The sequence below is a fragment of the Chiloscyllium punctatum genome, chromosome 23 (assembly GCF_047496795.1).
Source record: "Chiloscyllium punctatum isolate Juve2018m chromosome 23, sChiPun1.3, whole genome shotgun sequence".
In the NCBI taxonomy this organism is placed as follows: Eukaryota; Metazoa; Chordata; class Chondrichthyes; order Orectolobiformes; family Hemiscylliidae; genus Chiloscyllium; species Chiloscyllium punctatum.
In genome coordinates, this window is record NC_092761.1 from 87,226,597 (window position 1) to 87,473,492 (window position 246,896).

Below are 246,896 nucleotides of genomic sequence, written 5' to 3' on the forward strand. Positions count from 1 at the left end.
ACTAGATTTTTCTGCGTCCAAAGTCTGATATTATCAGCTGTGACTGGAAGCGTGTCCAGAAAATTTAAAACCATTACAAACGTTTCCAGTGGCAGTACCATCAGATGTGTATCTACCAGCGTGTTCCCACTTGATGTGAGAGCTGGGCCACCTTTGATCACCTTCGCTTTATCTTCCAACGGGTACATGTATCCCATGTAGGTCACTTGGGATGCCTGAACACACATTTTTCCCTTCTAAGACATACACCTGCCTGGGAGAAATGTCTAAGGACTAAGTGCCCCATATTGGTCTTCCCTGTCATTAGCATGCCATCTAGATAAATGGTGACCTGGAGAGGACTTTGTGAAATATTCTCAATCATCCACCGAAAAGCTGTACAGGGAGTACTGCCAGAAGGCAGTCTCGTTTATTGATACAAACCCTTACAGTTATTAATTGTAGGATGCACATGGTTCATAGAGTCATAGAGATGTACAGCACGGAAACAGACCCTTCGGTCCAACTCATCCATGCCGACCAGATATCCCAACCCAATCTAGTCCCACCTGCCAGCACCCGGTCATGTCCCTCTAAACCCTTCCTATTCGTATACCCATCCAGATACCTTTTAAATGTTGTAATTGTACCAGCCTCCACACTTCCTCTGGCAGCTCATTCCACACACATACCACCCACTGCATGAAAAAGTTGCTTTTTAGGTCTCTTTTGTACCTTTCCCCTCTCACCCTAAACCTATGCCCTTGAGTTCTGGACTCCTCCACCCCAGGGAAGAGACTTTGCCTATTTACCCTATCCATGTCCCTCATAATTTGATAAACCTCGATAAGCTAACCCCTCAGCCTCCGACACTCCAGAGAAAACAGCCTCCCATTCCACAAACTGGACTGGTTTGTGTGGGTTCAATGGGCCAAATGATCCGTTTCCACACTGTCGGGATTCTGTGATTCTATATTGCACCACACACCATGAGTTCTTGCTTTGCATCGTTACCTCTGGCATAACACTTTGACAAACACCTTCTGGAAATCTGAGTTCGGGGCATACCCTTCATCAAAAAAATCTACAATACGTTAGTGAAACTCAATTTTCCTTTCACAAAACCATTTTGACTCTGCCTGACTGAATTTTAATTTTCTAAGTGCCTCAATATTCCCTCCTTTCATATACGATTAAGTGTTTTACCATAACAAACGTTAAGCTAACTGCCGTGTCGTTTCCTGATTACTGACATTCTCCCTTCACGATCAGAGGGGTCACAAATATTATTTTCCAACCTGATGGGAATAAAAAGAGATTTTAGAAAATTGAAACCAATGCGTCCTTTATTTTAGCAGCCACTTCTTTTAAAACCTTCAGATTAAGTCTGTCAGAAGCTGGGGTTTTGAGTTCTACAGAGGCATTTAGTACACTTTACCCGGTGTATATAATTGGTTTACATTATTATCAGAAGGTATTAACCCTTTATGTTACATTTCCCCTTAAGTCTTTGACCCTACCTATTACATGACGGTACGTCTCATCATATCATTTACATTTCCTTATCACAAATTTTAAATACCTGTAAATTATTTTTAACTACCTGTTTCAGGTTATTCCCCTGATTTTGCATCTAGCAGGTGCTGATTCTTTAATCTCGGGAGCATTAGCAACTTGAATTGGAATTTGTATGGGATGAGGCATTTCAAACCAATCTGCTAACTATCGCCAAATGTGGACCCACGGTGAGGGGTGGCAATGGTCTAGTGGTATCATTGTTGGACCCAGGGACCTGATTTCTAATCTCCCATGGAAGATGGTAGTATTTGGATTCAGTAAAAGTCTAAAGTCTAATGATGAGCATTGTTGGAAAAACCCATCTGGTTCTCTGATGCCCTGATGTAGACTTGGTTTGGTCTACGTGTAACCCCAGACCCACAGAAGTATTCATCTGTCATACAGTGATGAGCAATAAATGCTGACCTAGCTAGTGACTCCTACATCCTGTCAATGAGTCTTGCGTTAATCCAAACCACTGCCATGTGACAATTAGGGATAGCAGTAGCCATTCAGCCCCTTGAGTCTCCTCTGCCATCCAGTAAGGTCATATCTGATCTAATTGTTGCCTCCCCACTCCATGTTGGCATCCACCCCTTAACTATTGATTCCTTTCTTAGTCTAGAATTCACCCATCTCAAAGACTCTGCCTCCATTGTGCTGTGGGGTTGAGAGTTGCAAAGAGCTACAACCCTCAGAATTTGCTTTCGTGAGACCCGTTGAATCATCCAAACACTACCAAAATGCTGCAGGCTCTGCCTATAATCAGTAAGGATAATTCACCTGTTCTGGAGATGCTTTAATTTTAAAATGCCAATTTTAAAATTTATTTTTTAGACACCATGGAAGCGTGCATGCTGGTTCTGTGCTGCGGACTTGTTCATCTGGCTGGTAAGTGAGAAATTCCGGTAAGTGCATGGTCTCTGCTTTAATTCGTCATTGTTGTGAGGACTCAGCACATGCCCCACCAGTTTGGGTTTTCATTTGCACAAGAAATTTCCAAGCAGGTGGTCTCTGAGCACATGAACATTTACACAGCTCCCTTCGCCTGCACAACATCTCAATAATTACTGTCCAGGTTTCATTTCATAACATTGACACTTACTAACATGGCTGTCACATTTCGAATCAGACTGTGGACTCCCAAACACTGAGAGATAGAGCATTAGAGGGAAGGAGATAGAGCGTTAGAGGGAGGGAGTTGGAGCATTGGAGGGAGGGAGGTAGAGCATTGGAGGGAGGGAGATAGCAGAGCTTCAAGGGGAGGGCATTATTAGAGTGTTAGAGGGAGGGGTTCAAGGTATATCACTCTTGCAGTCTGGGGTTGATTTGAGAATACCATCCGTTAGGTGAATAAATGTGAATCTACATTGTCCAACACAATATGAGTTCTGAAATTGTAACACTGGATCTGATTAGTTTAACTGTGACACATTGTCACATCTGAATCCAACCCTCTGCTTATCTGTTTCTCTGTATGTCTTCACATTCCTCTTTCTCTATTTTTCTGTCTCCTACTCTCTTCTTTTGGCTACTCTGTATCTCTAGAGTCACAATCATCAGTTCTGGGCTTATGTCATTGGAAATATACTCAACTCAACAAATGGCTTTACAAAGAGGTTTGAGTATTGGGGGTGCATTTCGGAGTATGGTACCTCCAGGTGCTTGTCTCTCTGTCTCTGTGATACCTCTATCACTCTATATCTCTCCTTCTGTCACTCTATATCTCTCCCTTTCTCTGGTTCAACATCATTTCAGCTTTGCTACAATGAATTGCGTCTCCAGTGAAATAGCCACTCAGCTCTAATGAGCTGACCCTTATGTAAGTATGTTTGATGTTCTTTACACAATGACACACCGGTATGATGTCCTGTCTCTCTGCTTGTCTGTCTTTGGATAATTTCAGTAAATAAATTCAAGTAACACAATAATGGGCTTCTTCTAAAATGCACTCAGTCCTAATTTCATTGAAATCTAAGTACGTATCTATCACATCGAATAACGCTCATAGATTATCTCTGTTTTTAATTGAATTTCTGCAAGGATTCCTTCTAAAATTAAATTCTGTTGAATTAAGTTCATAATCTATGTTCAATTCTATTGATGATAACTGATGATTAATTCTGTGTCTTTTCCAGTTGCTGGAAATTCTACTAATATGGGTAAGTATTCTGTTAACTTTTCACTGATTACATCTTGCGCCACACATCTCTTAAACCCTCCACAAGCAGGACATGGCTGGGGAGGTGGGGGGTATAGGTGTGGGGTTGAGAGAAATGTCCCTGTCTACCCGATGACCTGTACCTGTTAACAAGGAGATCTCCTGTTCATTAATTTATGATGAAATAATATTTCGGTATTCTTGTGACACTGTCCTGATGAGTCCAAGAAAAAAAAGTTTTCACAGCATGAATTTTATTCAGCAATACTCAAACTGGATCCAGTTAAGGAATGGGATGCTTTCCAAATGCTGAAAGCTAGAAATCCAAAGATACATGAGCTGGGTTGAGAGGAGTGGAGGGTGTAATCGAGGAACATAGATCATTAAACTATCAGATGCAGGTACAGAAAATAATCAAGAAGGATTTGGAATGTTGGCTTTTATGTTGCAAGGCAGCTTTAGCGGGGGATAGAGTCGCTGGACAGACCACAGCAGGTCAATGCAGTTGAAAGACAAGTTGGTCCGGCTTTCTGCTGCTCTTACCCAGCCCGGGTGTCCCTGAAAAGGCCATGCAGTGTTAACTGATTGACTTGGGGCTTGCTATGTTGAGCGGGATCCAGTTGGACTGCAGTGGATCATCATTGCCTGGAGTACCATGAGAAGACAAATAGACCAGAGGAAATAGGAACAGGGGTAGGCCATTTAGCCCCACGAGCATGCTCCACCAATCAATATCATCACGGCTGCCTCACTGCCTCTTTCCTGCATTTGCCCCATAACCCTTGATTCCCTATTGATCAACAATCTATCTTGATCAATAATATAACAAGGACTCTGGAACTCCTTGCCACAGAGAGCCATGGGGCCAAAGACTCACAAGCCTCTGAGAGAAGAAATTCCTCCTCATCTCAATCTTAAATTGGCGCCCGTTTATTCTGAGACTGTGTCCCTGGTCCTAGACTCTCCCATGAGGGGAACCATCCTCTCAGCATTGACCCTGGCAAGCCCCTTAAGGATCCGATATGTTACAATGAGATCACCTCCCATTCTTCTCAACTCCAATGGGTAGAGTGCCAACAGGTTTAACCTTTGCTCATAAGCCAATGCCTCCATACCAGGCAGGGATCATCCTAATGAACCTTCTCTCAACTGCTTCCAATGAAATAATATCTTTTCTTAAATAAGGGGACCAAAACTGCTCGCAGTGCTCCAGATGTGGCTGCACCAGTACCTTGTATGGCTGCAGTAAGATTTCCTGACTCTTAAACTCCAACTCCTTTGAACTAAGGGCCAACATTCCACTAGCCTTCCTGATTACCTGCTCCTGGGTGCTAGCTGTCTGTGTTTCATGTATAAAGACCCCTGGTCTCTTTGTGTTGCAGCTTTCTGCAGTTTTTCTCCATTTAAATAATATTCTGCTCCTTTGTTCTCTCTTCCAGAATGAACAATTTCACATTGTCCCACATTATCCTGTATTTGCCAACATTTTGCCCATTTACTTAACCTATCAAATACTACTTTAATTTTGGGCTTGTTAAGGTTCCTTTGTGATTTTGCTTTTTATTTTGTTACAATTTATTAGTTACCAGCTCATAACTAGTTAAAAACTCAACGCAGGGTTCAGAGTTGGTCCATATTTGCAGTGCTGGGCACCACATCTTGAGAAGAATATATTGGCCTTGGCGGGATTGTTTATTCTGGCAGCTCTGAACACATGAACTGACATTTTGTATTCTTTTCCTTGCATTCTACACCTGAAGAAAAAGATGAGTTTTATTATGGTGAGTGACTTGTTTATTTAATTCCTCAGTCTGTTTAGCCAGAATGTTTGGTTTGCTGTCTTTCAGGTCCTGTTCTTGCATTTCTGCACTCGACTGGTTCCTCTGGAAGATTGCCATAACGTCTTCTTAATCAATTTTAAAATAACAGACCTTTAGTTATCTGCTTTCCCCCTTCCTTCTTAAATAATGGAACACGATTAGCAATTTTCCAACCCAGCAATTCCTGAATGTTGAAAATGTTGGATGTTTGGGATGACTGCATTTGTAATCTCCCTGTCTGCCTCTGGATTGGAAGGCACCAACTTTGTAATCAAGGATGGGAATTCTGACTGTAACTCCCAGATTGATCCTCGTTTTAAGCTGATTCCACAGATTTAACACCTTCCCATTTTATGTTGAGGTTTAGCATCCTGTAGGAAATTGAAGTTACCCTGATAGTGTTGGGAAGATGCCTTATTGTTTTTGTACCTCCTGAGTGTGCTCACATTGTCGAGTTGTTCAGATCTGGGCAGCACTGAGATTCATTTGTTAAAGGGAAATAGACAAAAAAGGGTTTTGTTTGGTAGGGCCATGGGACTAATTGAATATCTGAACTAATTAATAAGATTGCACAGACACAATGGGCAGAATGGTCTCCTTTTTCACTGCATCATTCTACACCCACAGTCACATATATTTCCCCACAACTCTTCTCCACCTGCAACACCCCTTTCCTGATGAAGAGCTTATGGCCGAAATGTCGACTGTCCCACTCCTCGGACGCTGCCTGACCAGCTGGGCTTATCCAGCGCCACCCTTTTTGACCCCCCCCCCCCACTTTACTGCATCTCCCACCCCGCAGTGCCTCACCCCCGCATGACCTCTCTCCCCTCTGCTCCCTCCCTCCCCACCTTCTTCTCCCTCACCCTCTTGCTATACCTGCCACTCCCTTCCCCTCGACATCCCTTCCCCATCACAGCCTCTCTCCCACACCCCCCTCCCCTCACCCTGTCTCTCCCAAATCCCTGCAACCCCTCACAGAGCCTTATCCCCTCTCCCCCAAACTGCCTCCCCCTCCCGTCATTTAATGGGCACTCAACTGGATTGTTATAGCGTTGAGCCAGTTGTTGTTGTGTTTACAGATTATGAGACTCTGCGGATTGGAGGCCTGGTCTTTGCTGTCATACTCTTTACTCTTGGGATCCTGCTGATCTTGAGTGAGTAGGATCCGATGATGCTCACACTAATCCGGTTGTAATTCTGTGTGACACATAATCCCTCACCTTGATCCTACAATCTCATAATTCTGTCCTTCCTTGCAGGTCGGAAATGTCGTTGTAGCTTCAATCAGAAGGCCAGGTAATGGCATAGAAGGAACGGAGAGGGTTGGAGTTGAGTAAAGGGGGCTCACACTCAGCCTGCCCTGAGAGGGCAGGACTCAGCTGCAATCAAAATGCATCAGAACATGTCCCAAGACAGGGACAGCAAAACACTCCCAAAACAGGGACAGCAAAACGCTCCCAAGAAAGGGACAGCAAAACGCTCCCAAGACAGGGACAGCAAAACACTCCCAAGACAGGGACAGCAAAACGCTCCCAAAACATGGACAGCAAAATGCTCCCAAAACAGGGACAGCAAAACGCTCCCAAGACAGGGACAGCAAAACGCTCCCAAAACATGGACAGCAAAACACTCCCAAGACAGGGACAGCAAAACGCTCCCAAGACAGGGACAGCAAAATGCTCCCAAAACAGGGACAGCAAAACGCTCCCAAGACAGGGACAGCAAAACGCTCCCAAGACAGGGACAGCAAAACACTCCCAAGACAGGGACAGCAAAACGCTCCCAAGAAAGGGACAGCAAAACGCTCCCAAGACAGGGACAGCAAAACACTCCCAAGACAGGGACAGCAAAACGCTCCCAAAACATGGACAGCAAAATGCTCCCAAAACAGGGACAGCAAAACACTCCCAAGACAGGGACAGCAAAACGCTCCCAAAACATGGACAGCAAAACACTCCCAAGACAGGGACAGCAAAACGCTCCCAAGACAGGGACAGCAAAATGCTCCCAAAACAGGGACAGCAAAACGCTCCCAAGACAGGGACAGCAAAACGCTCCCAAGACAGGGACAGCAAAACGCTCCCAAAACATGGACAGCAAAATGCTCCCAAGACAGGGACAGCAAAACGCTCCCTAGACAGGGACAGCAAAACACTCCCAAAACAGGGACAGCAAAACACTCCCAAGACAGGGACAGCAAAACGCTCCCTAGACAGGGACAGCAAAACACTCCCAAAACAGGGACAGCAAAACGCTCCCAAGACAGGGACAGCAAAACGCTCCCTAGACAGGGACAGCAAAACGCTCCCTAGACAGGGACAGCAAAATGCTCCCAAGACAGGGACAGCAAAACGCTCCCTAGACAGGGACAGCAAAACGCTCCCTAGACAGGGACAGCAAAACACTCCCAAGACAGGGACAGCAAAACGCTCCCAAAACATGGACAGCAAAACGCTCCCAAGACAGGGACAGCAAAACACTCCCAAGACAGGGACAGCAAAACGCTCCCTAGACAGGGACAGCAAAACACTCCCAAAACAGGGACAGCAAAACGCTCCCAAGACAGGGACAGCAAAACGCTCCCTAGACAGGGACAGCAAAACGCTCCCAAAACAGGGACAGCAAAACGCTCCCAAGACAGGGACAGCAAAACGCTCCCTAGACAGGGACAGCAAAACGCTCCCTAGACAGGGACAGCAAAACACTCCCAAGACAGGGACAGCAAAACGCTCCCAAAACATGGACAGCAAAACGCTCCCAAGACAGGGACAGCAAAACACTCCCAAGACAGGGACAGCAAAACGCTCCCTAGACAGGGACAGCAAAACACTCCCAAAACAGGGACAGCAAAACGCTCCCAAGACAGGGACAGCAAAACGCTCCCTAGACAGGGACAGCAAAACGCTCCCAAAACAGGGACAGCAAAACGCTCCCAAGACAGGGACAGCAAAACGCTCCCTAGACAGGGACAGCAAAACGCTCCCTAGACAGGGACAGCAAAACGCTCCCTAGACAGGGACAGCAAAACGCTCCCAAAACATGGACAGCAAAACACTCCCAAGACAGGGACAGCAAAACACTCCCAAGACAGGGACAGCAAAACGCTCCCTAGACAGGGACAGCAAAACGCTCCCAAAACATGGACAGCAAAACGCTCCCAAGACAGGGACAGCAAAACACTCCCAAGACAGGGACAGCAAAACGCTCCCAAGACAGGGACAGCAAAACGCTCCCAAGACAGGGACGGCATGGGGTTGGATGCATGATAAAGCTCCGTCCACCTCTAACCAATGGTAGTAATGGAGCATCAACATGAATTTATCTTGCATACAGGACTTTCATACAATACAGAAATAATGAATGAATGAATGACTTTGAATGAATGAATTTGATTTATTCCAACACATTTTCTCTATGTCTGATCGTTTGCTTATGTACATGGTTGACTGTTTCCTCTCCCATGGGGAGCACAGAACAAAGGAGTACTAAAGATAAAGTCAAGACTGTCTACAGGATTGCTGTCTTTTTAGAGAGAGAGAGAGAGAGACAACTAGTGGTGGTTTCTCCAGCCCTCAGGCGAGGGAATAGCTTCAGAAGGTGAGCTCAGCCAGTGATGGGAATGGAACCCACATTGTTGGCATCACTCTGTATCACCAACCAGCCATCCAGCTAACTGAGCTAACCACCTAACCCCCTGGAAACAAGCATTGCCTTAAAGCTAAAGCTGGTTTATTTGGAGGTGATGTTAGAAACATTTCTTCCGACAGAAAGCAAAGCAGAAATCTGGAGCATCCACCCATGAAATGCTGTGGATGTTGTACATGAAGGACTGAGATCTCACTGAAGGTAAGAGCAGCGAGGGACAGAAGATAAGAAGACAAAACTGTCCCAATGATGTTTAATCTTGGATTAAATCAAATTCATTCATTCAAAGTATTTGATTTATTTCTGTATTGTATGAAAGTCCTGTATGGAAAATAATTTCATGTCGATGCTCCATTATTACCATTGGTTGGAGGTGGAGGGAGCTTTACCATGCTGTCCCTGTCCTGGGAATGTTTGATGGGTGCAGTGTAGAAAGAACTTTGCCCTGTATATAACCCCATGCAATCCCAGTCCTGTGAATGTTTGATGGGGATGGTATAGAGAGAGCTTGATTCTCTGTCTAACTATGTGCTGTCCTGAGAGTGGGAGTGCTGAATTTGACAACTTCACAAATGCAACAAATAAATATATTTTATAAAACGCAATGAATCTAGGAACAGCAGAACACATCCCAAGACAGGGACAGCATAGGGTTGGATGCATGATAAAGCTCCGTCCACCTCTAGCCAATGGAAGTAATGAAGATAGAGTGTTCTAACAGCTTTTTGCATTCCTTTCCTTTCCTTTAGATCTCCCAGTGATGAGGAGGCCCAAGCAGAAACCCTGATCACCAACAAAGGTGAGACAGACATACCTGGAGGAGACAGTATGGTGCAGTAACTATTGTCCTTTGATTCATCAGAAGATATGTGTTTAAATCCCACTCCAACACTCAATGGCCATGAAAGTTCCATTTGTAAGCAACCAATCAGGCTGAGTGCTAAGCAGTAACTCCTTCCCTCACCTACCAATGCAGGGGAGAGATTCCTGGCCAGCCAATGTTATAGAACATAGAACATTACAGCGCAGTAATGTTCAGCCCTCGATGTTGCACCTCCCTGTCATACCAATCTGAAGCCCATCCCACCTACACTATTCCATGTACGTCCATATGCTTGTCCAATGACGACTTAAATGTACTTAAAATTGGCGAATCTACTACCATTGCAGGCAAAGCATTCCATACCCTTACTACTCTCTGAGTAAAGAAACTACCTCTGACACCTGTCCTATATCTATCACCCCTCAATTTAAAGCTATGCCCCCTTGTGCTCACCATCACCATTCTTGGAAAAAGGCTCTCCCTGTCCACCCTATCTAACCCTCTGATTATCTTATATGTCTCTATTAAGTCACCTCTCAACCTTCTTCTCTCCAACGAAAACAGCCTCAAGTCCCTCAGCCTTTCCTCATAAGACTTTCCCTCCATACCAGCCAAAACCCTAGTAAATCTCCTCTGAACCCTTTCCAAAGCTTCCACATCCTTCTTATAATGTGGTGACCAGAACTGTACACAATACTCCAAGTGCGGCTGCACCAGAGTTTTGTACAGCTGTAGCATAACCTCATGGTTCCGGAACTCCATCCCTCTATTACTAAAAGCTAAAACACTGTATGCCTTCTTAACAACCCTGTCAACCTGGGTGGCAACGTTCAAGGATCTGTGTACCTGGACACCGAGATCTCTCTGCTCATCTACACTACCAAGAATCTTACCATTAGCCCAGTACCTTGCATTCCAGTTACTCCGACCAAAATGAATCACCTCACACTTATTCACATTAAACTCCATTTGCCACCTCTCAGCCCAGCTTTGCAGCTTATCTATGTCTCTCTGTAACTTACAACATCCTTCATCACTATCCACAACTCCACCGATCTTAGTGTCATCAGCAAATTTACTAACCCACCCTTCTACGCCCTCATCCAGGTCATGTATAAAAATGACGAACAGCAGTGGACCCAACACCGACCCATGCGGTACACCACTAATAAATGGATTCCAGGATGAACATTTCCCATCAACCACCACTCTCTATCTTCTTTCAGCAAGCCAATTACTGATCCAAACTGCTATATCTCCCACAATCCCATTCCTCCGCATTTTGTACAATAGCCTACTGTGGGGAACCTTATCGAACGCCTTGCTGAAATCTATATATACCACATCAACCAGTTTACTCTCATCTACCTGTTTGGACACCTTCACAAAGAACTCAATAAGATTTGTGAGGCACGACTTACACTTCACAAAACCGTGCTGACTATCCCTAATCAAATTATTCTTTTTTTAATTATAAATCCTATCTCTTGTAACCTTTTCCAACACTTTACCAACAACTGAAGTAAGGCTCACTGGTCTATAATTACCAGGGTTGTCTCTACTTCCCTTCTTCAACAGGGAAACCACATTTACTATTCTCCAGTCTTCTGGCACTATTCCTGTAGATCAATGCCAAAGGCTCGGCAATCTCCTCCCTGGCTTCCCAGAGGATCCTAGGATAAATCCCATCCGGCCAGGGGATTTATCTATTTTCACACTCTGCAGGATTTCTAATACCTCTTCCTTGTGAACCTCAATCCCACCTAGTCTAGTAGCCTGTATCTCAGTATTCTCCTCAACAACATTGTCATCTTCTAGAGTGAATACTGTCGAAAAATATTCATTTAGTGCTTCCCCTATCTCCTCTGACTCCACACACAACTTCCCACTACTATCCTTGATTGGCCCTAATCTTACTCTCGTCATTCTTTTATTCCTTAAATACCTATAGAAAGCCTTGGGGTTTACCCTGATCCTATCCACCAACAACTTCTCATGTCTCCTCCTGGCTCTTCTGAGCTCTCTCTTTAGGTCTTTCCTGGCTACCTTGTAACCCGCAAGTGCCCTAACTGAGCCTTCACATCTCATTCTTCTTCCTCTTGACCAAAGATTCCACTTCCTTCGTAAACCATGGCTCCCGCGCTCTACAGCTTCCTCCCTGCCTGACAGGTGCACACTTATCTGGGACACACAGGAGCTTTTCCTTGAATAAGCTCCACATTTCTAATGTGCCCATCCCCTGCAGTTTCCTTCCCCATCCTATGCTTCCTAAATCTTGCCTAATTGCATCATAATTGCCTTTCCCCCAGCTGTAACTTTTGCCCAGTGGTATACACCTATCCCTTTCTATCACTAAAGTAAACATAACAGAATTGTGATCGCTATCACCAAAGTGCTCACCTACTTCCAAGTCTAACAGCTGGCCGGGCTCATTACCCAGTTTCAAATCTAATGTGGCTTCGCCCCTTGTTGGCCTGTCTACATACTGTGTCAGGAAGCCCTCCTGCACACACTGGACAAAAACTGACCCATCTATAGTACTTGTACTATAGTGTTCCCAGTCAATATTTGGAAAGTTGAAATCCCCCATGACAACTACCCTGTCTCTTTCACTCCTATCGAGAATCATCTTTGCTATCCTTTCCTCTACATCTCTGGAACTATTCGGAGGCCCCAAACATCCTTTCTGTACCTATGATACTGTCCTTGACCAACAATACCACACCTCCCCCTCTTTTACCATCTTCTCTGGAGTTGGAGCCTTCCCCACAATACCCACAGCTCCATACTCCGAGTTGCATGGGAAATGTGCCATTCTGGTCTTTGCCAGGTCTAAGCAGCAGTTCCACCCCTTGATGTGCCCTCTGCAGAAATGAAGCTCTGAGCATGAGCGTGCCAGAGATTCACTCGCCACACAGCGGAAAGATTTTAACATTTGACAAAGAGAAGTTGATTGGTGTCCCACAGAGACTGTCATTTTCTTTGAGTTTGTCCAATATTTTTAACAGGAAGGCTTTTCTCTGGTTGGAGCTTTGTCCTTCTGAGTCACGAATCCTTAGAGTGATCTCCTAACACACGTAAATCTTGATTGTACTCTGGTAGCTGCCACTACACAACAACAGCTTACATTTGTGTAGCACCTTTGACATAGCAAAACCTTCCGTAGGACCGATTCTCAAACAGAAATTGACATGAAGTGACATAAGGAGCTGTTGGAACAGCTGACCAAAAGCTCGGTACTTCGTTTTAAAGAAGGTCAGGAATGAAGACATTTAGGGATAGAATTCCATAGCTGAGGTAAAAAGCAGCTGAGGAATAAGATTGCTAATAGCAAAGTAATTAAATTCATGAATGCTCAAGGAACCAAAGGACTACTGGCCATTCAGCCCTTTGCACCACCACGTGCTCTTCAAATGAATATCATTACCTTGAGCCAATCTCCTGTCTTTCTTCATAGCCTTGCACAGTATTTTTATACAAATAGTCATCCAATGCCATTGAGAGGCAGTGCATTCCATTTTGAAACACAGGAGAACTCGAGAGCCCATTGTTTCCCCACTCCTGATGGCCACAAGAGGGAGTTCCAAATGGAAAATCACTGGGTACTCCAGCCTTATTACTGCCAGGCCTCACATACTCCATTTTCCGTCTTTGTCCCTCCTTCAGAAGTTAACAAAGCTGGGGTTTTTTTTGCTTGTTCACAGAATGTGAAGTTATAGGTGAGCATTTATTGGGCTAGCATTTATTACCCTTGAGCCGAGTGGCTTGCTCATTTATTTCAGGGGACAGTTAAGAATCAGCCAAATTGGTGTGGGTCTGGAGTCACGTGTAATTGTAGGGCAGGAGGAGGTTACAATGATCTCATTTGAGACTGGCAGACAAGGACATAGAACATTGAACATTACAGTACAGTACAGGCCCTTCGGCCCTCAATGTTGTGCTGACCTGTGGAACCAATCTGAAGCCTATCTATCCTACATTATCCCATTTTCATCCATATGCCTATCCAATGACTATTTACATGGAGATAAGGCTGGAACAGGATACTGATTGGGAATGATCAGCCATGATCATATTGAATGGCGGTGCAGGCTCGAAGGGCAGAATGGCCTACTCCTGCATCTATTGTCTATTGTCTATTGTCTACATGCCCTTTAAGTTGGCGAGTCTACTATTGTTGCAGGCAGGGTGTTCCATGTCTCTACTACTCTTTGAGTAAAGAAACTACCTCTGACATCTGTCCTATATCTACCGCCCTCAATTTAAAACTATGTCCCCTCGTGCTAGCCATCACCATCCAAGGAAAAAACCTCCCACTGTCCACCCTATCTGACCCTCTGATTATCTTATATGTCTCAATTAAGTTGCCTCTCAACTTTCTCTCTAACGAAAACAGCCTCAAGTCCCTCAGTCTTTCCTCATAAGACCTTCCCTCAGGCAACATCCTAGTAAATTTCCTCTCAACCCTTTCCAAAGCTTCCACATCCTTCCTATAATGCGGTGACCAGAACTGTACACAATACTCCAAGTGCGGCCGCACCAGAGTTTTGTACAACTGCAGCATGACCTCGTGGCTCCGAAACTCAATATCTCTACCAATAAAAGCTATCACACCGTACGCCTTCTTAACAACCCTATCAACCTGGGTGGCAACTTTCAGGCATCTATGCACATGGACACCAAGATCTCTCTGCTCATCTACACTACCAAGAACCTTACCGTTAGCCCAGTACTCTTTACTCCTGTTGCTCCTTCCAAAGTGAATCACCTCACACTTTTCCACATGAAACTCAATTTGCCACCTCTCAGCCCAGCGCTGCAGCTTATCTATGTCCCTCTGTAACCTGCAATGTTCTTTGGCACTGTCCACAACTCCACCGACCTTAGAGTCATCCACAAATTTACTAACCCATCATCCAGGTCATTTATAAAAATGACAAACAGCAGTGGCCCCAAAACAGATCCTGGCAGTACACCACTAGTAACTGAGCCCCAGGATGAACATTTCCATTAACCACCACCCTCTGTCTTCTTTCAGCTAGCCAATGTCTAGTCCAGACCGCTAAATCACCCTCAAACCCATGCCTCTATATTTTGTGCAATAGCCTACCATGGGGAACCTTATGAGTATTGTCCAACATCTGCCTTCAAACATGCTCTGAGTATTCACTTGGATTGAAGAATGTGTATTGGGCTGGGGAGGAATGGGGTGGATTGGGATATCAGTGGAATATGGTTGCAGAGTTTATATACTCCTCTTGCCCCCATCCCCGACAGCATTATGATGGTGCCACATTAACATTTGTTGCATCTCTCTCTTTGTTCACAGCAACAGAAGCAGCAGCCAAAGTGGAGAACTGATGAGTAGCAAACACGTAAGACCTACACTCTGCTCAAGCACCTGGCCATCCAGTGTTGCCTTTGGGTGCCATCTTGCCCCAGTTTCTGTGCCACTGTTCACAGAAAAGTACCTGATCTAGCATGACCCTGATTCTCTGGACAATCTGCAAATCAGAGGGTTGGGTGAGAAGGGAGGGTGAGAGGGGATGAGGTGTGGGGGGGGGTCTGGTGTTTGCAGAAGATGCAAGCTGAGGTGAGGGAAGGTTGAGACCAAATGGAATGAGGAGAGGGAAGCAACCCAGAGGACACTGTCGGAGCACCATCTTTCAGAGGGGATATTAAACATGATGCCAATATCTGCCCTCTTCGCTGGATGCAGTGGTTAGCACTGCTGCCTCAAAACGCCAGGGACCCAGGTTCGATTCCAGCCTCGGGTGACTGTGTGGAGTTTGTACACTCTCCCAGTGGCAGCGTGAGTTTCCTCTGGATGCTCCGGTTTTCTCCAATAGTTCAAAAATCTATAGGTTAGGTGGATTGGCTATGCAAATCCTGGGCCTCCTCCTCTGCCAAATCAAATTCACCTGCCAATTGGAGAACAAACGCCTCATCTTCCACCTTGGGACCCTTCAAACACACAGCATCAACATCGACTTCACCAGTTTCCAAATGTTCCCTCTCTCCCCTCATTCTAGGTCCAATCTTCCAACTCGGCACCACCCTCTTGACTTGTCCTACCTGTCCATCTTCCTTCCCACCTATCCATTCCACACTTTCCACTGACCAATCACAATTACTCCCCACCTGCATCCATCTATCACCATCTCACCCACCTCCCACCCCCCATCCCTATCCTCTATTTATCTCTCAGCGCCCACCCCCCCCTCACATTCCTGATGAAGGGCTTATGCCCAAAACGTTGACTGTCCTGCTCCTCAGATGCTGCCTGACCTGCTGTGCTTTTCCAGCACCATTCTTTTTGACTCTGACCTCTCCAACATCTGCAGTCCTCACTTGCTCTTGCATGCTAAATTACCCCGTAGTGTCCAGAGATGTATAGGGTAGGTGGGTTAGCCATGGGAAGTCTGGGGTTAAGGGGATATGGTGCAGAGTGTGGGTGTGGATAGATTGTTCTTCACAGGGTCAGTCCAGACTCAATGGGCCAAATGGCCTCTATCTGCACTGTAGGGATTCTATAACACAGCACGGTTCAGAAAACGAAGCAAAGCAAATGTGTTTGTTATCTTAGATATCCTCAGCTTTAGTACGATGTATAAACTCGTATTTATGAGCTTAGCAGGAGTAGCAGAAGAGAAACATTTTCACCCAGAGAGTGGCGAGACTCTAACTCTGCAACATGGGGGGACATTGATGGAAAACATAAAGAGATTAGAAAGTAATGAGGAAGAAAGGCAGAGGTTACATGGATAGGATTCAGTACAATGAATTTGCAGCATTAAGACTGACCAATGATCTGTTTCCATGCTGCAAATTCTACCTAACTAACCATTTAAAAGAATGAGAACAAATCAGTCTCCCTTTCCCAGTATAAACTGACCACAAGTTGACACAGGGCACTGTGCTGTCCAAGTACAGACTGTGAAAGGGCCATTTACCCCAATAACAGAGACCCACTGGAAATACAATGACACTGCAGCTCAGCAAGAGAGACACTAAAGGATAGTGAGGGAAAACAGTGAAAATAATTCACAAAACTAATGCCTCATATAATCATCCCCTTTTGTATCTGTTAGCTCCTGATTACTCGATGATTTTCAAACACACAATTGCCATGTTTCTTTCTGATAAACAATGTGTTTATTTGATGAGATGATGTAGTTGTCTGGGTCTAGTTTTGTGCAGAAAGTTGTAGCTGGGATGGGAGGGTCAGTTCCTTCCACACCATCTTCCAAACCCACAACTTCTATCATTGATGGGGACAGGGACAGCATGAGAACACCACAAGCGGTATGCTCCCTCCAAACCGCACACCATCCTGATTCCGAAATATATCAGCCATTTCCTCACTGTCATTGGGTTAAAATCCTGGACCACCTTTACTAATGAAATCATAGGCCTCTCAACACCAAATGGACTGCTGTGGTTCAAGAAGGCAGCTCTCCGACATTTTCCCCAGGGCAATTAGGGACGGGCAATTAATGCTGACCCAGCTAGCGATGTACATCCTGTGAATGAATTTTGAAGCAAAGCTAATGAAATAGTAAAGCAGGGGGCATACTGTTACCTTCACATTCTATTTCTTATATTCCTTTCATATATATCAAATGCTTATGAATGTGAAATGAATGAATTACTTATTTATTTTATAGTCTTACATTCCACTTATCTTTGCTTTACTTTGACAGGAAGACATCGACATGAGAATTGAGGCCATTGGAATCTTTGACAGGTTTTCAAAGACCCCTCCAGCATCGCTCCCGACTTGCTGCACGAAGAATTGAAGCTTCGTTCAGTTTGTCTCACGGTTATTGAATTAAAATATATAATATCGATAGCAGTGAATGATGTACGCATCTTGTGATGTGCCATTAGCTTGTTGCACTCCACTTTGTGTTGGTCGTTGCAAAGATGTATTGTTGGGTAGTAAGTAGTGTTTGTGTTAGTTTGGTATTCTTCAGTCTTGCTAGATGGTAGGTCTGTACCAGTGAATGAAAGTATTTGTGTATCTGTGTATGTGTGTAAACACAGGTGAGTGGCTGAGGATATAGTGGAACTTCATTACTCTCAGCCTTTCACAATCTGGTGTTGCCATAGTAATGTCTCTGTGTCAAAAGAGTATTATTTATTATTCACGTATAGCACTATGAATTGGATGCTGTATCTGCTCATGATCAAGTCACTCAGTCAATCAACTGATGTGAGAAAGCAGTATTGTAAAATAAATAACAGGACTGTTAGTGATACCCAGAATAATAAAAGAAAGAATTGCTAAACTGGGATGAATTGGCAACTGTTTGTCTTGTTTGGATCTGCTTTAGAACATGTTGGGAACAGGACAACTTTACAAAGGTCCAATTTCACAACTTACAAATAGAAACATTTCTTTAGTAGTTGGTGTAGAAACTAAGTCAATGACAGTCTTGGGCAATTAGCAGTGGGTAACAAATGTTGGGCCAGCAAGCTAGCAATGCCCACATCTTCTGAATGAATTTAAAACCTTCAAAATCATTCAGATGAAGAATTGTCTCAAGCCCCCACTTGTTGATCAGTAACTATTCCCGTATTCCCACATTATCCAGTGATCGTGTCGGAACATGAGAGTAACTGATGGGTTGCATCGGTTTTTGAAAGGAAGAGGGTCCCAATTTATATGAAAAAAATCATCAAACATTTAGTGAGTGTCACAGTGTCAAGAACATCCTTCTCCATACACCAGAAAATTCAAATGTGCTCACATTATTATTTCCCCAAAGATTGTTTCTACATATTTTTAATGCACGCATGACCACCCAGACTCCCCCTTGTTGTTCTCATGCCCAATTCCATTTTTAAACCAAGTTACCCCTCTCTGTAATCTCTGTCTGCACTCCATTCAATCCAAGACTGACCTAGCCAGGCTGATCGAACCAGTAATTGCTTATAGATTATTTCACAATAGGCAACGTTCATGTGGCTTTCTAGGACTTGTACTATTAAATCAAAGAGTTTGAATTCTTTGTATCCTGGAATTCTTGCCACAACCTTCGAACCAACACTGAGATTTTCCTTATGGAGCTTCTGTCTGTTTTGTGCTGATAATGTTGACAGAAGCCTCCTCTGATTTCCAATAAATTTCCACTGGAGAGCAGGATGCATTCCAAGGAAATTCCCTTTGGGAGTTCCCATTCTCTCCATGGCACGCGTGTTAGAGAGGAAGGATAATAACAAATATCCTCTATGTTTATAGGCCCTATCAAGGGTCTGCTATGCTTTTGTTTTCTTAGGTTTTCCAAGAAACCAAAATAAATGGATATAGGTTTACTCGTTGAGTTGGACGGTTCATTTTCAGACAGTTCATCACCATACTAGGTAACATCTTCAGTGAGCCTCTGGATGAAGCACTGTTGATGATTCCTGCTTTCTATTTATATGTTTGGGTTTCTTTGGGTTGGTGATGTCATTCCCTGTGTTGATGTCATTTCCTGTTCTTTTTCTCAGGGGGTGGTAAATCAGGTCCAAGTCATTGTGTTTATTGATAACTTTCCGGTTGGAATGCCATGATTCTAGGAATTCTCACGCGTGTCTCTGTTTGGCTTGTCCTAGGATGGATGTGTTGCCCCCAGTCGAAGTGGTACCCTTCCTCATCTGTACATAAGGATACTAGTGAGAGAGGGTCATGTCTTTTTGTGGCTAACTGATGTTCATGTATACTGGTGGCTAGTTTTCTGCCTGTTTGTCCAATGTAATGTTTGTTACAATTCTTGCATGGTATTTTGTAAATGACATTAGTTTTGCTTGTTGCCTGTATAGGGTTCTTTCAAATTCATTAGCTGCTGTTTTAGTGTGTTGGTGGGTTTGTGGGTGACTATGGTGCCAAGGGGTCTGCTTCATCCGGAGGCTCACTGCAGATGTTACCAAGTATGGTGACAAAACATCTGAAAATGAACCTTCCAGCTCAGTGAGCAAACCCAGCAAGAGAACCTCAATCTGAGCGACAAATCTTCACGAAATTCGCTCACCAAAATAAATCTCCAGAACATCCTTGATCTTGCCAGGAGGAATCCATCAAAAATAAGGAAATACCACACAGTTTGGTTTAATGGACCACCAGCATAAATGTACGGGGTAAATCTGCAAATGTGCATTTTACCCTCTGAGCAGGGCCAGCTCAGCTAGATGTGTGGAAGCACTCCACTGATTAAAGGTCAGCTATTGCTGTGTGGATTGCGCTCTAACCTTGCTGTCAGAAGATTGGAGGTTCGAGTCTCACTCTTGCGGTATGCACATGTAAAAGGCTCACTTACTGGGGTGTTCGTGAGGGAGTACTGTACTGCCCTCTTGTGGATTTAACAGATTGGCTGATATTTATTGCTGAAGCAACGTCACAGAGGGCAGGTGACCTGGTCCTGATCTCCACACTGAGATCTTGCTTTGTGCAAGTTTGTTGAGTTTTTTTTTATTATTAGATTCCCTACAGCGTGGAAACAGGCCCTTCGGCCCAACAAGTCCACACCAAGTCCATTGCCCTACATTTACCTGACTAATGCACCTTATACGACGGGCAATTTAGCATGGCCAATTCACCTGACCTGCACATCTTTAGATTGTGGGAAGAAATCAGAGCACCCAGAGGGACCTGGGAGAATGTGCAAACTCCACACAGACAGTTGCCCGAAGCAGGAATTGAACCTGGGACCCTGGCACTGTGAGGCAGCAGAGCTAACCACTGAGCCACCGTGCTGCCCATAAATCATGGAAGGCTCTTTGTACATGTAAGTTTTTCTTTTGATTCTTACCTTTCCTATGTCAAAAACAAACCAGGGGCTTCTGCCTCTTAGTGAATGTATTTTAATACATACCATCAGCTTCATTAATGTCCTGGATCCAGATGTTCAAAGCAAGCTGGAAAATTGGTATTTTATAAATTTATAAAATGATTCCAAACCAGAGACGTGGGAATAAAGATGAAACTGAATCTGAGGAAGACGACATAAATCAATTTAATGGATTAACATACTGTCATGGGATGGTATGTAAGTGTAGAAATTAAAACTTAATACAAATGAGTGTTAGATACCAGAAGTAAAAATGGGCAAAGTTCAGTGAATAGTGTCAAAACAGCAAAAGGTGAATTTGAAAGAGATACAAAGCTTATAGTTGTGTAATCTGTACAGTCACTGCTAATCGAAATCAGTATAGCTGTTGTTTTAAAAACTGCTCTACCTTGAAGGTTTAGCAGTGACGCTGCGTCTGAGGTTCTTCTCAATTTATGTTCCGGTCAACACTCGTCTGAAATGGTAAGTCATCTACAATCAAAAGCTCAAATCATTCACAGAAACCACCTGCTACAGGCTCATTAATAACTCACTGAATTGACAACACAGAGCGAGTTAATCAGAGTGAGATGAGCTCCTTTGTTTGGCTGAGGGAGACTTTATGTGAAACATTAACCTGTCTCTGAGCGTTTGGTGTGTTGGTGTACCTGCTTACAACACAGTCTGAGCTGCTGCTCATGACAACAGTTACTATTAGCTTTAAAGTACAGGAAACTACAGGGTCTACTGGATCCAATGTGGGAGAGGAAATCCACTTCCTGGTCTAACTAGAAGAGCATGTGGAGGTCATTGAATGTTAGCAACTAATGAGAGGTTACATAGAATGGTAGAGCAGGCTTGAAGGGCTGAATGGCCTAGTCCAGCTCCTATTTCCTATGTTTCTATTCTTAGTTGGAGTTTTTTATGGCTGAAAATGTGTTGCTGGAAAAGCGCAGCAGGTCAGGCAGCATCCAAGGAACAGGAGAATCGACGTTTCGGGCAGAAGCAATTCTTCAGGAATTCCTGAAGGGCTTATGCCCGAAACGTCGATTCTCCTATTCCTTGGATGCTGCCTGACCTGCTGCGCTTTTCCAGCAACACATTTTCAGCTCTGATCTCCAGCATCTGCAGTCCTCACTTTCTCCATGGAGTTTTTTATGACCTGGTAACTTGTTAAGCCACTTCAGAGGGCAGTTATGAGCGAGTCAATTAAAGATTTGACCTGGTGAGGTCATCAGGTTTCTCAAAATAATTAACTTGTAAGTATTTCTGTAACCACAGTAAGTTCTTTTAAAATGGGTTTTTGCAGCCTGGCTGTAACACACATAAATCCCATATTGTTTCAACATCACCACTGTATTCCTGCAATTAGCAGGTATGTGAGAGCTCCCAAATTTGGCTTATATCCACAGATCAGAAAAACTCAGGGATGGGAATGAAGGTTAGAATAACACAAATGGTACAATAACGTTGGGTTGCAAGGTGGATTTAAGTCAGATTGGGGAAGTCCATGATGAGGTGAGCTGAGTACAGGAACACTTTTATTGAGTAGTTGTGCTTACTTTGGCGGATAATTGAGGTTTGATTGAAAAACATTTCCACATCCCGAGATAGTACACAAAAGGGAGGAGGTTGTGCTAGACCAGAATGCATAAGCAGGTAATGGAGATTTGAGCAGAGTTATTGAAAGAAGAAACTTCAAGTTGCCACACTTGATTGATGTTTCTTATACAACAATCACCAAACGAACTTCTATTAACAGAGCCTCACTATTTGTGTCACATGATAGAATGGGGAATGGTAACATAATGTTAATCCATTAGAACAGTGTACACCTCTGAGGAAAAGTGAGAGAGGAGGGAGGATGAATACTGGATCTGTATGGTGAGGTAACATCACCTCTGAGTCGATACAGAGTAAGGTGTGTCATTGCATATCGCATGAGAATTCTTAGAGGCATGGCATTTTAACCAGAACTCCATCAATAAACACATCAATTTAGATCCTATCTACCATCCCTTGAGAAAAAAAGAACTGGAAATGACATCACCCACCTTAAGAAACCAAGACCTATCAATAGAGAGGCAGGACATGTCACAGTGCTTTACCAGAGACTCTCACTGATGATGTTACCTAGTATAGTGACGAAATGTCTGAAAACAAACCTTCCAGCTCAGCAGCTAACTTACATGTTTAGATTTCACCTGTCAGCTCTACACTAGTGATGACTGACTGAACTCACCAACAACTTGCTCAGAGATGTTACTACGCTCCTCTGGAGCTAGTGGTATTTTAACTTGGGCTTCCTGGCTCAGAGGTAGGGACATTACCATTGTGTCACAAAAGTCCTAAAATAATTGTGCTTTTTTGTCACCTCTGCTCCTGGACACCCCTGTAGGAGTTTCTCAGGATCCATGTTTCTAATCAGCCTATTCGGATGTATTTTGATTCAACTCTGAAGCAGGTGGGACTGGGCCCCAGGCCTCCTGGTCCAGAGATTAACACAATTCAAAATCATTGTTTACATTCCAATCCTGACTGAAGGGCTGTTGTGAGACAGTGGCAATGCTCCTATCTCTAAGTTAGGAGGCTGGTGTTCAAAAACTCCCACCTGCTTGGAATTGATTGATTGGAAAAGTATCCACACCTGACTGCACCCATCCACTCAAAATGTACATGATCGATGAAGAAAAGAAGAATGTTCATGCATTTATATAGCCCCTTTCTCAACCACAGAATGTCTGAAAATGCTTTACAGCCAATTTTGACCTGTGACTACTATTGTGGAGAATCTTTGCAGCCAATCTACTCATAGCAACTTCTCACAAACAGCAGTGAGATATCTGACCAATTGATCTGTTATTGTGATGCTGGCCAACAGGTACATTTTTATCAGAACATCAGGGAAAATTCCTCAATTCCTCTTTAAATAATGCCATGGGATCTTTTACAGCTCCCCGAGGGAGCAGGTGAAATCTTCAGCCAAATGAAGTTTAAAGCCCTGTTTGCAGGTACTCCCACCTGTCCTCCATCACCAATAGCAACCAATTAGTTCATTTAGTATTCAATTAGTCATAGAGTCTTAAAGATGTACAGCATGGAAACAGACCCTTCGGTCCAACCTGTCCATGCCGACCAGATATCCCAACCCAATCTAGTCCCACCTGCCAGCACCTGGCCCATATCCCTCCAAACCCTTCCCATTCATATACCCATCCAAATGCCTTTTAAATGTTGCAATTGTACCAGCCTCCACCACATCCTCTAGCAGCTCCTTCTATACATGCACCACCCTTTGCGTGAAAAAGTTGCCCCTTAGGTCTCTTTTATATCTTTCCCCTCGCACCCTAAACCTATGTCCTCTAGTTCTGGACTCCCCCACCCCAGGGAAAAGACTTTGTCTATTTATAATTTTGTAAACCTTTAGAAGGTCACCCCTCAACCTCCTACACTCCAGGGAAAACAGCCCCAGCCTGTTCAGCCTCTCCCTGTAGCTCAAATCCTCCAACCCTGGCAACGTCCTTGTAAATCTCTACGCCTTCAAAATTTAACTGAGTGATAACGAAATGGGTAAAGATTATGGCTGTGAGGATAAAGCTACAACCAGCCAAATATGGAGGTGTTAAGGCAGGTACCAATGTTATAAAATGAGATAAATTGTTATAATGAAATGCCTGGATACCAACAATGGTGGTTTGGGTAGATTGCTTCCATCAATGTTCCTTCCTATTGCCAGTCTAAGGGGTTTATGTTGAATATTCTGTGGTGGAGGATTGACTGCAAATAAGTGTATGCAGAACAGAATCTTGTCTTTGAGGACAGGATGCAGTTCATTCCAGTTCAGTAACAATATACAGGTTCCAATAACTTTTTGCCATATTAACTGAAAAGAGGTAGGGAGGAAACAATGTGTACCTCCCTGAGGGGGACTGTGTCAGAGACCTCCAACTGCCCTGTACCCATCCAATAGCTGCATTATCTGGGAGTGGACAAAGGTAAGAAACATATAACACCAGGTTACAGTCAAACAGGTTTATTTGGAAGCACGTGCTTTCGGAGCACTGCTCCTTCATAGGATCACACAGCTACCTGATGAAGGAGCAACGCTCCTAAAGCTAGTGCTTCCAAATAAACCTGTTGGACTATAACCTGGTGGTGCGTGATTCTTAACGTTGTCCACCCCAGTCCAACACTGGCTCCTCCACATCATATGTAGGAGTGGCCAGAGCTTCACCTTAATCCTATCGTTAACCCGTTCAAAGCCACAAATCTGCAACAACCACATGGTTAGTCAAAGAGGTTTGTTTCAAGGAATGATCAGTGGAGGAGAGTTTCTTCTGGGGTTTGGCTAAAATGTTACCTCAGCCACATCAGCACCCACTGTCAAAGGTACAGTCCGATAAAACCAATTTATGAATAATCTAACTGGGGTTCTCAAACTTTCTATCCCTGCCACTCCCTCATTCCCTGTGTTATTAAAGATTCCATAGGCCTCCTGTGATATTGGGACTTTCTTTCTGTACAAAAATTAGCTTTATACTTTTTTTATTACTTACAACTTGAATCCCTTTTTTGGGTAAAGATTCTCTCTAATGGACGAGAGTCATCTAAAACCCTTCTAACTCATAATTTCCTTGTGCCTTAACTAATCATTTCTCCAACAAAAAAGCTGGCACATTGTAAATGTGACATCGAACATACTTTTAATTCCCAACTGTACAGCAAATGGTAATTCAGTTGTAACTTTCCCGTTCTTGTAAACACAATCATAACATACTCAATTTTCTTCTAATTAACTCAGTTTAATAACACTCAGTTCCCCAGTCACTGTCAGAAGCCTTGTCTCAAGTCATATTTTCCCACTCAACTGGCATATGCACTCACTGATTCCAAAGTCAGGAGGAACAATTTTCCAAATGCCGGGCTTTTGTGTAATGATTGACAGTGCCTCCCCAACAACATAAAACACACACATTACAAACAAGGGTGGGACTTGTGAAGTGTCATTGCTTTATTGGTAACATGGCTGATCAATTCATAATTTGATTTATTTCAAGGGGTTGGTCTTGAGGGATTGAGGAATTTATGTTTAAGATATAATGGAAATCGACTAAATTAAATGACTTAAGCATGGAGTTGTGGGAGCAGGATGAGGTTATACCCGCAAATATGAACAATGCTCTCCCCTACCCAGTTAGTCCTGAAGATTCTTCCTGGTTTTCAGATTTTGTTGTTGAGATGTAACACTGCCCTGAAATGTCATAAAGACCAAGAGCTGTCTGGAGGGCTGTATGAGCCCAATGCATGGATAAAAATGTATCCCAGGTGAGAAAAAATAAGAAACCAAAGAGTGAGGACTGGCCACCATAGTGTCATACTGCACAGAAACAGACCCTTGGTAGCAACCAGTCACGCCAACCATAATCCCAAACTAAACTAGTCCCACTGCCTGCAGTTTGCCCATATCCCTCTAATCATTTCTTATTCATGTACATATCCAAATGTTTTTTAAATGTTGTAACTGTAGCTGCATCCACCACTTCCTCTGTTCGTTCAATCCACACGCAAACTACAAAGTTGCCCCTCGTGTCTTTTTTAAATCTTTCTTCTCTTACCTTAAAATATGGCCCCCTAGTTTTGAATTCCACCCACTCTAGGGAAAAAAATATCTGCCACTCACCTTATCTATACTCTGCATGATTTTATAAACCTCAGTAAGGCCACCCCTCAACCTCCTGCACTTCAGTGAGAAAAGTCCCAGCCTATCCAGCCTCTCCTTCCAACTCAAACCCTCCATTCCTGGCAACATCCTGATAAATCTTTTCTGATAACTCTCCAGCTTAATAATACCCTTCTTACAGCAGGGTGACCAGGACTGGACGCAGTGCTCCAGAAGAGGCTTCACCAATGTCCTCTGCAACCCCAACATGACATCCCAACTCTTATCTTCAAAGATCTGAGCAACAAAGGCAATCGTGCTAAACTCCTCCTTAACCATCAGGCAAATGAAAAGGGAGGGAACTCAGTCACAATGGATCTCAAGGGCAACCAGAGGCACAGAATCAGAGCACTGGGAAAATACAAGATAAACGCTGGTCCTATAGGGAGAGATTGAGCACTCACTAGAGTTTAGAAGGACGAGTGGAGATCTAATTGAGGGATATAAGATGCGAAAGAGGGTTGACAAAGTAGATGTAGAGAGGATGCATCCCTTAATGGGTCAATCCAGAATGAGAGGTCATCATTTTAGGCGAAGGCACAGCAGATTTCCTACAGGTATGAGAAGGAATTACTTCTCTCAAAGGGTCGTGAATTTGAATCCATAGACCCAGCCAGTGGGACCTGGGTTCAAATCTCACCATGGCAGATGGTAGAGCTTGAATCCAATAAGAATCTGGAATAAACAATCTAATGATGACCATGAATCCATGGTTGATTGTCAGGGGAAAATCCATCTGGTTCACTAATGCCATTAAGGGAAGGCAGTACCATCCTACCATCCTACAGTAATGTGGCTGACTCTTAGCTATCTCTGGGCAATAAACACTGGTTTAGCCAATGATATCCTCATCCTGTGCATGAATTTAAGACACAGTAAGCAACTGGGTATTTACCCAGCAGACACGGTGGCACAGTGGTTAGCACTGCTGCCTCACAGCTCCAGAGACCTGGGTTCAATTCCTGCCTCAGGCGACTGACTGTGTGGAGTTTGCACATTCTCCCTGTGTCTGCGTGGGTTTCCTCCGGGTGCTCCGGTTTCCTCCCACACTCCAAAGATGTGCAGGTTAGGTGAATTGGCCATGCTAAATTGCCCGTAGTGTTAGGTTATGGATGGGTTGCGCTTCGGCGGGTCGGTGTGGACTTGTTGGGCCGAAGGGCCTGTTTCCACACTGTAAGTAATCTAATCTATCTAAAAAAACAACATAACTAATAACAATTAAATTGCGAAATGTTTCTTCACTTATAATCTAGTTGTTATTAATTATGTTCACTAGGCAAAGACTCAGTTCCTTATGTTTTTGCCCTCTCCTTTTCCCCCAGTGGGCACTCCATTCAGATATCAACTACTGTCACTGCCACAGACTGACTGGAATCTCCTCTTTCTCCTCATATTTCAACCAGAGGCCATAGGAATAGAGGGAGAGAGAGACTGAGTCCCTCTTGTTGGACAGCACTCCTTGGCTGACGAGGCATCTGAGCTGCGGTTTGCCCTGGATCCAGTTCGAATCCCATTCCCATCCCAGGCCAGACACCCTCAAACAATTTCGAGAAGAGAGCCCAGACCCTACCTTTGCTAGTTGTTTTAAGCAGGTGTAACACACATATTCAAGTAGGGATGCAGTTGGTCAAACCATGTAGTTTTAAACAAAGCAGAACAGAATACTGAATATCTTAACCTATCCGAAAACCCAACGAATCATCCCAAATCAATGATGCTGTTCCAAATACTTGCAACAATTCCCATGAACACTCCTTGGCACTAAAGATAAAATCAAACACAGGGTCTGACAGGAGAGAAGGCAGGTAGAGATCAGCGTGGACCTGCTCCTGTGGGTCCAGCAGCCTTTTTTAACACTACTGCACTAAAACCAAACCAAACCAGAGAGAAGCTCAACTGGGAGAACTGGTCACTCCCCTTTCATTGTACAAGGGTTTTTTTAAACCCTGAGGCACCATCTGTTAGCTATAATCAAACTGGGCCTAAAACCCTTCAACCCCAGGCTTTTTGGAGTCTATGTCTGTTACGACCTCTCTGAAGAAAAAGACCAAGGACAGCATAACCTTGTTAAAGGAGCAGCATCGTCTCAACTACCGCCCCCTCCATAAAAAAAAGAACATCAATATCCAAAAATGGGTTCATTTAAAAACCCTTTAATCCTAAATTGTTAGTATGCTACAACACATGCCACTGACTATAAACATGCAAACATGCAGAGATGCATTCTGTTTCAATCTGTTGTGCTCCTACCACCTAACGCCTCTGTTTCTAATCCAAGTCTCGATGATGCATTGACAATCACGTTTTCTCATCCTGCCACATGCATAATTTTCAAATTGAATGGCTGTAATAACAAACTCCATCTAAACAGTCTGACATTGCTGTCTCTAAATTTCTCCACAAACTTCAATGCATTATGATCAGTGTATATGACTGTTTCAGTTATGTTACTGGTAACATAAACGTTGAAATTTTGTAATGCCAACACCAAGCTCAAAGTTTCCTTCTCAACCGTTGAATATTTTTGCTGATGACTGTTCAATTTCCTGGAGAAACATCTGATAGGTCTTTCAGTATTCTCATCATGTTCCTGTAAGAGCACAGCACCAACAGCTACATCACCTGTGTCGACAGCCACCCTGAATAGCTTTACATAATTAGGTGTGGCTCATACTGGGGCAGTGGTTAACACAGATTTCAGGCTGTCAAATATCTTCTGACAGTCCACTGTCCACTGAAACCACTTGACTTTCTTCAGCAATTCAGTGACTGGAGCAGCCACACTGCTCAAATTTGGTACAAATTTTTGATATAATCCACTTAATCCCAGGAACTGTAGTATTGCTCTTTTTGTCGATGATATGGGAAGCTCCCCAGTTACCTTTGTTTTTACATCCCATGGGGCCATTTGTCCATGTCCAACAACACAGTCCAGGAAGGGGTCTTGGGCTTCGGCAAATTCACTTTTAGCCAGGTTCATCACCAAGCTTGCCTTCCAAAGTTGATCAAACAAGTCCGAGAAATGTCACAAATGTTCCTTCCACGTGTGACTAAAAACCACCAGGTCATCTATAAAATGACACCGTTGGGTAATCTGACCTTATTGTTTAGTCTCTGAAATGTGGCTGGCACATAAATTCATACCCAATGGCATGACTTTAAACTGAGGTGGTCCATTCGGCATTACGAAAGCCAAAATTACCTTCGCTCTTTTTGACAAAGGTACCTGTCAGTATCCTCTGACCAAGACCAACTTTGAAATATAAGGTGCTTGTCCAACCTTCTCAACGCAGTCTTCAAAATGTGGAATCGGATATGCATCAGTCTTTGTAACTGCATTGACTTAGCGATAGTCCACACATAACCATTGGATACCATCTGGTTTTGGCACCATTACTATGGGTGAGCTTCTGTCATTGTAACTCACTTCAAATTATGTCATCTTGGAGCATGCATTCAATCTCCTTCTGAACCCCTGCCAACTTTAGAGGGTTATGCCTATAAGGATGTTGCTTAATTGGAACAACATCTCCTATATCTACATCATGCACAATTAGGTTAGTACCTACCAACTTATTTCCACATACCTCCCCACGTGATAGTAATAACTCTTTCAGATCATTGCAATTTTCCCCTGGAAGGTCATTCAATAATTTATCCCAATTTTTGACAACTTCCTCATTGTCCAACTTAATTTGAGGAATGTCCAATTCAGAATCCTCTGAACTTGGTTCTTCGCTCTGTGTTGTAACCAATTACACATTCACCTCCTGCTCTCCTTCCCTGTAAAAATGCCTTTTGAGAATATTCACATGGCACACTGTGCGATTTCTTTCTGTCTGGAGTCCTTATGAAGTCATTCACCTCAGTAAATTTCTTTTTGACTTGATAAGGTCCACTAAACCTTGTTTTTAAAGGTGCACCTATCACTGGAAATAAGGCTAACACCTTACCTCTGAGCAAAGTGTCAGTTTTTAATTTCTTGTCTGTTTCCAGTTTCATTGTATGCTGTGATACTTTTAAATGCTGTCCAGCCAACTCCCCCACTCTATTTAATTGTACCTGAAAATTTGACACATAGTCTAAATATGTGGTCTCTGAATTCTGACTTACCAATTTCTCTTTAATCAATTTTAACAGTCCTCTCACTTCATGCCCAAAAACTAATTCAAATGGACTGAATTTGGTCAATTCATTTGGTGTATCTCTGATCACAAAAAGTAAAAACGGAATTCCCTTATCCCAATCATCTGGATAGTCTTGACTATAAGCCCTCAACATGGTCTTTAATGTCTGATGCCACCTTTTTAGCACTCCATGGGATTCCGATGGTACACAGTAAATTTGAGTTGTTTTAGTCCTGAGCTGTCCATAACTTGCATGAATAATTTTTATGTGAAGTTTGATCCTTGATCTGATTGCATCTCTGTGGGTAGTCCATATATTGCGAACAAATTGAGTAATTCCTGTATAGTCCTTTTAGCTGTGATATTGCATAATGGAATGGTCTCTGGAAATCTAATGGACACATCCATTATTGTTAACAAATACTGATTCCCTCTTTGTGTTTTTAGGTAGGGGTCCTACGCAATCAATTAAGACCTAAATTTTAAAAGGTTCCTGAAATGCAGTAATAGGTATTAAAGGTGCAAGTTTTGTTATTGCCTGTGGTTTTCTAATTACCTGACGTGTATGACATAGCTGGCAAAGCACATCCTTGTGCAGTTCAGGCCAAAAAAAAGTGTTTTTGTATTTTAGCTGACTCCTAAATGACTCATAGTGGTAGCTCATGCGTCACTTACAACACCTCCTTTTTATAACGCAGTGGCAATACAATTTGATAATATTCTATCCATGTCTCATCTGCCTGAAAATGTGATGGCCTCCATTTCCTCATTAAACATCATTTTAAAGATAATTACATTCAGGGATATATTTGGATTTTTTTTCTCCATGTATGCCTTTTGATACAATTGCTTTAAATTTTCATCTTTTTGCTGTAACTCAGTTAATTTATCTGAGCTAATAATGTTTGTGTTGCCATCTATCTGCTCCTGGCTGTGTCAACCATCTGATCAAACAGAGTCTCTGCTAATGTCACTTCAACGTTCTTATCTGTACTCTTTGATTTCTCCTGTTTCAACTGGTGACTTTGTGACCTTGTTACCACGCAGTCTGGAAAGATCCCAGAATATGTGTCCAATGTTATTTCAGTTGCCTGAGTTTCCACTGGCTTTTCAACCACAGTAGGCAGCACCCTATTGACAAGGACAAGTTGTAGTCCTGGAGCTGAGAGTTTGTCTGGTACTCTTACCATAGCTTCTCCACTCTTCACTGGACACTCTAACCTCACCTTACATAATTGAGTGCTTCTTGTCTTCCGGTTAATTCCCATTACCGGTACCTTTTCTGGCAATCGTCCTTCAAAGAGACATATCTCCTCACCTTTCAACATCCCAGATTGAGAGGATCCTCGATCTCTTAATATTGCAACCTCTTTATCTGCTGCTCCTGGCCTATGCGAGTAAACTTTACCTTTGCAGGTATATGGTTTCAGAAGATCTGGTACATCCTCCTTAACCAACCTCCGACCAGCTTGTACATTTTGCTGCAGCTTTCCAGCCTCCATTGTGCTTTCTGTTACCACTCCAACAATATTCACTGTCTGATCCTCTTTCCCTACATCTGGCTTCCCAGTGCTTCTCCTAACCCACCAACGCTGTGATTTCATGTGGCCTACTTTATTGCAGTGAAAACGCGGGAGCTTTTTTAACTTCTTTGTCCCCTTCAAGGGTTTCCTTTTTACCCTGTGGTAAGTTCTCCTTGTGATCTTCACCGAGATCTACCTTTCCCTTTCCACATGAGGATTTCTCTTTGCCCCAGTTTGTATCCCTCATGGATTGAAGTTGATTTTGGAAGCCAAACTCTGATTTATGGACCAGCTCCTAACCATCAATCCCTTCAGCTGCTAATCTTGCTGTTTTAACTCTCTGCTCTTCCACATGAGTTCACACTACTTCAGCAAGTGAATTTTTGAACTCCTCCAAAATAGTCGTCCTTCTAAGAGCATCATGTGATTGGTCTATTTTTAATGCCCTTATCCACCTGTCAAAATAACTTTGTTTGATCTTTTCAAATTCAGTGTGGGTTTGACCGGGGTCCCTCCTTAGATTCCTGAAACGTTATCAGTCGGCTTTTGGCACAAGCTCATATGCACTAAAGACGGCTTTCCTCACCCCCTCATATACCCCAGGTACCTCCTCTGATAGTGAGGAATATACCTCACGAGCTCGACCTACAAGTTTTTGTTTGGATCAGCAAAACCCACATCGTCACTGGCCGCTGCATTTGTTTTTCAAAATGAGATGAAAAAGGCTTCCTTCTTGTCAAATGTAGGGAATGCGTGAATATATTTGAACAGTTTCTCACCAGGCTTTTGGCTCCCGTGGGATTGCGCATCCTCTCTCAGCTCACTGTCAGCCTTCAGCTCCAACCTTTCAAGCTGACTTTCCTGTCTCAGTGCCAGTTTCCAAAGTTCAAACTCCCTCTTTCTTCCTTTCTTCTCTCTCCTTTCCTTTTTCCTCTGCTTTTAACCATAATTCCTTGTCTTTTGCCTCTAACACAAGATGCTGGAAACACCAGTCTGATGGTGTTTCCAGCAAATTAGGTTACTTACAGCGTGGAAACAGGCCCTTTGGCCCAACAAGTCCACACCGACCCACCACCCACCCATTCCCCTACATTTACCCCTTACCTAACACTACAGGCAATTTAGCATGGCCAATTCACCTGACCTGCACATTTTTGGACTGTGGGAGGAAACCGGAGCACCCAGAGGAAACCCACACAGACACGGGGAGAATGTGCAAACTCCACACAGTCAGTCGCCTGAGGCAGGAATTGAACCCGGGTCTCTGGCGCTGTGAGGCAGCAGTGCTAACCACTGTGCCACCGTGCCGCCCACCTGGAATTACCTCTCCTTTCCTCACAGGAGGAGGCAGCTCCAACCCTAGCGTGTCTGCTAATTCCAGCAGCTTGGCTTTATTCACCTTTTGCAAAACCCCCAAGGTCGCTTCTTCCACCCCCAGAAGGCTCTCGGTGACTGAAAGATCCATTGCTGTCCAAGCACTGTTTAAACCAACTGAAATCAACTCCCAGGATGAAAGACACTAACACCTACCACTCGCTGCCTTCGAGTCCAAGAACCCTAACCCCAATTTAGAACTACAGAACAAATCCTGCAAAATCTGTTATGGACCAGGCCAGACCCCCTCAAACCATTTCAAGAAGGTAGCCCAGACCCTAACTTTGTCAGTTGTTTTAAACAGCTGTAACATGGATATTCCAGGAGGATGCAGTTGGTCAAACCACGTAGTTTTAACACAAAACAGAATTTATTTACAAGATTACCAAATGAAACATAACCAAAAGAGAACAGAAGACAGAATATCTTAACCTATCTGAAAACCCAACGAATCATCCCAAATCAATGATGCTGTTCCAAATACTTGCAACAACTCCCATGAACACTCCTTGGCACTAAAGATAAAATCAACCACAGGGTCTGACAGGAGAGAAGGCAGGTAGAGATCAGCGTGGACCTGCTCCTGTGGGTCCAGCAGCCTTTTTCAACACTACTGCACTAAAACCAAACCAAACCAGAGAGAAGCTCAACTGGGAGAACTGCTCACTCCCCTTTCATTGTACAAGGGTTTTTTTTGCCCTTTGCCTGAGGCAGTATCTGTTAGCTATAATCAAACTGGGCCTAAAACCCTTCAACCTCAGGCTTTTCAGAGTCTGTCTCTTTTATGACCGCTCTGAAGAAAAATACTGAGGACAAAATAACCTTGTTAAAGGAGCAGCTTCGTCACAAGTCTTAACTGCCCTCTGGACAAATAGGCCAATAAATGTGACACCCACATCCCATGAATAAGAATGAATCTTAATAAAAGACCGAAGGGTCTATTTCCGTGCTGTACATCTCTATGACTCTATTAATGAGATGTGCCTCTTTCCTTAAACAGAATGTAGTTTGATAGCAATTGGGTTCAAATTAGTTGAATGCTGTGTCCGAGATTATTTGGCAACCTGTGAACACAGGTCATTCAGTCTCTCTGGTTTGTGCTGGTGTTTATGCTCTGCAATAATCTCTTCTGATCTTTCTTCATCTCACCCTATCAGCTGATCTTGCTGCTCCTTCCTCCCTCTGTTTATCCAGCTTTATTTCAAGTGCATCGCGCTGCGGTCACTCTCCGCAGGACTGGGTCTAACTGGGTCATTCCTCCCTGTGGGAGGAATGGAGATGGATTGACCTGCAACCAGAGGACCCAGCACTCATTCTACCAACAAATCCCTGTTGTTCCCCAAATTTCCTGCCCTTCAACTCTACAGCAGCAGCTGAACCATCAGGACTTGGAACACATGATCCAAACTCTCTGTGCCGGGTCTTGAGATCAGCAAGTAGAGATCTCACCTGCTCAGTGTCAGGTAAGGTGGTCATTCCTGTTGGCACTGGGGACGGGTCAGTGTCCTGAAGATCAAATTTAACTCCTTCCCGTGAATGGAAAACAGGGTGAGGACAGAGGGTGATTCACATGTGGAATGAACTTCCTGAGGAAGTGGTGGATGTGGGCACAGTTACAACATTTAAAAGACACTTCGATAAGTTCATGAAGAGGAAATGTTTGGAGGGATATGGGCCAGGAGCAGGCAGGTGGGACTGGTTTCGTTTGGAATGATGGTCGATATGGAGTGAAGGGTCTGTTTCCATGCTGGATGACTCTATAGCTCTGTTCTGATTCTGTTTGGACTCCCAGAAACTGACTGACTGACACCAGTTGATAAACAGACTGAGGTTTCTGCACTTTGAAGAGAAATAAAATCAGAAACAATTAAAAGGTGGAGTGCAAGGAGCCAACAGGTATTCTCACACTAAGCCTTTTCCCCCCCTCCCTCCCCAGTCTCTCTCCCCCTCTCTGTGTGTGTGTGTCTCTCTCTCTCTGTCTCTCTCTCTCCCTCTCTCTGTCTCTGCTTGGTTAGATGTTCTTGCTGTGAGTTAATTATTTGACTGCAACATTCTCTAAGTCACTAGCAAGACAGTAACTTGGGCAGATTTTTCATGTGACTGGAATCATCAACAGGAACAATTCTCTACCAGCTGCCGTGTGACTGGGACGAAGATTACCCAACCCATTAATGTTTAATTTATTCTTGTCTGACATAGTTTTACACACGCCCAGGGTTATAACCAGAACATTTTGCCACACTTGCTCGCTGACTCTCTGTCGCTTGTACATCACCAGCACCATGACACACAGTGAGTAAATAATACCTTTATTTATCAGTCAGCAATTGTAGACAAAATCTCTCCATTGGAATGGAGAATATGATTCAATGAGATGGCTATTGTTGGCGAGGCAGAGGCAGAGTCTGGTTGGGTGTGATTAGGGCAGGTGTGGGAGCACAGAGTAATCGGTTAGCAGTTTGTAAATCCATGGCAGGGATTCAGTGACTGAACGGGAAATGACACGTCGCGATAGATATCCTGTGTACTAAAGATATGGTCCATTGGGTTTGTTCTTGTGCTGTGGGCACAATGTAACTGCATAATTCCTATCATTAAAACCTGTAACATGCCAGAGTTGGTCATTCTCCCACCAGGATAGAGAACTTTTTATGTCTTCCCACCCACTGAATTGGGAAGGTTTCTGACCTGGTGTGTTTGCCTGTCTGACTCTCACTCTGTAGCTCAGCTGGGCGGACCACACAGGGCTTTTCCTATTCAATATCTTCAGTGTGTTCCAGGGGGGACAGCGTTCTGAAAGACTCTCCAACTCAAACATGAACCATACCTGAACATCCATGTTTCCATCTGCCCTCTCCCCTGGTATCTCCTTCACTTCCTGATAATCTTGGCCCGCTCTCTCTCTCCCTCATTCTCCACCTGCCTGTTTTTCACTCCCCACTTTACCATTTGTTGCCACTCTCTACATCCAAACTAAACCTGTCACTCGACCACTCCTACCTCAAAAGTAGCTTGTACCTGTCAAACATTTTGGAATATCCTAATGTCATGATGGGTGCTATACAAAAGCAGAAACTCAGCAGATCTGACAGCCTCATTGAAGAAGGAAGAATTTCGAAGGTGAGACAGTCATATGGGACTCGAAACGTTAGCTCTGTTTCTCTCTCCACTGAGCCTGCCCAACCTGCTGAGTTTCTCCAGCAATTTCTGTTCTTTATTTCTGATTTGGAGCATTCAGAGTTTTGCTTTTATGCCGATAAATGCACATCTTTCTTTGAGCGTCGTCTCCTTTCAGACCTCATCAAAACCCATTGTCGTTGATCAAACTTTTAATTGTGTGTTCGAACAACTCTGTGAGGCTCAAACATTATTTGAGATGAATCCTCTGAAACTGGCGGGGCAGAGATAGTTTGAAATTGAAAAAGACAGCTGAGATTCTTTGGAATTCCCTTCCTCAAAAGTCAATGGATAAAAAATTTTGAATGTTTTTGAAACCAGCTAATTCTTGATTAATAAAGGAGATGGTAGATTATTGGGGATATATAGGGATAAAGAGCTGAGGTCAATGTGTTATTGAAACATTTTGTGTTATCAAGGTGCGATGTTGATGGTGATGATAGATTTTCTGCTCAACACATGGACCAATTTTGTTCATGGCAAAAGTGAGAACTGCAGATGCTGGAGATCAGAGTCTGGGTTAGAGTGGTGCTGGAAAAGCACAGCAGGTCAGGCAGCATCCCTGTTTCTCGGATGCTGCCTGACCTGCTGTGCTTTTCCAGCACCATTCTAACCCAGACCCCAATTTTGTTCATGGCCTAATGGAGCCACACAGCCTGAGTCAGTTTGGACACATCTTTGATGGTTACTTCCTCTGTCAGTGATTTATCTTTCTGTGCTCATAGGTCCCTCATCAGCTAATCAAAGCTGTATATCGGTTACTTAAATATTCTTAAAACAAATTTTAATAAAAATCCACTTGACACCCAGTCAGAACCTAGAGTCAGAGGTCAAAGGGCACTGAGTGAGCAGGGGGTTGGAGCTGTTCAGTAAAATATCACTCCATGAGCCAGTGAGAAAACCCATGTGATATAAGGACATAGTTTTTCATCTTTATGACACATACGACAACAGGCATAGCCTATTCAGTCCATCAGATCTACTCCACCACTCAATGAGATCATGGCTAATCTGATAATCCACTTTCCCGCCTTTTCCCCGTAAACCTCAATTTGCCTCACCAATACCTCATCCTGCATCTGGATGTTACTGGCCCATTCCTGATTGCCCTTGATGATAGGACATTTCAGAGGGCAGTTAAGAGTCAAGGACATTGCTATTGGACTGGAGTCACATGGGGGCCTTTGAAATATACTGGCAAACCATAGGGGCTTTTATGACAATTGATGATCGTTGCCATGGTCACCAGCACTGAAACCAGCTTTTGATTCCAGGTTTTTGTTATTTGAATCGAATTTCCACCAGCTACCCTGGTGAAATCTGAACCCATGTTCCCCAGAAAAGGAGCCCTGATGCCTGGATTACATTTTGACTGTACTCCCCCATCTCTCCCCAGTGCAAACTGGAACTTCCCACAGCCCAGGTCCAAACTGCAATACCTTACTGAGTTAGCCTATCACACGGGGAGGTAGCAAACAGGTAAAGAAAGGTGAAAACAGAAGAAAGGTTTCTGCTTCTCAAACATCCCCATGTCTCAATGGAAGGTGTTGGTGTCACGGTGACTCGGGACTGGGATCTGCTTTATGAGACAAATGGTAGGCACTTGGAAATCTCCCCACTGAAGGTGCACTCAATTGGACATCCACTTTGGAATGAAGGAGGAAGGATCAATTTCTAGAATCAAGACATTGTCTAACTGAGTCTCCTCTGTTCTCTCTATTGCAGCTGACTTATCTGACGCTCGCTTCTCATATGGTGAGTTCCCAAATGAATTGAGGGTGGGGAGCAGGCTGGTGGGTGGGGTGGGGGCTTGCCAACTCTGCTTGGAACCCCAATCAGTTATCCTGCAGCACAGCATGAATATGTTTCCTGCACAGATCCTTCCATCAGGTTTTGTAAAACTTCGTTCATGAAATGCGGGTGTCACTGACTAGGCTAGTGTTTATTGCTCATCCCCAATTGACCAGAGAGCAATTAGAAGTTAACTATCGCTATGGGTCTGGATTCACATGTAGGTCACATAAGGTAAGGACGGCAGATTTGCTTCCCCAAAACACCCAAATGGGCTTTTCTGACAATCAGCCATGATTTCATTTGACTCTTAATTCAAGACTTTTATTGAATTCAAATGCCATCATCACCCACCATTGCAGGATTTGATCATCAGGACATGAGGTAGGACTCTGATTGCAGTTTAGTATTCATACCAATAGGCCATCACTTCTCCAACAATAAACAATTTCCGAGACACCATTTGCCGCACTGGTTTTTCTCCTGAACGTTACTCATGGCAGTGTGCTGGAGAATAATCTTCATTTGGAGCAGACTCCAGATCAATCCTGGGGAGTTGGCAAAGCCTATTTTGGTCTTTCTGATTTTCAGAACGGCTGTTTTGCATTTTCTTAAAATCACACAACGCAGGAACCCCCAGTCACAAAAAACTGACGAAACATTCCAGATTTCCCAACCCCCCCTCCACAGAGGGAAATAAATAAATAAATAAAAACCTTGTCATACTTGGGAGTAAATATACTGCAGCTCCATTTTAAAATGGACAACATAAGCTGGACTATTATGTGTCATTTGCAAGTTTTACTTGTTTTCCTTCTCTATTGTACCTTTTTGTGCTAATACTCAGAAAGGTGTCACCTCTGGCAATATTTTCCAGGTTGCGCTTACATTTGGGGTCCTACATCAATTAACCAACAGGCTGAGGGTGAAGTCAGGAAGCTAGGCCACAATGAGTTTGCTCAGGGCCAAGCATAACCGTAACCAAGGCAACCACAAGCCTTGCCTGCATTGAGAGCCCAAAATGTGAAATCAGAGGCAACATGCAGTGCATCGAGCTGCTGAATAGTTTCCTCAGGATTTCACAGGAGCCAATGCTGCCTGCAGTGAAATCCCTTCCTTTGACCAGAGGGTGAACAGAGCAGGCATCACCCTATGGTGAGGGGTAAGGTTTCTTGGACCTTGGGGCAAATCCATTTGTCGGTCCACAATCCAGCCTCCCCACTGTTGCCTGGCAACAGGAGTCCATTCCGTATGCCTGGCACCTGAGGGATAAAATGGGGTCATGCCACGCGTCATTAAAATCACTTCGGAGACTTTCCTTCTCCCTGTGACCTCCTTTCAGGCTCAGAGCAGGACTTTGTCGAAGGATTTTTTTCTCCCTTCTTTTCTGGGTCAATGTAAAACGGCGGTGTGTGTCATTGATAAGGGACTCATGACCTTGACAATAAAGATGGCTACCTCCTCCCATGCCCCTACCCACTGTTACCAAGCAACCATGAGTCAGTGCCTTCAGAGGAAAAACTGAAAGTGATTAAAATTTTAGACAAGCTGGCGCTAATATCTAAAAATGAATTGTGTGAGTATATCACAGGCAGACAGCTAGCAGAGAGACAAACAAAAATTCTTGTCCCTGTTCAACAAAATGTGATTTATTCGGGCAAATAAATCTGGATTGTCACTTCGTGTTAGCAAGCTGATTTCAAATGACTAGCTGCTACTCGTGAGGAAGCGCCTGTCACTGTTAATTTCACAACCTTATAGCAGCCAAAGAGACCCTTCAGCCCTGCTGTGCTGTGCTAGTTCAGCAAAAGGCTGAGTTCAACTCTCTCGTTTTCTCGGCACAGCCCTGAAAAATCTTATTCTCTCGATTACTTTTTGAAAGTTATGACTGAGTCCACTTGCATCCCTACTTCATGTTGCACATTTCCAGATTGCAGCAACCTCAGACTATGCACCAGTCTCAGGGAACAGAGTCAATACCAATATCTTTGTGTTGCATTGGCTCCACCCATTCTAATGTTATCACAAAGTCTGTGGGTGGAGCTATGGAGTTCTCCTTGATGTTTTGGAAGGAGGAGCAGAAGAAATAGGAACAGGAGTAGGCCATTCGGCCCCTCCAACCTGCTCCACAATTTAATAGGATCTGACATTCCTCACATCCACTTCCATGCACTTTCCTTGCAACCCCTGACTCCCAAATTGGTCAACCATCTATCTCAGCCTTAAACGTACTCAAGGACCCTGCCTCACAGGTCTCTGGGTTAAGGAGTTCCAAAAACTAGCTTTTGAGAAAAAAAGTCCCTCCTCCTCTTCTCAGTCTTCACCTCACGCCCCTGTACTCTGAGACTGTGCCCTTTGGTCCTGGACTCTCCCACGAAGGGGAAACATTTCCCCTGGTCAATCCCCTCAAGAATCCGATATGTTACAATGAGATCACCTCCCATTCTTCTCAACTCCAGTGAGTAGAGGTGAAAACAATGACTGCAGATGCTGGAAACCAGATTCTGGATTAGAGTGGTGCTGGAAAAGCACAGCAGTTCAGGCAGCATCCGAGGAGCAGGAAAATCGACATTTCAGGCAAAAGCCCTTCATCAGGAATACAGGCAGAGTGCCTGCAGGGTGGAGAGATAAGAGAGGAGGGAAGTAGCATAGAGTACAATAGGTGAATGGGGGTGGGGATGGAGGTGATAGGTCAGAGCGGAGGGTAGGGGAAGGTAGCAAAGAGTACAATGGGTGAATGGGGGTGGGGATGGAGGTGATAGGTCAGAGAGGAGGGTGGAGTGAATAGGTGGAAAGGAAGATAAGTAGGTAGGATAAGTCATAAGGGCGGTGCTGAACTGGAAGTTTGGAACTGGGGTGAGGTGGGGGAAGGGGAAATGAGGAAACTGGTGAAGTCCACATTGATGCCCTGGGGTTGAAGTGTTCCGAGGCGGAAGATGAGGCGTTCTTCTTCCAGGCGTCTGGTGGTGAGGGAGCGGCGGTGAAGGAGGCCCAGGACCTCCATGTCCTCGGCAGAGTGGGAAGGGGAGTTGAAATGTTGGGCCACGGGGCGGTGTGGTTGATTGGTGCGGGTGTCCCGGAGATGTTCCCTAAAGCGCTCTGCTAGGAGGCGCCCAGTCTCCCCAATGTAGAGGAGACCGCATCGGGAGCAACGGATACAATAAATGATATTAGTGGATGTGCAAGTAAAACTTTGATGGATGTGGAAGGCTCCTTTAGGGCCTTGGATGGAGGTGAGGGAGGAGGTGTGGGCACAGATTTTGCAATTCCTGTGGTGGCAGGGGAAGGTGCCAGGATGGGACGGTGAGTTGTTGGGGGGCATGGACCTGACCAGGTAGTCACAGAGGGAGCGGTCTTCGTGAAGGCAGAAAGGGGTGGGGAGGGAAATATATCCCTGGTGGTGGGGTCTGTTTGGAGGTGGCGGAAATGTCGGTGGATGATTTGGTTGATGCGAAGGTTTGTAGGGTGGAAGGTGAGCACCAGGGGCGTTCTGTCCTTGTTACGGTTGGAGGGGTGGGATCTGAGGGCGGAGGTGCAGGATGAGGACGAGATGCGTTGGAGGGCATCTTTAACCACGTGGGAAGGGAAATTGCGGTCTCTAAAGAAGGAGGCCATCTGGTGTGTTCTTTGGTGGAACATAAACCAAATCATCCGCCGACATTTCCGTCACCTCCAAACGTACCCCACCACCAGGGATATATTTCCCTCCCCACCCCTTTCCACCTTCCGCAAAGACTGTTCCCTCTGTGACTACCTGGTCAGGTCCACGCCCCCCCAACAACCCACCCTCCCGTCCTGGCACCTTCCCCTGCCACCGCAGGAATTGCAAAACCTGTGCCCACACCTCCTCCCTTACCTCCATCCAAGGGCCCAAAGGAGCCTTCCACATCCATCAAAGTTTTACCTGCACAGTTCCAAACTTCTAGCTCAGCACTATCCCCATGACTTGTCCTATCTGCCTATCTTCCTTTCCACCTATCCACTCCACCCTCCTCTCTGACCTATCACCTTCATCCCCACCCCCCCTCACCTATTGTACTCTATGCTACTTTCTCCCCACCCCCACCCTCCTCTCATTTAAGTCTCCACCCTGCAGGCACTCTGCCTGTATTCCTGATGAAGGGCTTGGCTTTTGCCTGAAACGTCAATTTTCCTGCTCCTTGGATGCTGCCTGAACTGCTGTGCTTTTCCAGCACCACTCTAATCTAGAATCCAGTGAGTAGAGTCCCAACCTGTTTAACCTGTGCTGATAGGACACTCCCTCCAATCCAGGATCATCCTGGTGGAACTTCTCTGAACTACCTCCAATGAAATGATCTCTTTTCTTTAATACAAGGATCAAAACTGCTCACAGTGCTCCAGAAATAGTCTCATCAGCACCTTGTACATGCTGCAGTAAGACTTCCTGACTTTTCAACTCCAACCCCCTTGAAATAAGGGCCAATATTCCATTAGCCTTCCTGATTCTCTTCTGCCCTCGTGTACTTACGTTCTGTGTTGCCTTCACAAGTCCCCCAAGTCCCTTTGTGTTGCAGTTTTCTGCAGTCTTTCTCCATTTAAGGAGGCCAGGCGTCTTCATCCAAGAAGTGTATCTGATATCAACTTCCTAAGATTGTAGTGATTCTTCCTGACTCAACGTAGCTGTACCTAGAGCCAGCAAGTTAAAACCTTGATATCTAAGAGCAGCCTCTTCTACAGCCTGATAGTCTACGGTGGAGTATCCTCAACCATTAATCCCTTGTTAGAGCCGAGACAGAGCCACAACAAAGGAGGACTGATGTCAATGAACTACATCCAATAACCTTACCCCAGTGCCACTCACTGGGAGAGGTGGCAGGAATGGTCATACCTGGGAATATACTACATTAGTTTTCCTGATCACTGTTTGTGTGTGTTGCTGCTGACCTGTTTATTAGTATGATCATTAAAACAGGCCTGGAGAAGCTATGCTTCTGTCTCCCAGCTCTACAAGGCTGTTAGCACCATTTCATTCTGGCTATGGTCTATTCACTGGTCATTGTAGTTGGGCAGGGGAGTGACTGCTCAATAACCCACCTCCGGAATCATTCTCACCTACCTCCCTCTGAACTGCCTGCCCTCAGTGCTTTCAGAACCAGTCCTCCCTTTGTTATTAGGCCTGCTGATAAGGGCGGTGCTGTTGCTGTCTGATGGACTGACCTCTACACTGTGGAGATTGAGTGCCAGCTCTCAGACACCTCCTCCTACCTCCCCCGGACCTCGAATCCAGTTCTGAGGATGGGTCACTGGACCTAAAACGTTAACTCTGTTTCTCTCTCCACAGATGCTGCCAGACCTGCCGAGTTTCTCCAGCAATTCCTGTCTTTACTTCTGACAGGAGCAAACACTGACAAGCACACACACAGACACACATGTGCACAGACACGTGCGCACACAGACACACGCACACACAGACACAAGCATGCGCACACACAGACACGCGCGCGCACACACGTGCGCACAGACACATGCACACACACGCACACACACACACACACACACACACAGACCTGCACACACAGACACACACATGCAGACACACGCAGACACATGTACACACACACACACATACGCACGCGCACACTCACGCACACACACAGACACACACACACACAGACACATGTACACACACACACACATACGCGTGCGCACACACACACACACACACTCAGCTGCTCTGGATACACTGAAAACATCATGCTCATTTTGTATTTTTGTTTTGAATATTTCCTAGTGAGTTCATGAAGCCATTGTAAAGCAGTCAGATTCCTTTTGAAATTAATTCTTTCTCCAATTTTACACAGATTATGAAACTGTTCGGAAGGGGGGCTTGATCTTTGCTGTTGCTGCATTCTTCGTGGGAATAGCCATTATCCTGAGTGAGTTTTAAATCCCAGATCCAGTCACCTTCCAGGTTTACAGATTAGTAACAGAAGTGGTTGCTTCATGCAGTTTTTGACATGTTGTCGAGGTCACATTGGCATTGTCAAGCTGAGAAATGTCACTGGAGATAATAATCGTCACTTTGTAACTTCACACACGGTACACTCCCCCCACACACACAGACACACACACACTCACACACACACAGGGAACACTGTGTACAAGCCACAGGCATAAACAGAAGACCAGGTACACCACACATGCACACGGCACACTATGAACATGTGACATACACACGGAATATGGTATACACTCTACATGCACATGGAACACTGTGTACACATGACATACACACAGAACACTATGTACACACACACACATGGAACACTGTGTACACACCACATGCACACAGAACACCGCATACACACATGTACATACCACATGCACACAGAACACTGTATATGCGCCACGTGCACACACAACACCGTGTACACGCCACATGCACACAGAACACTGCATACACTCCACTTGCACACGGAACACTGTGTACACTCCACACGCACACGGAACACTGCATACACACCACATGTACAGGCCACATGCACACGAAACACCGTGTACACGCGGTATGCACACAGAACACCGCATACACTCCACATGTACATGGAACACTGTACATGCCACAGACACATTGAACACCATGTACACTCCCCATGTACATGGAACATTGAACACAGTACTTCTATGCCCAGATACATCCTGTAACATTCACTTTGACCCTATTAGCTTCACACTGAGCGGTGGCAGTTGAATAAATGATTATCCATTTAAATTTCAGAGAGTTATCGAGAGCACTTTCTGAAAGATGCATTAACGAAATTGTAAGTCAGGCAGGTTACAGAGATCCTGTGGACTGTTAAATGAATAAATATCCCAGATTATTAAATGATAATAAACAGCCCACATTATGTCTCCTTTGTCACTACAGGCAGAAAATTCCGATGCAGAGGCAAACCACCCAAACGGTATAAAGATTATTTTGCACAATTCTCACAAAGTTGAATAAACAGGTGCCTGTGTGACTTATTGCTGACAAGCTCTTGTTGATGGTTCCTTTCAGCTCCCAGGAGGAGGAGGACCTTTAGCAGATCTTGAGGTAAGTCACTGCTTTCCGTTTGTCTTTATGAATCACACACTCAGAGGAAAGCCCCGTGTGAGTACGGCACCTCATCAGAAATGTCACAACATGCGTCATCCCAGAAATGTAACTGAAGAGATTGGAGTCACATCATTCACACTGTCTCCTTCCACCTCCAAAACTTTCCCAACCCCAGCTCCGAAACCCTCAATCGTACCTCCAAACATCTACAGGTATCACCCATCACTCCCACTGGTCTTAAACCCTCTTAAACCCTGAGCTCATCCAAAGCTCTGCTGCCCAAATGTTGAACTTGTAGGACATTCCATTCTTGTGGGGAATGAACTCCCAGAGGAAGTGATGGATCCAGGTACTGTTACAACATTTAAAAGACATTTAGATAAGTACATGAATAGGAAAGATTTGGAGGGGGATGAGCCAGGAGCAGGCAGGTGGGACTAGTTTAGTTTGGGATTATGGTTGGCATGGACTGGTTGGACTGAAGGGTCTGTTTCTGTGCTGTGTACCTGCTGTGTGCCTATTATTGTCGATGGGTTCTTGGCCAAGCAGAGGAACATAAAGAAGATGCCATAGACCCACATGTTCATTTGAGAGAGAGATGACTGACTGGGGGTGGTTTAACCTGAGGGGCACCATGCCTCAGGCAAGGGGAGAGGCTGAGGAGACACCTCCAGGGTAACTTCAGAAGGTAGAGGAATTGAAGCCGCACTGTTGGCAGCGCTCTGCATTGCAAACCAGCCATTCAGCCAGCTGTGCTAACCAGCGCACAGAGGAACATACAAATTAGGAGCAGCAGTCATAGAGATGTACATCACGGAAACAGACCCTTCGGTCCAACCCATCCATGCCGACCAGATATCCCAACCCAATCTAATATCACCTCCAGCACCCGGCCCATATCCCTCCAAACCCTTCCTATTCATAGACCCATCCAAATGCCTCTTAAATGTTGCAATTGTACCAGCCTCCACCACATCCTCTGGCAACTCATTCCATATACATATCACCCTCTGTGTGAAAAAGTTGCCCCTTAGGTCTCTTTTATATCTTTGCCCTCTCACCCTAAACCTATGCCCTCTAGTTCTGGACTCCCCGACCCCAGGGAAAAGACTTTGCCTATTTATCCTATCCATGCTCCTCATAATTTTATAAACCTCTATAAGGTCACCCCTCAGCCTCCCACACTCTCGGGAAACCAGCCCCAGCCTGTTCAGCCTCTCCCTGTAGCACAGATCCTCCAACCCTGGCAACATCCTTGTAAATCTTTTCTGAACTCTTTCAAGTTTCACAACATCTTTCTGATCAGAAGGAGACCAGAATTGCACACAATATTCCAACAGTGGCCTAACCAATGTCCTGTACAGCTGCAACATGACCGCCCAACTCCTGTACTCAATCATCTGACCAATAAAGGAAAGCATACCAAACACCTTCTTCACTATCCTATCTACCATTAAGTGTATAAGCCCTGCTAAGATTTGCTTTCCCAAAATGCAGCACCTCGCATTTATCTGAATTAAACTCCATCTGCCACTTCTCAGCCCATTGGCCCAACTGGTCCAGATCCTGTTGTAATCTGAGGTAACCCTCTTCGCTGTCCACAACACCTCTAATTTTGGTGTCATCTGCAAACTTACTAACTGTACCTCTTATGCTCGCATCCAAATCATTTATGTAAGTGACGAAAAGTAGTGGACCCAGCACCGATCCTTGTGGCACTCCACTGGTCACAGGCCTCTAGTCTGAAAAATAACCCTCCACCACCACCCTCTGTCTTCTACCTTTGAGCCAGTTCTGTATCCAAATGGCTAGTTCTCCCTGTATTCCATGACCATTCCGTTCCTCCAGCCCGCTCTGCTAATCAATAAAATGGTGGCTGATCTCACTGTAAACTCTAAGCTACATTGTTGTCTGCCCCCGATAACGTTGGCATCACAAACCAACTGTCCAGCCAACTGAGCGAACCAACTCCGGCCTTTCTGCCTTCCTTATGAGGCAATGCCTGGAACTGTAACCAGGAGGAGCCAGTGACATGCTGATGACTTCAAACATTTCTTCTTTCCAATCAGAGCCCTCTCCTCAACCTTCACAAACACCTCCAGGCTCATTCCTCATGTCACCATCTTCAGATTAATCACTGACCATTCTAACCACAATCTACCAGCTTCCCAATAAACCCCAGAACACAATCCATCAGTATCTTCACAATCAAACTTCAGCTAACAAAATCAATCAGCCCCATGTATAATCACACAGTTTTGCACTTATATATCTTACATCCTTACTGTCAGAACATGTCTAAAGGTGCCAGAATGTTACAATCTTAATCAGTGGGTTATGCAGTGCTCCGAATTCCCTCTTCAAACAATTAAATCTGGTAAACATGGAGAAAATATTCCCAGCTCTGTTTGAGACCAGAACCCGGGACTATAATTATTCAATATTCCCTCATAGATCCAATTGGGAATTCAGGAGAAACCTCTTTACCCAGAGAGTGGGGAGAATGTGGAACCACCAAACTCAGGAGGTCATTGAATTTTAACATGAAGCTGGATAAACACGAGGAAGAAAAAATTGGAAAGATTTGTCGATGGGTTTGGGAAGCAGAGAATGGGAGGAAAATTGCGTAGATCATCTAGGTTGGCATGAACCTGCTGGGCTGAATGGCCTGCTTCTTGCTGTTTGATAATATTTGATGTTTTATCCAATTATTTTTCTTTCAGGTTCGTGCTGTGGGACTGGACTGAACTCTGAAAAAAACATCCACAAGAAATATCATTGCAGGAGTAGATTGTGATGGTTATGTTGTTATCATCATCCTGACCATCTGATGGGGCTGGAAATCTTTAGTTCCATCCAAACTCTCAGTTAACAAATGCCAAATATCCACAGAAATTGTCCATACCTCCCTGAGCTATGAAGTTGGAGAACCATTGAATTAACATGTGGGAGGGGAATAAATGTAACCTGACCTTTAATGTACTATTTTTATCTTATAGAGTGTAACAGAGTGATTCAGTGTCCAGTTTAAAATCTCTGCCTCTGTTTATATTGTATTAAACGGCTCACAGCATTTAAAAGTGATTAAACCTTCTGGAAACAGAAACTATGCCACAACATAAAATTTTTAAAAGTTTATTTTCTTGATGAATTTCTTGTACAAATGGACAGATTATATCTCCATCCACCCTGTCCCCACCAAACATTCCCAGGACAGGGTCAGCACAGAGTTAGAGTCAGAGTAAAGTTTACTCTACACTGTCCTCATCAAACACATCCAGGACAGTGTCAGCACTGGATTAGATACAGAGTAAAGCTTCCTCTACACTATCCTTACTGAGGGAAGTGCTTTTGAATGTTTCTCCAGGACAGAGGATTCTCTGGTTTACCTCATTCACTGTCTTTGGGTCTTCTACAATGTGTCTCTCTAATGAAGTCATTGTCACTGCTTGCACACTGTGTTGTATTTTACAAAACCCAAAATATTTTTGAAAAAGTCATTCCCAGGACATGGGAATCACTGGGTTCAGATGGTGCCCCGGAGAAGCTGGGGCTGAGCTGCCTTCATTGTTGAGGGGTATTCCCTCCCATACCCCCATGCTGTTTGTGAGGAAGCTGCAGGAGATGAGCAGCCCAGCTGTAACCTCCCATCCCTCCACAACCCCAGTCTGTCTGACAGCCCCCACCAACCTCCACCCCTGGACTGTCTGATACCTCCCATCACCCCCTGTTCCAGCTCCCCCTTCACCCTCCCCCCACACTCTGTCTGACACTCCCCCAGCCCAGTCTGTCTGACCTCATCATGGCACCTCCCCTAGCCCCCCGTCCCAAAGCCAGGTCTGTCTGACCCTCGACCTTCCCACACTACCCCAGTTTCCCTCATCCCCCAAAACCTATCAACCTCTGTCTGGAATCTGTTTAAGAACTGAGCAGCCCATTGGTGAGCTGGACTGGGGAGGGTGGGTGGTGATTGGGCAGGAGAGAGTGGGTGAGGGGCTAGTGGGTGGTGTTCTGCTGCTCTGTGCATGGGGAGGGGGAGCTGCCATCAGCCATCAGAGCTCATGGAGGGGTACCCTACCCCACCAAGGTAAAGTACATGCACCTTGGGGTCAGGAACTGGCACCAAACAAGTGGACTAGCAGACCAGATGGGCCAAATGGCCTAATTCAGTCCCTATATCTTATGGTCAACAGTTCCTGTGACAGAGTGCCTCCAGATTGAAGAGAGGCAGGAAAATGTCAGGGGTCAATCCCACATGAAAGTTTCAAAACCTCCCTTTGTCAATAAAAATGCCAGTCACCACCTCGGAGTGAACCTCTGCTGCCATCTTGTGCTGACACTCAGTAGTACATCTGTATGGGAATGCCTTTAAAACAAACTCTGGTATTATGATCCAGTGTAGACAAGCAGGAGGCTGGAAGACCACAGCGAGCCAGGCAGCATCAGGTGGAGATGTCAATGTTTCGGGTGTAACCCTTCTCCAGTCAGCAGTCTCCACCCTGGGGTGGATTTCACTTCACGGGCTGGAACGGGGAAGGGGCGGAAGCAGATTGGGAATGATCAGATTTCCGGTTTTTTAAGGACAAGGAAATACCCCAAAGGGCAGACACATCCTTGTCAGACCCATCACAATGGCCACAGTCAAACACAGAGAGCACTGGAGAAACTCAGCAAATCTGGCAGCATCTGTGGGGACAGAAAGAGTTAACATTCAGTTCAGTAATTTTCTTCTTCAGAACTTCAGACCTGCCTTAGCGATCAATATCCTTACTCCTAGGCGATGCAATCCATTAGGGAGTGGGTAGTTGCTTTCACAGTGCACCCTAGCTGATGGCTAAAGAGTCTGACAGAAGCAGTTGTTTTGCTACGTATTCCGTGTATGAAATGATCATTGAGTGACTTTGTGCATGGTTGTCTCTTTGTATTCATTCATGGGACATGGGTATTACTGGCTAAGACCTATCTTTATTGCCCATCCCTATTTGCCCTGCAGTCCATGGGGTAATGGGGCACCCATAATGCCCTGAGGGAAGGAAGTCCAGGATTCTGACCCAGCGACAGTGAAAGAACAGCAATATATTTCCAAGTCAGGATGGGGAGTGGCTTGGATGGCAGGTGGTGGTATTCCCATGTATCTGCTACCTTTGTCCTTCTAGATGAAAGAGGGTTGGAAGGTCCTGTTGAAAGATCTTTGATAAGTTTCTGCAGTACGTCTTGTGGATGGTACACACTGCTGCTACTGAGCATCAGTGGTGGAGGGAGTGGATGTTGAAGGTAGTGCTGGGCTCCCTCGTTCTGCTGTTGGTGCCTGTTGCCAGGATGCTGTAGTCACTGATCATCAGGATGGCACACACTGGCCCACTATTTCCCTCTATCATTCGTTCATGTCTCCAAGGTGTGAACATCAATGCTTAGGGCCTTTAGTTCACACTTCCAAACATCCTCAAAACACGGTTGGGCATTGAAGTCTTCTGGCTCCTACGACTTCATTATTTGGAAAATCCTTGAGTGTGTCACACCCACTCAGGTAATAACAAAATGAAAAATTACTCAAGTGGACCATAAACACCAGCATGGACTAGCTGGGCCAAATGGCCTAGTTCTGTGCCATTTACCTCAGGTACCTCTCCAGCACTTGTCTCTCTCTCTGCATTTTCCTCACTTGAAATATAATTTCATAGCTCGTGGAGTTTAATTCTAATATTCCCATAAAAGCAGTGATATTGCACACAATATTTATGATAGGAATGGTCACAAAACAAACCTGTGGAGCTACAGAAAAATTATAACATTACTCCAATTATAATATTACTAAACTTTGAAAGCAGATAAATCCTGGTTGTTTTGTCCAGATTCTGGCTTAGGACCAAACAGGATTGATGTGGACAGTTCTGGTCTGCAGATTCAAATAAAAAGGGGAAATTGCTGGAAATGCGCACAAAAGAATTGCTAAGAAATTATACCTGATATGAAAGGTTACAACCATCAGGAGAGATTGAGCACATCAGGAGCAGGTAATGGTGGCTATAATGTCACAGCACTGTCATCCAGATACCCAGACTAATGCTCTGAAAGGTGGTGGAATTTAAATTCAATTTTCTTAAATCTAGAAGGTTAAGTGAGCCCCTGTAATGGTGACCATTGTCAATTTTTGGCTAAATTCCATCTAGTTCATAAATGTCCTTTATAGAAGGAAATCCGCTGTCTTATCCAGTCTAACCTACAAATGACTCCAAACCTACAGCAACGTGGTTAGCATCTTTACTGCCCTCTGGTCTGGTCTAGCAAGCATCGAAACATAAAATATATGAGGAGGAGTAGGCCATTCAGCCCAAAGAGCCTGCTCTACCAAAAATGTGATCTTTGCTGATCACCCAACTCAGTCCCTTGTTCCTGCTTTCTCCCCAAACTCTTTGATCCCCTTAGACCTATGAACTACATCTAACTACTTCTTGAGAACATTCGATGTTTCGTCTTCAAACAATTTCTGTGGAAGAGAATTCCACACACTTCCCACTCTCTGGGTGCAGACACTTCTCCTCATCTCAGTCCTAAATGGCCTCCCCCTGTATCTTTACCCCTGGTTCAGGATTTCCCAGTCATTGTGTTTACACCGTGTATTCTCCTGCACTTGCATGTGTACTTTCAGCGACAGGTGTCCAAGTCACTCAGTTCAAGGGCATCTGGGGATGGGGAACAAACTTGCCAATTACACGTCAATCCATTGAAATAAATGTTAATAAAATATTGAAGCTATTTTCTCTAGAACAGGAAAGACTTTGACATGATAGACCTCTGTAAGATAATGAAAGGGTGGAGAAAATATTTAAGCTGCAGAACACTGGAGGAAATCTGAGGCAACATTTGGAAATGTTGCAACTGTTGGCAAGTGTGTGAATCCTCTGAATGGCCAGAATCGATAGATCACCTTCAATTACACCAGAGAAATACCAGATTCATTGTACCAGTTTTATATCATATTTAGAAAACAGAGAGATACAATATTGCACTTTTAAACAATATGAATATTATAATCAGCAGCATTTTAAGCAGATTGGATAATCCTTCAGCATTTTCGTTCTGAGACCTGCTCTTTGTAAAATTGCATGCAGTTTATCAGTAACAAGTCAAATTTCCATCATAAAACCAGCATTGGTAAACTTGGCAAATCTTGCACCAGATCCAGATAGAAGTGCAAAGCCGATTATGGAATTTAAAATTTCGAGGAATGGTGTTGTTACATCTTCCCTCTCCCCGGAGCACCCTCCTTCACTCACGGAAATCCATCTCCCCAAAATCCCAGCATTTCCCCTTTGCCCTCCTTACCTGCACTGCTCCATGCACAGATACTGGACAGAAAGGGCTGAGCTACCCTCAAGGTGTCTCTATTGTGCTTTCTCAGACTGTGCATCAGCTGAGTGTCTCTCTCTAATTGGCTGCCTCAACCCATCACTTTGGGCATTTGTTGTTAGTATTTTGGTAATGCAATTCAGATTTAGGTGGATCCTTTTACCCATTGACCCTGACTGAGAGTTTGTAGTTGGATGTGGCGGTTGCAAGTGTCACCTCCATAGATAAATAGGGAGAAAGATCAATTCCTGAACCTTAGCAATAGAAAGATTTTTCTCTGTCTTCTCCCTGGAATGTGGCCATACTGTTTCCAATAATTTTACAGAAAAGAAATACCTAGAAGCATGGCATTCCAATTGGACTCTATCAACAAACACATCGAGTTAGACCCCATCTACCACCCCCTGAGAAAAAGAACAGGAAGTGACTTCACCACAGGAAATGACATCACTAACCCAAAGAAATAAATAGAAAGCAGCACTTATCAACAGTGCTTTGCCACGGAAGATGTTACCTAGTAGGGTGATGAAACGTCTGGAAATGAACCTTCCAGCTCAGTGAGCAAACCTACATCCAAAGGAAACACTCTCTGTCACAAAGGGCAACTGAACTACAAAGGATCTGTGTAGCTGGGGCTCAGGAGGGTCACAGGACTGAAAAGAAACTGGTGTATAATTCAGTCCAGCAGAGAGTGGAAGTCCTGTGTTTATAGGGGCAAGGTGTTAGGAACAGAATTACAGAGAAGTCAGGAGGACCTGTCTGATATGTCGTGTGAGATGTTGGACATCAGGGAGGCAATGGCCTCTTGGTATAATTGCTACACTTAATCCAGAAATCTTAGCTAATGTTCTGGGGATCTGGGTTCAAAGCCTGCCACGGCAGGACTTGACATCAATAATGAATCTGGAACTGAAGGTCTAATGATAGGCATAAACAATTGACAATTACCTGGAAAAACCCATCACTGATGCCCTTTAGGGAAGGAAACTGCCATCCTTACCTGGTCTGGCCTACATGTGACTCCAGACTCACAGCAATGTGGTTGACTCTTAACAGTTCTCTGGGCAATTAGGGATGGGTAATAAATGCTGGCCCAGCCAGATCCATGAGTAAATGGGAAAAAAGGTTTCTTATCCATATTTGTCCATGCTGAGCTCATGATATTAGAACACAAGTTCTAGCTGTCTTTACACAGCCTATTTTGTCATATCAATAATTCTTTGCATGTTTAACTTTTATTGGTGATAAATGTGCTGTTATCATCAATAAAAGTCATCTCGCTGAACTGATACGACTGTTAAAGCAGATACAGCCCAAGACCTACTTAACTATCTGGCTTTGCAAATTGTGGCAGTGGAAAAGCACAGCAGGTCAGGCAGCATCTGAGCAGCAGGAGAGTCGGTATTTTGGGCATAAGCACCTCATGTCATTCCTGATGAAGAGATTATGCCTAAAACGTTGACTTTCCTGTTCCTCGGATGCTGCCTGACCTGCTGTGGTTTTCCACTGCCATACTTTTTGACTCTGACTCTCCGGCATCTGCAGTCCTCCTGCTCTCCTAGTAACTGGTCAGCTCATGATTGTGGTCATGTTTTGCATTGATTCTGACTGGAGGAAGAGGGGGCCTGGGAGGGTCTCAGTGCAGCCTCCAGCCTGGGGAACTAACAGTTCACTACAACGACACTCCAAAAACCTAGCTCTTTGATGAAACCTTTGGCCATGTGCCGTAATACCTTTGAGATAAATTTTGTTTGAGAATGATCCATTTAAAGTAACTTGGGGAGTTTCACTTTTATTTGTTCATGAGATGAGAGCATCGCTGACGAGGATGCCCACCTCGAATGGCCCCTGGAGAAGTTGGGGGTGAGTTACCTTCTTGAACCATGACAGCCTCTGAGCTGTGGGTAGACCCACAATGCCCTTAGGGAGAGAATTCCAGGATGTTGATCCAGCAACAGTGAGGAAACAGTGATTTGGTTCCACATCAGGACGGTGAGTGACTTGGAAGGGAACTTGAAGATAGTGGTGTTCCTTCTAGATGGTAGTGGCCACGGGTTTGGAAGATCCTGCCTAAGGGTTTTTGGGGAATTTCTGCAGTGCATCTTGTAGATAGTACACACTGCTGCTGCTGAGTGTCGGTGGTGGAGGGAGTGGATGTGGTCCCAATCAGGCTTTGTCCTGGATGGTGTCAAGTTTCTTGAGTGTTGTTGGAACTGCACTCATCCAGGCAAGTGGGGCGTAATCCATCACACTCCTGACTTGTGCCTTGGTAGATGTTGAACAGGCTTTGGGGAGTCAGGGGGTGAGTTACCTGTTGGAGAAATCCTAGTCTCTGATCTGGTCTTGCAGCAGCTGTGATAATACAGCTAGTCCTTTGGCAGAATGTTTATTGTGGGGGTAGAGGTGACGCTGTTGAAACTGAAAGGAAGATAGTTAGATTTTCATAGAATCGCAGAATCTCTACAGTGTAGATAAAGGCCACTTGGTCCATCGAGTCTCCATGGACCCTCCAAAGAGCATCCTACTCAGACCCAACCCCCCTTCTACCCTATCCCTGTTAGCCTACATTTCCCATGGCCAATCCACCTAAACTGCACACCTTTGGACTGTGAGAGCTAACCAGAGAAAACTCAAGCAGACACAGGGAGAACATGCAAATTCCACGCAGACAAATTCCACCCAAGGCTGGAACTGAACCTGGGTCACTAATGCTGTGAGACAGAAGTGCTAACCACTGAGCCACAATGCTGCCCCAGTTTGTCTCATTGGAAATGGTCATTGTCTGGCACTTGTGTGGCGTAAATATTACTACGTCAGAGGTGCTATGTCAGGGCAATTTGTTAAAAGATAGCGGTTAAAAAAGCAACAACAAACAAACGTGGCCTTTCAGCTTGTGACAGCTTTGAAGTTTAAATTTTAAATTATTTTTTGTCAGGATTAAGTCATGTGCTGGAAATGGCCTCTTTCTGAGTGATACAATTCAAAATGGTTCCCCAAAACAGACAGAAAAATAGTTTAGCCCAACTGGTCTCTCATTGCTTTAGTGAATGACTGGACTGGATTAACTGTGTGTTGGGGGGGGGGGGGGGGCACCTTGCTGTAAACAATCATTAAGTTGCACAAGGCACCAGCAGCAGCTCCAAGGGGGTGGATGGCGATGGCTGGGACACTGAGGCCTCTTTCAGGTGAAGCAGATCATAGTCCTCGTGGTCTGGAAGCCCCAATGTTCATGAGACATTGGGGAAGGCCATGCTTAAAGCCAGATTTCATCACTGCTCATACTAGAGACTTTGTAGATATATCCGTACATCGGGAAACGAACAAATCCTGCAGCAAAATAACAAAGCAAAATATCAGGTGACAAACATGGTAACCATGTGCTTGGAGCCCTGTGCTGTCCATATTCCCAGGACATGAACAAGTTCCTAAGCACCCTGTAAATATTATCACATTCCCAAGTCCCTCACATACATATTAGCAGATGCCAGAGACCCTTCTGTAAATATTAGCACATCTCACACCTCCCCTGTAAATAACAACACACTCCTGGAAACCCCTTTGTAAATACTCGCATATCCCAGAATCGCTCCCCCCCCTTAAATATTAGCACATTCCAGACACTCCCCCTGTAAATATTAACACATCCCACAGATCCCTCTGTAAAAATTAGCACATCCCAGAACCACATCCCTCCCCCACTCCCACTGTAAATATTAGCACATCCTAGAACCCTCCCACATACATATCAGTACATCCCAGGAACCGCCCACCCCACCCCTGTAAATATTGGCACATCCCAGAAACCCCTCTGTAAATATGACCACATTCCAGATCCAACCCCACCACCCCCATGTAAATATTAACACACTCCTGAAGACTACCTCCACCCAACCTCACCCCCACCAAAACAAATGAAATAGAAACAGGAACAGGCCATTCAGCCCATCGAGCCTGCTCCACTATTCAACAGGATCATGGCCAATCTGATGATGTTTTGAATTCCACAATCCCATCTATTTCCAATAACTTTTATTCCCTCACCTGTAAAGAATTTATCTACTTTTACCTTTAAAATATTCAATTCCCCTTTCTCCAGTGCTTCCTGACGTACAGTTCCGGAATCACACAACCCAAACAGATTTTCTCGTCTCCACCCTAAAAGGGTGACCTCCAATTTTAAAACAGTGTCCCCTGGTTCTGGGATACCCCAGAAAGTGGAAACCTCCTTTCCATGTCCATCTTCTGAAGATCATTCAAGATGGTATAAGACCAAATCCCAGTTCCAACCTTCCAGCTCAGCACCGCCCTCATGACCTGTCCCACCTGTCCATCTTCCTTCCCATCTATCTGTTCCACCCTCCTCTCTGACCTATCACCTTCATCCCCACCTCTATCCACCTATCACACTCTCAGCTACCTTCCCCCCAAGCCCATTTATCTCTCCACCCCAGAGGCTGTCAGCCTCATTCCTGATGAAGGGTTTTTGCCCGAAACTTTGATTCTCCTGCTCCTCAGATGCTGCCTGACCTGCTGTGCTTTCCCAGCACCATACTCTCCACTCTAATCTCTAGCATCCGCAGTCCGCACTTTGGCCTAAGATTAAATTCTGTCAGACCTCACTCTTCCAAACTCCAGAGGATACAATCCCAGCCTGTCCTTGTAAAACAAACCATTCAATCCAGATGTTAGTCCAATAAGCCTCCCCGAACCACCTAAATATTTATATTCCTCCTTAAATAAAAAGCCAAGACTGTACACAGTATTCAAGATATGGTCTCTCTCTGCGTCCTGTATAACTGAAGCATAACATCATCACTTTAAAAATAAACCCAAAAGAACTGCAGATGCTGTAAATCAGAAAAACAGAAATTGCTGGATAAGCTCAGCAGGTCTGGCAGCACCTGTGGAAAGAAATCAGAGTTAATGTTTCAGTCGAAGTGACCCTTCCTTAGAATGGGTTCTGAGAAAGCATCACTCAACCCGAAACATTAACTCTGATTTCTCTCCACAGATGCTGCCAGTTCTGCTGAGCTTATCCAGCAATTTCTGCTTTTGTTCATCATTACTGTAAAGTTCAATTCCTCTCTTCATAAAGAGATAGCATTCCACGATCTTCTTGGTTACACGCTGTACCTGCATGCGAATGCTTTGTGACTCATGCACCAAAATATTTAAATCCTTCTGCATCTCAGAATCCTGCCATTGTTGTCCATTTGAATAACATTCTGCTCTTTCATTCTTCCTGAAAAAGGGAACAACTTCATATTTTCCCCACAATAGACTCCATCCGTCAGATTTTCGCACACACGCCTGCAACCCTGCAACCTGCTCAGGTCTTTGTCACAACATACCTCACCACCTAACTCAGTGTTGTTGTGAACTCAGCTACCACGCCTTCACTCCCCTTATCTACGTCATTGTAAATTGTAAAAGGTTGACACCAAAGCATTTATCCTGAGGTATTCCATTTATCACACCCTGCCAATTAGAGAAAGTTCCATCTATGCCTACTGTCTATTTTCTAACAGCCAGCCAATCTTCTATCCATGTCTATATGTTACCCCCTAAAATATGAACTTTTATTTTCTGAAATAATCTTATCAAATGTCTTTTGGAAATCCGAGCACAGAACATGTGCGGCGTCCCCCTTTTCCACAATATGTGATATACTTCTAAAGGATTCTAATAAATTGTTTAAACATATGTCTGTTTCACAAATCTCTTCCCAATTATCTTGAGATTTTCTAAGTGCCTTACTGTAACCTCCTTAATGATCAATTCTAACACCTTTCCCAAGACACAAGTCAAGCTAACAGGGCCTACAGTTTCATGATTCAAAAAGAACTTTACAGTCTAACAGAATCTTTCCTGAATCCAGGAATCTTGGAAAAGCTCACACATCTACTGTCATTTGGCTACCTTTTTGAAGGCCTCAGATTGGAGTTGATCTGGATCAGGAGACTTGTCAGACCACAGCTCCCTCAGTTTATTCAGTACCACATCTCTCACCATTGTAATTTCACTACACTCCTGCCCCTTCCACCTCCTGAACTGCAGTTGTCCCTCTCTAGTGAGGACACAAACAAAATATTTGTTTACTTCATCAGCTGTTTCCTTATTATTTACAATTAACTTCCCATTTTCACTCTGTGGATGACCAACACTTACTCTGTCTGCTCTCCACGATGCTGCCACACCTGCTGATTTTCTCCAGCAATTTCTTGTTTTTGTTTCAGATATATAGCAGAGCAGTTCTTTGAATAATTTTAGCTTTTAACTATCCTTACAAACTCCTCTCCTTTTGTAAAGATTCCCAGCTTTGAGATTCCCCAACCTTGTTTTATACTTGTAGGTAAATCTCTCGGAGGGTGGTCAAGCTAATGAGGGAATAGTTTCCGGGCGTATGATAATACAACAAACTTTGTTTTAACCGGCAACTTAAAATGAGGTGACACTCTCAGTAAATTGGCAAAACATCTGTCTCTAAAATACTGGAGTTATACTATATTAGCGCGATCACTGTGATGTCCGAGTGGAGGGTGTGGGTGAGAAGGCTCTCTACTGCTAAGTTGTACTTAAGACAAAGTTGTATTCTTATTTAATTGATTTATGCTGTAAATAAAGTATAACAGTGATGTGTCTATCCCTCACATAACATTTCTACTACTGTGTTTTTATATTGATTATGTGGACCTCTTGATTATCCGGATCAACTGACACATTCCTGGTCCCAAAGGGACCAGTTAATAAAAAGTTTGCAGTTACAGGATGGGGTCTCTAGGGTATAGTTCTATGAACATTGCAGGTCAATGGCAGCACCACCCAGATCCCCAAAGGAAGCTTCATATCACCATAGTAACTGTACAGTGCTCATTTGTGAACCACAAATGTAGGAAAGAGACCAGATTGACTCATTTCATGTGAAAGTACTGACCACAGGTGAACACGGCGCAATGCTGAGTCAGGCTGTGTAAATTCCTCACCTCTAGAGTCCGCAGCTGAGATGTTCTCCTGATCGGAGAGATCTTCACACGCCGCGTGGCTTTCAGACAGCGGTCTCGATCCTTGATGGGGCTCTGGTTCACAACAGAAGGAATTGGCAACATTAGTAAACACTCAAGAATAACCAAACTTTAAGAGAAAAAGAATTTCAGCAAGAAAACAACATGAGTGTGTGTGAAAATCTTTGAATGCCAACACACCGAGGCCCATTCAACTCATCACCGTGATGTTTACTGACCTCAATCCTAGGTCAACTCCGTTGAAAAGTTCACACTGTCATTTATAAATCCCTCCACAGTCTTGCTGTCTCTCCAAACTCTGAGAGATAGTTACCTTCCTCTAATTCTGACCTCCTGAGGGTCTGCGGTTTCCATTACTCTGCTACTGGTGGCTGTGCCTGAAGCTCATACCCTGCAAATCCTGTTTCTAAACCTCTCCATTCCCTTTCCTTCAGGACCACGGCTCCCAGTTTGAAAATAAGGGATGCCCATTTAAAGCAGAGATGGGGAAACTTTATTTGAAATTCCCTTCATCAAAAGGCAGTGGGTACAGAATCTTTAAAAGTTTTTAAGGCAGAGATGGGACAGATTCTTGATGACCAAGGGACTGAAAGATAACTGGGAGAATGAAGAACTGTGGAGTTGAGGTTAAAATCAGATCAGCCATGATCTTATTGAATAGCGTAGCAGGCTCGAAGGGCCGAATGGCCTACTCTTGTTCCTTGTTCATTCTAAGAAATTCCTTGAAACATGAACTCATAGAATCCCTACAATGCTAAAACAGCCATTCGACCCACTGAGTCCACACTGAACCTCGAACAGAGCATCCCACCCCAACCCAACCCTTCATCCTCTCCCTGTAATCCCACATTTCCCATGACTAATCCACCTAGCCTGCATATCTCTGAATACTATGGGCATATTAGCAACCATCTAACCTGCACATCTTTGGACTGTGGGAGGAAACTGGAGCACCCAGAAGAAACCCATGCAGACACGGGGAGAATGCGCAAACTCCACACAGACAGTCGCCCAATGGTGGGGTTGACCCCATTGAGCCACCAAGCCACCCACAACTCCTTAAAATCACCCCCCTCTGCTTGATGTTGAACAGCCAGCTCTTGCATTACAACAAGGTCCTTTAGTTTGGGAGGACACATTCCCAGCAAACCTCATCAATTGCAATTTCACTAATGGCGAATGTGGCAGATAAATTGAGAAAGTCAAACACAATGTGCACTTCTGACAGCATGGGCAAAGTTTACTTTAAAACCATAGGCAGCTGCAGATTAGTTCTGGAGAGGGCAAAAATATACCCAGTAAGCTCTTCTGCATTTGCAAAGGGTGGACTTGACTGTACCTCATTCCTTTAAAGCAATAAAAGAAATCAATTAGCGATTCAGAGAAGACCCACTCAAGATGAAGGTGGTGACCTACCTGCAGGAGGTTGGCTCAGGTTATTCAAGTCTGGATTCAGCCGCAGGTTTGACTGAAGTGAAATGGTTTCTCTCGGTATCTCTGCTTCATCACATTTAACATTTGTGGATTCACTGCGTTGAGAAAAAGACAGAGCCATTTTATGGAAGAAGAGGATTTGCTCAGTATTGCTATTCAAATTGTTTGACAACAAATTAAAGTATCTGGAGAAGGAAGACTGAGATACACCATTTTGATCAGCACAAGTAGAGAGCAGTGAACTGCCGTCTCAGTCTTTCCCTCCATCCGTAACACCCATGTTTTGTTTTGTGCCTGGCTGTGTGTAATGGGGAAGTTTATAAGGGAGTCAGAGTCTTAACTAGTAGATTTGTATGCCAGTAGTTTATGGTTGTTTATATATAACCATCGTCTATTTATTTGTAATAAATAGTAACTTTTGCTCAGTACAGAAATGTCTTCTGAGCTTTGTCAACCTGGGTCTAAAAGACAGATAAATTGGGGAAGTTTGCAAACTTTTATAAAACTTTAATTTTTGTGATGACTTGGAGACACTGGTGTTGGACTCGGGTGTACAAAGTTAAAAATCACACACCAAGTTATAGTCCAATCACCTGATGAAGGAGCAGCGCTCCTAAAGCTAGTGCTTCCAAATAAACCTGTTGGACTATAACCTGGTGTTGTGTGATTTTTAACTTTAATTTTTGTGACAGTCTATGAACAGCAGGGCTTAAATTCCAGTGTGCTCCCCCACTGAGTTGTGACGTATACCTAAGGATCAAACCTGCACAGAGGCAATAAAGATGTGAAGTACAAACCAAAAGGTAACACTTGAGAGCATTATTTACCTGTGAACAGCTGAGTCACAGTCAGGTTTTACATCTGGAACAGATTGGGGAAAAAAGAAATCAATTATTGTCCTGTGCGCAGAAATTTCAGGTTCAATCATTTCCAAACCATCAGCTATAACTCAGTTGGTAACACTAGAAACTCCGAGTTGGAGGGAGTTGATCTCAAAATCCAGGTGGCTACCCTTTGCAGTACTGAGGGTGTGCCACACTGTCAGAGGTGCTGTCTTTCTGATAACATTCGAAACCAAGACTTCACCTGTTCTCTCAGGTGAGCAGAAATAAAATATTATTTTGTAGAAGCAGGCCCCGCTGCCTTGTGTCTCTGTTAATGTTCTCTCTGAAGCAACAAAATTCAAGAGTTCAACACATCTCAGGCAAAGTGACTCACTCAAATGGCACTGTCCACCAGGGCAAACATTCACCCCATCCACCATGGACGCGCACTGGTAACAGTCTGTGCTATCAAATACACTGTGGTAACTTTCCAGTGATCTCTAACACAAACAAAGACAAGGGCAGCAGATACATGAACACACCAACCTGTAGTTCCCCTCCAAGTCATAAGCCATCCTGACTTGGAATGTTGTAAATGCATTGGAGGTGATTCAGAGAAGGTTTCACCACACTGACATCAAAACGAGCAGGTTATCTTATGAGGTAAGGATGGGCAAAGTGGGCTTGTTTTTGCTGGAGTGAGGGGTAACTTGAATGAAATGTACAGGATTTTGAATGACCTTGACAAGATGGATGTAAGAAAAGTGCTCCCTCCTGTGGGTCAGTTCAGAACTAGGGTGCACTTTTTAAAACGAGAGGTCACCCTTTTAGGAGAGATATGGGGAGTCATGTTTTACCCTCAGAAGGTTGTGTGACTTTGGTACTCTGTGCCTCCTAAGGCAATCAAGGTAGGAGAGAGGGAGGGGGAATCACTGAATATTTTTAACACAGAGGTGAACAGATTCTTGTTATCTAGGGGAATCAGGGGTAAGGGAATCAAGGCAAGACAAGAATGTGGAATTTGAAACTCAGAGAGATCAACCGTCTGTGAATGGTGGAACAAGCTCAAGAATCTGAATAGTCCCCTTAATCTACCCCAACCCCTCCCACCACTTTGCACGCACGTGTCTAACTATCATGCTGTTCTTTCACAGCCACTGGGTGAAAATCCTGGGAACTCCCCCCCTAATATCATGATGAGTGCCCTGATACCCTTACCATCCCAACCTCCACCACCCCCAGTCCATGCCCACACCATCATGGACTAGAGTGGTTCACAATTAGGGATGGGCAATAAATGGTGGCCTAACTAGTGATGTCATAAGCTGGCAACTTAGCACACACTAATGGTTTTCAAAAGGATTCCATGAACTTCTAAATAGTTCTCGCATCTGAACAGCAGTCAGCATGTCTCATGAACTAATAAAAACAATCAGTGAGATCATCACTAGATCGCTATTTTTATGACTATGCAAATTAGTTCCAAAGGTTTGACATTACAACACCAACTTGACCACACCTGAGGAAGGATGTGAAGAATTGCCGGGATGGTTTTAGGAATAAGGGACTGTCCTTACAGGGAGAGACGGGAAAACCTGGGGCCGCTCTCCCTACAGCTGAGAAGGATAAGAGGAGATTTGATAACAGGTTTCACATGAAGAAGTATTCAGATTATGGACAAAAACTGAAACTGTTTCGATTGGCTGACAGATCACTAACTAGGGGAACAAGTTTAAGATTAAAGAAAACACACGCAACATTATTAAATGTTTTTTATACTATACCTGTGGTTAGGATTTGGAAAACACTGTCTGTTAGGATGCTAGGTATAGACTCAATAGTAGCCTTCAAAAGGAAATTGGATAAACACGAGGCAAAATATTGAAGGGAGCTGGAGCTGAAAGAGCAGAATGGTGGGAGTAGCTGAATTAGAAAAAGCGAGACTTGATGGGCCAAATGGCCTCTTCCTGTGGTGTACAATGAGCATACAGACACTCTGTTAAGTTCTGGTCTCCAGAGAAATGTTGACAGGAATCTTTCCATTGCAAAGCAACAGAACATTCAACAAGGTGCCCTGAAAAGATTTTTACTCTTTCACATTGCTTGCAGGATGTGTGTCGCTGGTTGGGCCAACATTTAGTGCCCATCTCTAATTACCCTGGAGAAGGGGGCATAGCTTTAAATTAAGGGGGGGTAGATATAGGACTGATGTTAGGGGTAGGTTCTTCACTCAGCGAGTCGTAAGTTCATGGAATGCCCTGCCAGTAGCAGTAGTGGACTCTCCCTCTTTATGGGTATTTAAGCGGGCATTGGATAGGTATATGGAGGATAGTGGGTTAGTGTAGGTTAGGTGGGCTTTGATCGGCGCAACATCGAGGGCTGAAGGGCCTGTACTGCGCTGTATTCTTCTATGTTCTATGTTCTATGTTCTATAAGATAGCGGCTTTTCCTTTTTGAAACCACTACTGTCCATTTGGTGTAAGGAAACCCACAGTACCATTAAGGAGGGAATTATAGGATTTTGACCCAGAGACAGTGAAGGAAGGGTGATATATTTCCAAGTCAGGAGGGTGAGTGGCTTAGAGGGGATGATGGTAGCATTCCCATTAAGCTGCTGCCCTTGTCTTTCCAGACAGTAGAGGTCACGGATTTACAAAAGTTCTTTCTGAAAAAAGCTCAGTGAGTTGCTGCAGTGCCTCTTGTAGATGGCACACACTGCTGGTACTGTGCATCGGTGGTGGATGTGGTGTCAATCAACTGGGCAGCTTTGTCCTGGATGGTGTCAAGTTTCTTGAGTGTTGTTGGAGCTGCAGCCATCCAGGCAAGTGTGGAGTATTCCAACACACTCCCAACTTGTGCTTGTGTTTAGACTAGGCAGTGTTTAGACTGTCAGGAGGTGAGTTACTCACCACATTATTCCTAGCCTCTGACCTGCTGTAGCAGCCACTGTTCTGCTAAAATACTATCAGTCATTTTATCAGGGAGCAAGTGCCAAAGGCAGGACCTTTGCCATGTTCTCATACTCAGCAGTACCCACAAGTCTGCAAGTGGCTTTGGTGACCGGACATTTGCTCCACCTGCGTCCCTATGATAAGTTGTCATTGGCCAACACATTGGACTGTCCCACTGAGTCTCTCACCTGCTCGTCCCTTCCTCCTCCGATATACAGCACACAGCACAACAACATTGAGGAGCAGGATACTCAGGAGCCCGACAACTCCTGCGAGAATGATAACTAAAACAGGCACTTCAACACGTGAATGGAGGAAACCTGGGAGAGCAAAGCAGAGAGGATCAGCTGGCCAACTGTTCGCACAAGTCCCTGCCAAACTGGAAAGAGAGCCCTGCATTCACATAGTGCCTTTCACACTCTCAATGGCTGCCAACCTGCAGACAGCAAGCTCTCACCAACAGCAATATGATAAAGACCCGATCATTTTTTAAGATTAGATTCCCTACAGTGTGGAAACAGGCCCTTCGGCCCAACTAGTCCACACCGACCCTCTGAACAGTAACCCACCCAGACCCATTTCCCTCTGACTAATGCACCTAACAATATGGGCAATTTACAATGGCCAATTGCACATCTTTGGAATATGGGAGGAAATCCGGGCACCCGGAGGAAACCCATGCAGACACAGGGAGAATGTGCAGACTCCACACAGACAGATGCCCAAGGCTGGATTCGAACCTGGGACCCTGATGCTGATAGGCAGCAGTGCTAACTGCTGAGCCACCATGCCACCCTATTTATTCATTACTGATTATAGAGTCATAGAGATGTACAGCACGGAAACAGACCCTTCGGTCCAACTCGTCCACACCAACCAGGTATCCCAACCCAATCTAGTCCCACCTGCCAGCACCCGGCCCATATCCCTCTAAACCCTTCCTATTCATATACCCATTCAGATGCCTTTAAATGTTGCAATTGTACCAGCCTCCACCACATCCTCTGGAAGCACATTCCATACACGTACTACCCTCTGCATATAAAAGTTCCCCCTTACGTCCCTTTTATATCTTTCCCCTCTCACCCTAAACTTATGCCCTCTATTTCTGGACTCCCCCAACCCAGGATAGGATAAATACTGTCTATTTATCCTGTCCATGCCCCTCATAATTTTGTAAACCTCTATAAGGTCACCCCTCGGCCTCCGATGCTCCAGGGAAAACAGCCTCAGCCTGTTCAGCCTCTCCCTGTAGCTCAAATCCTACAACCCTGGCAACATCCTTGTAAATCTTTTCTGAACCCTTTCAAGTTTCACAACATCTTTCCGATAGGAAGGAGACCAGAATTGCACGCAATATTCCAACAGTGGCCTAACCAATGTCCCGTACAACATAAAATTAGAGGATAAGTAGTGTCAGAAGTCACATGACATTAGGTTATAGTCCAACGGGTTTAAATCACAAACTTTTGGAGCAGCAGGATAAATATTGATCAGGGAGAACTCATCTTTTCTTTGAAAGAGTGCTGTAGGACCTTTGTTATGCCCACACCTGAGGTGGAGCCTCCAGTTAAACTCAAATCTGAAAGATAGTACCTCCGACAGTGCTGCACTCCCTCAGACTGTGCTGGAAATGTCCACCTCTGGATTAGGGTTTAAACAGGTGAATGATCAACTCTTATCTGGGGGTTGATGGCATAGTGGTAAAGTCACTGCGTTAATAATCCCAAGGCCCACCAAATGGTCTGGGGACCACATGTTCAAATCCCACTTTGGCAGAGGGTGGAGGTTAAACTCAATTTATTAAATCTGGACAATAGAAAGCTCATCTCAGTTATGATGACCATGATGGTCAGAAAAATTCATCGGGCTCACTAATCTCCTTCAGGGAAGGAAAATCTGCCATTCTTAACTGGTTTGGCCTACACGTGACTCCAGACCCATAGCCAATGTAGTCAACTCTTAAATGCCCTCTGACACCCTCCTTCCAATGCAATTAAGGACAAATAGCAGCCTTGGCAGGGACATCCACATCCCTAAAACTTAGGGCAGCATGGTGGCTCAACGGTTAGCACTGCTGCCTAACAGCACTGGGGACCCAGGTTTGATTCCAACCTCGGCTGACTGTGCAGAGTTTGCACATTTGCCTCATGTCTGCATAGGTTCCCTCCGGGTGCTCCAGCTTCCTTCCACATTCCAAATATGTGCAGATTCAGTGGATTGGTCATAATAATTTGCCCATGGTGTCCAAGGACATGCAGGTTAGATGAATTAATCTTGGGAAATGCAGAGATATTGTAGTGGGGTAAGTATGAGTGGGATAGCTCTTTGGAAGGTCAGTATGGGCTGAATGGCCTGCTTCCCCATTGTAGGGGATTCTATTAAAAAAATTAAAGACTTGACACAGGAGAAAGTGCTCAAACCAGCTCCCTAATTTAATTAGGTCATGGCTGGTAACCAGTAACTCATCTCCCTGCCTTGGCTCCATATCCCTTTAATACATCACTGACAGAATCAATGCATTTTGTAAAACCAGGACTTTGAAATGCTTCGAAACAGGTTTTATAGTCAACAGCAGATTTGTTACACAGTTTACCTGGGAAAGAAAAGGAGGATTTGGTTGCACCAAACTCATTGCCAGCGGTGAAGGTGTAGTTTTTGGCCAGGCTGGATAACTGCACATGGACCGTGTGATTGGTTAGCCATGGGTACGTCTTAGTGTCCAGGATCATGAAGTGGGAGGTGTTCACAATGACGTGTCCACTCTCGTCCACCCAGGTAATGGTGGCTGGAGGGTTCGCATGAACCAAGACAAAAAGGGCGAGGAACAGACCAGAGTCATTGTGTTCCCTGTACTCAGCATCCATCTGCACAACTTCGGGCTTAACTGGGAGACAAACACAGAGAGGACCAAGAGATATCATTTAACGGCATAATAACAACAACAGCAATTTATATTTGCATTGATCTAGAGTCACGATTATACAGCACAGAAACAGACCCTTCAGTTCAATTCATCCGTACTGACTAGACATCCAAATCTGACCTCGTCCAATTTGCCTACACTTGGCCCATCTCCCTGTAAACCCTTCCTATTCATATACCATCCAGATGCCTTTTAAATGTTGTCATTGTTCCAGCCTCCACCACTTCCTCTGGCAGCTCATTCCATACATGTACCACCCTCTGCATGTGAAAGTTCCCTCTCAGGTCCTTTTTAAATCTTTATCCACTAGGAATCTGAACTTCATTTAAATGCATTACAGCACTGTTAAAGCAAGGAAACTTCTCAAAGATAATTAACAGACAAAACTGAGACCAGAGGAGATATCAAAATGGGGTTCCAAGGGTTGGAACAAGGAGACAGGTTCATAGACAGTCAGTAAAAGGAGAGAGTGAGAGAAAAAAAGGAGACAGGAAAAAGAGAAAAAGAAATAGAAGAAAAAAGAAGAAAGGAAAGGGGTTGAGGAAGGAGGGAGAGAGAGACAAAAAGAGATCGACAGGTTTCAGGAAGAAATCTAGAGCTAAGCGTTCAAATAGCTGAAGGGCGTGCTCACTAGTAGTAGATCATGAAATGTTTGGAAGCAAACACAGCAAGGAATGAGAGAGAGAGAGTGAGTTAGCTAACGTTTAAGGTCAGTGAACCCTCATTAGGACCTTCTCTTTTGGGACACATTCCCCCTGTTGCTCACTATAGATGCTATTTAACCTGCTGAGTATTTCCTGCATTTTCTGTTTTAATTTCAGATTTTCAAATTTGCAGCCTGCAATAAAGACAAGACTTTTTTTTTTGGAGCAGTTTTATATCCTCACCACTTTGGTGACAGCTCAGTTCACCCACACAACTCTCAAAACCCACCTCACATCCCTGCTCAAGAGTATCCTTACTATCAGTCAGCTCTCTTCACCTACCCTCCTGCCAAAGGGAATCTGAGGCATTGAAATGGGGGTCACATCTTGGAAACGACTGGGAAATGCTGTCTTGTTCACTCCCTGACAACTAGTTACATCAACTGAGAGATTAGAACGTTGACTTGGATATTCAGAGACGATTCACTGAGGAGATCTGTGACTATAGGTCATGTAACACCCCCATCGGACCCCAGTGCATGGACACTGTTAGTCTTTGAGTCAATGATAGAATCCTGAAAGCAGAAGCTGAAAAATAACAGGCCTGCCTCCAGCAACACCTTCAGTTATACAAAACAACCCAAGTTAAATGCACCCTCAAAGTCTCAATTTCACACATGCAAGTTTCAATTATGTTTTAAACCTGTTAGATGTGTTATGACACACCTCTGGCACAGGTGGGATCTGAACCTGGGTCTTCTAGCTCAGAGGAAGGGACACTACCATTGCACCATAATAGGCAATGTCATTGGTTGAACAAAGTAATATAATGCTACTTCAACACACCACCGTGTTCCCTGGCCTACATCTCTGTCACAGGCTTGCTGCAGTGTTCCAGCGAAGCTCAGTATAAGCTGGAGGAACAGTACCTCATTTTCCATTTGGGAACTCTACAGCTTCCTAGACTCATATCAAGTTCAAGAATTTCAAGGTTTGTGGCACCTTCTCCCATGTCCTTACCCCAACCCCCACACACCGAGCCTTGTTACCACACGGCCTGCTATCACACACAGCCCATTGTTAGCCACTAATTGTCCCCATTAAAAGCCATTGATTCTCCCAGCCTGATCATTACCCACTCCTTTATCTGCCCAACCATTCTTCTCTCTCTCTGGGCTCTATTGCCACCCATCACTTACTCCTTGTCCCCTTGCCTCCCACCCTACCTTCTACATATAAACCGCCATTTTCCGAGCTATCATCAGTTTTGAGGAAACTCTGATTTCTCTCCACAGATGCTGCCAGACCTTTCTAGTGATTTCTGTTTTTGTTTCTGATTTCCAGCTTCTGTAGTTCTTTTGGTTTTTGTTCTGGAATCGGACCATATGACACTGAGGTGGTACAGTGACCTTTGACACACTTCATGAGCGATAGATCAGAAATGTTGATAAACTATGGAAGCGCCATGCGGAAGGGCAAAAAAAAATCAATGCGCTACCAAGAGAAATAACCAAATACAGTACCATTCCATCTGGTGCACAAAAATCCTTCAGGGAAGGAAACATTTCATCCTTTTCAGGAGGGTCGGTGTGGACTTGTTGGGCCGAAGGGCCTGTTTCCACACTGTAGGGAATCTAATCTAATCAGTATGACCCCACCCCAGATCCACAGCAAAGTAACTGACCCACAAAGAGTCACTTTTTAGTTAAAAAGAATGTGCAAGGGAATGAGGAGAAAGCAGAGTATTAGTTTTGATAATAATACTCATTTATGGTGTAGGCATAACCTCCTTCTGCACCTTAACATTTATAAGGCATCTGGATGGGTACATGAACAGGAAGGATTTAGAGTGATATGGGCCGGATGCTGGCAAATGGGATTAGGTCAGCCTGGGATGTCTGGTTGATGCAGATGATTCGGACTGAAGGGTTTGTGTCCCTAGTCTATGACTCTATGCACATTTTCCACTGGGGCAGGTACTGAGGCCTATAAATGGGAAGGACAGGCCTACTGTCCCAGCACAGTGTTATGGGGAACAGCCTGCATCCCCTTCTGATGTGGCCGCAGCAACAGAACCTGGTGCTTCAGGCCAAGCAGAGGAGCCTCTCAATGTCAAGAGAGATGTACAGATGCGTGGGACTCATGTTTCCCCCAGAGGTCAGTGTCCCTCATCAAATTCTTGTGTCTCCCCAGCAGCCAAGAGAGAGAAAACTGGTTTTAGATGCACCATCTCCTTCGGCCCCTGAACTTGGAAACAACATTGCCAGCCTATCCTTCTAGCTTCTCCCCATTTGGTACCATCAGGGTTTAAGTGAGTTGAGAAGCCCCAGTGATGAATGTGGAGGGATCGGTGGGTGATTTCCTGGTGCTTACACTGCACATTGAGGATGACACTGGCATTCTCGGTTCTTCCGGTGACTGGGTCAGTCGCTGAGCAGTTGAGTTCCTTGTCCTTCCTGTGGGTGGTGATCACAAAGGAGCTGAAGCTCTGATTAACAGTCTCACTGGAGCTGGGGATCAGCATTGTCTGGTTACTCATCTGCTTTTTACCGTTCAGGTACCAGGTGACCACGGGCACCGACTTCCAGCCATCCATCCTGCAGGTAAACTCCTTTGTGACGTTCTCCTCCAGGGAGACCACGGGCCGAGGACGCCCGTTGAGAAGAGGAAATGGCTCCACATTTTCTGGAAGCAAAAAGCAAGCAGCAGTAAACAGAGGGTCACTCCCTTAGAACACCTTAACATTTACCGGAGGGGGCAATTCCATGGCTTCAGATACTCCACCAGAAGCTTACGGCTTTCCAAGCACAAAGCCAGGGCGTACCATTGGGTTATTCTATACATGGGGCAACACGATTCAGCCAAATCCCACCATCACATCCCCACACAATTAACTTCACATAAACAGACCTGCTGCTCATGATCATATTGCTGCTTATGGGATCCTGCTGTGCACACATGGGCTGCCATGTGTCCATTACAACAGCAACTGCGCTTCAAGGTCAATTCATTAGCTGACTAGCTCAGCTCCCCTTCCAGTCCCCTGTCCCCCCCAGAACTCTAACCTGTCAGGTCGGGGTGGTGGTTGGGGGTCTTGGAGCAGAGGTTACCATTCCATGATCCGAAATTCTGGCCACCCTCTCTCATCCCTCCCCCATCTTTGGGGCACGGAGGCAACGTGCAGTGTTCCCTGCTGGGTCTTGTTAATCTAGCACAGGCTGAAAGACTGAATGGACTACATGTGACCCCCAGCAGAGAAACAGGTCATTCAGCTCCATTGATCTGTACTGGTGTAACTGCTCTGCATGATCATCTATTCAACCCTCCTTCATCTCAGTCCTCCAGCATACCCTCTACTCTTGCTTCCTCCATGTGAATATCTAGTTTTATCTGAGATGCTGTTCACCAGCATTTACACATTCTCTCCAATTTCTCCTAAGTCCGCTGTTGGAATTCTTCCCATTTGTCTCATGTCAATTGCACGAAGATTTAGACTCTCCCATGGGAACATCTCCCACTCAAACCCTTCTAAGTCTAAAGGCACCCAGTGAGACTGCCCAAACTTCTCTGTTCTAGACTCCCAGCCTTTCATTATCCATAACATCGTTCTGGGGATGGTAGATGCCGTTAAGTATTTGCTAGGCCATCGATGCCGTCAAAAATTGGAAATTGTAACTCGTTCCTCAACGGCTGCTCATTTCTGAGCAACTGGAGGTCAAGGGAGCAAAATCACTAAAACTACAAGGAATGAGAATTGGTTGGTTCCCCATGGAGTACCTGAGCGGACGTAGGTCTCCAGCTGCAGAAGTAGGAAGGCTCCTACGACATTGTCGCATCCAGCCACTCTCATGTTGGAGGCTGCTCACCTGCAATCATTACATCTTCCCTGGAACTGGATCAAGAACATCATTTGGTAAGAGACAGAATTTGCATTTGTATGGCACCTTGCAACACCACAGACTTTCACCAAGCTATCACAAAGCCAACTCAGTGATTGTGAAATGCAGCTGCTGTTGAAACACATGACACATGGCAGCATGATCCCTCAAAGAGCTGTTTCTGTGACATTAGTTGAATGGTGCACGTTGGCCATAACATCAGAAAAAACTCCTTAGCTGTTTTTCAAATAATGTCACTAAGTTCCCTTGCAGTGCATCCTCAGTTTAATGTCTCATTAAAGAGATGGCATCTCAAGGTGGCAGTACTCTGTCAGTGTGCCATTGGGAGCGTCAGCCTTGAGTTAAAATGAACAATGAATTCAAAATCATGACAATGCAGGAGGGACGTGATCTTTTAAGATTTAAATGAAGTTTTTTTTTGTTTCTGTTAGTTTTTGTTTCAAATTTGTGCACATCACTGTCGGTGGGTGAGTGCACTGAGGAGCTTGTCACAATAGCTCAGGCTGACAGTGCAGTGCAGACGGAGTCGGGGTGGGGGGGGGCAGCACTGTCAGGGCAGCTGTCGTACAAGCTCTGATGGGGCTATTTTGAAGAACAGCAAAGAGTTTTCACTGTCATCCTGGAAAGTACATGGATTTATGGAAGGGCATTGTGTGTCACAAACATGCTGGGATTGTTTGAGGATGTAACTAGTAGAATAGATTAGAGTGAACCAGTGGATGTATTTCATATATCATATGGATATATGAAATTTGAATTTTCAGATAACGTTTATTCAAGTCCCACTTGATGCTAGTGTGCAAAATCAAAGATCTTGGGATTGGTGACACGGACTGAGAGCTGATTAGAAGACGGGAAATGGAGTAGGAATTGAGTCTTTTTCAGCATGGAAGACAGTTTCAAGAGGGGCAATGCAGGGAGCAGTGCTTTGGTTCCAGCTATTCACAATATACAGCAACAATTTGGGTGAAGGAATCAAATGGAATATTCCCAGGTTTGCTGATGAAATAAAACTGGGTAGGAGTGATGTTGCTGAGGAGGATGTAAAGAGGCTTCAGGATCATTTAGTCACGTTCAGTGAGTGAGCAAATACATGACAACCACACTATCAATTGTCCATTTCAGCAGGAAGGACATAATGGCACAGTATTATTTAAATGGTGATAGATTGAGAAATTGTCAAAGAGACCTGGGTGTCCAGGACAAGGAGTCATCATCTTAGGAGATGGTTAGGCCATTTCAGACTGAGGTGAAGAGAAATATCTTCACTCAAGGAGTGGCGAACATCTGGTGTCCTCTATTTCAGAAAGCTGTGGTTAGAAATCACTGAATATATTTAAAATAAAAACAGACAACTGTCTGGAGGCTAAAAGTATCAAGGCGTACGAGAAGCAAGCAGGAATATGGTACAGGTATTGAGATAGAGAATCAGTTGTAATCACATTTAATGTTGGTATGATTGGCTGAATGGCTTATTCAACTACCTTATTTATATGAATGCAGTCATTTCATTTTAATCTAGAACATTTAAAAGTAAATATTTTCCTGGAGAGCGGCCAACCAAAATTTCACATCACATCTCATAATAGGATACGTGACCAAAGATTTGGAAGGAGGAGGATTTTTTTTTAGTTAACCCAGTTCTCTAATACACCTGTTCAGTGATGTTATTACACACCTCTGGAGCAGGTGGGACATGAACCCAGGTCTCCTGGTTGAGAGGTAGGGACACTACCTGTGTGCCACAAAAGGGTGGAGATTTTAAGAATTGCCTCAAGAGACAGGTGGAGAGGGTTAAGGAACAAATTCCAGATGCATGCAATTCCCACCAGGGAACTGATCAGGAACGGTAACCACAGCTACCTTTTTCTCTCCCAGATTTACCAAACGTTCAGCTTCATTGTAACCCTCTGGTTACTATATAGCCTGAGATCAGCACAAATTAACTCCGTGAAGCCTGAAATTGATCCTAGGAGAACCTGGATCATTTGATTGGGAAATACTATGAAGGACATGGACTCATTGGTGAGTCTTCAAAACTTGCTCATGTTAGCTCTGATATCCAATGCATTTATTTCACAATTTTCACACTATTGCATAATTTTGGTTCTAAATAGTTTATACTCTGATGATGCTCCTCTGACTCCATTTATTTCCTTCTATTTCTTCCTCCCTAACAGTTTCCCCTTAAAGCAGTTATGTGATTCACTGACACTCTGTTTGGTAGTGAGTCCCACATTCTAAACACTCCTTCAATAACAAGCTGCTCCTGAATCCCAGGTTGGGATTCAATAGTAATTATTGTCTATTTATAGCCAAGTGTTTTACAGGTCAAATTATCTTCTCGACCCCCTTTATAATAGTCCAGGCCTTGATAAACTTCATTGCTCAGTTCTCTCTTTCCTAAAGGACCTTTGGCCTGTTCAGTTTTCCTCTGTCCTTGTACCATTCCTGTAATTCTCTTCTGTGGCTTCTACATCTCCAATCTCTCTCTTCCATACACAGCCCACTGTAAGAACATCAGTGAGCACATTCAAGCAGAATTATGATCCAATTCAACAGGCAAAGGCCAAACACAACAAACCCTCAAATTTGTAATCCGTCTCCGTTCCGGTAATCAGAATCTTCCTGCGTTTCTGCAGGTCCAAGTCCTTGTTTTTCACTAAGATCCCCCACCGTTTCCATGAGAAATGCTGAGGGGGAGCCCCTCTCATCCAAGTTGGCTACATCCCCAGCAATGGTCCATGGCCGATAATTTATCTCCTTTCTCTGCAAATATAACCCCAAGCTGTAAACGTGCCCGAAGAGCACTTACTAACGACAGCTGGGTACATTGTGCCCGAGGCAGATACCAGAGTTGGCCTCACCAGGGCATTTTTATTTCCGGGGATAAGAGAGAGTGCAGGGAACAAGGCCAGGACTATCCACCTTTCACCACCCGTCACATAGAGACCTGGCCATTGTAATCTCAGTGTATGGTATTAGGTTTACAAGGAGAGCAGAAACAAAACAAAATGATCTCACCTCTGGGCAATATTCCAGGGAGAGAGGCTGACAGCTTTGCGCTTTATTCCAGTGACCCAGGATGAGGCACTCTGGTCCTTTAACGGTGAGGCATCCTCCTCCTCCCCCCTTTGCTGGTGATAATATGGCCTTCTCTGCTGGCAGAACTGCTGCTGCTGCTGCTGCTTTCTCTCTCTCTCTCTCTCTCACACTCACGTACTGCACTGCAGGGCTGCCTTCAGACACACTTAATCAAATCCTGATTTCATGATTCCCAAGCTTCATCAGCCTGTGGTTTTTTAAACCAGTGCCCAGGAGGAGCTTGAAGACACGTTATCACCAGGAGAGAAGCAATAAACATTGAAATCCCTCACCACCCTGCCCCCCCCCCCCACCACCACCCCTCTATTCTCCTCCTTCTACATTCACCCTGCTCTGTGTCCTCATCACCTCCTCTCTCTCTCTCACACGCACACACTCTCCATTAGGGGCTGCCGACTTTGGATGGACGGCTGCCCAGAGATTTTTTTAAAATTGTCACACTTCCCTCAAACACCTCAGCCTCAATGGCCAAGCACATACACATCCTTCAGCAAGCATCTTCCCAAGCCCAGAGATTTATGCGCCCCCAACATTACTCAGCTAGAAAATACCCAAACATCAAACACCCCATCTTGTTTATTCATCCACAGGACATGGGCATTGCTGGCTGGCCAGCCCTTACTGCCCTTAGTAGTTAACCTGGTGAAGGTAGTAACAAGCTGCCTTTTCACACTGCCAATCTATTTGGTGTAGGGACAACCACAATGCTGTTAGGGAGTTCCAGGAATTTGATCCAGCGACACTGATACTTCCAACTCAGAATGGTCAGTGGCTTGGAGGACAACTTGCAGAGGATGGTGTTCCCATGTATATATTGTCCTTCTAGATGAAAGTAATCGTGGGTTTTGAAAGTACTGTCCAAGGTTCAGTTTCTGATATCTTTACAATGAATAAACTAGCATTATGAAGATGCGAATCTACTTTACCTTTAAGAAAGCTAATAGTAGAACTACCTGACAGCACCAAGTGTTCTCAACAAGATATAATGAAGCATCTGGAGACAAAAAAAGATTTGAATTCGGCCAATCAGTTTAAATTATACTCCCCAAAGAAATACCAAACTCCAATCCAGTTTGTATTTAGTATATTGACAATCTTGAAAGCCACTGACACAATCCAGTGCTTTGAGGGTATAAGACCGGGGAAAATTGAACAGTTGGGAGGAGAACTGCCAAGCCACCAGCATGTAAAGACTGTGAAAAAAATAGCTCTCTTAAAAGTACCTTTATCAATCAGTAACCTATGAAGCAGAATCCCCAAGAAGATAGGAATACAGAGAAGAACGGAAAGCTGCCTGGTTTTGAGATAAGAAGTTTTGTTTTATAAATCTTAATCAGGGGTTTTATCAGACTAGTACATAGAAGGGAAGATAAAAGATATAGGTGAGAGGAAGGAGTTGTAAATAGTTGTTAATTAATTACTCTGTCATACTTAAGAAATAAAGTTGTTAATTTTTATTTTAAATAGTATTTGGCCTCTTGAATTTTCACAGATTACTGCAAAGGATAAATCTTTTCTGTGATGTTGGTTTAAATTAAACAGGGGAGTTTATCCCGTGTCTTCACAGTTTGGGGGCATGCCCAGGATTTGAACTGGTTTAGATAGATTTGAATAGATTTTGGGGTATGAAAGTTCCCAGCAGATTTAAATACTTGCAGGTTAGCGTCCTAGATCTTTAAGCAAAACGCAGGTGAATGTCCACCTGCTATCTTTCTCCGGCACTTCTCTGTGGAAGTGTAGAGATTAATGTTTAACTCCTGAATTCTCCTGATGAGATGGCAAATTTTCTCTCCCTTACCTATGGGCAGTGGATCTCATCCCTAACCACATCCTCACCCATCACCCCTCCCCTCACAACACAAACTTACATTTTTGCAGCACCTTTGATATAATTAGGCTTCCAAAGGTGCCTCACAGGAATGTTACAAAACACAAGTCAACACCCAAGCCATAACAATATTTCAAATTAAGGTTAAGAATTTTAAAATCTAGCCTATCTTGACTGGGAACCAATGTAGGTTATTGAGTGCAGGAGTGACAGGGGAACAAGACATGTTGCACTTTAAGACAACAGCAAGAAAGATTTGGATGACCTCAAGTTTATGGAGAGTACAACTTAGGAGAGCAGCAAGGAATGCTGTGGAACCAATACTTCCTCTAATTTTCTTTAAGTGTATAGGCCAAGGTTAGAAGGTTCACTTGGATGATCCCTGATATGGAGGCATTGTCTTCTGAGCAAAGGCTAAACAGTTTGGGACTCCACACCCTGGAGTTTAGAAGAATGAGGGGTGATCTAAAGAGGATTCTTAAGGGGCTTGACAGGGTAAATGCTGAAGAAGTTTCCCTTCATGGGAGAGTTTAGGACCAGAGGGTATAGTCTCAGAATAAAGGGGCACCGATTTAAAATGGAGATCAGGAAGAATTTCTTCCCACAGATGATTGAGTGTCTTTGGAACTCCCTGCCATAGAGAGCTGGAGGGACAAAGTCCTTGTGTATATTTAAGGCTGAGATAGATTTTTGATCAGGAAGGGAGTCAAGGATTATGGGGAAAAAAAGCAGGAAAATGGATGTGATGAGCAGATTAGCCATATTCCTATTGAATGGCGGAGCAGGCTCAAGAGGCTGAATCACTTACTCCTGTTCCCATTTCTTACAGTCTGTGCATAGCATTGACTTCCAAAACTGCAAGTTAATGAGTTGACATGGTGATCAGGTGAAATGATCAAGTCTTGGTGTAACAGGCGTAGAGATGAGGGGTTCAGCAACAGATGAGCTGAGATAGAAGCAAAGTCACTTCATCTGTAACAAATTGCTCTGGCTTCATTTCATTTCTTTTAATCGTCACACTTGGGCGCCCCGGGAAGACTCTTATAAGAATGTCCTCCATGTGGTCCAGATGGAGGGTAAATTCAATCCATCGTATTTCATTCACCCTGAAAAACACAACCCTCTCCCTGTCACAGCCCAGCCTCAACTTACTGTATTCACATTTACCCTGTAAAAACAAATTGCATTCATATAGAATTAGATTTGCTGTTAGTCATTAGTTAGTCATAGATTTACAGAAATCTACAGCATAGAAGAACGTTCCTTGTCCCATTGAATATGTGGGGTGCTGGTCAAAAAGCATCTAACTGTTCTAATACTACTTTCCAGTGTTTGGCTCATAGCCTTGCATACCTTGACTTTGCAAGTGCACATCTAAATGACTTCTTCAATAATTCTACAACAATAATCTCTGCATGGGCTCGTGAACAACAAACTCTAATACGCATTTGCTGTGAGGTAATAGATCAGTGATTGAGTTGAATGGCAGAGCACCCTCAAGGGGCTGGTCTCCTACACCGATCGTTATATCACTGGTCTATAGAATGGAATAGCCACCAATTAATAAAACCACAAACAGTCTCATAAACACCTTGCTGGGTAATCAATAAAAGGAAAGATAAGTTTAAATTGATCTAACTATAGAAAGGGAAGTCAAGTTTTATCCTTGTACTACTTACTAAACATACTTGCAACTAAATCCCACGACACTGATACCAGTTTGATGTGTTTGTACAATACCCTAATAGTGATAGAGGAATAGTTTAGATTGAGAATACATAAGTTTTTTTACAATGCCTTAACACTTGATAATCAGACGATATAGATTTAACATGACTGAAGGTAATGAAGGGAAATGTGTTTTATGCACTGATTTCAAATGCACTGTTTGGTTCAATAGTAGCCTTCAAAAAGGGAATTGGATAAATATTTAGAGGAAACAAACTGCAGGGAAAGAAAGAGAGAAAGGGAGTAGAATATCTAGATTGTTCTTTCAAAAAGCGAGCATTGACTTGATGGGTCCAAAGGCCACATTCACTGTTGTTCCAATCAACCTGTTCAGAAATGTTATTACACACCTCTGGAGCAGGTGGGACTTGAATCTGGGCCTCCTGTCTCAGAAATAGGGACACTGCCAAAAAGCCCCAAATTCCTGTGCTATACTGATTCTTCATCTGATCTGGAGTCACATGTTGGCCAGACCAGGTAAGGACAGCACATTCCACTCCCTAAAGGGAATTAGCGAACCAAATGGATTTTTATGACAATTGTGGCCATTCAATTCCAGATTTTTTATTGAATACATTTGCCGTTATCTTCCAAGGCAGGATTCAAAACCTCATCCCCAGAACATTAGCTAGATTACTAGTCCAGTGCACAATACCACTACACCACTCACTTGTTCTCACACTGAAAAGCTTTCCCTCTGCAGCACCTTCTACCCGACCATTTAAACCATTTTAAAATGTTCTACATAATATAAGACCGAGGAGCAGGAATAGGCTGTCTGGCCCGCCATTCAGTAAGATCATGGCTGATCTTTTTGTGGCCTCAACTCCACTTAACAACCTTCTCACCATAACCCTTAATTCCTTCATTGTTCAAAAAAAAATCTTAGCTTTAAAAACATTCAATGAGGAAGTCTCAACTACTTCACTGGAGAGGGAATTCCACAGATTCACAACCCACTCGGTGAAGAACTACCTTCTCAATTTATTCCTCAATCTGGTGCTCCTAAATGTTAGGCTTTGCTCTCTTGAACTATTTTCACCTGTGAGTGGAAAAAGCCTCTCCACTTCTATCTTATCTATTCACTTTATAATTTTATATTTTTCTAAAAGATACACCCCCCTCCCCAATTCTAAATTCCAATGAATACAATCCCAGTCTACTCAGTCTCTCCTCATACGTCAACCACCTGAACTCTGGAATCAACTGGCGAACCTCCTCTGCACTCCCTCTAGAGCCAATACATCCTTTCTCAAGCAAGGAGACCAAAACTGGGGTACTCTAGATATGGCCTCACCAGCACCCTATACAACTGCAACATAACCTCCCTGCATTTAAACTTAATCCCCTTAGCAATGAAGGACAAAATTCCATTCGCCTTCTTAACTTCCTGTTGCACCTGCAGACCAACCTTCTGTGATTCATGCACAAGGACACTCAAGTCCCTCTGCACATCTGCATGCTGTAATTTTTTACCATTCTAATATATTCTAGTATACAGCACCTTTAAATAGGAAAACATCCCAAGAGTGTAGTCAGATATCATTTGATATCATGCAATAAGGAGGCCCCTGAAAATAATGCACTGAAAACTCTGTTGATACATTGTGACCAATTATGTACACAGAATCAAGTTTTCTAAAGAGAGACGAAGAACAAACACAGGATTTTAGGAATCTCCAAGTCACAAGTCTATCCTCATTTAGATGAAAATCAGTGAAAAAGACTTGATTTCTCCAACTGTGCAAAATTTAATGCAAAACAAAATCTGTAAGCCAAGACTTTTACTAAAGGTTTTGTTCACAAACTTTAGAAGTCTTATTAAAACACATCATTTTGATTGAGCAGTTGGCTTTCAGACCTCCCACTATGGTTGGCTTCCAGACCTCCCACCACGCTTTTGCTTTCCTTCTTTAGCTTCTATGTTGAATGACTTGTGACAACGTTGCTGACCACATCAGATCCTGGTCTAACAATGCCATGACTTAAACTTATCTCTTCCGTTTCTAATCCATGGTCTCAACCTCTCCCTACTGTTGCAAACACCTATGCAGTTCCATAACATTCCTGGATCTCTGAACACTATTAGGTCCCTTACAATCCTTAGTTTCCATCAACTGATTATCAGTGACTGCACTTTCAGCTGCTTAGCTCTCAAATTCCATCCCCCCAACCATTTCCAACTCTCTCTCACTTCATGAGATTAAAATATATTTCTTTAGCAAATACTTCTAACCAACTCTCCTAATACATCTTCCTGCAGCGGTGTGTCAAATTTTGAATGATTACATTGTTGTAAAGTGCCTTGGGATGACTCACTGCATCACTGGCATTATACAGATCATTATCTTCCTACATTAAAAGGCCACCAATTATTGACATATTTTTGCTCTCTTGCCAACAGAGGGTGACATTGCACTTCCATATTGCTAACTGCACCATCTAGTGGCCTGGATGACATTCAGCAAAACTAAAATTCATTATTTTCTGCGTACTGAATTTTTTTAGTTACAAAATGTATACCATTTGGGATGGCCATTCAGCCAGAACCAGAGTTTGTGCCAGCTCTCTGCAAGACCAACTTAGGCAGCATCTTTTTGTCCAAAGTGTCAATGAAGAGATAGTTGAAATTCCACTGCTCCAGCACTTTTCTTTATTAATATTTCTTGATATGCATTCATGTGAAAGACTTTGGCACTATGTGATGTGAACTGCGAGCAGTCTCACCAGGAGTCAGAAGTTTACAGGCTCAAGTGACACTTCAAAAACTTGAGCTGAAAAAGCAAAATGACACTTGTAAGTGGAAGTCATTATCATCACAGAGGGTCGCAGGCTAGTAATCCAGTTTAATGTTCTATGGACATGGGCTTGAATTCCTCCATGTCAGATGATGTAATTTGAATTCAATAAAAAATATGGTCTTATCACTATTGTCAATTGTTGTGAAATCTCGTGTTTCACAAATGAAGGACATTGGCCGTCCTTACCTGTTTTGGTCTACATGTGACTTCAGACCCGTGGCAATGTGGCTGATTTTTAAATACCTTCTGAAATGGCCTTCGCATGCCGCTTACTTCAAGGAGTAAGGATGGGCAGTAAATGTTTACCCAGCCAGGGTCACTCACATCCCATGAATGAATAAACACCCCATATACACTTCACCAATTTTGAAACGCAAATTGATAGTGAAATAAGATCAATTAGCAGGTTGATTTATTTTTGCAGTTTTTAAATGAAGCAATGTCCCACCTTGACATTTCAAGTTATTGGCATTATTCTCTTTGGAATACTGAAACAGTACATTCTCAGATTCAAAAAAAGACAAATTCAACATCCACTGCTGTTTGTGGAAGAGAGTTCCAAATCTCTACCACCCTTTGTGTGTAGAAATGCTTCCTGACATCTCTCCTGAAAGGTCTGGCTCTAATCCTCATATTATGCCATATGTCTGGAATCCCCAGATGGCACAGTTTGCTTTTACCTACCCTGTCTTTTCCTGTCAATATCTTTGTAACCATGTAAATAACCAAAACTTACTCTACCCCTTTAGAAGCATAAATGCACTTTTCTAAGACTAATATAGTCTGTGTCAGACTATGTACCACTTCCTTTCTCTGCTATTGCAGGGGTTTACCATTGGGCAAAACCCCAGGTCGCAAAGGTCAGAGATTGATCAGCCAAAGGATTCCCATCCTCTTGGTAAGAGTTAATTGGAGGAGCCATGCTCTGAGATCCATTACTTGTATGTTGACAAAGAGCATTCATTACTAACTGTGTGAACTACAAATTCAGAGTTTCATATGCAATGTAGGTTAATGCTTTGCAAAGCCTATTTCCCCACGGTGATTTAATTTCTGGCAGGCTGAATTTAACCCAATGAACTTAGTTTTAGTATGACTGAAGTCTTTTCACAGAGAGGAGAAAAGCTTAAAATGTGACAAACAGCTAACATGGGGTTAAACAGCAGACTCTCAGTCTAGTAATTTGTGATGGAGTCCCAGCCTCCTCCTCAGAGCAAGGATTGATTACAGTCCTCATTATTACTGATTAAAAAAAGGGCTACATTACCAATTCTCAATGTTGTGCAGACAGAGGTGTGGGGACCTACAAGACTTGGAATAACCTCTCTCAATATGAAGGCAATGAATTTTAATCATCAGCTGGCTGAGAGGACAACTTGGAAACAGGAGACAAGACACAGAAATGTTTTGGGCATTATTTATCATTAATGACAGGAGGGAGGAACATGCTCAGCAAACCCTTATATTAAAAAAAGCACATAGGCCTTTACACAGAGGGAGTTGTAGGAGGTTCTGGATTCCTTAGGTTGGCCACCATCTTGGCTAGCATGCGATTGCACAGAGCTGCATAAGGATTCATGATGGTCACTTGATACTTGGCAAATCTATTGCCGAGATCCGCCGCTTTTCTGAAGTCCTGCAGAGCCTCTTCATCCTGGCCGTAGAGTCGGTAAAGAAGCCCTCGCTGAACCAAAGCCAAACTGGCTGTCCGTCCTCTTCCTTCGCTGAGATCAACTGCTTTGTTCAGGTCACTCTTGGCCCCTGAGATGGATAAAATTATCTGTTAGTGAGCCAAGTGTCTCTTGATGAGTCAATATATAAAATGTCAACTGAGAGAACCAGAATAATGGAGATCAGAGTAGGCATTTGACCCTTTGATTGCCCTCCACTATCCGCATATAGTGATCTATAGCAGATCAGAAAGTCTTGACCAACTGTCACACAAATCCCATTTCCTCAACATCTTTTTTCCTGAAACCTATCAAATGCTCTCTTTGGGGGCAGCACAGTGGCGCAGCGGTTAGCACTGCTGCCTCACAGCGCCAGGGACCCGGGTTCAATTCCCGCCTCAGGCAATGTCTGTGTGGAGTTTGCACATTCTGCCCGTGTCTGCGTGGGTTTCCTCAGGGTACTCCGGTTTCCTCCCATGGTCCAAAGGTGTGCAGGTTATGTGAATTGGCCATGCTAAATTGCCCGTAGTGTTAGGTGCATTAGTCAGGGGTAAATGTAGGGGAATGGGTCTGGGTGGGTTGCTCTTCAGAGTCGGTGTGGACTTGTTGGGCCGAAGGGCCTGTTACCACACTGTAGGAAAACTAATCTAATTTAATCTTAAATATGCTCAATAACTGAACATCCAGGTATATAACTTGTGAGTGAGAACTTTCTTGTGCTGATGTTTCTATGGCTAAACCCTTATTTTGAAATTGGGTTGTATTCTAGATTCCCCAGCCAGAAGAAACATGTTCGCATCATCTACCATCCGTCCTTCCCTAGGCAAGGAGCCCCAATCTCTACAGCATACTCCAGGTGCGGTCTCACCAACACCATTAGGAAGATGTCACACTGCGATATTCCAGTCTTGGTAACCAAAGCTGACCATACTCAGTTTCAGAATTGCTTGAATAAAGTCATTGCCTGAGTGGAAATAAACCTAGGCTGCAGGCAGAGCTCAGTAGTTCCTTAAGCTGGTGCAGGGTAGGGGGACAGAAGATGGGAAGGTTGGTGGGAATAGGTGGAACTGTGAATTAATACTACATCCTTAACAATATACTAAAGAAGCGAGAAAGAAGTTTCGTAATCCACACATCTCACTACCTTTCCTTCTCGACAATTGAATATATGCTTTGTTAATGCTATATCACCACCATTAGCTCTATAGGACATAGCAAAACACTATTTGGCTCCTCAAAGGTGCTCTGCCACTCAACTAGATCATAGTTGATTTTCCGACTCAATACCTATTTCACGTACATATCCTTTATGTCAATATCTCAAAATCTATTGAATGCATTCAAAGGTTGCACTTCCACAGTCTTCTGGGCTAGACAGTTGCAAAAAAATGCACTATCTTGAGTGAAGAGATTCCTCATCTCACTCTGGCACGCCCCTTGTTCGGAGACTGTGTCCCTTAATTCAAGGCCAACCCCCTCAGTTAGCCAGGGGAAACATCCTTCCTGCAAGACCTTATTCAGTCTTTTAAGACCATTGTATGCTTTAATTACATTTTAAGGGTATCATCTAAAGCTGGTGGACATCTAAATTAAAGTCAAAGGAATTTTGTTTACTATAACTGCCTTGAGACATTTGCCATTTCAGGAAGGGGAAAATTATGTTGAGCTCCTACTTCCAGCCACTGTCAATGGTGAGTACCGGAGAACAGTTATAACTATCAGTGAAGATTGCATATCAGCTGCAATGTCCTCGGTTTTTTGGCTGCTGCTGTCCATTGTTGTGATCACTTAATGAGTAGAAACTAGATGCAAATATCATTTTTAACACATTTACTTTCTTCAACTTTGAAGTACATTAACAGAGCATGTGGAAATACCATTCCACCCATGCATTAGCAGACCCATTTTCCACATACATTTCTCTTTCCCCTGTCTAGCTTTAACTCTGTCAATCTATTGGGTTGTTATTTCTATCATCCATCAACTTATCCATCATTAAACCTGTCATCCCATACATTAATTATCCCACCACCATTTATTATCCATTAAACCACTGTTACACCCACACCCACTAGACCATCCACACATCATCGTACCCATCAGTCATTTTCAGTTCATGAAAATAGATTCACCATTGCCATTTGTCCATCCAACCATTGCACAACACAATTCACCTGTGCATCCTCCCATTCCCCCACTCATCCATCATCACAGACAAGACAGTCAGTCAGTCAGTATGAGCACAAATGGCTAAAGGTAAGTTCCCATTTAATAAAAAAGTTTGCACTCCATCCCATCAGTGCTATGGTATCCCTGGATCTTTACCTGTTGTGTCTCCCATCAGGCGCAGACTCTGTGCTCGGTTGTTGTAGCCAGATGCTCGCTCAGGGAGGATCGCTATGGCCCGAGTGAATACTTCCACAGCTGCATCCACACTCCCAGATTCTGCCAGGGAAACTCCATGCAGTTCCAACTGTTTAGCCTGTTGCACTAAGACTGGATCAAACTTGCTATCTAAACATGACACCAAGATGGGTTACACAGATAATCAAAAGTTCCAAAATAAACTTAACATTCCCCCCTATTTAACCCTAGTTGACAGCCCACTGCACAGGGAGCATGATCTCAATGTGAGAGAGTATGAGCAGTAGTTTGGGAGCTGGTTTCCTATGTACTGAAACTTGCCAGGCTACAGGTCCCCTACCACCCTCTATGCCTTCATTTTAAAATTCTCATCCTTGATTTCAAGTCACTCAAAGGCCTCTCTTGCATTTACACTGTCCTCAGATGTCTGCAGTCTTCAAGTTGTGGCCTTGTGAGCTTTCCTAGTGTCAGTTTTCCACAAGTGACATTCAATTGCATAGGCCATAAGGTTAGAATCCCCCTCCCTGAATTGCACAAACTTTCTTTCCTGTCTTAACAATCCCTTGTTGAAGCATTCTGGACTATTTTATAATATTAAAAGGTGCTACATAAATGTAAACTGTTGCAGGGTACTAACTTTCTGAGGTCAAGTGCTTTCTGTGCAATGGGGTTCCGAAAGTGCTTAATCTAACTCCAAAACAGGATCGATGGGGACTGGGGGGTACAACTCTGAAGAAGATTGACTTTGTTGGTTTAATGTCCCTCAGACATTAATTCTCAAATATATGTACTCCCAAGGCATTGACCATTGCTGGGATAGAGGTTCCCAGGGCTGTCAATCAGAAACAGGATCCAAAAACACCGACTTTCACTAGGGTGTAAGCTCCTGGGAGCTGACCCTCACTGTGCTCACGAGCTACAGGCAGACATTACATACTACACTCAAGTTTGCACTACATTTGACACTAGTGAATACAGATGAATGTCACTGCAAAACCTGATCTTGCCCTCACCACAACATCCACAAGCAAAACTGCTTTTCTAAAGGGTAACACAAAGCTCTTTAGCCAAAATAAACAAATGAAACTATCAAATACTCACCATCATCAGTTAGATCGACCTCTGCTTCCAATCCAAAATTGTTGCCAAAAGGATTGTTGGGGTTGAAGATAGTCTGGAGCACAGCTTGGTCACTGAGGGTAGACATTTCCTGGGGTTGATGTGAAAATTTCTTGCAAATAGGTACAACTTGTTCACAACAGATTCCTCTATCTAAGCTTGTGGAGTGGACTTCAGACTTCACTCCAGCCAATGGGACTGTGGGGTGGATGCCAATGCTCAGAGCACTGACCTGCGCACGGTTGTAAACAGCAATGATATCAACCACAGAATATCTGACAACACAGGCTTTGTAGAAACCAAAGATCATTCCCAAAGACAGCAAGCAGCAGACCTTCAGTCAGAGCCCCACTCTTAACCATTGATTCCAGGTCCCCCTTTCTGAGGTAGGACCTTATTGTTCAGTATCCAACTGATACTGTGCAAATCAGCAATGGCTATTTAGCAAAGAAACGAAAGGCACAAACTTTGCAAGAGACATGATTAAAGGAATGAGAGAAAATCTTTTAGGATAATACAAATTTAAGTACTGAAATAAAATTGACTTCATATCAAAATTAAGCACATTGTCAACAATGTGTACTAACTGCAAATTGTAGCATTTGCTACCTTGACTCAGAATGGATAAACGGTGGAGCTGGAAAAAGCACAGCAGTTCAAGTAGCTTCAGAGGAGCCGACATTTCAGGTCAGGTCCTGATGAAAGGTTCCGGCCTGAAACGTTGACTCCGCATCCCCTCTGATGCTGCTTGACCTGCTATGCTTTTTAAGATCTATTCTTTATCCACTCTGACCCTCCAGCATCTGCAGTACTCACCATCTGAAAGTACTTTGACTCAGAGTCAAGTCTCTTTCATGTTAACCCAGGCTGAAGCCTAACATACACTGTCACTCCAGTAGAGTGTAAAGCAAGTGCTGTGATTTAATTTTAATGTGACTTCAACTGATGCTCATTTTGGTTCTGAATGTCAAGGTTCACATGGAAAGGCATGAAGTTCTTTTTGTGTCTTCACCAATGCTTCCCCCGATTGAACATCACCAAGAACGTGTTAATTGGTCTTAATCTCATCACTGTGTGTGGAATCTTGCTGTGTGCAATTAGATTGCTGGGCTTTCAACATGGAGCACACTGCAATTACAAGGGGCAATTATACTTTTTCACTGATTGTAGCCAAGTAAAAACAGAACTCCGCCTTACTGGGAAAATGAAACAAGATGATTTTCAACATTCAAATTCATTAAACACATCAGCTTCAATCTTTCCTGGATATTTCTGTCATAACAGTTACCTTTTATCTTTGGAGCATGAAATAAGATGTTTCAAACAAACATGTTCACTGTGAAGATTCACTGGCAATGTGTAGGTGCGTTTTACTTTCAGGAAGTGACCCAACCCAGCCTGTGACAAGAAATAAAAATACCCATAAACGTAGTCAAAGACTAAGGCTGGGCTGTGAGGTTTTTCTTGGTACTGAACACACTGCACATTTGTGCTTGATAAAGTGTGAGTGGTAGCTAAGTGCTGACTCAGTGGGGTGCTAGTTTCCGATGTACTTGTCAGGGTGCAGGTCCCTTACCACCCTTTATGCCTAGATTTTAAAATTCTCACCCCAGATTTCAAATCATTCAAACTCCATCTCAACTGTCCTCAGATTTCTGCAGTCCTCCAGCAAGATTTATTGCATACTTCATCAAAATTCATGCAAGGTCACTTCCATTATTTATATTTTATTTCCCTTTACCGTCCATGTCATTTATAGATAAGAGGAGAAAAATTGCAACTCACTTCCAAAGCTCAACATGGGAATTGTCACAAACCAAGAAAGTGGTGAGGGAATTCCAGGATTTATTTTGAAGTTTTTTTTCCACTGAGGTCATGGCTGCAATTTTTTTTCCTGTGATTTGGATCCTACAATTTATAATTGGAACATCTGCAATAAGGGTTACTCATGACCCAACCCTATAGTGCATCCTCCAATATGGAACAGTTTGCATTCTGACTTGCATTCAGAACCAGGCAGAAACACAGGCCAAGAATCTGAGATCTTTCTCTATGGTAAGTTGCCTCTTCAAAATACAGGCACAGTCACGAGCTACTACAATGGGATTCAGCTTTCCTCTGGGGATAATAGTCGGAAAAAAGAAGGAATTCTGCACTGTTATGCCCCCAGAACAACATAACCTACCAATGACCCTCCTAACACTCTCAAATGAAGACCATACACTTAGGTGAGGTGGCTGAGCACTTTTAGCACCAGAGTCAGGCAGAAGTGGTATGAGAAAAAAACAATTAAAGAAAACCCAAACCCGCATGAAATACACAAAATATATTTAAAGTATCTCCAAGGATAAACTGGACATGTTTATTAATTAAACTATCACTTAAATAAAAAAAGTGCATAGAAAATGACGCTTAGAAACATTTTTACAACTATGTACAATTTTTTTTACATTCATTCTTTAGCATAGCTTTCAGTTTTTCTGAATTAAAATTACCTTCATTACCATGATATGGTTTAACACTGATGCACTAATCAGATTGTTAATAATGTTTTGCAAGAGCAATGTAAAAAATAACAATTTACAGGAACACAAAAAAGACTGAAAAAATAATTAAAAAAGGTTTACAAATTACCTTGTCATGAATAAAAATAAAACAAATTTCTCACGAAAGGTTTCTCAGACCTGGAACATTTTACATCTACTACTTCTTCGTGTATTCATCTCAAAAGAGACATAAAAATATATTCACATTAACGGAAAACACACATATAAATATAATTCCGTTCTGGTGGGATATGGGAGAGAAAAGGCAAGCGTCCTAGTCACAGAGAACAGGGATGTTCAGACACAAGGTGTACCCTAATTTTTAAAAAATAATTTAAAATGCATATTCCCCTTCCCGCCCTAGTAGTTATATAGTCAGCTGTCTATTCTTCAGACAATAAAAAGAATAGTGTTTAAATATTTTAAAAATCTTGGGAAATTATCATTGAAGCATTATGTTCTCTAAACACAATTCAGAAATTGTAGATTCTGCATTCCCCCTCATTGATATTACTTTCTGAACTAGGACTCGTAACTATGTACTTTTAAACTATCAAGACATGATGGTTTTTCATGATCTCTACAGATTTACCGTAAACATCGTATTGCTTTGAAATGGATGCTAAATAGACAAGATGAGAACCAGCCCTTCAAATTAACCCGCATTTTTTTTTCCAGATGGGATTGTGTATCTCATTGAACAAACTTTATGGTGTATTACTCATTTTAAAAAATTTTGAGTAAGAAGTTCAGTCATTAGAAAAAGATACATTCATTGTAAAACCGCTGTGTCCTACTATACTGGATTGCAAAAGGGACAATGTTAAACCATTTTTTTTTTAAATACTAAAGTCCCTCCTTGCCTGGCCTTCATGGGTTTGTGCCAAATTATTCCATGTGATTAGCTTGTAATCTTCCACTCTACATGAGGACACACATTTCATCAGTTCCAACCCGGTTACAGGATAGGATAATGAAATGATCCAATAGGAGAATGAAAATAAAATACACAATTTCTACAGAGAGCAAAATACAGCAAACCTCTGTAAATCTTTCTATGGATTGTTAATGGCAATCATGGAGACATGTCTAACCTTGACTATTCTGCAATCCAAGAGACCGAGCTGAAAACTCATTTCTGCAGTAGTGGTATGCCAGTTCTGAGGCAAAATGGAGGCGAGACAATACCTCAACTGCTTTACAAAGATACTAAACGTGTAGACTGAAACTTATGAAATGGTGCAAAAGGACAACAGCAGCATTAAAAATAGATTTTTCTTTACTTTGGTGTTTAAAATGAAGATCAAGCCTCGTGGATGCTGCTCAGAAGAATGCGCCTGATGCTAATGCAGCTATTTCTGACAGATCACATCTCATGGGGAAGGAATAAGAATAAGAAGTTGTTACAGAGGTACTTCCTGCCAAAAGCTAATCCTTCAAATGGCATGAATGTCCCAGAAATAAGTATATCTGCCACTGCATGAGCACTATTCCAACCACCCACAAAAACTACAGAGGTATGGAGGTTGCATGGATCTAAGTGGCTCTTCATTCATTTGGGATAAACCTACAAGAAGCTTGCAGCATCCAATACCAAGTGTCCTTGTTGAACTCAGTCCAGCACATGGAGTGAGCAACATGTGGGGTATCTGCCATTTATTGAGCAGCACCCCAAACAATAGATAGCTGCACAGAGTACACAGTCAACAAAAAGACCCCAAATTAAATAAATAAATTGTAATAAAAAAATATATATATGCACTATGGCAGTATTTTCAATTGTTAATTGGCAGGTTTTCAAACTTCAGCTAATTGTCTAAAAATCTCAATTAAAAAAAACAAATAACCTGGCACTTTATTATATACACTGTATGGCGCGGGTTATAATGGTTTTTAAAAAGTTCAACTGCCAACACAAAGAAACTCATGGCAGCTTTGTGCTCAAGGTTCGAACAGCTGTATCGACAAAAAAAAAGCAGCAACATCTGTAAACAAAAGCGAACTAGCAACTAGCCATTTCTTCAGATTTGCCACAATTCTCCACCCAAACCCCTATGCCCAACCAAGTCTTTATAAAGATGTGGGATTGGGGTGACTGTAAGCATTTAACGCTGTAAAAATATGTAAAGGGTTTCATCAGTGGTATAGAAACATGGGGAGTCAAGTTCCTTCTCAGCAGATTACCCACTTTTCCACTCCCGCACCTCTCAGAGGTGACACTGAAACGGAAAAAAACTGTGACCAGATTTAAGAACTGTGAATGCCACATTACCAGCCAGACTGAAGGCCAAATAAGGGTGTCAAAAGACAATGGTATCTCCTGTTCATATGCCTGGTTTGATGGCTATACAACTATTCTGTCTCTTGGCTCTGAATTAAGGAGAAAGTTGGCTAGGAGGCATGGCCTGCAAGAAACACAATGATTCATTCATTCCCATGAATGAAGGCTTTGGTACACGTACTCAGGCTGTCACCACCTGGTTCACTGTGCTATCATAGTTACCTATTTCTTCCTACCTACTCGAAAAAGAACCTCTCCCTCTTTCCATTCTAATTTTTTTAAAAAATACAGTTATATTCAAATGTCCTATACGTTCAAGGGGTTTCAAACAAATACAGATGATATTATTTATTAAAAATCTCTGCTGGGTTTATAGATAGTGAGAGTTAAGGAAGAACATCTATAATAACCTTTGTACAATGTTATAATTCATTACCCACAGTCACTAGAAATCCACTCTGGATAAAAAGTACTATTTAAAATCTCGGCAAATTCCTATCAAGATAAAGACACTTATTGTTAAGTTACTTCCTGTTAGTGGGAACATGAGGATCAGAAAAAAATTCACGCAAGCCCAAACCCTGCTTCAGAATTAATACAGTACAGCATTTAATTTAGTAACACAAATGGGGTTTCAATATAAGGTTGATGAGGGACAAGCCATAGAGCTGAGACCCTGCAATCCATCACATTAAAACTACGCGAGATAAACACTGCATTCAAAAAGCATGCCAAAGCCCCTTTGCATCAATAACCCAATAAGCCATTATACCCCAAATGTGTAGTGCTTCCTCTAGGCTTTGGGCAACTAAAGGTTTCTAAGTGTATTCAGACTTTCACATGATTCTATTAATTGTTTGCACATTTATTCGATTTGTTCAAAATTTCTAGCCTTCTCAACAAATTCAAAGGTTTTTTTTGTTTGTTCATAGGATTTGGGTGTCATTAAAAAAGCCAGCATCTGTTGTCCATCCATAACTGCCGCAAGGAGTTGGTGGTGAGCTGCTTTCTTGAACTGCTGCAATCTATCTGATGCAGGTTATACCCACAGTCCTATTATGAGTGGAATCTTGGAGAAGAATCAAAGAATACTGGATGCCCATACAAAAGATAAAAGGTAAATTCACCATAGTCTTAACAGACCATAGAATTGCTCTCTTATCAGGGAGAGATGACTGGTGGTGGTTTAACCTGAGGGTGACCATGACTCAGGCAAGATGAGAGGTTGAGAAGAGCCACAGCTGGTGCAGGAATTGAACCCACACGATTGGCATCTCCTTACATTGCAAACCAGCCACCTAGCCAACTGAACTAACTGACCCCACACAAATAACTCTCTGAACTACTCATCCAATCCTTTGAAAACTATACATCTTTGGGAAGGACTATGGGCATTGAAGACAATTTTTAAGCCCCAGATAGCTATAGGCGGTTAAAAATCAACAATACTGCTTTAAAAACCTTTTTCAAATCCATATATTTATAAATGGCTTGACAAAAACTGCAGGTCATTGTACATGTTTAATTTCTTACTGGGACTGTAAACCGATGCTTCGTACGTTCCTTCAACTAGTTATGAAAAAAAACTTATGAATAAAATGTCAACAAAAATTGGTAATCAAATTGTTGCCCCTTTTCTGAAATGCCCTGCAATGCAGTAGAGGGGTGCGCCAGGAAACACAAACCAAATTGCCCACTGCTAGTCACTGTTCTCTTCCATTATGGACTTTATCTGCAGATGTTTAGTAACACACATACTAACTAAAAAAGTAATAACCAAGTTTGTCTTAGCTTGGTATTGTGTCAAATCAACTAGCAGTCGTTTGTACAGCGTTTCAGATTCTGTCTTCACAACTGTCAGTGCATACAGAACTGCTGCTCCCCCGCCCCCCCCCCCCCCACATCCTCCCACCCAGCCCCCCTCCCACCAACCCATTCCAGTAGAACCCCCATTACCTGAACTTTAAAACCACACAGGGAAGGCTAGACTTCCTTGTGCTGTATATACGTTGCCCTGGCAATTCCACCACAAACTTGGTGAAGTGCAATGTTCTTCTTAAGTAAACACTGCCCTTTCTTACATAACAGGTTAATACCTCCCTACAAGCAAAGGTGCCCTCAAGAAAAAAGCTCATGTCATAGCAGCGAGAAACGTGGTCCCAAAAGGCCGGTGGCAGATGGATGTCATTAAGCAGCAGTAACTGAATGAAGACAAACAAAACGTGACGAAACATCACCGACCCAACTTTTGTCCAGAGGTTTAACTGAAGAGGAACAATGGACAACAAATACCACATCAGGGAAAAATTCATCCTGAAACAAACAGTCTGTCTAGCTGTGAATTATTGCTTAAAAGGGCACCGCTTTGTCAATAAAGGAGGGAGGAATAAATGGGGAAAAAGGGTTGGGTTAGTAACACATTATTTAAAATGAAGACAGTACCCCTTTAAGGAAACAACATGCTGATCAGACAAACTGAACTTTTTTTTTGAAAATTCAAGAGAGTTTGGACAACAGGAGTCATATCTATAATCGGGACAATTGAAAACACAGGATACAGCTAATAATCTGGACAAGGGGATACATGGGAATACGGCTGTAGTCTGAATAACAATACACTGCTGTAGTCTGAATAACAGAATACACTGCTGTAGTCAGTACAAACACATTAGGTTTAGCGTCAATCTAAATAGCGCACAGTGCAAAACATTAAGGGATCAAGATCTTCAAACATTAAGTCAGTGTGATAAACCCACTTGAGATGCATTCAATTGGTCAAACAAAATGCCTGTGTTCCAGGAGCCAGTTATGGTAGCATTTCAGCACTGTAACAGAAATTATTTCCTTACTGTCAAAATAAAAATTGTTAAAATTAAAAAGCTGCCACAACTGTAATGTGGTTGTGCAATATTTTAGCACATTTCCCCACACTATAATGCAGTACAGCTGTTAACTGGTGAGAATGCAGAAAGAAGAAACTAGAACGTTGGCTAACATGCTAGATGGCATTTACCTGTCAATTTAATGGAGGCATTTAACACCTGCATTAAAAAAATGAATTAAGAAACACCAGAATAGCATGTAAAGCATTCATATGCCTGCACCATCCATGACAATATTCTGGTGTTCAATTTTGAGATTCACTCATGGCCAAACTTGATTTGCAATTCCCTACACAACAGTCCTCAGGAATAGACACACTGACGGAATGATTAAAACAAGAGTATCAACATGAATTCAATTGTAGACTACAATCTCTTAGCTGGATGTTCAAGGTTACCTTGCTACCTACTCCTCCAACATGAATGTACCTTGAAGAATTCCAAACAACATTTCAGAAATGTATTAATGTTTGGACAGAAAAGCTCAAGTGAAGAGTTAAAGCTATGTTGCAGGATAATGACGTGGTTGAAAAGAGCAGTGGTCAGGTGATATCATACTTGGTTTTAGAAATCTATTGATTTTAAGTGGAAGGGAAGACCAAGATGTTTTATATTCCAATTTACCCATGTTCTCTTAGACAGGCAAGACAATGATGTGACAGCCATAATTCTGGGGTAGTGACTGTTTGCACTACTCCATACCACCCAATGATTAATAAGTTTCCATCAGTGAAAGGGTTAAATAATGATTTTTTTTGCCCCTCCAACATCAAGAAATAGGTACCAATAAAACTTTTAGAGTTCAATTAATATATCAGTGGTGCTTCTGCATCACTAGTGCACTTCAAACAAGTGGTGTGAATATCAACACTCACGTACAACTAGAAAGGAGTTTTCAGGGGTTACTGGGTTGAACTCACATCAGCAGGCTTTTCCATATTAATGAGGTCAGCATGAAGTTTCTATGTACCCTGGTTCCTGTTTCCTTCCCCTGTATCTTTCCACATGATTTTCTTAATTTCACCGCTGAATAGCCAGTTCACTAGTAAGTGCAGTACTACTTTGAAGCAACTAGAAAAAAACTTACAAAAATAAAATCCAAAGAAACATGAGGCAGAATGCTTACCTAGTTAGTGTTAATTTTACACTCTGCCATTCTAAACGAGACTCAAGTTCTAAAAATTCACAAAGCTTTAAACTAAAACACGTGATAACTGCCTCCTGGAAAGAGGAGGGAAGTCGCCAGATTGAAGTGATTTTATGGGACTACAGACTTTACCCAGTATGGGTACAAACACGGTTCACCGCATTTCACTGCCATCTTACAGTAGCTCTGCAGTTGAGGAGCCACTGTCATTGGAAGAAAAAATTTGAAAAATAAGTGTTTCACGTTTTAAAATTATTAGAAACAAACTGCTCCCAGGCCAGAAATTATAAACCACAAGGATCAAAACAGTTTTCACCCAGCCTAGCCACTGCCTCTTCCACTGCACAGCTGTTAAAGATATTAATTTCCCTCACGTACGACCTTTACATTTCTTTTACTTGAGAGGAGACCCTGCTCAAGTGACACAGCTAATTCAAGTTGAATTTCAATTTTTGTCATTGCCTTGCTACATAATTGACTGGCAAGTTGGTAGCACTCATTCATTTCACTCAGTTCCATATGTGGAACAGGATGTTTTAAGGATGGAAATGGAGCTGTAGTCAATTAATATTCTGCCATGCAAATCTGGAAATGATCAGCAGTCAACACTGTTTAGCAATTTATTTTACCAGGTCTGCATTAAGACCATGAGCTCTATGAGTGTGTGCGAATGGCATTTTTTGCCATTAATCATTCGGCATGAACCCCACCTGTGCTCCAACCATCCTATGACCCTAGTGTTTAATTTGTTTTTCCAACAAGACTTTCATAGTGCAGATTGCAAAGCAACTTCACCACCATTTCCATCCCAGGTCTTTTCTTTCAGAGATCCCATAAAATCATGTCAATCACCTCAAGAGGGTTTTTAGTTTCACCAGTTAATTTATTTTTTCCTCAGTTCAGGAACTTCCTGCATTTCTTTGCTCCGCAGTTACAAGGCAGTTTGTTGCTGGCATCTTCGATTGGGAACTTGTAATCGTATGTGAGTTCTTCACCACGGTAGATCTTTCGCACGGCGAAGATGACTATGTGTTTCTGTCCATCCACATTTATCACCCGTGAGTAGCAGTTCGGTTCACAGGAGTGGTTGATGAAACGTGCTGCATTTCCGTGCATCGTGGCATCCACAACTTCATAATCATCAATACGGAACATGTAACAACCGATCCCCTATTAATACAAAGAAAGAGAGAAAGAGTAGAAAAAATATTAATAAATTAACATTAGTGTATCTTCCCAAAAATACCAACTCCTGCTGGAGTACAGTCCTTAGGGCCTTGTAGCCCTTGGTTATCTTGCCCAAGTTTGCCTGGATAATGAGTACCAGTAAGGCACATGAACAGCATCGCAGCCAATTTTGACAGCTCTCACAAAGTTCAAACAGTTCATTTTCTAGTTTGGCCTGCAGCAGGGGCCCTGACAGACACTTAGTCATAGACTGGGGATATTGAAGCTGGCTGGCATCTCACTGTTGTTTCAGCCAAACCCAAATCCACAGATCTGTATTTGGTTCAGTATGACAGATCTTTAATCTTATTGATCCACTGGGATGTCAAATTCATTAGAACAAGGATGCAGAGACACTGGAGTAGGTGCAGAGGAGATTCACAAGGGTACTATTAGAATTGAGAGATGTAACCAATCAGGAGACAATAAACAGGCTGATGCTTCACAGGCAGAAAATTGATTAGGCCATTAGAAAATGCACATTACTCTCTGGTACTATACTGTTAAGTTAAGAGTGTTTTCTCCAAAAAGGCATGGCTAGAGAAGCTAGGGGTGCGGGCGGGGGTTGCAATGGGGAAGAGACAGCATGTGAGAAAAAACAGAAGGGAGAGAATATGTGCATGCATGTATGACAGACAGAGAAGAGACAGACACCTCCAATCGGAAATAATTAAGGATATAATAAAGGAGCCGAAAAATGTTTCCACGAGTGGGGAGTCCAGACTCAGGAGCTCTAAGTAGATGGCAGTCATTAACAAATCCAACTAGGAATTCAAGGGAAATCTCTCAGCTGAAAGTAATTCTAACGTGCAGCTCACTACCAGAAGTAGTAGTTAATGCAACTAGAATAGATATGTATAACGGGTAGCTAGGTAAACAGAAATAAAAAGGAAGAAACTAGATTATGCTGTGACGGTCAGATGAAAAGAGGTGAGAGGGTTCTTTGTAAAGCACTAACAGCAACATATCCCAGTTGGGTCAAATGGTTTGCTTCTGGTCTGTAATGTTATATAGTTGGGGCAAAAATTAATATTGTTATTTTGGGCAACACACTGCCCATGTTAGAGGACCTGAAGAAAACAAACCAATAACAAAAATGATTCGTACATCAACCAAGAGGTAAAGGAAAGGACCATAACACATCATTAGCTTAAGTGACCAAAATGCTGAATGTCAATGTTACACAATCTGATCAAACTGACTATATGGATCACTTCAGTTTTGAAAATCATGTTAATCTCAGTTTCAGCTGTATACATATGGCTTTTCCAGGAATTTGTTCCTAGTTAAGGGGCATGATGTGATTAACAATATACACTTCCATTCCAAATCAGAAAACCCCATTAACCACCCCCTTCACCAATGACATTAGTCAGTTATAAGACGATATTGTAAGGCAGATACAATTTCATTTTCATTCCCATTAAGCAGGCAAAACTACAAAAGCAAGCAAAAGCAATCCAAGCATTTTTAAAGTAAAATTTTATTCAACAAATACAGGAGCAAGAGTTGAAGAGAATGCATAGCTAATTGATCCACAGTATTACTCACAGGTATCCCAGGGTCTGGATCACTAAGATGTTTTGCTGCTAAAACTTATGCTGTTTAAGCTAGTATGTCCTCCTAAGGTACTTGATCAGATAGTTTCTATGAGAGAGATGTCTCATCAGGCACATGAGGCTGACTGCTGGGTAAGGTCTGTACAGATTGACAACTGCTTATGAATTCTGCTGCTTCTGGCCTTAAGATTAATGCCAGAAAAACTAGGAAGAGACTAGCTTTTCAATCTCTCTTAATATACTCTAAAGCATTAGTTATTTTTAAGCAATATGCAGAAAGTGTCAAACATGCCTCAGAAAAAAAGACTTTGAGCCGGTGGTATTCCTCACTGAGTTGAAAGACAGTTTTTATCAAAATCACTGTCTGCAAAGTGTCCAAAGAAAATGTCAAAGGTGGCACTATATAAAAGACAATTTGTAATTAATAGATGGAGGGGTTGAAAAATCTGATTAAAATAATCAAAGTTCCATGAAGACTGGCAACTTGATAAGTATTTGCAATTGGCAGCAGTCAGATTAGAGTGGAAAATATTGTTACAAGGTGCTCTAACATACAACAGCCTGATAGCTCACTCTGCTGTTTCAGTGGCAAAACAGCATATCCAGGTATAATTGGAGTGTGAGGGTGCAACAAATTCTAACAACATCCTCCATTTAAACTGTTGTTAATTAAATACAAATTTCACAGCAAGTTGTCCAACGTACAAAATAAAGGCACTTAACTGCCCAGTTTTGAAACAGTTCCACAACCAACTTGGTCATCCCCACAATGCGTACACTGAACATACAACAGCCAAAAAAGCTTGCACACAAACCAATTTTTAAAATGAACTGCAAAGTTGCTGCAAGTTAAACAACACAAGCAGATAAGCTGTTTTATTTCACAAGGAAGGCGGTGCGTCGCTGATGCCATAAAGATAGCGTTATTTCAGAAAGGGTTCATTAAACGGTGGAGAAATAACATCAGTGATTCCCACGATGGCTATCCCAGCACCTGTGGTTATTATCTAGCGTAAACCTGCACTAGAAACTCACCTTGCTGTCATAATATTTCTCTCGTTTGTCTGTGAGGACAGATCGAATGACATTACCCGAATATTCGATGACCATCTCACCTGCATCAATGTTTCGCTTACAGAAAAGGCCTCGTCCATGGATTGGTGACCTACAGCAGTTACAAAGACGGGAAGGGTGGAAAGGAAGAAGAAAGAGCACAAAATCATTCATTATGAACACTAAACTCATGGCATCATGTCAGTTTTACTCTTGGCTAAGTAAAATTCCACTGTATGATAATTAAAACTCCAATCCCTTCCCAGCCAACTCAATAAGTTAGTCAGTTGCTTTAATGAGATACTTTGCTCCAACTGACAGTTTAAATTCTGTATAAACACAGAATCTCAGTACTTATTAAAAGTGCACAGCAAACTGATACCAAGAACGTTCTCAACTTCTCTCTCTAACCTGCTTACATTGTTTGGAGTTCAGCTGCTTGACCACATTCTTGGTCAGCTTCCTAAGTTAACAATTTATAAACAGGAGATCATCCAGAACTCTAATGCCCATGTTCCAACTCATATCATCTTACAGCTACTTAACAATATGGTTTCACTGATCCATACTGGCTCCCAGTTAGGAGTCAGCTCCATTTTAAATTTCTTCTATTTGCATTCAGCCACGCACCAACCCTACAACCCTCCTAAGATATCTGCACTCCTCCAATTCTGGTCTCCCGAATATCCCCATTTTAATCGCTCCACCACTGCTCGGCCTGTCTTCAGTGCCTAGACCCAAAAGAAAAAAACTTCCTCCTGAAACCTCTCCGCAAACCTACTAAAGCTTTGCATGACAATGCTTATGTGAAGCACCGTGGAACAATTTACGATGTTGAAGGCTCTATAAAACCTCTTGCTGAGGTACAACTGTTCCACTGTAGTACCCTGGTCTTGCTCACATCACGGACACTTGTTCAGAAACAGCACATCAGCCTGCAGATTGAATACATTTACACAGAGTATGGAGATTTTAAACATGTTTATTTCGAAGATCAGAATGATTTTGAATGGATGAACTAACACAATAGCATTTAAGAAACTGAAGCATTTCTCACATTGATAAAAGGAGGAAGCACTTTGTACTACTGGGTTTGAACAGATCACTGATTTATCCCCAGAGAAAAGACTTCTAAGCTTTTTGCTTTCCGATTCCTCCTGTCTTTTCTGGAAGGTACTTAGTTACACTAGAATACATTGCTAGCTTTAAGGTTCCTTAATGTGTTCATTTAAGGTTAAGAATGGAAGGTTTCCCTTTCCCCCCTAATCAACTTGTTCAAAGATACTATTACATACCTCTAAAACAGCTGGGACTTGAACCCAGGCCTGTCAGTCCAAAAGGAGGGACATTATCACTGTGCCACAGAGGGCCCTGGTAGCTGTTAATTGTCTGAACACATAAATAGGGAGCAGCTGTTACACTGGATGTGGGATGAGAGGACTAGGACTGAGTAAACACTTCTCCTCAAAAGACAAGATACATGTCTTGGTTTAAATCTTGCCAAATGGCTTGAACTGTATTAACATACCAGTCTATTGACCCAGGTACATTGAACTGTGTGACTGGCCATTCTTTGTACGTGCTAATCCAAACAACAAATGCTGAGAGGTCATTCAATCATCAGTGTATCACAGTTGGGCTCAAACCAATCCCCAACTGACATTCACATAAACACTTCCAGTGAGGTTTGGTGAACAGCGATCAACAGCAAGGATACTGCTTATGTTTTGTTTCTCAGCTCAAAGGCATTGACGTTAGTTGAATCAGGGGAGATTACAGGGTAATTACAGAGTAAGGCCATTCAGTCAATTTAGCTTCATCCATCCAAAACCCCAGCTTGCCCAACTGGAGCATTCAATAATTTCTCCAGGAATTCCACAGGTCATGTCTCAGTTATTCAACCCGTAAATTAATTTCCGAATGGCAGTTTTAGTGTCAAGCTGAGCTTCATGGAATCAGCACTAACTTTAACCTTCGATACGGAAACTTTGTTAGTTTGAACTTTTAAAACCCATCCCGCTCTCTCAAATTCATTTTACAAATTTATTTTTCATACCTTCTTTGTACATCTAACAGCACCTTAGTTTAATCCTTTCAAAGCTCATAAAGCCTAGTATATCACCAATCTTTTTTCATACCTCTGACACTACAGGCATCAACCATGTTGCTCTCCTCTGACTGCCTCCGGTGTTGATTGTCTTCTTTGTGATAGCTTGACAAAAAACTGTACACAGAACTCATGGCACAGTCTGATGCATGCAAAATACAGTTCGAGTAAGACCTCCTTTGACTTTTTAAAAATTCATTCACAGGATGAGTGCACCACTGGCTCAGTCAGCATTTACTGCCCATCCGTAATTGCCCAGGGGGCAGTTAAGAGTCAACCACATTGTTACGGGACTAGTGTCACATAGAGGCCAGACCAACTAAGGATACCAGTTTCTTTCCCTAAAGGACATCAGTGATCCTGATGGGTTTTTCCGACAATCAAAATGGATTCATGGTCATCATTAGACTCTTAATTCCAGACTTTTGATTAATTATTGCAGCATTTAATTTGCTTTGTTAATTGCTGGTCTGAAAGTGGGTGGCATGTCGATTGTCCTGTCGACTAAGTTTCCTGTAAAGCACGCACAATGTTTGCCGATGATTGCACAATGTTGAGCACCATTTGTGACTCCTGAAATAATAAAGCAATCCATGTTCAAATGCAAAAAGATCTGGGCTGATGAGTGGCAAGTACTAATTGTAGCACACAAATGAACACCTCTTACTAGAGGCGATTTAACCACTGTCTCTTGACATTCAATGAAGTAACCATCATTGAATCCTTCACTAATCAACATCCGTAGAGTTGCCATTAACCAAGAACTCAACTGGACTTGTTAAATAAATACAGTGGCTACAAAATCAAGTCAGAACTAAGAATACTACAGCAAGTAATACGCCTCCAGTCAAAATCTACAATGCACAAGTCAGGAATGTGATGAACTACTTCCACTTGTCCGGATGAACACCGGCACTGCCACATCATCCCTGGATGAACACCGGCACTGCCACATCATCTCCGGATGAACACCGGCACTGCCACAGCATCCCTGGATGAACACCGGCACTGCCACATCATCTCCGGATGAACACCGGCACTGCCACAGCATCCCTGGATGAACACTGGCACTGCCACAGCATCCCTGGATGAACACTGGCACTGCCACAGCATCCCTGGATAAACACCGGCACTGCCACAGCATCCCTGGATGAACACCGGCACTGCCACAGCATCCCTGGATGAACACCGGCACTGCCACATCATGTCTGGATGAACACCGGCACTGCCGCATCATGTCTGGATGAACACCGGCACTGCCACAGCATCCCTGGATGAACACTGGCACTGCCACATCATGTCTGGATGAACACCGGCACTGCCACAGCATCCCTGGATGAACACTGGCACTGCCACATCATGTCTGGATGAACACCGGCACTGCCACATCATGTCTGGATGAACACCGGCACTGCCACATCATCTCCGGATGAACACCGGCACTGCCACATCATCCCTGGATGAACACCGGCACTGCCACAGCATCCCTGGATGAACACCGGCACTGCCACAGCATCCCTGGATGAACACCGGCACTGCCACATCATCTCCGGATGAACACCGGCACTGCCACAGCATCCCTGGATGAACACTGGCACTGCCACATCATGTCTGGATGAACACCGGCACTGCCACATCATGTCTGGATGAACACCGGCACTGCCACAGCATCCCTGGATGAACACTGGCACTGCCACATCATGTCTGGATGAACACCGGCACTGCCACATCATCTCCGGATGAACACCGGCACTGCCACATCATCCCTGGATGAACACCGGCACTGCCACAGCATCCCTGGATGAACACCGGCACTGCCACAGCATCCCTGGATGAACACCGGCATTGCCACATCATGTCTGGATGAACACCGGCACTGCCACATCATCTCTGGATGAACACCGGCACTGCCACAGCATCCCTGGATGAACACCGACACTGCCACATCATGTCTGGATGAACACCGGCACTGCCACATCATGTCTGGATGAACACCGGCACTGCCACATCATGTCTGGATGAACACAGCTCCAACAACAGTCAAGAAGCTTCACACCACTCAGGACAATGCAGCCAGCTTGATTGGTACCAAATCCACAAGCATCCACTCCCTCCACCGTCAATGCTCAGTAGCAGCGATATGTACTACCTACAAGATGTACTGCAGCAGTTCACCAAAATTCCTCAGACAGTATCTACCAAACCCATGACTACTGTCATCTTGAAGGACAAGCATACAGACACATGGGAACACCACCACCTTCAAGTTCCCCTCCAAGCCACTCACCATCCCAACTTAGAAATATATCACTATTTCTTCACTGTTGCTGCATCAAAATGCTGGAATTCCCTCACTAATGGCTTTGTGGGACTACCTACAGCAAATTGACTGCTGTGGTCCAAGAAAGCAGCTCACCACCATCACCTTCTCAAGGGCAACTAGGGATGGGCAACAAATGCTGGTCAGTCAGTGAAGTCCATGTCCCATGAGTGAAAACAAAGAAAATAACGTATAACTATTTCAATACAATTCATGACATGCATGATGTCTATTTTCCCTCTTGAACATGCTGGACTATACACTTACCTGGATTATATTAAATTTCACATAGCTTTGCCCACTTACCTATTTATTCATATAACTTCATATTTTCAGAGCTGATTCTTCAATATCAACCTCCTCCTAGTCTGGCAACATTTTCAAATCTAACAAATTTACATGGAATTTCTGTGTGCAAGTCAATGCAAGCCAGTCTCAGGAGACGCACTGTAGCTCTGATGTAACTCGTGAAAATGACTGCTATTTCCTACTCCTCAAACAATGCATCATCTATTCTTAAGGGATATCCTGACTCACCACCTTAAGTAGTTACCAGCGATATGAAATTTGCCAAATGTTTTTTGAAGCTGTGGGTATGCCACACCAACTTCTCAAATGAAAAAGGCCAACCAGGGTTAGTCAATCAGGATATTTCCTTTCTAAATCCAAGTTAACTGCTGTTTAATATGCCATTATTGTATCAATACCAGGAATAAAGTAGACGATAAATCAATCTCATGATTTTAAATGGGACTGAAGATTAATGGTCCATAAATATTATTTACTCCATAGGGATTTTATTTGGTTCAGCACTTTGAGTCTGTCTGTGACTTCCAGCTTACTGGTACCAGTCATTAGTTCTAGACGAGTTATTGACAGGTAGGCACAGTGAGCTGCTTGGAAGAAAGTAATCATTTGGGATCAACTGCCTCTTGCTCACTATCCGTTTCAAGTCTGGTTACATCTTTTATGAGTTTGTGTCCTTTCAAATTGCCATCTAACTTTTAAAGCGTTAAAATAGTCAATTACAGTCTTATTTTACTTCCACAAATGAGTTCATTTCAGGATTCAGGGTAGCCAGCTTGAACTATAATTTAAAAAAAACACAATTTAAAAAATGTTAATAATCCCTACAAGCCAGAAAACCTTCTCCTTGCAGTTTATTTCCATAAAATTCTGGGATTATTGATACTGCTAGCAAATCCAGTTTAATTTTAATGGCACCATTTCAGACCACACTCATTTCAACTGATGTGTTAGGTGAAGTAGATTTGAGCACGTATCATTCAGAGATCTAAAGTTACTCTGAATAATCAGAGAAGTTGGAATCGTGCATTCAGGAAATTAATGTTCCTGAAAGTGGATTGGAAGAGAAACTAGAAAGAGAATCAATCAAAGGATTAAGTAGGAATGGTGGATTTCGTGGTCTTTCAGTATCAGACTATAATGTTCCTGTCATTCCTCTATGTTTACAACCAAGCCAGGATGGTATGCGGCTCGGACAGGAACTTTCAAGTGTGCAAGTGAATCTGCTGCCTTTGGCATCCTACGTGGCAAAAGTTATGGATTTTAAGGTACCGCCTATGGACTCTTACTGAATTATCACAGTGCATCTTGTAGATAGTGTCCAGGCTGCCCTGTATCGTAGGTTGAATCTTCAATGTGCCGGATGGGGAGCCAAACAAGCGGTCTGCTTTGTCCTGGATGGTGTTGAGCTTGGGTGTTTTTGGAGCTGCACTCATTCAGCCAAGTGGAGACTGTTCTTATCAGTGCCTTGAGTTGTGTCTTGTACATGACAGGCTAACATTGGACTGACAGGGGGTACAGTCATTCTCCTCAGAATTGAGCCTCTTGAGCTGCTTGTGTTGCCAAGGTTTCTATGGCTGGACAATAATATCCCTCAGGGTGTTTTTTTTTGGGGGGGGTGGCGGTGAAGGATCCAAATTTAGGTTCATTCTAGTAGCTTCCAGTCTGGCAGACCTCAACAGAAATCAAAATGGTCAGAATCGAGATGAGTTTGATTTTACTCAGAAGGCTCTCCAATAAGCAACTAAATGGATAATCATCAAGAAAAGCACTAGAATGATATCAGAATATATACTGGGAACTGACAGCACATACATAACAAGATCCTAAACAGATAATGTTGTTCTCAATGATTTGCACCAGCTGCAAATATGTTTACACGGTGCCCTGAGTGTTGAACAATCCTGCAATACACTGTATACAAAAGATGATCATTTGTCCACATGAACCTGCTCTTCCTTTCTCTTTAGTTACTGTGGCTCTTATTTTTCGCATTCAAGTAACATGCAGTTAAATGCTGTATCCATTGAATTAGGTTCTCAGGCCATACAAAACCATGTCTTTGTGGAGCTACAATATGATCGGTTCAGCTAAGTTTGACGGTCTTACAGAAAGCTTAACTTTTAAAATCCTCACTTTGTGCGCTGTAATATATCAAAGTAACTCCAACAGCACAAACTGTAAATTTGTGATAAGTTGACACTAACATAATGTAATGGAGCAAATCCGTTCACTATTCCACTAGCAGCTTAACACACCTCTATACACAGTGCATACTATGTAGAATTCATTTTCCCTTACCGGTAGACACCAACTGCTTCTTTTGAAGTCTTTTTCAAGTGCCTGAATCGCATGGCCATTGGGAGGTCCATGCTAGTTGCCCGCCTACAAGGTCAAAGACAATAAGAAGTTACTGCAATGCTACCACTTCATTATAATTTTTTCCAGGATATTTACATTATAGACATCAACCTCTCTTCAAATGTATTTCTTCAGTTCCCTGACAGTGAAACTCAGTGACAAAGTAGTATTTATCTCAATTTGATTTTTACTTCAAATAAGTATCTTTATGTACAAATTATCTTCTGAAACATAGTCAAATAAACTTACATTTACCTTTGAGCACCAGTAAAAACAAATTATGGGATACATTTTATGAATGGCATACTTAATACAAAACCATTTAAGAAATAAGCTATTCGAACCCACATTAACATAACAGAAGCCGAGCTGAATTTCAAAAAACAAACATCATGTGAAAAATAATGAATACCATTAAAAAATTCGCTTCTCGCATTATTGGCAGGACAAGTAATCTGGCATGGTATATTGTGTAAGTGACCATAATTCCACTATATATGATAGCTGCTCCAGTATCAGTATTTTGGGTATAAACTGTCTGAGGCAGTGCAAGGAAGAAAACCACCTGCTACAACACATCGTTTTCTTGATGCATTGAGCCCCACCATGAGATATAGATTGCATTTTCAAAGAATTTTGTTTTTGTTTACAAAAACTGGAGCCAAGGTTTAACATCTAAAATGGCGCTGCTCTTTTTAAGATGCTGGTCCACTGGTAGGAAAAGGAAGCCATTCATCCCTCAAAGGCCTTTCTCTTCACTCCCGTAGGTAAGCTGTCTCTCAATTTATTTAATGACTACAGTATATATTTCTTGATATCCTTACCTAAAAAAACTGGTTAATCACGTACATGTTTACAAATTTATATAACTCTGGATAAAGATTTAGATTTCTGTATCTGGGGAATTTATAATTCAGTCATTGATTTTATTCACAATAACTTCTAAATATTAACATATAACAAGTTGGATATGCACTTATGATTAACTGAAGCCCACCGTGCTGATTTAAGCTGCACCTCCTCTTCCTCCTCTTCATTGGGACAATAGTCTGGTGGCTGCCGATGTTTTGAAGCCAAAAAATTGAACATATCAAATGCTGACTTCCTGCATGAATAAAGATAAAGTAATATACCATGGATCTTCTCGGAAGTACTATTGTCATGTGATAATTGCGATATTTAATGCATATTTATCTTGCTTCACTCAATCTTATAACTCGTGCTTTGAAAGACTGACGATCACATTGTTATTTCTTTCCTCTTTTATTAACCCTGGGATTGTCCTAGACCATGAAACTTCCATTCTCACTTCATTAAAATCAACAATAACCATGTCCCAACTCTACTCCAGGACTTCAAAAACTTTAAATGTCTTGGGTTCTCAACAGTCTCTTTCTCTTCAAAAGTTTACAAAGCAGAATTGGCATAATCCCTAGAAGATTTCCCATTTTCTGCTTTGTGGTAATTCTGCCGATGAGTCCAGTCCTTCATCTATGATTCTGACGTTGAGAGAAAGAAAATCCAGTTCAGACTTCTAGGGTTCCTGTATGTGCCAGTTAATCATATTCTCTCTCTCAAATCTGAAACTCTTGTTGGGAAGCAAACTCCACCTTACCATTCAAAATTTTTTGCCTAATGATAGCTTGTTGATGACTTTATTTGTAGCTAATGTAAATCCTGATCACTCAACTGCAACATGAAGTCACTTTGCTAACTATAATCAGCTCAGTGCAACAGTGAACAGCTTAAGTACAAATTTCTATGCTAGTGTTTTACCTTTGGTGTATTTCGGCTCTTGCTGATCCGTGGGGGTTGATAGGAAGCTCATCCACTTCCTGATGTTTGTGAAACTTGAAGCTGTAATTTTTGCAGCGCTTGGCTCCATAAAGCTGTTCAATTAAGAACACCACTGCATCATGAGAAATACCCAGCATTTTCAGTCCATTTATCGCTGCAAATGGAAACAAAAATAAAAACTAGCATTTGCGTATAAAACCCTGAAAATACTAAGCACATGGGTAGCCAAAGAACATAACTTAATACCCATCAATGTGATGAACAGTTCAATTTTCTCATGCTACTTTATCAATTCCACTTTAAGGACAGAAAATATCAGTAATCCTGGTTAAATGATGTTATGTATAACCTATACTTGTGTTCCTTCAAATGGAAGCACCCCACATGGAAGATAGTGGAAATCTGAAACTCTCCCTTCTAAAACTCTGTACAGAAAATTTCAAATTTGGGATTGAAAGTATTTTGTTAAAATGTGGTTAGTGAGAGCAAGTAAATAGAGTTTAGATAGAGACTGACCATGATGTAAGTGGTTGGTGGACAGGCTCAATGAGCCAAATAGCCTCCTCCTATTCCTACATTCAAGCAGAGCAGCTGAGACAAACAGACAGCAGGTCCTCTATATTCACAGTTAAATAATAAATTAAAGGACAATTACTCACCATCAACATTTTAGGGGTTACCATGGACCATAAACTGACCTAGACCAGCCACTTAAATGGGGAGGTCAGAGGCATGGAATCCTGCAATGAGTAACTTACCTCCTGACTCCTCAATGCCTGTTCACGTCTACAATGCATATCTCAGGTATGTGATCCAACATGCTCCACTTGCCTGGTTCATTGCAGCTCCAACAACACTCGAAGCTTGAAGCCTTCCAGGACAAAGCAGCCTGCTTCACTTGCACCCCACCTAACACCTGCAACGGTTACTCCCTCCACCATCAATAGTACGAATGCACTGCAACAGTTCATCAATGCCCCAAAGGTGACACTTTCCAAGCCCATGACCTCTACCACCTAGAAAAGGAAGGGGCAGCAGATACATGGGAACACCATCACTTGCACATTCCCCTGCTAAACCACTCAGCATCTTAACTTAAGAACTATATTGTTGCTCCTTCACCATTGTTGGGTCAAGATCCTGTAACTCCCTCCCTAACAGCTCTGTGGGTGTCCCTACACCCATGGACAGCAGCAGTTCAACATGGCAGCTCATCATCACCTTCTCAAGGGCAATTAGAGATTGGCAAAAATGCTGGCCTACTTTACCCAATAATGCTCACCTCCCATGAACGAATGAAGAGAAAAGACCTGTTGTATGACAATTAAGATGCAAGGCAATTGAAATTTAAACAGAAACAACAGATGTCTTGTGTGAAAATATTATATTTCAATATAAAGTAAAATGAAAATTTTTACAGCTTAGAACCAAACTTCACAAACGCAGATTCAAATTAGATTAGAACATTACAGCGCAGTACAGGCCCTTTGGCCCTCAATGTTGCGCTGACCTGTGGAGCCAATCTAGAGCCTATTTATCCTACACTATTCATCTATGTTTATCCAGTGACCATTTAAATGCTCTAAAAGTTGCCGAGTCTACTACTGTTGCAGGCAAGGCGTTCTATGCCTCTACTATTCTGAGTAAAGAAACTACCTCTGACATCTGTCCTGTATCTATCACCCCTCAATTAAAAACGATGTCCCCTCATGCTAGCCATCACCATCTGAGGAAAAAGGCTCTTATTGTCCACTCTATCTAACCCTCTGATTATCCTATATGTCTCAATTAAGTCACCTCTCAACCTTCTTTTCTCTAACAAAAACAGCCTCAAGTCCCTCAGACTTCCATCATACCAAGCAACATCCCAGTAAATCTCCTTTGAATCCTTTCCAAAGCTTCCACATCCATCCTCTTATGTGATGACCAGAACTGTACGCAATACTCCAGGTGTGACTGCACCAGTTTTATAAAGCTGCAACATGACCTCGTGCTCCGAAACGCAATCCCACTCCCAATAAAAGCTAACACACCATATTGCCTTCTTAACAACCCTATCAACCTGGATGGCAACTTTGAGGGATCTATGTACATGGACACCAAGAGATCGCTCTGCTCATCTACACCACCAAGAATCTTACTGTTAGCCCAGTACTCTTTATTTCTGTTGCTCCTTCCAAAGTGAATCACCTCACGCGTTTCCATATTAAATTTCATTTGCCACCTCTCAGCCCAGTTCTGCAGTTTATCTATGTCCCTCTATAATCTGCAACATCATTCCATACTGTCCACAACAACACCGACCTTAGTGTCATTAGCATATTTACTAACCCATCCTTCTACACCCTCATCCAGATCAGTTCTGAAAATGACAAACAGCAATGATCCCAAAACAGATTCTTGCGCTACATGACTAGTGACTGAACTCCAGGATGAACATTTCCCATCAACCACCACCCTCTGTGTTCTTCAGCTAGCCAATTTCTGATCCAAACTGCTAGATGACCCTCAATCCCATGCCTCTGTATTTTGTGCGATAAACTACTGTGGGGAAACTTATCAAACGCCTTACGGAAATCCATATACGCCACATCAACCACTTTACCTTCATCCACCTGTTTGGTCACTTTCCCAAAGAACTCAATAAGGTTTGTGAGGCACGACCTACCCTTCACAAAACTGTGTTGACTATGCCTAATCAACTTATTCCTTTCAAGATGATTATAAATCCTGCCTCTTATAACCTTTCCCAACACTTTACCCACAACTGAAGTAAGGAACACTAGTCTATCCCTACTCCCCTTCTTGAATAAGGGGACATTTGCTATCCTCCAATCTTCTGGCACTATTCCTGTGGACAATGATGATGTAAAGACCAAAGTGTCAAAGGCTCTGCAATCTCCTCCCTGGCTTCCCAGAGAATCCTAGGGTAAATCCGGCACAGGGGACTTATCTATTTTCCAGAATTGTTAACACTTCCACCTTGTGAATCTCAATTCTGTCTAGTCTAATAGCTGTATCTCAGTATTCTCCTCAACAACATTGTCTTTTTCCAATGTGAATACTGACGAAAAATATTCATTTAGCGCTTCTCCTATCTCCTTGGACTCCACGCACAACTTCCCACTACTATCCTTGATTGGCCCTAATCTTACTCTAGTCATTCTTTTATTCCTGATATATAGTGGGCGGCACGGTGGCACAGTGGTTAGCACTGCTGCCTCACAGCGCCAGAGACCCGGGTTCAATTCCCACCTCAGGCGATTGACTGTGTGGAGTTTGCACGTTCTCCCCGTGTCTGCGTGGGTTTCCTCCGGGTGTTCCGGTTTCCTCCCACCGTCCAAAGATGTGCAGGCCAGGTGAATTGGCCATGCTAAATTGCCCATAGTGTTAGGTAAGGGGTAAATGTAGGGTTATGGGTGGGTTGCGCTTCGGCGGGGCGGTGTGGACTTGTTGGGCCGAAGGGCCTGTTTCCACACTGTAATGTAATGTAATCTAATCTAATCTAACCTATAGAAAGCTTTCCTTGATCCTATCTGCCAACAACTTCTCATGTCTCCTCCTGGCTCTTGTTAGTTCTCTCTTTAGATCTTTCCTGGTTAGCTTGTAACTCTCCAGCATCCTAACTGAGCCTTCACGTCACAACCTAACATAAGCATTCTTCTTCCGCTTGACATGGGATTCAACTTCTTTAATAAACCATGGCTCCCTCGCTCGACCACTTTCTCCCTGCCTGACAGGTACACACTTATCAAGGATGCACAGTAGCTGTTCCTTGAACATGCTCCACATTTCAATTGTGTCCATCCCCTGCAGTTTCCTTCCCCTTACTATGCATCCTAAAAATTGCCTACTCACATCATAATTGCCTTTCTCCCAGCTATAACCCTTTCCCTGCAGTATACATTTATCCCTTTCCATCGCTAAAATGAACATTACCAAATTGTGGTAATCACCAAAGTGCTCAACAGGTTCATTACCCAAGACCAAATCTTATATGGCCTCGCATCTTGTTGGCCTGTCTACATTCTGTGTCAGGAAACCCTCCTGCAGACATTGGACAAAAACTGACTCATCTAAAGTATTTCCAGTCAACATTCGGAAAGTTAAAATACCCCTAATCAACTACCCTGCTACTATTGCTCCTATCTAGAATCACCTTTGCAATCCTTTCCTCAGCACCTCTGGAACTATTCAGAGGCCTATCGAAAACTCCCAACAGGGTGACCTCGCCTTTCCCATTCTTAACCTCAGCCCATAACTACCTCAGTAGACGAGTCCTCAAATTTCCTTTCTGCGACCGTAATACTACCCTTGACTAACAATGCTACACCACCTCCACCTTTTACCATCTTCCCTGTTCTTACTGAAACATGTAAATCCCGGAATCTGCAACAACCATTCCTGTCTCTGCTCTATCCATGTCTCTGAAATGGCCACAACATCGAAGTCCCAGGTACCAACCCACGCTGCAAGTTCACCCACCTTATTCCAAATGCTCCAGGCATTAAAGTAGACACACTTCAGACCACCTTACTGCTGGCTGGTGCACTCTTGCGACTTGAAACCATATTTCTTACCCTACTACACTCAACCTCCTGGACACTGGAACTACAATTTAGATTCCCATCCACCCTGCTGAATTAGTTTAAACCCTCCCTAAGAGCATTACCAACTTCTCCCCAGGATATTGGTACCCCTCTGGTTCAGTCTGTAGAGGTCCCACCTACCCCAGAATGAGCCCCAATTATCCAGGTATCCGAAACCCTCCTTCCCTGCAGCCATGTGTTCAACTCTTCTCTCTCCTTACTCCTCACCTCACTAGCAGATGACACGGGTAATAAACCAAAGATAACAACTCTGTTTGTTCTAGCTCTCAGCTTCCACCTTAGTTCCTTGAATTTCTACCTTAAATCCCCATCCCTTTTCCTACCTGTGTCGTTGATGCCTTCGTGGACCACGACTTGAGGCTACTACCCCTCCCCCTCAAGGATCCTGGAAACACGATCCGAGACATCATTAACCCTGGCACCTGGGAGGCAACACACCAACCGCGAGTCTCTTTCGATCCCACAGAACTTCCTATCTGTCCCCCTAACTATGGAGTCCCCAGTCACTAATGCTCTGCTCCTCTCCCCTCTCCCTTCTGAGCAGCAAGGACAGACTCTGTGCCAGAGACCTGGTAAGTGATGTCCTCTAACAGTATCCAAAACAGTATACTTGTTATTGAGGGGAACGGCCACAGGGGATCCCTGCACTGCTTGCCAGTTCCCTTTCCGTCCCAAGACTGTAACCCATCTGCCTTTTTCTTGTACCTGAGGTGTGACTACCTCCCTGTAACTCCTCCCAATAACTCCCTCCACCTCTCGAATGATCCGAAGTTCATCCAGCTCTAGTTCCCTAACACGGTTCTCAAGGAGCTAAAGTTGAGTGCACTTACTGCAGATGAAGTCAGCAGGGACACTAGTGGTGACCGTTACCTCCCACATTCTGCAGGAGGAACATTCAACTGCCCTGTCATTCCCACTATTCAAAATTCCCAAAGAGACTACCAAAAAATAAAGAATTAAATAAGATTCATTACCTTCCCAATCCAGCACACAGAAACTTTTTTTTTTGATTAGAAGAGGAGGATGGGTGGGATACACTACCTAAGTAGTGTTTCAGGTAACACAACCACCCAAATATATTACTACACTTACTCAGCAGTCCTGTGTCCGCTCCTGCTCAGCATGTACTCTGTATTCAAGAGGTAGGTTTTTAAAGCACTTACTTACCTTCCCGGTAGCCCCCAGTTGTTGCTTCCTCTTTTCTTGCTACTCTGGAAAAAATGCAGGCCTGACTGTCAAGCTAAGTCCCTTTCAAGTGGGAAACTTACCTTCCGGCAGCTCACGCTCTTCTCCTCCCTCTCTCCTCACTGCTCCAGAACATAATGCAGGCCTGACTCTTGAGGTAAGCCCCTTTTAACTGGGAAACTTTCTCTCAGCAGCCCCTGCTCCTCTCCTCCCTCTCTTCTCACCGCTCCCGAAAAAAGTAATAGTAGAGTAAGTTTTAAATTCAAACATTCGCTCATTTTGCTGGTTAAATTTTCTTCCAAACTGTGAGGAGGATGGTTTTAAAGCCATTGAGATGTACAGCACAGAAACAGACCCATTGGTTCAATTCGTCCACGCTGACTAGATTTTCTAAACTAATCTAGTCCCATTTGCCAGCAGGTGGCCCATATCCTTCTAAACCCTTCCTATTCATATAGCCATCCAGATGCCTTTTAAATGCTGCAATTATACCAGTCTCTACCACTTCTTGTGGCAGCTCATTCCATACACACACCAAGTTGCCCCTTAGGTCTCTTTTATATCTTTCCTCTCTCACCCGAAACCTATGCCATCTAGTTCTGGACTTCCCCCACCCCAGGGAAAAGACCTGAAGAAGGGCTTATGCCCGAAACGTCGATTCTCCTGCTCCTCAGATGCTGCCTGTCCTGCTGTGTTTTTCCAGCACCACATTTTTCAACTCTGGTCTCCAGTATCTGCAGTCCTCACTTTCTCCCAGGGAAAAGACCTTGTCTATTTACCCTATCCATGCCCCATATCATGTGATAAACCTCTATAAGGTCACCCCTCAGCCTCTGCCTCTCCAGGGAAATCAGCCCCAGGCTATTCAGCCTTTCCTTACAGCTCCAACTCTTCAACCCTGGCAACATCCTTGTAAATCTTTTCTGAACCCTTTCAAGTTTCACTACATCCTTCTGATAGGAGGGAGATCCAAATTGCACACAATATTCCAAAAATGGCCTAACTAATGTCCTGTACAGCTGCAACATGACCTCTAAACTCCTACGCTCACTGCTCTGACCAATAAAGGAAAGCATACCAAAAGCCTTCTTCATTATCCTATCTACCTGCACTCCAAGGTCTCTTCAGTAACAGTCCCCAGGATCTTACCATTAAGTGTATAAGTCCTGCTCTGATTTGCTTTTCCAAAACACAGCACCTTATATTTACCTAAATTATATTCCATCTGCCACTCCTCGGCCCATTTGATCAAGATCCCGTTTCACTGAGGTAACCTTCTTCGCTGTCCACTACACCTGCAATTTTAGTATCATCTGCAAACTTACAATGTGTCGGAGACAATTATGTACACCGACCACAACCCTCTTACATTCTTAGAATGTTTTAAAGATAAGAAAATGAGACTATTTCATTGGAGTCTTATGCTAAAGACTTTTAATTTAGAAATCATACATGTTGCGGGTCAGAAGAATCTAATCGCAGACGTGTTATCGTGGATTTAACTGATAGAATTTAGATGAGAGTTGTCTTTATTTAATGTTTTATCTGTGTGTTATTATATATATAGGTATATGGGAAGAAATTAAGGTGAACTTATATGAAAGTTATCGGTATATTAGGGTAATGTGTTTAAAAGGTAGAAAAAAATAATCTTTTCATTATGATGGCTCATTTTTTCTTAAGGTGGGGGGTGGGGGGAGGTGTTATGAAGATGTGGGTGTACTTTAAGAGAGTTAAAAGCAGCAGAACTACTGGACGCAGCACCAAGTGTCCTCAAAAAAGTTTCAATATAACACTGGGTCAAACAACTCGATTAGTTCGTTGCCTGGAGACAAAAACAAATCCAAATTTGGCCAATCAGTTTAAATTATACCCAAAACATATCAAACTCCAATCAAGTTTGAATTGAGTATATTAACAATCTTGAGGGCCAATGATACAATCTGATGCTCTGGAGTATAAGACCAGGGAAAATTGGCCAGTTGAGAGGAGAACTACCATGACCTGGCATGTAAACAGACTGCCTGAAAAATCACTCTCTTAAAGAGACACCTTTTCAATCAATAAGCTGAAAAGCAGAATTCCCTATCCAGAAGAAAAGACGATACAAGAAGATTTGAAGACAAGAACCAAAAACTGTCTGGCTTTGAGATAAGTGTTGTTTGTAAATCTTAATTTGAGAGTCTTATCAGACTAGTATTATAGAAGGGAAGGTAAAAGATAGGATAGAGAAAGAAATTGTAAATAGTGGTTGGTTTATTATTCTCTGTTATACTTTAAGTAAAGTTGTTAATTTTACTTTAAATAGTTCTTGGCCACTTGATTTTTGCAGATTACTGCATGGAATAAATCTTTTCTGTGTTGCTGGTTTTAAATTAAGCAGGGGAGTTTACCTTGTGTCGTAACACTAACTATACCTCTTACGTTCACCTCCAAATCATTTATATAATGATCCATCTTTATGGCCATCTTTACAGCACCATCCTTTACGGCACACAATTGGTCACAGGCCTCCAGTCTGAAAAGCAACCCTCCACCACCACATTCTGTCTCCTACCTTTGAGCCAGTTCTGTATCCAAATTGCTAGTTTTAGATTAGATTACTTACAGTGTGGAAACAGGCCCTTCGACCCAACAAGTCCACACCGACCCTCCGAAGAGCAACTCACCCAAACCCATGCCCCTACACCTAACACTACGGGCAATTTAGCATGGCCAATTCACCTAACCTGAACATGTTTGGACTGTGGGAGGAAACCGGAGCACCCGGAGGAAACCCACGCAGACACAAGGAGAATGTGCAAACTCCACACAGGCAGTTGCCTGAGGCGGGAATTGAACCTGGGTCTCTGGCGCTGTGGGGCAGCAGTGCTAACCACTGTGCCACCGTGCCATCTGTATTCTCCCTGTATTCCATGAGATCTAACTTTGCCAAACAGTCTCCCATGGGGAACCTTGTCGAACGCCTTACTGAAGCCCATACTGATCACGTCCGTCGCTCTGCACTCATCAATCCTCTCCGTTACTTTCTCAAAAAGCTTAATCTAGTTAGTGAGACAGGATTTCCCACATACAAAGCCACGTTGACTTTCCCTAATCAATCCTTGCCATTTCAAATACATGTAAATCCTGTCCCTCAGGATTCCCTCCAACATCTTGCCCTCCACCAGTCATGTCAGGCTCACCGGTCGATAGTTCTCTGGCTTTTCCTTACCAACATTCTTAAATAGTGACACCACCTTAGCCAACCTCCAGTCTTCCAGCACCTCACCTGTGACTATCAATGATACAAATATCTCAGCAAGGGACCCAGCAATTCTTCCCTAGCTTTCCACAGAGTTCTAGGATACACCTGATCAGGTCCTGAGGATTTATCCATTCTTCATGAGTCTGAAGACATCCAGCACATCCTCCTCTGTAATATGGACATTTTTCAAGATGTCACCATCTATTTCTCCACATTCAATATCTTCCATATCCTTTTCCACAGTAAACACAGATGCAAAATACTCACTTAGTATCCCCTGCAGTTCCACACATTGGCTGACTTGCTGATCTTTGAGGGGCCCTATTCTCTCCCTAGTTACCCTTCTATCCTTGATGTATTTACAAAATCCTTTTGGATTCTCCTTCACTCTATTTGCCAAAGCTATCTCATGTCTACTTTTTGCCCCTCTAATTTCCCGCTTAAGTATATTCCTACCACCTTTATTCTCTTCTAAGGATTCACTTGATCTCTGCTGTCTATACCTGACATATGCTTCCTTCTTTTTCTTGACTAAAATCTCAACTTCTCTAGTCATCCAGCATTCCCTGCACCTACCAGCCTTGCCTTTCACCCTAACAGAAACATACTGTCTCCTGCTTCTGGGGCTTGGTTAATACTAACATACTGATTGTTCACTCTCCAAGAAAAAGCTCTCATTTCCATAATAAGCACATTAAGAACTTAGCACAGTCATTGAGGTAATTATGAGGGGTCAATAGTCTTAAGAATAGGGGTAGGCCATTTAGGAGTGAAATGAGAAATTTCTTCACCCAGAGAGTGATGTGTCTCTGAAATTCTCTGCCATGGAAGATAGTTGAGGCCAAAACATTAAGACTTTACAGAAAGAGTTAGATATAGTTCTTAAGGCTAAAATGATCAATGGTATGGAGAGAAAGCAGGATTAGGGTATTGAGTTGGATGACCAATATGATCATATTGAATGGTGAGAGTGCCTCGAACTGCCTAATGACCTACTTTGCTCCAGTTTTCTATGTTTCAGCTGGACTCACATATTACTGGAAGATTTGGAGCTGCAATTGATATTTTAGCTGCTTCTGCTCATGCAGAGATGACCTTAACAAGTGTAAAATCTGTATTTCCTGACAGCCACCTCCATTGTGAGGTAAGATTCCCTTCACAGCGACCAACACTCACCAGAAAATGATATGTGCTTTAGGCGGGCATTGGACCGAGCTTCCTGTACTTTGTCAGTCAACACCCTCCACCCCTCTAGAAAAAGAAAGTTACAGTTACATTAAATTTATTTTTGCAGACAAATTCACAGTTCTCATAATGTAGGCAGATACATACTTCAATTCTAATTCTAGACATCCCAAAACCATACGTTTGCAACATTCCTCATTTAAAAGGGTTCAAAGCATGTGGCAAGACATTATGAATGTTAAAGAGTAAGAAAAGGGCTTTTAAACAAAAGGTTTTCCCCAACCTCCGAATGCTTCATTGTGCTTTACTTCTAAAGCTTTGTAGCATTAGAAGCCTGAATGCAAAGCAAGGTCTAAGTCACTGTCCCAGAAAAGCGATGGTGACTGCAATGTTGAGTAAAATACGAATGCTGTTCAGGACAACAGGGAAAATTTCCCTGCATTTCTTCAAAATCAGGAGACACGACCTCAGTTTCAAGTCTAACCCGAAAGACATGTCAGCCTCGATTTTGGGGTCATGTCTCTGGAGCGCAACTTGAAACACAAACATCTGACCTCATGAACTACAGGTGACACAGAAGAAAATGAAATAAATAAGGATGGAAGGATTAGATATAAACAAACAATTGGGAGAGAGTGACTAATGAGTTTTGATTTCAACTCAATGAAGGTTGCAGAGAGGTAGGTGGTAAAGGATGAATGGCAGGTACCTTCCAGCTCTCCTTTTCAATCAATGGACAAATTAGGTTTTTTCTAGCCATTTCCAATCTCTACTTCAGTGTGCTGTTTTCTCTCTCCTTCAATGTTGGTTGCTGTCCATTCTTATAGTTTGTAAATTACTTGGTCTTCAATATTTAATTACCACCTTTCAAAACGATTGTAGTATTATTTCAAAGTATTTTTGTAATCTAAAGTAAGGGGCATTATTCCACCTAGACTACTGCTGATGCCAGATCATCGGAGGAGGTATGAGAATAATTTGGGATTAATGATTTATCTCCCAACTTATCTCTAAATATGAAGTCAAGAGGTTTTACTTAGCAATTCCTGTTCACAGCAGAATGTCAGAAAAATCTAGAAGAATCATGGACTCCACCCAATCAACATATTTTTAAGACAGCACTTCCCCTCCCCTGACAAAATCAGAAACCATCCCTACCTTCAATATTATCACACTGAATCTGAAACCCATCATCGCTCGTGATCTGAAACATCAGGCCTTTCTTTGCTTTTTTCTCACTCCGGATTTCTTTCCTCTTTTCCTCTTGCTCAAGCAAAGCAAGAAGGGGAGAGCTGAAGGAGTCATCATCGTCTGAGCTTTTGGATTCTAGCAGGAAAACAGAACATACGTGAACCACCAACCCTTTAAGAATTAGATTTGTACTTTGGAAAAAGATTCCAAACACATTTACTGTTCCTTGCACTGGCCCCACTACAGGTTGAATTACCTCCAAGGAATGAGCCAAACGGAAGTTCTGATGTTCAATACAACAAAGAACTACAAATACTAGAAATCTAAAAGATAAACAGAAATTGCTGGAGAAATCCAGCCCGTCTGGCGGCACCTATGGTGAGAAAACATTTTACGTATTGGACCCAGTTCTGAGGAATGTTCACTGGATCCAAAACGCTAACTCTGCTTTCTCTCCACAGATTCTGCCAGAACTGCTGAGTTTCCCCAGCAATTTCTATTTTTGTTTCTGATGTTCAATGCATGTCTAGGCTGATGTTGAGTGAAGCAGCACTGTGGCAATACTGTGAGAAGTGCATGGACGGGCTAACAATCACAATCATAGGTGAGAAAAAGTTTTTTCCTCTGAGAGGGCTAGGTGACTTTGGAACACTCTGCCCCAGAAGGTTGTGGAGACAGGGTCATTGTTGGACAATCTTTGGTTAGGCAGGGTACAGAAGGGTTATCGGTGTAGATGGGCAAGTACAAACACATAACTATGATTTTATTGAATAGTGAAGCTGGCTTGAGGAACCAAATAGTCTACTTCTGCTCCAGTTTTGCATGTTTGTACATAACAGAGCCTGTAAATGTCAAGTGGAAAAAACCCACAGAGATTGTTGGAGAAATTCAGCAGATCTGGCAGCATTCTGAGAAAAGTAAGCAGAGTTAACATTCAAAGTCCAGAGACTACATCCGAATTGATAGCAGGTAGGAAAAAGTGGTATTTATATTAAAGCCAAAGTTGGGTGAGGGAGGAGAAAAGGGACAGGTGAGTAGATAGGTGGAGACAGAGCCCAGAGAGGGGGACAGATATGTGAAAGGGATAAGTAAACAACAAGATTGTGGATGGCAGGCCAGGACAGAAAAAAAGCTGAGTAAGTGATAATGAAAGCTAAGAGTAGGAGACAAAGGGCTAGCTAGCTGCACTGAAACATTCCATATGATAATATATAGGGAGTATGTGAAAATGGGCGACTGCATTAAAAACTGCACCGGGTGTGGGGTGGGTTAAAAAATGTGTAAGGATAATATTATTGATCTCTATGTTGGGTTCTGGAGGCCGCAGGGTGCCCAAGCAGAAGATGTTGTTCTTTGAGCTTAGGCTGAAACTTGCTGGAACACTGCTGCAGACCTGTGACAGAAAGGTTGGCATGCAAACACAGTGGTGTGCTTAAGTGGCAGGCAACTGGAAGCCAGAAATTTTTTTTGCAGACAGAACTTAGGTATTCTGAAAAGTGGTCACCCAGTCTGCACTTCACCTACCCAATGTAGAGGAGACCAAAGTGTGAGCAGATAGATTGAGTGAAGCACAGTTAAATTGCTGCTTCATCTGGGAAGTATGGCTGGGGCCTTGGACAGTGAAGATGGAGAAGGTAAACAAGCAGATGTTACACCTTCTGCGATTTCACGGGAAGGTGTCATTGTGGTATGAGATGATGTTGGGAATGGTGAATTGGTGAACTAGACAGTCCTGGAGGAACCCTGCAGAATGCTGACAAGGGAGGGAAGGGGAAACTGAGTCTGGTTGTGGTATTCTGCTGGAGATGATAGAAGTGGCAGGTTACAATCCTTTCAATGCAGAGGCTAGTGGGTTGGTAGGTGAGGACTAGGGGGACCCTATTGTTGGTTTAGGGAAGGAAGGGATGGAGTGAGGGCAGGAGTACAAGATATGGGTTGAACACAGATAAGGGCCCTGTCAACAATGGTAGTGGGGAATCCTCAAATGAGGAAAAGCATGGACATTTCAGAGGTTGCCCAGCAGAAGGTGGCATTATCAGAACAGATGTGACAGAGACCAAGAAACTGGCAGAATGGGATGGAGTTCTTACAACAAGCGGGGTGTGAGGATATATGGTCATGGTAACTGTGGGGGTCAGTGAGTTTTACTGTCTATTGGTGGCCAGCCTATCCCCAGAAATGGAAGCCCAGATGTCGAGGAAGGGAAGGAATTGGAGCTAGACCAGATGAAGGTAAGGGCAGGTTGAAAACTGGAAGCAAAATTGATAATTTTTTCAAGTTCGTAATGAGCAAGGGAGGCAGAACCGATGATGTTATCAATATAACAGGGGTGGGGTCAAAGGATAATTGGAACAAGGAATGTTCCACGTACCCCACAAAGAGACAGGCATAACTGGGATCCATGCGGGTATCATGACTACATCTTTGATCTGAAGAAAGTGAGAGGATCTCAAAGACAAGAGGTTAAAAGTGAGAATAAGCTCAGCCAGGCAGAGGGTGGTGGTGGTGGTGGTGGTGGAAGGGGACAATTTGGGCCCTTCTTTCCAGGAAGAAATGGAGGGCCCGGAGACCATCTTGACAGGGTATGTTCATGTAAAGGGATTGCACATCCATTGCTGGTGCCCACAAACTAAAATTTCTGAAACTGATGTAGAACATCAGAAGTATTGCGGCTCTAAGTGGGAAGTGACTGGACAAGATGAGAAAAGAGTCAAGTCAAAGTAGGAATAAGTACATTTCATGGGACAGTAACAGGCAGAAACAGGTGGCCTGCCTAGACAGTGCTGATTGTATTTTGAGGAGAAGTGGGTTGTACAGAGTTCTAAGACTATGAAGTCAGAGGCTTTGGGAGGAGCTCCCCAGATGTGGTTACTAACAATTGCTCTTTGGAGGGTTAGTCTGGACTAAATGGGCCCAATCCCCTGGTTCCACACTATATGGATTCTATAATTAAGGTGTAGGTGCACAGGGATAAAACTAAGACCTTTGCCAAGTATGGAATGGAAAGTCAGAAGATCAAAAATAAGCGATTAGTTGGTGCACTCAATTCTTGAGAACTTGGGCATTTCTGCTGTCAATTTTCTTAATATTCTGAGCAAAAAAATAATTTATTCACTGAAGGCAGCAAAATTCATGAAACAAAGATTCAAATCATTTGCTTACTATGGATCATAAATTACATGGTCCAAAGGATCCCTTTATTTGGAAATGACAATACCTAATACATCTGTATGGTTGTTGGTGGCTCTGCTGAGTTTATTTGTGCTCCTGTTCCCTACAGTGCCCCAACCAGACACACAGTGGCACTATAAATCTAAGTTTTATTTCTTCCATTTTCACTCTTCCTCCCGAGTGCCACCTTATTCCTAAAGTAGCTTCAGGTATGTCCAATGCCCTATAATCCTTCCTGCAGATGACAGGTTAGCTCAGTCTTTGCCTGACGTCTGCAAAAACCTTGCAGTGGGAGTAACACCACTCCCACAGAACATTCAAATTGTTTGGCTCAGATCAGCAAGTTCAGAGTTTAGGATGAATTTTACATCAAATTAAGCAGAGCCTAGGACACATAAACAGGCCATTTGGCCCAAAATGGCTATAACGTGATTTATACTGAACACTCTTCAGTGTACTTTACATCCTCATCTTCTTCTTAAATGCAAAAACCAGAAGAACTATCTTTCTTCCAGAATCATAAATATGACCTCCTCACTATTTTATCCAACAGGGCTTTTGAGGACACTAGGTCATTTCCATTAATATACATTAATTATTATAGATATGAAAGCAGTAGAGTTAAATAATAAAGAGGGTCAAAAAATGCTTCTACTCGTTTCTAGTCTTTTCTCACTTACAGTACAACTGTTGCAAAGACTCTGAATGGACTCACTATGAGCTTGTTAATTTTAAATTGGGTTTTATTTCCATAAGTATAGAATTAAAAATAATGGAATTTACTGTAAACTTGTATTGAACATGGGTTACACCACAGAGAATACTGAAGTAAATAGCGTAGTAGCATTTAAGTGGAAAGAGGACAATATTTTGAGGAAGAAGTGATTGGTAGTTTAAATAAGAAAAATGGAAAAGGCTGTAATGGAGTATAAATATCAGCACAAGGTGGTACAAGAGGATATATATGGCACAGAAACAAGCCAAAGCAATGTTATGTAATCCTACAAAGAAGCGATTTAAAAAAAAGGGCCTAAACTTTAAATAGTTTTCTTCCTATCGTTCTTCCCTTAATAACCGATTACCTATAATAGAGTCAAAGGCTACTGGGGACAGTCAGGAAAGCAGACTTAAGGCCACTATCAGATCAACAATGATCTTGACGATTAGAATTGCAGGCTCAAGGGACTAAGTCTATTCATTCTGCTATTTCTCATGTTATGTTCACAATGACCCTCCAGGCTGCATTATTCCCCAGTTACGTGTGAGGTCCTCACTCTCAGTCCTACGTCAGCATTATCTCGCTACAGTTTTTAGGGAGTAGACAAGATATGTGATTTGAAGTAGAAATCTGAAAATGTAGCATTTGGCCCCACCATTCCAAGTCATAGAACCTCAGTGTTCACATATAAAGACAGGTCACAGTAGTTTCACATTTCAGCAAAAGTGCGTTATGAAACAATGCTTGTTAGTTACCAGCGACAAAGTCATCCTGTCCTTCTGTGTTTGATGTTCCAGTATTCATGGATTCAAAAGGCTGCAGCGTTGGCATATGTTCCATTTGACTAAGTGTGAAGAAAGGACTTGTTTTAGTTGATAATGAATTAAGACAAATTTGCTGGCAACTAACTGTTTTGAAAACTTAGTACAATTCTTGAAAATAATTTGAAGTGTTTATATGAATGAACTTTCAAAACAAAGTTTCTGCTAGATGCTAAACTCCTCTGATTTCACTAAGCTAGCTGAGTTACTTGCTCAGTCAGACAATTTTACCAGAATTAAGCAGTAAGTTAAGCTTCCAACCACCATGTGCTCTATAACCTCAGCTGCATTCAAGTTTCATGCAGGAAGAACGAAGGACTAAATGTAGTTCTTTGAGCTTTGGTGTGAAAATGGTAATGAATTTCACTGGAAAGACTAATCATAAACTCTGCTCACCTTGGAGATTCAGAATCCCGGTTACCATCTTCTTGCTGGTGCCCATCTAGTTCTGCTGCATTTTGCACGGTCTTTATCCGTACTCGAATAGGTCTAAAATTATGTTACATATTACAAACATTTAGATTTAGGGAAAGTGTTGTTACTAGGTCTGTTTAGTGCATTAGTAACTAGTTAAATGAAAATCTCAAATTTGTCTTCATGTGCTATCACGTGGTGAATAACAGTCTTGTAAAAGCTCTTGAATCATGATCTGAATATGTTGCCACTATGGCAGAGATTTCAGCAGTTCAAGTATCATTTAAAATGCACTCAATACAATTTTGATTTGTTATAGTAAAATTGCATAGTATTACTGTACATTTTTCAGTTCATGTGGATATTGTGTATAAGTTTTGCTTAGCCATTAAATTTCACTAAAATCCTCTCAGCAGTGTAGAAGTGGGTATGTAAAATATAGCGCTTGTGAATTACCAGCCCTGTCAAACAGGTGTCCTAAATATTTTACTTTATTCTATGCAAAAGGTTCTGATGACAGACTTTCCTTGATAATTTGTTATTTTAAGAAATTAATTATCTAATAAGTTGGAATAGCTTTCATCATTCAGGAAAGATGGCAGCAAATGTATCCAGATTAAGCTTCTACCAACAGCAATGCAATAGTGGCCAGGTAATCTTTTGATGCAATGTTGATAGAGGTTAAAAATAGCAACTAAGACATGGGGATAACTCCCCTAATGTTCTTTGAAGTAGTGCCATGAAACCTTTAAATCCGCCTGAAAGAACAGGCAGGACTGGCTTAATGTTTCATGCAAAGAAATTAAATTTATTCCTACAGGAGACGGACAAATCATTACATATTTTATAGATGTATATAAATATACACACACTTATTATTATATATCAGATCACATATATACTGTCAAGTATGTCAGAATTACTTAAGATCTGCTTTATAAAGAACTATGTCACTTTAAAATGAACATCTTAAAACTTCTTACAATTTTGCTCAGAACATTAAGTACTTACTCTGTGCTAGAGGACAGGGGAATGTTGGTTGATTCAGACTCCAAAGTAGCTTGATGATCTCCAAAGGATTCAGTCATAATATGGGCCGATTTGTGCTTTTTAATGCCTTGTTTGTCCAAAGCAGGTGATGCCCGTTTTACCCTGGGCTTGACCTTTGGGGAGTCAGAAGACACCACAGTCATTGCATTGACAGGAGACTGGTCCGTGGTGGAGGAAAACACAGAGCTCACTGGAACTGGCGAAGACATGCTGGTGGTCGAAAAAACAACTGTGCTGCTCACAACACTAGTTGTGACGGTTAGCATGGTCGTTGATATTTGACTTCCTGAACTACAGGCAGTATCCAGTTGGGAGGTCGATACAACACCTTTACTAGACAGAAGCTGAGATATCTGTTGGTTTAGCTGATAGGCCCCATCCTGGTCAGATGAGCTTGGTGCAACTGGTACACTAACTGCAGGGCTGGAAGGCAGCAGACAGATATTCTGAGAAGGTGACAGGGGTCCACTGTTAGGGCTATGTGGCTGTGCTAGATGTTGGAACATTCCTGTTCCAGACAATGGAACTGCCTGATCTGAAAGTCCTAAACTCTGCTGGCTAGCTTTGATTAACAAATTGCTTATTGAACCAGTGATGTCTGTTGCCCCTAGTAACATGGGGGTAGTTAAGGTGACTGAACTTTGGCCCAGAATGTGTCCTGTTACCGTACCCCTACTAGGTGCTGCTGTTGCTGCTTCCATAGAAACAACGTTCAAAACTGACTGGGCCGGACCCAAGGCCGACACATTTCCAGCTGCCAAATGAGCATTTTCTGGACCAATCATGTTTGTAGAACCTGCTGCGCTCAGGTTTTGTTGAATTTGGGGCACAGACAAAGGGGACTGCTCAAAATACATTACTGCAGACTTAGGCCTTTTAATTATATTAGGAATTGTTCGTTGGGGTCCAGTGTTAGCAAGTGCTCCTAAGTCCACCAAACTGGTCTGGTTTGTTATTCCTCCAGGGACTTGTGATGGTGAGAAATTATTTAAAGTTATATTAGGCACAATTTCTGAAGCAGAACTAGAAGTCTGTTGGTATGAAGGTGCAAGCTTCTTGCCTTTTTTGGAAGGTAGCCTGTTTATTGGTCTTTTCTTAGCCTGGGCTGATCCTGGACTAGAGGTTGTGGCAGTGAGGAGCTCTGGCCTCTGATTAGATTCTGAGTTTAAAAGTTGTGGATCTGGAGGTGACTGGACCCCGATGAGCAGGCCTGACGGAGAGCTAGTGCTGTTTGACTGAAATGCTGGCGCGGTAGGTCCTGCAAAGGAATGTAGCTGAGGGTGTTGTGACAAAGTCAACAAACCTTTACTGCTTGCCATTGTGGCAGAAGTGCATATCGATTGGGAGGCTGGCAAACTTACATTTAAGCCTGTGGCTAATGCGAGGCTACCTCCCATGGAAACATTTTGCGCAAGGACTGTATTGCTTGTCTCTACAACTGCTTGGGCAGGACCCACTGAAGGTGCAAGATTTATTTTTTGTGTAACGCCACTGGGATACGTCTGGAGAACGTAGAGTGGATGTCCATGTTGATTGACAACAATCACATTATCTGTTCCTGGTTTAAGAAGTGGAGTTGCTGTTTGCACTGCAGTGTTGGCAATAGGAGCAGGGCCAGGACTGTCTGCAGGGCTTGCAATGTATTTCTGACCTGGAGGTGGCACAGAAGAGCTAACAGATGCTGGAATGACCACTGGTGAGCTGGTGCCAACCCCAGTTATGTCCTGGCCATTAGGGCCCTGCTCCACCTGACTACAGGCTGGTGTAGTTAACTGGTCGGTATCCATGTGACTTTGCATGAATTGATCAGAAGCCATATGGCTTTCACCAGACGGCTCCACAACTTGATGCCCTATCAAAGAAACTTCGGCATCATTTACCGCCACTGACTTCTCTCCTGTCACAGTCACCCCTTTCTCTACTGACTCAGCAGCAGGTATATTCAGTACCGACTGGTCTTCTGAGGAGGTCAGCTGTGACGTTGAAATGACAGTGAGGCTGCTGTGGCTTTGATTCGAAACAGTTGGACTGCATGTTGTTAAAACAGAGAGGTCAGATGGCAACTCCAGGGGCAACTCAAACGGCTCCTCTGCAGGAATAGATGCTGAGACATCACTTTCTACAGTTTCTGTGCTGGGCAGAGGTTGGGAAAACACTTCAAAGAGACTGCCCATGTCCTTTCCTCTGTTACTAACAAGACCTAGACCTTCACCCAGTGTTATGAGTTCAGAAGACGATGACTCTGGGCTTTCCCCTAAAGCTTGCATCGACTGAGTATTCTTAAGAACAAAGTCCATGATGTCAGATGGAAGGATATTACCACAGTCATCGCTGTTGTTATTATCTGAATCATTGGCAGATTTCAACAAGTCAGTGTTAAAACTATCCAACAAATTCTTGTCTGAAGGTGTGCTGGAGTGGACTCTCCTGGCACTGTCTAATGAGGTGAGAGAAACCTCCCCTATGGAGTCTTGGCCCTGAGACTTCACTCTGCTCACTGGAAGACAGTTATCTAACTTTGAATCATTGCCTTTCAGGTCAGAGACTGATTTGACACTATGTTCCTCCTTTTCTACATCATCAACCCCACTGTTGACGGTTCCATCAAGGTCTAGGTTTTCCGTTCCATTTTCTTTGGCTTTTATCTTGCTCACCTGTGTTGCTTTGCCTACCGTCATGGCTACACTAGCATCACTCTCTGTGCCATCATCAACACCATCAAGCTGGCTGATCCTGGGTAAGTGACAGTCCTCTTCTCCATCGAAGAAATTACATGGCTCAAGCCTTCCCTCCCGGTCAGATGTGATTACTGTTCTTGTGAAATTGTAGTAATATTCCATATCCTCATCAGAGGATGTGTTTGGATCATCAGCTCCATCTACCTGTCCTTGAGTTGACTGTTCTCCTCTTTTTTTCCCTGAAGGATCTCGGTAGAATGGAAAGTCCTCTTCACCATATGACTTTACACCATAAAAGGGAGTCAACCCGAAAAATGTAGTTGAGCGTGCTCGGGCACTTCGGCGGGGATACCGCCTTTTGTTTGAATCATTATCCTGTGTTTTGTTCCCATCTCCATCATCTTGTGAAGTTTGATTTCCACATTGCAGCACATGCTTCTGAAAAAGATTTTTCACCCTTTGCTTGTAGATTTTGTTGCACTTTGGACACCGGAGGACTTCCCGTTCATTTTCCGGACTTTCTGACATTACAGAAGGCACAACTGAAGAGGATACAGCCTCATCACCTCCCTGAGAGCTGCCCCCAGACATAGATGTGGTCAAACTTTTGTCATGATCTTCCTCAACAAGGTAGTCAGGTTCTAAGCATCCAAGAATTCCTTGGTTTTGGGAAGTAAGCATTTCCTTTTTGCCAATATCAGACTGGACTTGTTCTAGAGCAGACTGGACTCCATCCCCAGTGATCGTGACCAGAGAATGCTGAATACCAGCAGATCTGTCCCCAAACTTCTGTTTAGATTCTTCAGTAGACTGAGCTTTCTTATCTATTTCAGCCAACAAACTGCTGGCTGCTTTTGCATTAACCGTTATATCTACAGCAGAATCTGCACTTGGACATCCCTCAAAATGCTTTACTGCCTGCACTTTGCTGTTTCTGGAAAGATCAGTGGAGGATGCTTTAGCACCAGGTCGCTTCTCTGTGCAGTTTGACCGAGGATGCTCATTTGCTGTGGCTGTAACATGGCTGACTCCCGCAGACTGTAGCCTTGTTCTTTCAGTGTCTTGGCTGACAGTATGAAAACTGCTTATTTTTCCTGTTTGAACAGAGTCCTTATTTTGCTCGACCAACCTTCTTGAATCCTTTGGGTGGAAAGGTAGTGTGCAGCCTTTAGTTTCTTTGGCGATAGATGCTACCGCATTAGAGTTTACATGCAACCCACTGTTATTAAATGGTTCTTTCTGTGAAGGACGTGATACAGTTACTGTCGTAACTGAGTTACATGTTTGTGCTGATGCTGATGTTGTCACTGAACCATCCAATGCATTTACAGCCGAAATATTTTCACCTTTCAAGGCACTGTTTCGAGACTGGTTTCCAGATGAAGACAGAGAATGTTCCTTTGAACTGTAATGCCCCGTGGATGTCAGCGGTGATCTGTTAGGTTGGGAGCCTACTGCTTGAGAAACTCCTGAAAGATGTATTGTGGCAGAATCAATACTACTGAATCTTTGACGGCTAGAAGGACCACTTCCTTGGTGTGAAGTGCTTAATTTGCCTGAATGAAATGCTTTATGAACAAGTTCACCAAGGTGACTTCCAGTCTCAGTGTCTGATAACACATTGAGTGACGACAATGGTGATGTGTTAGCATTCCCACTTGATCTTAGGCATGTCATGCCCATTTGGGAAGGCGAAGCCATTCTATGCCTGGAATGTTGTGGTGATACAGAAGATGTACTATGCCGCCTGGAAATGGTACTTCTCCTCCCTGATGACAGTAGAGCATCGGCAAATGTGACAACCTCGTGTATCATTGGGGTGGGGCTCCCTTAACAAGAGAACAGAAAGAATATTACTTATGCCCAGTCCTGATTGCGTTGCCACATTTTCTCTTCAAGATGCAAAGGACTTGTAAAATTAAGTACAGTTATATTTTTTAATGTGAAGAATCTATAATCCCATGTACAGAAATAGATCATTCAACACTGCTCCTCCACTCAACTAAAACATGGATGATCTGTACCACAACCTCATTGCTCCATATCGCTTGGATACTCTTACCTGATAAATATATATCAATCTCAATTAAACTTGCAAATGATTCCAGCTTTCAGATCTTTTATGTGACATAAGTACCCCAAGTTTCACTACCCATTAACGTAGAAGTGCTTTCTGATTTCAATGCTAAGCAGACTAGCACAAATTTAAAGACTGTGCTTCTTCTTCTGGATTTTCACCACCATAAGAAAACTGTTTCTCTCCATCTACACTATTAATCCCTTTTACCATTTTAAATAGTTCAATCTTTTAACCTGAAGGGAATAAAAACCCAAGTTTACTCATAATTTAAGCTTTAAAACTCTGAATAATTTTAGTCAGACATAGTATGCATCACATGCAGAGTTATTAATAAACTCCTTCCAAACGAGGTGTGCTTAATGTGCATTAATCTCCAAACTCAAAAAAGAAACGCTATCACAGCACTGTGATCCTAATTTTCACCATCAGCACTGCATTGGAGAAGCAATAGCATAATGATAACGTCTCTGGGTCAGTAATCCACAATCCAAGGGCTAATGATCTGGTGATATCGAGTCCAAAGGTGTGCAGGTTAGGTGGATTGGCAGTGCTAAATTGACTGTAGTGCTCAGGCATATGTCAGAAGGTGGATTAGCCATAGGAAATACAGGGTTAAAGGAACTGGGCACAGTGGGGGGAGGGTCTGGGTGGGATGCTCTGCCGAGGGTCAGTATGCTCTCAATGGGCCAAATCGCCTACTTCCACACTGTAGGGATTCTATATCCATGGCAGAATGATGGGATGAAAATCTGGAATTAAACCTAGCCAACCATGTAACCATGGTAAAATGTTGTAAAAACCCTTCTTTGAGAAAGAATTCTGCCATCTTTATTTGGTCTGGCCAGATACAACTCCAGAGCCACAATAATGTGGTGACTCTTAACTGGCAATTCGGGACCTGCAATAAATGTTGGCCTAGCCAACAATGCCCATTCCCATGAACATAAAAACGTGGCCTCTGAGTAACATTCCACTTTCATGCCAAGATGTCACAGGTTTACAATCATCTGAAATAGGTTGAAGTCCCATATGCTAATTTCAAGTAGATTTTTAACAGATACCAGAAAAGAAACAATTCTGTCCCATCAACTTGACTTGTTTTAAACCCAAGCCAAATAGTATATCATAATATCATCTAAAACCTACATTCACACTGAAAATAAAGATTCTGATTTACCTCTTTAACAGACATGAAAATTCCTGTAGGAATCATAAAATGATACAGAATACAGAGAGAAATTCAAAGGTGAATTACAATAATTCAAATTCCCAAAACAGACGTCATGTAAAAGTTTGAAATGCGCACAATTCTCTTCAAATGAACCCATGATCTGATTGTTGTACATCCTCTGTATAGATATCAGCAAAATAAAAAATGGTCTATAATTATAATATTAGGGGTATCAACAAATGCTCAACACGCTTGCATGAAATTCTTCTTCTGCTATAAGTGTTAGCTGGTTTATAGTAAATAGGATGATCATCTGTTAAAATAGGGATAAAGAGATTTCAGACAACCTTGTTACATGTGAGCAATTATTATTCCACTGCATTATTTCATGGTCTTAAAAATATTTGTGATCTCAAATATTTATCACTTTATTGCCCTCCTTTATAGTTTGATTTAAACTAATGGTAATTACCAAAATTGACACAACTCAAAGTCAACACTTTGTAAACTCAATTACCTGGTGATGGAAGGGGTCTTGATCCAGTACTTGGGGATCGTCGTGTTGGAGAAAAACTGGATGTCTGAATCCTGCTGCCTGGCTGTAATCTAGGAGGTATTGGTCCAGGTGTGAGGGAAGATGGGTGGTGGTCTGGTATTTCAGATATATTTGTATTGTGACTCTCCGCCATGTCAATTTCTGTCAAAGTAAAGCCAAATCAATCACCTAGATTCCTCAATAGGACATAGCCCTGTAGAATAATGCAACATAAAAGGCCATTGTGCCTGTTCCATCTCTTCAAAAAAATCTATCCAATGACTTGTAGTTTTTTTAATGTACTGTTTGATGGATGAAAGGTGTACTTGGGTATTAAGGAAAGCATAAAAGTTTGTAACTACCTGATTACAACTTTAGCCATACTAGACACAGTCAACTGCGAAATTGCAACGCTCCCTTGATCAGCTGCACCCCGGACATAAACAGTGGGAGTTGCAGAGAATTAATGACAAAATCAATCTATGCAAATCTAACAGTACCAGTTGGTTCAGGCTGCAAATTTGAAATAACCAGCTGGTAATATGCATTCATTCTGTGGATTTCCATGTGTGACTAGCTATTAACCTCCATGTTCAAAATAAGAATTGGTGACTCCATGCAAAACCAAGGTGAATACATTGAGAATAGCCAAACAGTGCGAATTTTGTATCAGAGCACAGAAAGTGTTGAATTACTTTGAATATCCTCATCACCTCAGTTTTTTACAGCCAAAATAATAACAAGGACATCTCCAATAAAGGTCTTTATAACTCAGTATATGAGGCATCAACAATGGTCGCACTTCTAATGATAAGCTGCACGTTTTTGTTGTGTCCCATGCTGATGCGTCCTGAAAGAAAATACTAATTCCTATATTCACGCCTTCCACGTGCCACAAAACATCAGTCTGCCATAGGCAGAGGCAAGCTTGAAGTAGCAGAGAATTTCAACAAGCATAAACCAAGTCCATACACAGGGTATTTCCTCTGGTGATAACCATTGAGGTGAATATAATGAAATCACTATATTTCAGGGTTAGCAAAGAATCAACAAGCAGCAAACAGATTTCTTTTCAAAAATTAATTCTTTCCAAAAATTTGTTCAGATTCTCAAAATATTGTTAAAACTATGCTCTTTTGTTTGTTTTATTTGGACCTTGTTCCTTCTCTTGCCTTTTTAACAAAAGAATTAAGGGGCTTACTTAAAATCTCAATTACCTCTCTCAAACTGATTAACACCCTCACTAGACCAGCAGATAAAAAGAACCTGAAAAGAGCCATGTACGATAATATAAAACAGTTTAAATTCCAGTCTTGATCCTCTTCTGCTAACCATCACCTCTAATGAATCAGACATGTAATTTGTTCAGCAACTGCTCCATCTGACAAAAAAGAATAACTCCAAATTAATGTTAAATTACCAATGTTGGATTTGCTCTCTTTCTCTCTCCTCAGTATTTCTACAGCTAGATCAAAAAAACACAGATGTTAAATATTTCAGTCTGCTGCTGCACAAGATAGTAATCCATGATCTCAATCTATAGTATGTGGGATTGGAAGATTACTAGCATTAGTAGTATTGTGCAATTTGCTTACTGAGCTTTTCCTACAATTAGCAAAGAACGCAGAGATCTTCCTTCTCCATTATTTGAAATGGAACAAGCAAATCCAAGCTTTTACTTCAATCTACAATGCTAAATTTAAGCTTACAAAAAAAATTTTGAGGTGGTGCCATTTTCATATCCACTGGATTAATAACTACAGTTTCATCAGATACAACAGCCAGAGCTAAACTAAGAAGTGAGTACTAACACCCAGTCTATCATAGCAGAAAGAGTTATGAAGTTAGTAGTGGACAAACAGCAAGCAATGACAGCCATCATCAAATGCTCATGGTGTTAGAACAGCAAGTTTTAAATTTGTAGTCAGCTGGAAGTGTCTGAGTTTATCCAAAAGACTAGTATTTCCAACAATTAAGCATTTTGTAAATCAGATTACGCATCTGGTCCAACGGCAAGGCTTAACTAGCAACTTACATTTTTTTAAAAATACAGAGGAATGCTTTAGCGCCAATGCCCTGCAACGTAACCTGTCCACATACCTGCTGGACTGCTCGGACTATGTGCGATGGTTCTGTTTTCACTATGTTCTAAAGTGCTGTTTTCTTCTGCTTCCACTGGAGGTGGTCGATGCTCCAGGATCTTGCATGTGTACACACATCGTTTCCTAGCATCAGTTGTGCTCCAGTATACCCTTGAGCACCTATAAATTTATGTAACACAAAGACACATTAGCAGAAATACCCAATCACCAAATGAAAGTTTTGAATTTTAATTAAATGTATTATTTAATTGAGAAATTGAGTTGACAGGTGAAAGCCTATCCTGAAGACTACCAGACAGGTTGAAAAGAGCCAGAGATTAAGCAAGCTATGAAGTAGTGGGTTAACTGACTGCACCGAGTCTGGCTTCTACATCTCTTAATTCAAAATTGCTTAATTCAAGTTAAAATAAGACCAGTGTACACAAGACCAAGATAAATCCAATCCAGCCGCTGACCATCCCATTACCATCCCATCAATTTCCTCTCTATCATCAGCGACATGATAGATATTTTTGACAATGTTATCAAACAGCAATTAGACACCCCCTGCTCACTGATGCTCAATTTGGGTTCTGCCACTTAACTGCTAACCTCATTACAGTTTTGGTCCAAACAGCTAAACTCAAGAGGGGAGGCAAGACTGAACACCTGGAACATCAGGGCTGTATTTGACCAAATGAGGCATTAAGCAATTCTGGAAATGTTCTCCACCCAGAGTGTAATACCACCCATTGAACTTTCCCTGTACAAAAAGAGTAACACAACAATTTTATGTCTCACAAATTGAAACTTACAATAACCAATCTCAAATCAAATGTTACATCTCATTGAGATGTTGGGATTAGATAATGAGAAAAATCTGAAACAAAAAGCAGCAGAAAACGGTGAACCATTTGCACATCAAACACAAATTTGTGAACATCTAGTTTTTGTTATGAATCATAATCATTAACTGATCTTGAAATCAGGAACTGGATTATCAACGATTCCATCCTATTCTATATGTTCTGTCGCTCACACCCTATTTCATAGCAATACAATGAACACTTACTGATAGCCGATTGGAAACAACTTGGCTTCACAGTCAGAGAGATCATTGAGTATCCCCAAACAGTCTATTGTCATAGAGCCTGGATTAAGAGATGAAACAGAATTATACTTTGTAAAAACTGCCTTCATGAAGAAACATCTCAGTTAAAAACATGGACAACTAAGCACACAGAAATATATAAAATTCCCAAATAGTGACTACATAGAATGTACAGCATAGAAACAGGCCATTCAGAAGGATCAAAGCACATTGTACAAAATACCATAAAGATTCATGATTATCTGTCTTTTGAGCCTCATCATACTATGTGCAGTAAGTGAATTTTCTGTGCATTGTAATTTCTTGACCTCCAGGCAAATATAAACCAGTGATCTAGATCGAATGTAAATAAAATTAAAATTCAACGTCAGACCAATATATCTGGTCTGGCTGAACTTGAATGGAGGGAGAATCTATGGCACCAATATTCCAAGCTAAATAAAAGTAATACTGACTCCATTTGGTACATATCTGTTTTTCAACTCTCCTGCAAATTCAGATGGATATGGAAACATACCATTACAGTGTTAATATGCATCAGTTAATTCAAACTGCCCAATGACAGAAATGGTCTTATACTAGCAAATTCTTACAGTGGATGACCAGGCACTCAACAATGATAAGCAAATTTCATTCTCAACCTCAAATTTTTAAATACAATGACAGAATTTTTTTCACTGCTATTTAACTAAGAATCTATGATTATCACAAGAAGCTCATCTTTCAATCTGCACATCCAATGAGAATAATTAAGACTTTATGTACACCATAAATGTTTGTACCTAAAAGCCTACCTGCTTAACCAGATTTTTGGTGACCTGTTTTAATATCTTTTCATGTAGCACAGTTTCAATTTTTGGTTGATAATCACACTCTTTGAAAGATGCTATACAAATTAAAGTTGTTACACTCACCAATCATCATGTGGATACTCTCTGGCTCAAGGCCTGTCAGAAACTTCCTTCTTAAAGTTATGTCCTCGAAGTCAACATAAACCCTACGTGAAACTGCAAACCCATCATCAGCAACAGTCTGTAAAGAAATGTTGTATGGTTCAACAGATATAGTCAACAGCATACAAACCACTCAGTGTCTGCTTCTCTGTTTAATAAAATTGATAAAGAATCTTGTATCATAAGTTGTCCATGATCAATTGAGCTTTGCCAGTGGAAAACTAATGTAACAAAGTGGTTTCCTTCTATGAAAAAAAAACAATCATTTCACACTTTAATCAACTATTTACTGAGAGCTTAATTCTGCCCTAATTTGGACCAATGATTTTCTGTATGTGCATGTCCAGTGGGAAAGAGCTCTTGTCTTCAACCTACCTCCCCTTTGACTAGATCTTTGTGCCGCTGGCAGTACACTTTCTTGTCATCCAGGAACACACAGTTCATTGCCCGAGCACACATGAAATGGTAATTGCTTTGACAAGATGTAAGACAGCAACCGACAGTAGCTCCAGACTTCTGGCAACACTCGCAACGCTAATAAACAGAATAAATAATCATTACCTATACAGTGTTGAACACAGATTGCATTATTTGCTTTTCTTTTTGAAACAACCATACCACAAGGTGGATAAATTAAGCTTGCCTTTACAGTAAAGGTTAATTCAAATCCCATCCATACAACAATGCTCTTGTTTTAAAACTTCTTGCCTCGCTTGACAAGGGGTTAAAGGCAGCCTACTATGTTCGACAAACAACAATATCAGAGATCTATAATCATCAAGATAAACGGTATCAACGATAATTAACATCCAAGAGTGAGTTACTTTATGGAATCCAAACACAGAATCTGGATGATCTAAATATAACTTATTAGATAAACAATGTTGTCATTATCATTATTAGTGGTAGAATCCAAAATTAATTAGAACTTATTGGCTAGAATTGAATCTAAGCAAGAAATAAGGATGAGTTCCAGGCTAGAATCTGCTGTTCTAATCTGACAAGACTGAAGCTTTCACTTAATTCAGCAATTATATTAAATACATGTTGGTACTGATATTTCAGTGATAATCCTAGATCTAGTTCATCTTGCTATTGATCAAATTAACTAATCTTTCACTACTAACTCTTTTGTATTTTTGAACACCACAATTAAGATTCCCCTTAACCACTTACATTCCACTGAAAAAGCAACATTTAGCTAAACTATAATTGCTGGTCTTGCATTTCAGGAATATTCGATGGATCCTTTCTTTAATGACTAATATCTTATCCTCAGTTGTGGTTAATCAATTTAGAAATCTAAAAGTAGATCACCTTTTAAAAGGATAAATCTGGAACTACACTGACAGTGTTTTAAAATTGTGTTTCCACCTTAAAACATCCATGTAAGTGCACCACTAGTTTTCCTTTATATACTTCGGACACATGTTTTCCACTGTTCCTTTACCTAGAAACGTACTGATTCTTTCAGGTCTCTGCATTCTTGTCCATCTGCCCATTCTGATTATTTGTCCACATACTTCTACGGTTTTACTTATAACTTGAAATGTCCAACCCCCCAATTCGGTACCAATAGCAAACTTATGCATCCATTCCTGTGTACAGATAATCACAGCATTTAATAGAAAACTCTCATCATGCCAAACCCAAAGCATCTACTTCATCCATCGTCTGTTTACTGCTCTCTGGACATGAATCCACCAATGCAGCGGTATTGTTTCTGATATTCCCATATCCCCAATACTTTTTTCTAAAATAAGCAGCACTTAACAGATGACTTTTAAATACTTTACATACAATACCCAATTCATTCCCAGCAGATATCTATATTTGCATTGTACAAGCTATAGTACACAGCCTTCTTTTGCTTTTAGTGTTTCCTTTCATATTTCTCATAATAGAGATCATTATATCACAGTGATATCAGCGTTGGAGTACACAGATAATACATATGGAAAACTAATGAAAAAATAATGATCATTCACATTTTTAAAACTTAATGTAAGATATTATAAGGATTGAGAACATAGAAAATATTCTCACCAATGGAATAAGTTCCATTCTCAGATCACTGCCACTTACTCATCACATCAGATGTAGGGATTATTTTTATATTCTTTGTATTTCATTCCAGGATCACAGCAGATACTCCGAACCCCAGAACTGAAGAAACATAAAAGCCTCTTTTTGTCCATTACACTATTGCTTATTTTAAGACATTCTTTGGGAACTCCACTAAAACTCACCAGTTGCTTGCCTCTGATTACAGCCATGTGCACGTTCTTCAAAGAGCCATCATCATCTTCAAAGACCTCCGCTGACCATAAGGCACAGTTTATGTGTGTCCACTCATTCTGACCAATGTACAGAAGACGTCCAGCATCCTAAAAGAGCGAATTATTCTATGAATACCTGGGTTTGAAGACAGATTCTGACACTATTATGAAGTCTATGCTAAATGGTCTATGGTTAACAACTACAGGGTTCACTGAAGATTTCTTGTTTACAGTTAAAATGAAACAAACTGCTGTTTACTTCAAACAGCAGAGAGAGTCTGAACATAAATTGTTGAAATGTATTCATAGAATTCTTTAGTTCAGACAATGTGCAGAGTTCAGAAAAGAAATAAAATGTTTGCAAACATACCCTACATTTATTGGCTTAGCTACATTAGAGATGGAAACTGAATATCTTCTATTTTACTGTTCTTTTTGCTACCTCTCAGGATGTGTAACTTTGGCAAGATCACCTTTATTAGTCATCCCTTGTTAGCTCAAGATGGTGGTAATAGGCCATTGCTCTGCAACACCATGATCCTTGAGGGATGTTAAGTAAGATATCAATCAATGGCAGTGTGGGTACAGAAAGATATGTCCAACTCAAGGTGGAAGAAAACCTTGAGGTGTTATTCGTAGTGGAAATCAAAGGCGAGAATTATTATGAAAGTGAGTTGCTACGGTGCAGCTTTTATTTCACATAAAACTACTATTTTTTTTACCAGTATCAGAAAGCATAAACAGCCTGTCTCTGTGCTGTGCCTGGGAAAGCACTGAATCTGAGTTTGTTTGTGTATTCATCAATTCATGTGAGCATCATATACTCTATCACACTCCTGACCTAAGCCCTGTAGATGATGGAGGAGTTCTAGTGGTTCAGGCTGTGAGTCATATGCTCCAAAGTACCCAGTCTCCACCCTTGCTGCCAGCTAGCTTTAGTTGAATGCAAGCCCCAAGATGTTAATGGTAGGGACATGACTGTGTTGGTCATTACCTGGTCCTTATGTGGCACAAAAAGGGTTGGAAGATTTCTGGGTTCAATTATAAGGTGCAACAATTGAATCAACCACTTTAAAACTGTACAATGCTACAAGTATACCAGTTAAACCAATTTTAATTCACAACTTCAACTAAACAACATCTTGAATGAAGAATTTATATGAATGATTCTTGGTTTTGAATTGAATAATTGTTGAAAGAATTTACAGACTATCCCAGTAAGACCTACAAATAATAGGACCTGACTTTTAAAATGTTTCATTTGAGCTAACTTCCCAAAACAAAGGCAGGCAAACCAAAATCATTTAAGTCAATCAAGTAACAAGCTTTTCAACCTTGTTTCGAAGAATACTGCTGCTTTTTATCACATATACAAAGATAAACAGCAAAACATTTGAGATTTGCAACCAGTATGCTTTGATGACCGGCTTGGAGATAAATGACAAACAGATACTCACGTTCCTGTTGTCATCGCCATATTTCAGGCAAAGCACACACTGCCTATTGTCTTCCACATCAGGAGGGGGGTCGAGTTCAGGACTATCCTCTCGGCTTCTGTCAGAGCCTACAAAGAAGACAAATTGACGTTATTCTATTATTTACATTAACACTTCTGCTAAAGAGTAATAACTACTGTTCCTGACTGACAGTCCTGAGTTTTACATGTGGTACTGAACAGTCCTAATTGAAGAGAACAAAATATTGAAGTATTCTGACAGCAATTAGTGATAAATTAGTTTGCAAAAGGACAAGTAGAAAGGAAATGGTGGTGGGATAATTTTGTTAGTACAGGATGGAAGAAGTATGATTGCAAGAAATAATCTTTGAACAGAAGATACAGGATATATATACAATGGAGATTAAAAAAAAACAATGAGGGGAAGATGACACAAGTGGTAATAGTCCATAGGCCCCTAATATTAGCAATGTGGTAGGAGTAGGAAATTAATTAAGAAATATTGAGGACATGTAAAAAGGCAGTACATTTAAGATGGAGGACTGCAATCTTCATGCTGAACGGGGAAGACAAATTGTCAGAGGTAGCCACGAAGAAAAAATCAAAGTCTGTTGTCTAGTCTGTCTCCTAGAACAATATCTTGTGATTCAACCAGGGGTCAGGCTACTGTAGATCTGGTAATGAGGCAAGTTTAATAAATAAACGATCATAAAGTAAATGATCCTCTAGGAAATAGCGACCATAACATGGTAGGATTTAGTATTCAGTTTGTGTATGAGAAATCGGAGTCAGAAATAATCATGCTAAACTTAATAGTAATACTTAAGTAATACTTAATTTCAGAGATATAAGGGTGGACTTGGCTGAAGTGGGCTCAGAAAGGAGTTTACAGCAAAGGCAACTGAGGTACAATGAGCAACATTGAAGAAAGTATTTCATAATTCACAACAAAGACATATCCAAATGAGAAAGGATGATTCTGGAAAGGGGATAAGCCAAGCATATTTAGCCAGGAAGTTAAGGATTGTATCAAATCAAAGGCAAAACATACAATACAGCAAAGATTAATGGTAAACCGTAGGATTGGGAAAGTTTTTAAAAAACAAAATAACAATAAAGAGGTAGAAAATAAACCTCATGAGTAAACTTCAAGTAATATCAAAACAAGAAAAAGAATTTCTTTAAATAAATCAAAAGGAAGAGAAAAGTCAAAGTGAACACAGGCCCCTTAGAGAATGAGGCTGAGGATATAATAATGGGGAACTAGGCAAATGGTAGAGCAGTTGGATAAATACTTTGTCTCTGTCTTCACAGTAGAAAATACAAATAGCATTCTAAAAAAAACCAAACAAAAGGTAAAATAGGGACAGGAAATAAATACAATAGCTATTAGGAGAGAAAATGTATTAGGGAACTAACAGGGCTAAAAAGTGACATGTCTTCTGGGCCTGATAGGATACACTTTAATATATTAATGGAAGTAGCTACAGAGATAGCAGATGCACTAATAGTAATCTGCAAGTTTCCTTAGACTCTGTAAAAGTTCTGGAGGACTGGAAAACTGCCAACGTAACACCCTTATTCAAAAAGGAAAGGAGGTAATAAACAGGTACTATTGGCCAGTTTCCTTCACATCTGTTATTGAGAAAAATTTTAAGAGTCTCTTACAAAGAATGTGAGCAAAGCATTTCGACGTGCAGGGTCATCACAGCTTCTGAAAGGGAAAATGCCTGACAAATTGACTAGAACATTTTGAAATGGGAACAAACATCATAGATGAAGGGGAACCAGTAGATGCAATATAATTGTATTTCCAGAATGTGTTTGATAAAGAACCACACAGGCAACTACTTAAAAAGATAAGTGCCTATGGTGTTGGAGGAAGTATATCTGCATGGATACATCGGCTAACTAACAGAATCAGAGCATTGGAGGAAGTGGGGCAAACTCAGGATGACAAACTGTAAATGGTGCAGTGCCAAAGAGATCAGCACTGGGCCACAACTATATACAATAGATCTTAACGACTTAGATGAGACAAGTGAATGTACTATTGCCAAGTCTGTGAATGACAAAAACAGGCAGGAAGGTAAATGATGCAGAGGGATACAGACAGGTTGAGCGAGTGAGTAAAAATTTAGCAAATGTAATGTGGAAAAATGTGAGGTCATGAACCTTGGCAAGAAGAAGAGGAGCCTAATATTATTTAAATGGAGCAGAAAGCTAACATACACGTTCAGCAGGTAATAGGGAAAGCAAATGGACTGTTGGTTTTCATTTCAAAGGAAATGGGGTACAAAAGTAAAGAAGTTCTGCTAAAACTATATAAGGCATTATTTAGATCACACCTACAATACTGTAAATGTTTTTGCCCACCTTAACTAAGAAAAGATATGGCTACATTGAAGACAATCCAGAGAAGGTTTACTACGTTTATCACGGGTATGAAGAAATTTTCTTACAAGGAGAGATTGAGTAGGTTTGGTCTACATCCAAAGGAACTTATAAGAATGAAACACAGAAGATTCTTGGGGATTTGACAGGAGAGATGTGGAGTGGTTGTTTCTCTTGAGGAAAAGTCCAGGAACGAAGGGCATTATTTTACAGTAAAGACCCAGAGATGAAAAGGAGTTTCTTCTCTTAGCCAGTAGTGAATCTGTGGAATTCTTTACCCAAAGCTGTGTGATAATATGTTCAAGGCTGAGATTAACGTATTTTTAATCAGTAAGAGAATCAAGGGTTTTGAGGGAAAGGCAGGAAAGTGTAATTGAGGATTATTAACATTAGCCATGACCTCATCAAAGGCCACAGCAAATTTGATGGACTGAATGGCCAGGTCACCTTCCACTTCTTACGGTCTTCGATAGCATATTACTAAAAACATGTTACTGAGATAACAGGCAGTCAATGTGTTTGCACAGATCCTCCTGGGATCAGAAATTGAATCCAGTTCAGTGTGGGGCCACAAAACATACACTGGTCGAAAAGGTCCAGTCATCCTAGGCAAGTATGGGTTCAGGTCAGTTTCTATTTGTGTGGGCTCAAGGAACTAACAACATGGACGGTTAGTTTGGAAAATGATAAAATACTAGCTCAGTACCAGCTGAAGAATTGCATTCAATGCTATGACAGTATACTTTAAGAAGGCTACTAAGGTCAGTTCAGAGACGATTTACTTGAATGAGAAAAGGACAAGCAAATTTCCTAAAAAATGGGAGATGAGAATATGCATATCTGAGCTGAAAACAGTTTCATAATAATAACTTTCAAACTAGAAGTGATAGGTGTCTTCAGAGCCCAGTGACTGAGACTCATTGTATAGGTTTCACAAACAGCATGATGAACCAGGTGTTTTGTAAAGATTCTATGTCATGCTGCCATTTAGTTTGTTGGAACAATTGGGTTACAACTGAAACATTGACTTCTCCACCTCCCTGATGCTGCCTCTGGCTTGCTGTGTTCTCCCAGCCTCTTGATTATCTACCTTGAATTCCAGTATCTGCAGTCTTTTTGTCTCAGAACAACTGTCACAGCAACTGCATACAATTCTATGCCAATAACCACAAAGCCATGAACAAAAATGGAAAATTCGATGCTTGTGGGGAAAAGGGAAAGAGAATCCTATTACTTTTCTATAGCTTACATCTCAAGCAATGCAACTTTGTATATTTCTATTGGGAATGGAGGGAGAAGAAAAATTTGACTGGAAGATATTTTGGAATTTTATTTGGAATAAATTTTAATGTTTCACTATGATGTGATTGAGATCTAAAGCTGCGAGATCCAAAATGTTATTCCCTGGCCCAGACGTTTAGAAGATTTACAATTTCAATCAAATTTCACACATTATTCACAAACATTAACTAGCAACAACAAAAATGTCTGTTCCAGATCCACAAACACTGTCCAAATCAATTGTGGATACAAACATCAATGAAAGTTCTTTCCAGCCTCGTAACGACATGTGCCAGGTATATGTCTGCCTATACCTGAGGGTTTGGCTGTTGTAGAATACTTTCCTATAGTTGATAAATGGAATAACTTTGCATATTGCAGCATAATCTTAGAAACAATCAGCAGGTAACAGGGAAAGCAAAGCAACGTCGACTTTTATTCCAGAGGAAATGGAGTACAAAAAAAAAGAAGCCTTGCTAAAACTACATAAGGCACGAGTTAGACAACACCTAGAATACTGTAAATGCTCCCCCCCAATCTAAGAGCGGCACAGTGGCTCAGTGGTTAGCACTGCTGCTTCACATCACCAGGGACACAGATACAATTCCTGCCTCGGGCGACTGTGTGTGGAGTTTGCACATTCTCCCCAAGTTTGCGTGGGTTTCCTCCAAGTGCTCCGGTTTCCACCCATAATCCAAAGATCTGCAGGTTAGGTGAATTGGCCATGCTAAATTGCCCCTAGTGTTAGGTACATTAGGCAGGGGTAAATGTAGGGAAATGGGTCTGGGTGGGTTGCTATTCAAGGGTCGGTGTGGACTTGTTGGGCCGAATGGCCTGTTTCCATATTTAGGAAATCTAATGTACTGGAAGTGTGTGAGAGGTAATGACAGATACTGTTCCCACAAACTAATGCCCATTTAAATAAATGAACAGCAAGGTTTGGGATTATTATAAGATTTCTCATTTATGCTTAGAAGTGAGACTTCACTCAGGATCAGACAGTTGAAAAATTAGTCCTCTTGTCAAATCTAAAAATCTCCATACACAATTTTGACAAAAGTTTATCAGACTGAAATTTTAAATCATTTCTCTCTCTGCAGATGCTGTCAGTCCTGATTAGTATATCCAGCTATTTCTGCTTTTATCTCCATTTACAGTTTCAACTAAAAAAATACAGTACCATATTATGCCACTGGATGACTAGCATGTAGTGCAAATAGTCCAACACGTTACTCTTACAGCCAGAATCTTGCACCGCTGAAGGGGGCAAGGTAGGAGGAGGAAGGGCACTTAAATAAGCAGAATGACTTTGTTCCTGCTCCATCCTCTTTTCCTCTTCCACCTCTCTGCCATCATTAGAATTAAATTTTGGGCAGAAAGGTCTATGGCCAACCTTCCTACTCAACTGACATTTAAAATGCATACGTTGCCAATGGATGGCCTTTGATTGAATAGATGGACATTCAGGTGACGGTTACTGAAAGCCATGCTCCTGCCCTTCATTTCTGCCTTTCCTGCAAATCATTTAACTTGCTCCTGGATTCTAGGATACTGGGAAAAAATTCATTGACATCATGCTCACAAATGGGAAATGCACAAAATAGTTGCTCATACCCCAAAATCACTGGCATGTTATCCACAATTTTGGGATTTGCACTAGCAGCATACACTTGAATTATGACCCTTCAAATCAAAGCTACGCCTGTGAAATGAGGGGTGAAGGAGGGAGAGGGAGAGAAAAGGAAGAATGTCACTCAGCCAGCCACATTTGTACTTTCCTGGACTTTAAGCAGCTGATCCAAATAGGCATTAAGTACTGGGAAGTTCACTACTCATTACAAGGTAGGTAAGTCTATTTCCCATCTGTTGCACATTAAAACTTTGCCTGATCACTACAGCCTGAATCAGTCCTGCACTTATGTAACTTTCACCTTAAAAACCAACAGTTGCAGGGAATCTTAAGAGAAACAGGAACTCTACAATAGAAAATATTTTATTTTGAAGAAGAAATTATAACCAACAATAAATTAATATTCTTTTTTTCCAAAAATTTGCTTGGCTGAAACAAAATTGGGAAGGGATCCTGAATTTTCAGAACAGGTCGTGGCAGATGGTGGGCCTCACTCATTTTAATGTTCAAATAACCTGTGTCTTCATCATCCCTGCATCCAAATCCCAACAGATACACTCAGTAAGGGTTCATTTGTGGAATATTACCTAACTTCTCTTCAGAAAATTTGTAAATGTACTGCTGGAATTGAATTCTGCTGAGAATTATTTATAGGGACCAACTTGAAGATAATGTTTGCAAATTTAAATCTTCAAATCATATTTATATCCAGGTGTTTAAAACTAACTCTATTTAACTTGACAATAATATATCAGCCTAATGACAATGGTATGAAATGTTTCATATGCACACAAAGTTTATCATCTTCCAAATCAGAGCATGGAAATTTCCTCAGCTAAGGATCCCATTTCATTACAGTTGATAGGCTTCTCAGGACTAATCCTTTGCCCTCATTTGCCACCCTCTCTCTACAAATTCCAAAAGGGTTGCCCTTGTCCTCACCTTTCACTCAACTAATCTCAACAGAGTTGGAATACAAAAGCAGTGATGTGCTTCTGAGAATTTATAAAGCTCTAGTTAGGCCTCACTTAGAATACTGTGTCCAATTTTGGGCCCCACACCTCAGGAAGGACAGACTGGCACTGGAGCATGTCCAGCGGAGATTGACATGGATGATCCCTGGAATGGTAGGCTTAACATACAATGATGGCTGAGGATCCTGAGATTGTATTCATTAGAGTTTAGAAGGTTGAGAGGAGATCAAATAGAAACTTACAAGATAATGCATGGCTTAGAAAGGGTGGATACTGGGAAATTGTTTCCGTTAGGCAGGGAGACAAATACCCGTGGGCACAGCCTTAGAATTAGAGAGGGTAAATTTAGAACAGAAATGAGGAGACATTTCTTCAGCCAGAGAGTGGTGGGCCTGTGTAATTCATTGCCGGGACGTTAAATGTCTTCAAGACATAGATTGGGAAATTCTTAATCTCGCAAGGAATTAAGGGATACGGGCCGAGTGCGGCTAAGTGGAGTTGAAATGCCCATCAGCCATGATTAAATGACAGAGTGGGCTCAATGGGCTGAATGGCCTTACTTCCACTACTATGTCTTATGGTCTTAATCACGTTCGATCTATCAGCTGATGCCACCCACTCTCAGCACTGCAAAAAAAAAGCTTCTTCCATGATTGCTCCTTCACTCCTGTGTACTCCAAGATATCTGCACTCTTAAAATTCAAGACACTTGTGCATCCCTAATTTTCATCACTCCATCATTGTTTCTTCAGCTTGCCAAGCTCTACGAATTCCCTCTCTAAAACTTCTCACCTCTCCTCCTCCAGAATTACCTCTCTGGCAAAATATTCAGTCACCTGACTAAATATCTCATGTGACTGTCTAATTTTGTTTCATAATACTCATGTGAAGCACCTTGAATATTTCCTTACTTTCATGATGCAATCTGAATTCAAGCTGTCACATTATGATGTTGGTTTATGCTTCCTGTTACCCCTGCAAACCGACCTCCTCCCCTTGGACTTTCCCAAGCAAACAGCAGACGTTGTAAATGTTATATCGACCCCTGTCGATACTGAAGTTTGGGGCTTCTGAGTGAGATAGCCATTTACATGTACTTTCTCCAATCTGGTACAATGTGATTATAACACTGCCATGCTCAGGGGGTTAAACATAGAGAGTTTTGCCGGGTTCCTCCCTTCTTCTTAAAAGTGTGATCCAAGTTGTCACTTGCCAGTTTAAATTTTCCCCCTCTAGTATCACTTCGATTTCTCTCTTTGTTCTAATTATTTCAATGAAACATCTGAGGAACAGTACTTCATCTTTTCACTGAGCATGTGGGAGTCCTTTGCTTTTTTATAAACTTTAGCAACAATTATGCTACCTTCTATCTTCTGTCTAGCAACAAGTGATGGCAATTTAAGACCAAGTGTATTGGTCTAGAGATGATGGGAGGGAAGGGGCGAGGAGCAGTTGCTGCTTGGTATGGGGAACCTCCACCAAAAATCTGGTTTGCTTTATTCTTCCACTTTTTATTTCAATAGGCTACTTTGCTCCATTTTACTTGTATTTCACAATTCTCATTCTACTTGCTTAACCCTCATTGTTATCTCCCTTTAGCTACTCACACACACCTTAATTGCCTTTTGTTTATTTCATTTGTTACGACTTTCTCTTCTGCAATTATTTCTCTTGCTGTTTACTAGCCCTTATTCTCCACTTTGCAGATCAACACCTTTGCCTGCATGTAAGACTTGTGGTCTATTTCAAAATAGTACCTTTCAGCTTTGAAGTGAGGTTTGCAAAAGGATCCTCACTTTTCCTCTGCACAAATACTGATGCATTGAATTTATTCAGAATTTTCTTTATTCATTTCAGATTTCCAGCATCTGTTGTAGTTGGCATTCTGACCTGGAAATGCCTGATGCTGATACAAAATGTCTGAGGTGGTAACTATGTCCAGAACTAAGCTTTCCCAAACAACAAACCCCAACTGCAATCACCACCACCAGTGTACTGAAGTGTCATCCCCACATCTCTTCCGCAGTACACAGGTCTTGGAATGCGATGGGAATAGACCATTCAGCCTCTTGAACCTGTTTAGTAAGACAGCAGTGGATCTGTACTTCTGAAAACATTTATCTATCCTTGTTCCATTTTTCTTGATTCCCTTTTCACACAAAGACACAAAAATAAAACAGTGCAGTTGTATTTTTAATACTTTCATCATACCTGCTGTAATTGCAAGGGGTGGTGGAGGCAGAGGCACTGGTGAATCAGGATCTCCAGGTCCTTTTGGTTGTGGTGCAGGTATGATCTTCTTGGTGAGTGCAGGCTGTTCAGTGCGAGTGCTCTCCTCCCGTTCTTGCCACTGAGCATAGTTGTGATCTGATGATGGTGGCAACACAGCATTGGGTAGCATTCCACTACTGAAACAGCAAGATACCGAGAATAAGCATTTTAAGCGAATATGCTTCACTGAACTCTAATCATTCAAAGCAAATTCTTCAGTCTGTGAAGTTGCCTGGTTGGATCAGTGTACTTATCTAGGAAATTAGGGAAGCCAGCCACAAGCCAGTGCAAATGGCAGCTAATCATCTTCAGGTTGGAGAACAACACAAAGTCTCAGGGTAGATAACTTAAGATGGGTAGAAACCAAGATAATAGACAATAGGTGCAGGAGTAGGCCATTCTGCCCTTCAAGCCTGCACCACCATTCATTATTATCATGGCTGATCATCCTCAATCAGTATTGTGTTCCTGCCTTATCTCGATAACCCTTGATTCCACAATCCTTGAGAGCTCTATCCAACTCTTTCTTAAATGAATCCAGAGACTGGACCTCCACTGCCCTCTGGGGCAGAGCATTCCACACAGCCACCATTCTCTGGGTGAAGAAGTTTCTCCTCATCTCTGTCCTAAATGGCCTACCCCTTATTTTTAAGCTGTGTCCTCTGGTTCGGCACTCACCCATCAGCGGAAACATGTTTCCTGCCTCCAGAGTGTCCAATCCTTTAATAATTTTATATGTCTAAATCAGATCCCCTCTCAGTCTTCTAAACTCAAGGGTATACAAGCCCAGTCGCTCCAGTCTTTCAGTGTAAGGTAAGCCGCCATTCCAGGAATTGACCTCGTGAACCTACGCTGCACTCCCTCAATAGCCAGAATGTCTTTCCTCAAATTTGGAGACCAGAACTGCACACAATATTCCAGGTGCAGTCCCACCAGGGCCCTGTACAGCTGCAGAAGAACCTCTTTGCTTCTATACTCAATTCCTCTTATTATGAAGGCCAGCATGCTTTTAGCTTTCTTCATTACCTGCTGTACCTGCATGCTTGCCTTCATTGACTAGTGGACAAGAACACCCAGATCTCTCTGTACTGCCCCTTTACCTAATTTGTACAACAATTGCCACAATTTATACAACGATTATTCCATTTCCTCATTTTTCTCTCACTTCAATGCACCCAAAATGTAGACTTGCTTTGTGGTATAGTTCCACTAACACCAACAACCCTCCAGCACATCACGTCAGTGACCAATATTTATGCACAAATCTAAAGTCAGTCTTAACAGTTTGTTCAGGGATAACAACCAAGCCCTGTACTATTCTTTCCAGATGATTGCACACAATTACTTCAAGCAGGAACAGGAAGTTAAGTAAAATACACATTCCCCGACACAGTAAACCAGAGACCCTAACCCCCCCCCCTCTTTTGAGATTAGCTAACTCAGCAGAGACCATGACTCAAGATCATCATGGTATGCATAACTCAACTTTCTTCTGTAGAATCAGTGGAGTATTTCTCATGTTTACACAAATGTCAGCTGAGGGGTCATTCAGTTAGGAAGTAACTAAATCAGACTTGGGACAGAACATGACCGGAGACAGAAATATGGAATTGAAAGATGATGCTGTGGCAAATGTTCTGAAAATAATACAATATTGATTTCTTTTTGTCCAACTTCGCAGAATTGAAAACGAGGTTCCCTCACGCAAAGGTCCAGTCCATGCTCATTCTATCCGATTCATGCATCTAAGTTAGAGGGCAACTAATTCAAAAGTATTTTATGAATTTTGTTTACATAATATAAGTTGATTCACAAAGTGCTTCACGGTTGCTCTTGCAAAGTGTAAACATTCAATGTTTTCAGGAGATAATGGAGAAGGTAAACTGGAAACTCTGTGGGCAGTTGAGAGAACCATAATTTAAGGTTAGTAACATGGAACAGAATTTTATCCATGCAACTGAAGTGGTTTGTGCATTATTTAAAGCTACGTAAAGGGAAGGGGGTTAGCTTCTTGTAACTGTGAAATCTAGTGTGTGTAATTGCTAGTGATCACCTATCTAATTCTGGATAAATCAATCTGTGGAGCAATTAAGGCCTAAGCCACAGTTAAGTACTTACTTCAATGTCTTACAAGGTCCAGGAAGAATACAGGGTACATGATTCAAATGGTAAACTAAAGAACAGGATTTTCAGTTTTGTCACTAGACTTTGTGAATTTTATTGGTAGTAGACAGGTGATGGCCATAGGGTGAGAGAAAACAACAAAATAGCATTGGAGATAATGAAAGAAGACCCTAGCCTGAGAATATTAATTGTTGAAACACAAAGAAAATGCTCAGAAATTAATCTTAACTTGCAATGTGTTTTTCTAGTTACTATTCATTACTAACACTAAGAGGTTTGACATAAAGTATCGATTCAATAATCCAAACCTTCCAAGTCTGAGAAATTCAAAGATATGATGTATGACCAAAGAACTGTGCTGGAAGCCCCAAAAAGTCCTAATTGACTGGGTTGGATTGTCCTGCTTTCTATGTACAGAACCTACCATTGTTAGGTAGATGCCAGTGTTTTAACTGTACTGGAAAAACTTGGCTTGGGGAGCAATAAGTTCTGGAGCATACTGATGTGTTGGGCTCTTCCATCACTGAGGGTGGGGATATTTGTGGACCCTCCTCTTCCAGTGAGTTGATTAATTGTCCACCACAATTCACGACTGGATGTAGCAGGACCACTGAACTTAGATCTAGTCCATTGCTGTGGGATCACTTAACTCTGTTTATCGCTTGCTGCTTATGCTGTTTGGCATGCAAGTAAGTCATGTACGGTAGATTCATCAGGTTGACACCATATTTTCAGGTATACCTGGTGCTGCTCCTCGCACGCCCTCCTGCACCCTCCATTGAACCAGGGTTGATCCTCTGATGGTAATGGTTGAGTGGGGGATATACCAGGCAATGAAATTACAAATTGTGCTGGAGTACAAATCTGCTGCTGTTGATGGCCCACAGAGCCTCCTGGATTCTCAGTCTGCTAGCTCTGTTTGAAATCTGTCCTGTTTAGCATGGTACTGCACAACACAATGGAGGTTATTCTTAAAGCGAAGGTGAGACTTTGTCTTCATAAGGACTGTGCGGTGGTCACTCTTAGCAATTCGGTCATGAACAGATGCATCTGCAGCTGGCAGATTAGTAACGATGAGGTAGGGTACATTTTTACCTCTTGGTGGTTCCCTCATCACCTGCTGCAGACCCAGTCTAGCAGCTATATCCTTTAGGACCCGACCAGCTCAATCAGTAGTACTGCGACCAAGACACTCTTGGTGATGGACATTGAAATCCCCCACCCAGAGTACATATTGTGCCCTTATCATCCTCAGTGCTTCTGATTATGTCAGGCTGTTGCTTGACTAATCTGGAAGGCAGCTTTCCCAATTTTGGCACTAGCCCCCAGAGGAGGCTAGTAAGGAAGGCATGGTCGACAAGGCTATTTCTCCCGCTGTCTTTTCTGGTGGCTACGTCGATGCCAGGTGATCCCTCCAGTTTCATTTCTTAAAGCCTTTGTAACGATTGGAACAACTGAATGGCCTGCTAGGCCATTTCATACAGCAATTGAGAGTCAACTACATTTCTGTGGGTCTGGAGTCACATGTAGGCCAGACCAAGAGAGGATGGCAGGTTTCCTTCCCAAGGACATTAGTGAACCAGATGGATTTTTCTGACAATTGACAATGGTCATCAGTAGATTCTTAATTTTAGATTTTTTAAAAATTGAATTCAAATACCACCTTACCCAACCTGCCCACTCTCCCATGACCTCCGACACCCTTCCCACTTCCCTGTTCCCTCTTCTACCCTGCCCACTTCTACTACCCCAATCACTAACATAACAAGAGCTGTTTAAATGTTCCAAAGCTTTTCAGCGTGCTAGTGAATGAGTACTTAACACAACACAGCATGTAATATCATAAAGTGGTGATATAACCCCACTTCCTGCCATCCCCTGACAATCCAGTACTATGGAGGATCCCAATTTCAGGTATGCTCCACATTTCTGAAGCAACTGGGATCTGAGGACGCAGCCAGAAATGGGGAACTCTGTCAGGGCAGAAATATGTAAGAGTGAAGCAACAATCTGACAGTGACTGCCACATTCAAAAAAATTGAGACAAATTGTGAAAATGTAGGGATAACCAAAGGCAAACGATATATTACTATTATGTACTTTTAAAAAAATTAGGTTTTTGAAAAATATATTTCCAAACACTAAACAGGGAATGAAGATAATCTAACAAATTCAACATTCAGAGAAACAGCAGAAAGGGTTACTCCCCTAAAACTGTGCAAAGGTAAATAATAACAATTTTCAATACAATAATGAAAGTGTTTAAAGTTTTATCGCAATTTTAATTCTCACCAATGTCTGAATTAGACTCAAATCAACATTCATGACATCAATTCAAATTGAAAACTGCCCACATCCAACTGAGATGCTAATCTCCATTTCTGTACCATATTGGGATTCAGAAATGCATTCGTGTCTGAAGGAAATTCCAATCTCCATTTAAGTTCCTGAACCTGATAGAGGATTCAGGTCAGTTCTCAAACCATCCAATTTTCATCGCAATTTTCAACTCTGTCCATGTTAAGATGCAGGCATGCATTCTTGCCCTAACCCAACTATATAATTCATATGTATCAGGCTAATATCAGTCTGTAATTTCATGAATTATACTGCACAGAAACCGGCCATTCAACCTAACAGATGCGTGCTGAATTTTACACAACATATGGGCCTCCTTTCATACTATCGACATTATTTTAACCTTTCAGCGCATGGTGCATTTGTTTAGATCCAAGATGTTGATCCATGAAGATTCTGTTAAGTTTACATTCCAATGTTTCCAAAGCAGATTTATATACAGAGGAACCTCAATTATCTGGTATTCGATTATCCAAATATCGGATTATCTGGAAAAATCACAATGTTCTGTTGCTCGGCTAAACTATGTTATCCAGCATTCAATTATCCAGAATTCGATTAACCGAACAAAATGCTCCCTGCCCGTGTCCTTTATCCACTCTTCTTGAGATCTGTATTTTTGCCTTAAGTGAGAATCTAATGTCTTTCAACATTTTCAACTGAGATTCTAAATGTACAGTTCTAACATTCAGTCTCTAAATACACAATTAAAATTTCTAAAGCTTTTCCTTCTGAGTTATACTTGTAGTTTCAAACTTCTTTGTAAAACCAATTCAATATTTTTACATTACTCACTTTGGGGTAACCTTGTTGGGCTCCCAGAATTTGGATTCCTTCACACGAAACCATGGGAAGAATCGCTCCATTTGCTATAGAAGAAATCAAAGTACTTAAGACAGAAGGTTGTCCAGAAATCGAACAATGGCAAATTGTCAAAACTATGTGAAAATACATTATCCTCCTAACTGTCATTCTATCCTATTTTCCTCCCTCCTATGGACTTGAGACTTCACCATGCCATGCAATCAAATGAAGCATGCAAATAGCCTGCTCCCAGAAACCAAATAAAAACACTAGATCAGAAACAAAACATTTCAAAGCTTAAAAAGAAAATGTTGAAGGACAATTAGATCTAAACAATTTGGAAGAAAAACTGAACTGTTGGAGCCAAGAAAGTTAAGATCAAGATGAATTATCCAACTGCTTAGCAACAGAAAGAATGATTTAGTTGCTGTAATTTGTCTCCGACAGTTGTAACGGATTGCCAAGAATCAGGATTTTCACAGATTACTTGCATCTTACAATTTTAATATGCCAACATTAACCTACTCTTGATATCAAGACAGGAGATAGTGCAAACTGCAGATAAAGCTAAAAGTCACACAACACCATGTTATAGTCCAACACAGGTTTAATTAGAAGCACTAGCTTTCGGAGAGCTACTCCTTCATCAGGTGGTTGTGGAGTGTAAGATTGTAAGACACAGAATTTATAGCAAAAGATTAGTGTGATGGAACTTAAATTATACATTGAAAAAGACCTGAATTGTTTGTTAAGTCTCTCATCTGTTAGAATGACCACTTTGGTTTCAGTTCTTTCATATGTAAATCACAAAACTTTTTTTTAAAAATTACATTCTCAAGTGAACTTTAACAATTGGTGCCTGTCAGCCCAGGTAATGTACTGAACCTGTGAGCTCCCCCGTCTGATACTGTCTGTGCCACAATGTTTAGACTGATTCTAATCTAAAGGAATGAATTTACAGAATCTTACATGGATTTATGCAGTTTTTGAGTGAAGTAAAATGTAACTCTACAAGTAAAAATTCACCCCACAAACTTAAATGTGTATGTGTGCATGTGGATGCGTGTGGGGTGGGAATGAGTGTCTATGAGAGAGTGGATGTATGCGTGAAAGTGAGAGTATAAATGGGTGTAGGTCTGTGAGAGGGTGCACCCTCTCACCGTCTCATTTATACAAACAATCCGGGTCTTTTTCAATATATAATTTAGTTACATCACACTGTAAACTTTTGCTATAAATTCTGTGTCTTACAATCTTACACTCCACAACCACCTGATGAAAGAGCAGCGCTCCAAAGCTAGTGCTTCCAATTAAACCTCTTAAACTATAACCTGGTGTTATGTGATTTTTAACTTCGTACATCCCAATCCAACACCGGCATCTCCAAATGCAGATAAAGCAACTTACTCGTATAAAGAATGCCTTGACCATGCTATTGGCCTTTTTGTTTTCAGGTTGCCCTCCATCGCAATTCATTGCTGTTTGGATGATCTTCACAATGTCATCGCTGAACTCCAGCTGAGCACACAACAGTGGATAATCAGCATTTGCCAACAGATAGAATACTTTAATTACATACAGAGGGGAGAATGACTCATGCGGTAGGGATTTCATGATGCTGCACTTTCAGGATGCCCAAGTTTTTTTCCTTGTGGGCTACAGGTTAATCAAAACACTTTTCTCACAAATCTATGTGGACTAATTAAAAGGCAACCTTACCACTGAATGATATCTCTCCTGTTCCATCTTCCTCTTTACCCCTTCTAAATCGAGAGGTTGTTCATCTTGTTGGTTTACTTCTATAAGAACTGGAGGATCAGGACCTTCTGGCGAGCTGCGAACTGAGACAGCTTCCTCAGTCTCTGGATCTAAATCAGGTGGCTTGGCTGCCTGGTAAAGAGAAAGGAGGATTCAGCTGCATCACTTCTCACACCTCCTACTGGTCTCAACTAAATTTACAACCATTTCAAATCTAGCTGATCAATTCAGGTGGTTTAAGAACTCATTCACATTAACAAGTGAATTCCTCACCCAAGAAATAAGCTCCAAATTGTATTTCATACTCCAAATCAAATGCCAGTAAATTCTAGCAAAAACAGTTGTGTGGAATTAAATCACAGATCAGTCATAATCTCACTGAATGCAGAGAGAAAGAAAAATCAAGGAACTAAATTATCAATCCTGTTCCAAGGTTGTAACTTGGACTTTTGCTCTCTAGTTACTCATTGCAGACAGTACATTTAGAATGCAACTTCTGCAATCTCTACACCATCACAGCCACCAACTCTACCAGTAATATCTGGAACAAATAGACTGGAGTCAAAAGAATTTCGCGGACAGGAAGCTAAACATTAAATGGTAACAAGAACAAACCTGGCAATCATGCCCTCAGGAAAGCCAATGACACTAATATTCTGCCAGTGCTCAAAATCCACTGGCGTGACAAGTGAATCCACCCCAAAACTCCTAGATTGTCCAGGATAATCTACCCACAGAGGTGACAGGTCAGAGAAAAGTTGGCCCATAAACAGAATGGAAGTAGTCTAACTTACTGAACACTATCAACTGTTAAATTTAAATCTGAGATTGAGATCAGAGATGCAATAAATAGGGCTGTAACTGTCTGGTTAATATATTTCAGCTTTGTGCATGTGCAATGGAAATGAATTAGCTGTGACCTTCCCAGTTGCAGTAGGTGCCTTGGGAGTTGTCATTTTCACATATAAAAATATGCATCAGTTGCTTTGACAAAACTCACTAACTTTTGCCTGTTCTCTTTTACTAATTAAATATTGTGATGTCTAGGAACCCCTTGTGTGTTGTGCTTTGGGTTTAGATTAGATTAGATTCCCTACAGTGTGGAAACAGGCCCTTCGGCCCAACAAGTCCACACCGACCCTCCAAAGAGTAACCCACCCAGACCCATTCCACTACATTTACCCCTTCACCTAACACTACGGGCAATTTAGCACGGCCAATTCACGTGACCTGCACATCTTTGGTACAATGATGGTTATTGAGGATTTGGACAAGTTGATAAAATTCTGCTAATTTCCCAAATGCCCTGTATGTCAATACAAATACAGGAAGCATTGTTGCAACATGATGGCATTATTCATAATTGAGTAAGCAAAATGAAACAGTCACTCCCAAAAATCAAAACTCTGCACAAAAACTTTTGACTCCTAAAAATAATTTTTGGCTTCTGTTGTCATTGATACACAAAGCATGATCTCATGAACAGCAATGAGATAAATGACCAGTTAATCAAGAAATGATTACTGGTCAGGAGCCTCCTACTTAGTCTTAGTCATATATTTCCACTCAAATTGAACAGGCAGATAAGGCTTCAATTTAACCTTTTGTATAAAACACCATCTCTATCATTCTGTTATTGTGTTTCACAGAGAGAATTTTATGACAAATAAGTTCAACTCTGATGAAAAGTGTGCCTGTCATACTCATTAAAAATTATTTTCAGAGTTTGGAGTTACTTTAATGAAGGTTCCTCCTCCTCCTCCTCCTCCCCACCCCCCAAAACAAAACCAAAGGTCAGTTCAGACAGTCCTTCTGGACCTTATCCAATATGTGTCAGAGCAGGGAAACCCCCTGGAGTATTAACAGAAAATAATTTATGCTCAAGCAGTTTACAACAGGGGTAGTAAACATTGAAAGTTATTAACTTGTCCTTCATTCAAGACAATTGAAGATTGATTTTAAGCTTAGAAAGAAACCCAGAGACTGAAACTCTTTAGGGCAGTTCAAAGGAGACCTGACTGGGGTACACTCACTCTCAGAGGAAGAAGTCTTGTTTTAAAGCAGTTAAGGAAATGAGTTACCTCAGTAGAAAGGTTTGTGCAATTTCCAAATCAGGGTTGTTTCGTTAAAAATCTGCAAGTTCTTAGAGTTTTGTGCATATTCATGTTGGAAGACACCATTGCTCACTGGACAGAAACAAGTCAAATTTAAAGTTTTGATAAAAGCGGTGTGATTTCTTTGGATGTGAGTGGGGTAACTTGAGTACAAAGTCACAGACAGAAAGAGAGGGCAAGTTTAATCTCTCAAAGGATTGAAAGTCTTTCGCAACTCCTTGCAATGGAGGTAAAGTCCTTGTATATTGAATGTTTATTTTAGATTGTATTGGGGAACAGGCTAAAAATTCATCCTGCTGGGTGTTTTAAGATTTTCCCAACTGTAGGTGGATTGGTTCCTTCCTTCTAGTTTTTGTCTTTTGTGTAATGAACTTTGTTGCAAAAGAAACTCTGTAGTCTCATTCAGCAAAAAATAACGATATTAAACAAAATAGAAAAAAAATGGCAGGTTAGAAATCTGACTTGTCCAGTAATACCATTAGCTGGGATCATAAAAGACTCTATTTTCATAATGCATTAGATAAAGACATTATCAAGCAACATTTGAAAACATTTTTGCATTCACTCTACAACAGCCTAGTATATTCAACGTTCCACTTGAGCTCAATTATCAAACTTTGTACAAGTTATGTAATACTTAATGGGAGAACTATATGGGCTCAATATAATCATAAGTAAAGCATTCTGATATATAAGCAAAGAGGATTCTTTATCCACCAAGTATTCTGGAGAGTTTAGTCAAGATGGTAAGCAATTCAGCCAAATAAAACCAGTTTTAAAATTATAAATTAATGTTCAACAATACAAATAGGAGCCAATGCATGAAAACCTGTATTCCCAACAAAGTAAAATATGCCCTTCGTAATGTTTTGTTGGACATTGTTGATGAAGCAGTTCAGGCTCACCTGCCTGTAGCGTAACAAGTGGCTTGTAGTCCTAGAGTTTAGTAGTGCAGTCAGAACTTGCTTTAAAGAGAGTTGCAGTTCCTTTCCCAAAGCCAGCCGCCATTCTGCAGGATGCTGCTCTGTACAATTTATACATGTGTATGCCACACTTTCAGGAAGATTTGACAAGATCTCATACATCTCATCTGTAAGAAGATACAAAGACAAAACATAACACAGCTGGATAGCTGATATTTTCTGTGCCTGATGCAACAGCCTCTTCATACCTTTCAAGGCAATGAACTCAATGCCTCTAAATATTTTAGTGATATACACATGAACGTAGCAGCTGGACGGAATAGATGCAAGTTACTGAAGCAGTTAGACAATGTGACAAAATAGAGCTAATCTCCCTGGTGGCTGAATGGAGCAGAATTGTGGCGGCAGAGTGCTTGAGTATATTTACAGCTGAGACAGATAGATTCTTGATCAGTAGTAAAATAGTAAAATAAACCTAGTCCTTTTCCCCCTTTCTTATGGTCTTCTGGTCTAATTGAAATAATAATGCTGTAGAACAAAATGGGACGAATATGATGGGGCATGGGGCACAAACAATTCAAGTTGGATGAACACAGCAACTGCTCAAAACTGGGTAGTAACCTCAATAAATAGGTTCCTCTACACATAGCAACCAATTTCTGAGGCAATAAACTATGAGCGGTCAGCCAGCTCATGGTCATGCCAATATTTAAATGAAATACCTAAATTATTTGAATTTCTCCACTCACAATCAAAGATGAGTGAGCTTATTTGGATAAGCAAGCATGTGCTAGCCTTAAAAATTAATGGCAGGGAGAAACGCCAAATTGGCTAATACGTAGAATCTGCCTGCCCAATCCCAACCCTCCCCAAAAAACAAACTAGTAACATTTATGAAACTGCCCCCTTCTAATTATCATGGTAGCTTCACTTGCTGAACTCTGATTAAAATTTGAAACACAATTTATTGAGAGAGAAAACCCACTAAATATTTGCAGAAAAAAATTTATATTGGAACAGGAAGTGGTCCTTGAACTCAGGTCTGGTCCAGCATTCATTAATATCATAGCCAATACGCTCTGAATTTTTATCTGACTGCTTTGGTTCCACAACATTAACTCAACAGAAATAAAGAAGCTGGCCAAAAGAAAGTACAGCATGTTGGACAGAACAAGTTAGACCTAAGAAGTATTTAAAAAGGCAGCTATCAATACTCAGGAAGAAGCTCATGCAACTATACGCCTTCTGATTTAAAAACAAACTAATTTATTTTGGAAGTGTAATTTTTATAATATATAGAAGCAAGAAGCTGTTAGGAAAATTAATGCAAAAATCAAAAAACAAGCAAAAAACCCAAAACCCTCAGGAGAAGACGAGCAGTTTGGGGCACAGATGAGAAGGGAAGTAATATAGCATTTTTTGTTCCTAAGATTTGTTAGTGCTATAATAAATATAATAGAAATTTCATCAGAAGGGACAGAATTTATGCTGTTTTGGGATATAGCTAAACGAGAACTCAAGAAGTTAATGTTATTTAACAGATTATATGCATTAACAAATTATGCATTTATACTTTAAATAGTTAAAAGGAAGGTCTATGTAAACAAATCCTGAACTCAGTGAAACATACCAGCAAGCCAGACATCACATCCCCTTAATGGCATCATGTGTTTTAAATACAAAACATACCCTGCATTTTAAAATACCTGACAAGCTTTCACACTTTGCATGAACCCATCGATCACATTTTCCACACTGCATCATCTTGCTCTCATAATCATCATCATCGTAGCACTTGTCACACAGTGGGCAGAAGTTTCCTAAAAATAAACAACAATTTATATCAACACAGCTGGTGTCCTTTCACAGCTTTCCTGATAATCCTCAGCACTGCTGACATAAACTTTGTATATAATTTCACTAGAATGAACTGGCTCTATACTTCCCAATCTACTTAGCTGCAGGCAATATCTTAGAACATACTGAACAGAGGCTTATCAGCCAAATGATTACAGGAACAGGCTACGACCACTGTCAGAAGTAAATGTGGATTTTTATGCCAACATGGAAAGGAAGCACAGGACCAAAATCCCTAATGAAGTTCTAAACACTTAAACCAGGACTTGACTTATGTAGTTACTGCAAGCATGTGGAACCAAGAATAATGCACACAGGTTTTCTCTGTGAACAGGACAGACTTGTGTATTCCACTCTACCCATGCAGATTTTCTTATGTAATGCTTGCGACAACTTACCGCCTGATGAGCTCCAAAGAATAGTGACATTATAATTAAAGAACAATTTAATCAGGGCACAGGAAAATAACACAAAATTATGTAAATTTTAGAAAAGTCAACAAGGGCCTTCTCTAATAACACAAATGGTTTAGGCAGTGACTGGCTGCTTTATGCTACTAATTGAATGAACTCTCAACTCTTAATCTCTACAGTTACCTCAGACTAACAGCCAATCATAGTGGCACCAGAAATTCTCTCAAAACACCTAGATTTAGTGAAACCTGTTGTTTGCTATTCATTCCATCCCAATTCCCCTAATCAAAGCAAGGGAAAGTAGGGTCAGACCTACCCATGATTCCTCTGCTATATATTAGCCTGTCGAATCTCACATATGGGCAAGGACAGAAGAATGACCAACACCTTCTAAACTAGACCAGAGAAAGCAATCTACAACAGCAAGGAAGGCAAGAAGGGAAGTTACACACTACAAAAAATATCAGAACCTAGCCCTTCTACTTCCTGTGGAACTCTATTCCAGACTGCATCAGCTGAATATTTTTTCTGGTGGGTAGAAATGCAAATGCTGACATCTGGTCACGTGATGAGACATGCAATTATGGATAAAATTTGGCATCCAATGGAAAGTCACAAAACCATGATTTGAAGGAAAACTTCCAATAGATGTCCTAATATACCAGTTGCCACTTGTAGACATTTATCAACTTAACTTTTTAATGAGGTACTTCCTGTCCACCATACTTCTCCTATGACTTTTTCTGTGCGATGCAAAAAATATATTAAAAACAAAACTGGTAATATAAATGATGTTAATTTATTTATTGTGATCAATTAGATGCAAGTGGTGTTCATTATGTTTTTATAAAGAGAAACAGATTGGAACTGTGGTTTGAGTTTAGGTGGTGCATGTGTGTAATGTATATTTCTGAGAAATAACGTTTCAAGCGTAAAATTGACTCCCATTATATCTTTTATAATTGGGACAAAACTTAAGTTTCTGGAATGCAACTTAAAGATTCCCCAACAGTGGAAGACATAAGTCTGTCCTGTTCACACAGAAAACCTTAAGTTTTCTCAGGGCAGTGACATGAAAGAAATTCTGGGATTTACATATTTATCAATCAAAACCTGTGGCACCATTCTAAGTGATTAAAGACTTAACAGCCATCTAGGTTTGTCTAATATATCACATCAGTTGTATGACACTTCAATCTTTTACTTATAAATTCTGTGTCCTAGATATCCTGCCCCATTTAGCTAACTTACAAAAGAGCAGCCCTCCAAAAGCATGTACTTTCAAATAAAGCTGTTGGACTGTAACCTGGTGTTGTGTGATTTTTAACTTTGTGCACAAAATGTTAGTATGAAGGTGCAGCAATCCATTAAAAGGAGGAAAATGGAATTTTGGCTCATACAGCTTGATTGGAGTGGGATGGAACATTAAAGTACTGAAGTCTTGTTACAACTGTAAAGGTTGTTGGTGACATTGCACCTGGAGTAAAGTGTTCAATTTTGGTCTTCATATTGAAGAAAAGATATACAGGCATTGGAGGTAACTCACAAGACAGTCGCTAGACGGACTAACATATCAAGAATGGCTAAACAGGCAAAGTGTTTATTCATCAGCGTTTCGAAGAATGAGGGGTGATCTTATTTAAACATACAAAATTCTGAGGGGGCTTGACAGTGCAGATTTTGAGAAGATGTTTCCACTAGTGAGGGAATTTCAAATTAGGGGATGTAGTTAATGAATAAGGGGACACTCATTTAACAGTAAAATGTGAAACAATTTCATCTCTCAGACAGTACTGAACATCTGGAAACCTCTACGCAAGAGTTGTGGAAGCTAGATCACTGAAACTATTTAAAGAGGAGGTAAATAGATTTTTTAAATATCATGGAGTTGCAGGCTGTGAAAGAACAGGTGAAGCATGAGGTAAAATTAGCCATCATCTTATTGAATGGCACAGCAGCCTTGAATATTGAATGGCCTACTCCTGCTCCTATTTCTTTCGCTCTCCTCTCCACTTGTCCACCAACCACAATTTAAAAAGGCCATTTTTCAAATCTGACTGAAAAATAAACTGTGACCTCAGCCAGCTTTTTAGCTCATAGCATTTATGGCATTAAAGGGATTATATAATTTTTTATCTAAATGAAGCAATGTTGTATATTACACAGTATGATATCCCTCTCGTCATGAAACAGGACCTATTTGTGAGCAACTATGTATTAACTATATATCAAACTCCAATTCACAGTTTAAAACAGTATCTGAGTCACTTAATGGTTATCTTGAAATCAGCACCAGGTAGTTCTATATACTATGAACAAAACAAATGTATGCACTTACCTTTATCAAACAGTTTTGCACATTCGTGACATAAAGAAAAATCATGTGACCACTGCGCATCCCAGCCTTTCCCTGGAGTTGTGGCTCCACAACTCTTACATCGGACACACTTTGTACAGATCTACAGCAGAGGAGACCTTTATTAGAAATGCTAACTAGCTAACAGACCCCTTTCATTTCTTATCCTGGAATTAAATGTACAGTTCAAAGTATATCCTTTTACTGCACAGCATTTATTAACAATTCCTATGGGCTTGGAGATCCACAATCTATCCACAGGCATCACAGTTGCCTTTACTGTTGTCTACAACTGGGAAAACCTCGCACCTTCTTTCTGGTGAACAATCTGGCCTTCCTTTCATCTTTAACAGACTCAACACTCATATGTTGCCATGCAGTTTTCAGCATGCATTATCTGACCCCTTCAATTTACTAGAAGTTAAAGACCATTTCAAAATATAACGATCCTACAAAATCTCAACCATAACAAAATACACCTAGAAACTTAAATTCATGCTACATAAATTGGACATCTTATGTCCAATCCAGCAGCATATCAATGAGGGCCCCATTCAGTGAGCTATGGATAGATGTTAACTTGAATTTCCAATTGATTCACTTAACTAATGTTAAAAACGGATCCTTCAGGCCTAACACTCAATTTTTACCAATATTTAAACGGACTACACATAAAATACAAAGTTGTTTGCTTCGTTACTAAAGTAAGACATGCAAATATACTTGGAACTTAAATTGGTTCACCCTCTTTGACCTTATAACATCAATGAAAATTAAAACATGCCACTTTTTCAAGTCTCCAAAGCAAATCTGAGATCTCAACTATGGAACACTGGTAGAGTGCCTGTTATTCAGAAGTACAGCGTATGAAATAATGTGCACTGCACTTTGCTGTCTGTCATTTCCAGATTTAGTCCTGTCCATGTAAAAGGAGGGAACACTGGTAGCTGCATAGGAAAAATCTAGCCACAACTTGTCATATAGATACAGCAGCAACAGCATGACAGATCTTCTACAGCATGGGAAAAGTAAAGGTAAGACTTTCTCCAGTGACTGGGAAACAGAATTTTAAGAAGATTAAGACAGAAGGGCCTTAATTTGGTACGTGAAGGAAATGTCAATTGAACACCATTCTAATGTATTCAATTGACAAATACAAAAAAATCCCCATGAAGAGTATTACTCTTGCAAAATATATTCTGTAACAAAGAATCCCAGGGATTGCAGTGTTCAAGAAGGCAGCTGATTTCCATCTTTGAGAGCAATTTGTTGGTTTAGCCAGGAACCGCCTCATTCCATGAACAAATAGAAAAACTACACAAGTATAAAAGCAAAATACTGTGAATACCAGAAGTCTAAAGAAAGTGAAAATACTGGAATGATGAGCTTACTTCTTGTGTCATAAAAACAAAATATTAATTAATTCTCTCTCCAGAGTTGCTGCCAGACCCACTAAACATTTTCCCTTTTGTACAAATACATTTGCATATTAATGTTAGTTACATGTATTGACTAGCAAGTCTTGAACTAAGTCATTTTATTCAATCCATATATTTGTTTTATCCATTACCAATTTCCTAATGCCAAGAAGAATATTAATGCTTTTAAAATGGGTAAGGAGGCAACAAAGAGTTGATGGAATTTAAGCCATGAGGTAAAATGAGTCACATGAGAAAACAAAACTTACCCATACTTTCTTTTTCTTGGTTGGCTTTGTTGGGTAGTTTGGTCCCAGGCACTCTGGATGATAGCTGTTTCGACACTTGCCACACTCTAGAAGCTGCTGTGTAAAAATAAATGTTTTAAGAGATTGCATTTTACTTATGATAATCAGTCTTCAAGAGAAGGGATTTTTTTTAGGATCAGTTCCCTTCTTTAGAGAAATTCTCCTAAATACTGCTCCAATTTCAATCTGATTCTCACCTGTTGGAACACATAAAGAAAGAAAATGTTTATGTTACACAAGGTCCATCAATCCAAAAAGAACTAATACAAGCTAAAATTTCAAGTCTGGCTTAATCAAAATTGACAAGGGGCAAATGGATTGAACATTTAGATGACTGAGCAAAAAGGTGCGAAAAGCAGATAATCATGAATAATTCATTTTACATAAAGACCATCTAATCCTATGGTGTTAAGTGCACTAATGGAGTCAACAAGGGAGCATTAGGCTAGAACTTGCTCCCTTCTATCACATGCTATTTTGCCTCATTAACTCCTGATTTTAAATGAGCCTTCATGGAGAGGCAGAAAGCAGAACAGAAACCAAGAGGACTGAAAAATCCCAGAATTGACACCTCTAAGCCTCACATCTTGGCAGCTGCTCAGAGGCAGCAAATGCAGAATGGGCAGGTAATCAATTTGTCAGAGACATTGAGATGATGATTATGGGCAGAAAGACTTAAAACAATGGATAGCTGAAAAAAGAAAATTTGTGTGCTTTATAAAATGGTAACATTTATTTTGAAATAAATAATTTATGTTGAAAACCTAGTTTTTTATGACTGTCAAATGATCAGCAATAAACACAACAAAGTTGAGGTTCAAAGAGAAAAGAAAACGTGTCTTTATTAAGAAGTAGAAACGACTATCAGGAGCAGACAGCAATGATTAACAGTTCTCCTAGGTGTTCAGAAATTTTAAACTCCAGAGGGAGTTAATTGGCTTTGCAAATGCATGACTCCTGTTATAGAACACTCCGGGGCATGAATAAGAAGGTCTGAGACAGGATTTGAAGTTTGCTCCTGCCCAAGTTATTTTAAAAATAAGAATTCGGTTAAAAGTCACCCTCAAACCACTTAATTCTTGTAATCACTGACATAGACATGGCGGATGAACCAGTTAGAAATGTGAATCTTGTTAGCAATATACTGCTTGGTTATATTGAACTGTAGTCAAATTTATTTATTCTGTACTAAAATTAGAACAAGTCAGAATATCACTCTTTCAGCAGTATCAGGGGCAAATCCAAAATGCCCGCCTAAAACAATTATGCGCAGCTTACCATTACCTTTGAGGATTTATTCTGTCGGCAACAAACATGACAGAATTTGCAGCGCCGACAACACCAGTTCTCCCACTGCTCCTCTAGGGGTCGCTCATTTTCCTCCAGGCAGAAGAGGTGGAAAGGCTCACAGCACACCTGACAGTAAACAAACTGCAAACAAAACACAAAGGAAAATAAATCAGCAAACTCTACATTCCTGAAGCGATAATGATTGTTCCCCTGAGTCTGTCAGATTTGTAACAATGTCACAATCCCTAATGTACATACAGCCAAATTTGTTTGTGTATACAAACTCTTCTTCATTTCTTCCCACCCCTCAAGGCTGTTCAATTCCACAATGGAAATATGTTGTGACTTTTCCATTCGCAGCAGGAAAGTTCCTATACATTTGACACTGAAAACCACCAAGCCTTGCGATTAGTCAGCATCCGAGCAATATTACTGTGTGCAGTTTTGGTTGCCATACTATAGGAAGGATGTGGAGGCACTGGAACGGGTGCAGAGGAGGTTTACCAGAATGTTGCCTGGTATAGTAGGAAGATCGTATGAGGTAAGGCTGAGGCACTTGGGGCTGTTTTCATTGGACAAAAGAAGGTTTAGGGGTGACTTGATAGAGGTGTACAAGATGATTAGGGGTTTAGATAGGGTTGACCATGAGAACCTTTTTCCACGTATGGAGTCAGCTATTACGAGGGGGCATAGCTTTAAATTAAGGGGTGGTAGGTATAGGACAGATGTTCGGGGTAGATTCTTTACTCAGCGAGTCGTGAGTTCATGGAATGCCCTGCCAGTAGCAGTGGTGGACTCTCCCTCTTTATGGGCATTTAAACGGGCATTGGATAGGCATATGGAGGATAGTGGGCTAATGTAGGTTAGGTGGGCTTGGATCGGCGCAACATCGAGGGCCAAAGGGCCTGGACTGCGCTGTATTTTTCTATGTTCTATTAACTTGTACATCACAATTCAGAAAATGTGAACACTGCCTGGTACCTATGGAATATCAAATGTCCTTCCAGACAGAAACATCACCTGGTTATATGCAGAACATTACAACACAGAGTTGATCATTTCACTGCAAAAAACTCAGTAGAACATGCATTGTACTACCACACTTTACTGATGCCTCTTCACCACATTTATGTTGCTTATGTTGCCAGTAAATGTTAAGGTCAAGTTCCACTCTATCAGACACACAGCCGCTTGCTGACTCAAATTCAGATGGAGTTTAAACTAACTTATTGAGTAAGGGGTGATCAGAAGATTTTGATCAGAAGGGTAATGGTGTGTTGTGCTGGTCTTAAACAGAGTTATTTTACCAATGCATCAAGTAACCTTCTCTACTAAATGGAAGTCAAACTTCAGCAAGACTGAGATCATGAGATGGAAACCATACCTCGACATGTCCACTGCTGGCACAGAGGAAGCAAACCACCCTGGGAGTGATGGGTAAAGAAGTCAGGATACTAAGTCCACCCATCTCCCACACATTTTCCACATCACAGTCCTCCTGCCAAAGTCAGCAGAACAATATTAGAAGACATATAAACAGCAAAAAAAAAAGTTTACTCAATAGTTAAGTAATTTCATCTGAAGCCTACATGCGTTAATTTTCACATTTGCTGACTTCAGTCGTCCCTCCTTCTACAAAATGCACTTAAGTTTTCCGAATCCATTCTTTAACAGTATATTCACTAGAAATATCACATTATAATGTATAGCCTTTTGTAAAAAAATATTGTTTTGCTGTGCAGCAGCTAGGATCACACAGTGATTCAACAGGATGTTGCCTGGAATGGAGCATTTCAGCTATGAAGAGAGGCTGGATAAGTTGGTTTTTGTGCAGCAAAGAAGGTCAAGTGAGGACCTGATAGAAGTGTGTAAGATTATGAATAGCATGGACAGGGTTAAAAGAAAACAGTTGCACCCACTAGTAAGAGGGTCAATAATTTTAAAGTGAAAAGCAGGAATTTAGAGGGATTTGAGGAAAAGCTTTCTCACCCAGAGGGTGGTGGGACCTGGAATGCACTGTCTGGGAGAGTAGTTGAGGCAGACAACCTCACAAACTTCAAAAAGGACTTGGATGAGCACTTGAAGTTTCATAACATTCAAGATCATGGGGCCTAATGCGGGAAAGTTAGACTAGTAGAAATAGTAGCTTATTTTTGTTGCACAGACTCGATGGGTCGAGGGCCTCTTCTATACTGTATGATTCTATGACGCAAAACCTGGTATGATCCTTTCCGATGAGAGGAACCAAGTTACAAGCCAGAATATCCTACATACAGTTGTATAGTTGGGTACTATTTTATGATGGAAAGTATTCAAGTCTCCCAATCTGCAGAGATTTCTGTGGAAGGAGCATTATTTCCCAATCTACCATTCACTTCAGAAAACCAGGTAAAACAACATTAACAGGACTGCTACTAAATCTCCATGGAAGTTTTTTGAGAGAAATACCAGATCACAATGTACTGGACAGACAGGGAAAGGCTCACCATATCTTCATGCATTAGAGTTTAGAAGATTGAACATGGAAGAAAAAATATTCTCTACAGTGCCCGAGAGCTCAGCTAAACTGCGTATTGGAAAAGAATTAGAAAGAAGTGGCAATGAGGGGAGGGACTGACAAACACAAAGGGAAAGTCAACTCTTACTGCTCCAAGAATTCCCTTATGAAAATGGAATGCCAGTGAACAGTTGCCTGTGAGTATGTAAGAAACAAAAAGGCATACGGATAACTGATCAAGATTCACAGTAACAGTGCAAGGAAGAACCAGAAGGTCAGGATGTGTGTGTCCATGAGGAATGGAGGAGGGCAGAAATCAAATCAAAATTAAATTCTACTCTTCTTGTCCTAAACTAATATTTTCTATAGTTTGTGACAGCTTAGCAGTCCCAGCACTTTTTTGTTCTACCTTGAAATCCACTCTGATCCTATGGACTCCATCTGCTAACGGTTTCTGTTTTCCACAAGTGACATTCGTCAAAGGTGTGAGCAGGCTCAGGGTACTGGGTTCAAACTTACTGACAGCAATCACTTTATCCTAAAAACAAGAAACATTAAATAAATAAAGCTGTTGTTTGCTGAAAAATATTTGTCAGCAATTAGATATATCTGCTCATATATCCTTTTCAAAAACATAATTTTTAACTGAGAACTAAGTACTGGAGACTAATTTGTAACTTCTACTGGAAGTATGCAAGAAATATTGGTCACCATACAAGTTACATTAAAATAATGCCATTTTTAAAATTTCTCCATTACCATTTTACTTGCCCTCAGAGAGAGTTGGGACCAACTACAGAGGTTTAGCTGCTCAGATCAGCTAACTCAGGCTGGAGTAAGGATTACGCTTGTGAACTTGTCTGTGTGGTTTAGTATTACAATATTTAGCACCACCTGAGGGAGTTTAGTGATAATGAACCAAAATATTTGTTTGGGTGGGGTGACAGGGATCACATGTAGAAAGTAAACAAAAAGAACCTGTAAGTGAAAAACTGGATTCTTCACATGAAGAATCCCACAAAGCTTTTATCATGCTTCAACAATTATGTGATTGAGTTGGAATTCATGTCAGACAAAAAGACACTTAACTGTCATCAAAATAGAACATCCACCTGAATGTATATCCTATGGAGAATTCAGACTTGACCTGTCACTGCTTCATGGCTTAAAAATGTGTTGCTAGAAAAGCGCAGCAGGTCAGGCAGCATCCAAGGAGAAGGACAATCGACGTTTCGGGCATAAGCCCTTCTTCAGGAAGGCTTATGCCCGAAACGTCGATTCTCCTTCTCCTTGGATGCTGCCTGACCTGCTGTGCCTTTTCCAGCAACACATTTTTAAGCTCTGATCTCCAGCATCTGCAGTCCTCACTTTCTCCTCCCTGTCACTGCTTCATGCTCCACTTCAGCCTACTGGTCATCACAATAGTGTAGGTGGACTCGGGAGCTTCAGAGTAAGTGAGCAATGATGATGTAAATTCATATCCTAAAGGAAGTAAGTTTCAGGCTGCTCAGGGTATTTAACCCAATACTATGAATGTAGGACTGGAAATTCTCAAGAACAATGGCAAGCAGCCAATGACAACTTGCTGGTTCTTGTGTCTCTGACCTCTACTTAGAGCCTGCACTATAGTGGGATTGAACCAAAGTTGGATTCAGTCCAGTTATGTGCTCTCTAAGAAAAAGAAAGGATATCCCAGTAGTTATTAAAATAGACCTATTTATGATTTCATTTTTCCTCTTCCTTCCCACAGAGAATTGCTGGGTTTCCAAATGGCAAATAATCAGAGGCAAGAATTAAACTGGGATGTCACAGTATGGGTAATTGCAGGTACAAACCCACCTAGTATCAGGTTACAGTGCAGCATACAATAATGTTCCTCAAAGAGGCCTTAAAGCAAAACACTAAATACAAGAGTGAAAATAAAATGATCTGAAGAACCCAAAATGTTAACTCTGCTTTGTTTCCACAAATAGTGCCAGACCCGCTGATCTTCTCCAACAATTTCTGCCTTCGCATCAAATAAAGAACGGCACTAGAGCAAAGCAAGGTGACTTACACTGCTGTAGGAAATGCCTGCAATAATCTTAATTTTGCAGGTACATTTCACTGCTATGTACACTCACCAAAGGAGTATTAACATTCTGACATTATTATCTGCCCATCATTATTTAATTTTATCAGTGTGTGTGCATTTGTCATCACAAATCTGTGACCAATGTAGTGGAGCCTATCTCCACTTATCAGACACAGCACAAATCAGCATTAAATACCTTTCAATAGAGATGGGGAATAACACATCTTAAAGTCAAACTAGTCAACAGTTAGTCACTGCAGTGATGTATCTGGATAGCTTTCATCATATTGCCATTCATGTTTTCTGAAAAAATAAACTTTAAATTCCTCTCTACCATACAGGTGATAACATTAAAACTTTTCTGTCCTGATAGCAGTTTCAATACTGGAGATAACATGAACAGTGACTGAGGTAAGGTTGATGAAACTTAGTGCTGCTCCTAACAATCAGTTATGAAGCATGACTGGTAAAAGAACTATGAGAAGATTACAACGTATGACTCAAGGGATTGTGAATAACATTGAAATCTACTCTTCAATTGGGGGGTGGCGATTTAAATTCTTTAATACAAGAGTCCATAAAATGAAATATAATTCCAATACTCACAGTACTTCACTCCTTGCAAAGAACAATCGTAGTTTAATAATTCCTCATCTCTCCCTCTCTTCTAGGTTTTTTTCCTGTGTCTCACTTATTACATCTTACTTTCATTTTCCACTCTGCTTTTCTACCTCAGTTGAAATTTCATGACTTTTGTGGTGATTGTCTTTCTCATTACAACGATCAGTGTCTCTTGTTCTCATCTTTCTTCTGCCTGTTTTCTTCTCTTACTTCCTTGCTTTTATTCTGTTCTCTTTCAGTCCTCCCTCAACAAAAACTTTGCACGAAGCAACCTGGCAGTTTAACAAGGATTTATGTGAATATGCTGCAGCATAAAACTAGTAGGACATGTGTTTCAAGCTCATCATTTCTCTATTATAGTCCTAACGTCAGCTGGGCCAAGCTGGAGGAGAAACTAATCCCAAGGGAAGGAGGGTCGGTTGGACAGCAAGTCATCCTAAGCCACACCTGCTTGTAGCCTGTCTTGGCAGCATTGGCAGATACCTGAAAGAAACTCATCCTGATGGAAAGATGCTTGGTAAAATGGAGAATGCTATTTTAAAATGTTTGTGTCAACTCTCCTGCCCCATTATTCTTTTTAACTGATTTTTGGTATGACAAACAACAACCCAGGAATAAGTTTTTAATCGTACAAAACCACTGTAGGAAAAACATGTTAGTATCATGCTTATAAACTGGGAAGATACAGAGTATTTATAGCATCCTGTTCCTTTAATATTAAACTAAGACCTTAGGTAGGAGGGACTGCAGACATGAATCCTCTAAAAGAATTTTGTGTCCCCATGCCTCTGATATTAAAATGTGTAGAAGTTGGACTGGGAAAGAGCATCTATGATCAGAGCATGAATTGCACACATTAACTCTACATGCTTTATGAGAATTGAAGCCATATCAAATGAACAAAGAGTCACTGAAGCCCATAGTGCACAGTCTTTTCCACTAGATTTAGATACATTTTGGGCCATCTCTGTGCCCTGCACCTGAAAAGTCTTCAGCATTTTTCCAGTAATGAAAGAAAGACAAGATTTTATTGAGCAGGAGAATTAGAAGGGTCAACTTATTAGTTTAGTGAAAGCAACAATTATAATGGTACCTTTTTGAAAAAATGGGGTGCCAGGTCCAGCAGAAAAACAGACTGAAAGATTATAAGTATATTCACCATTGCTTCTCACCTATTAGTATGAGAAAACCCGTGGGAAATATTCCTGCAATTTTTTGATTATGGTCTCCCGCAAAGAAAGACTTGTTTCTGTGAGAACGCATTTGTGAAAATAATCCCTATGCAAATACCATTTAAATCAAAGCTGGCCTCAGTTGCTCAAACAGTTAAAGGCCAACTTTAACACATGACTATATCCAACAGATCTACTGTGTCAACTGGTCTCCGACCCTTAGGATAGAGCAGCGCCAAGAAAATCAATCAGGATCCTTTCTGTGATGCTCGCTATATTAAAACTAATGCAATTACCATCCGGGTTAAAATGTACATTGCATACTGAAGACTGCCAGTCTAGTGAGCTGTACCTACTTGATTCAGCAAAGTTAACTTCCCTTTAAAATCACACATCTTCTGCATGAATGTACTGATCATATAACACCAATGCCAGAAACTCTTGGCTCCCAGATTCTCTACAGCAAGATGGGCAAAGCAAGAAGCCCCATGTGTTGCTACCAGCGTTAAGTGAAATGCCAAGGAAAATCAACAATTGGCTTTTTATGCATTTTTCTGAGCTGTCATTGGACAGTACTGATAGCTAAGAATCCTCTTTTGTCACGGATCCATATGTAACAGGAAGATCTTAATGAAAAGTGAAGGGATAAGAAATGGCTGAGAGATAAAGGTGGACAGCTGAAAAGGTTTTACAATGTTAGCGTCCTGGGAGAGAATTATGCACCATACATGTGGACATTAAAAATGTAGGTGCACAATTTAGGGATATACCTGAATCGCAGCCCTGTTTGGTTCCATGTACTTTTTTTAACAGACTTAAAATTTGAGGCCACAAAAACGACACACTGTCTTTTGCACACTAGGATTCCCAACAACAGTACAGAGCATCATGTGCTGAGAGTAAAAACTGTAAATTGTAAAATCTAACCAGGATAAGGTGAAGTAGATGCAACATTTTTGGCCTTGACATGAAGGGTGGTTCTAAGACACCTGATGTGCAGTTCAGCCAGCACAGAACAGCACAATAAAAAGAAAGAACATCGGATATCTGCAACTTATGGAAGCATCTTGGGCAAATGCAATCAGAAGATTTAAAACAGTGGCATGATTTTTAATATCATCAGAATGATAAAGGTTACCTAGGAGAACACACATACACCAAAATGTGCTGGAGTTGTCCTTTAAATAAGGTAAAAGTAAAATGCTAAGATGAAAGTTTAAATCTCACCTTTTCTTTCGGCTTTTTAGTTTTTAACTGAACATTGAAACGAGCAGGGGCTTTCTTCTGCTTGTTCAGCTCTAGTGCTGGGGAAACAAAGATCTTTATTAAGCGACAAACCAAGATGAACCTTTCACTGACAACAGGTTCAGATTGTATGAGGCATTTTTTTCCCTGAAATGCTTCAAATTCAGTAAAAATCTGATGTTACCTAGCTGAAGGTACAGCGGCCCTTTAGTTGTTTGAGAACGGACAGGGGCTTTATGGTACCTTTAACAAAAGAAATTGTGAACAGTTCTGATGGCTCAGTGTGTAACTTAGCCATACAGATCTGAAGATCATTGGTCGACTCCCAGTCTCTGCTGATGTTTGCCAGTGTGGCATGTGGGGACTCTACAAATATTCTCAATACTCTAGGACAAGGATTGAAGTCATGCAGGGCTCCAGCTCTTGGGTGCTATCCAGCAGCCATCTAGACACAATGAGGTGATTCAGCTGGGGTCAAGCTTGGCTGCGATACCCCATGAGATTAACAGCATGTCATAATTTACCTTAAAGCTCAGTTATGGTAAAATACCATTTGGGCAAGGTACCAGAGTTGTGTCTGTAGAACTGCCTGCATCAGAGGAAGGGAGATAGACGAAAATGGATATTATATGGTAAAGCTGGTAATGTACAATCGCACTGTACCATTTTATGTGGTAAGTGTGTATGTACCTTTCCTTTTCTAATTTCCTTATGGGGAAGATTCCGGATATTATTAGGAAGAGGTCCCATGCAAGTTGGGGAGCAGAGGTGGAAATAAGTAGCTAAGAAACCCCACAACACCCTCAAGAGAGACATTAGTTGAAGACTGGGATCAAACTGCCTGCCTGCTCTCGAGTACATCTTAAGAATCCTCAACAAGAGGGAAAAGAAATAAAACAAATAAATTGGAAGATGCATCATATATTTCAGGTGCTAGACACTAAACTGGCTGTAGAACAATGTAGAACCAATTCTAACAGTTTTATCTTGAACTCATTAAACAGGAGTGCCACAGTTTTTGTAATGGAAGACAACCTGGCCTGGTCTGAGGGAACAAAGTGCTCGAAGTCAGGAGGTTCTCAATATAACAACACGAGGCACATACTAAAAAAGAAACTCTGCACAAAATATTTCCTGCATGGCATGCAAGCATTCCTTAAAACTTAGCAAAGAAAAATGTGTAACAATTATAGATTGGGACATCTTGTAATAGCATTATTCAACACCATCAATGTCTTCCCACCTGCAGCTAATGGACTGAGACAAAGCATGAGAAGTAATCAGCCACAAAAGGCAGGCAAAAGTGACTTGCTGTCAGATAAATGATGTGACATTTGAGATGACAACACTTTAAAGGAAATAACAGAAATTGCCATTTAAATAAATCTTTAATTACAAAACGTTAGAATTTTTCAGTACTTTTATATTAGAATATTGCTTTCCAATTGTCTTGTGACCTTGCAGAGAGAGGACACAATCAAGTAATGCCAACCAGTTCTACGTGTGAAGAGTTTGACTGGTAGATGTCAACATGCCTTGTAGCTGAGATATATCAAACTGGTCTGGATTCCCCTCCTGCACCTCCCAATAAGGTCCGCAAAACTGCTAAGAACAATGTACCTTTAGCATCAAGATAACTAAGAACCATATGTTTATTATACAACTGGAAGGGGGATGAGTGACATCTAGGGAAGTGAAAACCCGCACCCTGAAATAATGCAGTGCATTATTAACAATTACACTGTATTTGCAAATGAGTAGATTCATTAAAATGATGGCCAGAAGGAACTTTGTCACTTTTACATTAAAATGTCAATCCTAAGCACAAAATGGAAGTTAATTCCAGTGATATGCATGGTAGCGTAAATGCCAAGCTCGGATTACCTGAATCTGTTTGCAATGACTGTTTTTTCTTAGGGTCATTCAGCCCAGGCTTGATTGATTCTTTCTTTAGTTGCACAGGTCCTGGCTGCTGAGGCAGGCTGAGGTCAGGTGGCTGAGGGGGCTGTTTGTTCGGTTTCCGGATAGGTGAAACTATTGCTGTCTGTTGCCGGGCTTCAGAAGGTGAAGAGGCATTGTCTTCCTCAAACTGCTGGTCATTGTGTTGATGAGGAACCTGGTTAATCTTCTGGGCATGTTCTTGCCCTTGTGAACCACCCTGGAGAGAGCTTTTATGGCTGGAGTCAGAATGCTGTTTGACTGCTGGAAGTTCCTTCTTCTCTTGTGTTTTTGTTTTCTTTTCCTTTTTCTTTACTAAGAAGCAAAGTTAGAACATATCAGTCATAATGAACAGGATACAATTCTCATCAAGCCCAATTCCCACACCTCTCCAGAGGGCAGAGACTCATAGACAACATGGTTCTACTGAAGCCAACACATCAGGCTGGATAGGTTACCACAGCATGGTGAACTTCAGCCCATTGATTAACTGTCAATAATGGACTATCATGAATAATCAATTTCCTCTGAAGGAAAGCAGACATTTTTTCAAGAAAATGCTGCCTCTTAATGGGGAGCAAAGGCTGCTAGCTCAACACAATGCATGTTCCATATAGTTCTGTACTACATAGCTTATCTATGAATCAAAAAGGGAGCATCACCCTAAAGCATTGATTTGTAATTTGAACAGATGTATCTGGAGATCACACTAGCCACTTCTACTCAATCTGCAGACATTTTAGCAGCTGGTCAATTCCAAGCTCTTCCGGGTTTAAAAAAAATCCACCGACTTAAGACATGCCCCAATACGATAAGGTAGTACAATTTAAGGACAAACAGCTGTTTAGATGAAATTCTAATCTACTGTGATAGTTCTTTTATAATGAACCTCAACACTTTCACTAAGACCTAACAAATATAAATACACAGGAAGCACTAATTTATGCTTAATTAACTTCTTAATTCAATTATTTACAAGAAATGTATAACTTTAAGGGTAACAGGAAATCACTAGGCAAGCTTTACAGTGCCATTTAGCAGGGGACTAGGAGGATAAGTGTCTATGATGAGGGAAGTAAAATTACAAAGGAAGGAGAGTTTGGAGGAAATAAAACAGATTTTTACCTGTTACATAAATACACTTTATCTCTCAGTATATCTTCATTTTTATAAATCAGCAACAAATAAGATGGCTCCTATCCTATTAGCAAAAATTTCATAGGGCACATTAAACACATGCAAAAATTCTGTTCGGGTAAGTTTTGTTAAAGGCTTACATACCATAATCATTGCTCTTTAAAGCAATTAAATGCAGGCCAAGCGTTTTGGCAAAGTTTTGGACAAGAGGCCTAAGATGCTAATCAAGTAAGTCTTGATTTTCTATCTAGACAGTAAGTGCAACTTTATAAAATTGACCTAAGGTAAAGTGCAGAAGCAGAATCAAATGCAAATTAAGAAGCGCATAGCTGAGAGAAAACTGCAAGAACTCACCTTTAACTGGTTTTTGTGGAGGTGCTTTAGAAGGCATCCACTGGAGATTCTGACATTTCCGCATTCTGCAATCACAGGAAAATATGGAGTTGTTACAGATACAGTTGAAAAGAGAACAGATTGAAAAGAAACAAAAGTTACAGAATACACATTACAATTTCAGGCATTGCATTTTGAACAGTTTAATATTATAGTTCTGAAACACAAAGCTCCTGACACAAAATTCCTTAAAGGACCGTCTTCAAGGGGAACCAGTTAGAAAATCAAGAGCACCATAAACCACACACAGCAAACTCCATACCCAATTCTATACACTTCTTTATGTTATATTTCCTAAGGACAGTAGCTAGCAGGCCTCCAATAATTCATTCAAATGGCCATTCCAGCAAGCCCAGACAAAATGTATTGAAGAAGTTCCACTGGAACTCAAATTTAGGGTAAATCAAATGTCTGGTTTCACTTTTGAGGTGTTCATTAAATTGGGGTCAATAGAAGGAACCCTTGTCCGATCTTCCCCAACCTAGCCCAGTGTAGCAGCTCAAATTGTAGCATTCCATCTGTTTTCTGAATGAGATCAGTTAACCCAAAGCTTGAAACATCCAGCTGGTTATAAAGGCCCACTCACTTGCAGCATTGTTTCTTCACATTCCGACCACCAAACTTAGGTTTGTCCAAGCAGTTTGTACACTGGCCACAGTCATCTGGTACCTGACAGCCTGGACACTGCCCACACCTACGTGATCTCCTCCCTTTTCGAACAATAGGCTCCTGTGGCACCTTGTGCTTAGCAACTGGTTTAATTATTGGCGCAGGTGGTTCAGCATCCTCAGACCCAGCTACAGACGATTTATCTGTAATGCAAAGACAAGAAGTTTCATATCTGTCATTTTCTTGGGCAACAGGGATTACATTCCAGTGATTTCTAGCGGCAGAGATCTCCACAAAATATAGGCACATTCCATACAGACCCTCATTCCCACAAAGGGTGAATTTTACATTCCAAATACAAATGTTAGTCATCTAAAGGGAAAAAATGTTAAAGTTTCATACAATTTTTAAATATATACAGCAGTAAATGTGGAAATAACATAAGACATAATTCTTAATACATCCTGCTCATAACTATCTGTACACAGGCACAGACAGAAATTTGATCTCATGCCGATCCCCAGAGCTACCTTCATGGTGTTGGACTCTTGAAACTCAGTTTTAATACTATAAACATATCTGACTAGCTCCAAGTAGCTAGAGGCCACAATTATACAAATTGAAAACCAAAAGCCAAATATGGAACCTACAATTTTCTTGACCTCTACAAGTTTCCGCCTGACAAAATTCGATTCTCAGTAGACAGCATTTGCTCTCCAATAGAGAAGGCTCCCTATCAGTTAAGTCAGAGGAACAAACTGACCAATTGTAATGAGTCAGGATTCCAAATGAAGGCCTAATTTTCATTTCCAATTGACCCAAAACTTGAAAAATTATTGACCAGTCTCTCAAAACATTGTCAGCAAATTCACACGTACAGATGGGCTCTCTCTTCACCTCCACTGTTTTCTCTAGGCAGATTGTTTTAGATTTTCATTGCCTTCCACGTGAAACCACTTGTTCAATGGTAAGTCAGAGGTTATGAAAACACATTAATTATAACTATTTTCCTCGTGCATTATCACAGTATTGTGTCACCAAGTCTAACAAAGTACCTTTATCTAATCAGTCTGCAAGAATGCCAGTCAGTAACAATATCCTAGGTAGCCAGTGGCAAAACTGGAGCAGGAAATAAATTCATAACTATTACTAGAGAAAAGGTACTAAATCGGGCTAAAAGGTAATATGACCCCTGGATCTGAAAGGAATCTCAGGATATTAAAGGAAATAGCTACAGCAATAGCTATTGCACTGGTAGTCTCTATCAGCATTCATTAACTACCTATATGATTGTCCACCTAGAAACTTACATGGTAATAATCTTCCAATAATCTTTATATTCTGAAAAAGTTCTGCATGATTGGAAAGCTATCGACGTGACTCCCTTACACAAAAAGGGAAAGAGACTGGGATTCTGCAGTGTTTCCATGCACAACACTTGCCTATGCCCACATGATGACTACCTGGCCAGCAGAAAATTTAAGTTTATCAGCTGCCCACTTCGCTATACAATTAGTCTAGGTCTCCAGATTACTAACGCACTATACCACAGTTTCTCCTACTGAATTGTAAGATTCAGGAGGGCATTATGGGGTAAGTGCAGAGATAATGCTTCTCTTTGTGGCAAAATCCAATCAAAATTAAAATTAAGACGTTTCCTCTTTTAAGATGGAGAACAGAAGGAATTTCTTCTCTGAAGAGGACCAATTAGCTTTTGGAATTCTCTTCCTGGAAGATGTGCTACTGAATATACTCAAGCCTGAGTTACAAAGATTTTAAATCCAAGGATTATGGAGGGGAGAAGGGAAAATGGAGTTAAATTCAAAGTCACATTCAAATCAGTCATCATTTTATTGGTGGACCAGGTTCAAAGGGCCAAACAGCCTACACCTGCTTCAATTTCTCATGGCCATATGGAAGTTGCACTGGTTTCATTGTAACTCCACATATTAAACCATAAGGAAAGATTAAGTAAGTTAGGTACAACTTCATTCTAGGGTATAACTGTTTGCACAGGTATAAGCAAAAGCCACATGTTTTTTACTAGCCAGACAGGCACTTAAAACTCCAAACTATACATGGTCATGGCTTTTGAAACAACTTCTACCATAAAATATCAGCATGGGTTTGAAAACTTAAATTGGAATTTCCCATCTTCATTATTAGTCAACTGACAAATACAAGCACACAGAACATTACAGAGTCAGATGCATTACAAAACACAGATTAGATATGTAACTTGCTTGGTCAGAACTAAACTGAAGTTGGATTTCAACAACCTATTATCTTTACTACCACAGCTCCTGAAATGACGCAAACTTTCTATACATTTTTACCTAGGCTTGCTCGCATTATACGTTTGTAGTTGCAAAAAATGCAATCGTGTATGCAGAAATTGTTTCAGTCTAGAGGACTCTATACTAACAAAGCTCTGTAACTGTCATTAAGATGTGAGACAATCATTCACTCTATAGTTATGGCATCCAATTTCACAAAACAACCAGACTACACTTGGTCATTCATCAAGAAAATTAGTGTCAAGAATAGACCATGTGACTAACTGTAAACAGTAAACTGTAACTGTAAACATAAATCATACTCAGTGTTATCCTCAAATGGATTTATCCTCAGTGTTCTACGATTCAGTACAAGAGTGTCTCTGGACTTGAAACGTTAACTCTGCTTTCTTCCCATTGCCAGACCTGCTGTGTTTTGCCAGTAATTTCTGTTTTTGTTTCAGTCTCCAGCATCTGCAGTTCTTTGTTTTATCACATCAATACAAAAGATACTATCTCAACTTTAAACACATATGCTGGATCTTTGATGTCAAAAAATTACCACATTTTATTTTATGGAGATGGAAGTGAGAGAATTGCAGGCCGTTTGAGAGTGAAGTTAGAAAATACTTTTTTCACTAGTGGAAACATGGAGCTGTCCCCTAGAAGGCTGTAGGCACTGGGAGTCATTTGCAACTTCAAGACTGAGATTGATGAGTTTCACTAGCTAAGGTTATCCAGGGATAGACAGCTAGAATAAGCGTATGGGAGGTGTGGTTTATGATAAAAAGCCTCAAACAAAATACAAAAATACTGGGTTTCAACATTAAACTGGAACATGCTAAAATGGTGCAACTCTTTAAGTAAATTGCCCATTTAGTCCTGTTGTGCCCACAGGACCCTGGAATATATTTGGATATAGTTGGGTACTTTGCTGAGGGTGAGAATGGGTAACAGTGGGTCCAGGCTATATGGATACACTGGCATGAGTGAATGTGTCCTGCTCCTTCCTATTTGTTACATGAATATGAGTATAGCACATGATTGCAGATCTGAAAGAAAAACAAGAGTAGCAACAATTAAGTTATTGAAAGAACGGTATTATAATCAGAAGAAAACAAAGCCACATTTAAACAGCAAGCTATCAGGGAAAAAAAAATGCCATCACAGCATCCTGCTTGTTTTCCGAACATTCTCACCACTATTGTCAATGCTATTGTTCTTTAATAATACGTCTGAGATTCAAAAGCAAGTACTCTGAGACAAAGAGCTAAGTAAATAGAAAAGCAATCACTGATTCAGATACTCTTGAAATTTAACTGTGCAATAATGCAGTTGATTTGCATTTTCATGCACAAGAAATGAATATAAATGATGTTTTGTAGATTTTACAAGGGGCAATAACAGGGTTGGAACACTGTCCATTTCAGACAATCAACATCTAGCATTCTAGTTGCAGTTGGATGTAATGGAAAGCTTCCTCTTCACCTTCCAAATACACCCAATCCCAACAACTAAAGAACAACATTCTACCAATGAGACAGTATTAGACTTACAAACAATACCATGACTTAATTAAATGTTCCTGGCATAAGTGGAAAAATCAGAAACCATATTATCAAGATTTATTTGAGGCATGCTCCATATCAACAACTGGCATTGTAGACTGGGATGGTTTCATCCTCTCAATTTAGTACTATTGTGAAGCGATTTGAGATTCAGGCAACACCAGGTTCGGATTATGGATTAGGATTCAAGATCTGACCTGATTTTTGAGTGAACCAGAAAGGTAGCCCTTGGAGGCAGCAAGATCATACTTCTTCCTAAACATCGTTCAAAGTTTCAGTGCAGTACTGAACCTGGTTTACCCAAAGTTTTGGGCACTTTCAAAACCCATTAAACCTCATTTTAAATATTTTTTAGAAAGAACAGGAATCTTATCCTTTCTACATTTTAAATACTTATTTTTTTAAACAAATAGGAAACAGCTCTCAGTTCCTGGTAAGGCCGTTACAATTCCAACCAGGCAACGTAAAAACTTTTTTCCCCTGATTGATGCCCCAACTGCAAAGCAGATTTAAATCGTTAAGCGTTGCAAACAAAACTGTTGGTACTGATCATTGTGCAACTGTACATGGTGATTCACTATTATGTCATGTTAGTACTTGGGCACTTATCAGATAAAAAATTCTAACTTAATGTAGCAATTATAACTTAATCAATCAGCAAATCATGCACTCGCTGTCATCATAGACTCTGATCAAGCAAAGTCTCTCCCACAAGAATGCGCAACATTTTCCTAAGAGGAAATAACCAGGGCTTTTTTATTATTAAAAGTAAAACTGTAATTTTAATGCCTCTTCTAAAATTGCTCATAATACATTAAAATAAATGCAATTGAAACTTTCTGAAAACAAATTGTAACAATGTGGTTTCTGACCAATCAATATGAGCAATACTTGAACAGCTGAATGTTTTATGGATGAACATTTTCACAGGTTCAATCTAAAACTTCACCTGGGAAGTTGTAAGATTAGCGGTCAGTTATACCATATTTTAGTCACTATATTCATAAACAGGTAACATAATACTTCACTCATTGACATGTCCTAGACAAGTAGATTTAGGCAGCTTTATTCATTTATTCTGGTCAACCAACTGCAACCAAGATAGAATATTATTAATTCAAAGCATCAAAGCTACAAAATCGATGATTCATAATTCACTCCATACGCTTCGTGGACTGAAGTTCCAAATTAAGACAACCTCATGAAATTTCACATCATATTTTTGGAAGTTTATACACACTTCCACTTCAAAACTTGGGAGTAGCTGAACCAGAGCGTTTTCATTTTAAAAAAACTTTTTGCTCTTAAATAAGACAAAACAATTTCACCCCAGGAAGTAAATTCCCACCCCATAATTTAAGCAGCAAGAGCATTTAATTTTGCCTACCGTCATTTCCCATTGAAGATAGTATCTTCTCACGCTCTTCCCATGGCAAGGCACTCAAGGTAGGCATGTCATCAGGGAACACAGCCCTCTTCCGACCAAGGGCAACAGCTGCCCGTCTGCAAACATGTTTTATACGAGGCCCTCGTATTGATGCCTCTGAAGAATCACTTTCTTGACCCTGATACAATTATAAACCAATTGGGACACATCAATTTTCAGATAGAGAAGTAAAAAATACCTAAGGTTCTTATCCATTGCATCTGCAAGTCTTAGCAATATTAACTACCTAAAATAAATATATACAAAAACTACCTTAACTCTTGGAAGTCAAGCACTGTTCACAATGTTCGTGAACAGTATTTAAGTAGACAATAAAGATATATTAGAATACCAACATAGTAATCAGCTATTTCTAATCTCTGGAACAATAAAGAATACAATAGTTCACATCAACTAGGTTCACATGCATATTAGCACAATTATTGAAACAACTGCAAGCTTTATAGAATTGACACTAGAGACCAAAACCAACAGCATATTCTAACTGAATTTATTAAATTTATGGGAAACAAACTAATGAAATATCATTAAACTCTTCAGGATTACATTCAAGTAATTATAGAATAAAAATAAGTGAGGTTCAGTAATACAAGGTGTCCATGATTTGGAGATGCCGGTGTTGGACTGGGGTGTACAAAGTTAAAAATCACACAACACCAGGTTATAGCCCAACAGGTTTAATTGGAAGCACACTAGCTTTCGGAGCGATGCTTCTTCATCAGGTGGTAGTGGAGGGCTCAATCCTGACACACAGAATTTATAGCAAAAATTTACATCACACTGTAAATTTTTGCTATAAATTCTGTGTTAGGATTGAGCCCTCCACTACCACCTGATGAAGGAGCGTCGCTCTGAAAGCTAGTGTGCTTCCAATTAAACCTGGTGTTGTGTGAGTTTTAACAAGGTGTCCAAGTAGAGAAACATGATTCCACTTAAGGAAAAGGCTGGGTATTTAAAATTGGGCGGTAGTTCTGAAACTGAACATTTCCTAGAAATGTACTGAGGAATGATAGTGGCAGAAGCTGGATGAGATCATTTGCTGATAACCCAAATGAAAAGAGGAGGGAGAAAGGAGGATTTCACAAACTCAAAATAAAGTTAAATTGGAAACCTGCAAACATTTTCACAAATAGTTCTCAAAGGACATGCTGACTCAATATTGATCAAATCAGTCAATAAATTACTTATTCATCCATGTCTCCAATTTAAAAATTTCTCTGTGGTTATATGGAAACATGGACACACATACAAGGATTTTTTAAGAATCATACATTTTTGCAGAATACTGTAGCATAGATACATATCCCAGCTCATCAACAGAATAAAATTGGAATAAATATGAATTATCATAACTGCACTTAGGACATATGAATCTAGCTATTGTGAATTTGTCTGTCCTTTCGTTCTAGAGCTGGAGACTAGGTGATTACTCTGATGCTATTCTGTTACATCATCGTCTAATTAAGTACTGCTGAAAGAACATTATATAAACAATATTTGATTGTCAGAAATAAGGTAACGCACATATAAATGTCAAATTTCAAAGTCAAAATAGTTGGTCAGAAAGATGGAGATTGAGTTTTTCATGAGTAACATTTTCGGACAGATGGAAATCTTTTCCCTTTACACTGCTATCACAGTGGTCATGTAGGAACTGATATGGCCTTTAGAAGTAGCATTAAACCAAGAAACAGCTTAAGTTATTAATAAAAAAATAAGTTGTAACCTCCATGGAGAGAGGTATTAGTTTCTGTACACCAAGTTATCAATTTAAAATTAAAAACTATTCGTACAAACTTATACCATTTCATCTTTTCTCCCCGCCACAGTGCAGAGAAGAATACTGTTTAGCTGCAGTGTATACAATGAATAAGTATTAAAATTAATACAAATCATCTAATTAATCTTCAGAGTAGAAATAATGCACCCAAATCTGCTTCCAGAATGGAAACATCATATGAATCATCAAAAGTCATAAGGACGCACATTGTCACAGCCATGTGATTTTGCAAATAATAATCCTTTCTGCAGCCAAGTTTATTTGATATCCCACGTTTCTGAAAAAAAATACAAACTGCCTCATAATTTCCCTGTCTCCTACAGGCCACTTCCCAGAATAGTTGACATTGACGCCAATGTGCTGTTTCCTCAATAAAAGTTATCTCTCCTCCAGTCAACCAGTAGTTTCAAATTTTTCTCATGTTTTCCTTGAAAGGTTTGCTTACAGAGACATCCAAGGCCAAACAAGGCTGGTTAGATCACCAAGAATGCCGAATATCACTACTTTACAATCAAATTTCAACATTAACATTAACCAGGCATGATCCTAACATGTACCAGATCAGAAGATATTTTATATAATCCTCTTTGGAGTTTCCAATCAACCATTCACAGCTATATTTTTGAGTCATCTTCATCCATCCACTCTTTATTGCGAAAATAGACGATCACTCCTTTTGGAAAGTGTTGTTTTGGGGAAGGATTCTCTTTTGGACAGCATCATTGGTTAAGGTTTGTCCCTTCAGCCATACAAGATAACTGAATCTATTCCTTTCATGTTCAGTTATCTTCATTAACATGGTTTTCTCCACTACTGTGCTCACCTTTTAACAGTCTGGCATGTCAAAATTCTTGAAGTTGCATCCAAATTCTAATAGGTGTCAATCTGTGTCAACTCTTTTATCAAAGTCTGTTTATAAACCGCTGAAATGAGAGATAAGCTTGTCACTGAGTTCTGTTGAAATCTTGGACTTTCCATCTCAGTGCAAACTTGTTTCCTTTCATAACCTGGTACATTCCAAAGTTGGCTTTGAAATTTGCAATGCCTAATTTTCTTGCTTGTTTCAAGGTGAAGATTCAGGTAAATCCATAAACAGAATCTGTTCTGGAGATTTTCACTGGCATATTTTGCCATTTTGACTTCCAATTGTGGCCACATGTTAGGGTTTCCTCTGCCTAATTGGTGTAGAAAGCTTGCTCCTACCTCTAATGTTCTCCAGTATCTTGAATTCTCTAGCTTCTGCAAAATTATTTGCTTACACTGTAAATCTCAAGACTTCAAGGTTGAACTGGACTGTGTATCCTCCATTCCTTCTTGATACCATGTTTCCATATTAGATAGTAGGATTGGCAGGAACGCAGCACACAACTCTGAAGTGATAGCCATAATATCACACGATGACATGTACAGACACAGGACTAAATCTTAAATAGTGAGCTATTACAAACATGTAAACTAGGAGCACAAGTAGACCATTTGGCCCCTCAATCCTGTTCACATTCAATAAGATCATACAATCATTTCCATCTATCTGGAAACCTTAAGTTTCTACTTGGGCAAGGGAATCAATCTACCTGTGCCTTAATAATGTAATCTCTGAAAATTTTTATCAAACAAAGCTTGCCACACAGACATTTAACTTCAGCTGAAGCAGGTCGCAAGTACAAAGAGTTTGGGTTTTTTTGGTTAAAAGTGAGGCATTGATCTACACACAAGAAATATGAACATCTTATTGTTTTTGGTAAAAATTCAGGGATTGGCTTTTATAGGTGAGCAGCCATTACTTGTGCTTGTAACATCCTGTTCAGTACGTTTAACATCTGTGCTTGAATTAGGACTTTATTCTGATTACACTATTAGCAAAAGGTGCTTCAACACACTTTTGCTAATAATCTATATTTTTGCATTTACTTCTCAACTGTACCCAGTTGAGAACATAGAAGGTCAACCAGAAGGGGCCTGATCCACTATTCATCCATCAAAATACATACTTTTTGGTGGTGTGGGACATAGATGCTTTGCTGACCTTTGTATCTGTATTTTAAACCACACGCTCACTCTCCTAAATATTTCTGTTAGGTGCACCCAAATGGATTGTGACAACATCTACCTGCACACAGGGTGTCTTTAACCTACAAAACGTAGCATAGGAAGCAACCCAAGGTACATTACAATGAGAGAAAACTTTCACCCAAAATGTTTGAGCTATAGGGAAAGGCTGAATAGGCTGGGGCTGTTTTCCCTGCAGCATCGGAGGCTGAGGGATGACCTTACAGAAACTTATAAAATCATGAGGTGCAGAAATAGGGTAATTACACAAGGGCATAAGTTTAGAGCGAGAGGGGAAGGATTTAAAAGGGACATAAGAAGCAACGTTTTCATGCAACGCGTGTATGTGTGGAATAAGTTGCCAGAGGTGTGGTGGAGGCTACGACAATTACAACATTTAAAAGGCATCTGGATGAATATATAATAGGAAGGGATTAGGGGGGTAAGGGCCAAGTGGTGACAAATAGGGTTAGATTAATTTAAGATATCTGGTCAGCATGGACAAGTTGGACCAAAGGGTCTGTTTCTGTGTTGTACATCTCTATGACTATAAGGAACATACACCTAGCTAGGTTAAGAGTAGTTAGGGCAAGTAACCGAAAGTTTGATCATTGTGTGGGCTGAGGAGGCTTTGAAAAGGTTCAGACTGAAGTGAATAGATACTAAGCCACATGTAAGAAGTTCCAGTGAGTATCGCTGAGGCACCTGAGGACTTTCATTGAAACTGAACAAAGGCCAAAGGCAGGTGATTGTACAAGTATGCTACCACAGCAAAGCAAAGCACTCCAGATGTTGGAAATCTGAAATATAGGCAGAAAATACTAGTTAACATATTTCTGACAACAGAGAACGTGATGCTACAACCAAGGCTAAAGAACTGCATTCTCACTCGTCCCACGGAACAACTCATCACAACATAAAATGAAATAAAATATTTTCTTCCAGTCACCAAGAGGATTAATCAAATTCTTCATATACATCATATTTTAAACCAAAAGGTCTATCAACCAAACCTCTTTACAAACATAATTATGGATTATTATTGAAAAAGTTTTATTCTGATAAAGGTGCAGTAAGCATTTAACATAGAATCAGTAATATATAAACATTAATGCATATTCCTCTAAATATCCCCAAAACACATGGAATGAAATATTAAGTTTCTCTCTCATCAAATGCTGCCTGACCTGCTGAGTATTTCCATTGCCCTGTTTCATGTGCAGCTATCATACTGGAAGGAATGAGGACACGTGGCACAGGTGCTATTGTTCTCATTTTCCCCATGTAGTTTGGGTAAGTGCATCTATCTCAACTTTTTTCCACCTCCTTAACAGAAAGTAGGAACTTGCTTTTGAGAAGAATAAAGTTGAACTCTCCATCAATTACTTCATCAATTAGTTCAAAGACATTTTATCAACTTACCTCCCCATTTTATTTAAAACCATCCATATGGTTTTGATAAGGGTGAAGGAAATCTTATTAGACTATTTCTAACATGATCATTACCAAACAGTTATGAGTTCCACCAAAGCAGTCTGTGCCAACTTGTTCTCGAGCTGTGGTTTACAACAGAAGAGGCAGCCATCTGATTGATTATTCTGTAAATGTGAAAAAAATCTAAAACCAATCCCTTGTTCAGCATTCTCCCCACAACAATGTAACTTTCCCAAAAAGACACACTGGTCTCTGCCTCGACCAGTGTGTGACAAAGCTTTCCCAGCACTCTATCTAAATCAATTGTTCAGAATCTCCTCTTGTCCTTTTAGTGACAATTTTATATAAAGAACAGTTACTACAGACTCTTCAACAATAGTCATCTTATCAAAGGTCTTTCTCATTTTATAAACATTTTCCATTAACTCCTGTCAGATTTCTCTATTCCAATGGAATTCAAGTATCTTAAGTCTCTCTTCATGAACAACATCCCAATCTGATGGATCTAACCCGTCTGTTCTCTATTGCTTCAATGGTTCTTATATAATAGGCAACTTAAAACAGCATACTGGGTTTTAAACTCTCTCAATTTGCAGAGTAAAGCTAAGCTTACAAGTCAGAACGGGGAAAATTTTGGAATCTGCAGTCATTAAAGAGAATGCCATGGACTATGTGTAACTCATGCAGCAAGCAATCTTCAGAGCTATTAAGGCTGTTAACAAATGTACAGGGCATTACTTGAACCTCATATGAAATGGTCATGACCACCTAACAACAATAATATTTTGCTATTCCTACGTTGAGACAAAAGGAAAAAGGAAACAAACTTTAAATTACTTCAGATTATCAAATGAGAAAGTTTCTGGTTTCCTTTCAAAGAATATATGCTTGATGGTTTGAAGATTATAAATGAAATTAAATCTTAAGGCAACTTAACTGTTCAATGTAAAGAATCAAACATTACCGGCTTCAAAATAAAAACTGGAATTGTTAAGTAAGACTAAGTTAAATATTTTTGACTTGGAAAGATGAGTGAATTCAGAGAAGGTGGTGGCATAGTGATAAAGTCACTGAATGTATAATCCAGAAATCCAGCTATGTGGACATTGTTTCAAATTGCACTGTGCTAGATAATGAAATCTGAATTCATCAAAACTCTGAAATGAAAATCTAGTCTATTGGCGAATATGTAACCATTGTCGATTGCCATAAAAACTCATCTGGTTCACTCATGTCATTTAAGGATTGAAATCTACAATCTTTACCTGGCCTGGCCTACATGTAATTCCAAACCTACAGCAATGTTGTTGACCTTATGGGCAATAAGTGCTGACCTAGCCAGCAACACGACCCATTCTTCGAATGTATTAAGTATATTGTAGCATCATCCACTGGGGAGGAACCAGTAAACCAGTATAAATTGGATCAAGAGATTTTGACACATTTTCATCAGAGAACAGATTAACGAAGATGGTAGGAGCACAGTCACATTGAATTTGTGTCAATAAAAGGAATGGGGCCAAATGGCCTCCACCTATTCCTTAAATTTCCTACATAGTATCTTCAAAAAGTAATATTTTTACTTCTGAAGTTTATAAGCATGTAAACAAAAAAAAGACTGGAATGAATACTGAACAATAGTTTGCATTTACATAGTGCCCATAAGATATATGAACACTTCAATTTCAAACAGATCTTAAGCAAGACTAAGTCAAAATTTACCTGGGATCTTGTTGGATCAGTTATTTTTAATGACTTGCTCTTCTCAATTTTGCAGAGCTGTGCTTTGGCTCTTCTCAGCAGGTTTGCAACTCGCTTATCAGTTGTTGGCATTTTGTCTGCTTGTGCAAGCATGCTACTAATAGCAGGTGCCGAATGTTTAAGAGTACCAGACGACAGCAGAGCGGTAATGGAGGAATGCTGAGCAGGCTTGTCTTTATTGCCGATGGAAGCAGCTGCAGTGTTTTCAGTATCACCTGTCACAGGCCCTACCTCTTCAGACCCAAGTCTGCCTTTCTTTGAATTCTTACTCCTCACATCGGACAGGTTTGGGGCTGGGCTATCACCCAGTGCCGCTACACCTTTATCAACTGATATCAACTTTTTGGTTCTCCCTGAAACTTTCTTCATGGAAGATGAAGCAGCAGCATCTGCTGTAGCTTTGTCTTCATCAACTGCCCTGGGAAAAAGAAACAAAGGTGCAGTACACTGAACCTCTGTGCCCTTACTCTGAGTCTTTTTTTCTTTGTCTTTCCTTGTTTCACGCTTATTTTCCTTTTCTTTGTCTCGATCTCTGTCTTTCTCAGACCCTCTCTCATTGTCTTTCTCTTTGGATAAATCTTCAGTTAATTTGTCTTTGTTTTTTCCTTTGTCCTTTTGGACGCTTGGTGCTAGTGATGGAAACAGCGGAGATGTTGGACTGGCAGATTCCACAGAGAAGCTGTCCCCTGGAGTGCTGGTGTGTCTAGCCCCCAGCTTTGATCTACCATCTTTATCCTTCACTGTTCCTTCAGTGTGCACCAAACTACCAAGAGGGGGAGTTAAGGCACCAGTTAGGATGGAGCTTACAGGAGATGAAGAGGCTACAGATGACTGCGGAGTGACTGGCGACAAATCTGTGGAAATTAATCGCCCACTTCTGGTTCTCATGGAGTGCGAGGGAGATTTTGGATCAGTGCGACTTGGTACATGCATCTCTTTCTTCTTCCTTCTGGAAGAATGGCCCTTAGCTGAAGCAGCAACCGAAGATCGACCCACAGCATGCGACGACACAGTAACAGACTCAAATATCCTGGAGTGAGCTTCACTCGGAGTGAATCGTGGAGCACGAAGTAGAGGACTTCTCTTATGAGTATCAAACCTAGAAGCAGGGTGAAGCTGTGAGAAAAAGCGAGGTGGTGGGGTGTTGGAGGATGCATGAAACCTGGAAGGCAAGCCAACATCTTCAGGAGTCAAAGGTGACGTTATGAAGTTATCAAATATTGGTTTGCGGATGAGTCCTTCTTTGGCATACTTTGCTGAGGAGAAGTACTGATGCGATTCTGGCCTCAGGTTTTTAAGCGATGTCCACTTAAATGTTGGCTCTCTCAAGATAGATTTCCGCTTCTCCGGCAGTGTGGTTGGTGGAATAAATGGTATTGTGGGAGGCATCAACCAGGGAGAGTGATCAGACATATTTGAAGATTGTTGCAATGGAGGGGGAGGAGAAAGCAAGGGTGGTGGCGGAGATGATGATGTTGGTTGCGGTGATGAAGTCGACAATTTCTTGCCTGCTGTATTGCTTCTTTCCGGCATCGAGAATCGATGGCCCTTTTTGTCCATACCACCTGATTCACTCTGCTGCGTAGTATTTAAGCAACTGTGCAAGTCTGTGGACTGGTTTGCTACTTCAGGAAGAGTCTGCAGTTCATCAGATGCCTGTGAATCAGTGGAGGTGACACTGGGGCTGCTTGACCGTGAAGAATCAGAGGACATTTGTGAAGAATGCTGTGAAACAGCACTAGACTTCTCACTAGACCCACAGGATATTGTGCTGAACCGACCAGCTGGAGTTGACTCTAGACGTGGTACCTTGACAGGAGGAACATAGCTGTCATCCTCTATAAACCTTTTTGGAGTCTTAATTATCCTCGAAGAAATGGCACTGATTACTGGCATGATAAACTGACGAATATTTTTCAGCTGAGGTGAAGCCATCCGTTTCTGTGCTCCTTTTTTGGCTCTCTGCAGCAACTGTTTTGCAATGGCTGCATCGGTTCTTTTTGTGACAGGTACAACTCTGACTGGTTTAGATATCCTGCGGGGCCTCTGTTTGACATCAGTTTTTACCTCCTTAGTCACTGACTGTTTTGGTGTTGCTGTGACATCTTTCTCCTTACGAAATTTCTTTTGTTTCTTGGGTTGTGGAGGAATAAGTAATTTTGGAATGGTCTTCAATCGCTCTGAAGATGGTGGCCTCCCTCTTCTCCGCTCAATCTTCGCCCCATTGCTATTTATCTGTAGTTTAGCTTTCTTTAATTTGGACTGCAAAGGGGACAGTTTGACTGCCCTAAGCTTCTTGATTTTTGTAGCCTGCTGCAGTAACACAGATGGTTTCTTTTTCACTTTCTTTTCTTTTTCAGTTTTTTCCTTTTCTGCTTTCCCATTCGTTGTCTCTTTCTTGTCATGCGAAAGATGAACTTTGGGATTGCTCAACACTGGAGGCCGACCTCTCCTCCTCTCCCCGCTGCTTTGCTCTTGCTTCTTCTCCTTCTCGTCAGGCTTTAACTCAGGCTTATTTGGAGGGGACAATGCTGAGGATGAATCAGATAACACATCTGAACTTTGAGAAGAAAATGTCCTTTGTCTTCCTCGAAGTTTTCTTTGAGGTGATTCAACTAAATGTTAAAGAGAAATACTGATGTGAGAAATCTTAGCATATTGTAGTTAACATTTTTTCAAGTTCAAGACAAATTACTACACCCATGTTAGTCACAGATGCATTCGCTAAAAACAAAATATATAACGGTTTTATTAAGGTTATACTAATAAATTGTGTTTTTCTCTCTCCCCCCCAAAATAAGAGACCTACTGCTTTTGTTTAAGCCAGAGAGCAGAGAAACTTAGATATTTACTGATACAACCAACTCAGGTTGAGTGGGCATTCTGACTAGAGAGGGATAAGAAATAGGGATGAAGAATGCATTCTTTATAAACACTTTATTGCAAAATCTGTATATGTCACAAACATCAAAAAGGCAGACATGTGGTTAAACATAGGCAAGTTGAATAATGAGTTGTAAGGATTAGAAATATACTCAAAATCACTCTGATAAATAGAAATAGGTATCAAGCTCAACTTAATGCATCAAATGCAACTGTCAGTGCAGCAACTGGTGGAAATGATTAATAAAGACAACCATAATGCCAACTGATAAAAAGTATTTCACTGTTGCAATGTAAAAGTCAGGGGTGTAAAGGGACAGAATCAGGAAGGGTATAACAACGTTCCAGGTACGTGCTGGTGTTCAGGCACTGGTTCCAGTTATAGTGTAGCATCAGGAAATGGATTCCTGTTCCTTTTGGATCAACATCCAGGTTAAAGTGCACTTTTAAACTACCTTTCTAATGGCAGCCTTTCAACACTTGTTAGGTTGAAAATGAACTACACTTTCCTGAACAATGCCAGTGCCAGCAACTCAGAACAACCCAATACTTCAAAGAAGGCCTCAGATGCCAAACTCCGAACTGCAATTGTAAACCCCTTAGTGTCTGTTTCAGCCACAAGCAAGGACACCTGTTTTGTACTGAGATGTGAAAGACAGGGATTCATAAACCTTAAGAGATTCTGCAATCAAATTTCTCGGCCCAAATATTTCTACTTTTAAATCTACCAAGCTTTGCAGTTGTTTGAGAATGCAGAAGAGTTGATGGGGATATTCAAAAAATTGAACAGTGTTGTTAGAGCAAATCAAGAACCATTTCTACTGGTAATTGGTGTTTAGATGATACAGATGGTAAAGAACCAAACATGTCATGCCTAGAAGTGTAAAGACATAAGCAAGGATCTTAAATTAACTGAACCAGATAACAGGAAGGTCAATACAAATCAAAGTGAATTGAAAAGCAAATGAGACTTAGAGCACAGCAGGATGTGTTTTCTACAAGTTGGGATTTATCCAGAGTGATGGATGGAAGGCCTGTAGGGACAGTAGATATGATATACCATAAATTAGCTGACTTTTTAAGTGTGTGTTTCAACAGCAGTGGGGAGCTGAGGATAGTTGCGAATGTAGGCAATGTTTACTTTTACCTGGTAAGGGTAGAGGACAGATATTATAGCATTGGTGCTTCTGATGTTCACATGGAAGGAACTGTGACTAATTCATGCCTTGACATTGCAAAGCCAGCCTAATGGCACAAATATTACCACTGGATCAAGAAGAGTGACGGAGAAGTAATTTTGTTTTAATTCTTTACAGGATCTGAACATCGCAGATTAGGATAATATTTATTGCTTATGTCCATGTACCCATGAGCAAGTGGTTATGAGCTGTCTTCCTAGCTCATGGGGGCTACAAACAATCCAGGGCTTTTAGCAAAGAAATTTGATCTAATGACACTGAAGAAATTGCAATAAAGTTCCAAGTTAGAATGGTGTGCAGCTTGGTGGAAAACATGTAATTGGTGATACTCCCATGCATCCATTGTATTCATCTTTCTACGTGGTAAAGTTTGCAGTTTGGAAGGTGTTGCTGAAGGAGCTTTGGTGAGTTACTGTAATGCATCTGCAGTACAGGGCTGCTGCTGAGCATCAGTGGTGGAGTCAGCAAATGGTTAAGATGGCAGATGGGGTACCACAGAAGGGGCTACTTTGCCCTGGATGATGTTTAAGCTGCATCAAGACTTGATAGGCTGAACAGTTTACTTCTACTCCTGTCTCTTATGGTCTTATCCATGCAAATGAAGTGTTCAATCACAGTCCAGATTTCTCCCTTATGAACAGGCATTGGGAAGTCAACGGTTGAATTACTGCTACAGAATTATGGAGTTGTACAGCATGGAAACAGACTCTTCAGTCCAACTTGTTCATGCTGACCAGATATCCTAAATTAATCCAGTCCTATTTGCCAGCATTTGGCCCATATCCCCCTAAATCCTTCCTATTCATGTATCCATCCAGATGCCTTTTGAATGTGGTAATTGTACCAGCCCCCACCACTTCCTCTAGCAGTTCATTTCATATACACATCCTCTGCATGTAAAAGTTGTCCCTTAGGCCCCTTTTAAATCTTTCCCCTCTCACCTTAAACCTACGCCCTGTAGTTTTGGACTCCCTGATCCTGGGAAAAAGACCTTGGCTATTCACCCTAACCATGCCCCTCATGATTTTATAAACCTCTATGTCACTCCTCAGCCTTGACACTCAAAGGAATATAGCCCCAGGCTATTCAGTCTCTCTCCGTAGCTCAAACCCTCCAATCCTGGCAACATCCTTGTAACTCTTTTCTGAACCCTTTCAATTTAATGTCTTTCCTACAAGAAGGAGACCAGAACTTAACACAGTATTCCAGAAGTAACCTAACCAATATCGTGTACAGCCACAATATGACCTCCAAACTCCTACACTCAATGCACTGATCAATAAAGGCAAGTGTACTTTCTTCACTATCCTGTCTACCTGTGATTCCACTTTCAAGGAACTATGAACCTGCACCTCCAGGTCTCTTTGGTCAGCAACACTTCCTGGGTCCATACTATTAAGTGTATAAATCATGCCTTAATTTGCCTTACTAAAATGCAACGCCCCACATTTGTGACTCCTCAGCCGATCACACCATCTGATCAAGGTACTGTTGCACTCCGAGATAATCTTCTTCCCTGTGCACACCAATATTGGTGCGATCTGCAAGTTTACTAACCGTACCTCCTATATTCATACCCAAATCATTTATATAAAAAACAAAAAGCGGTGGAGCCAGCAACTAGCCTTGCAGTACACTATTGGTCACAGGCCTCCAGTCTGAAAAACAACCCTCCACCATCACCCTCTGACTTCAAGCCAATTTTGAATCAAAATGGCTAGCTTTCCCTGGATTCCACATGATCTAACCTTGTTACCAGTCTACCATGCTGAACCTTGTTGAATGCCTTGCTGAAGTCCATACAGACAATATCCACCATTCTGCCTTCATCAATCTTCTTTGTCACTTCTTCAAAAAACTCAAATTAGTGAGACATGATTTCCCAAATACAGAGCCATGCTGACTATCCCTAATCAGTCCTAGCCTTTCTAGGTACATTTAAATTCTGTCCCTCAGAATCCCTTCAACAACCTACTCATCACTGATGTTGGGCTTATCAGTCTATACTTCCCTAGCTTCTCCTTACCACCTTTCTTAAATAATGGCACCACATTAGCCATCCTACCTAGTCTTAGCAGTCGGACCTGTTCTTCTAGTCAGAGTTACTTACATGGTTGACCCAGTTTAGTTTCTGGTCAATGTTCAAATGTTGACAGAGGAGATTCAATGATGGCAATGTGACTGAATGTCAAGCAAAGACCACTAGATTCTCTCTTGTTGGAGATGGTCATTGTCTGGCACATTACGGCCTGGCAGCACTTATGTGGCATGTATTACTTGCCAGTTATCAACCTAACCTTGAACACTGTCCAGGCCTTGCTGCACATAGTTTTTGTATTTCACTTGCTGGACATGGGCACAGTTGCCTGGCCAGTATTTATTGTCCGTTCCTAGTTGCCTTTGAGAATGCTGAGCTGCCTTCTTGAACCATTGCAGCTTGACCCACAATGCTTTTAGGGAGGGAATGTCAGGATTTTGACTCAGCGACACTGAAGGAACAGCAATATATTTCCAAGTCAGGATGGAGTGTGACTTGGAGGGGATGTTGCAGGTGGTGGTGTTACCACGTACCTGCTGCCCTTGCCCTTCGAGATGGAAGTGGTTGTGCATTTGGTAGATGCTAAAGACCTTTGATGAATTTCTACAAATCATCTTGTGGATGGTAGCAGCAGTGTGTACTAAGTGTCAGTGGTGGAGGGAGTGGATGCTTGTGAATGTGATGCGAAACAAGCAGGCTGCTTTGTCTTGGTTAGTGCCAAACTTCTCAAGTGTTGCTGGAGCTGTACTCATCCAGGCAAGTGGGGCTATTCTATCACACTCCTGACTTGTGCCTTGTAGATAGTGGACAGGTTTTGTGAAGTCAAGAGCTGAGTTACTCGCTGCAGTATTCTGAGCCTCTGACTTGCTCTTACAGCCACTGTGTTTTTGGGGCGAGTCGAGTTGAGTTTCTGAAAAATAGTAACATCAAGAATTTTGATAGTGGGTGATTCAGTGATTGTAACACCACTGAATATCACGGGCAGTTATTAGATTTTCTCTTATTGCAGTTAGTCACTGCCTGGCATTTGTGTGGGGTAAATGTTACTTGCCACTTGTCTGGATATTGTCCAGATCTTGTGCATTTGAACATGGACTGCTTCAGTATCTGAGGACTCACAAATGGTGCCAAACATCTCTATCATCCGCAAACATCCTCATTTCTGATCTTATGACGGAGGGAAAGTCATTGATGAAGCAGTTTGAGATGACTGGGTCTCGGATACTACCCTGAGGAACTCCTGCAGAGACATCCTAGAGCTGAGATGTCTGACCTCAAATTATCAGAATCATCTTCTTATGTTCCAGGTATGACTCCAACCAGCAGAGAGTTTGCCCCTAATGCTAATGGACTCCAGTTTTGCCAAGGCTCTGAGGCCATACTTAGTTAAATGCAGCCTTAATGTCAAGGGTTGTCACTCTCACCTCACCTGTGGAATCAAACTCTTTTGTTATCTTTGAACCCAGGCTGTAATGAGATCTCGTGCTGAGTGGCCCTGCTGGAACTCAAACAGGGCACATACAAACAGTAAGGTAAAAACAATGACTGCAGATGCTGAAAACCAAATACTGGATTAGTGGTGCTTTGGGCTTTTGTCCGAAACGTAGATTTCGCTGCTCGTTGGATGCTGCCTGAACTGCTGTGCTCTTCCAGCACCACTAATCCAGTACATACAAACAGTATCTGAGGAGTCATGAATGGTGTTCAACATTGCACCATCACCAGCAAGCATCCCCACTTCTGAACTTACAATGAAGAGAAGGTTATACATGAAATAGCTGAAGATTGGGCATAGGACACTACTCTGAGGAACTCTTACAGTGATGCCCTAGGATTGAGGCAACCACAACCAACTTCCCTTATACTAGATTTGACTAGCAGAGAGTTCTCTTATTGCCACTTTGTTGCTCAGTGCAAATGACCCATCAGTTTATGTTATATCCCGTCATAAACTTATCAAGTCTTAATCTCAAAAAGGGGAAGAAATTGTGACTTTGGCTCTAGACTAGAAATGTGACTTTTTACATTTTCTTCACATATCCGCCTAACTAGCTGAATGTTTCTTTTTTTTGTTCAGATTTCAAGCATTTTTAGTATTTTACTTTATGTCCTGAATCTACTCAGCTCTCATGGAAAAATGGGACATGTTAACTCTCGCTTCATAAGTACAAATATTCACACTGGTGCAGAACTGCCAAACCTTAAGGATCCAAAAAAACTCAACAAAAAAAAACTCGCTGTAGTACAAACATAAAAACAGAGAAAGCTGGAAATACTTGTCGGGGCTGGCACAGTTTGCAGAGAGAAGTGAACTGTCAACCTTAACCTTTATGATTGATGGTCTTTTAAAGGAAGATGAGAAAAGACTTTTTTTTAAAGGTCTCATAAAAGCCCTCGTATTGTTCCTAGACTACTTTAACCAAAATCATCGCTTCCCTCAGCATGATAATTGCTTTCTCGCAGGAACTGGTCATTTTCCCAAGGTCTCAGATCAGAAAACTTCATCACAGTGCTGCTCACCGGATTAGAGCAATATAGCATAGCATACAGTAACAACAACAGCCAAATCAAATGTTTTTGTGACAGATGTTAAATTGGCCCCAAGGAGTTAATATATAATAACTTATTTACGAACAACAATATTTTCCAGATGTCTAATGAAGGAGAGTCTACCAGCATTTGAAAACTGCTGACAAATTCTCAAGAGTCTATGTTATTTTAATAAATTTTTTTGAATTCCTAAAGGAGCAATCCCTACTTTCCTGTGACTGAAATATCAAAATGAGAGTTGAAATAATTAATAATTCCATTACAATGGACCTTTAAGTTATTTTCCTCTGTTATGAGCTAGAGATTTGCATAGCATCTGACACAAAGATCAAAATGTTAAAACAGAATCATATGAGCTCCATCAATGGTCTAACAAATGCATTTCCTAGTGAAGCATTAAATCATGTAAACTAGAAGACAGCAACTGGGCCATAAACAGGATGCAGAGAAAGTTGGCTGAAATTAGGCTTCTGATTGCTACTTAAACATATCTACTGAAAAGGATGCACATATGGAAAACAGATGGTGACAGCTTCAGCTTTGATGCACCTTGCAGTACAACACACACTATCAAGCTCGCACAAGACAATTGTGTGGTATGAATGGAATTCCCCACCTATAAAATGACACCCAGTGAGTACCAGGATCTATGATACGTGGAGAACAGACAAGAGTTGGGAAGACTTAAGAATTGTAGTACGAGCTCTATAAAATCGGACTGCTTGGCTTAATGAAATCCAAGTTAATACTTCAGCAAAGTACAAAGTACAACAATGGAATCTGCCAAAAGCTGAAGGCTCGGTTAGAGACAAAAAAACCTGCAGATGCTGGAATCCAAGGTAGACAAGCAGGAGACTGGAAGAACACAGCAAGCCAGGCAGCATCAGGAGGTGAAGAAGTCAACATTTCAGGTGTAACCCTTCTTCAGGACTGGGAGTGGGTGTAAGGGGAGCTGCAGATAAACGGGATGGGGGGAGGTGGTGAGGTGGGAATAGGTGAACACAAGTAAAGGGTACGACCTAGTTGGTCGATGGAATGAATCCAGTTGGTGCCAAGAAGGAAAAGTCGATCAGAGCCCAGAGGACATTGGAGAACATTGAGTTCTCCAATTTCAAATAACCTCCTTTCCCATCACCCAAATCCTTTCCCAAGCCCTCACCTCTCCCTTCCATTCCTCTCATCAACCAACCGGGTTGTACCCTCTACATGTATTCACCTATCCCCCACCTTACCACCGTGGCTCCCAACTCATTTTATCTGCAGTTCCCCTTACACCCATCCCCAGTCCTGAAGAAGAGTTACACCTGAAATGTTGACTTTTTCACCTCCTGATGCTGCCTGAAAAACTGAAGGCTGTCCAATGAACCAAAGAGCTGAACAAACAACTCATGAAGCAATCTGTAAAGACCTTATTGGAAAGTGCTGTTTTATATGAATGAGAAATTGGACCTTAAGGAAAGAAGAGACTGACTTGCTAAAATGGTTTGAAATTTGGGTTTGGAGAAGAATGAAAAGAGCCAGTTGAACAGAGAAAGTAACAAATGAAGAAGCACTGTGGAGAGTAAATGAACAAAGTAAACAAACAATGAAATGTAATTAAAACAGACTGAATCTCAGTAGGTATCTCAAGTCATACAGTCACACAGCACAGAAACAGATCCTTCGGTCTAACTCGTCCGCGCTAATCAGACATCCCAATGTGACCTAGTCCGATTTGACAGCATTTGGCCCATATCCCTCTAAACCCTTCCTATTCATGTACCCATCCAGATGCCTTTTAAATTTTGTAATTGCATCTGTCTCTACCACTTGCCCCCTCCCCGCACCCCCCCCCCCCCCCCCCCACCCTTAGACCTATGCCTTCTAGTTTTGGACTCACCCAACTTTGGCTAATCACTCTATCCATGCCCCTTGTGATTTTATAAACCTCTATAAGGTCACCCTACAACCTCTGATGCTCCGGGAAAAAGGCCCCAGCCTATTCAGCCTCTGCCTATAACAAAAATACCTTCCAGTCCACAACATGACATCCCAACTCCTATACTCAATCTACTGACCAATGAAGGCAAGCATGCCAAACGCCTTCTTCACTACCCTGTCTCCCTGAGACCCGACTTGCATGTAATTATGCACCTGCACCCCTAGATCTCTTTGTTTGACAACATCCCCCAGAAACCTATCAAACTGAGGAAACACATGTGTAAGAGACATTATGGAGGAGAAACTTCAAGAAAAAAAGTAAAATCAATGGTTTATTACTTGAAAATTGAAGATACTGGCACAGGAAATTGGGAAATGAAAAGACTGGCACAAGATACAGACATGAAAGGAATACTATAAGTTAAGGAAATGCCTTTGGGCAGGAAAGGAAGAGAGGGGATGGGGGGGAGGAGGAGGAGAAGAAAGGAGGGTAATAGTGGTGTTTTGGTGTGCATTTATAATAGATAACACAAAAAAAATAACATTTACTTCTCTGAGGTCTAGAATGGCATCTAGTAGGGCTTCGTACGCTGTTGTCATCTGAGCAGAAACCCAAAAACTGTTCATCCTGAAAGACAAATCAAAATCTGAAATTAGGAAAACACATTTGACTGACTGCTGACTTCACCTAGAATGACTACAGAATCAGATAAGTGTTACAGTACAGAAAGACATCATTCGGTCCATCTGATCTGCATTAACACCTCTCCAAATGAACATCACTCATTTTGCTGCCTTTCCTCATATCCTTTTATTTTTGAATAGAAATAATCATCCAATGTCCCCCGAATTCCTCATAATGAACCTGTATCCACCAAGTTTCCAGGTAGTGCAATCCAAAAATTGTACGAAAACGTTCTTTCCTCAACTTAATTTGCTTCTTTTAAACCTATGCCTGCTCATTATTTATCCTTTAAGGAGCAGACTTAGGAGCAGTAAGGCCTGTTTTCTTTTGGATGACTAGGTAGTAGAGCACTACCTATTTCAGCACTGAATAGGCTACAACTTTATTTATATAAGACAAATGAGCTACATTAGAATGCCAAACAAACATCCCAGTTCAATTCTTGCAACTGGCCACGGCAGCCACCATTTACTGAAATTTACTTTGTAGAGAAAGTAAAGAATTTGCTTTTATGTTGCTTTTCACATCTTCAGGACAATGTAAGCTAGAATCAATTACTTTTCAAGGAGGATAGTAGACATAAACCAGAGAATTACAGACCAGTGAGTCTCACGTAGAGGGACGTTTGGAGAACAGAAATGATCTCCATTTGGGGAAGGCAAAGTTGGATCAGGAATAGTCAGCATGGCTTTGTCAGGAGTCATGGCAAACAAACTTAATTAATTTTTAAGAGGACATGACCAGGTGTGTAGAATTGGGTAGTACAGTCAATGAAGTTTATTTGGATTTCAGCAAGTCTCTGAAAAGGTCCCACATAGAAGATTGATAAAGAAGATAAATGCATTTTTTTGATTATATGTTTTATTGGGATCTGTCTCCTGATTAAACTTTAAAAACATAAATACATAGGTACTACGCTAGCTTGCAGCAGCAAGACTGTGTTATTTTCTGGGCTATAGATTTTTAAGATGCAAAGATGGCCTTTAGTAGAGTGATGTGCTCTTCCTGTTAGATGTGGATGATAAGGGACAGTTTTCATGTCACTGATGATTATGTCTGCTAGAAGTGTGCTTGGTCGCGAACTTTCTCAGATGGCATGATAGGTTGAAGCAGCACTTACAGGCAATAAGGAATTTACAGGAGCTAGGAGGTGTGAGTTGCAGAATGGGAGATGAACTGAAGAAACGGGTAGTTTGGTTACCTCCAAGTGCAGGAGTCTCCTGTGGCTATTTCCAAAACTTTATGCAGTTTTGGAAAATATACAGGCTGATGGACTCTCAGGGGAACATAGTACTGACAGCCCGTTTTCTGGTACCAAGACTGGTTCTAATCTAACAAGGGGCACGTCAGGCTCCAAGTGATTTGATTGTAACGATGGACTCTCGAGTCAGAGGCACAGACAGATGTTTCTGCAGCCAACAGCTAGAAATCAGAATGGTGCATTGCCTCCCTGTTGCAGGATCAAAAATATCTTGGTGAGGTTGCAGAATATTCTGAAAGGGAAGAAACATTGTACACACTGGAACTAATGACACAGGAAAAGGATGAGATTCTGAGGAGAGAATACAGGAAGTTAGGCAGGAATTTAAGAAGGAAGTCCCTAGAAGATAGTAGTACCTGGTTTACTCCCGGTGTCACGAGCTAGTGAGGGTAGGGTAGAAAGATGGAGCAGATGAGTGCATGGTTGAGGAGCTGGTGCAGGGGAGGATTCACATTTTTGGATCATTGGAATCTCTTCGGGGGTGGAAGTGACCTGTATAAGAAGGACAACGGAATTTTAAGGGCACTAATATACTGGTGGTGAGATTTGCTAGAGCCGCTCGGGAGGATATAAACTAGCAAGTGATGGAGATAGTGAGGAAAGAGATTGGGCTGAGACCAATAAAGGTGGAAAAAGGAGCAAGGCAAACAGTCAGGGCAGGCAGGAACAAATCAGAAAGAGAGGCTGGACTGATAAATTGCATTTATTTCAATGCAAGAGACCTAACAGATAACACAGATGAACTCAGGGCATGGTTGAGAACATGGGACTGGGATGTCATAGTAATTAGAGTTGTGGCTCAGGACTGAAAGCTTAATGTTCTAGGGTAGAGATACTATAGGAAGGATAGGAAGAGGGGCAAACTCACATATACACACACACAGACATAAGTTTATGTGGTGAATTTGCATATGCAGACACGTTCTATTTTAGTCAAAAACGCATACAATCTGCAAGCAGTCAATTTTTGACTGTAACATTTTGGTTCCTGAAGAAGGGCTCATGCCCGAAACATCGATTCTCCTGCTCCTTGGATGCTGCCTGACCTGCTGCGCTTTTCCAGCAAAACATTTTCAGCTCTGATCTCCAGCATCTGCAGTCCTCACTTTCTCCCTGTAACATTTTATAAACTTCTACTTTGGATATAGAACCAGTCTGACTCAAGACTGGGATACAGATAGACTCTAACCTCACATCTTTAATGCACTGTCTGAGCTGAGATGTCACTTTTTTGCTTTATAAAACTTTAAGTTATCTCGAGAAAGACTTAAACGAAGTTCTGGGATTTACATATTAATGAACCGAAACCTGCAACCCATTCTAAAAAATGAAAAACTTAACAGCAGGCTAGGTTTGTCCAATATATTGTTTCAGTTGCATGACACTGTAATCTTTTGCTGTAAATTCTGTGTCTTATGATCCTGCTCCGCAGCTACCTGACGAAGGAGTAGTGCTCCGAAAGCTAGTGCATCCAAATAAACCTTTTGGTGTTGTGTGATTTTTAACTTTGTCCACCCCAGTCCAACACTCGTACCTCCACACCTATAAGAGGGTAAAGACAATAGGAGTATACTTACGAAGGAACGCAGGATGGCAAAAAGGGGACATGAGGTAGCTATGGCAAATAGGATTAAGGAGAATCCAAGGGTCCCTTAAAGATCAGCAAGGCCACCTATGTGTGGAGCTGCTAAACAAGTATTTTGCATCAGTGTTTACTGTGGAGAAGAATATGGAACGTAGTGGACATGGGAAAAGAAATAGCAACATTTTGAAAAGTGTCCGTATTATACAGGTGGTGGTGCTGGACATCTTAAAATGCATAAAGGTGGATAATTCCTGGAACCTGATCAACTGTACCCTGAGACTCTTTGGGAAGCTATGGAAGTGTTTGCTGGGCCCCTTGCTGAGATATTTGTATCATCATTAGCCATAGGTTTGCTAACGTGATACCACTATTTAAAAAAGGTAAGGAAAAGCCAGGGAACTGCACACCAGTGAAACAATGAAAATCGATGGTGGGCAAGTTATTGGAGGGAATCCTGAATGACAAGATTTACATGTATTTGGAAAGGCAAGCACTGATTAGGGATAGTCAACATGGTGTTTTGCAGAGGAAATCATGTCTCACTATGTTGATTAAGTTTTTTTTGAAGATGTAACTAACAAGATTGATGAGGGCAGAGCGGTGGACATGTTCTATATGGATTTCAGTAAGTCGTTCAACCAGGAGATTCCTCTTGGTAGACTGGTTAGCAAGATTAGATCAGATGGAATACAGGGAGAACTATCTGTTTGCATGCAGAACTGGAGCTAAGGTAGAATACAGAAGGTGGGGTTGGAGGGTTGCTTTTTAGACTGGAAGCCTGTAACCAGCAGTGTGCCATAGGATCAGTGCTAGGTCCACTGCTTTTCATCATTTACCTAATTAACTTGGATGTTTACAGAGATGAATGGTTACTAAATTTGCAGATTAACCAAAATTTGAGGTGTAGTGAACATTAAAAAAGGTTACCTCACAGTGCAATGGGATCTTGATTGGATGGGCCACTGGGCTGAGGAGTGGCAGATGGAGTCTAATTTAGGTAAATGTGAGGTGTTACATTTTGGAAAGGCAAATCAGGGCAGGTCCTATACACTTAATGGTAAGGTCCTGAGGAGTGTTGCTGAACAATGAGGCTTTCAGGTGCAGGTTCATAGCTCCTTGAAAGTGGAGTCTCAGGTAGATAGGATAGTGAAGAAGGCATTTGGTACATTTGCCTTTATTGGTCAGAGCATTGAGTATAGGAGTCGGGAAGTCATGTTGTGGCTGTAGAGGACATTGGTTAGGCCACTTTTGGAATACTGCATTCAGTTTAGTCTCCTTGCTATAGGAAAGATGTTGTGAAACCTGAAAGGGTTCGGAAAGGATTTACAAAGATGTTGCCAGGGTTGGAGGGTTTGAGCTATAGGGAGAGGCTGAATAGGCTGTGGTGTTTTTTCCCTGGAGCTTCAGAGGGTAATAAACCTTATAGAGGTTTATAAAATCATGAGGTGTATGGGCAGGGTAAATCAACAATGACTTCTCCCTGGGCTGAGGAGTCCCAAAACTAGAGAGCATAAGTTTAGAGTGAGAGGGGAAAGATTTAAAAGGGACCTAAGAGGCAACATTTTCACACAGATGGTGGTGTATGGAATGAACTGCCAGAGGAAGTGGTGGAGACTGGTACAATTGCAACATTTAAAAGGCATCTGTACGAGTAAATGAGGTTTAGAGGAACATGGGCCAAATACTAGCAAATGGGATTAGATTAATTTAGGATATCTGGTCGGCATGGATGAGTTGGACTGAATCGTCTGTTTCCCTGTTGTACATCTCTATGTTTGATCCAAATGTGGCTTTGTGATAGGAGACATAAGATAGAGGCGGAAGGTTTCTTGTGGGATTGGAAGCCGGTGACTTGCGGCATACCCACAGGAATCAGTGCTGGGTCCCTCATTGGTTCTGATACATGATATAGAAGAAATATAAATGATACAGAAGAAAATGCAGGGGTGATGTTATCAAATGACACAAAGATTGGCTGGGTGGTTGAGAGTAAGGAAGGAGGTCTTGGCATACAAAAAGATATAGGTAGATTGGTCAGATGGGCAAATCAATGGCAGATACAATTTAACTCTGATAAGTGAGAGGTAATGTACTTTGGAAGTAGTAACAAGACAAGGGCGCACTCAAAGTGCACTCAAATACATGAAGAAGCTCAAAGGAACAGAGGGGTCTTGGGGTGCTTGTCCACAGATCCCTTAAGGCAGGAGAGATTACTGTAATTAGGTAGTTAAGAAAGCATATGGTATACCTGCTATCATCAGTTGTGGCCTGGATTAAATGAGCAGAGAGGCTAATCTGTAGTTGTTGTTCTGGACTTTGGAAGAGCACAGGCAAAGTAGTCTATGTAGTTCTAGTCACTGAGCTGTTAAGAGGTTAATTTGCTCTGCTGACATGCAGGAAATTGGATGTCCCAAGGGTAGGGTGGTATGCATCTGTCTTAGGGTGGTATGTCGCTGTCTTACAGGTAGAATGTAAGGAATTTTCATTGCCATCTCTTGCCATTCAGAGCCATTTGCATAGCCATTTCCTAGTTATTCAGAGTAAAAGAATTTACATTATCATCATCCCCTATTCAGAATCAATAAGAACATTTCAATTAAAACTCTGACTGTATCCTGTAGTTAAAAAAAATGATTCACAACTGATCTAGTCATCTAGGGATGATTTACATTACACTGTTTCTGGAAATGATGTGATCACTACATTGTATCTTGAATGACATGTGACTGTGGGGGAATAGCTGGGGGTCGTTTTGTGGGCGTTACTGACTGTAATGTGAAACTTTTGTACTGTATAAAGGAAGGACGGTTTCTTTTGCTCAGAGATATCTTTGACACCACACCGCAAGCCCTGCAAAGTGTGTTAAGGGTTCCTCCAGAAAGCTTGTACTTGCTTAATAAAATTTTGGTTGTTCACAGAAGTTGGCCTACTGCAGGTGCATCAAGTGTGTAAGAATCTCAAGAAAAAGAACTCAGCAGTCACCACAGTATCAGAAGGATGTGATTACACTGGAGCAGGGGCTGGAGGTGATTCACTGGGATGGGCTAGTTCAGCTATAAGGAGATGCTGGATAACCTCAGGATGTTTTCTTTAAAGCAGAGAAGGCGGAGAGGGGACCCAATTGTTGTGCATAGGATTGTGAGGGGCATGGTTCCCCATAGTTGAAAGGTTAATAACAAGAAGACATAATTTTAATGTGAAAGGCAGAAGGTTTAGAGGGGATTTGAGGAAAAATGTTTACATCTAGAGAATGATGGGAATATGCAATGCATTGTTTGTGAAGACAGTTGAAACCTCACAATTTTAACAAGCACTTTGATGAACACCTGAAATGTCATAATTCAAGACTATGGGCTAAGTGCTGGAAAGTGGAATGAATATAGATTTAAGTAGTTTTTGTTAATGCAGACCTGATGGGCTAAATGATCTTTTATGTGCTATATACTGCAGCTTATATTGTTGGCAAATGTCAAAGACAATTGACAAACAGCAAGGTGATAAACTCATAGCACCAAAGGCCCTATTTATAAGGATCATTGTGCAAAGACTGGCTGTTAAGTTTCACATTAGAACAGCATTTGTCTTAGCTTAAATTAGGATTCCTGTCAGCTTTTTTATTACCCCTCTCCTCATTATACCAATCACCCTAAGCTTAGAACTTAAAATTCTTATTCTTTTTCTTTAACCTCCCTCTGGGTTTCTCAATACAAGAGAGGTCACTATTATTGCTGAACAACCTGGTTATTTCTAAGCCTAATGAGCGATGTTCAGTTAACTAAAGATAAAACTGCCACAGTCTCAGCCAATCAAAGGGCTTCTCCCTCTGAGAAAGAGATGACTACCAGTGATTTAATCAAAAGTTAATCGCACCTCAGGCAGGGTGAGAAATTGAAAAGGAGAATCCTTCATGGAAACCATAGCCAGTGGAAGAATTGAACCCACACTATTGGTGTTACGTGCATTGCAAACCAGCTGTCCAGCTAAGTGAGTTAACCAACCTAATATGAATAAAGTGGATAAACGGGATCGTTACATCATAAGCAGCATATAACATTCTGATCTGAAATATAGCATGAGTTGCAGTATACAAATGGAAGGCACATGATGTCAGCTATAGTATTCGCATCTCCGACTGACCAGGTTTCAGTTTCAAATCTGACTCCAGGTCTTAAGCACAGAAACAAGGTTGACATTGCAGTAGAGAGGCAGTGCTGTACTGTGTTTTAGTTGAGACATTAAGGGCGGTTCACCATGCGCTTACCCCAATGGATACAAAATATCCAATGACATTATTTCTCAGGGACATTACAGGTTTCCAATGATGCAAACCAAAAAAAATGTTTATGTTCATTTCCAGTTTCTCCTGGAACCAGTGGCCAGACATTTACATTGAGGGACCCCACTCTGCATCAGGCAAAGCAGATCAGGAAACTCTCCCACATTTATTATCCACCCAAGGCTTACGCGTTGGTTTAGCTCTATCACGAATGCACCTTCTGCAACCATAAACAGGGACTCAAACGCAGAGCACCTCAGAAGTAGGACACCATCAACCTGACTTCCCTCGATTCTGAGAGGATCGGAGGAGTTATCCCACTGTCCTGACCAAATAGTAATATAATGACTGGATAGTGTAGGAGCTTGCTAGGCACTTACTGGATGTTGCATTTCCTATATTACAATTATGATTACATCTTTATGGCCTATATACTAGATTGAGATATCCAATAGCAATGAAAGATGCTAATTGTAGTCTTCCATTTTTTTCATCTACAACTTCTCCTTTAATTCATTTAACTATTGGTACTTTATTAGGTTTTGAAAATTTAAGGTTTTTTTTAAACCTTTTTTGAGCTTTGATCAGTCTCAATTTTCTGACAGTGAAATGGTGTTCTGCACCCTAACATTGTGGCAAATTTTGCATGATGATGATGATTTGGGACTCTTTAATTTAAGGTAAAATGCAGGACTGAAGGGGACCATATGATCTGCTCCAAATCCTACCCAGTAAGCTTAGTTGGTGATGGCGGTGAAGAAAGAGAGTGACAGGAAGAAGAGATAGATCCGACTCGGAAGAAGGTGCACAATACAAACAATGACCGTAGTTAAATTGAGCTGATAGGGTTTAGACTTAAGGAGAGGGAAAACAAGAGAGAGAACCAAAGGGACAGAGCAAATAAAAAAGCCCAGGAATCCCTTCAGTCATTTCAAAGGTTAAATGAAGAAACATTTCCTTACAGTTTAAATTGCTTACTCAATAATGCTTAGTCATTGTTGATTTTAGTTTATTCTAGTAATATAGGAAAATAGGAACAGGAATAAGCCATTAGGTCCCTTGAACCTGTTCTGCCATTTAATGAGATCATGGCTGATCTGTGGCCTAATTCCATATACCTACTGTTGACCCATATCCATTAACATCTTTGCTTCGTGAAAACTGTTTCAGACGTAAAATTAACAGGTTGCTAAAGACGACATTCGGCATGCCTGCCTTCGTTGCTCAGGCCATTGAGTATAGGAGTTCAGACATTATGTTCAGATTGCACAGGATGTTAGTGAGGCCACTTTTGGAGTATTATTTACAGTTCTGGGCACTGTGCTATTGGAAGGATACTAAATTAGAGATGATGCAGAAAATATTCACAAGGATATTACTGGAATTGGAGGGTTTGAGTGGTAAGGACAGGCTGGGACATTTTTCACTGGAGCATAGGAAGTTGAGAGGTAAAAACAATGACTGTAGATGCTGGAAACCAGATTCTGGATTAAGAGTGGTGCTAGAAAAGCACAGCAGTTCAGGCAGCACCCGAGGAGCAGGGAAATCGATTTTTTGGGGAAAAGCCCTTTCCTGATGAAGGGCTTTTGCCCGAAACGCCGATTTCCCTGCTCCTCGGGTGCTGCCTGAACTGCTGTGCTTTCCCAGCACCACTCTAATCCAGAACTCTCCCCCATTGGAAGTTGAGAGTTGACCTTATAGAGGTTTTTAAAATCATGAAGGGCATAATAGCAAAGATCTTTTCCCTAGAGGAGAAAGATATAAAAGGGATCAAAGCGGCAACTTTTGCACAGAGGATGGTTCATATTTGGAATGAATTGCCAGAGGAAGTGATAGATGCATATATAGTAAGAATACTTAAAATGCATTTGGATAGGTACGTGAAAAGGAACGGTTTGGAGGGATATGGATAAAACGGAGGCAAATTGGATTAGTTTATTTTGGGGAAACTTGGCCGGCATGGAGGAGTTGGACCAAAGGATCTCTTTCCATGCTGTGTGACTCTATAACTCCATAACTGATCCAGCATCAACTGCCATTTGTCAAAGAGAGTTCCAGCTTTTGTGTATGGAGGTGCTTCCTAACATCTCACCTGAATGGGATGGCTCTCATTCTCAGACAATGTCACTCCGTTTTAGAATCTCTAGCTAGTGGAAATGGCTCATATTTATCTACTCTTGTCATTTCCTGTTAAAATCTTGGAAGACTTTGATCAGATCACTCCTTAACCTTCTAATTCGAGTGAAAACAGGCCTAATTTGCATAGTTTCTTCTCAGACCTTGTCTTCAGGGTTAAGTTATCACTCTTGTTAACCTATGTCATATTTGCTCCAATGCCAATACACCCTAAGGTGGGGTGCCCAGATCTGCCCTCAGTACTTTCTTTACTGTCTAACCTGGGTTTGGTATACATATAACATATCTTCTGCATCCTTATACTCCAATCCTCTAGATATAAAGGCCAACATTCCATTAGCACTCTTGATTATTTTCTGCACTTTGCACAGTAAGTATATTATAAGACTTGAGATTTTATTGAAACCTTCAATTCAATTGTCTTTTTAAAGGTTAACCTTATCTATGGGAATTGGAACAATTATAAAGCTGGCATTTATACAGGGCGTTTCAGAGACAGTAAGTTCCAAAACAGCAGATGAGTACTTTTAAAACATCACCACAGTTATGTAGGAAACATGGCAACCGATTGCACACAGCCAGCTTGTCCAAACAATGTGACAATGATCAAATATTCTGTTATGCGACATAAGTCTATGGAAACGTTGTTGACCCTGTCCCAAATCCTGGGACTTTCATTCAGTTAGAGAATATTTAAAGAAAGTGAGAATTTTGGCATGTATTAAATTAGGGGAAGAAAGATTTGAATAGTCAGACGCTAGATCATAAAAATGAGTTGGAGTAACAGTCCATAAATGACTCATTATTTCAACAGTGGAAATGTATGAAGGTAAAAGAGCATGTCAAATGACCTGTTTGGAACACAAATGACAGCTCAGTAGAGTATTGTAACATATGCTACATATGATTGTGTAGTCTGTTCTGTCCATTTAGCACCCTCGGTACTGGAGGAATGCTGTCTCATTTTTACTGAATCAGTTGTATATGGTAGAAATGACAAAGAAAAAACTACTCTACACTACTCATTATCAAAACAGAACTTGGATCTTGAAAGCGAGAACAAAGAATCACTTATCAGGCAACCATTTTCCTTGCATCTTGGGTAACAGAGTGCAAGAAAAGCCTCAAACATATAAGTAATATTCAAGTTAGGCAGACCAGGGTATAACAGACACCCAAAAGCTGTTGGTGGGACAAAAGAAAGTTGTTGGTCACAATGAGGTAATTGAGTTATTTTCCTCCTTCCTGCTTCCTCATTCACCAGCTGAGAAAATAAAGGTGATCTTTATCAATGTCTCAGCCAACACTGTTTTATAGTAAACTGCAATGATATGAGTGCACAGTGAAACTGTGTCCAATTTACCACTCATTGTGAAAATGGGATTGCAACCTTAGAAATTGTAGATATGAGCTTCTACCTTGTTCACCACCCTATTTATCTCTTTTTAATTATTTGCCTTCATGTTGTCACCTCCTCATTAATCCTCTGCTCTAAGCACATGCTCCAATCATTTTTTATTTGCTTGAAAGAGCAACTCTTCCCCTTAATGCCCAAAGACAAGGTTATATAGCAGTCGGACATCAACAATGGATAGAATAGACTTGATGAATGGCATTTTCCAAATTTAGACCCCTTTCCTTATGATTAAAATCAGCCATACAGAAAGCACATGTAATTTGTGGGTAACAGCCAACATAAAAGTGAGAATTTTGGTGGCAGTTGACTATTTTGCAACAAATTAGTTTGTGTTTTAAGGTACAGTTTTCAAGTTGACCTTATACAAACCTTATATGTAAATATTTCCAGCAACAATTTTCTTGCTATTGTTCTGGTTTTCAAATGTATTCAAAAGCTTATGTGGGTATTCAAAGCAAACAGTTTAAAAAATATGCATCTTAGTGGGAAACACCCTAATCATTTTGCAAATTTGCAGTAAAATTTGTAGTCATATTTTCCTTCACCTACTCAAAGCTACCCTGTAAATGAATTTTGTACCAACAGTTGTTCGGTATCTGTTTCTACTTGTACAATCTCCTGTGCAGCACAATTTTCATTGCAATCTTGCATAACATGCTGGCATAGAACACTGCGGCTTGGGCCAGTGAAAGTAGTGCTATAAACATTCAATGTACTTAAAATAACACATTCCCTGATAGATTTGTCTGTAAATGGAAACACTGGGCATAACTGCACTACATAGACTGCCACCAGTTACAGGAGGCAGCTCAACCACATTCTCAAGGTTAGTTAGATATGAGCAATAAATACTAACCTTGGCAGCACTGTGCACAGTATTAATTTAATTGATAAAAGAAAAGATTCTAGCTTGGTGTTGGCGAACTAACTACGTTGCTGTTAGAACAATGATTGGATTACAACAATTCATCTGAGCACTACTAGCTACAGAACTTGGAGGATTAGTCAGCACTCCCTCTCCTAACTGCTAGTCAGTTTCTATATTTGCATTGTGGAGTGAAACTATGCTCTATACTGATGCTACTGAGAACCAAATAATGCATTTGCTGAGAACATGTACATATTAAGATAACCCTAGCACCTGAAGTATCAAGAGAATCCATGCAGCTCTATGATGTAAAATATCAGCACTTTAAGATGAGTGAAAAATTTTGCTCGACAATAAAGTATCAAACACTCGCCTCTCATATGGTCACAAATTATAAAGATATATAAATTTTGTTGCAATACTTGCAAACATCTTTCCCTCTGTTTTCCCACCTTATTTTTATTATTTTCTCTTCTACTTTATTCAAACTTGTACCAACTTTCTCATATGGCTCTCCCACTTTTATTTCTATTCCTGTACAGTAGAACCTCGATCATCCGAACAAAACAGGTGGAGAGTATTTTGTTTGGATAATCGATCTGATCTTAAAGCAGTGGTAATAGGAGTGCCGGTTATCAAACATTTCTCCGTTATCTGGCAGTGCACACCATAATGCTGTTTAACTGAATGTTGAGTTGCCTCATGCAGTTTTTAACGGGACCTTGAGATCCGAAATTCGGATAGTGGAGGTTGTACTGTATGCACCTTTCCTCAGTCCTTTTACAATACAGGCTGCAATTTTTGTTAGGCTATTGTATTAAGGGTTTCAGAATCAAAATAGATAGTTAAGAGTAACGATCAGCTACAGTTAAAAGGGGTGAAAGAAGAGAATGGCCTTCTTTTCATCCTAAGTGATTCAAGCCAATCATGCAGATACTAGCTTCAGGTGAATTCTGGGAGCAGCAATTACTGTTTTACATGCTATTGCATTGCTTTGGAACTTTGGAAGAAAAAATTCAATATGCGAGCAGTTTTAAGGGGGGGGGGGAAGATAAAACATGCACAGTTACTGCCTTTGCTGTTTGAATTCATGTATTGCTGGACATCGAAATGGCTTTGGGAAAATTAACAAATAGTGAAGTTCACAACTGATCTTGGAGGAACTGGCTGGGTGAAGTCACAGCACAGACACAGATAAAAGAATTCACTTAAATGTGGCCTACAGAAAGTCTGCAGTAGTGAGAAGAGTGTGTTCTTTCTTGATTATGTTTTTTGAGATATGTCTCGATTAAACTTAAAATATAAGCCATAACTATTCATTTAACCTGGAGCAGTGTTTTGTAGAGGAATAAGACGGTGTTATTTTCTAGGTCAGCAAATTGTGAAGGAGCAAAAATGGCCTTTAGTAGAGTGATATGCGCTTATTGTCAGATGTGGGAGTTTAAGGACAGGTTAGGCATTATGCGGATTATGTCTGCAATAAATGCTGTTGGTTGCAAATCCTATCAGATCGAATGGATCGGTTGGACAGACTGTTAGAGGCAGTGAGGAATTTGCAACAGCAACGGAATGTATGGATGGCAGTTATAGGAAGGAGGGAGAGTCTCAGATAGTCACATAGATGGGTTAACTCCAGGAAAGGTAAGAGAAATAGGCAGGTAGTACAGGGGTCTTCTGTGACTACCCTCATTTCAAACAAGTATGCGGTTTTGGAAAATGTAGGGGGTGATCAATTCACAGGGGAACGTAGCACGAACAGCCAAGTTTCTGGTATCGAGACTGGCTCTAATGCAACGAAGGGTACGTCAGGTTCCAAGAGATTAATTGTGTTAAGGGACTCTCTAGTACAAGATATAGACAGACGTTTCTGTGGTCAGCACCAAAAAATCAGAATGGTGTGTTGCTTCCCTGGTGCCAGGCTCAAGGATGTCTCAGAGGGGGTGCAGAATATTCTCAAGGGGAAAGAGGGGCCAGCCACATCATTGTCCACTTTGGAACCAACAACATAAGAAGGGAAAAGGTTGATATTCTGAAGGGAGATTAGAATGTTAGGCAGGAATTTAAAAAGGTCTTCGAGAGCAGTAATATCAGGATTACTCCCAGTGCTACAAGCTAGCGAGGGCAGGAATAGGATGATAGAGAGGATTAATGCATGGCTGAGGAGCTGGTGTATGGGAGAAGGATTCACGTTTTTGGATCATTGGAATTGCTTTTGGGGTAGAAATGACCTGTACAAGGAGGACAGATTGCACCTAAATTGGAAGGGGACTAATATACTGGCAGGGAGATTTACTAGAGTTGCTTGGGAGGATTTAAACTAGTAAAGTGGGGGGTGGGACCCAGGGAGATAGTGAGGAAAGAGATCAATCCGAGATTGGTACAGTTGAGAACAGAAGCGAGTCAAACAGTCAGGGCAGGCAGGGACAAGACAGGATTAATAAATTAATCTGCATTTATTTCAATGCAAGGGGGCCTAACAGGGAAGGCAGATGAACTCAGGGCATGGTCAAGAACATGGGACTGGGATATCACAGCAATTACAGACACGTGGCTCAGGGATGGGCTGGGCTGGCAGCTTAACGTTCCAGGATTCAAATGCTACAGGAAGGATAGAAAGGAGGGCAAGGGAGGAGGGGGAGTGGTGTTTTTCACAAGGGATAGCATTACAGCTGTGCTGAGGGAGAATATTCCCGGAAATACATCCAGGGAAGTTATGTGGGTGAAACTGAGAAATAAGGAAGAGATGAGAACTTACTGGGATTGTATTATAGATCCTCTCATAGTCAGAGGGAAATTGAGAAAAAAAACTTGTAAGGAGATCTCAGCTATCTGTAAGAATAATAGGTTATGGTAGGGGATTTTAATTTTCCAAACATAGACTGGGACTGCCATAGTGTTAAGGGTTTAGATGTAGGGGAATTTGTTAAGTATGTACAAGAAAATTTTCAGTATGTGGATGTACCGAATAGAGAAGGTGCAAAACTTGACCTACTCTTGGGAAATAAGGCAGGGCAGGTGACTGAGGTGTCAGTGTGTGAGCACTTTGGGGCCAGCAACCATAATTCTATTAGATTTAAAATAGTGATGGAAAAAGGATCTACAAGTTGAAGTTCTAAATTGGAGAAAGGCCAATTTTGACTGCATTAGGCAAGAACTTTCAAAAGCTGATTGGGGCAGATGTTCACAGGTAAAGGGATTGCTGGAAATGAGATAACGAGAATCCAGAGAAAAGTATATTCCTGTTAGGGTGAAAGGAAAGACTGGTAGGTATAGGGAATGCTGGATGACTAAAGAAATTGAGGGTTTGGCTAAGAAAAAGAAGGAAGCATATGTCAGAGACAGGATAGATCGAGTGAATGCTTAGAAGAGTATAAAAGCAGTAGGTGTACACTTAAGAGGGAAATCAGGGCAGCAAAAAAAAGGGACAAGAGATAGCTTTGACAAATAGAATTAAGGAGAATCCAAAAGGCTTTTGTCCTTAATGTATTTGTAAAAGGGTAACTAGGAAGAGAATAGGGCCCCTCAAAGATCAGCAAGGCAGCCTTTGAGTGGAGCCACAGGAACTAGGGGAGATACTAAACGAGTACTTTGCATCTGTATTTACTGTGGAAAAGGACATGGGAGATATAGAGTGCAGGGAAGTAGATGGTGACATCTTGAAGAATGTCCATATTACAGAGGAGGAAGTGCTGGATGTCTTGAGACGCATAAAGGTGGATAAATCCCCAGGACCTGATCAGGTGTACCCTAGAACTCGGTGGGAAGCAATTGCTGGGCTTCTTGCTGAGATATTTGTATCATCGATAGTCACAGGTGAGGTGCCAGAAGACTGAAGGTTGGCTAAAGTGGTGCCACTGTTTAAGAAGGATGGTAAGGACAAGCCAGGGAACTATAGACCAGTGAGCCTGACGTCGATGGTGGGCAAGTTGTTGGAGGGAATCCTGAGGGACAGGATGTATATGTACTTGGAAAGGCAAGGACTGATTAGAGATGGTCAACATGGCTTTGTGCATGGAAATCATGTCTCACAAAACTTGATTGAATTTTTTGAAGTAGTAACAAAGAAGATTGATGAGGGCAGAGCGATAGACGTGATCTATATGGACTTCAGAAAGGCATTCGATAAGGTTTCCCATAGCAGGCTGGTTAGCAAGGTTAGATCTCATGGAATACAGGGAGAACTAGCCATTTGGATACAGAACTGGCTTAAAGGTAGAAGACAAAGGGTGGTGGTGGAGGGTTGTTTTTCAAAATGGAGGCCTGTGACCAGTGGAGTGCCACAAGGATCGATGCTGGGTCCTCTACTTTTTGTCATTTATTTAAACGATTTGGATGCGAGCATAAGAAGTATAGTTAGTAAGTTTGCAGATGACACCAAAATTAGAGGGGTAGTGGACAGTGAAGAAGGTTACCTCAGATTACAACAGGATCTTGATCAGATGGGTCAATGGGCTGAGAAGTGGCAGATGGAGTTTAATTCAAATAAATGTGAAGTGCTGCATTTTGGAAAAGCAAATCTTAGCAGGACTTATACACTCAATGCTAAGGCCTAGGGAGTGTTGCTGAACAAAGAGACCTTGGAGTGCAGGTTCATAGCTCCTTGAAAGTGGAGTCGCAGGTAGAGAGGATAGTGAGGGCAGCATTTGGCATGCTTTGCTTTATTGGTGAGAATATGGAGTACAGTAGTTGGGAGGTCATGTTGTGGCTGTACAAGACATTGGTTAGGCCACTGTTGGAACACTGCATGCAATTCTGATCTCCTTCCTATCAGAAAGATATTGTGAAACTTAAAAGGGTTCAGAAAAGATTTAAGGATGTTGACAGGGTTGGAGGATTTGAGCTATAGGGAGAGGCTGAACAGGCTGGGGCTGTTTTCTCTGGAGTGTCGGAGGCTGAGGGGTGACGTTATAGAGGTTTACAAAATTATGATAGGCATGGATAGTATAAATAGACAAAGTTTATTCCCTGGGGTCAGGGAGTCCAGAACTAGAGGGCATGGGTTGAGGGCGAGAGGGGAAGAGACATTTAAGTGGCAACATTTTCTCACACAGTGTGGTGTGTGTATGGAATGAGCTGCCAGAGGAAACGGTGGAGGCTGGTACAATTGCAACATTTAAAAAGAATTTGGAGGGGTATATGAATAGGAAGGGTTTGGAGGGATATGGACCAGGTGCTGGCAGGTGGGACTAGATTGGGTTGGGATATCTGGTCGGCGTGGACGGGTTGGACCGAAGGGTCTGTTTCCATGCTGTACATTTCTGTGACTATGACTCTATGACCAAGTGACTGTGTAGAAACAGAATCATCGACCTTTAGCACTGAGAACCAAAGTGCTGTACACCAGTTTTATTTATATATGTAGACACTGCATTCACCTTCCAAAATAGATGCTTGATGTTTTGTGCTTGGAAAAAAAGTTTGGTAAAGAGTCAAACCCCTGGGATCTTGTTTAACATTATGTATCTGACATCATGGAAACTAAATATCAAAACAATTTTAGTTAGACTCTGTCAATTATACAATACACCAACTCAGTCACATATTTTCTTATATTTAAGCTAAAAAAGATTTACACTTGCTGCAAACTGGAAATATAATTTCTGTCCTAAATAAACTGCATACTGATTACAAGTAGGTAAAGTTGTGTTCTGCCAAGATGGAGTTTGTTTTTATTCATAATTGTCTTGTATCACAGAAACCCTAAAAGCTATAATTACAGACAAGAAAATATTATGGCCAAGAAACAGAATAAGAGGGTTGAAGAGATTCATGTCAGTTGTAACACGATCTCAACTCTGAGGTTACATTACAACTGAAGTCACTTACTGCAAATAGTTGTTTTATAACACAATGCATTGCAATACTTTTTTTTCTGTTAATTATACAGATACGTGAGAGGATAGTATATCTTGCGCTATTGATGTAACTGCAGATACTAAAGGGCTGTGTTCCATTGTTTCTCAACAAGTGCAAGTTCATTAGCTGCTGTTTCTACCAAAACAAATTTAAGTTCATCTGTCCAAGATTTCTTCACATCTTCCTTTAATGTCTCTCTGTTCACAAAATATACACATTAGTATATTTTACCCTACTTCTGCTCCCTTCAGTCTATTTCAATCAAATTAGTAATCATTCAATTCCCTTTCTGGATCTCCTTATACCTGATATTGCTTGCCTCCTTCAAATCTGCCACCGTCTCTGCTCAAAAAGAAAAATCTTCTCAACCCTTCTGTTCTTGTAAACTAACTAACTTCTAACCGCCTACTCCATTCCCAAGTCCTTGAACCTGTTCCTCTCAAATCCACCTGACTGAAATGGGTCAGTCATGCCATTGATGGAACAATCATATTTTCATCCAAGTATCAATGAAAAAGCCCTAACAGTTGCAACAATCTCTTACATAATTGCAACCATTCCTCTTTATCCTTCTCAACCGGTGTTCAACCACTGACATCATCCTCCCCCAAAGCCTCTTTTCCATTTTCCAGATGGCTGGGACAGATTTCAGCTGGTTTCATTCTTATCTATCCAATCAAAGAGTCAGAATTCCTATGATACAGATATAGGCCACTTGGTCCATCGAGTCTGCACTGACCCTACCACACCCATGACCCCTCACTTAAGGCTAATCCACCTGGCCTGCACAACCCTTGACACTACGGGGTAATTTAGCATTGCCAATCCACTTAACCTGCATACCTTTGCACTATGAAAGGAAACCAGAGCACCCAGAGGAAATCCACTGACAGGGAAAACGTGCAAACTCCACACAGTCACCCAAGTCTGGAACCAAACCCTAGTGCTAAGAGGCAGCAGTACAAGCCACTAAAGCACGTGCCTTGTGGATGCATGTAAAAGGTTTGTTAAAAAATGTTCCTGCGAAATGCATTGGAATGCTTTACCATAATAAAGACACCATGTAAACACAAGTTTTTGATTATTGCATTTCTTAAACACTTCAGAAACAACAATGCCATCTTTTAAAACCTGATACAATTTTTCACAATTGGAATTTTTAAAAATGTACTTTTATTTTTAAGAGCCTGAAAGTCCTCACTCAGCAGATGCTGAATCTTACATCCATCGTTATTGCAAGATATCAAAGACTGGATTTTCTCTTGACACTGCCGAGCCTGGTTATACAAGACGACTCCAATGATGAACAATAGATATTCCAAATGCAAAGTATGCAGTAACCCTGTTGAAAATGATGGTATGAGCCAAATCAAAAGTGCATGCTTCACAGTATTGGTAATGCTGTAAGTACCAGCTGATATCTTCCCCATTAAAACATACACAATCATGTTCTGAATATGGAATAAAATTCAATCTATAAGTAGCAGGATCACAAATATCTTAGCCAAAATTGAAACTTAGGATCTGCTACGTGAAAAATAGTAAATAAATTAAAACAAGATTAAAAAGATACCTCCCAAAACACAGCCAGGTATGCAACATAGATCCAGTTCTCCAGATATAAATCCATAATGTTTCAGTGAATGATGTAAGATTAGTTGACAAGGCAGATCTGGTTGCATATTTGCTCTCCAAAGAGCAGCTGCCTTCATTAATTTGATGCGATTGCAAATTTCAGTTCAATCCATTTTTGTCACAAATCAAACACATTATCTTTTTTTTTTTTTACACACCTTCCCCATTTTTGTGTTGCTGTTCAGGACACACAGATCTCTGAATCCACCTTCAACAAACTCAAATTTTATTGTGTTGATTTAGGAGTAAATTAGACGCTTTAAGTTAAAATTTTAACTCCTCTGAAAGGAACTAACTAACTCTTGCTAGGGTGCAGAAGTTCAGCCATTCAATCTCTTTCCCAGCTGACAATTTCTCATTTTCAAACTACAGTATGATATTCCAATCCCAAAAACATCGCATCCCAAATGAATTATACTCTCATCCCCACCCCACTCTTTCCAGCAAGATTCAACATCAAGCTGCATTACGTAATGCTGGTAACAGTAGCGCATTCTAAGGCATTTCACAGCAGTAGTCAAAAAGATAGATCCTAAAGCTTGTACAAAGAAATAGCTTTGAAGGATCATCTTTAAGGGAGGAGACACAAAACTTTAAACAAATTGGATAGAGGGCACAGTAGGAATGCTGGAATGATTCTTCCAGCAATTTACCTGCATCATCAAACTACCCATAACACACACCTCCTGACTCGTTTCCTTCAAGAATTCTGATGCCAACTGTGGTCTTCACTAATGCTGTACCCAAGCTGAGTTAATTCAACACACCAAATCTTATATTTTATCCACCAAATAAATGAGGACCAAAGCATATTACCATGGATTAGTGAGTTTTGAGAAGATTTGTAGCTCAGGTTGAGGTTCTGGATGTAGGTTTGCTCGCTGAGCTAGAACGTTTGTTTTCAAGTATTTTGTCACCATGGTAGATAACATCATCAGTAAGCCTCCGAATGAAGCATTGGTGGTATGGGCCGTTTTCTATTAAAGCGTTTAGATCCTGTTAGATGAATGGGCCAAACTTTGGCAAAGGGGGGTTAGAATAGATTAGATTCCCTACAGTGCGGAAACAGCCCAACAAGTCCACGCCAACCCTCCGAAGAGCAACCCACCCATTCCCCTACATTTACCCATGACTAATTCACCTAACACGATGGACAATTTAGCATGGTCAATTCACCTGACCTGCACATCTTTGGACTGTGGGAGGAAACTGGAGCACCCGGAGGAAACCCACACAGACACTGGGAGAACGTGCAAACTCCACACAGTTACCCGAGCCGGGAATCGAACCCGCATCCCTGGCGCTGTGAGGCAGCAGCGCTAACCAGTGAGCCGCGCCACCCCATAGATGTGAGAGATTATCCATTTTGGGTGGAAGAATAAAAAAAATTACCTAAATGGAGAGAAATTTCAAAATGCTTTGATACAGAGGGACTTGAATGTCCTTGTGCATGAATTGCAGAAAACTGGTGTGCAGGTACAACAGGTAATGAACGCAAATTAAATGTTGGCATTTATTGCAAAATAAAGAGAGTATAAAAGTAGGAAGCATTGTTGCAACTATGCAAGTCATAGGTGAGACTAAATCTGGAGTACTGCATAGAGTTTTGGACCCATTTCTTGAGAAAGGACATAATTGGATTGAAGGCAGTTCAGAGAATGTTCACTCAGCTTGATTCCAGAAATGTGGTGTATGACTATGAAGGGAGATTGAGGCCCATGATTGTCAGAGTTTAGAAAAATGAAAGAAAGTTTAATTGAGGTGTAGAGCGGATGTTCCCCCCCTTGTGAGGCAATTCACAGCAAGAGGTAACAAAATGTAGTCGCTGGAAAAGCTCAGCAGGTCTGGCAGCATCTGTGAACAGAAATCAGAGTTAATGATTCTGGTCTGGTGACCCTTTCAAATTTGATGGAGAGATTTTTAATTAATAACAGATTAAAGGTTTAAGGGGAGCATGCAAAAAAGTAGAATTGAGGTCAAGGTGAAAGCAGCCAAGATCGTATTAAATGGTAGAGCAGGTTTGAGGGGCCTACTGCTCCTAGTTCTTAAATAAAGTGCCAATGATGAATTACGGTTTTCAGTATTGATGAGTTAATATTTAGCAAAATATTGCAAATTCATTCAAAAAATTATTGCTGTATTATGTTGGTGTTCATTATTCATGATTGAAACTAGGAATACTCCTCTTGTACCATCAGCCAACATAAATGGAAGGAGGTAGAATTCCTGGAATATTATGACACTGTTCCCATGATACCAATTTTAAATTTATTTCTTCGCTACATTTATCTTGTATTCATCACAAAATGTGGCCTCCTGCTCAATTTGTCTGTCTTAACTCTAACATTGTAACACATAGACATTTTTTAAAGCGGCAAAATTTTTGCCATGCCTCCAAATGTGCAAATATCGATTATCAATAAGTTATGCAAATACTTAACATTTCTGAAATAAAAAACCACAGTCTGTGATCATTAGCTCTGCTACTTCAGTTTGGTAGGCGAAAGTGAGGACTGGAGATCAGAGTTAAGATTAGAGTGGTGCTGGAAAAGCACAGCAGGTCAGGCAGCATCCGAGGAGCAGGAAAATCAAAGGGCTTTCGCCCGAAACATTGATTTTCCTGCTCCTCAGATGCTGCCTGACCTGCCGCGCTTTTCCAGCAACGCTCTGATCTTAACTACTTCGGTTTGGTAGTTATATATGTTATCCATTTATTGTCAGTTACTACCTCATACCCTGATTGGACCTTCCCCAGTTGTTATTTGGGTCACAATCCTTAAATATTAACTGTTTTCCCTGTGCAAATTCTGCCTGACCATCTTAGTGACTCCACTGTTTTCTGTTTCTATTCAGATTTTTAACATCCATGGTAATGGATGTAGGTTTGCTCGCTGAGCTGAGGGGTTCATTTCCAGACGTTTTGTCACTCTACTAGGTAACGCCTTCAGTGGGCCTCAGGCGAAGCAGTGTACATGATTCCTGCTTTCTATTTATGTGTTTGGATTGGTGATGCCATTTCCTGTTCTTGTTCTCAGGGAGTGGTAGACGGGGTCTAACTCAATGTGTTTGTTGATAGAGTTCAGGTTGGAATGCCATGCTTCTCGGAATTCTTGCGTGTCTCTGTTTGGCTTGTCCTAAGATGGATTGTCCTAACAGACACACGTAAGAATTCAGAGAAGCATGGCATTTCAACCGGAACTCTATCAACAAACACATCGAGTTTGATCCCATCTACCACTCCGAGAAAAAGAACCGGAAATGGCATCACCAATCCAAACATATAAAGAGAAAACAGGAATCATGTACACAGCTTCGCCTGAGGCCCACTGAAGATGTTACCTAGCAGTGTGACAAAACATCTGGAAATGAACCTCCCAGTGCAGCAAGCAAACCTACATCTAGAATCAACGTGAGTCGAACCTGGGTCCCTGGTGCTGTGAGGCAACAGTGCTAACCAGTGAGCCACTGTGCCACCCGGTCATCTTGGGATCATTACAAAAAACTAAATACAGTGAATGTTCTTTGACCTTGTTTCGTAACTTTTTGTTGGTCTTGAAATTTCCCAGCCTGTCAGTGACTTTTACAATATGTTACATCTTAGTTTTTGCCTTTTATTTTTTAAACTACCTTCCTTAGCCATGGCAGATTCCCCTCTCACACACATTCCTTCCTTCCTCTCTTTCTTCCTTCCTTTCCCCCCCCCATACACACAAATCATTTCTCCTTGTTGGGAGAATACCACCTTAAATATCTGACACTGTTCATCAATTGCCCTACCTTGTAACTTTTCTGTTCTATCTACTAAGGCCGAATATATCCTCATTTTTATGTTGTTATCTTTAACATCAAACTCCAGTTTCTCGCTCTCAAACTGAATTTGAAACCAGCATGCTATCACTCTTTCCCAGAGTACCCTTTATTGTTGGATTATTAATTAATCCCATCCTAATGCACAATGTTAAATCCAAAATAGCCTGCTCCCTAGTTGTTTCTTGGTGCAGTATGTAGGGGAACTGATCTTTAATTCACTATGAATTCTCCCTCGACACTACCCATGCCAATTTGACTAATCTTGTCTATATTAAAATCACTCAATTATTTTGCATCTTTCTTACAAACCTCCACTATTACCTGATTTATACAGTGTCCAAATGTGGAACTATTGTTAGGAAACAAAGCTTACTCCCAAGTCTTCTTTCCCTTGTTAAGTACTTATTTCTATCCAGACTGATTCTACGTGTTGATTTCCAGTTCCAAATTAATTTCTCATGACAGCACTCTTCCTTTCCTCATATTCCTTTTACCCTACCCTTCTAAAACACAGATGTCAAAATATCCTTGGATAGTCATTTCCAAGACCTGGTTAACTATATGTGAATGATGTACACCAAATCGTACCCCACTGTCTCTACTTACGTGTTAACTCTAATTTTCTTCCAGATGCTACGTTCATTCAGATACAAAGCTAATACGATGGCAGGGAAAACTTAGTATATTCACACACAGTCCCTTCCTCTTATTTTCTGGTAACAATTTGCTTTGTCACTAATCTGCACTCCTGCCTCCTTATACCTCCTCCCCATGCCTCATTTCCACCCTTTCCATTTTATTTCCCATTAATTGTGATCTGATTAAACCATAGAGGTAAATGCTAACAACCAAACTGGTTTTATGTATGCACATTTTATGAATAATTTGTATTGGATTTGTTCCAGATTTGTTTATTATTGATTTCAACCCTCCTGAATGCATAATTCCCTGAACACATTTTCCAAATATCCATTCACACTAAGTGACCAGGGATCAAACAGCATCATGATTTGTTCTCTCCCTGCACCCATGCGCACATTTCACTGAAGTACACACTGGCTGGAAAACAGGAATAACAAATACCGTGCATGCTCGTGCATAGGTTGATCTCATGAATACACTGACCCCTTATTTTTGGCCAAAAATATTGTATTTCCATATATCTTATGTATAAGTGGACCCTAGTTCTTCACAATGCACTCTGCTCCCGCTTTCCAGCCTGACCGTGCTGCTCCGTTTCAGGTCTTCCAGTCTGTCGGCTGTCACGCTCCACTCCAGATTTTCAGAATTACTGTAAATGGCACGACAGTATCCAGAGTCAGTTTCCACGCTTTCAGTTACCCGCGATTTACTGCGGCCCAAACATATTATAGGGAACATTCCAGAACCAGGGAGCTGCCGGAGAGATAAATTTCCCATTTAATGAATGGGTTCGCACCTATCTGCTGTTTCGGTCTTCTGCAGTAGATATTCCCCACAGGTATCGGGGGACTACTGTACCATTCTGCTGTAGCAGGCAGAATGGAGACAGTTATTTTGTAGGTAAATATTCAAATGGCTATAATTCTTTTTCCTTTTGCTGTTTATTATTTGAGAGAGAGATCTGGCATTAGTGGTCCATTTTTTGACTCTTACCAAACATGAATTTCATCCCCCTGAAAACAATACCTCGTATTAGTTGACTCCTAATTTCAGCTTAATAAAACCATCTTCAAAATTTGATCTATACATGAGTATATACAGTACATTGGTTTTTCTTTGCCTGATACAGGACTAAGTTTGTCCTATTAACAATTTTCCCCACTTTCCTTTGATTTTTTTTGGTGCAATCGTGAATTTTCTTTATTGAAAGATGTACTCACGTGAGTACAGTGAAGAGTTTACAAGTTGCCACGTACAATGCCAGCTTAGGTACATAGGTACAAATCCTGGAGTACAAATTCTTTGGGGAAAAAAGTTAGGGGAAAAAAAAAAAGAGTCCAGCATTACAAAAATTCAGAAATACAAAATCATAATAAATTTGGAAAGAAATTCAGAACAGTGCTTCCACCACAAAATAATGAAGAAATAAATAAATTAGAAAGAGATTTTAAGACAATTATTCCATTACCCAAAAAGCAAAAAAATTAAACCAAATGATTTTTTTAGCAGTTGATACTAATCAGCATATTTTAAAATGAAATTATGTATCACCAGACCCAAAGAATCAAATCCTAAGCTGCATCTTAGCACTTACAGAAAATAATGAAGAACCAATTTATTCAAACTTGGAATGACGAACATTGTGTCACCAGTTATCCCAAACTATCTTCAGAACATAAACAGTATGAGGTGGTCATTCAACCCCTCAAGCCTGCCCACTATTCAGTAAAATCTTGGCTGCTTTGTCCAGACCGTATTCCTCTTTTATGCAAGGTTCTTGATATTTCAAAAATCTTCCTATCTCTCCTTTTAAGCACTTGCAGTATCTACCCAGAGAAAACACTTGATCAGTAAGTTTAATTTGAAACACCTCTATTTTATACTTCATTAAAAATTACAGCAGGAAATTAATACGGCAATAGATCCAGGTTCAGTATGTCATGAAAAGTCAAAGCTCTGTAGTCTGCAACCATCATGAACAAAGTTGTAGTTAGTAAATTCTAATAACTAATGGATCACACCTTCAGCTTTTAGGAGTTTTTTTTTGGCTAACAGCTATCAGCACACTCTAGGCCACTGATGTTGAAATCAGACATTCAGTCCACTTAATTACTGCAAATGATTTCCAGTGGATTAAAAGATAGAGAAACTATGGTCATCTTAGCATTCAAATTAATTAACTAAGGTGTCTACCAAACTCTGTGGCAAACCAATATCCCATTTCATAGAGAATTAAATTTTACACCAATCCATTCAATTTAAAAACTTGATTTTCTTCATAAGTGGTTCACCAATTGACCCCAAAATGCAATAGTGGCCACCATCTACCTTTAAATGACAATTAACTGAGCCAGGAGGCTCAGGTTCAAGTCTCACTCGCTCTAGGGGTGTGTCATAACAGGATAATTAGAAAATATCTTAGATGATAACTAATTCTATTTACTGACCAGTTAAAACCTTGCCCACAAATCCAAGCAAAACAAAATTTGCATGTTAGCTCAGAACAGAATATCCATCATTCGCTGTTGATAAAATCCCTCATCAACTGGGCCTTTACATAATGCACAACCTCAATGCTTAAACAAAACAAATGTTTTCTTCCAAATTACACTGAACTGCAAAATAGTCAAGTTCTCACTATCCCACACGACTTAAAAACAAGAATTTTGGATCATAAATGATAAACATGATTGTGGAAATATGTAGACAAAGCTCTCCTGATATTGTTGGTAAATAAAGAAAATTAATTTTGTAGACAAGTTCATTTATATGCCTGTATCTCCCATATACCAGTCAGTTCATTATTGTTTTAAATTAAGATTATTATGCTGGACAAACCTACTTCATCTTTAGACTGTTGAACCACTCCAACATTTTTTTTAAGATTAGATTTCAATAAATACAAATCACTCATTTCTGTTCATTCATACATTAAGGTCCCCGACTTTCAGGTGTAACAGATAATGTCCCACTGGCCTAAAGAAAAAAAAACTATCAGCCTACATTTACTTTACACTAATAAATTCCAGAAAATGAAAACCGTGTGGTTTGTTTCTGCAGGTAACTAATCAAAAGGAATGATGCCAGCTTTCATTTGGATTCTTTTCTTGGCTGAAGTCATCCAATTGAGATAGGTGGATTTTCAATGAAGAGAATCAGGGTAGTGAACAGGTCATCAGTTCAACAGCCATTACAGGATGAAAAAAAACAGGTTTATAAACACTGTGCTATCTGAAGTGCAATCCTGCTGCCCAAGTAGTAGGAAACAGTATTGGCAATAAACTTAGAAGCCATTATTCTAAACGAAAAACAATAAGACTCAAACAAAATCAAAGATTCAAATAATAATACACTAAGAAATCAATGTTAGTCCAAGCATGCAGGCACAAAAATAAATTGCAGTGAAAAATCAGAACATATTCATTATAAGTAAATGATGTCTAACATAAACACCATGGAATGAATCTTACTGATTTTCTTCCTTTCTTCAGGGAATGTTCCTAGCATGTACTCGTATTTTCGCTGCTCACCCTCTTCAAAAAAGTGGTCAGCTCAGTTAAGTTTTACATGGAACGTATTGCCCCCCTTCAATAAAGTGCAGGGTCATCTCCAAAATGACAACATGATCCACTATGTGGGTAATCACAAGCAGTTACCCAACTTCCTTATTGTGCATTACCCTCCACAGTTGTGTCAAGGTAAAGTGCGATAGGAGAGAAAAGAGAATTACAGGTTAACCACATCTGAAAACATCAAATGAGCATATCAGCCTAAAAAATGCAGTACATCAGTTTTATAACATATAAGCTACATTGTTTGCACCTGTGAAAAATCATTTCAGGGAACTCGCTTAAGAGGGTAACCTTAATCTGTATCTATGCAATTTGTACTTTAACTAATTTGCAAAAATAATTTGCAAAATAACATAGTACTTCATAGCCTCCTCCTAGGAGTGTAAGTAGTCCCAATAGCAAATAATTTGCTCATGTAGTCATTCCTGTGACAACACAGGCAACAAATTCCAGTCGGCTATCAGACAGTTTATATTTCATAGAACTGCAGGACAATGCCCTCAAACTCACTTTCCAGCAGGCAGTCACTGATTAGCAGTTAAGAAAATCTGGTTGGTTTCCTCCTCTTGAGCCCAGGGGCACCTAGGTCAATTTCAAAAGTTCAACTGCTGTGATTGTTTTGATATCAGCTCATGAAGTGTAACTCATGAGCAATAAGTGGGACTTTACTTCCATGCTTCTAAAACTCCAACACAACTTCATTTCAACACAGCACACAAGAGTCATAGAGATGTACAGCACAGAAACAGACCCTTCTGTCCAATTTGTCCATGCCAACCAGATATCCCAACCTAATTTACCCCATTTATCAGCACTTGGCCCATGTCTCCCTGACCCTTCTATTCATATACCCAACCAGATGTCTTTTAAATGCTGCAATTATACTAGCTTCCACTACTTCCTCTGGCAGCTCATTCCATACACGCACTACCCTCTGCATGAAAAGATTGCCCCTCAGGTCAATTTTACATCTTTCCCCTCTCACCCTAAGCCGAAGCCCTCTAGTTCTGGACCCCCAGGGAAAAGACTTTTGTCTATTTATCCTATCCAGGTCCCTCTTGTAGCTTTCTAAGTTCCAATTAAGAAAACCAGATACGTTAATCATAATTATCTTGCTTATTTTGAAGTTTGCTCTTGACATCAGTGTGGGCTAGTCCAGTGCACTGATGCGAGATGGGAAAAGCAACTTTAAAAGAAACACTTGAGAGAGGAAATGAGGGGGCAAAGCTAAACCAAAACATTTCCAAATTCATCAAGAAAAAAATACTCTGGCAGAAAAGATGGATGGATGGAAAACACATACTTAAAATTTGTCAAGTCTTTGTTTATCATCTTAAAGTTTCAGAGTAGCTGTCTTGGCTATATGCCATGTGGAAATTCCCAGTTTAATCCCAGATCTTTACTAGCTTATTAGGATTACTTTCAGTGAGCTAGGAAAAAAACCTCAAAACTTGGAATTTTAAACAAAAGGTGAGAGCACCTGTAGAAATACAAGCAATCTACTGAATACAGTGCAATGTCAAACATTAAGTAGTCTTTTCCCATTTATGCATTAGGAATAGGAGATCTTGTATTTGTACAGAACCTGGATGTCTCAAAACACTTAGCTTTTTTTTGTTGTCTATTAACTGCTATAGTAAACATGATAGCTACTTTCTGTACTACGGGCTCCCACATTATCAAGGTTATTCGTTTTAGGGATGCTAACTGATATGGTAGGTAAATATTCATCAGTACATTCAGAGAAAACTTCCGATCCTCTTCAATTGTACATGTGAATCTTTAACATCCAACAAGAATGTGGACAGGATTAAATCTCAATTATAAGATAGCAGACACCACCGCCCTGGATGTTTGGACTAGTCTCTGAATCAGGACTTGAATCCACAACCTTCTGATGCAAGTGCTACCACCTGCACAACAACTGAAAGTGGATGCTCCTACAAACAGAGGATCCAGTGCTGAATTTTGAGCTCAGGATTTACAGAACTAAACTGGCCCATATTAATTTTCCAAATTCAGATCATAAATGGACCAATTTATACACACTTCTTACACAAAGTCAAAAGTGCAACATGCAGATCAAATTTTTACAGTTGACAGTCTAGATTTTAAAACCTAGTGTCACAATTTCAAAGCAGATAGATAATTTAAATATCAAAAGACCTGAACATTTGGTCAGGACTACCACAATATTTATGCTCGATACTGAACGTTGTAGTGAGATAGAAGAAAATGTCATCCTTTAAAGGGCACCAAGGAAACAATAACTAAAGTCAAAGTAAAGGGCAGCATAGGTGATGGTTGGCAAAGTAGAATTACTCAACTACACGTGCAAAGTAATGAGACAGGTCACTATGTAAGCAGCTTCTCCTCCAAGGCAAATTAGCATCACAATCTCTCACGAGTTATGTTTTCAAACACATGGCAGGTGAAACTTGCTGCATATTCTATTACAACATACCTTTGACAAATAGCTATGAAGGACCGTGGCCAACATGTACCAGAGAGCTGGTCAAACACACCATGCCTGGAGGTTTTAACCAAGTACACCAACTTCGAGTAAAATCTCAATTTACTTTGGGATAAAAGCAGCACAATCCTTTTTACTGTCATTACTAGTTTGCATAACTGATTCAGTCTGACAGATTATGCCTGAACTCCTATTCCTTGATTTGTTATAAAAGCTGTGCATTGTTTCATGTGTAGGCCTCAAGTGATTACTACTTTAGTAATGGAATTTAAATGGGTTTTACTCTAAACAGTCCTGTAAATCATACCTCTTTAGACCTGTCAGCTGAATTTATCTTTCAACTGGAATTCTATCTTCACTCCTATTCTGTTACATACATCCTGAAAACAAAAAAGAAATGGTGGAAATCACAGCGGGTCAGGCAGCATCCATGGAGGGAAAGCAAGTTAACTCTTCAAGTCTAGATGATTCTTCATCAGAACTGGGTTGAAGCTCACCAGCTCTGAAGAGTCATCTAGACTCGAAACGTTAGCTTGCTCTCTCGCCATGGATGCTGCCTGACCTGCTGTGATTTCCAGCAATTTGTGTTTTCAGAACTGATTCCATTAGCAGCAGAAATTTGCTTCACTTTCCTGTTGCATCCATAGTTTGCACACTTTGTAAATTCGATTCAATTTCAAATCAAGATACAAAATGCTTAAATGATGTAACACCACTCCAAATAGCAACCGCCACCTCACATGACCAGAAACAAAAACACTATCTTCCATGAGTCAGGCAGCAAAATTGCTCTCAAAAAAAATGCTAGAGAAACTCAGCAGGTCAAAGAGTAGGTGGAGAAAGAAAAAAAGAGTTAATGCTTTAAATCCAATATAGCTCTTTTTCTGAATTTAAGAAAATTGCTGCGTTCTATGCAATTGTAACAATTTCAAAAACCCTATGCATTGCAGCCAATTAAAGCTATGTAAATGTACACTTCACATCTCCCTTTGGTAAATGCACCAAATGAAATGGTGAAGAGTTTATGGTCCAAGATGATTCCAGGATCCATCACTGATCTTAGTTAACTCAGCTTGTCTCAGACACAGTATCATTGGCCTCAAAATTTCACTTTTTAGAGTGGAAGGGGAGGACAGACCAGAGTCAGATGTAAACACGATTTCAATGTTTTAGGGCTCACTTGGAACATGATTCGTTTCCTCCTTTTTTTTTGTTAAGCAACCCATCCCTGTTGTTCAGATTTAACCCTGGTGAGATAGGAGGGCCACAAATATGAAATCCACCTTCAATAAAGGAGTTGAAACAGAAAACATACCTATGGTTTCCCTTTTTCATCAAACCTGGAGGCTAGAATATGCAGACCAACAACACTCAGCCAAAGATGTGGCTAGGTTATATTGTACAAGAGCAAGAACTGGGCAACAACTACTTAGCAAGTTATATTTTCATGTGCTAAGGGATATAGAGAAAAGCTTACAATGAATTTGGAAGGCTCTTTCAGCACAGTGGGAGTGTCCCTTTCTGAATCAGAAGGCCCAAGTTCAAGTTCCACCTGCTTCTGAAGTGTTATAATATATCTTAACAGGTTAATTAAATATATCTACAATGATTAAGGGCCATTGGCTCCATTACTAACAGCCCCTATTACAAACCAAGTACAATCAATGCATTCTAGTCTCCCAATATTTAGGGTATTTTACACTCAAATGTTGCTTGACTTCAAATCTACCATAACATTTTTTATTCCTTGTAGCATCTCCAGTTTCAGCCCTACACTCCACACAATTAATGATGACCTCCAGCTCAAAAAGAAATGGAATGAATGTGAACATCACTGCGACCTCAAAATGTTTTTTGGACTAATTTGATAGAAATTTAACAAGATAGCCAGTCAAGCTTATAAATTGCAGGATGAAACCCAACCTGGACAATCAATACACTAGTCTATTCTAGATAATCAGTAACATGATGAAAGGGATAATCAACAGTACTATCAAGCTGCATTTGTTTAATAATAACCTGCTCACTAAGCCTCAGTTTGAGTTACATTAAGGCCACTTAGCTCCTAACCTCATTACAAGGTCAATCATCTCAATCCCACAGCATCACTGCAAGAGTTCCTCCAGGTGGGGCCAACCATTCCAGTTGCTTCAATAGCTTTCCCCTCCTTAAGGTCAAGATGTTCGCTGACAATTACACAATGTTCAGCACCATTTGCTGCAAGTCAAACTAAAGCAGTCCATGTCCCAATGGAGCATGACCGGGACAATAGCCAGGCTGAGGCTGACAAATAGCAAGGAACATTCACAGCATTAAAATGCCAGATAATGACTATCGCCAACAGAGAACCTCACCATCTCTTGACATTCAATGGCATCACCATCATTGAATTCCCCCAATATTAAGATCCTGGGGTTACCAAATAATTATCATGACTATAAGTACAGATCAGAGGCTAGAATTCCTGCAGTGAGTACGTCACCTCCCAACTTCTCAAAATCTGTCCACCATTGACAAAGCATAACAGGAGTGTGGTGGAATATTCCTCACTTACCTGGAAGAATACAGTTCAACACAAGAAGCTTGACAGCATCCAGGACAAAACAACTGTACGATTGGCATCACATTCATAATCATTCATTCCCTCCATCACTGACGCACAGCTGCAGTGTGTATAATCTGCAAGATACACTGCAGAAATACTACAAGGCTCTTTAGACATTTTCTGGATTAGTGGTGCTGGAAGAGCACAGCAGTTCAGGCAGCATCCAAGGAGCAGCGAAATCGACGTTTCAGGCAAAAGCCTTTCATCAGGAATAATTAGCAAAGCCACAATCACATTCATCTAGAAGGAAGGGTAACAGGAAGATGGGAACATCGCCACTTGCTAGCTCCTCTCCAAGTCACTTAACTTCCTGATTTGGAAATATAATCATTGTTGCTGGCTCAAAATGCTGGAACTCCTGCCCTAACAGCACTGTGAATCTAACACATGGACTGCAGTAATTCAAGGTGGTGGCTCACCACCTCCTTCTCAAGGTTAACTAGAAACGGGCAACATGTTGGCCCAGCCAGCACGGCCTCTATCCCACAAGCGAATAGTAAAAAGGTCAAATTTCTCACCTAAAATTCATCTTGCTTGGCCACTGCTTCCATGAGCACTTCTGCGGTTCAATTTTGTAGGTTGCCCTTCACAAAGTTCCAGAATAGAGCTGGGGTTTTCCTAATAGCTACTTAAAGAAATAAGTTGTAGTGTGGTACTGAGCCTGGAGAGGGAGCTCCCCCTGCTGGGGGATACAATCACAGAGCACTGGCAAGGATAGGCCCACATTTCACAATCAATCAATACTCTTAATTCACATCAATCGGTAAGTAGACAGATACCACAAGACATTTAGGACTATAGTTATTTTTAATTAACCTGTTCAGACATATGATTTCACACCTACAGGACATGTGGGATGCAAGTACAGACCTTCTGGTCCAGGGGTAGGGATATCATCACAATGCCACAAGACCTTACGAATTTAGAACCATATGCCAACATCAGTCTCTACTTTCAAGGCACTTGGAGTAAAATAGAAATTCTGAGAATATCTACAAGAAATCAGGTAATATGTAATAAAATAACAGGATATAAAATGTATTACAAAACCTATGCAGAAATTAGTTATTCATTTCAGACCATACTGAACTTCATGTTGCAATATTAGAATGTTACTTAATATCATGACACTGGATAGATGAAAACTACCATATATCCTTTTATTTTACAATCTTCCATCAAACCAGCAGAGTTTTAATATTGTTAATTAAAATCATATCTAAGCTCAGCCAAAGCAGCAGCATCCTTGAGCTCAGGAACAGGTAAATAAGCAAACATTACCCCAGTAATCACTGTCAAATGACTGCTGTCATTTATCACACCCATCCTATCCCACTAGAAAAATCCCCTTAAACATGTATACACATTAAGCTCCATAGTGAAGTGTCCAGCAGCCAAGTCTTCTTGCAACATTGCCCAGCCCCAGTGAAAAGCAGGCATTTGAACATAGTTTAGGATGATGTATGCAGGAGGAAGACAGGGGAGGAACAGTTTTGATGCATTTCACAGCCAAACAGTTGATAAGTACTCAGTCTAGGTTTAAATATGTAGAGCTGTCATATAGCTGACAAATCAAAGAACACAGGAACTCAGAGGCAAACACTAAAGGTGTAATGTGCTTAAGAGAATGGAGGGAGAACTGGGCACAGAAGAATTAAACTGATTCCTGAAAGTTATTGTTTGATTTGCCCGATGGTTAAATGTATTTTAAGTTTAGCAAGATCTCAGCATCAAGTAACAGGTTGAGCAAAGAATATGTCTCAACATATAGATTAACAGATCTCACCAGTTCATTGCTGGGTTAGCTAACAACCAAGTCAGTCAAATGCGTTCTCATTCTGTAAATGGGAATGTATTTGGGGAACACAACTTTATTGGAAATTCTGCCTCAGATCTTGGACATTGGATTTATCTTGTTCAAGAGATGGAGCTACATATGCAACAACAGTATTGCTTTCCACCTGTTTAGAACCAGGCTAACTAACAGAAGACCTCCTCGAATTGAAATTGAGTTCCCATTTTCAGACAAAAAGAAAAACAAAATCAAGATTTTAATGAATGTAAATTTACAGTGTTCGAGATATAGAAGATGGTACTATTAGAACAAAGAATCATGCTGCTTATTACAGAAACTACTGCCTCATCTTTAGCTCCACATCAACAGCCTGGGTGGAAAGTTTCAACATCCAAACTGATTCTTAAGGTCAAACAGATTCTCTTTGGTAGGCTACATATTAATCTAAGGAACCCTATAGTGTGGAAGACAGCCATTTGGCACATAGGGTTCAGGCACCAACTCTCCAAACAGCGTCCCACCCAGACCCAACCCACTACCTTATCCCTATGACTCTATTTTCCATGGCTAATCCACCTAGCTTGCATATCCCTGGACACTATGGGATAATTTAGCATCCAAATAAGCTGCACATTTTTGGACTGTGGGAGGAAACCAGAGCAACCAGGGAAACCCACGCAGACACAGGGAGAATGAGCAAACTCCACACAGTCACCTGAAGCTGAAACTGAACTGGGCCCCTGGCCCTGTGAGGCAGCAATGCTAACCACTAAGCCACCATAAGAAATTAACCTTAGCAGTTCCCAAGCATATTATCCATTTTTGGGAGAGATATGCTTTGTGGTCAACAATATCGCTACTTTTATTCTAAAGTTTCAATGTTAATGATGTTGTTGCTAGGTTCCCCTCCCCAATGTACTTTGTATTCCATAACAACATCTACTCACTAAAATCCTACAGAACTACAAATATATTGATGACAGATCAATAAATTGATCTCTATTTTTTCAATGAATCACTGCAACAGAAGCTAGAAGTTAATTGGAAAATATGTCAGCATCAATTGTAGAACTAGAAGCAAATCAATTTTATTTTAAAATGCAAATTATTTTCAGTGAGAACAAGGACATATTTTCAAGCATGTCATATCTTGAATCATACGTTCATCCTTTTTCTGATAAAAAAGTGAGGCAACCCAATGGGTAAACTATTCAAAAATGCAACGTTTTGCTACATAATACAGATCCCTAGTTCTATCAGTTATCATAGAAAGTTACCACAATCAAAGCAGCACAGTTCAAGTGACTATGCTTGGCCTGAATAATATCAAGAACTGAATTGGAAAAAAAAAAGAGGGCAGAAAAAAAAAGGCTATATCACTGTTCAGGCTCAGCTGTGTGAAAAACAAAAACTTGGAAAAAGATTGATGCACAAACTACTTCAAGTCTACAATGACTGTGAAGGACCATTCCAAGATAACCAGAGTTATTGAGGAAACAATTGAAAACCTGCAACCAAAGAATTTGTAAATGCAAATCAATGTGCATAAAGTAAGTTCTGAGTGAGTCAAAATGGTGATTTCATTTGGCAGCATGTGCACGTTTAAAAACAGAAAATGGAACAGTTCAAAGAACCAGGAGTCAACCCTTTCTACTGTATCATGACAGTAGAAATGATACAACTGGGTTCCCAGGGTAAGGCTGGACAATGTCAAACAGAATGCTTGTAGTCACTAAAAGTGTAGAGGGGTAGAATGTGACCAAACAGAATAGAATCAAAGATCATCATGTAGGTGAACATCAGATTGGAAAAGCTTAGCAGAATCCAAAAACCTGCTACACACCAAGATGCAGCAAGTTAGCGACATTTTTGTAAAAAATTTGAAATACTTTCATAACGTTCAACTGGTGACAGACAGCCTTTCCTTTCAAGTTTGCAAATTTGATAATTTTGCTAATTCATAAATCTAATGTTTTTGAAATCTTAAATTATCGCAGTGTTAGTAAAAGTTATGTCAAAAGAATAGGTTGAGAGAGAAATAATCGCCCTGCTCTAAAGGGAGTACAGTAGCCTGATCAGAAGATGAGACACTCATGTAGGGTTCATTTTAGGCTGTGAATTAGACAAACTTATACAAATCCAAAATGTATAGTTTAGGTGTTCAAAAGAAGTTTACAAAATGCTTTGCACTACTGTGGTACAGACATGCACTAAAGACCCCAGTCTGTAAGACATATGTTTTTACTGAGTGGTTACATACATCGACATAAGAAATTTTTGATGCTTGCTATTTGTTGCCTAAAGATTAATACAGTCAACTGACTACCCTCCATTAGTGATCTGTCATCCAAAAAGACAGTGGAAGTTTCACTTTTGCAATGACATTAACTGTACTGCACAAAAAACAGTTAATGATTTGCTTCAGAGCCATAAACTTAAAGTCCCCAGGACCAAACCCCAATGCAACTACTTGCTAGGAACCATGTGCTACATTGGGGCTATTTTTACTAAACCACAACGATCAAAATTAGTCAGGTTTCAATGACTTTCTAAGCCAAGTAATAACACTGTACTAAAATGAATCATTTATAGGGCCTAAAATACTGGGCAGAGAAAAAGAGGCGGGGTGGGGGTGTGGTTAATGAAAGGTTTGCTGAAAATTAAATAAATAATTTTAGAAGACTTCAATCCCTAATAAATAAAACCAGATTAATGATCCTTATTCGCCACTCAGCTCCCGAAGAGGAGAGAGAGAAATGAAGTCCAGTTTGGAGTGGTTTACAGCCTCAGTAAATTTTAAGTAGGCGTTTAAAAAGCTGCAAATAATGCATTCAGGTGCGTAAACAGTAATGGATGCATTTTTAAAAAAAGAAACGCAATATGCACTTACTCCCCCACCCTTTCGAGTGAACTTGTAGGAAAAGATGAATTTCAAATGGAAGGGGGGCTTACGGCGTCGGTAGCCTTTTTTCCCTAAATATAATGTGCAAGAAGCTGCAAATGATGCGTTGAGGTGCAATTTTTAAAAAAATATTAAAAAGTACAGATGCAGAGTGAGCAAGGGGCACGGAGGAAAGAGGGGTGGGGGAGCTGGATAAGGGGGGGGGGGGAAAATCAACTGAATTTACATCCATCCTGAACATGATGGCGGTCGCTGGAGGAAAGCCCGCCAAACAGGTGATTAGAAATGCAAAGGGAGCCGAGGCTGTAAACTCCAGGCTCAGGGCAGAGGGTTTGACATTTTATTTGGAGAAAAATTAAATCGAACTGAAAAAAAAATAAACATGTTTTCTGAAGGGAGGGCAAACTTTTCAAACAGGGAATCAAGATCCTGAGGGGAGGAGAAGTGTGTGTGGGGTTGGGGCGGGGGGGAAAGAGATGCTTTGAAAAAGACACAAGAGACGCAATTTTAATTTTCTTTCTGTTTCCAGAAAGTCGACCACCTCCCCTCCCGTCCGTCTGAGTCTCTGGACGTCAGGATCTGTCAGACAGGCCCCGGTGCCTCTCACTGCCAGCTCCCCCCCCCCCCCCCCCACTTCAACAAACAATCCAATTCATCACCCCCCCCTCCCCAAAACCGTCACTATTTTAAAATATATATTTTTTTCGTGTGTGTGTGTGTTGGGGGGGGAGGGGGGAAGCGAGCGGAGGTTTTTTTTTGAGGGGGGGGTTGGTGTGGGTTTACCTCACTGCTGCTGCTTTCTCCGAAGAGGTCGTGGAACTTGTGCAGGTTTTTGCCGATGGCGGCGGAGACGGGCAAGGCGGCGTCGAATCCGTGTTTCAAATCTTTCCTCAAGCTGGGGATCCGCGACCGTCCCGATTTTTTCCAGGGCCGAGCTGGGAAACGGGTCCGAGCTGTGTGCGCCATTTTAGGGAGTCTGTTTGTATGTGTGTGTGTGTATGTGTGTGTATTGTTGGAGGGGGGGGGGGGGGGGGGAAGAGAAGAAGAGGAGAGAAGGCGGTGATGACGGTGGGTGGACGAGGAGGGAGATAGAGAGCGAGCTGGAAGAGGGAGCGGGGATCTCCCCGCCCCGCAACCTGCATACCTCAACGACCGCCCGGAGGCCGCCGCCGGAGGGACATTGCCCTATTCAGGTTCAGGGGTGGGAGGGAGGAGCCGAGGTTGGCGGCGCGGGTGAGAGCGGCGCGCCCCGCAACTTGCATAGCGCAGCACGCCGACGTTTCACCTTCCGCCCCCCACCCCATCAATAAAGCGGCGAGGATTACACTATTCATGGTCCCGGGTTGGGGCGGGGGGGGGGGTTAACCTGACCAGCTGCCCTGGACCATGAATACCAAACCGACATATAGGCGGTTCCTACGAAAGGTGACGGTGCTATACAGCTTCCCGCGCCTGCGGAACAACTTGGGGAGAACCTACCCCCGGCGGCTGAATGAGGAAGAATCCATCAATGAATATCCCTGTTGAGTTATGCAGGATTCAGGGACCAGGGTTCAAACGCCGTTAACCCCGTATCGGCATATTTCAGCACCGGCCTAGTGATTGTAAATAGGTACACTTGTAATATACATGGGTCGGGCACCAAGCCATATTACGACATCGTTCTTCCAACTGAAGAACATTGTACTGATATGGTGTCTAATAATACCGTCTTATCCACGGTCCAGGGTCCAGAGAGAACTCTGGAACCTGAATAACACAAGAGCAAAACGCAAGGATAAATAAGAAAAATTAAATGCATCAGATTAAATTGCGTTTTTAAAAGAATGTAACGAATAAAACACAATTAGAAACTGGAGTTTCTAATTGTGGCAGAAAGGTTTTTTTTAAAAAAAAATCCTATATTTGCATATGCTGTTAAATTCAAATGCTATTAAATTGATCATTTTGTGTGGGCACAGACGGGGCAAACGTGCCATGTGGAAATGCAAACATAAGTTCTTTGCTATTAATTGCTCGTCAGACAGAGAGCAGCAGCTCCTCACATGCAACACACTTGTGGTACTTGCACCCCAGCTGTTACCGTACTGTGACGCAACTTAAAATGCATTATATGCAAGAGGGGGGGAAACAGGGCTGGGCTCACATGCAAATTAAAACAGACGCCTTTTAAGCAAAACACAGTAACAGATGGAAAGGGGCCCCCATGTCGAAAAAGTAGAGTCTGGACGCAGTGTGCAATTCATGGAGGGGACAGTTTAAATTTTACATTGAATACAAGGTGCAACCTTCTGTTGTCACTGGAAATCTTGGGAGACTGACTATAAACAGCATCATGCCACTCCTATTGATGCAGGGGCAGGGGGCACATGTAAACAGGCACAGGCAAAGTGCTACTTTTTTCACGGCTTGCCGAAAGATTTCAGTAATGACTGCACCCTTTCAATACGAGGTCTCAGTTTATTACAATCAGTGACATTTCTGCCTAACTCAACCCACTAAATTAGAGAATAAATACATGATCAAATTTAAATTGTTGGAAGGGGGTAGATCAGCAGGTTTTGAAACTGACAGACGGCAATGAAATGCAGTGGTGTTAAAACAAACAGGAGATATAGGAGCAGAATTAGGCTATTCGGTCGAATTTGCTCTGCCACTTGATCTTGACTGTTACGTCTCTCAACCCAAATCTCCCAGGAACCTATGATCCCCTTAACAATCAAGTACCTTTATATCTGTCTTAAGTACACACAATGACTTGGCCTCCACAGCCCGCTATGACACTCTGGCTGAAAAAAAATCCAATTCATCTCAGTTCTATGTGATCCCTTCACCGAGGCTGTGTCCTTGGGTCCTAATCTCTCCCAGAAATGAAAACATCTTCATGTCTATCCAGGCCGCTTAGTATTCTGTAAGTTTCAATGAGATTCTTCCCTCATCCTTCTAAACTCTATTGAGTATAGATCCAGAGTTCTCAACCACGCCTCATGACAAGACCTTCATTCCCCACATCATTCTTGTAAACATCCTCTGGACCCCCTCCACAGCCAGTATGTCCTTCAGATACAGAGCTCAAAACTACTCACAATGGTCTGACCAGACTTTTTTTTACAGCCTCAGCAGTACATCTCGATTGGTGTGTGCTTTGCCCTTTTGAAATGAATGCTGACATTGCATTTGCCTTCCTAACTGCCAAGTGAACCTGCTTGCTAATCTTAAGAAAATTTTTTTAAAAAGTAATTCAGAGGGTGTGGGTGTCACTGGTTAGGCCAGCATTTATTACCCATCCCTAAGGGTAGTTCAGTGCCTACATTGCAGTGCACCTAGAGTCCTATGTAGGCCCAGACCAAGTAAAGAACATTAGCGAACCAGGTGGGTTTTTCTCAACAATTAACAGATCCAACACCCTCACCATGCTGCTGCATTGGATCCAAACCACACTCTTGCAACAAGACCTGACCATCCATCGCCCTCTGCCTGCTAGAGCAGACTTGACCCAACCCTCCAGCTACTAGATCCAAACCCTCAGATCTGACAAACCTCCAGCCCCGCCAGTCAGCTGTTTCTCAGATCACCCAGATCTATCCAAAATATTTACTTACCCACCTTCACTCGACCCCCAAAGCGTTTATATATTTCCTGAAATAATCAGTCCAATATTCTACACAATACTCCAGGTGTGGTCTCAAATAATATGCTGTTATAATTCAAGCGTTACTTCCCTATCTTTGCAATTTCACTTGCAATAGACTACTAACATTTTACTAGCTTTCCTAATTATTTGCTGTACCTGCACATACTTTTGCTATTCATACACTTTGATATCCAGATACCCCTACATCTCAGATCTGCAATCTATCACCATTTAGGTAATATGCCTCTTTGTTACTGGAACAAATTTTCCATAGCTCCTCCCTTTCATTTCCTGATTTACAACTATTCTGGGGTGTTACTCAAAGTAAAGTCACACAAAATACCAGTTTAATTTTTTTGCCATCTCCTTATTTTCCATTATTAATTTCCAGATTCAACTTAACAACATGAATATTGCTCTGGTCAACACTTGCTTTTAAATATCTATAGAAACTCTTACCATTTTTACATTTCTAGCTAACTTTCTCTCAAAGTAACTTTAGTCTCAACAGCTTCTTTGCTGTTTTTATATTCCATCCAATCTTGTGAGCTGCTACCTATCTTAGCATCAAATCTGAAGTATGTGATTATACAATCTTTAACTGTTTTCATTAACCATGGATGATGAGTCCTTCCCTTATTTTTTTCTTATTGCAACATACCAATCACATTCTGAAATATCTCCTTGAATGCCTGCCACTGCATATCTACTGACCCATCTCTTAACCAAATTTGCCAGTTCACTTTTGCTAGCTCTGCTTTAACTTCCTCCGAAGTACTATTTTTTTTAAAATTTAAAATACTAATCTTGGACCCCCTCACCTCTCCCTCAAACTGAATATTAATTCAAACATTCTATGACCATTGACACTCAGGGTCTCTTTCACGAGAAGGTTAGTTAATTAATTCTGATATGGCACTATTCAAATAAACTGTTCCAAAACATTCTAGGAACTAATCTAAACCACCTTAGCACTTCTGAATTTTCCAGCCTACATGTAGATTAAAATCTACAATGCTTATGGGAAAGTTCCCATTCTTTCTTTCTTTATACCCCCCCCACCATACCCTGTGCTTAATAGTAAGTGGCCTGTAACATCATTCCCATGTGTGAATTATTGCCTTTACCATTTTTCATCTCTACCTGAATTGCTTGTACATTCAAGTTTCTTGAATTGTCTCTATTGTGCTGATAAATTACAGAGAGCTTCCCTCTGCCCTTTTCTGGCTCCCTTCAATCCACCCTGAAAATCCAATTACCTAATAGTCAAGGACTGGACAAGCAGTGAGCTATGGAGGAATAGAACAGCCGGCGTAGCTGGTGAAACTCTCAGTATTGTTTTTCATATTAAAAATTCCTCAAAGACTTAAATTAAATTCCAGACAAATTCACAATATACAAGGAGGAAGTTGCTTGTGGGGGTGGGGGAGAACGTGTCTGCAAGTGAAAAACTCCTTAGATTACTCCACAGCGATTGCTTTCAATACCATTAACCAGCAAATTATCACAATACTCCAAGGAGTGAAGAAAACTAGCTGTGTGCTATAATAAAGTTCACGATTATCAAATAATCTTGCAGGCCTCAGCTATGTCTTCATAAGAAGATGATCAGTAAATGCCAACAGGGTAAAATTGCAAGGCAGGAAAAGAAATAGAAAAAACAAATCAATATCCCCATGTATCTTCACCTAGCACACTCCTTCCAGCAAAAATCTACATAAAGAGCAGAAATTAGTACAAGACACCCCTCCCCTAAGCCTTGGGAGGTAAGGATCCAATTGTAGTAACCCTACAATTATACCTGCTGAGAATAGTCATTGGCATAAGAACAAGTCAGAATTAAACCCAGGAAAATTATACATGCATATTAGTTGCCACTTTAAAAAAAGGATATTTCGCTTCAATGTGACTATGGCATCTTGGCTTGGGGCAGTGACATCAGGTATGCATGGTAAATATTCCAATAATACTGGACATGTTGTACCATTACAAGCACATATTCGGAATTGATCACTATGATAAATACAAAATACTGAAGTATGGGAAAAACAAAACTTTAAAATTAGGAGAAACATAAGAACATAAAATTTCAGTATATACAATGCTCAGAACTGTGAAATCACATGAAAATAGCAATTCATGGAAATACCTAGCTAGTGATCTCCATCATAGCTCAGCAGTCAGCCATAAGTGTAATGGCTGAAAGAGTCCCAGTTTTCATCACAGTTCAGTTTCGTTAGTTGGTGTCAAACAATGTGAACATAATTTGACTTAATGCCTTCAAGATAGGATAGAGAAAGGAATATGAAAGTCCTGCTACAAAGTGAATGTGAATATCAGCCAGTTAAAGAGTGGAAAAAGAGTGGAAAAAAAATGATTATTCTTTCTTCTCTTTCCAAATTGAAGGGTCACTGTCAAGGTCCAGGTGAAAAATGAACAGTTGGGTGATGGACTGGAAGACTGTTAAACCCACTATTTCCCACCAATAAATTCAGCAGCTTCAGAAAAAAAGAGAATCAGGTGCAGGAAACAAGCAGAAAAATTCAGAATTATCAAACTGATTTGCATAATTCAGATCATCAAAGCTTAAGGAATCTACACATGTTAGTAGAAAGTAAAAACAAACTTAACAACAAATAAATGTCTTCTTACACAGTGATGGGATTTTTAAATTCAAGCCAGTAAGAACTGCAACATGTTTAGTCATCTATCACCTAGGTCACATTTCATTGGAATTTATTGCATAACAGAATCTTGGCACCAGCAATGCCTAATAATGCCTGGAGGCAAAGATGATACTCAACCTTGAACATACATGGCAATCTGATTATAGACTTGCGTCACTTGTATAGACACATGCCATGCATTTCTACATAGTGTATTAACTATGCCTAGACTAAGCAGATAAGGGCATCATTTCCAATTTTCCAAAGCAATAAGGCACTTAATGTGATATACATTTTTCAATTCACTTTTCCTCAAAAAAAAACACATCACAGCTCACTTACTCTACAATCTCTCATTCTACAGGTCAAGATTTCCAACTCCGATTAGTATAATTAGATGACCACATTTGTCTTGGGAAGTCAAGAAATAATAGTCAGGCAGGTTCATTGTCACCCAAATAATAACACCTTTTCCATTCTAAAGTTTAACCCAGATGGAAAATAAACTTCTATTTGTGTAGTTAATTAGTATGCAGTGCAATGATTCAAGCACACGAGTAACTGCAACAGTAGAATCCCATAAAGCAGCTATGATGAGTGTATCAAGTAGTTCATTTTCAATGATATGTTTACAATTTTAAAGTATTCTTTTAAAAATGATGCCAACGGCATTTTATTATTTACTCAAACCAGGAAGGGGAAATAATGTTTCAGTTCATTATTACCATCAATAGCAAAACAGTTCCGATAGTGCAGCATTCCCTTAATCCTGCACCAAGTCAGCCTAGATTGTGAGATCAAATTTCAGGTGGACAAATATTTTAAAATAGTTTAAATTAATTAAAATTTCATTAATGATGCCCATAATACTTTGTTCAGCTCTGACCTAGATAAAGCAAGGCAGTCCCAGATTTAATCATGAATCATCAGTAAAGGAATGAAGGGTTAAAGGGAAAAGGAAGGACAGTGGAGTTGAGAACAAATTAACTGTGATCATATTGAATGGGAGATCAAACTCAATGGGCTCCTTCATTTTATAGCATTAGGGACTGGTTTAAGCTGAAGAACTCTGAGCCAGGTATGAGTGAAGGTGCAATCAAAACCAGAAGAAAGCTAGAAAACCTGATTATGTAGTTATCTGCAATAGTCTTAGTGTCAGAATTTTACAGTATGGAAAGAGGACCAGCATGATTGTGCCAGTCATCAAGCACCCATCTGCTCTTGTCCCATTTTCTAGCACATGGGCTTCAGCTCTGTATGCCACTGGCATTTCAAGTGTTTATCTAAATACTGAATAAATGTTATGATGTTTCCCACCTCGACCCTGTTTCAGGCAGTAAGTACCAGATAGCCACCATTCTCTGGTTAAAATAAATTCTAAATCCTCTCTCAACCTCTTTCCCTTACCTTGAATCTATATACCCTTGTTATTGACCCCTTGAAGATGAAAAGTTTTA

At 41.3% G+C, this 246,896-nt stretch overlaps 3 protein-coding genes across 8 annotated transcripts; all 3 read right to left on the minus strand.

Moving 5' to 3' along the window:
- Nucleotides 1-52,525: 52,525 nt before the first annotated feature.
- LOC140494220 (transmembrane protein 25-like) lies at nt 52,526-75,956 on the minus strand. 3 transcript variants are annotated; one of them, XM_072593397.1, is made up of 9 exons: nt 75,645-75,956; nt 72,499-72,613; nt 71,095-71,406; nt 67,748-68,038; nt 65,340-65,471; nt 62,204-62,237; nt 61,359-61,471; nt 59,904-59,996; nt 52,526-56,247 (listed from the first exon to the last, which is right to left on the minus strand). In XM_072593397.1, exons 2-9 carry the CDS (start codon nt 72,569-72,571, stop codon nt 56,174-56,176), a joined length of 1,122 nt encoding a protein of 373 aa, XP_072449498.1. In that variant the 5' UTR covers nt 72,572-72,613; nt 75,645-75,956; the 3' UTR covers nt 52,526-56,173. The 3 variants fall into 3 exon arrangements, with proteins under 3 accessions (XP_072449498.1, XP_072449500.1, XP_072449499.1); XM_072593399.1 differs by lacking the exon at nt 72,499-72,613; XM_072593398.1 differs by lacking the exon at nt 65,340-65,471.
- A 7,529-nt stretch (nt 75,957-83,485) lies between these two features.
- On the minus strand, nt 83,486-87,733 carry ttc36 (tetratricopeptide repeat domain 36). The gene is made up of 3 exons (XM_072593400.1): nt 87,218-87,733; nt 86,078-86,266; nt 83,486-83,843 (listed from the first exon to the last, which is right to left on the minus strand). The coding sequence occupies exons 1-3, from the start codon at nt 87,543-87,545 to the stop codon at nt 83,569-83,571; spliced, it is 792 nt and encodes a 263-aa protein (XP_072449501.1). The 5' UTR covers nt 87,546-87,733; the 3' UTR covers nt 83,486-83,568.
- A 6,260-nt stretch (nt 87,734-93,993) lies between these two features.
- kmt2a (lysine (K)-specific methyltransferase 2A) lies at nt 93,994-240,151 on the minus strand. Of its 4 annotated transcripts, none has more exons than XM_072593403.1 (36): nt 239,923-240,151; nt 202,171-202,249; nt 190,993-193,646; nt 183,948-184,125; nt 178,694-178,919; nt 178,069-178,133; nt 176,524-176,892; nt 174,622-174,698; nt 169,937-170,065; nt 168,415-168,528; nt 167,025-167,171; nt 165,702-165,794; nt 163,997-164,117; nt 161,095-161,208; nt 159,371-159,555; nt 156,313-156,483; nt 156,001-156,111; nt 154,585-154,658; nt 149,248-149,444; nt 140,759-140,865; nt 139,272-139,409; nt 137,398-137,556; nt 136,984-137,101; nt 136,031-136,109; nt 134,978-135,138; nt 132,860-133,039; nt 126,375-130,920; nt 125,346-125,438; nt 124,884-124,972; nt 120,207-120,374; nt 119,040-119,114; nt 108,801-108,975; nt 108,022-108,129; nt 106,965-107,048; nt 99,913-100,042; nt 93,994-97,261 (listed from the first exon to the last, which is right to left on the minus strand). In XM_072593403.1, exons 1-36 carry the CDS (start codon nt 240,103-240,105, stop codon nt 96,986-96,988), a joined length of 11,973 nt encoding a protein of 3,990 aa, XP_072449504.1. In that variant the 5' UTR covers nt 240,106-240,151; the 3' UTR covers nt 93,994-96,985. The 4 variants fall into 4 exon arrangements, with proteins under 4 accessions (XP_072449504.1, XP_072449503.1, XP_072449502.1 ...); XM_072593402.1 differs by having other exon boundaries at nt 165,702-165,797; XM_072593401.1 differs by having other exon boundaries at nt 165,702-165,797; nt 167,019-167,171.
- Between the last annotated feature and the right edge of the window lie 6,745 nt (nt 240,152-246,896).

Excerpts from the sequence above, each read along its gene's own strand:
- LOC140494220 (XM_072593397.1), bottom strand. The coding sequence starts at position 72,571 with ATGAGAGTGGCTGGATGCGACAATGTCGTAGGAGCCTTCCTACTTCTG. Across the intron at positions 71,407-72,498 it reads GGAGACCTACGTCCGCTCAG|AAAATGTGGAGCCATTTCCT; the intron begins GTACTCCATGGG and ends TTTTGCTTCCAG. Across the intron at positions 61,472-62,203 it reads TGTGACTCAGCTGTTCACAG|TGAATCCACAAATGTTAAAT; the intron begins GTAAATAATGCT and ends TTCTCAACGCAG.
- ttc36 (XM_072593400.1), bottom strand. The coding sequence starts at position 87,545 with ATGATCTTTGGTTTCTACAAAGCCTGTGTTGTCAGATATTCTGTGGTT. Across the intron at positions 86,267-87,217 it reads GGTCGATCTAACTGATGATG|ATAGCAAGTTTGATCCAGTC; the intron begins GTGAGTATTTGA and ends TGTCATGTTTAG. Across the intron at positions 83,844-86,077 it reads CCTGATGGGAGACACAACAG|GGGCCAAGAGTGACCTGAAC; the intron begins GTAAAGATCCAG and ends TATCCATCTCAG.
- kmt2a (XM_072593401.1), bottom strand. The coding sequence starts at position 240,105 with ATGGCGCACACAGCTCGGACCCGTTTCCCAGCTCGGCCCTGGAAAAAA. Across the intron at positions 202,250-239,922 it reads GAGAAAGCAGCAGCAGTGAG|GATGAACAGTTTTTGGGTTT; the intron begins GTAAACCCACAC and ends TTTGTCTTTCAG. Across the intron at positions 125,439-126,374 it reads CCCCTGTCCTCTAGCACAGA|ACCTATTCGAGTACGGATAA; the intron begins GTAAGTACTTAA and ends ACATAATTTTAG.